Source organism: Canis aureus, chromosome 8, assembly GCF_053574225.1.
Source record: "Canis aureus isolate CA01 chromosome 8, VMU_Caureus_v.1.0, whole genome shotgun sequence".
NCBI classification, from domain to species: Eukaryota; Metazoa; Chordata; class Mammalia; order Carnivora; family Canidae; genus Canis; species Canis aureus.
The window spans coordinates 26635313-26923670 of record NC_135618.1 but is presented as its reverse complement, the minus strand read 5'-3'; the positions used below and the strand labels follow the sequence as shown (position 1 = coordinate 26923670).

Here is a 288358-nt window from a genome sequence, read left to right as displayed (position 1 = left end):
GACAGAATAGGAAAGATAAAAGGCAAGCCTTCTGATGAATTATTCTTCACATTAACTGCATCGGAAGCAATAATCTATCTCAATATTTCCATGTGGTATATATTACTGTTCAACAAATATTCACCCCCTGGTATGCCCAAGACCTCTATGGGGAGAACATTTCCTTAACCCTCAAATGTTGCCCTGGCCATGGTACTTGTTCCATCCAAGTGGGAGTGAGAATGTTCCAGTCCCAAAACTAGTCCTTAAGAGACAACAGTTCTTCTGCTGGCTTTCCTGGGAGTTTCTGATCTTTAATATGAGAAATATATGCCCAGGTATTTGCTGCACTTCCTGTACAGGCCCAGAATGTGACACATGCAAGTCCAGCACCTTCCCGGCCTATTTGCTACTTGTAAGCATGAGACTAAGTGGCTGTGATTACATGCTACAGATTTGTAGGGTATTTGCTGGGCTGTATTACCATGGCAACAGCTGATTATTATACCTAGTGATACTACCACTTACTGAGAAAACTTTTGGAGAAGATGAGACCCAAGTGGGCCTGCTGACTCCTTCTCCCAAATCTAGTCTCTGTCCACCAGAGGGAAATTTTGAGTCTCCAGAGCAGAACATTAGTATCCAGATCACTTTTCCTGTTGGGGAGCAAGAGGTAAATGGGACCCAAATGTTCCCAGTTTAGAATTTGAAGTAATTTAAAGCCACTGAATGGAGAAAAACACTGGGTAAAAAATCAGGTTACCCTCTGTGGGGAGGAATGAAAGGGTTGAGGCAAGTGGCTATTAGTGTTTAGGGACCATCCTTCTTCCTGGAAACTAGAAAATTAGAGATGAAAGGTACACAGCACACACACACACACACACACACACACACACGTGCACACTCATTTTGTGTCCTTAATGTATTGGACTAACTATTAAGTCTACGGCAGGGCAGGGTGTGGCTATGTACCTTGGAGATGGAAGTCAGCATTTATCAGTCTGTCTTGCTTTTAGCGGGGTTCAGGACACACTACTCTAAAATATGGCACATTAGCATATTGAATACTTCGAACTGAAGGAATTTTGGAAATGGCAGGTGCAGGAAGGATTTTTCTGACCTTCTCCTAAAGAAAGTCATGAGCCCCTAATGTGAGAGATGCCCTCCTTGTACTTGGACAAAATCTGACAGTGGAGGGCCATGAAGAGGAAGGGACGGGACTTGCTGTTTCCCCAGTTTCCTACACTTTGGCTCAGAACACGTTTCATCCTATCACATTTTTTCATGACTCTCCACTCTTCATCAAACCAGAGTAAAAAGAGTCAGGTTTACTCAGGGCTTCATTTCCTTAGGAAGTGTCTCCTGTTGCATAAAACTTATATAAATAAATATGTATGTTTTTCTCTTGTTAATCTGTCCTTTAGTACAGGGGCCTAGCCAAGTCCTTAGAAGGGTAGAGGAAAAAGATACTTCTCCATCCTTCCATCTTCATATAGCCATTTTCCTGCTTGTAACCACTGCCCTTCCCTGGATCTTTCCAATGGACAGTAGAGATTTTGCCTGGGAAGATTCTAAGGTGAGTCATTACTGTACATTAATTTCACCAAACTCAAGGTAATGGTGTCCTCAAAGCCAGAGCTTGTCTGCTAGTCGTATTTCAGATTATAACTATCCCGGTGATCCAACGTGGTATTGACATTAAGATATTCCAATAATAGGACCCTGGGTGGCTCAGTGGTTGAGCGTCTGCCTTTGACGCAGGGCATGATCCCAGGGCCCTGGGATCGAGTTCCCCATCAGGCTCCTCATAAGGAGCCTGCTTCTCACTCTGCCTATGTTTCTGCCTCTCTCTCTGTGTCTCTCATAAATAAATAAATAAGATCTTTAAAATAATATTCCAATAACAAACAAAAACATCCCAGAGATACTGCAAAATTTCTACTATAAACCTTGCCATATTACCAAATTCCTGGGGAGAAATTACCTCTAAAGTTGGAATCTTTTTATGTATAAAGTTAAAGTCTAAAATAAATCCAAGTCTGATATAAAAGTCTCTTGTCAAATGAATAAAATATTCAAAGAAATAAAAGTCTCAAATCCATTCTCTAAAATGTCCTATTTTGCTCAGGCTCAGTTGGGGAAGTTTTCCCCCTTGGATGGAGTGGGGTTTCTCCAGCAGCTGAATCCTGCACTGTCCCTTAATGGAATGGGTGATTATTTCAGGGCCTCAGAAGTAACTCTATAGTCACTAACATTAGCCTAAAGAAGCCCAAAGATTTAAAAGGATGCATGAGTTTTGTGCTCCTACACTCAAGATTTAAAAGTGAGTGACTCCAAGAGTCGCTGAAGGAGCTCTCCTAGGCAGTGCTGTGACCCCGTGCCCTTGCTTGTCCCAGGGTGGTCACAACACTAGCATAGGCTCAGTGGTATCTGGGCAAAGGGCGGTGAATGAAGAAAAATCTTTATTTTAGCCCAAGTCATGACCAGTGATCTAAAATTTGTTTGGGAAACATCTAGAAAGAGATTCATTTGGGCAATTCTCCCATCTTTAAAAAAAAAAAAAAAAGTCTCCTTTGTGGAAAATCCTTTAATTTCCATTTTGCCTTTGAACACTGAGTTTCTGGCACCATCAAGATGCATGGATGGTGAGCTCTATCTAGGTTGTCTCTCACGAGCATTTGCTGTCCTATGTCCCTGTGGCTGTTGCCCCTGCTTTTTGCCCTGGACTTGCTTAAACTGATAAAATTATGGGGCACCTAGGTGGCTCATTGGTTGAGTGTCTTCCTACAGCCTGGGTCGTGGTCCCTGGGGGTCCTGGGATCAAGTCCCACATCGGGCTCTCCATAGGGAGCCTGCTTCTCCCCCTACTTATGTCTCTGCCTCTCTCTGTCTCTCATGAATGGGTAAAAAAAAATATTTTTTTTAATGATAAAATTTTCCCTTAGGAAAGCTTTCTCTTCATTCCTGCATTTGTTCAAATGGAGAAATCGCCTCCACAGATTCTGAAATTGTAGCTTCTGTGAAAGCTTCTGAAGCTTGTACCCCTGAGGGCTGAGAAGGGCCAATACCTCTGCCCCAGGCTCTGCTAGATTGTCTACAAATTGGATTTGAGAAACCTAAAGCTACTGTGAGAGCTTACAGAATTAAAGAACCCAGACCAACTAGAGGCCACAAAGCAAGACATGACTCTGGAGCCTCTACACCAGCTCCACAAACCCAAGATTTGTTGTCCCTATTTAGGGCCACAGATGTGGAATGGGAACTGAGCAGTTTTCTAACACTGCCTCTCTGGGTCCAACACTAGCAATTACAGCCAGAAATGCACGGGTTTATAGGGGCATCCACCAGCTTGCAATTAAAAGTAGCAAATATTGTGTTGCCTATCAGTGCATGAAAATGATTGAGTCCCATGTCAGCCTACCCTGCAATGCCAGGCAAGCTGTCTCCAGGTAGCTCAGAATCAAGCTGCAACAGCTGAGGGCCTGTGAGGCCTGCCTATTGTTTGGTTAAAGCCACTTATCTCTAGGCAAACTTGGTGTAGCCTCCAGAGGCATCAAGGTCGGAAGCCTACAAGTCTCAGCTGTTTCATGTCCATGGCTTAAAGCTATTGGCTCAGGCTGCAGCCATTAATAGCCATGGGTACACCTGTACAAATATAGTGTGAGGTACACCAGCACCACCTACTAGGGTCAAAAACCCACATGGTCTACACTTAGTCAAGCAACAGCAAAGCCTGAAGACACCCACTCTAACTAGACTAGAAGACTGCATTTTTAAAAAAGATTTTATTTACTTATTCTACAGAGAAAGATAGAGAGAGAATGCACAAGCAGGGGGAGTGGCAGGAAGAGGGAGAGAGAGAAGCAGGCTCCCCACCGAGCAAGGAGCCCAACGCGGTACTTGATCCCAGAACCCTGGCGTCAGGACCTGAGCTGAAGCCAGACACTCCACGAACTGAGCCACTTAGGTGCCTGCATTTTTTTTTTTTTTTTTTTTTTAAAGCTAAATGCCAGACCTTGTTGATCCTTCAAAGATTTTGGCTCATGTAGTAAACACTGCTTATTTATGAGACTAACGTTGGTTTTCTACCACTCAACACCACCCACCCGCACGGCTTCAAATTGGAAGGTCTTCCCACCCCATTCCAGAAAGCATCACCAGACAGTGGATGCCTCCTAGAGGGACGTAGTATTTAGTACAAGTTCACTGCATGTTGAGAGTAGACCAGAGACATGCTCTCTGCAGACAAGCCAATCCCAGGGGAAAAGGAGAGAGTGAGGTGAGCACAGCTAAACCCTGGTCTTGCTGCCCAATCCATGGGTGACAGAGAGGAGGTACTGTGAGCACGGAATACTTAGGAAAATTCAGAAGGAAGGGAAGAAGTTGTATGGATCACTCAGGGGAAGGTCCAAAGCTATTTATTTTATTCCTAGCATCTTTTGTGAAAAGACAAAACAAAACACTTCCTCCCACTGACTGGAAGCACTATTTCTTCCATTGCTGACTTTACATTTATTCACGGGCCTCTAATTGTCTATTCATTCACCAATTCCAAGTTAGTTAAATTACAGAAGTGTTAGGTATTGTATTTTTAAATATTTAACTACGTCATTCTCACCTCTTACTCTCTTCCTCACATTGTTTGAATGGTTTTTAATATATTAATTTCCCCAGATTTAAAAAATAAATCATTTTGTGGTATCTTGTTTGGGATCACATTATAGATTTGGCATAGAATTCTAATACAATACACAAATGTCTTATACCACTTACTTACTTGCATTTTTTTCTAGGTTTGGAGATCCAAAAGAGCAAAGAACACTTCTTTTTCACCTCTGCATTTCATACAGCAGTTCTTGGATATATTAAGCGATGGGAGCAATAAGCTTTTTGCAAATATATTATTATTTTTTCATCAGTGCTTTTAAAAAATATTTATTTATTTGCATTAAAGACAAAGAGAGAAAGAGAGGGAGTGCACGCATGTGTTGCGGTGGGTGGGGTGGGGGGCAGAGGGAGAGGGAGAGAATCTTCCAGCCGACTTTCTTCCCAGCCTGGAGCCTGATGTGGGGCTGGATCCCAGGGCCCTGAGATCATGACATTAGCCTAAGTCAAGAGTCTAATGCTTAACCAATTTAGCACCGAGGTGTCCTACATCAGTGCTTACCTAGACACCTTATCTGTTGCCAAATTTTGTTCATGCTTCCAAATCCACCTAAAACGTAATGTCCTATGAAAAGCCTATACTTACACTTGCCAGTTAGTCTTGGTCTTTCCTCTATGTCTTTGTGTTACTACCTATATATGTCTATTCTGTTCCTTATCATCTTTTGCTGTGTATAGATTTATCTCTTCTATACATATCAAGTTAGGCTTCTTGATAGTGGGACTGTGATATTTATCTTTTTTATTTTCACTCTGCATATTTCCTGATAATATAACATGGTTTTCAATATGTGTTTGGTAAATGAATAAATGCAAGAATGAAAACTGCTTTTAATTTGTAATATTTATCATAAGTGAAAGTAATTAAATCTTTTTTGCATAATTCTTTTTTTTTTTTTTTTAATGAATGTCTTCCCCGTTAAATAGCAAACTTCACAGTCAGAGACCATGACAGTCTTGTTTACCACTATATCCTGAGGGTCTGGCACAGAGTAGCTGGTTAATAAATATTTATTGAATAAGTTAATATTATTATAAATTAATAATATTATATTACTATTATGATGAGACTATATAAAATATTCATATGAAAGGTTTGCATAGAGAAATTGCTATACAAGTGATCAACAGATCTTTCAGGAAAAGAAATACCGTTTTATGATGTTTTGAGGATTTAAATTCCTTCTTTTAAAAGTCATCAAGTGACTGTGGCCACAGGAGGAGATGTCCTTCAGCAACGTAGTATCTTTATTTTGCTCTAAGTCAAAATATGATGGGAAATCTACCCATAAAACATTTATATGGTGCATATAAATAGGCTATTAGCAATAGACACAGCAGCCAACAGGTTTACCCTGTCAACAGAAATTTATTAACATGGCAAATAGATAAAATAACATATAAAATGAACCATAATCCTGCATCATTTTCATTTCAATGGTCACTTCCAGAAGAAACTTTGCCATCATTGCATTTAAATGTTTATTTATATTTAGACTTGAATATTTATAGTTGTTTTTAATAAAGAGGGGTCTGCAGAGTCATCAAGAATTTTTAAAGTGACATTCCAGGGAAATGTTTCCAGAGTAGCATGCTTTAAAGAGAAAATAATTCTGAGAATATAGAAATTACAGGTTTTCTGTGAAGAAGACAGAAAAGATACAGATGCCGTTATTAAATAATGGGCTCTCCATGAGTCATCAGGAAGTGACTATTAATACATTATATATTGTACCTAATATATGATTATATATATTATCTTTGTATGATTAACTGCAAGCATAGATCCTAATAGTAATATCCCAGCAAGCATTTAATTTCAAGTAAACCTCTCCAGATCCTATTAAGAATAAGTTTGAAAACTAAATTGTAAGGCCTGTTTGGAAAACTTGGCTAAGATTTCATTGATACTAATAATAGCTAATATTTATTGAGAATTCACTCTGCATCGGCAGTGTTCAAGTCAATTTCCACATGTTACCTCATTATTTGATCTTTATTATGACTTGTGATGTAACTACTATTACATCAGCCTCTGATTCACAAGGGATCTAAGGCTAATGTTGGTCCCTGACAAAGCCTGTGTTACCAAAGTCAGCAAGTGGCAGAGCTAGAGCTTGAAATCTGTTTTGACTGTCACAGTAGAGTCTAACCACTGTGCTCTGTTCTGTAAAACAAACTGTTAGTGTAAGGAACAGATCTGGCTGAAATCTTCATCAGGAGACTGTTAAAAATATATTTGAATTTGAATATGTTTTGGCATGGTTTCATTTTATAGCTCTTTGCATCTTTGCATTTTTCATTCTCTCTGCCGCCTAATTATCCAGATGATTTTGCTTAGTACAGTTAGTTCATCTCCCTGGCCACAGAAGACATTTGATTTGAGACTCCTGTTTTATCACATCAAAGAGGTCCCCGAGAATAGTAAATGTTGGAGTCCAAAGGGAAAATAAAAGGGCTTCAGATCAAAAAGCCTAGTTGAAAATCCAGCTCGAGTATCGCTTTAAGGCTCTAAATAACGTCTACGTCTGTATCTATGTATATATCAATCTATTAACCTCTCCATCTAAATTGGACTTTAGTGTAGACCTCATTTAGTTTTGACAGTTATAGCAATTTTTGCATGCAGATACCTCAATTTGGGATTACAGAAAATGGAACTGATTTAGAGGATACATAGGCGTTTTGTGATCTGGATTAGGAGACATCTGGTAGGCAGCAACTGAATAAAGGCACTATAATAAGAAATGCAAGTATAATTTGAGATACAAACTTGAAAAGGCTCAGGCTTTGGTGTCAGGATGACCTAAATAAAAATCCCAGAGTTTCTATTTAATAATTCTAACCTCTGGGAAACACTTAACCATACTGTTTTACTATTGGCCTATCGAGGCCTGAGAATAGTAGAACATTCCTTCTCTCCCAGGAAGAATATATGGAGGGCTGAAATTTAGTTCACTTAATTTTTTTGTACCTTAACTTTCTGATGGGTGTTAACAATTATGATCTTGTAGTTCACTGGTCTTTTCTTTTGAATTGTCATTTCTGCTGTTAAGTACATGAAATGATTTTCATTTTTAATATTCCACTTTTCAGTTCTAGAACTTTCATCTAATCATTTTGACCTGTTAACTTTTTTGCCAAAATTCTCTATTCATGCTTAGTATTCACCTTTTTGGCTAACCACATGAACATATTTATAGTCGTTATTTTAAAGTTCCTGTCTGTTGCTTCTAATCTCTGGAATATCTTTGAATCCACTTCTATTGACCATTCTTTCTTTTGAGAATAGGTCACATGTCTGTGCTTTCTTTGCATGCCTTGTAATTTATACTCTAGATATTGGCACAAAAAAACCCAAAAAAAACAAAGAATAGTAGAGACTAAAAAGTGATATTTATTCCCATTGAAGGATATGCTCCTTCCTATAATCCTTGATTAAAGTGAGTTCTGGGAGAGGTTACAGTTTGGGTAAATTTCAGGACACCACTCGTTCCAAATACTTTGAAGATCCAATTAGAATTTCTCCCTCAAGCAGGACTTGGGATTTAAGCACCAACAAAAATCTTGAGATGTCTCAGGGCTTGATAGTACTGGTTTTAGGTCACCAAAAAGCTTTCTCTGCACTCTAGCTCCCCTTTTATCATTCCAGAGATCTCTCTGTCCTTTTTCTGCTTCTAAGCCTTTATTGAGCTCTGCTGTGCTCTCTGTGAAATCTCAATGAAATTTTGGGATTTCTTTAGACCCTTCTGTTATTTTCCCAGTCTTTGCCCTGTGGACTGCTGAAAATCCCACAGGGAAGAATTGACAGATGGGTACAGATTCACTCTGCACCTGGAGCTCCTCAAGATTCTAATCTGCCATGCCAACCTATATATGGCCTTCAAAAGTTTGGCTAGGGCAGCCCTGGTGGCGCAGTGGTTTAGCGCTGCCTGCAGCCCAGGGCGTGATCCTGGAGACCCTGGATCGAGTCCCGCGTCAGGCTCTCTGCATGGAGCCTGCTTCTCCCTCTGCCTATGTCTCTGCGTCTCTCCCTCTCTGCGTCTCTATGAACAAATAAATAAAATCTTTAAAAACAAACAAACAAAAAGTTTGGCTAATTTCTCCATATCCCACAAATCTCACCGTCTATGTTGGACTCACATCTCCTCCCACTGTGTTTCCAGACATGAACATAACAGGCAATTTATTCTTTCTTAGGAGGAGCTCATGAAATTCCATGAGTTCCATAAAAGTTTTGTGCACCTTGTCTCCCTTATAGGTATCATAAAATTATGTAAGTTTTGTAACTTATCCTTTTAGTTGTTCTGTTTGGAACAATAAGCTCATGGTTTTTCTACATTTTGAGTGAAGAAATTTTACCTTAACTATTCTCAGTTACTATGGTCATCTTTGGGAAGGAAAATCTTGTGAAGATTGACATACAACATGTAAAAAATTACTTAGTGTGGTGTCTGACTTTGATAGGTGCTTGGCAAATACTAATGTCCTTTCTCCATCAAGTTGGGATATTAAGGGATGCCAAGTAAAGAAAGAAAGGAACAGCTGTGCAGGTTTTGCATGAATGGTATTTGGAAGGGGTTAAATTTTGAAGACAAAAAGGACAGATTAATGGAAAGGAATAACAACTGAGTTTTTGTCTGCTTCATTAATTTCTTTCAACCCATATTTACAGAAGGTTCACTTATGGACTGTGCTTACGGTAGGGATTCTTCTTCTTCTTCTTCTTTTTTTTTTTTAAGATTTTATTTATTTATTCATGAGAGATGCAGAGAGCAGAAACATAGGCACAGGGAGAAGCAGGTTCCCTGTGAGAAGCCCAATGTGGGACTTCATCTCAGAGTCCTGGGATCACAACCTGAGCCAAAGGCAGAAGCTCAGCCACTGAGCCACCCAGGTGCCCAGGTAGGGATTATTCCTAAAGACACTTCCAAAGCAGAGCTCTTGTGCTCCTCTCTCTCTCTCTTTTTTTAAATCCTCAGAATGTGTCTACCATACTGTACAGACACAAAGATGGTTCTTTTCACTTAGATGTTCGCTCAAAAGGAAATGGGCGATGAAGTGGGAGTTGCGGAAACATAACAAAAATATGCTAAAAAGAAAACTAAACTGAGGAGCAAAATAAACACAACGGGTAACAAATTAAAAGAAGAGGAAAACTGTCCACAATCCAGAAGAGCAGACAATCGCTGACAGTGTTTATGTCTCAAGAAAGGAAATGAATTTATAAACACCTTCTTTTGTGGATTAGAAAAGAGCTATAGACGAGTGTTAGGATTCACATCAGGGACCCACACCTGGATGGATGAATTAGCTTCCTGAGAAGTGGGGGCAAGATAGCGCAGAGAGGCTGCATTGCCAGTTACATCTAATCCGGCCTGCTCTCTCTGGATGGTGCATGTCTGCTTGGACCAAAAAGAATCTTTTTGTTCAAACTGCTTTTCTCTCACCAGGAGAGCCAGATGGGTGACCCCAATGGGAAGGTATTAGGTTGTTGTGGATTGAAATAATTCCATTTTGGGGTGTGTGACTTTCATATCATCCAGCTTCATTGTGAATCCAGGATTCACAGAGACTGAAGAAGAACTGGGAAACAAAAAAAATCAAAGGAAAAAAGAAGAAGAGAGTCTCGCACATTTTATTTGGGTCAGTAACAAACGAAAAGCTCAATGAATTGAAATCCTGTGGGAGTGGGAGCAGGACAGAATTTATCCATTTGTGATCTTCCTCCATCAGCTCTCACAGGAGCTTCCCAGCTGTAGGCGACAGTCTCCAGAGGCAGCAGCTGGGCTCTCATCACTCCCTCCACAATTTCCTGCTCAATCTGGGAGCATTTGATTAAAAAAAAAATTGAACAAACCTTAAAGTGTATATACAGGCCAGATACTTTATTTATCCGAAAGGCACTTTTTTTCATGCCTGAGAGTTATGCTGTGTCATCCTGCACTGCAGCCACTTTATATCCTTTCTCTCCTCCTTCATTTCCTGTGTCTCCATGGAAGGAAACATTCCATCAGAAGTCTGTTTCTCCGTGTAACTCTCTTAAACTGGGAATTAAGAGTCTCTTGGTTGTATGATTTTCTTTGCTGAATATCGCACCACAAAGACTCTTTTAATCACACATATTGCTTCTAGCTAGTGTATCTGAGGCAATCCCTATTCTAGGAAACACAAATACACCTTCAGAGTTTATGTATGTGTTACTGACTTTGGGACTTATTTCATAACTTACCCTCCTCAGTTGATTTGAAACCCTACTCCCCTAAGCTTACCTGAATCCCAACACTTATCACCTTGCATTTATTTATTTATTTATTTATTTATTTATTTATTTATTTATTTTTGTATATTTTTTTGTTGGAGTTCGATTTGCCAACATATAGCATAACACCCAGTGCTCATCCTGTCAAGCGCCCTCCTCAGTGCCCATCACCGAGTCACGCTATTTTTTAAGGTTTTTGAAGATTTATTTGATCATTTGCGAGGAAGGGGGGGGAGGGGCCAAGAGAGAGAATCCCCAGACTCCCGGATGATCCCAGAGCCCCATGTGGCCTGACCTCAACACCCTAAGATCATGACCTGAGCATCAGATTCAGACGCTCAACTGACAGAAACACTCAGGCATCTCTCTCACTGCATTTTAATTGGGAGATGTGATGTTATAGTAAAGAATGCATGGGCCTTGTTATTAATAATACCAACTCCAATATTAACCTGTGTGACATTAGGCAAGTTACTCTACGATTCATTCCCTTTCCTTATAAAATGGGATTGATAATAAGACTTCCACATTTTGGCCATCAGGGGAATGGAGTTAGTGCCAAGCAGAAGAAGATGGCACTAGACTGGTTGCCTTAGGTTTCTTCCTCTTTATCTTGATTCTGTTTCCTTCCACATAAGTTCATCAATTTCTAAGCCTTCTTTGGGGCCCAACAGGGTGTCATAGTCATACTCTCAGGAGTATTCATCATCTTTCTGATGCATACCTTCTTTATGCTCTCAAATTGACTCTGGTTTAAATATTTGGTGAACCCCGACCTATGGAATTTGTAAGAGCAAAAGGCCCAGTGTCTTATGATCTGTGAGGCTTGGATGAAGGACCTCTGAGATGACATTCTGGCTTATTTACCAATTTAGGGTCTTTGGTGGGTATTAAATACTGTCTGCCAGTGGCTGTGCATGTTAGGGATCCAGAGGGAAGGAGGGGTAGCATTTATGAATTTCCAAATGAGCAGATAAAGAAGAACAAAACTTGTACCTAAGGCATTTGGTTTCTTCTTAAACAAAGTCGAAGGAAAAACCAAGTGAAGTAATCACAAATTCAAAAGCCCCACACTCCATACCTATAAAATTTGATCTATCGTTTTATTGAAAAATCTCTGAAAAGTTTGTGCTACTTCCAGATAATCTTGATCTCTTGCATGAACACTTACCAATCGAATATCAAGCCCTGTTCATGTCAATATGGCCTGCTTTATTCACTCAATATTTAACCAGCATATAAGATGATAGATAGTAATTAAGAGCGAAAGAGTCCTTAAAGGATCCATGATCCTAAAACAAACAATGAATATACCCTTATAAGCTTCACAAGGAGAGAGTATTCATGGGGAACAAAATTTGCAAAAAAATACTTCAAAATACTTTACTTCTGTCTTAAATTTAGGCTCCTAATTCCTATGTGGTTCTGGCTCTTCAAGATGCTACATGATAGTGTAGAGCCCCAACTAGTCAATGACCTCCTCTGCCCTCCTCAAATCTTGCATCTTATCACCCCAACAGCAAGGAAAAAGCAATCTGGAGCATACCCATCAGACAGAAAAGAAAACAAATGTTGACCCTGATGTCTGGAGTGAGCTAAGGCTTTCCCCAGGGTTGCCTTTACTAGGTAACCACAGTGGCCCCAGAGCCCACCTCATCTGGTCATTTGTGACTTTGGGAAAACATCCTGTAAGTTGACTAGGGAAGGAAGCATAGAGAGTGATGGCTGGCTGGACCTTCTTCCAAGAAGCAGTGGTAGGGCCAGCTACTTGGGAAGAGTTATATCTGAAAACAAGATCTGGGGCTTTGACTTCAATCTGTTTCTCCTTTGAAAAAAAAATCTACAATAATATGTATTGAAGATCCCCATTTTCTATTCCATATATTTATTGTATCTCTAATCTTTTAAATTTCTGTATTCTAGAAGAACATCAAATTTTTCTCTCAATCACTGAGCTGCCTTTCTATAGCTTCCATTCTGCTATTTATGACCTCAATTGTGAATTTAAATTGTCCATATTTCATCTTAAGTTTACTAACATTTTAAATTAGCCTACTTACATGTGCTTAGCAATCATTCATGAAATTTTAAATTATCTTACTACTCTGATATTGGATCTTGGCCAATTCTAATTGTGAGATTATGTACTTGTGGCAAGCAGTCACTTAAAATTTAGTGATGAAAAATTGATGTTATTCATGAAAGTTACAATATCTAATTTTCAGTGTCTATGTGGACAAAAAGGGGTATAGTAACTTATACATCTCCTTGTTGCAATATGATATTTCTACAATACAAAGATGCTGAATGAGATAGAAGAAAATCTCCAAGAATGTAGAGCATGAAGTATAAAAAATACAAAGGAGAGCGACGAGACACAGAAAATCAGATAAGGAGGCCAACTATATATTAAAAAGCATTTTGAGGGACAAAGGAGACATTAATTAAAGAAATAATATGAGAATATTGACGAGATAAAGAAAAATACAAATCTTAAGATTAATAATGCCAAGCAGTATAAGTTAAAAAGAAAAAAGAAGAAAGAAAAGAAAAGAAAGAAAAGAAAAGAAAAGAAAAGAAAAGAAAAGAAAAGAAAAGAAAGCCACAGTTAGGCACATAGTCCTAATTTTTGCCAAATCAGAATAAAGAGCAGATTCTCAGAACTTACTAAAAGAGAAGGGAATAAAATCAACTACCTACAGAGAAGTGAGAAATGGAGTTACACTTGGTTTTCAACCGCAGCACTGATGAGAAAAGACAGTGGGACATGCTTCACTGAAAAACTTTTAGAATATTAGGAAAATGAAATTTAAGTAGGCATAAAGTAAAAGTAGGCATAAAATTTCTCTGACCAACACCTTACTTAGTTAAGTATCAGCTGTAAGGGGATTTGTTGTTTTTTTTTTTTTTTTTCAGCTAAGTTCCTAATGAAGAATTGACTTTCCTGTTAAAAGGAGCAAACAAAATCCCCTCATCTACTTGCCAGAGAGAGTGTAGCTACATAGATAATATATGAATGGCATCTCAGCCAGAGGTGAACACCCCAGCACACACTCAGGACAAAAGGGAGAAAGACAGTTTACTGCTTCACATGATCCATTACCAGTTAAGTATAAATCAAAATACTGGTGGAAAGCAAATCTTTCCACAGACTTTATGCATGGAACTCATCATAAATATATAAGCAAAGTCATAAAAGTTTTAAGCAATTCAAATCAACATGACATACCACCATGGTATGGTTAGAGGGGAGACCACAATGGAGTACATAAGACCAAGAAAGCTAGAGCATCTCCAAGTTCTGAGAATCCCAAGGAATTTTTAAGTTTCCCTTCACAATAGTATAGTACCATAGTTGCCAAAAATGTATACATACAGTAATGTGTAATAAACATATTGATTCATAGTCTATATGCAGTAAAGAAATCTAGAAGAATATACAACAAAATACTGACAGGAGTTATTTTCAGATGGTAAAGTCATGAATTATTTGTACTTTCTGCTTTGACTTTACAAAGAGAATGAAATACTTTTATATTCAGAAAAAAAATAAAGCAGTTTTTTTTCAAATGATAAAATAGAAATTAGAACTGTATTAATAATAACAAAACTATGCTCTATAAATGTGGACTACCAAGATGACCAAACTCCTTAATATAGTGAAAACTAAGACTAGTCTAACTTAGACCAAAGAAAAGCTGAAATTATCAGTAACAAACTACACTTTTTTAATCTTTAAAAAGTTATGTAGCCCAAGTTTATCTTACGATTTTTGTTCGTAAGAAAAAAAGAAAAAAAAAGCTGACAGCACTAATACAATCACAGCTCTAACATGTGCAGTGAGGGACACATGGCTGGCTCAGTTGCCGGAGAATGTGGCTCTAGATCTTGGGGTTGGGAGTTCCAGCTCCATGTTGAGCATTGAGATTACTTAAAAAAAATAAAATCTTTAAAAAAATGTGCAGTGAGATTCTCTGATTCACTGAAAAGCACCCAAAAATACTGTTGGATATCAGCCTTACTATTCTGCTTTTTAGGCTGGGCTATTGAATTTTACACAAAGCCTAAAGACCTGGCTTGAGTTTCTGACATGGTATTTTGTGAATTCCCAGGGTCATAGTTTCTGAATTAGGTCTGCAAAGGAAAAAAGAAATATCCATTTATTCATTCAGGTAGCGGAGATTACTGATCCCTCAACTGCATCCATATATAAATAGAAGTTTCATAGGGCACATTTTCCAGCCACTCATGAAGCTAACTATGGCTTTTTAATTATGTTCAGGCCAATATAATAGTGATCTGCACATTTCCTGTTCTAGTCCTTTCCTCCTTCCTGTTTCCTAGAAAGCAGACATGGTGAAAATGGGCCATTCAGGATGGCAGAGACTAGGGACACGTCTGGATGGAGGAGCCAATTAGTAGCAGGTGCCTGGATCATCTACACCATGCAGCTGTCTTCTCAGCCCTAGACAATATTTACCTGGACTATTACAGCTTCTGAAAATTATGCTAAATAATGCACTTTTGTTTTTAAAATCGATGGAGTAACAAGGAAATTGCCTTTTCCTGGGATGGTCCATTTAAACACATTTTTAAGACATATTCAAAAGCACATTTTACATGCTGCTCCCTCCCGTGCAAGGAAGCTAGCACAGTCACTCATTATTTTAAAATCTCATAAATCTCATTATTTAAAAATCAGGATTAGAGCTTGACAAAAAGAGACTTTTTATATTTATGTTCTCTCTCTCTCTCTTTCTCTTTAAGAAAATGCAGCATATAAACTACCAGTTAAGTTACTGTGGGCTTGTGAAAAGACAATTTACCCAAATATTCCCTGAAATTGAACACAATCCTTAAGGACAGCACCCTAGGGCACACAAGGTTATTGTGTTATGGAAGATTTTAATATCTTTTTGTGAAATTTTTCAATAGAAGCTGCAATCAATAGTCAATGCAGTTATTATCTTATGGAGGGCAAGTTTGTATTTATGCACTGCTTGAGGCACAACGGGACAATAATATAAATCAATTAATATGAAATAAGGTATTAAAACAATATATAAATGGTAATAAAATGTAGAATAACATCGTAGCTATCTCCGGCAATAATAAAATACATTGGCGCACACAATTATATTAATTTTGCTTTGAAAATATTATGTGAATTTTTCCACTAATATTCACATACTTTAAGAACACAATATTACAAAAGTAGCAATAATGTCTAGTCCTTTCTCAATTTTTTGCACTAATGATGAGTAGATGCAGCAAAGTGAAGCCCGAATTTCTGATTGCCCTTAAATCATTTCTAATGGGATGCATTATTTGGTTTGAGAGAAAATGTAACAGATTTACCTTCCTAATTATGTTTCTGTGAGACTAATATTAACACTAATTAGCATTCCATTTGCATCCACAAAGAAAATCACTCTAGAATTTAAATTTGCCACAGTTAAGCCATATTCAAATTAAGTAAATTTTTTTCTGTGTATATTACTTTCTTTGTGAAAAATTTTAAAATGTCCCAAGTGGGAAAAAAAAAAACTTTCCAAATAACTTACATATGAATAATTCTTTCAACTCTTCAAACTATTTTAGAACAATATAGAAATTTTCCCAAGATTATACAACTGGTAATAGTCCTTAAGAACCCCCTCAAAAAAATCTAATAATCTTTTCTTACTACAAAACTGCTACACAGATACCAGCCAGTCCTAAATCTGTATAGCTAAATGATGATTGAATCTGAAATAGTATATGAGATCTCATTCTAACACCTTGGTGGCTATTATCTAGTGAATTAGCTTGCTAGGGCAGGGTAGCTTAAAGAACAAGAATTTATTTTCTCACAGTTCCAGAGGCTAAAAGTCTGAGATCAAGGTATTGGTAAGGTTGGTTTCTTTCAAGGCCTCTCTTCTCAGCTTGATGTCCATCTTCCCTCTGTATCTTCATACATTATCTTTTCTCTGTGTAACTGAGAAAATTATAATTTTCCTAATCTTATCTAACAAGAACATAAATCATTTGATCAGGGTCTACCCTAATGATCTCATTTTAATTTATTTACCTATCTCCAAGTACAGTCACATTCTGAGTTACAGGGTGGTAAGACTTCAACATACGGATTTTGGGAGACACTCCTCAGCTCCTAACACCTAGAAAATATAATTTCCTCTGTTTCTTATCACAAAGATCCCAAAAATTGTTTCAGTAGATGGAAGGGTACAACTGGTCCATTTGGTTGGTTCTGAGGACTGGAGTACCAGGTCCCATACCCACAGTCTATTTGGAGTAAATAGCACTTTTCTCTTTGTACAATATTTCATTTAATCCTCAAAGCAAACTTTGTGGTAAGCATTGTTATTATACCCATGAAATAGATGAGAAAATTGAGATCATGAGGGCTCATTGACTTGTACAAGATTACACAGTGATTGACAAAGCCAGGTCACAAACAGAATCATCAGACTAAATCACCTGCATGGAATTAGTTAGCTAACCAAATTCCTGAAACAAAAGAATCACCTCAAATATTGACTTCTTATTTTTCTGTTCCATGAAGAAGTTAATAATGAGTTGACATTTACAGTTAAGTATTCCCTTCCTTAGGACAGATAATTCTTTACAAAAACAAAAAAGGCAAACAAAAAACAAAAAAAGAAAAAAAGCAAAGCCAACTAACCAAACAACAACAACCAAAACTCTTTTTTTTTTTTTTTAATTTTTATTTATTTATGATAGGCACACAGTGAGAGAGAGAGAGAGGCAGAGACACAGGCAGAGGGAGAAGCAGGCTCCATGCACCGGGAGCCCGACGTGGGATTCGATCCCGGGTCTCCAGGACCGCGCCCTGGGCCAAAGGCAGGCGCCAAACCGCTGCGCCACCCAGGGATCCCAACCAAAACTCTTTATAATGACCATTATCTAATATGTATGCAAATAAATCTGTTAATGTTTGTAGTACTTATCTTTTACTGTGTAAAAAATTACTCCAAGATTTGTTTGCTTAAGATAATACAGAATTATCATCTCACAGATTTTGGGGGGCCAGAAATCTGGGAGTGGTTTAGCTGGGTGGTTCTGGCTTAGGATGTCTCATTTTGTAGTTGATGGGACTTAGTGGGAGCTACTGTTATACGAAGGTTGGTTGTGGATGGAAGATCCATTTCCAAGAAACCTTACTCACTTGGTTATTGGCAGAAGGCCTCAGTTCTTAATTGGCTTTTGGCAAGTGGCCAAAGTTTTTGCTACATGGGCTTCTCATCACAGCATGGCAGCCAACTTGCTCCAGACCCAGCATCTATGAGTAACAGGAGGTCACAGTGTTTTTTATCACCTACTCTCTGAAGTCACAAACCATCCCTTCCATTATATTCTACTCACTAGGCAGAGTGAGCTACTAAGTCCAAGAAGAGAAATTAGTTTCCACCTCTTGAGAGGAGGAACATCAAAGAATTTGTGGACAAGTTTTACAACTACCACACTATATATATATATATATATATATATATATATATATATATATATAGTGCCAAGAAGCACTCAAACGAAGAGTCTATGCCTCTCTGATAGTCATTGAAGTTCCAGCATGGGAATTTTTAGGCCTTAGCCTTGTCCGTATATGATAGAATCCATGAAGGAGGTTAAATAAGCATTAAACACTTCTGCAAAATAGTTTACAGAATGGAACACTCCAGCAGAAAATTGCCTTGGCTTATTAAAAACATCAAGATATTTTGATTCTAAAGCATTATATACATGATACAACATAGGCCATTCTTTCATGTTTAGCTCACTTGTAACTGACATATTATAGTTCTACTCAGCTTCTGATTTTTTTTAAATCCCAAATAATTGATAATTTCAATAAAATTTTTAAAAATCAGCAGAAATTTATTAGTTTTATGATGAATATGACAAATTCACAAGTGACATAAATTTGTCCAATGCCTCTCTTTACCTTCACTCCTGGTCTCCAAGGGAGAGCACCAAGAACTGAAGAATAATATCTTCATTTTGAAAGGAAGTCTCTGGCAACTCACCCCAAGATTGGAAAATGTTTTTAATGATGTTTGCAATATGCCATTGTAGTATTAGTGATTATTTTCCTTCTAGTTTAATAAAGATCACATTTCCTTTTACATCACTCATTTGCTGTCTATTTTAAACTTCATAAAGGGTTACCTTATGTTTTATTTGGAGCAGGGAGGGAGATTAGTATGGGAATGGCTGCCCTGGGTAACCCCCTCTGGCTGGTCATGCCTTTAGTGTGCTGGTGAGTAAGGCCAAACGACCCACCATGGAAGCCATAGTCCTAACAGTCAGCCAGTGGCTTCTCTCTTCCTTTCATTCTCCTCTTAAATTTGGCAGATCTCATTTAATTTTCTTGGGGGGTGTCATTATCAGTTAGGATTGGTCTTTTGTAGCAGAACTGATTCACAGTCTGCTGTGATTTTCTCCCAGGGCTCCTGTGCAGGTTCTTAGCAAGAAGCTCAGAACCTCCTCCTTCCACCACATGCCATCAGCCCCCACTAGGTTCCTCCCTCTTGCTGCTTGGATTCCTGAGCCTGATCAAGTGGCTTTCTCAAGTGTGGTCCCTGGCAAGAAAATCTTAAGCCCTGCTACCTTTTCTCTCATCTCTTCCTCATCAAAGAGTGGAAGAGTGGACTACTTCACTGCTACCCCTATCCTCAGTCTTACCGTTTCTTTGCAAGACCAAACATGTTAAAATAAAATTGAAAATCATGTGTACCCCCAAAAATAAATAAATAATTTGAATATATAATTTTCATCCCATGGTTTTTTTGAATCATCATGCGATGGTAAATGAGATCACTGCATGTCATAAATCTCTACCAACTTAACCCATATAATGAAAACCTCTTAAATTAAATGCTCTGTGTAAGAAATAATTTTATAATGGTGAAACAATGTCTTTGTTCCATGTAAGCTTCCTTGTCTATAATAACCTTTTCTGAAGTCACAAGAATTTTCACATAACTTATACTTTTTTATTGTTTCAACTAAACTGCAATGGACATATTTAAAGTGGGTGTAAGCCAATGGGTCATTAAAAAGTGGAGCTGGATGTAGGAAAAATTCTTCATTGTGTGGAGAGCTGTCCTATGCACTGCAAACCTGTAGTAGTATCTCTGGTCCTGATTCCCAAATGCCAATTTAGGGTCCAACCCATTCTGACAACTCAATTCCTGTATACAATTTCCAAATACCTCCTGAAAACTACTGAACTATGGGGTGAGAGTAGAGGTAATTGGGCTGGCTTTGGTCCCTTCAGTAGGGACATAGGCCCCACTGCTTATATTGATTTAACTTAGAATATGGGACATATCAACTTTGGGGTTTGCTCATGATGCTGCAACCCTGGAAAAAAATCACACTTCTCCACCACTTCAGCTTTATCTACAGAGGAATGTAGTAATTTAGTAATTTAGATATTTCTCCTGTCTCTGATGAGTTGATTATGCATATTTATTATTGTCTCCCAGTAATTCCAAATAAAGATTTCATTTTTATTCTATAAGATCTGTAAGATTCCATAAACTCTGTAAGCTTTTGCCTTCTTAACCATCTGATGGAGGTTCAGCTATTATTTTTTTCATAAGGATCACAATCAAAATATATTAATAATTTTCCATAAACATTCACACTATTTGACTCATGTATGCGTAATAAGGTAGTTTTCACATTGCAAACATGCTATTTTATAAAATTTCCAAGCTAGGTGATGGGGATAATGTGGAATGTTTTCAGAATTTGAGCCCCTTCTGCAGATCAGAGTTCAGGACATCTTCCTCCTTCACCATTTTCCTGGGGTTAGGAGCATCTTATTAGGTTATTGACAAAAGGTCATCTACAGAAATGTTTAATATTGTGACGGGATTGTGGAGGGATAGGCACGGAGCTGCAGCAAAGATGTGTGGCTATGGTGCTTTTGAACTTTAAGGTACTATTTTCATGGTCATAATGTCTATCTCTAATGGATAGAGTCAGATGTTGAATATCTGATTGTGTCTGCACTGGGGTGGAAGTGGAAATGTTTGATAATATCCCAAGCCAGAGGTAGAATTTAAAAAGAAGAATCCTTGTAGATGCCAGGTGCAATACAAGTAAAAGATATTGATGTTTCTAACATTTTAAACAATAACTCATGATGCAAAAAATGTCAGTTCCTGGTAAAGACAAAATTAGTTTTATAATGAAAATTTATAGTTCCCACAGAACATATACTATGTACAAACTGATTTCAAAATTATTGTATCATTTCCCCATATCCCAACAGGAAAACATGTTTCCAAATCATCAAAGCCAAGAGTTTAAGAGCTACACAATTTTCCCCTGCTTCTTCTTTGTAGAGGTAAGAAAATTCTATAAATTCACCTCAATGAATATATATTATTTTAAAAAATATATGCTCTCTTCAATACTTACCCCATGTATCCTCCTCCATACAGGTTGAAACTAACTATAGAAATCTGTAATACCATTGGCTTCTTTTCATCTGAAATGTTTCATGGTCATGATTACCAACATGGGTGCCATATTTGTGTCATGAGCAAATGCCTTTCTAGATCATTAGAGTTACAAAGTTAGAGTGTCATTACCTCACTGATGCATCTTCTCTCTGCCCTCATTTTCCGACATCCACCCCACTCCCCACAGCTTTTTCTTATTCCAGGACCTCTCACCCTGTTCCAAAACTCCATAGTGTTGACTTTACTTGATTAGTTAATATAGTTTTAGTCTGTCCTTATATTAGCCAACAAGCCCTAAGGTTATTGTCAAGAATTTCATGATCTTTTGCCCTTCTTCTGGAATCAGCACTGCTCACTTATTTTGGTTCCCTCACCTTCTTCTATCACCTGTTTCCCCTGTCTACCTTGACAAGACCTCTGAGCTCTCACATGCTCTTCTTTCAGACTCCTTAAGTCTATCAAGGATTGTGAGGAAGTTGAGCTATTGGGAAGTTAAGGTACATTGCCAAGATTTTCATGTCGTACAAGATAATCATGTGCTCCCACAAAAGAGAATGGATAAACCATTACTCATATTGGCCATTCTGAATTGTGTATACATAAACAACTTACCCATAGTGCATCAACGATGGAAAAGGGACTCCCAGTAGGAACCTGTGTGGCCAGCCCAAACTACTGCTCTATATTTAATTTTTTTATTAAGTGTATATACACTATTAGAAATATCACAAATATATTTCACAGTGACCTCATCTTTATCATGTATATAATTTCCACATTATAATGAATAAAATTAATATGTTAATTAAGCCTGAAATACTAATTTGGTAATAGCTTCTTCAGTGATGGCTTTAACAAGATTATGGCTTAGTGCCTAGACATTGCAATTGCTTTCTTGGAGTCAGCCTCCTTTTTTAATGACTGCAGTAAAAAGTTTCCTAGTGTTCTTCTATAAATGATTCTGTGCAATTCCATGTAGTGGGAGGCAAGGTTATCCGGATATTAGGGGAGAGAGGATGATGGAATAACCTGGCAAATGGGTTATCAATCTTTAGATGTTTCCATCACTTAAAAATATGCTTTAAAGCTTTAGAACAAAAAAATAAAGCTTTAGAACTATAACAGGCTAAGCTCCTTTAAGAGACTAGGTTTTGAAATATATATATATAAAAGTATGCTGAAATGAACTATGGTTAGTATTTATGGCAAAGAACTTTAAGCAAGAAAGAAGTTTATATAAAGATAAATAAGCCAACAAATGATGAACTAGAGACAATGCTTCCTTTATAGTTGAGTGAGAGATATACAACCTGTTATTTCCAGTGATTTTTCTTTCATGATCTGGAAAAGAAATATCACAATGGCAGTAGGACCAATTTTAAAACTCAATCAGACTACAAGTAAAACAAGTAGAAGCTCCAACCAAGGTAACTAAATAGGACTGGTGATGAGAAGCACAGATTGAGTTTTTCACTAAAGTTCTCAAGATTATACAGTGCAAGAGAACTGGAGCCTGCCGGGGTAAATGACAGGCTCTGAAGCCCAATCACATCATTCTTTAAACTGCAAAAATTTTGTCGTTTGGGGAGAAATGGATATTCTTTACAAGGATTCTAACGACTGAAAAAAATGCTTTAGGGTGATTCAGGAATACTTGCCATTGTAAATCTGTGGAATAAATCTAGGAAAGCAGACAGTGAAGCAGATAGCAAAGAGTTGGGGCATGAATGGCAAGTGACTAGATGTTTTAAATCAAGAGAAAATAGTATTTTAACTGATGTTGATATATGAACAGATTGTTAGTCTATCAATATACTTGGGGTGACATTAACTTGCGCTTCAGTGGAGTCAACTAGAAACTAGAAAAAAATTTGCATAGCATCCATTAATTAAGTTTGCATAGTTCAGGGAGAAAAAGCCAGGCAGGTGCCTCCTTTCCCATCATTTCATCAGCTCCCTTCACCCTATACTAAATTAGATAGGTTAGAATTGAAAATGATTCTCTGATCTTGGTTCCTTGACCCTTTGATAGCTCAATGCCTGTGCTTTCAGAGGCTTTAGTGCACTTTTTATGCCCCCCCCCATACTTTGCTTCAGCTCCTTTGATCTCTCAAAGCAGCAAGACAAAACCACCTCTCCCTGCTTGACTCTACTTCACTCGCTGATTTTCTTCCTAGACAGCAGTTTTTACTTCTCTTTAAAATGGAAATGACTTTCATCTTTTTTTTTTCTTCCTGAATTTAAAGTAATAAATGTGCATTAAATTTCAAATACAGGTACTTTTGCAAAGTTCTGAAATTTCATTGTTCCATTTCTTCTATGTGGCAGACATGGTTTTAGGTTCTGGGGATACAGAGGTGATGAAAATAGATAAAATTTCCTTCCTCATGGGTGTTACATTCTAATAAGCTGGGACAATGACTAGCACAGAAATGAGAAGAATATTTAGAGTATCAATAGTAGGGAAGTGCTATGGGGACGATGAAAGAAGGGAATGAGGATGGGGTCTGCTGAAAGCAGGCAACCACGTAATTTTGCTTATGATATTGTCTTTCACAGACGATATCTTAATATTTTAGCATATTACTTACCATAAACTTTCTCTTTTTTTAAACTTTCTCTTTTTAATTTATTTTTTGTCTATAAATACAAGCACATAATTTAAAAGGTTAAAAGGTGTAAAAAGGTTATAACAAAAAATGTCTGTCTACTAATTGTCCCCCTGCTGTGAAGTAATTTTTTACCTGTTTCTCCAAATAATTTGTATACTGCTGTGTCTTGATACATAAATTTTAGATATCATCCATTGACTGCCTCTTAAGGGAGTGAAGACTTTAGTTTTTACATTGTCTACTCTTTTCTTTCACCTTAAATTCTCCCACAGTAGATGTGTCACAGTTGTTAGCCAAATCTATTCACAATATTTCCATTATTATTGTGGTTATGTAGATTCTATTCAAGTAATGTACTATTCGTTCATTTTCTCTCTTTCACAACTTTTAGCTTTTTTTTTGAAGTTAATAATGACTTCATTATCTTATTTGTGTAGTTTTATTTAAATCTTGGCACACAATGTAATAGCTCTGTTAAAAATGTCTTATGCCAGGTAAATACCAAGTAGTGGAATTACTGGAATGTGGTAATCCTATTTTTAATTTTTTGAGGAACCTCCATACTGTTTCCACAGTGGCTGCACTAGTTTGCATTCTCACCAACAGTGCATGAGGATTCCTTTTTCTCCACATCCTTGCCAACATTGTTTTTTTCTTGTTTTTATTTAATTAATTAATTAATTAATTAATTAATTAATTTTTTATTTTAGCCATTCTGACAGGGATGAGGTGATATTTCATTGTGGTTTTGATTTGCATTTTTTCTGAAGCAACCCAAATGTCCATTGACAGATGAATGGATACAGAAACTGGGGTAAACACAAAGAATGGACTATTATTCAGTCATAAAAAAGTGAGATCTTGGAATTTGCAACAACATGGATGGATCTCAAGAGTATAACGCTAATGACATAAATCAGTCAGAGAAAGACAAATACCATATGATTTCATTCATATGTGGAAACTAAGGAACAAAACAAATGAACAAAGGAAAAAAGGCACAAACCAAGAAACATACTCTTAACTATAGAGAAGAAACTGACGGTTACTAGCGGGGACGTGGGTGGGGGATGGGTGAAATAGGTGATGGGGATTAAGAATACACTCATAATGAGCACTGAATAACGTATAGATCTGTTGAATCACTATATTGTACACCTCGAAGTAATATAACACTGTAAGTTAACTACACTGAAATTAAAATTTTAAAAAAGAACACATAACAAATGTCAAAATTAATGAATTTTTAAAAAGATTTATTTATTCATTTTAGCGGGGGGCACACATGAGTAAAGAGAGAGGGACAGAATCTTTCTAGCAGACTCTAAACTAAGTGCAGAGCCCGAAGTGGGGCTCAATCTCAAGACCCTGAGACCATGACCTAAGCTGAAACTAAGAGTCCAACACTTAACAGACTGAACCATCCAGGTACCCCTAAAATCAATGAATATTTTGATACAAGAAATAAAAACAATTTCCTTAGAAAAAAGTCTTACTATAATTTACGACATGACCAAGGGTATCACATAATCTATTACTTTTTTTCCCTCTGAATCCCCCCAGGTGTCTTTCTCTTATTTCAAAGTGCTCTATTCATTCTTTGGGCCTGGTCCACAGCAGTTGTCTTAAGATTTCCTTTGCCACAATCTTGGGTATTATCTTTCCTTCCTCTCTCCTGCATTGTAGCAGTGCCCATTTACTGTATCCCAAGTCTCCTGTTCTTGGTTTATTCTTCTGTTTTAGTGGAAAATATCTTATGCAGTATGTTCTCCAAAGAGTATTATGTGTTAACTTTCTATTGCTAATGTACCAACTCACTACCATTTTCATGGCTGAAAATAACATGCACTTATCATCTTGCAGTTATGTAGACTAGAGGTCTGAGTCAGGTCACAGGCTAAAATCAAGGTAGGGGCAGGGGCTGCATTCCTTCCTAAGAGTCTAAGGGTGAAACTTTGTTCCAGTTTCTAGAGGCTGCCTGCATTTCTAGGCTTGTGACTCCCACCATCGTCAAAGCCAGCAGTGGTGCGTTGAGTCCTCACACTGCATTCATTGATCTGACCTTCTCCTCTGCCTGCTTAGGGACCATTGTGACTATATCAGACTCATCTGGATAATCTCCCTATTTTAAGGTGACCTGATTAGTAAACATATTTCACCTACAACCTTATTTTCCTTTTGTCACATAAGGTAACATATTCCCAGGCTCCAGGGAATAGGACACGGACATCTTTATGGAATTTATTATCCTGCCCACCTCATGATGCATGGAGAACACATCTTAAAGTCTTTGGTGTACATGGACCTCTGATCAATAGATTGGATGGAAAAAGAATGCCAAGTTTAAAATGATTCCACTCATAATTTATAAAACATTACTTCATTCTCTCATAGCTTGCAGATTTCTCTCTAATTCAGATGAAATTCTGAATTTCAAAAAGCCTTAAGGAACTTATTATAACTGGTACCACAAAATCATGCAGTCATGTATCTTAGTTTTTATACACTTCATTTACTATTCTGGGCACTTGGGCAGAGTTCTTTTACTTTAGAGACATATCTTTCAGGTCTACTTTTTTCCCAATTACTTGAAATTATTGTATTCCTCATCATCAATTTTTCCATTTTCTTTATATTTTCTTTTTAAAGATTTTATTTATTCATGAGACACACAGAGAAGCACTTAGAGAGGCAGAGACATAGGCAGAGGGAGAAGCAGGCTTCCCAGGACCCAGGATCACGACCCAAGCTAAAGGCAGATGCTCAACTACTGAGCCACTCAGGCACTTTTCTTTTTTATTTATTTAAATTCAATTAGCTAACATATAGAACATCATTAGTTTCACATGTAGTTTTCAATAATTCATCAGTTGCAAAATACCCAGTTCTCATCACATCACATGCCCTCCTTAATGTCCATCACCTCGACCTCCCCTCCATCAACCCTCAATTTGTTTCCCAGAGTCTCTCATAGCTTCTCTCCCTTTTTGATTTTTTCCATTCAGTTTTCCCTCTCTTCCCTTATGGTCCTCTGCACTATTTCTTATTTTCTTTATCTGGACTTCCTATAATTCAGATATTGAACTTCCTGCATATCATATCATGAAGAGAAGACATCACCCACACAAGTACATAAAAGGAGAAAAAAGGAGTTATGCTTCTATTAAAGAATATAAAATTTAAAATAAATGTATTTATTAATAGAAATATATTAAACATATATTATATATGTTTAATTTCTCTGTTGTCCTTCTGTTTACTCTTTTATCTTATTTTCTGGAAGATTCCTTCAATTTTATCTTCCAACATTCTCACTGAATTTAAAAAAAAAGCTGTAAAATTCTTAATTTATAAAATCTAAACTCCCTTACTCATACTTTTTTGTCTCATTTTCTGTTTTCTTTTTAAAGAATGGTTTATTTGAAGTTTTCTTCTGCTTCCTAAAATGCCGCTGCATTCTCTTAGTGTTTTTTATTTGAGTGCATTTTTAGTCTTTCTTTAATATTTTCCCTAGTACTTAGTGATATTTGAATACCCATCACATATTTAAAAAGACACAAAATATTTTGGAAATTTTGCATTTAGACTTACTGATAATTGTGTTAGGGCACAAGTAAAAAAATAATATTTGAGGATTATTGATTGTAAATGGCTCTGTGGTTGAACTAAATTTATAGTTACCAACACCCACTGCGACTCATAACCAACAAGTAAAGACTAGAGGTCACATCTCTCCTATTCTATTTCATTACTATATTGTAGAACCTTCTTACATTAATCAGAGTACAGGCACACCTTGGAGATATTGCTGGTTTGGCTCCAGACCACCACAATAGAGCAAATATCACAATAAAATAAGTCAAATGAGTGTTTTGGTTTCCCGATGCATAATATATAAATTATGTTTACAATATACTGTAGGTTATTAGGTGTGTGATAGCATCATGTCTTTAAAAACAATGTACATAGCTTAATTAAAAAATATTTTCTTGCTAAAAAAATGTTAACCATCGTCTGAGTTGTCAGTGAGTAGTAATCTTTTTGTTGGTGTGTGGCGGGGGGAGTCTTACCTCGATGCTGATGGCTGCCGACTGACCAGGGTGGTGGCTGCTGAAGGCTGGGGTGGCTGTGGCAATTTTTAAAATTAAGACAACAATGAGGTTCCACATTGATTGAATCTTCCTTTAATGAACAATTTCTCTGTAGCATGTGATTTTTTTTAATTATTTATTTATTCATGAGAGACACAGAGAGAGAGAGAGAGAGAGAGAGAGAGAGAGGCAGAGACACAGGCAGAAGGAGAAGCAGGCTCCATGCAGGGAGCCCGATGTGGGATTCCATCCTGGGTCTCCAGGATCATGCCCTGGGCTGAAGGCAGGTGCCAAACCCCTGAGCCACCCGGGCTGCTTGCATGTGATGTTTTGATAGCATTTTACCCACAGCAGAACATCTTTCAAAATTGGAGCCAAGTCTTTCAAACTCTACTGCTGCTTTATCAACTAAGTTTATGTGATGATATTCTCAATCCTTTATTGTCATTTCAACAGTCTTCACAGCATCTTCACCAGGAGCAGTTTCCAGCTCAAGAAACTTTTTTTGCTCATCCATAAGATGCAACTCCTCTTCCGTGAAAGTTTGATTGTGAGATTGCAGCCATTTAGTCCTATCTTCAGGCTTGACTTCTACTTCTAGTTCTCTCACTGTTTCCACCGCATCTGCAGTTACTGCCTTCACTGAAGTCCTGAACCCCTCCAGCTCATCCATGAGGATAGGAATTAGCTTCTTCCAAACTCCTTGTTCGTGTTGATATTTTGAGCTCTTCTCATGAATCATGAGTATTCTTAATGGCATCTAGAATAGTGACTGTTTCAGAAGGTGTTCAGTTTACTTTGCCCAGATCCACCAGAGGAACCACTATCTATGGCAACTATAGCCTTATGAAATATATCTGTTAAATAAGAAGATTTGAAAGTTGAAATTAAGTCTTGGTCCATGGGCTACAGAATGGATACTGCTGTTGTGCTAGGAGACATGAAAATAACATGAATCTTGTTGTCGATCTCCATCAGAGCTTTTGGGTGACTAGGTGCATTGTCAAGGAGCAGTAATTCTGAAAGGAATTTTTTTTTTTTCCTCAGCAGAAGGTCTCAACTGTGGGCTTAAAATATTTAGTAAACTGTGTTACAAACAGATGTGCTGTCATCCAGGCTTTGCCGTTCCATTTAGAGAACACAGGCAAAGCAGATTTAGCATAATTCTTATGGACCCCAGCATTTTCAGAATCGTAAATGAGCACTGGCTTCAACTGCAAATCACCAGCTGCATTAACCCCTAACAAGAGAATCAGCTGTCCTTTGAAGCTTTGAGCCAAGCATTGACTTGTCCCTTTCTAGCTGTGAAAGTCCTAGATGGCAACTTCTTCCCATATAAGCCTGTTTCATCTACATTCAAATCCGTTGTTTACTATAAGTACCTTCATTAATTATCTTAGCTAGTTTTCTGCAGCTTTTTTTTTTTTCCCCCTGCAGCTTCTATATCAGTACTTGCTGCTTCACCTTGCACTTTTATGGCATGAAAATGGCTTCTTTCCTTAAGCTTCTCAAACCAACCTCTGCTAACTTCAAACTTTTCTTCTGTAGTTTCTGCACGTCTCTTGGCCTTCTGAGAAAGAAGTTTTCCTTGAGATTAGGTTTCTGCTTATCCAGGCCACTGAAACTTTCTCCATATCAGCAGTAGGGTTATTATGCTTTCTTATCATGCGTATGATCACTGGATTAAGCACTTTTAATTTCCTCCAAGAACTTTTCCTTTGCATTCATAACTTGGTGAACTGTCTGGCTCAAAAGGCCTAGCTTTCATCCTATCTTGGCCTTTGACTTACCTTCCTCACTAAACTAAATCATTTCTATCTCTTGATAGAGAGAGAAGTACCTACCTTAAGAGAGAGGTGTGACTCTCCCTCTCACTTGAACACTTAGAGACCATTATAGGGTTATTAACTGGCCTAATTTCAATATTGCTTTTTCTCCAGGAGTACAGAGGCCCCCAGAAAATGTGAAATACAGGTGAATGGCTGGTCAGTGCACATTTATCTGTTAAGTATGGCATCTTATTGGGGTGTGGTTCATGGTACCCCCAAATAATTACAATAATAACATCAAAGATTGCTGATCATAGATCAGTAAAACAAATGTAGTAGTACTAAAAATGTTCGAAATATTGTGATAATTACCAAAATGTAATTCAAAGAGACATGATGAAGCATACACAGAGGATACAAAGTGAGCAAATGCTATTGGAAAAATGATGAGGGTAGACTTACTCAATGTAGCATCGACGAAACTTTAAATGTGTAAAAAAACAAAACAAAACCCTACAAAGTGCAACAAAGTGCAATGCAATAAAATGAGTTATGCCTGTACCTATAACAAATACTTTTTAAAATAAGAAATGAAAGAACAGCTCAAGAGCTAATAATGATGTGAAGTCCTTAGATCTCCCTTCCTTCTGCTTTCTTGATTTAGCAGATAATCTGTTTTGGGGCATTTAGAAAGAGAAATTGTCTAAAGAATAAAAATATCAATAAACAGAATGAACTTTTTACCTTCTGTGTGTAATATTTACAATAAAATATCCTGCTTTTTATTTTCCTTATAAAACAGGAAAAAAATCTGTTTACTTCATCTCAAACCTTACAAAGTCTTTCTTTTTATCATTTTAAAAATATTTGACCATTTATTCAAATGTTCTCATTCAAGTATTACTGATTGTGATCATGAATACTAAAATAATTATAAATAAAACTGTGAAAAATATCTATAGCTAACTATATTTCGTTGAGGACAAGCCAGAAAAATAAATTCCTCCTCTGCTTTCTCTTGGTCTGTTTACAAGTATTCCTCAAACCCAACCCAACCTTGCACTATAAATTTTGAGAAGCCTGACACACGTAGAAGTCACTGTCTTTCTTGCACTAAGCACTGTTTAATGGACAAGTCATTTATATTATGATGTTTTAAATATGATCATATAAATGTGGAAACTAGGAAAAAAAAAGATTGTTGTGTGAAAATGGGCTGTGAAGCTTTTATGAAAAGATTTTCCTTAAAGGTACATAGTATCCATTTTGGAAAGAGAGGAAGAAAGATCATTCTGGCTTAAAAAACCACAATCCCGGTGGCTTATTAAACATTACTGTTAAAAAATAAAATAAAAAATAAAAATTACTGTTGGGAGAAGTGGATCTTAAAATATGATAGGTTATGCAGCTTCAGCTCTTGTGAATCTTCATTTCCAGTCTGAACAACAATAGGAACCATTATAGAGATTTTTCTTTGTTGAAAAGTCATTTTTTTAATGTTGAAGTCATTTTTTAAAAATTAAACTAATGGTAGTATTTCAAATGGCTTTTTGTGTGTGTGTTTGTGTTTGTGTTTTGTTTTGTTTTAAGTGAAAGTTTGAGACAGAAGACAACACTAGAGGACATTTTATTAATTAGGCTTTTGTGATGACAAAACTCTAAACTTCTGAGTGGCACTGAGTATGAAGAGGAAATGATGAATCTAAGACATTTCCAAGGAAAACATCAATACCCACTACATGATTAAATACAGTAGAGAGGGGATAGCAAAGTTAAAGATAATTTTAAAGGTCAAGTCCAGGGAACTGTAAATAAGTTCTGTGCTAAGAAATATTTTCGGTATAAGCCCTGAGTGTTTCCTTCTTAAAATTTAAAGATTTTACTCCCTCTCTATTTAGAGTGTTATCTCTATTTTCTTCATTTTTATAACCAAGCTCTGGCTCCTTCCAGAAAAGCATCATATTTCCAAAACAACTTTTTAATTAATTACCTCACACTTCGTATATCCTTACAAATGAAATGCCTATGCAATTTCTATTTTTTTTCCTGGAATTTAAAATTCAACATGTTTCAGTTATCTAAATATTATAGCATAGTCTCATCAAGCAGGATAATTCCCCAATTGAGAAATGTTTGTCTTATTATATAAGTTTTATAATTGATAATTTAAAAAATCCATCTTTTTTCCCTCTAATTTTCAACATGGCTAAAATGAATAAATAATGTGCAGATTATTCTTTTATTGACCAAACTCTACTGAGGATCCCTTGAGCTCCTTTTTTTTTAAAGATTTTATTTATTTATTCATGAAAGACACAGAGAGAGGCAGAGGGAGAAGCAGGCTCCCTGTGGGGAGCTGGATGCAGAACTCGATCCCAGGACCCCGGGATCACAACCTGAGCCAAAGGACATTCAACCACTGAGCCACCCAGGTGCCCTCCCTTGAGCTCTTTTACAACCTAATGGTTTGACTTCTGGACTTTGGTGTTCATCTCTATATTGTTCAGTTTTAGCAAGAGCTACACTAAGTTAGTTTAACAAGAGTCCCCATCCTCTGTATTTGATCACGTTTGATATCCAAATAGGTTCCTTGTCCTTCTACATCCTTCAAGTGGGGTCTGATCATCCGGGCCTTTCAGCAAGCATCTTGTTAGGCAGATGTAGCTGGAATCTCTCCCTTAGCCCTGATGTTTCCTCCTAATTTTCCATCCACTGACCCTCCACCTTGCTCCTTGGCCATCGGTTTCCAGTTGCCCACTTGCAATACTACCCCACCTTAAATAAAGTCCTCCTTGCCCTCTCCAGCAGTATCAGGACCAATATTTTTTCCTCAACAAGTCTTATGGCCAAGTTTCATTAGCCCACACATAATTAATACTGGTGGAATAAGCAACTAAATGTCATGGAAGACTATAAATTAGTATATGATCACCCCCACAAACATCCCCCCAGCAATGATGAACATGATCAGAACACCTACTAATGCATGGCACTGCACTAGGTCTAGGGATACAGAGAGATGTAAGACCTTTCCACAGCAAGTAAAAGAGTATCATTGATTGGAAGGAAAAGTATATGTCCCAAATGGCAAATGCTGCCATAGGTCAATATTTCATTTCATGACTTATATTAAATCCCATGGTTTTATTTAAAACCAAACTCTAACTAAAATTGTCTCCATATGTCTACCGGCAAAACCTTACATATCTTAATTCTTCAAAATTGTCAGCACGGAGTAATGTATAAACAAGTAAAATAAATGAGGAAATGCCACAGCATTGCCAGCAGACTACTTTCATGCATTTGAATTTGTCTTATTTTTACACAATTTACCAGGTAAAGAGAATGTATACTGTCTCAAAAATTCACCATGAAAAGTAGATAAGGTTTTTGTATTAGAATTTACTATAGAACAATAGGACATTTGTCTAATTCACACTCCATCTGACACATTTAAACTCAGCTCTAAAAATTTTTTGTGGATCTTGCTGACTCTTCACCTCTCCCTCTCATGTTTCTTTTTATCTTTTGAGACGCACATTTTTTCAAAAGCTACTCCTAAAGGAACAAAGCAGTGCTATTGCTGTATACAATATTCTTTCCATCAGACAATCTCAATTATGTTGGTAGCCTGGCAATTTACATTCACTCCCTTCAGGTAGCAGTCAGACGCCACAAAGGCATCTTCCCCGGCAGGTTGATTGCTTTTTCATTCCCATGGAGCCTTGTGCTGAGAGAACTTTCAGACCCAGGCCTTCCATCCGATCACAACTCCTGGACTCAGTAACGCCCTGCTGTGATTCTTATATGTGTTGCAAGACAACGTGATGACTGCCATTGCCAACTTTCCACATGACTATTTAGAGCAGAAATGTTTAAGGTATTTGGCCTTTCAAGTCTCCATAAGAATTGTCCAATGGAAAACAACTATTAAAAAATAGCTTCTAAACAAACACTTTTCTTCATACTGATGAAAAGCATAACAGTCTATCTTATGAAATCTGTTTCACCAAGGAAAGGCAATCTGTCAAGCTTTGTATAGTAGCTTGTAGGTAGATATTCTCAGGAATGCTTGTTTTTCTCACAAGGTTCATTTTTAAGCAGAAAAACAAAGAGCTTACTTCAGCTTTGGAGAATTTGGAATTTTTGTTAAGATTTTATTTATTTACTTATTTGACAGAGAGAGAGAGAGAATGAGAGAAAGAGAGCACACAAGCAGGGGGAGCAGGAGAGGGAGAAGCAGGTTCCCTGCCGACCAAGGAACCTGATGCAGGGCTCGAGCTCATGTATAAACTAAAACTAGACTTCTATAGGAAAATGGAAAATCTCAGCAATCTCGGGTTTGGCAAAAGATTCTTACAAGACACAAAAAGCACAAAGTTTCTAGAAAGTAAACTTCATCGCAATTAAAAATGGTTATGGAAGTGCAAGTCAAAAGCACAATGAGATATCACTTCACATCTATCAGAATGGCAAAAATCAAAAAGGCAAATGAGAACAAGTAGTTGGAAGATGTGGAGACACAACGCAGAGTACAGGGTTGTGGGATCAAGCCCTTTGTCAGGCTCTGTGCTTAGCACACTGTCTGCTTCTGATTCTCTCTCCCTCTGCCCCTCCCACTCATGCTCTCTCTCTCTCAAATAAATAAATCTTTAAAAAAGTATTAAAATTAGGGGTAACAATATTAAGGCTATATCATGAAAAGGAGATAATTTCTTTAATAATTTATCTTTTAAAAGTTTCTTAATCTAATTTATACAAAGAAACCATTTGCGCTGTTTTATTTATTAGCTGGTCATGTGATACATAAAGCTGTGCTAATACTATCCAAAATATTTAGATGGAGAAGAATATAATAAATTGATAGATACTAAAAAAAAAAAAACAAAAAAAGATGTGGAGACAAAAGAACCCTAGTGCACTGTTGGTGGGAATGCAAACTAATGCAGCCAGTGTGGAAAACAGTATGGAGTTTACTTAAAATATTAAAAATAGAATTACCGTATGATCCAGTAATTCCACTACTGGATATTTACTTAAGAAAATGAAAACTCTAATTCAAAAAGATATATGTACCTCTAAGTTTATTGAAGATTACTTACTGTAGACAAATTATGGACAATCCAAGTGTCCCTGGAGAGGTGAATGGATTTATATATATAAATATATATGGAATATTTGTATATTTTATATATATGTTAATATAGAATATTACTTAGCCATAAAAAAGAATGAAATCTTGTCATTTGCAACAATATGAACCTAGAGGGTATAGTACTAAGTGAAATATGTTGGTCAGAGAAAGATGAATATGATTTCACTGATAATGAGTGGAATTTAAGAAGCAAAACAAACAATAAGAAAGAAAGAAAGAAAGAAAGAAAGAAAGAAAGAAAGAAAGAAAGAAGAGACTCTTAAACACAGAGCACACACATATGGTTTTTGAGGGAATATGAAAAGGGTGAAATAAATAAAGGGGATCAAGAGTACACTTATCTTGAGCACTGAGTAACATACTGTTGAATTATTATAGTGTTCACCTGAAGTTAATATAATACTGTATGTTAATCATACTTCAACTTAAAAAATTGATCAAAATAACCAACTGATTGGATAAAGGCAAAATACATTTTATTAATATGCCTTTTATTGATAAGGTTATATATTTATATATTAGATATTAGAGACAAAACTTCCTTTTTCTTTTTTAAAACTCAAATTAAAATTTTAATTTTATGAATGTGGTGAATGGAGAAATAAAGTGTTGTCCATCTCCTTTTCATTTTCCGTTTAAAAACTTTTGTAGGAAATACATGGTACTCAGTTTGGTACAATAAACACGGCCCTGAATATGGAAGATAGTTTGTTTCAGATCATTAATCGAATAACTTTCATGTATCTATACAATAGCATACTGCCCAGCCATAGAAACTATTGATATATATAATAACATGGATAAATCTCAAAGACATTATGCTAAGCTAGGAAGCCAGTCTCAACAGATTACATACAGTATGATGCCATTTATACGGCATTCCAAAAAAGGCATAAATATGATTACATACATTAGGATTCCATTTATATGGCATTCTGAGTAAAGGCAAACTATTGGGTCAGAAAACAGATCAGTGATTACCAGAATTTCAGGACTGGGAGGGTCTGACTACTACAAAGTGCCAGCAAGCGGGAGATCTTGGGGGGTGTCGGAATTGTTCTGTATTTTGTTCATATTGGCAGAATGCTTTATTTTAGAGTTCTTGTATTTTCAATCAATGAGTTTGAAAAAATGCTGACAGTTTTATTACTCAATTTATGAATTAAGAGAATTCTTTTTCAAGTCAATAAACTGCCTCAGAAACGTGTACTTAGTTAACAAAGAACTTGCTTTCATATTGGTACCATGAAAATTTTAGTGAACAATTATAAAGGGTCCCCCTTTGGATTCCTCTGCAACTTTTCATAGTGATTGTTACGTCTACTGTAATATTTTATCAACATGTTCAGACTCTGCCTTTTGTGGCTAATACAGATGTTGTGCTCTATTAACCTGTCAATGTATTTGGCTTTTAGGGCTATTACTCAGAGATTCATCCCATGTTATCCTGAGGTATAGTGCTTATAAAAAGTTATCTGCCGAGAAAAAAATTTCCCCTCAAGCCTCAGCACCTATCTCTTGCAATAAAGTAGCTATCTAAAGGATAGAGCAAAAGAAAGGATGATAGTTGATAAATAAAAATGTAAAATGTAGAACTTCTTAAAAATACAAACACACATACACATAATACAAGTGAGTGTGTATAGAGTATATCTGTCTATAAAGATACAAATAAATGCAGGACCTGGCATAGAACACAGACTTCTTCCCTACAGACTTTAAGAAATTTAAGACCTCCTTGTTTTGTATTTGAGTAGATATTACGATTTTTAATAATTAATAAAATACAATGAGGCATTTGCTAGTGTAAAAGATATCACAACTTCTTTAACAAGGAGAGAAATAAATCTATTAAAATTGTCTGAAGTGTGCTATTTAGTTTCTCTGTACTCTACTGAAAAAAAATGATTCTTGACTGTATTAATTTGTAGGGATCACTCAATGTATATGACATCAAACCTACTTTCTTGGAGAAAAATATGCATTTTACCAATCAAGTACTTTTACATAAAAAGGAAAGTGGAGGTATTATGCTGAGTGAAATAAGTCAATTGGAGAAGGACAAACATCATATGGTCTCATTCATTTGGGGAATATAAAAAATAGTGAAAGGGAATAAAGGGGAAAGGAGAAAAAATGAGTGGGATATATCAGAAAGGGAGACAGAACGTGAAAGAGTCCTAGTCTGGGAAACGAACTAGGGGTGGTGGAAGGGGGGTGGCGGTGACTGGGTGATGGGCACTGAGGTGGGCACTTGATGGGATGAGCACTGGGTGTTATTGTATATCTTGGCAAATTGAACACCAATAAAAAATAAATTTATATATAAAAAAAAAGGAAAGTGAATTTCAACCAACTGGAGCATTGTGGTAACAAGATATTAAAGTCAAGATTGGGTTTAACATGAAAGAGCAAGATTTTTTTAAGATTTTATTTATTTATTTATTTATTTATTTATTTATTTATTTATTTATTTATTTATAGAGAGAATGAGAGAGAGAGACTGCAGGGGGAGAGGCAGAGGGGGGGGGGAAGCAGACTCCCCACTAAGCAGGGAGCCTAATGTGAGGCTCTATCTCAGGATCCTGAGATCATGACCTAAGCCAAAATCAAGAATTGGATGCTTAACCCACTGAGCCACCCAGGCACTCCAAGCAAGATTTCTTTAAAATTTTTATTTTAATCCAGATAGTTAGCATACAGCTTTATATTAGTTTCGGGTGTACAAGAGACTGATCCAACATTTCCATATGTCACCCAGTGCTCATCACATAAGTACACTCCTTTATCCTCATCACCTATTTCACCCGTCCTCTCACCCACCTCCCCTCTGGTAACCATGTTTGTTCTCTATAGTTAAGAGTCTGTTTCTTGATTTCTCTCTCTCTCTCTTTAGTTCCTTTTGATCATTTGTTTTGTTTCTTAAACTCCACACAGGAGTGAAATCATGTAGTATTTGTCTTTCTCTGACTGACTTATTTCATTTAGTATCATACTCCAAAGAGCAAGATTCTTGATTAGCAACGTCTGTACTGGCCCAGCAGGTGAAGGGAAGGTTCACATACTGTGCCTTTGCCGATCCTGGACCAGATTTTAAAAAATGAAGAGACTTGGATACAATTTTCTGATTCTTCCTTTTTGGGAATTGAAAATCCTTAGTTAAGGGAATTATCTTCAGTATAAATTTCTTTCCTTTTAGGTTCTCTTTATCCTTCTTGTAAAAAAGACATTTAGCCCCTGACATTATTTCCCTATGTAGGTTTGCAGTGGAATAAAATGTTCTTACAAAAAATATCTTATTACTTTTTGCAATTTTTCGTCTTAGCTAACTTATTTGCTTTTTCTACAATAATTTTTTTCCCTCAAGTTTTTGTTTTCCTAGTGTCTGACCTCCTTTTCTATGCTCTGTGAATTCTCTCTGCTGTGTAAATGAGCCTGGTCTGGGTGGTAGGTGGAGCCTGCTTCCCATTTTAGAAGACTAAATGGCTAGATGCTCATTATCCCAAATTCTTGGGGCATGGCTGTGTGCAGTTCATCTGGGTTCAACAAATCAAACTATAGACATTCAAACAGCAGTTAGTGATCAATAGAGGCAGATGATATGAGGTTTGTGATGATGATAACGATAGAAGCAGTTGTATATTTCCAAGAGTGGCTATGGCAGTAGTTCTAGTGACAGCGTCCAGTGCTGGGCTTGGGTACAGTGGCATCTGTAATGCATGCTCCAGCACCTCGTGGTCGGTGGTGGCAGCAACAGTGCTCTGTGATGTGATCCTGGCAGGAGTTCCTGCTGCTGCTTAGTTTCCTTTGTTTCTACACATTCTTCAAGCCTATTTCCCCAGCCTATTACCAGAAATTCTACAAAAAATCCAATATACTTTCAATGAATACTTTTCCTGCTTAAATGAATTAGAATTGGTTTCTCATATTTACTGCTAAGATCACTTTATAACAGATTTATGAAAAGTATTGGTGGTGAAACGAGGTGAGTTTTGCCTCCCTTGACTTTGCTCTGTAGATGCTTTGCTACTTGGTAAACATCAAGAACTGTTTTTCTATCTCTGTTGAAATTTACTCCTCATTATTAGCTCTCTCTATATGTTATACACCGTGGCTTCTGCTATCCTGAAGCAATAGGGCTGATAAGTTTTGTACCTTTTGGCAAGAGGAGTCACTATAAAAGTCTGAACTTAAAGGAGAAAATTCAGCTTTGGAAACATGGATACCATAACCATTTTGGCATAGTTTCCCATGATGACAAAAATATATTCCAAATCCAACCAAGTCTCCCATTTCTATTCTGACATTATTGCCATCATTTCTCCCAGGGTGATTTAACAGCCATATAACTGTCCTCAATTCCTCTCCTACTCCCGACTCCCACATATACAGGCTACCTTCCAAGCATTTCTTCAGTGGCATCTCAGAATAACTTAAGGGAAAAAATCCAGAATCTTCACATGGTTTAATAAGCTTTACATTATTTTACCCATGACTACCTCTCTGACTTCATTTCCTACTACTTCCCATCTTGCCACATGGGATTTTTTGCTGTTCCTTTCCTTACCAAACTCTAGCTCAGGGTATTTGCATTTGCTGTTCTCTCTGACTTGAGGATTCCTTTTTCAGATACATAACTCATCCACTCACTTAATTTAGATTCCTCTTCCAACACCATCACCGCAGAAAGGACTTGTCTCCCCAATCTTTCTGAATGATTACATTTACCGTTCCTTTATCTCTATCCTACTTTATAATAATCCTTATTATAGTCTGATATTAGACAATTTTATTGATTTATTGATTTATTTAACTTTCCCCTCATGGGAATGTGAAATTCATGAGGGAGACAGGGACTCTAACAGAGACTGACTCTTTCTCTCTCTCTCTCTCTAGGCTATTCATTCATAGCCTATATTATCAGTGCCTAGTCAAGTGCCTGACACATATTCCATTAAATGAAGGAATAAACCACAACAGTTCAGAGCTGGGTGTCAAGTGAGTGAAGAAAAGCATTTTATAGACTCTTTCCTACTATTTCAACAAATTGTTTTATTGGGACTAGACTCAAACATAAAGTCTTGGAGAGAAGCATAAACCTAACACATGACAAACTCTAAAATGTTTGTGCATTAGTGAGTGACTGCATAATTATTGACAAAAACACTTGATAAACATTATTTTTTAAATGATCAAATGATTAAATAACTGAATGATCAAACATTGGACAGTGAACTTGGAATCCTCATAAACATGTCTTTGTGGTTTCATATCTAAATTATATTTTTTCCAGAATTTAAATTTTATATTTGTACCACTAGATTGATAAATTTTCTTGAGCTTTGTGTTAAATTAGAATAGCATGCACAGTTTAAATTATTTTTAAAGTTATAGTTATTGTTTGGATGGTATGTATGGCATTTACAGAAATTCAGCTAAGCAATTGATTTGTCATCATTTATCATGAGTGTTCAGGTCAATGTTATTTACTCCATTCCAAGAATATGGTGTTATCTGGTGTTTGGCTCACGTCAATTAAATTCAGAACACAGTGCTAGGAAATGTGGAGATTCTCCAAAGAAAATGACATATTTCATGCCTTCAAAGAGTCTGTCAGTTCTAACATTAGTACAAATTGGGTCTCTTTCTGGGTATGACACTTGGTCTGTTTCCAGCTGAGTCAATCTTCGTCTTAGTTTCCCCAGCTGAAAAATAAAGCTAATAATATCACTGTCAGAAAAAAATCATGGAGAGTATTGAGGTAATGTTTGGAGCTCGAACTTGTTAGTAAAGTACAAGTTAGGTCAGTACATTCTAGAATGTTTTGCTTGTATGAAACAACAAATTAAAAAAAAAGAGTTTTTTCTAGTATCTACTATAGCTAGAAAATCTATTAGAGCTGGAATCCCAACAATCCTAACAAAAACAACTAACTTAGTGTTTTCAAACTTAAAAAGAATTAGAATTACATTTAAATGAAATCTTAAGCTGAAGCATAAGCAAATACAGTTGTTAAAAATGGAACTATACACGTACCTGTACCCTGCTTAAATGGAATTCAGTATCTCTGAAACCCGCCTCCTGGGAATCTGTCACATGGATACGACAAGTCTGACAGTTTTATGGTCACTAGCACTAATTTAGATACAGTTTTCCCTTTGGCACCATTAGAGAGAGATTACTTGTTTCAGAACAGCAATATAAGTAGTCCCAGCACACAGAGATAAGAGCTCTACCCTTCATCTCGGCAATCTCTTCCAGATATTTTGAACTATAACCAGGCCTCCTTAATTCATGATATCTCATCCTTGTATTTGTGATGTCTCTTAGAAAATTAGGAACTCGCCTCAGGTATGATTATCTGTCAACCAAATGGACCTGCATGTGCATACAGACACACACAAACACACGCACACTATCTAATCCCATTCAAGTTATTGGTCACAATCCAAAATGTTCTTGCCCCCTATCTGTTCTACCGAGAATATGGACAGAGACCTTGTTGATCTCATTCACCATTATATCCTAAATGCTTATCACACTGCCTGTATTCATTCACACATGCATGCATTCATTTATTTATTCATCTTTCAATTAAATACATTCATACTCTCACTGTATCTGACACTGTTCTTAACACAGAGAAATAATGTTGGCAGAATTGGCTCCTACCTTCATGGATCTTAAAGTCCTACTTATATTTGGTACTCTAAATATTTGTTCAATTAATGAAAATAATTTCTTTGCTGGAAAATTAACAAAGAAGCAGCCATGACCAGGCTTTTAAAAAAATAAGCTTCAGTTTTTTAAGATTATTTATTTTGAGACAGAAAGAAAGGGGGGGGGGAGCAGAGGGAAAGAATCTCAAGCAGACTCTCTGCTGAGCGTGAAGCCTGATGAGGGGCTGAACCCACAACACTAAGATCATGACCTGAGCCAAAATCAAGAGTGATGCTACACTGACTGAGCCACCCAGGCACCTGGAAAAATAAATTTTATTTTTGGAGCAGATGTAGGTTCACAGCAAAATCGAGCAGAAAGTATAGAAAGTTCCTATATACTTCCTGCTTTTCCCCCACCACCACCCCAGCTTTCTCCCCTATCAACATCTGGCACCAGAGTGGAACATTTGTTACAATTGATGAATATACATTGACACATAATTACCCCCCAAAGTCCACAACTTACATTAGGGTTCACTCTTACTGTTGTATATTCTATGCCTTTAGACAAATTTATAATCCCATGGATCTGCCATTTTTAGTATCATGTAGAATAGTTTCACTGCCTACAAAATCTGGCTAGACTTTTAAAATTTATCTTAAAATTTACAGAAATTAGATTGAGTATCATCTGCTTTCAGATTTTTTGGACAAAAGTTCTGGTTTGAATGAAATTTGGTTTTCTGAGGAACCTGTCCATTCCTGAAATGTGCTTTCAGATCAGATGATCTCACAAACATAAAAGATAGGGCTTCTCATCCTGTCATAGCAAAGCAGTTGCTGGAGAAGTCAAGAAATAAAGCAGTATGTGGAATGAAAAAGAATCTCTGCCTTTATCATTATTCAGCATGAATATCATTTTATTAGTTTAACATTCTTTTTCTTCTGGAAAAGGAGCCTCAGTTATCTGGTTTTGTTTTCAGAACTTGCAAATCTAGAGGGGCTTCTTTAAAAATTAGAAATTATGTCTGGCATGAACACAGTCACAACACATTCGTTATGCCAAACAGATTTGCCCATTCAGACTTGACCGCTCACAAGTGGGCTCTAGACTCAGATCTTAAAGAGCCTCAGATAACAGAAAACAGGATCAATTGAGCACAGTACACCCTGACTCAGTGATTCTTATGGCACCAACACAACTTGAAAGTCACATTTCCAACTCCTTCATTTTTTTCTGTCTTACTAAATTTTTGTTTCTCCTTAATTCTTGAAAGATAATTTTACAGGATACAGAATTTTAGATTGGTGGTATTTCCCGCCCCCAACACTTGAAAACTTACACACCACTCTCTTTTTGCCTCATGGTTTCTGAAGAGATGTCAGGTGTAATTTTTATTTTTGTTCTTTGATAGGGAAGGTATTTTTCCTCTGATTTTTCAAGACTTTTTCTTTACTTTTGATATTCTGCAATTTTATTTTTAAAATTTTATTTAAATTCCTTTAATTAACATATAATGTATTATTGGTTTCAGAAGTAGAAGTCAGGGATTCCTCAGTCTTATATAATAACCAGTGCTCATTATATCACGTGCCCTCCTTAATGTCCATCACCCAGTTACCCATCCCCCCACCTACCTCCCCTCCAGGGACCCTCAGTTTGTTTCCTAGGATTAAGAGTCTCTTATGGTTTGTCTCCCTCTCTGATTTCATCTTGCTGTATTTTTTCCTCTCTTCCCCTATGATCCTGTTTTGTTTTTTAAATACAACATGTGAGTGAGATCATATAATTGTCTTTCTCAGATCAACTTACTTCACTCATCATAATACCCTCTAGTTCCATCCATGTCATTGCAAATGGCAAGATTTTGGTTTTTTTGATGGCTGAGTAGCATCTCATTGTATATAAATATACCACATCTTCTCTATCCATTCATTTGTCAATGGGCATCTGGGCTCTTTCCGTAGTTTGGCTATTGTGAACATTGCTGTTATAAACATTGGGTGCAGGTGCCCCTTCAGATCACTATATCTGTATCTTTGGGTCAAAGAGGTGCAGTGCAGTTCTGGGTCATAGGATAGCTCTATTTTCAACTTTTTGAGGAAACAAAAATTGAAGGAAGGAAACAGAAATTGGGTTGTTTTGTATATTTTTTTTAATTGGAGTTCGATTTGCCAACATATAGTATGACACCCAGTGCTCGGCCTGTCGAATGCCCCCCTCAGTGCCCATCACCCAGTCACTCCATCCCCCTACCTACCTCCCCTTCCACTATCCCTTGTTCATTTCCCAGAGTGAAGAGTCTCTCATGTTTTGTCACCCTCTCTGATTTTTCCCACTCATTTTCTCTCCTTTCCCCTATAATCCCTTTCACTACTTTTTATTTTCCCTGTATGAGTGAAACTATATAATGATTATCCTTCTCTGTTTGACTTACTTCACTCATATAATACCCTTCAGTTCCATCCACGTCGAAGCAAATGGTGGATATTTGTCATTTCTAATGGCTGAGTAATATTCCAGTGTAGATACATAGACCACATCTTCTTTATCCATTCATCTTTTGATGGACACCAAGTCTCCTCCCACAGTTTGGCTATTGTGGACATCGCTGCTATAAACATTGGGGTGGAGGTGTCCTGGTGTTTCACTTTATCAGTATCTTTGGAGTAAATCACCAGTAGTACAATTGCTGGGTCGTAGGGTAGCTCTATTTGTAACTCTTTGAGGAACCTCCACACAGTTTTCCAGAGTGGTTGCACCAGTTCACATTCCTACCAACAGTGCAAGAGGGTTCCCCTTCCTCCACATCCTCTCCAACATTTGTTTCCTGCCTTGTTAATTTTCCCCATTCTCACTGGTGTGAGGTGGGATTTCATTGTGGTTTTGATTTGTATTTCCCTGATGGCAAGTGATGCGGAGCATTTTCTCGTGTGCTTGTTGGCCATTTCTATGTCTTCTGTGGTGAAATTTCTGTTCATGTCTTTTGCCCATTTCATGATTGGATTATTTCTTTGCTGTTGAGTTTAATAAGTTCTTTATAGATCTTGGATACTAGTCCTTTATCTGATAGGTCATTTGCAAATATCTTCTCCCATTCTGTAGGTTGTCTTTTAGTTTTGTTGACTGTTTTTTTTTTGCTGTGCAGAAGCTTTTTATCTTGATTAAGTACCAATAGTTCATGTGTCTGTTTTTGTGCCAGTGCACACTGTCTTTGATGATCACAGTTTTGTGGTACAACTTTAAATGCAGCATTGTGATGCCCCTATCTCTGGTTTTCTTTTTCAATATTCCCCTGGCCATTCAGGGTGTTTTCTGATTCCAGACAAATCTGAAGATTATTTATTCAACTCTCTGAAGAAAGTCCATGGCATTTTGATAGGGATTGCATTGAACATGTAAATTGCCCTTGGCAGCACTGACATTTTCACAATATTAATTCTTCCAAACCATGAGCATGGAATATTTTTCCATCTCTTTGTGTCTTCCTCAATTTCTTTCAGAAGTGTTCTGTAATTTTTAGGATATAGATCCTTTACCTCTTTGGTTAGGTTTATTCCTAGGTTATCTTATGCTTTTGGGTGCAATTGTAAATGGGATTGACTCCTTAATTTCTCTTTCTTCAGTCTCATGGTTAGTGTATAGAAATGCCACTCACTGACCATGAGACTGAAGAAAGAGAAATTATAGAAATGCCACTGATTTCTGGGCATTGATCTTGTATCCTGTCACACCGCCTAATTGTTGTTATGAGTTCTAGCAATCTTGGGGTAGAGTCTTTTGGGTTTTCTATGTACAATATCATGTCATCTGCAAAGAGGGAGTGTTTGACTTCTTCTTTGCCAATTTGAATACCTTTTATTTCCTTTTGTTGTCTGGTTGATAAGACTAGATTTCTAGTACTATGTTGAATAGAAGTGGTGAGAGTGGACATCCCTGTCATGTTCCTGATCTTAGGGGAAAGGCTCTCAGTTTTTCCCCATTGAGAATGATATTTGCTGTGGGCTTTTCATAGATGGCTTTTAAGATGCTGAGGATTGTTCCCTCTATCCCTACACTCTGAAGAGTTTTGATCATGAATGAGTGCTGTATTTTGTCAAATGCTTTCTCTGCATCTATTGGGAGGATCATATGGTTCTTGTTTTTTCTCTTGTTGATATGATCTGTCACATTGATTGTTTTATGAGTGTTGAACCAACCTTGCATCCCAGGGATAAATCGCATTTGATCATGGTGAATAATCTTCTTACTGTACTGTTGGATCCTATTGGCTACTATTTTGTTGAGAATTTCTGCATCTGTGTTCATCAGGGATATTGGTCTATAATTCTCCTTTTTGGTGGGGTCTTTGTCTGGTTTTGGAATTAAGATGATGCTGGCCTCATAAAATGAGTTTGGAAGTATTCCATCCTTTCTATCCTTCAGGATAGCTTTAGTAGAATAGGTATTTTTTCTTTAAACATTTTATAGAATTCCCCTGGGAAGCCATCTGGCCCTGGACTTTTGTGTCTTGGGAGGTTTTTGATGACTGCTTCAATTTCCATCCTGGTCATTGGTCTGTTCAGGTTTTCTATTTCTTTCTGTTCCAGTTTTGGTAATTTGTGGCTTTCCAGAAATGCATCCATTCCTTCTAGATTGCCTAACTTATTGGCATATAGCTGCTCATAATAACGTTTTTAAAATCGTTTGATTTTCCTTGTTATTGGTTGTGATCTCTCCTTCATTCATGATTTTATTAATTTGAGTCTTTTCTTTTTAATCAGGCTGGCTAATGGTTTATCTATCTCATTATTTCTTTCAAAGAACCAACTCCTGGTTTTGTTGATCTGTTCTACAGTTCTTCTGGTCTCTATTTCATTGAGTTCTGCTTGAATTTTTATTATCTCTCTTCTGCTGCTTGGTATAGGTTTTATCTGCTGCTCTTTCTCCAGTTCCTTTAGGTGTGAGGTTAGCTTGTGTATTTGAGTTTTTTCCAATTTTTTGAGGGATGCTTGTATTGCAATGTATTTCCCTCTTAGGACTGCTTTTGCTGTATCCCAAAGATTTTGAATGGTTATACCTTCATTTTCATTAGTTTCCATGAATCTTTTTAATTCTCTAACTTACTGGTTGACGCATTCATCTTTTAGTAGGATGCTCTTTAACCTCCATGTGTTTGAATTTCTTCCAAATTTCTTCTTGTGATTGAGCTCAAGTTTCAAAGCATTGTGGTCTAAAAATATGCAGGGAACCATTCTAATCTTTTGTTATCAGTTGACACGTGATTTGTGACCCAGTATGTGGTCTGTTCTGGAGAAAGTTCCATGTGCACTTGAGAAGAATGTGCATTTAGTTGTGTTCGGATGGAACTCTCTGTATATATCTGTGAAATCCATCTAGTCCAGTGTATTATTTAAAGCCCTTGTGTTTTTGGTGATGTTGTGCTTACAAGATGTGTCATTTGTAGCAAGTGCTGTGTTGAAGCCTCCTACTATTAGTTTATTATTATCTAAGTATGTCTTTACTTTGGTTATTAATTCATTGATATACTTGGCAGCTCCCACATTAGGGGCATAAATATTCATGATTGTTAGGTCCTCTTGTTGGATAGATCCTTTAAGCTTGATATAGTGTCCCTCGTCATCTCTTACTACAGTCTTTGGGTTAAACTTTAATTTATCTGATATGAGGATTGCTATCCTAGCTTTCTTTTGAGGACCATTTGAATGGCAAATGGTTCTCCAACCTTTCATTTTCAGGCTGTAGGTCTCCTTAGGTCTCAAATGAGTCTCTTGTAGACAGCAAATAGATGGGTCTTGCTTTTTTATCCAGTCCGAAACCGTGCGTCTTTTGGTGGGATCATTTAGCCCATTCACGTTCAAAGTAACAATTGAAAGATGTGAATTTAGTGTCATTGTAATACCTATTCAGTCCCTGTTTTTGTGAATTATTTCTTTGGTCTTCCTCTTTCTTTTACAGAGTCCCCCTTAATATTTCTTGCAGAGCTGGTTTGGTGTCACATATTCTTTCAGTTTTGGCCTATCTTGGAAGCTCTTTATCTCTCCTTCTATTCTGAATGAGAGCCTTGCTGGATAGCATTCTTGGCTGCATGTTCTTCTCATTTAGGACTCTGAATATGTCCTGCCAGCCCTATCTGGCCTGCCACGTCTCTGTGGAGAGGTCTGTTGTTAATCTAATATTTCTCCCCATATAAGTTAGGGATTTCTTGTCTCTTGCTGCTTTAAGGATTTTCTCTTTATCTTTGGAATTTGCAGGTTTCACTATTAAATATTGAGGTGTTAAATGATTTTTATTGATTTTTTTGGGGGGGACCTCTCTATCTCCTGGATCTGAATGCCTATTTCCTTCCCCCAATTAGGGAAGTTCTCAGCTATCATTTTTTCAAATATCCTTTCTGGCCTTCTGTCCCGCTTAGCGCTTTCTGGAACCCCAATTATATGTAGATTCTTCCTTCTGAAGCTATCATTTATTTCCCTTAATCTTTCCTCTTAGTCTTTTAATTGCTTTTCTTTTTTTTCTCAGCTTCCTTCCTTGCCATCAACTTGTCTTCTGTTACTCACTCTTTCTTCCACCTCATTAACCCTCATTGTTAGGACTTCCAGTTTGGATAGCATCATATTTAATTGATTTTTAATTTCGGCCTGATTAGATCTAAATTCTGCAGTCATGAAGTCTCTTGAATCCTTTATGCTTTTTTCCAGAGCCACCAGTAGCTTTATAATTGTGCTTCTGAATTGGCTTTGTGACATCAAATTGTAATCCATATTCTGTAACTCTGTGGCAGAGAGTACTGTTTCTGATTCTTTCTTTTGTGGTGAGTTCTTCCTTCTAGTCATTTTGCTCAGTCCAGAGTGACTGTATGAGTGGGCTGAGTCAAGAATATCAACCACGACCTAAGTAAATCTTACTCTAGATGATTCTGACAAGGTCAGAGACCAGAAAATGAAAAAAAAAAGATCAGAACAAAATAAAGTAAAAGGGCCAGTAAAGTGAAAAACAAATTTTAAAACAAAGTAGTAAAAAAATAAAGTGCCAAGAATCACAAAGAAGAAAAAGAAAAAGAAAAACTAAAAAGAAGAGGAAAAAGCAAAAGTAAAGAGGGCGAAAAAAAGAAAAAAAAGAGGGGGACTGGGAGATGGTGGTGGTGAAGATGTAGTGGAATGAGAATGTAGTCTACCTGAGGGATCCTAGAGGGTGAAATTCTTGTTTTTGAGTGTATCAAGTTCTGTATGTTAGAAGATGCTCAGTCCCAAATTTATATAAACCAAAAATACTTGTGTAGGGCCCCACCATTGACCACCAAAACATAAATGAGGTAAAAGAGGGGGACAGAATGGGAATGAGGAATCTAACAGAATGAACCAGCACTGTATTCCAGTTGGTTCCCCGAGCATGCTGGTCGTGTTTTTTTTTTTTTTTTTTTCCAAATTTTTATTTATTTATGATAGTCACACACAGAGAGAGAGAGAGAGGCAGAGACATAGGCAGAGGGAGAAGCAGGCTCCATGCACTGGGAGCCCGACGTGGGATTCGATCCCGGGTCTCCAGGATCGCGCCCTGGGCCAAAGGCAGGCACTAAACCGCTGTGCCACCCAGGGATCCCCGCCAGTCGTGTTTAAGAAGGTATTAACTTCCACCATTGTAGAACAAAACGAGGCAGAGAAAACAAAAAACACAAAACAAAAAAACATATCTTGTATATCTCCCAAAATTAAATTGAGTATGTTGAAGGGAATCTAGAAGTGGAAAATATATCTAAGACCTGTAATTGTAGAAATATGAAAGTTGAAAAGGAAAAAACTAAAAAATGAAGAGGTGGCAAAATGTTGTGGTTAAGGTGGGAAAAGAGAAAAAAATATTGGAAATTTTTAGTCTGATACAAAAATGAGTTGTACTGGAAAAAGGTGGGGGGGAAAGGAGGAACCCTCTAGTCTGTACACTATAAATCCCTCGGCTTCCCCTGGAGCTTTCCACAGCTGCTCGGCCAAGAACTTGCTCCTCCCCTGTTCTTCCAGCTGGTCTTCTGGCAGAGGGTCTGCTGTGCTGACTCAGGTGTGTGTACCTGGGGGAGATGCCCCCCCTACCCCGCCAGGTGCTGGGCTCAGTGGGAGCTGTTGACCCCATGAGGCCCCTGTTCTCTGGTGGCCCTGTCCCTCCCAGGCACAGAGTGACACCGGGAGGAACAACCCCACTGGCGATGGCCAGGTCCCCAGCCCTGGAGTCAGCTCCTGCAGTAACTACCGCAGCTCCCAGTCCGCAGGGGCCTGGATGCTCCCGGGGCGGGGGCGCTGATCTGCACAGCTCAGGGGCGCCCGGCGGGGGGAGCATCCTTACTGTCCTGTGCCCTCCCTGCCTCCACCTGTCCCCGGGGGACGCAGGATCCTGCGCTTCTGGAATCACGCTCCCGGGAGCCCCCAGGGCTGCAGGGCCCAGCCCCTCCTCCTGGAGCCCCCCGACCCCCGGCTGCTCCCCAGGCCCTGCCCGCTCCAGCCCCTTACTGCGCTCAGCCCGGTGTGGGCGCGCTCTCCCCCGCGCCCCTGCTCTCCTAGTGACCCCGGGAACCTGGAGGCACCCCTGCCCCCTGCGATCCTGCCCGAGTTCCCTGGGGAGCGCTCCTCCATCCGGGAAGAATCCGGGACGGACTTTTAAAGTTCCCTCTTCTCCGGGTGGGGCTCTCTAGTCCCGAGGCTCCCGCCGCCCCCCTAAGCCCAGCTCCTCGCGGGCCCTCCCCCACTGGATTCCTTTTTTTTTTTTTCCCCCTTTTTCTCCCCCTTCCTACCTTGTTAGAAGCAAAGACCCAACTCTCTGTAGCATTCAGGCTGTTCTCTCTTTGAATCTCAGGTTGAATTAGCAGGTGTTCAGGATGATTTGAAAGTTACCCAGGTGAGTTGGTGGGGACAGGTGACTTGGAGACCCTACTCCTCCGCCAGCTTGTCCCCAGCAATCAGAAGGAAACACAAATCTATAGAGGTGAGGTAACCTACCTGCTTCAGGCTGGGTAGCTGAGTAGAGGCAAAGATGATGCTAGGATAGCAGGGTCTGAAACACTTGCTCCAAAATTACTTCTTCTTCTTTTTTATTTTTTTAGAAGGAACAGCAAAGTCTTCCTTTCTTTTTTATTTTTAAGATTTTATTTATTTATTCATGAAAGACACACAGAGAGAGACAGAGACCCAGGCAGAGGGAGAAGCAGGCTCCATGCAGGGAGCCGGATGTGGGACTCATTCCTAGGATTCCAGGATCGGCTGAAGGCAGATGCTCAACCACTGAGCCACCCAGGAGTCCCTATAAACCAAGATTTAATCAACTTTCTATGGAGGTGACATTCCAGACTTAGTAAAATATTTTGTAGTAAGATTAATCAAAATTTCTCATTCTCTGCTTTCTCTGAAAGCAGAAACATAATGTTTGTGAACCTGGAAATATTTCCTTGTCCTGGAAATGTTCAAGACATCCATTGGTGCCACTGCCCCTTCCTTTCTGAATTTCATATGTGGGGTATGAGAAGCCATTTGCAGGGCTGTGGATTTCTTCAAACTCTATTATTTTGTTTAGTATGAGTGGTATGGATGTGAGAAACAGGGATAAATAGGATTCAATCCAAATACATAGAAGTAAATATGCACACCTATGGGAACTTAACTCCATCATTTGAACTTAAGTGAATATGACCAGCACTACTCTGTAACTGATGTAATCAGAAGGGAAAAATGTCTTAAGCAGCTGAAATCCCCAGGAACCCTAGGTAAGCCAAATAAAATTATTCTCTTGGAAACTGGCCCTGGCAGGAGAATAGCCATCATCACCTCAGGGAGAGTTGCATGATATTTTTAGTAAGAGGATATACTTAACATTAATTTTACCTTCAAAAATTATCACATTTAAACCCTTTGAGAATAGTGCAAGAGTTCACCACTACTTCCATCTGAATATAGAATTCCGGAATTTTTCTTTCAAAATAGGCAGAAGCTGACAAATTCACTGAGCTAAGGGCTACAGCATCCCTCAGGGTTTCACTCGAATACTCATAACAGATGGATGTCTAGACTGTTTTTGAACACTCCAGGGACAAATTCCACAGTTTTAATTATGAAAACCATTTATATAATGCATTAATATGCCTGTACATGATTTTCTTACTTTATATAGCAATATGAGGATAAGATGAGATAACACATGCAAAAACGTTGAGCAGAATCTGGAATTAAAGAATTTAATACATTTTGCTTTCATTTCTTTTTCTGACACCAAAAGTAAATAAAGATAAATAAATACCGAAGATAGTAAGTTAATTGCATGTACACTTTTTTCTAATAGATTCTAAAACCTTAGAGCAGACGCTATTTTATTTCTTCCTGCATTCTTTGTGCCTAGCTCAATGCATTGCTAAATAGTAGGAAAGAGTATGAGGTAAATGGAAATGAAGGGAGAGAGAAAAGGAAAGAAGGAAGGAAGGAAGGAAGGAAGGAAGGAAGGAAGGAAGGAAGGAAGGAAGGAAGGAAGGAAGGAAGGAAAACACACAAAAAGAAAGGGTAGGGGATAGCAAACAGCTCTAGGCTTATATTTCTCCAATAATTTCCTGCCACTTTCAGGATAGACAGACATCCAATTCCACAGCTTGGTTTCCAAGACAGTTCTTACTGCCTCGGCAACCTCTGTAACCTCTATAAACATACCTCGTGTTCAGCTTTGGAAACACCCAATGAGTAGCATTTCCTCAAATACACTCAACAATCACAGCCCTGAGCCTTTGTATACATTATACTTGTAACTGGAACATATCCTCCCTTTCCCTCTGAGCCTCGCTAACTTCTCCTTCAGTAAGCCTCAGCTGATGCATTTCATATAATCATAGCAAATAATTTTTTCAATTCTTTCTCCTTCTGTTTCTGCCTGTTTCAGTACCATGCTTTGTCATTTTTAAAAAAGATTTTATTTATTTGTTCATGAGAGACAGAGAGAGAGAGAGAGAGAGAGAGAGAGGCAGAGACCCAGGCAGAGGGAGAAGCAGGCTCCATGCAGGGAGCCCGACATGGGACTCGATCCCGGGTCTCCAGGATCACATCCTGGGCTGAAGGTGGTGCTAAACTGCTGGGCCACCAGGGCTGCCCGCTTTGTCATTTTTTCATGTGTTCATACATGATAGTACATTTGCTCTCCCAGAATGTACTCCAAATATTTTTTTTGTTTTCCATACTATCCAATTCATTTATACCAAATCCACATATAAAAATTTTAACTATAATGTGTGCAGCCTTCTTCCTCCTAAGTGTTGCTGGTTCCCTTCTAGTCTTTCCGTGCTCTGCATTTAGGAACCAATCTTGCACCCTCCTCCCTTAAGTAGATGATATCCCTTTGGAACTCTGGAATACCCTGTAGGAAAACATTTTTTAAGTTCCAGTGCTACTTTAAAAATTAACCTTTTTATTTTACGTAACAGTAGTTGTATATGCAATTGTAAGAAACAATATGGAGATATACCTAATACCCTTTACCTAGTTTTCTCCAAAGATAATGTCTTTCAAAACTCTAGTACAACATCACAACTAGGATTTTAATGTGGGGATAGTCAATGTACAAAACACTTCCATCAAAAAAAACAAAACAAAACAAAACAAAACAAAACAAAACAAAACAAAAAAAAAAAACCACTTCCATCCACAAGGATTCTTTGTGTGCCTTTTTTGCTATAACCACTTAGAGTTTCCCAACCCTACTCCTGACAGGTGGCAATTAGTAATCTGTTCTCCATTTCTTAGTTTTGTCATTTCAAGAATGTCATAAAAATGAGATTATAAAAAAAATGAGATTATACAGAGTGACTTACCAGGATTGACTTTTTCACTTAGCATAATTCCCTGAAGATTCATCTAGGTTTTTATATGTATCAATAGTTCATTCCTTTATATTGCTGTCTAACAATATGGACATTCTGTGGTTTGTTTAACCAGTCACCCATCGAAGGACATTTAGGTTGTTTCCAGCTTGGGGCTGTGACAAATAAAGCTGCACATTCATGTATAGGTTTTTGTTCTACATACATTTTCATTTCTCTGGAATAAATGCTCAAGTGTACAATGACTGTGCAATTTGGTATTTCCATGTTTAATTTTATAAGAAACTCTCCGTTTCATTTATAGCTACAATATTACTGTCAACAACATTTATATTCCCTCTAGCAACAGTGTGAGAAATCCAGTTTGTCCTCATCCTTACCTGCATTTGGTGTTTTCCTTTCATCATTTTAATAGATATACAGTGATATCTCTTTGTGGTTTTAATTCACATTTTCCTAGTGACCATGATGTTAAATATCTTTTCATATGTGTTTGCCATTTCTTCATGTGCTTATTTGACACCTGTATATCCTCTTTGATAAACTGTCTCTTTATATCTTTTACTTATTTTTCTGTTTGGATTTATCTTTTTTACTGTTGGGTTTTAAAAGTTCTTTGTATTAATATTCACTACTACATTAGTAGTCATTAAAATTAATTTGTAATGATATGAGTATTTTACTAGTTTGTGGTTTGAAAACATTTTCTTCTTTGTAGTAACATTTTCATTATCTTAACAGTGTCTTTGGCAGAGCAAAATTGTTTAATTTTGATGAGGTTCAATTTATCAGTTTTTTTTTCTTCTATGGGTTATGTTTTTGATATAAAGTCTAAGAATTTTCTGTCTCACCCTAGATTTAAATTTTTCCTCCTAGTTTTTCAAAAAGTTTTATAGTTTTATGTTTCATGTAAGTTCATGATCCATTTTGAGTTAATTTTAGTAAAAGATGTGAAATGTAAGTCAAGGTCCTTTTCTTTCTTTCTTTCTTTCTTTCTTTCTTTCTTTCTTTCTTTCTTTCTTTTCTTTCTTTCTTTCTTCTTTCTTTTCTTTCTTCTTTTTTCTTTCCCACATCGGGCTCCCTGCGTGGAGCCTGCTTCTCCCTGCCTGTGTCTCTGTCTCTCTCTGTGTCTCTCATAAATAAATAAAAAAAATTTAAAAAAGAACAACAACAACAACAAAAAAGACTCAAAGAAACTATAGGTCAATCTATAGGTCAATTTGGAAATAATTGACATCTTTATTATGTTGAAGTCCCAACCCATGAACATGATATGTCTCTCCATTTGTTTATGTTTTTTTTCTAATTTCTTTTACCAGCATTTTGGAATCTTTAATATATAGTTTCTTTTACACATTTTGTTAAACTTATACATGTCTCTTTCTTTGAAGAGATTGTAAGTGGTATTGTGCTCTAAATTTCAGTTACCACATATTTATTATTAGTATATAGTAAAGCAATTGATTTGTTTTTATTGAGATATAATTCACATATTATAAAACTCATAATTTTGGAGTGGCATACATTCTTTGAGTTTATCTTATTTGGGATGTATTCAACTTCTCGAATCTGTATTTCTATTTCTTTTGTCAAATTTGGGACAATTATTAACCTATTATATCTTTGAATACTTATCCAGTTCTATTCTCTCTTCTCTCCTTTTAGAATTCAGATGATATTTTAATTCTTTTGTTACTGTTGCACAGGTCTTTAAGACTTTGTTCATTTTAATTTCAGTCTATTTTCTCTCTGTTGCCCAAATTGTATAATTTCTATTGATCTAACATCAAGTTCATTGATTCTATCCTCTCTCATTTCCCTTTTACTATTGAACCCTTCCAGCAGTTTTAAAATTTTGATTACTGCATTTTTGCAGTCCTACATTTTCATCTGGCTCTTGTTTATGGCTTGTATTTCTTTGTTAAGATTTGTAATTCCTGCTTTCCATGCAAAGCAAATAGCTAGCAAAAACAAGAGAAAGTTGTGTGTGAAATTTAAAATTTTAAAATCACCCAAAATCCCATCTTAAGGAGTTTGTCTATGATGAAACCAAATGAATGTTTTTGGCTCTAGTATTATGTTCACATTTGTATTGTCAGAGATCCTTATGCCTACTATGGTAATCCATTAAACAACGGAAGATAATGTCCAAAGTTTGCTCACTAAATTTATCTTTTCTACACTGCAATTTTCATTCATTCATTTATTTATTCATCATTCATTTGATCTGTATCTGTTGACTGCCTGATATAATCTCCCAAACTGGGTATATAAAGAATAAGATACGCTTTTTAAAAAAAGAATTTACTTATTTATTCATGAGAAACACAGAGAGAGAGGCAGAGACATAGACAGAGGGAGAAGTAGGCTCTCTCTGGGGAGCCTGATAAGGGGGCTGGATCCCAGGACCCTGGGATCATGACCCAAGCCAAAGACAATTGCTCCACGACTGAGCCACCAGGATGACCTCCGAATTTACTCAATAGTGCTGCTCAGAAATTTGGATATCATCTTTGGCTCCTCCCTCCTGACTAACCCCACTTGCATCCAATCCACTAACAAATTTTAAATTTTCCCTCCAAAATAGATATTGAATTCATCTAATACTCTAATTGGCAATATTTATTGCCAATCTAATCCAAGATGCCATCATCTTTCTTCTGGGTTATTGACTCACTTTTTAAGCTGACCTCTCTGCTTCCTCTCTTACTCAGCAGCCAAGTGAGCTTTTAAACACGTGAATAGGAACATACCAGTGCCCTCTTTAGAATCCCCCAGTGGCTTCTTATATATGACGAAGAAAATGCAAATTCTTCATCAAGGGTTTATCTACTTCTCCACTCAACTTTGTACCACTCTACTTTGTAATCTGTATACACTTCTACTTGCTCAAATTCTCAACCTCCTTTCTACTCTGAATTCTCTGTTCACATAATTTTCTCAGGCTGAACATAAATGAATGTTACCCTTTATTTATTATTATAAATAAATAATAAATAAATAAATTATTTATTATTATAAATAAATAATAAATAAATAATTTATTATTTATTATTATAAATATATTATAAATTTCAAATAATTTTAAATTAATTAAATTAAATTTTAAATCAATTAATTAAATTATTAATTAATTAATTAAATTTTGAATTAATTAATTAAATTTTAATATAAGTATATATTATAAATTTATTATAAATAAATTATTATAAATAAATATATTATTATTTATTTAACATTACCCTTTTCTAGCAAATTCTCATTCAATGTTTCTCAAATATTATTTTTCAATTTCTTCATAAGACTTCTCTTTACCCTCAATTTAAATGTGGGACTTCCAGTTATTCCCTCTGTGTTCACTGTGTTGTTTTCCTCAGACTTCTTACCCCAATTTGGAGTTACAAATTTGATTCACGTTGGTTTAATACCTACTTCTTTCACAAGGACATACGGACCATGAGGACAAGGGTTATTACTCCATTATTTGTAACTACACAATTAAAAATATGATAGTGCTTGGCACACAGTAGGTGTTTGATACGTATTTTTTAATATGTAGGGGGCAGAATGTCTTGTCTTCAATTTAGGATCCAACTAAGGAGAGATAAATACACAAAAACTAGGTATTCTGAGTGTTATGTTTCCACCTTTCTGGCACATGGGTGTATATCTTGCAAATATATGGAGGATGGGAAGATAGCAATTGAATAATTTAGTTTCACTATTCCTTGTGCTTGGTGAGTCCCGTTGCCCAATGTCACCTCTGGGCCCCTCTGTCCTAACTGCTGCCAACTACCTCCAATCCTCTAGCCTTATTTCCCTTAAATCCCTCAAGGCCTTCAATAATTTATTTATTGGGCACTTTTATTCAACACTGACTTAGCAAGCACCTCCTCTGTGCTAGGCACTATGTTTGGAACTGGAGGTCAAGCAATAGACAAGATTAAGAGACAGAGTCTTAGCTTTCATGGACTCCATATTCTAGTAATGAAGACAGCTAACAAATATGAAATAAAACAGAAATTAACAAGATTTCATAGTGATAAGTAATATGAAAAATATAATACAAAGTGGTGTGGTAGAAATAAGCTGGTGATATGGGGTAAAATGGAGTTGTTTTTGATATGGGTTAGATATGATCTTTCCAAGGAGGTACAGTTTGGACTGGACATGAATACTATGAAGGAACCAAACATATGAACATCCAGAGAGGAAGGGCATTCTGGGCAGAGCAAATAACTATCATAAAGATAGGAGAAAAGCAGGTATGTTTGGAGAGTAAATGGTAGGCCATTATAAGCTGTGATGATTAACAGTGGAGTTGAGGAGGCAGGCAGAAACCAGATTATGCAGGACTACTCAGTCCATAATGGGCATTCAGAATTTATTCTGAGTATGAGGGAAAGCCATAGGAGGGCTTTAAAACAAGAGTGACACAATTAGATTTTTATTTAAAAAGGTCACCCTGGCTTTGATGTAGATAATAGTTTACAGGCAAGCAAGAACAGAAATAAACTAGTTATAATGCTCTCTTCATAATCTAGCAAACTTTGCTAATGACACCTTGGTAGGGAAGACAGAAGAGAAGAGGTTTATTACAGTTTGGAGGTCATGCCAACACTCCTGAATTCCCCTCATTCCTCCTCCGGTCATTACCCCCTGCCCTATAGGGATACTACTATGCTGATTTTTAACAGCATAGACAGATGTTTATTTTGTTTTGTAATCTGTGTAAGTGACATCATGTAGTATGTACTCTTGTGTCTTTCACTCACATTTTTCCATATTGTTGCATGCAGTGTAGTTTAATCTTATTGTTGTATATTTTTCTGTTATGCAATTCCATCGAAATTAATTTATTCATTCTCCTGTTTATGATGTGTGGGTGATTTCCCACATGTGGGGCTATTAGTAATGGTGCTACAGAGAACACTCTAGTGCATGATATTTGGTGACCTGGACTAGAATTACGAGGTTATAAGATATACATATGTTTGGTTTTAGAAGGTAGTACCAGTTCTCAAAAGTAATTCACAGATTTACACTCCCACTAGCACTTAATAGCAATTCCAGCTACTTGGTATTTTCAGTGTTTTTATTTTAGCCATTCTGGTGGATGTAACAGATAACAATTTCTATTTTCTTTGATATGTTTGTTCTGTGTGTTTACTTTTTAAATCTTTTTAGGCCTATGACTTGTACTCTCTTTATTTCTTTTCTGTTTAGACAGTACCTTCCAAATTTGAATAACTTTCCTTTTATTAATAGGCTTGTCATCCTCTGTTAGCCTATGTTGCGAGATAGAAGACACCACTTGCTTTCTGTTTTTGCCTTCATATGCCTTCTTATCATTGAAATACAAAAATATTTCATTATTAATAATCTCACATTGTCTTACAGTGACCATAGGATCTAATCATTATTCTATGAATTCCATGAGAGGGGTTTCATTGATAGATGGCTTCAAAGTCTCTTATATCTTCACTGTTATTTTATTTGAATAGTTTTCATCCTTAATTCTTTTTGTGATCTAATTTTCCCTTTGGACCAACCTCTACTTGTTTCTGCCTCCATGGTGTTTACTCCTCTCCCTCCACCCACTTTCACCTAGTATAGGATCCCAAAGCAACTCTTAGGTGTTTATTCTACTTTGATATGAAATTATATTTTATACATGAACTTAATTTCCCAGAGATTTTAGAAGAGTTCTTTTACTTAGAGAAAAGTGTCATGGAATGACAATCCTTTTAGAATGCTTTGAAAGAAGGAGGTCTTCAACGGCCAAAGAAATTCAAAACTATTTTCACAAATATGGTAGAATCATGACCAACTTGTTCCTAAAGTAACTTAAGAGTTAAACAAGTCCTTATACACAGTAGCCAATAAAAGTGATTAGAAGTGATTAATGTTTCTGGAACTTTGCTAATTGTGCCATCATAGCAAAAGGTTAATTAGTTCATCTGAAAGTTACAGTCATAGTAATTTAAGATTGGATCTGCAGCTGTGCTTGTGGGATTAGCCATTGACTCAGAAAATAAAGGGCAATAAGGATCTCCTAGTAGGCAATTTGAATTCCCTTGTATGTGTGTCTATAGCATGTTTTGTGTGATATTGCCAGAAGTTAATGAGATACTGAGATGCTATTTTCTGAGTCCCTGTTTCTGCATGATTCTGTGTTCTACTTCAACATGATTATAGGTTACATAGCAGAAATCTCAGATTAAGCTATTGCCCTTTAACTTTCCTCTCCTGGGGTTTAGGCATGGCTAAATTGTACACTTGATCTGCTGGAGTTTCTTAGTGACTGAAAAACTTTCTGGAAAAGAACATAAACTGTATCCATTGCTGAACTTCAAATATATCTGATCATGCCTGATGACTTGATGAGTTGGCTCCAAAAAAATCAAAGTATGAGCAGGAGATTAAGAATTGTATAGAAAGAGTTCATTCCAAAGGAAGAAGAAACCAGGCAAATGGCTTAAATCCAGCAACAAAGCCTTTAGTCATCCGAGGAGGAAGAACTCAGTAGAATGTCATAGTCAATATATGATTTCATTCCAGGCTCAACCTCAAGGACCTCTAAATTAAAACAGACAGATTTTTTTTTTTTTTTTTTTACTAAACACTAATACTTTGTGGCATAAGCAAAACTAATTTTCACCACCAGGGTTCTTTGAGCCCTGAAGGAGCTATATAAAAAAAAAAATGTTTCAACAAAAATGGATGTATTTGTTATATAAATTGTTAGTTATTAAGTTCTCACCATCTTTCCCTACTGATTCTAGTTCATGGAGAAATAAAATCAAGGGATTAAATAAGGAACAAAATTAAGTACCAACTTTATTACTGATAGAGCTAGGTTGAGAACCCAACCTGAATCTGAGGCCAGAATGGCACTTCCTACGGCCTCTCCTGAACTGTCATTCTGGATTCCCAGGGAAGTATTCACTTATGTACAGGCAGAGATGCTGGATTAGAGAGAGCAGAGGACAAGCAGGACCCACCAAGGCACTTTTTGCCTTGGTGACCACAAAGGTAGTGGGAGTGCAAGGTGGTAAGGCTCTAAGTATTTGAGGATATGTGGATGATTAGAATTGCTGTATGTGTTTGTGTGGGGAGGGTGGATTATTTAGAAATGCAGCATTTCAACACAATGGCCCTGCCTCCCAGTAAATGCAGCCAACAGATGGTAAGCTTTTCTGGAGCTCACTAATCAGGTGTCTTACCTCTGCTCTTACGTGTAGAGTATGTACAGACTATCCTCTCTCAAAGAAAAAAGGGAGAAAGAAGTTAAGTAATGAGTTTTCTTCCCCAGTACCCCAAACTTGTGCTTATTTATTTCTGTTTAATAACCAAGGCTGTGGTCAGCAAAGGTTGCAGCTGTATCTCTTCAGAGGCGGGACTAGCAGAGTATCAGACATCTCACTCCCCATTACTGCCCCTCTGGGCCTTTTTTTTTTTAAAGATTTTATTTATTTATTCATGAGATACACAGAGAGGGGGAGGCAGAGACACAGGCAGAGGGAGAAGCAGTCTCCCTATGGGGAACCCAATGTGGGACTCAATCCCAGGACCTGGGATCATGCCCTGAGCCGAAGGCAGATGCTCAACTGCTGAGCCACTGAGGCGTCCCTCTCGGCCTCTTTCTGGGTCAATAGTGAATAGCTCAGTTTTTGTACCCAGAAGTTCTGACAAAACTCAGAATAAGCCATTAATTGCTGTAACTCACAGGATACAATGTACTCACGGCCTGAAACTGAATACCCATTCAATTTCCAACCTCAAATTATGCCCAGCTTCATTGTCAAATATTTCTTATCAGAAACTATACAAAAAAATGCATAGAAAAGCAAAAGCTCTTCCAACAATGCAATATAACTTTATAGTATATCACATACTTGAACAACATAAAATTCCTCCTATTATTACATTCTTAGGAAGAAATTAAAGACTGAAAGCAAAATCTGATTCGAGTTAATTAAACTTCAAGGAAATTAAAAGTCCAAAATCTTGCCTATTCAATATGTTTCTCTTTTTATTTTTGTCAAGAAGGATCTCAGTCACATGCAGTCTGGGTTCTTCCAGGAGTGGATTGTCCCTTTTCTATGGGTATGGGTGTCGTCCCTTTGGTAACTTCAAAATTTAATTACTCCAATTTCAAGTCACTTTCATGTGTGACATGTTATCAGACAAAGAATCCAAAGAGTCTATAGGACATGTAAAATGATCTCAGCTGCAGCCCTCACTCATACAATTTAGAAGAGACAAGATAATTTCAATCCTCCCACAGCAGTCATCCCCATACATAATATAATGTCACAGTGCAATTGCTAGCACTGAACCGTAGCAGGAAAAAATAGAGTAGATTTGACTTCAGTCTTGCCAGAATGCCCAGTGGTCTAGGCCAGTTTATTTTGATTCCTTAAACCATCAACTTTAATTCAGTTATGAGAATGCTTCCATTGAGGTTAATTGTGACATTGTTTCCTGCATTTGATATATTTCTACATTTTGCAAAAATTGTAAATTTGCTGTGATGGCCTCACCAGCCTCCAGGCCTTATTTGAAGCTCTTTTCTTTCCCTTTATGTGCATTTCACCTCTTTTCATTTTCTGTATCTCCTTTGAGCTGTGTGATCCTGGCATGATTCTGGCATATGGCTGCTGAGGAGTGAGCTTGCTGCTGGGGGATACAATCCCCATTTCCCCCTGAGAGCTGGGTGCCCTACATTTTAAAAGAGCCAGTGCTCCAGAGTTCATTGCATTACATTCTCCACAATGTCAATCTTCTGCTCTTTTTCTGGATTTCCTCAACTTCAGAAACATATAGAGGCATTTTTAGCTGTGTGCAATTTACTGCTGCTGCCTCTTCTGGAATTCCTTGAGCCCAGGCATCCTGTGTACTAGGGACATCTTTCCCTTGCCTCAGATGGAGATTTCCCTTCAATATATTCCTGAGCTGAAGCTGCTATTGATTTTTTTCCCAATATTTGTGCCCTTAGTGAATTAAAAGAGAATAAATATATCCTTTCCATGTGCACTTCATCCAATTCTGCACTCCCAGGGTTATAGGGTTGGTAGCACTTGAATCCCTTATGTCACTTCTACAGCATCCCAAACACTGCTCCATGACATCTCTTTTCTTGCCATTTTCCATTTGCAACCAGTGCTCTACTCCTCTCTGTAGTCCTCCTACTCTTTCAGCCATGCCCAGTGGAGCTTTTATTTTATTTTTATTTATGTCATTTTTTAAAAGATTTTATTTATTTATTCATGAGAGACAAAGAGACAGAGAGAGAGAGAGAGACAGAGACACAGGCAGAGGGAAAGCAGACTCCCTGTGGGGATCCTAATGCGGGACTTGATCCTAGGACCCCAGGATCATGACCTGAGCCAAAGGCAGATGCCCAGTCACTGAGCCACCCAGGTGCCCCAAGATATTTTATCTTTATAGATAGTTTGCTTCATGATATTATCAAACTATATTTTCTTGTAAAATTGACAACATGCAGTATAGTAAAAGGGGGTTGTTTTATTTTTTATTCATGAGAAACAGAGAGAGAGAGAGAGAGAGAGGCAGAGACACAGGCAGAGGGAGAAGCAGGCTCCATGCAGGGAGTCCGACGTGGGACTTGATCCCCGGTCTCCAGGGTCACGCTCTGGGCAGGAAGGCAGGAGCTCAACCGCTGACCCACCCAGGCATCCCCCGGTGGAGCTTTTAAATATGTACCCACTCACTAAAGCAACAAACCACAATATGAATTATAACAGCCAAAATTTACTGAATTCTTTTGAGGTGCTGGATCCTGTGCCAAGATATCTAAAGGGAGGCATGGCATGCTTACTTCCCAGTGACTGGTAACAATTTTGAGGATTAATGAGGTTAAGATATTTTCTGAAGTTTACAAAATAAGGTAACCTAAAATTAAGAGAGCATGGGAGGGACAGAGAAGAAGGAAGAGGAAAAAGATGAATTACCCTGTCCACATTTCAGTGGAATATCTCTATCTCTGATAAATGTGCCCCAAGTTTCTTACCTTACCAGTCAGTTAGGTGGTCAGGAAATATTTATTCCAGTGCTGGAGGAAATTCCTTGTTTGTGGTCAAAGGCCCCAAACCCCTATTTGAGTTATTTGTAGAGACTCAGTGAATTCACGTAAGTTAGCTTCCATTACAGAAATCAGCAATTGCTGCTCCTTTCCCAAGAATGTTGCAAAATCTCCTCTCCTCTATAGACGTGAGGAAGAGGAATAATTGTGTTCTCCAGTAATATCCAAATTCAGGACACTCTGCCAAGGGTGTGACTACTCACAGTTGGAGTGGGAGGAGAACCCATTGTTTTGTTCACAGCATATTCCTCTCTATCCTACGGCATAGAAGAGGGTGCTGATTAGTACTTAACTTGTGGTAAGTGTGTCTCTTTTATGCTTTTTGATAATGGTGCTCAATCATTTCTTTGCAGTGTTACATATAAACCCTAAGGATTTTTCTTCCTAACAAATGACTTGTTTTTATTACAAATATAAAGCATGTGGAATTTAAGAAATTAAACAGATGAACATTGGGGAAAAAGAGAGGCAATCCATAAAACAGACTCAGCTATACAGAACAGACTTCCTGAAAGGGAGTAAGGAATGAGCTAAATGGGTGATGAGGATTAAGGACTGTACTTGTTGAGATGAGCACTGAGTGTAAAATATAAGAGATGAATTATTAATTTCTACTCCTGAACTAACATTGCATTTTACGTATTAAAAATTCTGGGACATTTTCTGATACGTATAAACTCTCTGCATCTGTCAGAAGGGACATGTACTGGGAACCTATTTTGTTTGCAAAGGCAAAGAGAGCTTAGTCATGAATTACTTCCCAATTCAGTTTCACTAAGCTTGTAATTAGCAGAATTTCTTATAAAATTTTGGAACTAGTTTGACTGTAAACCTAGTTTCCAGTGTTGTTATAAACTTTTCTCTTATTTCTGTGTTCTCATAGGTTTTTAAATTATTTTTTCATAAAAGCATGTATTTTAAGTAGAGAGAATTACAAATAAGGTGACATGTATAATAATATTTTGAAACACTATGTCTTTAACTTCATAAGAACAATGTTATATTGTACAGCATTTTTCTGTTCTACTGGAAACTACCTCTAGGTTAATCAACCACTACTTAAAGCAATGAGGCCAAAGACAGAAATTTTCTCCTGGATTGTATCACGAAAAAGAAGGAAGGGTCGAAATATGTGCTATAAGGATATAGAAATAGCCAATACCTGTGGAACAATAGAGTGGATTCCTACTACCCAGAATGAACTCATTGCCTTGACCTTGTCCATGTTTTCCTATGGAATCTGTTTAGACCACAAATTAGGACCAGAAGGAAAATCTGTAAACCAAAATAAGAGGTTGACCTCTCAGTAGAAATAAGTAGAAAGGAAACAGCTGTGAATTTTTAGACATTCGGTGTTTCTTAATTTTATTTCAAAAGACCAATTCACTTATTAGTATGTACCATGGCTAGCCTATGAGCCTGAACTAGACTTTGTTTTTTTAATTTTTAAAAAAGATTTATCTGTTTAATTATTTGAGGGAGAACAATAAAGAGATAGCAAGAGTGGGGGTGGGGTGGAGGAGCAGAGAAGGAAGGAAAGAATCTCAGGCAGACTCCTCACTGAGTACAGAACCTAAGGCCAGGCTGGATCTTAGGATCCTGAGATCAAGACCTGAGCCAAAACAAAGAGTTGGACACTTAACCAGCTGAGCCACCTAGGCTCCCCAAGAGTATATTCCTTTAACTCTTAATTTTGATCCCTGTGTTTATAACTTCAACATCTGTATTTCATTTTTTATCCATCCATCCATTCTTTCGTTCAGTCAGTCAATGAGTCAGACAGTAAGTACTTATTGAACATTTATTATAGTTCAGGTTGTATTATAGGTTCTGGAGATATAGCAAAAACAAAACAGAAAGAAATTGCTGTCCTCACAATTAATCAATGAAGATTTTGTGATTTGGTAACTTGCCTCAGATATGCCTGACATTTAATATATAATTCAGATCTTTACAATTTTCTAACATAGTAGGGTTTCCTGATCCCCTTCAGACATGATAGTTTGGTTTTTATGTTTGACTCCTGATGGTCCTAACATGGAAAGCCCTGCCATGGCCTTTGGTAACAAAGTCACAACTACTTTAATAGTGCACTCAACCAGTGTAGACATTTGCAAATGAGTTCTAATTCACGTCCACAAGAAATATGGCTTACTTACAATAACTGATGATATCTTTCTTTAATACTATCTTTCTGTTTTCACTCACCAATTTCAGGGAGCAAGGAAAATATACTTTGTTTTAATCTAGTAATTTGTATTAATTCAATAATTTAAACTTTTTCTGTGAGAGTCTTATTCAAGTAAATTCCCCATCATCCAGATTTCCTGTCCTTGTTCCAGTTATATCCAAGATGGTCTGAAGTTACAAAATTGAGAGGACTACATAATCAACAGTGGTTGACAGGAGGGGAGGGACAGTCCTACATACAGGTCCTCATAACTGCTTTATACTATGCTAAAGTTTGTGGTTGGGAAATTTCTGGTCTCCTCTTCAGTTTGATCAGGACTAGAGATTCCCCTCTCCTGACTCAACTTGCCTTCACTTCCTGGTGCTAAGAGGTCTTGGGCATGGCTGCTGTAGTTGGGTACTGTAGTTGGCAATAGCTGACCTAGTACACTCAATCTCAGCCAGACCTCTGTGGAGCTTCTGGCAGGTAGCACAGCTGGACTCCCTCCTAACTGCCTCTACATCCCCACATCAACTCCACTGTGAGGGTATGAGGTATCTTTCCATGGCACATAGGAGTTAAGAGTGCCTTAGAGTCCAAAGTCTGCCTAAAGCCTGAGAGGAGGATAGAAGGGGCATCCTGCAGCTATGTCCTCTTCAGGATAGACTTATTCAGGGAGTTCTTGACCCAGGAATCAGTGCTAGCTGATACATGTCTCCATCTTACTGTAATGTTTTCTGTCTGGTGTGGCAGACACATGTATATGTGTTAGGTATGGTACAAATACTATATTCTCACCTTGTGCCAAAAATGCCTGCTTTTCCCTGGGATTTTTCCGTTTAAAAATTGACCTAACTTAGTGAGGTACATAGGATAGACAATCTTCAGTCACAGTCTATAAAGCAGAACTACCACCAAGTGGCTACAAAAAACATTTGGCTGAAGTTGATGGGGATGTTGATACAAACGAGTATAATAGGGAGATATCCTTTGGCAAGTGAAAAGGTATCTGGATCAGTACTACAGTACTACAGTACTACAGAGTTGTTGCCGGTACTCTTTATTTTCTCAAGTCATTTGCAATTTTAGAGATGCCCAGTTTGCACTAAAGCATAATGAAGCCCATGGGATTTTAACATTGTCGGCCCAGTTTTAAAATGTGGTTAACTGAGTTGTTAATGTAGTGTGAGTTCCTAGGACTGCATTAGGCCAATCAGGCTAATTAGGTTGCATGCCCACTGGGCATGGATTGTGAGTGCTTTACTAAGTTTTTCTTTAAGGCTTGTGCATTTTTTATCTCAATAAATTTCTTCACACTAAATTGCAAAAAAAAGTATGCAAATCACCACTTAAATATTGTAAAATTAAAAACATATGATTTGTGGAGCTAATACTTGCACTTGATTTGGAAACTGACCTCTAACATTATGAAAGTGCTCTGGGACTGTTACATAATTTTTTTCAAAACAGTGAAGGGCAAAATCTAGTGACACATATATACATTATATAGATGTTAGGCCATTGGATCCCTGTAGGATTCTGTAATTCTATGTGTATGGAAAGAAATTTTAAAAAGTTATTCTGTATTATTTCTGTACAAAATTTGGTAGACTGATTTATTAGTTGTTGAGTGGTTTAACCAGTAGCTCAAGATAGCCTAAGGAGTTTCCACTTCTTAAATAGGCTGAACTAATACAACATCAGTCTATGTAAACATAACTTTTGTGCTTCATTGATAGTTAACTTTTAAAACTTTATCAGAATGATCCTTTTTCTACTATCGACAGCTATTTGTTATATATATATATATAAGTATATATATTCAGAAATAGACTATTTTTCAAGAGAAACTTTCTAAGTAGTATTGAGACCGTAAGACCTATGATGGTATATGTAGGTCTTTTCCATCTTAGTTTCACAACACAGTCTGGCACATGGCAATGACAGAACCCAATACAAATATATAAATACCTGACTGATATCTCCTAGCAATAAGGAATACCCAATCATGTGTTTGTGAGCTGCCACTGGAAAAAAAGAAGGAATAGTGACTTTAGGAGACTACCTGTGAGACTCAAGGGACTCCTAAGGAACTTCAGTCAGGAGAAAACTCATTCAAGATGGAAAGATCTCTGTAAGGCAAACATTCTCCTGTAAATACTATACCTGCACTTTGCTTTGGTCATTACAACTTTAACTTCCTTGAGCATACCCTATATGTTTTACAGAGTCTGTAAGATCCATATGAAGTGCACAAATGAAAAGATAAACTCAAAAAAAAAAAAAAAAAAGAAAAGATAAACTCAATATCTTATAAACATTTTACAGTATCAGGGGATCCTAGAGTTGAGAAGAATATTTGAGATAATCAGGCCAAGCTTCTACTAAAATTCAGGAACCCCTTCCTAGGCATAGAAATCATCGGGTCTGAACCCTTTCACTAATATAGGAATTATGTACTTTGCAATTATATACTTACATTCTTGCAATCCAAATTAAAAAAATCCAGATCCTAGAGAAATGAGTGAGCCTGAAGAAAAGAACTGTACATATGGGACAGAATAAATGGTTCCAGACATAAAAGAAGAAAATTGTAAAGAAGAAGAAGAAGAAGAAGAAGAAGAAGAAGAAGAAGAAGAAGAAGAAGAAGATTTACCTAATTAAGAATAAGACATATACCTAGATCAAAGGGAAATAAGTTCTAATAGCCAAAATTAATTAAGAAGACCAAAGCTATACATATGTTAGGGAAATTATAATTTCAAAAATTAAGTTATCTTTCAGGCTATATCAGAGATTGCTGACACCTTCAACCCATTATTATTTCTCATCTTCATCTGTATCAGGAATACTTTAACAATAAATATAATAACTTTAAAAGTAGAATAATGCTTCTCTTTTTCAGCCTCACTTGAATCATAATGTGACCATGTTCTTTGGACCATGTTCTGGTCCCCATCCATCTGCCTGAGATGTGAATGTGGTAATGAGCCATCTTCCATGTGGATGAGAACAACCTCCCAGAACTAGCAGAACAGCAAGATGGAAACCTCCATATCAGCCCTGGATGGATTATGCTTAGACTGTTACAAAAGAGAGAAAGAAACTTTCCACTTATTTAAGCTCCTTTTATTTTAGGGTCTACAAGAAACTTAAGCATCTTATAGCAGATACAATACTTTCTCTTTAAAGCTGACAAAATATTTTCAAATGTTATATTGTCACAGAAAACTCTTTCAGCCTGCAAAAAGCAAAGTTTGTATGGATAGTTTTCCTTGATCCAGAAAACAATAACAAGAAAAGGAAAATAGATAATCAGAAAACATTTGACCACCTGGACAATGTGTAAATATATCTCATAGGTCAAAGAGGAAATTAAAGTTGTAATTATAGACTATTTAGAAAATGAATGACAAGAAGTTTCTTTTAAAACTTATGAACTATGATCCTAGCACTTTGATTATGATCTCTGGATGTCATTTTCTACTGAAAGGAACCAGGTTTCAGGGAAGAAAGCTTATTTTAGACCTGGGTCAGGAAATGTACAATATGAGCCCAGAACATTTGTCATAACAAAAAGTAAGAAAGCTCTCAAAATATACTAGATTCATCTCATAATGAATCAAGAACAAAATGAGATTTCCACTGGACAAAAATGAACATATTGAACAACAATATGAATAAAAAAAATCAAATATGTTTAAATCCATGAGTTCATAAGAATAAATGCTTTCTCTACTACCCCCTGCCAAGCCAAAAAAAAAGTCCTTGGAGACCCACAAAGATACTAGGAAACCAACTTAATATTTTTTTAAAATGTAAAAAAAAAGAAAATAATTAATCAATCATTCCACCCTTCCCACAGGAACTATACCTCAGAACAACAAAATAATTGATGAATGGAAGTTACTCTTTATGGAAACTTTATAGCTAATAAATGAAGGAAAAATGAAAAAAGTGCAAATCACCATTCTATAACCTCTAAAGTAAACCTAATGTGAACAATCTAGGCAATGATCAACAACATTTGCTATTTTGACAAAGAGACAATAGACACTATGTGTCTCAGTGTATATACATGACTCCACCTTTGGTTGAGATGACATCTGCTCCAGTAAAGATCAATTTACAGGGAAAATGAGAGACATAAAACACATGGTAAATGATACCGAACAAAATCTAGATTTGGGAAACTATAGAATAATGGAATAAAACAGCCAGATTTCTTCAGTAAAAGGAGGGAGAGAGTTCTGTACTTAAAGAAATATAAAGTTACATAAGAATACTTCTATTTTAGAAGTTCTTACAGATGAAATGATATGATGTCTAAGATTTACTTCAAAACTTCCAGTAGTGGAAGATCTTGCTGAAGATCTAAAAATGAAAGAAGACTGGTCATCTGTTCATACAGTGCAGCTGGGTAATAGATATACATGGGACTTCATTATACTATTCTACTCCTGTATATACTTAAGTAGCTCTACAATTAAAAAGTTAAAAAATTATGGAACAGGACCAAAGTATTTCCCAGAAGAAACATCTTAGTCATGGATATATTCATTATTAAACAAAGCACAAACTAATCATTCAGCTCAAGAGCTTCAAAAAGAATAACAAAGCAAACTCCAGGAATATAAGGCAAATTACAAAATCAAAGCAAATAGTAAAAATTTCAAAAGTACAATGACTTCTAAGTCAAAAATATTTTTCAGTACAATTAATTCTTCATTTCCTTTCTAACCTGTATGAGGGCAATGAAATCAAGCCGTCTTAAAATCTAGCTTAATAACAAAAAGCTATAATGGAATTCAGTCACAATAGCTTCCTCATTCCTAAGAATATGTGGACTTCTTGGGAGTCCTGGTGTCACGGAATCAATAGAGGTGATGGTAATGACGTCTTGCAAATTAGTATTAAAATCCCAGTGTTTCTGGGACCTCATAGCTATTATCCAAGGACTGTTGATCCTCCTCTGACTGGAATTCTTGCCAATAATCTAAATGATAATCCCACTGTAAGGTCCCAAACCACCAAATTCTTCAATAAGGATTTCTAGTCATGCTATATATGCCTTTCCTCCTACAAATTACTTTCCTCTGGTTACCCTACCTCTACTCTGCGCTAGTCTCCTTCTCTGGTGCCTCCCTTTGCTACCTGTACTATACAGGGTGCAAAAATCCAGAAGGCAAGCTTTTCATTTGATAAATTTCTTCTACTCAGTCAAGATAGATTCTCAAATTAAAATTGTCATACAAACATCAGAGGGTGATAGACTCTCCCATTTATAAGGGATTCAGATATTCGGGTGGTTACATGTTTGATGCAAAAATCACTTTAGAGCATACTCTATAAGTAAACAGCAAATATACAGTCACTGTTTATTATATGTATTTTAAATGTACAGAACCATTTATTTTTCTTTAAAAATTTCTCCCTACATTTTGGATTGGCTATAGCTCATGTAGGCATTATTTTATGTATCTATGTATCTAATTATTTGCTCAAGGATCTATGCAATACTGAAAAAATACTTTGTTTCCCTGAGGCTAAAATTTTTTATAGGTAGCATTGAGATAGCAACACCTCATACTGATGTTCTGTTAAGTAGATAAGACAACAATTTAAACCTTCAACGTAGTATCTGACGCATGGTATACACACTGTATATCTTAGATTTCTCATGAATAAAAAAGACAAACATTTAAATACTAAACATACAGTCCTTATGAATTGTATATTACTATGACATTATAGTGGTAATACTAAGACATTTGAGCAATAATTCTTTAGTCATGCCTTTCTTGTTCTGCTTTAATCAGAACATTCATTCTTCTCACTGTTTAGAAGAAAATTTTAAAGAAAATGATTTATAAAAAATAAAATTTTTTCTCATAACTTCGGTACAAAGAAATTATGCACTATATGTACCCCAAAAATGTCAGACAAAGAAAATCAAAGGGATGCTTTGATTTTTAATTAATCAAAATTAATGCTGGCTTATTCATGGGATTATGCTGCTTTAATTACACACATATATAAGATTTTAGAATGAAGGAAGAGTTAAAGGACACCAAGTGCAATTCAGGGCATCTCATCCTCAGTAGTTGGGAGTGTTATTCATTTTTTAAGGGGAATATACATCTCAATAAATAGAAACATAAATGTCTTTGTTCTTTGTTGAGTTATTTAAGAATAGAAATTTGACAATATCTCTGCTTTCTATATCCCTTTGTTTCTTTAATAGGATGGGGTGAAGATGGAGAGGAGGAATTGGAAGAAATGAATAAGAATGTGGTTTTAGGTTTATGTAAAGAATAAGCCAGTAGTGTTTCTGTCTTCCACAGTATCAAATAGACAAAATACAAAAAGTATTTATTTTCAAAAAAAGAGGTAGAAAAAAAAATAAACCTATTAGAATGAATCTTTGATCAGATAGTTGTCTAATCAATGTAATTTTCTTTTTTTAAAAATATTTAATTTATTTATTCATGAGAGACAGAAAGAGAGAGAGGCAGAGACACAGGCAGAGGGAGAAGCAGGCTCCATGAAGGGAGCCCGATGTAGGACTTGATCCCAGGTCTCCAGGACCACACCCTGTGCTGAAGGCAGTGCTAAACTGCTGAGCCACACGAGCTGCCCTCAATATAATTTTCTACTGATTTTGTTTCCTTCAGGAAACTCTAAAAATTGAAATTTTGCCCAAACGGAAAAATATTTTTTATTCTTATTTTAGTTCTTAAATTTAGTGTAAGTTTTTCAAACCCCCCAAAAATGTTTGACTAACATGTGAACAAGAGGTGCATCCAATAGGATTTTCTGTCAAATCAAAGTCTACAATTTTTTCAAAAGTTACGACCAGTTCTACCACATTTCCTCAGTTAACCCCTCTCTTAGGTAAAGACTACAAGCGTTACAAAAGACAACAGTCAAACGTCACCAAAATGCATTCCTTTTCGATCAGTACACCTTTTTCCTCTCTTCCCTCTTTCTTATCACCACCCATTGCAATTCACTCCACTAAAATATTTCCATATATATGGGTCAATTATATCCTTCCATTTGACAGTCTTGATTCTTTATCTCCTTTTTTTTTTAAATAAATTTTTATTTATTTATGATAGTCTCACAGAGAGAGAGAGAGGCAGAGACACAGGCAGAGGGAGAAGCAGGCTCCATGCACCGGGAGCCCGACGTGGGATTCGATCCCGGGTCTCCAGGATCGTGCCCTGGGCCAAAGGCAGGCGCCAAACCGCTGCGCCACCCAGGGATCCCGATTCTTTATCTCCTTAAGGCGTGTTTTTTCATCATATCCTTCTATTTGGTGACACTCTTCAAACATTCGGGCCACTTGAGGTCCATACAAACCCAGTATCCATGTCAAATCCATTTCCTGCCAAGAAATCATCTTTGATTTCTCCATTTGGAATGAGCATCTCTTCACTGCAATTACTTGTGAAAGCCCCAGCCCTGGTTAAAGTCAATTTTCTGACTTCTCCTCTTTCACCCCCACGCAGCTGATCCTGGCTACAAGAGAGGGAACAGCCATGCTAAGCAGTGTAATTTTAAACTGTCATCAACACTTGCATCAAGTTACAACCAGTTCTACCACATTTTCCCAGTTAATCACTCTCTTTGGTAGAGATTCCATCTTCTCTTCTCTCTTATAAAACTCCAATAATCCCTTTCCTTTTCTCATTTAATTTCCTTGATTCTTATGTCATTGAGAAAATGTGATCAATGAGAAGAAAATGTTCACGTGCTCTCAATATTGAATTTATCAACTTACTCGAATCTGTACTCAGGCAATGGTGAACTAATGGCGCCTCTATCTGTGAACATGCCCTTCCTTGTGCATGGAATTCCATTCTTCTAACTTAGTTTAGGGTATTACTCCTACAACTGGTCTTCTCTCTCATGCATTGTCCTTTTTCTTCTCTTATTGGATAATTTTCATCAGCATAAACAGCTACAATATCTCCCATATTAAGAAAGATCCTTTACTTACCACATATCCCCTTCTAGCTACTACTATAGTTTTATGTCCTTCTTTACAGCAAAACCCCTCAGGGTTACCCTCAGGTAAGTTGGTCCATCCTCACAACCTCTATTTGTCCTTGTATTCTCTCTTGAATTCAAAAGTCATCAGAAAATTGATTGGCTTTACTTTCAAAAGTATCCAAATTTCAACAACTTTTCACCACCTTCACCCATTTCCAAAGAACCATCGTTGCTTACCTGAAGAAGTGCTTCTGCCTCCCAGATGCCTTCCTACTTCCTTCATTGTCCACTGCCCTCACCCCCAGCAGTCTGAGTGATACATTTAAAACCTATGTTAGTTTGGGGATCCCTGGGTGGCTCAGCAGTTTAGTGCCTGCCTTGGGTCCAGGGCATGATCCTGGAGTCCCAGTATCGAGTCCCACATAAGGCTCCCTGCATGGAGCCTGCTTCTCCCTCTGCCTGTGTCTCTGCCTCTCTCTCTCTCTCTCTCTCTCTCTCTCATGAATAAATAAATAAAATCTTTTAAAAAAATAAAACATATGTTAGTTAGATCATGACACTTTTCTGCCTAAACCCACTAGAGATTTTGCATCTAACTCAGAGTAAAGCCCAAATCTGCAATATTGTCTGAAAAGCTCCCGTGGTCTGGCCCCCAACCAACTCCCCAGTGTCATCGCCTACTCATTTCTCATTCTGACCTCATCTCCTCTCATTCATTCTGCCCCAGGCAAGTTGTCCTGCTTGGAGATTCTTGAGCATGCTGAGCACTCTCAGAACTTGGCATCTGTTCTTCCCTTGTTTAGGAAGTTTTACCCCCCAGTGTTTACCTCTCATTTCCTTTGGTCTTTGCTCAAATGTCACTCTGATCAGAAACGGCTTAGCTAACCACTCTATGTTTCCTCTCTATCCCTCTCTTTGCCTTATTTTCTTCATCCCACTACCTGATTATTGCATGAGTATCTGACTGTCATTAATTTTCCCCTGCTAGAATATAATCCACAACGTACTTTTTTTGTTCACTTCTTTATTCTCAACAACCAAAATTGCAGCTTTCATGTAACATTGTGCTCAGTAAGTATTTATTGGCTAAATATTAATAACATGTGCTTGATCTTCCATTATATATAATTTGTTATAATTTGTACTATTTATATAATATATATGTATGTTTTTGTTTCCATATACATAATGTATTTTCAGAGTAATCAATGATGCCTAATACCACACTTGCATTTTTTTAAAAAAAGATTTGTTTATCTATTAGAGAGAGAGAGCATGGCAGGAGGGGCAAAGGGAGAGAATCTCCAAGCAGACTCCCTGCTGAGCATGCAGCCCTTCTCTGCTTGATCCCAGTACCCATGAGATCCTGACCTGAGTCAAAACCAAGAGTCTGAGGATCAACTAACTGAGCCACCCAGGCACCCTAACAGCACTTGCATTTTATGTACATTATCTGTTTTAGTTCTTACAACAACTCTTAGATGAGGGTTATATTATCCTTATTTTATAGATATGGAAAAAACTCCAAAGAGATGAAAACTGCTGAAAATGGTTACTATTCACAAACCCCATTCCCACCTCCCAAATTGAAGGCTTTTCCTATTACTTTACATTTGAATTTACTTTTGTAACATTTAGTCCAAACTGTGCTATTTGCTGGAAATTTAATTAAATTAAGTAATAGGTCAATTAAATGTTAAGTATCATTTGTAGACCTTTGAAACTTGGATCTATTGAAATAGCAGTTGAATTAACCATTTGACAAGAACTATTTTACCATTTGCTTTAATTTTCTTCATTCATTAATGAAGAAAATTTAAGTTCTATGAAATAATGGAGTTACCTAAACCATTGCAAATGAAAGGCTGGAAAAACATGCTGCTTCAGCTCAGTAGGACCCTGAAATTTCCATTTTTAGAAATATTTTTGGAGAGAATAAGTTTTGATGAAGTATATGAAAACTTCAGCCTAAATGTTTTATTCATCAATCTAAATTTTTAAAAATAAACCAAACTTTAACATTTTTTAATGTTTATTCTTATGCTACTCATTTTCTATTACTTTCTACTCATGTTCCCATATCCTCTTCCTCAGACCTTTATACTTCTAATTCTTACAGATAAAGTATGGGCAAGAACAAATGGATGGGAGGAAAAAGTAAAAATTTGCCTTACTATAATTTTCTAGGTGTATTTCCCTGCTTCAAAATTAGCTGCAGTTCAGGAAGTGATGCTGCTTAAGCTCCAGAGTGAGTATATGTAGATGCAGACAATTGAAAGAAGCTGTACTCTACATAGAGTATCTTTTCTGCACTGCTATGCCTCTCTGTGTCTTGTCCATCTCTGCACATGGTTATGCCATCCACCCAGCAGCACAATGTCTGTTTTTACAATGCTTGGAAATGACCTTGGGTGTTTCTTCTCCCTCTCTAGTCTTCTGTCCCCCATAGCAAATCCATCACCAAATCCTGTTGACTTAACTAATGTATGAATTTCTCTCCCTATTTATTTTCACAATCTTGGTCCAAGCTTCTCACTTATGGCAATAGCTTTCAAACATGTCTTCCAGCTTTCAAACTCTTTAAATAAATAACCAGTATGATCTATTTTTTAAAAGATTTTATTTATTTATTCATGAGACACACACAGAGAGAGAGAGAGAGAGAGAGAGGCAGAGACACAGGCTGAGGGAGAAGGGAGAAGCAAGCTCCCTGCAAGAAGCTTGATGGGGGATTCGATCCCGGATCCCGGTAGCAGGCTCTGGGCCAAAGGCAGACGGTCAACTGCTGAGCCACCCAGGCATCCCCAGTGTGATCTATTTTAAACAAAATAAACTCATATCTCTGTCAATGTCTTCCCACTGCATTTAGAAAAAAAGAAATCAATTCCTTTCCATAAACTACAATGTTCTCTGTGATTTAGCCTGGCTAACATCACTGTTTCTCTTACATCTCCCATCCTGCATGTGGAATTCCATTGGAACTTTGCAGATAGCCTTCCATTTGCCTAGAATGCTCTTTCACAGACTCTATATGGCCGGCTTTCTCTCACATCCCGGTCTCAGTTTAAATGACTCTTCCTCAGACAAGCTTTCCCTGACCATCCAAAGTAAAGTAATTGTTCTCATTATATAATATGTCAAAGAATCATATTCATTTTCTTTTAATACTTTTTGCATTCATGATGACATATTTACTTGATTATATGTGTCTCTCAATAGATTGTAAGCTTCATGGGGACAGAAAGAAAGTCTATATTGCTCTCCGGTGTATATCCAGGGCCTAACATGGTGCCCAGCATGTGGTAGTCTCTCAAAAGAATTGTCGTTGAACGAATGAATGAATGAGTACTCTACTACTACTTAAATTGTTTGGTAACCTTGACTAACCAATACTATTTGGTTCAGATTATTTTACAAGATGTTTAAGCCAAATAAACTTAATTTTAGATAAAATAAATATGTATAGTCATATTTTTAGAATAGTGCTTTACATTTTTGATAGCACATGAGTACATTTTTGTCAACAAAGGATTTAGTTATCAGACAGATTAAAAATGTTGGACCCCTTAATTAAAAGTGAAGGCATATCTGACTCATCATTGTGAGTGCCTTGTTTTCACAATGTCCCTCATGAAAACATCTCCTTCAGTGTATGCCTCTTGTCCTTCTCCACAGGGCTAGGATTTATTTATGTTGTAGTACCATTCTGGAAAAAGGACACCACACTATCCACCTCCATTGCCCTCAAACTCTGCCTTATTCAAATAATTTCATGCAAATAGATGCCTGAGAGCAGTAACATCTATCTATCATCTCAGCAGATACATGTGCATCTTTGTTTAGGGCCAATCAGATTCTATATCATGCATGTATCCAGATGGCACAAAAAATGTTTTTTTATTATTTATTTTTTAAAAGATTTTTTAAAAGATTTTATTTATTTATGAGAGAGAAAGAGAAGGAGTGAGCATGAGCAGGGGGGAAGGACTGAGAGGAAGGGAAAAGCAGACTTCCCACTGAGGGAGAAGCTGATGTGGGGCTGTATCCTAGGACCTTGAGATCATGACCTGAACTGAAGGCAGACACTTAACAGACGGAGCCACCCAGGTGCCCCTGTTTTTTCATTTTTTAAAAGGAAATTATTAAAACTTAAGCTTAAAGCATAGGATACAAATACAAATTATTGTGGAAATGAAATTATTGGAAACTTGACTACAGACATGTAAAGTTATGTAATAATCTAAGAAAATACATTACAGCAAAAATAGGATAACATTTAGGCTTATCATCGATTCACTTTTCCAAAATACTGCTGAATTCTGGGAAGAACACTAGAAAATAATAAGTTAAACATTTTTAAGAACTCTTTGCTTATGACAGATAGTTTTCCAAGCTTTTTTATGCATTCAATTACTTATGCTTCACAAAAATTCACTGAGGTGGGTAGTATAATTCACCCTATTTTACAGATGAGTAAACATGACAGAAATATTTAAGTAACTTGTACAAAGTCACACAGCTAGTAAGTGGCATGAATAAGATTTGAATCTAAAAGCCACATTCTTAAGCATTATGCAATGCTGCTTCTGTTAAATTACATTTCAATCCATTCTTAAAGAATTTACGTATTAAAAAAAAAAAGAATTTATGTATTAGTAAATTGAGAAGATGTGTGCAGAAACAAATTATTGATCCTTTCATACAATTAATATTTATAATTTCTAAAGTAATTTCAATATATTATTACATTGGTTCATATAGGTAAAAAAATTAGCGTAATACTTGGTATACAGTATACTTTCAAAATGTGTTCTTCACTAGATCCTAATCTCAACTCAGATAAGAAACTATAGGTGTCAAGATGAGATAAGCTATTCATGATGATAAAGTAAACTTGAAATTCCAGTGACATGTTCAAAAGTGTATTTCTCATTCAGAAAAAGCTTCCTGTGGGTCAACAAGGGCTCTTTTTCAAGCAACAAATAGGAAAGATTGAAATCCTTGCTCATGGTTGTTAGTTATAAACCTCAGTTCTAGCTCCTTAATCCCAACACATGGCCACTGAGGAAGGGATAAGGTACAGCCAAAAAGGCACAGCAGCTAATAACTCCCTCCCTCTAATTCAACACAAACGCTCAGATTTTGATCAGAACCAGTCACATGACCTGAATGCAACAAAAGAAGTTGTGAAACGCTGTTCTGTAGGCCCATATAAAGAAAATAATATCGTAAGTATTGCTGTTAAGTACTAGTATTCCTCTTTATCAGATCAGTAAAATGAGATACATAAAGGTACATGGGGAACCTGGGTGGCTCAGTCAGTTGAGAATCTGGCTCTTGATTTTTGGCTCAGGGTATGATCTTGGAATCCTGGGATTAAACTCTGTGACCAGCTCTGCGCTCAGCCTGGAGTCGGTTTAAGGATTGTCTCTGCTCCTCCCCTCTTGTCCCTCTCCTCATGCTCCCAACCTGTTCCTAAGCAGGGCTTGCCCTCTTTTATTCTAAAATAAAATTTAAAATCTTAAAACAAAAAAAGGTACAGTAACCTGCTCTCACCCATGTAGTCAGTAAATGTTGAGCTAAAACTTTAAACGGGCTTACACATTTTAAATTAGCAGTCATTATGTCAAGTATCATAACCAAATAGTTAAAATTTTAGGAAGAAAATAATTCTTTCAGTTGAGATTTATGGAAAGGTTTCATAGAAGAGGTGCCATTGAAATTATTAGTAAAGGATAGAACTTATGTGTGGAAAAATGGGATAAGGGAATCCTAGGCAAAGTCACATGAGCAGAGTAGTAGAAAGTATGTACAGGAAATAAGAATTAACTGTTTGACCAAGTCAGGATGATTGTTTTAACGGGCATAAGATTACACTAAGTAAAAAATTTCACTTGATGTGATCAATACAAAATATATAATTGCTCAGTTGATATGAGCATTAAGACAACTTTTTATTTCATGATCTGATCATTTTTCCTCCTTTTATTTTTAACCTAGGCACAGCCTTGTGTTCCAAAACATACCTAAGATACCTGAAAACTCATAATTTATTTAAGTTTGCTAGTACTAAAATGCTTCAAAATATTCCCCTAATGTCAAGTATGGTCATTCATGATTAAATATTGGTATATACTGGATGCCTGGGTAGCTCAGCCATTGGGCGTCTGCCTTTGGCTCAGGGCGTGACCCTGGTCTGGGGATCAAGTCCTGTATCCCGCTCCCTGTAGGAAGCCTGCTTCTCCCTCTGAATATTTCTCTGCCTCTCTCTGTGTGTCTCTCATGAATAAATAAATAGAATCTTTTTTAAAAAATAAATAAAATCTTAAAAAAATATATTGGCATATACCTGAAAAAACAATCTGAAAGAGCATATATAAAAATATTAAATTTAAACAAACTAATTCACATTTATCCAACTTACTCATTTGACATTTGCCTTTCAGAAAGTTGTTATATTCCAGGCAATGTACTAGATGGAGTTAAGACATGATTGAGGTAGGGCCATTCATGTTCTTTTTACTAATGCGTTTAGCATAGAATTAGAATGAACAAGATTCTCAATAATAAAGACATGCTTTATAAGTGCTTGTATTTTTCCCTTTTTAAAAATAATTCAAATGTTAAACCAGCAATAAAATTAAGTTGGGTACAACTATACTGGCATTCAAAAGAACAGACTTATTTAATCATACCTGGAAGGATTTAACATAAGTAGAGCAGAGGATCTGCTTTTTCTCTCTTTCTGTATATAGTATCCTGAATGAAGGGGAGATTCTGAAGCTGTGGCGATAGACTTGGAAAAGAAGCATGCAGTATCTCCCCAGGCAAAGTTCTAAAAAGACTGAAAACCTTTTATTTTTATGAAACATCCTATATGTGATATTATTAGAATGAAATAGCCAAGAGCACAGAAAATAATAAAAATAATCCAGCTTTCTATTTGTGTGCACCTTAGAAATTAGGCAAAAGGGGATCACTCGTGCGTAGATTCAGCTACCTGAAATATGGCACCTGTGCCCAGTGAGAGGGTACTTTAACGTTCAGATTCTTTGGTCTCTGTGGTTACAGGAAGCTGGGTCACATGAAGATTGGCTTGCCTTTCTCTTTTTCACAAAGTAAAGGTAGTAGGCAGGTTTTTGCCCACATTTTTACCACATGAGGTGTCATGAATGAGTAGGCTGAGTATCAAGGATGACAAAATATCACAATTGTAAAAGTTTTCAAAAAACACATTTATTTTAGAATCTTTGGCATTGGAAGATAATGGATGGATTTTGGTACGACATATAATGTGCTATAATTTGTATATATGTGTTTGTATATATGTTTCTATATATACATATGCATATATGTATTCTAGAAGGCACTGCAGGATTAAAGGAAGTCCCAACAGAGAATAAAATCATCTAAATAATGTAAGTAGTCTCTGGGATTACATTTTTGTAACTTCATTATTTAGTGGAAATCTTATGATGTGGGAAACCCAGTTATTCGCTAGACACAGAAGGTGATATATGGAATCTCTAAGAGGTGAAGTATTTCAAGTGGGGCTTCAAGGTTTGATTAGAACAAGGAGGTAAGGAATCTATAAACCTAAGAAAGAGTCTCCAGGTTTTCTGGGTTAAAAACATAAACAAAAAAATGTACTCACAAGCAATAGTCTGCTTTCATGGAGCTCTGTTGCATACAATGGGGGATATTTAAAAGAGCATGAGAAAACTTTATGCCTCTTCTCAGGGGACAAAGATACCATGTGATGAGCACTGTTGTTTGCCAGTGTTGGGCTGGAGTCCTACCAGCTGAAGCAGGACTGGAGACAGACACACAATAATTAAAGAGTGTGTAAGTTGAGATAGAATAAACAGATAAATTTTTAGTTTTCAGTCTTCATATTACAGAATTTTGGAGAAAAGGACTCCCTCCAAATATAAGGTTAGACAGAACAACTTCAGGAGGAAAATGAGGCTTGAGTTGAAGCTTAAGGGAAGGGAAGATATTGAAAATAAGAGGGTTTAGGATTCCCAGACAGGGGATCACGTGAACGAAGACATGGGAAGAAGATGACAGAACTTGGGGTCAGCAGCAGGAAGGAGTGGGAAGTTGTTGAGGTAACTTAAGGAGGATCAGACAATGAGATAAAATTTTAGAATTGGTATGTTTAGCATAGAATCCATTGGAAGTCATTTTATAAAAAGTGCGATGTGATAATTATGCCCAGTATCTTCTGAAAATTAGTCTGGAAGGATTACAAAAAGACAGCTAGGATAAGATAGGAAGTCAGAGAGACCACAGATTGTACTAATTCAAGCATAAGGTGATAAAGCACCAGGAATACTCTACATTATATGAAGGGTGAGGAGGTTCTCCTTTGCTAAAAATAATCCACCCCCCACTACCCTCCCTAGGCCTCTTGATTCATTTCTTTTTTCATAGCTTTCCTAATCACTTTAATTTATTATCTGTCTCTCTCCCCTATAATAGGTAAGCTATTTTGTTGTTTTGGTTTTCATTTTTGTATTTCCACAGCCTGGAACAGTGGTTGACACAGGATAGGTGTTCAATAAAATTTTTTCTCAGGAATCAATGAACAAATATAAAAATGCAGAACAAAGTAATACTTAGGAGCAGATTGAATATAAAGCATGAAAAAGAAAGAAAAAACTAAAATAATAATTCCAAATAATACTATCTAAAACATATATATTTTTTTAAGTCATAGGAACAATTAAAAAGTTTTTATCCAATGAGGGAAATATAGAGTCAGTTTTAGATCAAAACCTAAATAATATTAGGAAAGTATTATTTGGTTTTCTTTTTCTTTTTTTAAGATTATATTTATTTATTTGAAAGAGAAAGATAGAGTGAGCATAAGCAGGGGGGGGGGGGGGGGTGGAGGGAGAGGGAGGAGCAGAGAGAAAGGAGATCCTCAAAGAGGGCTGCATCCCAGGACCCTGGGATCATGACCTGAACCAAAGGCAGACACTTAACTGACTGAGCCACCCAGGTGCCCTGGAAAGTATTATTTGGTTAGCACTATCTTTTCCACACCTAGCCCAATACCTACAAGGTTGATGTTCCACAGTCTGAAAAATACATGTTATTTGAAGACTGAGGATTGTAAATGTATTCTGTTTGGAGTTGGAAAGATTGGAATGAAGAATGGGAAAATATAGAAAAGGTAGATTTTAGACATTTCAAGTTGGAAGCTAGATGACCTGGTGTGGCTGAGTTTTTAGAAATTGGAAAATGCATAAATAGTTTAAAGTGTTCATGCAATTGTGTATAAGATTGGTGATTCTCATTTGGCTGAAAACATGTCTTAGCAAATTTAGAAATTAATTTGAGGAATTTGTGACCTGGAGGCAGAGCATACAAACGCTAAACTTTTGAATTAATTTTATGAATACGTGTCTTTTATTCATTAGGTAAATTTCTGAAAAGTTATGTGCAGATCAAATAAGGACAAATCTAATTACACTGACTTGAAGTAAAAGAGCTATTTTATTTGCATTTCTGATTGATTTGCAGTTGGCTGTCCTTCGTAACACCTTCACCATTTCTCTGCCTTTCAAGATTCTCTGTGAATTGGTTGATGGACTGTCAGCACTTAAATTCATTGGGGGCGGGCAGCCCCGGTGGCGCAGCGGTTTAGCGCCGCCTACAGCCTGGGGTGTGATCCTCGAGTCCCGGGATCAAGTCCCACATCAGGCTCCCTGCATGGAGCCTGCTTCTCCCTCTGCCTGTGTCTCTGCCTTTCTCTCTCTGTGTCTCTCATGAATAAATAAATAAAATCTTTTAAAAAAATTCATTGGGGGCTTATATTTAAAGGATGTTTATGATAAGTGTTTCAGTTATATGAGAAAAGCATATTTGGATATATTGAGTTTTATAAAGAGCAAGGAACATGTATTATAAAATCTTAGAAGAAATTTAGTATTGTAAGTATAAATAAAGCATACAATATGAGTAAGAGTTGATACAAGTTAGTTCATTAAAGTGTAAGAGCAAGGTGTATAATGTTTTTATCTTTTATCGTTTTAAGATTTTTTATTTACATTTGAGAGAGAGAGAAACAGACTCCCTGCTGAGTAGAGCCCAATGTGGGGCTTGATCCTAAGACCCTGGAATCATGACCTGAGCTGAAGGCAGATGTTTAATTGACTGAGCCACCCAGACGCCCCATATAATATTTTTAATCAGTGTGAGAATTTGACCAGTTATTAAAATTTTTGAATTCGAATTTTCCAAGACTGAGGATTTTTGTTTTTGTTGTTGTTGTTTGTTGTTGTTGTTTGATTTTTGTTTTTGTTGTTGTTGACTGAGGATTATTGTTTTGTTTTTTAAATTTTTTTATTGGAGTTCAATTTGCCAACATATAGCATAACACCCAGTGCTCATCCCGCCAAGTGCCCCCCTCAGTGCCCATCACCCAGTCACCCCAACCCCCTGCCCACTTCCCCTTCCACTACCCCCTGTTCATTTCACAGAGTTAGGTGTCTCTCATGTTTTGTCAAAGACTGGGGATTTGAAATGAAAACTTGAAAATGCCATTGGTATTTTTCTGTTTCGTTCTCTTTAGTCTTAAGACAAGGTTATTATTGTTATTAGGGGAATATTTTAATTATGTGCATCTGTGTGTCACATATCCATAGGTAACTACTCAATTTACCTTACTTTTTCTTTCTCCTTAGGACACCTATAGTACATAGTTTGAGTCCATTTGAGCCAATTAATATTTCAAGAAATTCTTTTTTATACCATTTACATGAAAACACGGAGGGAACAAATATGAATATGTGTTGCACTTGACTAAATGAATTCTGAAGTTAGTGACCCAAAGACCAAACTGAGAAGGAGGAATGAGGAGAGCAGGAATCCTCATTCAGTCTCCCCTTTTAGCTCCTCATTGCACTAACTAAGGCATACAATTGGTACTTAATAAATACTATGTTCTCTGCTCCAAAAATAACAACAAAAAATCAAATTTAACCATTTATTGGGTTACATATTGATATAGTTATTCCTGCTTCTTCCCATCTTCTGAAAAAGATAAAAGTATCAGCAACATGAGTCTGCTGGTCCTTAGACACTCTTTTCAGATATAATCTTCTTCCAAACCAAATGCGTTTCTCATGTTTTTCTTCACCCTCTCTCAGCTGTTCCTTTTTTTCTCACCAAAATTCACGACTTTGATGCTGATGGTCTAAATTTCTTTCCCTAGACTTTCCTGCTAAAGATAGAGGCAGAACCAACATGATCATCCCACTACGTTACTGTTCACATCTTTGATCTTCCCATGGATTAAATAATAACTAGAGATAAGCATAAATTATGTAGGGAAATACCATCATTTAATTTTCACACATGAATAGATCCTGATTATTATTCAAGATAGACTAAAATGTATTGCAGTACAAAAACCTTTAAAAATCTCAGTGGCTTTCAGGATATAGACTTGGATTTTGTTTGTTTGCTTGTTTTGTCTTCCTTGCTCCTGCAACATATCCATCTCAGATCAATAGTGAGCTCTGTCCTTTGTTGTCTTCACTTAGGGGTGCAAGGTGACATTGTTTCATGTTGCAGGGAATCACAGTTATCTCCTAGGGCTTCCACCTGAAAGTAGCATGCTCAGCTTCCCTTCACACTGCATTGGCCAAAGGATGTCCCATAACTGCCCAACCTCAAGGGGCTGGGAGTGCAGCCTCATCAGGTGCCTGGATAGGAGAATATTACAAATCACAAGTGATCTTATAACTCCCCCACCCTAAAATAAATACAAGTTATGTGTATAGAACTTATTTTTAAATATACATTTTCAGTTTAAATTAGTTCAAATGCACTTCAGAAAGTATAAAATGCATTAGAAATAGAGGTGTTATAATTAACCTATTTTAGATAATATAATCATTAGAATGGGGAGTTTGGTAATTATAATAACTACTTTTAAAGTGTCCCTGGATTTTTTTTGCATCCATAAAGAATTTATTGAATACCTTCTATTTTCCTAGTCCTAGGTACATAGAGATAAACCAGACACACAGAGAAATTACAATCCAGTAAGAAAAGAGTCACTAGCAAATTGATGCTTTTGATAGAGTACATCAAATTTGATGGCAGAAACAAATTCATGATGCAAAGAGCATACTGAAGAGGGAAATTTCAAAAAGTGAGGTCAGAATGACTCTGTATATGCAGAGAGATTGCAAAGTAGTGACTTTGAGGTAAGTTTTAAATACTGAATAGAAATTTTTATGGGTAAGAATAATCCAAAGGAAATACCATCTCCCAGAGCACAGGAGCATGAGAGTTTATATGATGATGAGAAATTGCAAGTAGTACTAACTGACTGGAGAATACATTTATGGGGAGAAGCAGGGCCACGCAGCAAAATATAAGATGAAAGGTAGGCAAATGCATGTGTACCATGCTAAAAATGTCAACTTTATCAGAGACAATGGTGAAACACAGGAGTTTTTTTGTTTGTTTTTGTTTTTTTTTTCTTTAGAAAGAACATTATGTTGGAAAGTGAAGAATGAGTCTTCACTGCCTGGTGTAATACCTTGTACATAATTGGCACTCAATAAAAAATGTTGAGTGAGTAAATGTGGCATGTAAGGAAGGATGAGATCATCTCACTATAATACATTAAACAATTTCTCTAAAATTGGAGAAATATCATACATTGAAGCTATCAGTAATGTTTATGGTGGGTGTTCCTAAATGAAGCAGTGATTCAGAAATGCAACTCTTCAGTCATTTATTCATCCCGATTTTTTTCTTTGATTCATTTATGTAATAGATATATCTCCTCTGTAAAGCACTGTATTCAGGGGCACGAGAAGCAAAGATACCTATCATATAGATTTTTTTTTATGCAAGAACTCTGGAATCCAATAACAGAAGTAAGACATACTCAAATAATTACTGTGACGTAGTCTCTGGAAGCAGGGAGAACAGAAAAACAGATTGGTGCTAATTTGAGATCAGTGGTTATAAATGGTTTCAGGAATAAGTATTATTTAGGTTGGCTTCTTAACAGGTAGATTTATTGTAGACCTTCAGAGATTGTCAAAGTAGAAGGAAATAAGGTAAGCAACAATACCTATTTCAAACAATTTGTTCAATTTTGTTTTTTATTGTTACTGTTTAACCTGTCAGAATTATGAGACAGACTAATTTTTAACTAATCAGATGATTCAAGTAAAGCAGTCAGTCAGATAACTCTGAGTTTCTTTTGCATACAAATGAGCTCTCAATGCATCAGCTATTCATATTTAGTTACCTCTTCTGACTTGTGGAACAAATATTGACAGTCTCTTTTTTAATCACCAGTATTTCTAGAGAATTAAAATTTAGCAGCATTCCAAACACTTTTTAAATTTTATGCTTTAGAAAAGAAGTGGTAATGGAGTAATTAAGTGCATATACATATTCTGCAGAAAAAACATTGCACTTTACAACCCGAAAGTTGATGAAAGTGCTTTTATTATACCATATTTCATTAATTTATTAACCACTTGAGTATTTAGTATGTTCCAGAAAACATACCACATGATTAATAGTAATATTTGATTCATTAAGCCTTTTGATTTGTCAGGCAGTGAACTGTTTGCACACCTTATCTCATTTAATCCTCAAATTGACAATATGAGATAAGGATTATTATCCTCATTTCACAAGTGAGAAAATTGAAATGTAGAGAACTTACATAACCTGCCCAATGTTACCTTAAAAATATGTGAGGATTATGCCAAGTGAAATAAATCTGACAGAAAAAGACAAATACCATATGATTCCACTTACATATGGAATCTAAAAAAACAAAACGAACGAACAGATCAGAAACAGACTTATTAATACAGAAAACAAATAGGTTCAGAGGGGACAGGGTTAGGGGTTAGGTGAAATAGGTAAAGGAGATTAAGAGGTACAAACTTCCAGTTATAAAATAAATAAGGCATGGGAATGAAAAGCACACCATAGGGAATGTGGTCAATAATAATAAATAACTTTGTACGGTGACAGATGGTAACTACACTTAACATGGTGAGCACTGCGTAATGGCCAGAGTTGTGAATCACTATGTTGTTTACTTGCAACTAGTATAACATTGTATATCAACTCTACTTTGGTTTTTAAAAGTGGAAAAACAAAACAAGATTCATATTCAGATATGTCTTTTCCAGAAGGAAAAAATCTGATTCAACCTTAATGTCAACCCAGGATAATCAATACATAACAGATGCAACAAAAATCTCTGTAATACAAACGTAGATTCTGGGACTGGAAGTTCTGAGAGGCAGAGGCTGTCTTTTCCTTTTTGAAATCCCAATGTTTCATCTTATTTGTTGGTGCATAGTAATTGCTTAGGATACATTTGTTGGATGAACAAGAGATACAAGGAGGAATGGGAGCAACAGGAGACATTTTCGTATAAGAAGAGATTGAGAGGTTAAATGTCTACCCCAATGCCAAACATCTATCTATTCAAAATGTCTAGACTTCAGCCCACCCTTCAATTCTAGCTCTGTTCTTTCCCATGGTCCCACAGCTGCTTCTCTTTGCCACTGTTTTAGTAGGATGGCATATAGATGCAGAGATCATACGTATAGTTTACCAAGATGAACTCCTCGAATGCAGGTTTTGCCCTACCTCTGCTTAAAGTTTTGACGTGTTCTTGCTTGCGCCGGGAGACAGTAGGCAGTGGTGGAGATGGGGAGCTCTTGGTCAGGCTGAGTGGGCTCAGATGTCAGTTCTGCCCCTTACTGCTTACTGTGTTCTCCTTTATAAAATGAACATAATCATACCTAACCCACAGAACTGTGAGGATTGAATGTGAAAATCCATGAAAAATACTTAGCAAAGTATCACATGCATTAATTACATAGTCTGAAAGGACTGGCTATTATTTTGAATCACTGAGTGTATTAGTTTCCTAGAACTGCTATCACAAAGCACCAAAAAAACCCACACACAAAAAAAACTGGGTTGCTTAAAACAATGGAAATTTATTCTTTCATAGTTTTGGAGGCTACAGTCACATATCAGGGTGTTGGCCAGGCCATGCTCTGGGTCTGATGCTTTGAGAGGAGACTCCTCCCTTGCCTCTTTTATCTTTTGGGGGTTATTGGCAATTTAGCCTCTGGGGTTTATTGGCAATTTTTGGCATTCTTTGGTTTGTAGATTTATCACTCTGGTCCCATGACCGTCTTCTCCCTGTGTGTCTCCACTTCATCTCCCCTCTGTGCATGTCTGTGTCCAAATTTCCCCTTTTTAAGAAGGATAGCAGTCTTACTAAATTAGAGCCCACTGTAATGACTTTATCTTAAATAGCTTACCTCTATACACACCCTATTTCTAAAAAAGTTTACATTTGGGGGTACTGGACTGTTAGGACTTTAACAAATTTTTGGAGAGGGCATAATTCTATCTATTTATAAGACCAGGCATCTACTTTTAATATTGCGTCTTAAGGAGCCATGTGAGTTGAAATCCCCTGACTCAGAAGAGCATAAAAAGCACTTTTCTGAGAACTATCCCTTGTGTGCCCTACTTTTCTTCACCTAGCTTCTCAGCCATCTCCTGACAGCCTCAATTGAGAGTTGCCTCTTGGGTCTGGTTTAACTTTCACTCCTGGTCTAATTAGGGGAGCCATTGCTGACCTGAAGCTTCCATCCCCAAAAGGCCCTGAGTTCTGCTTTTCCTGCATTGGTACCTGTCTCTGGTGATAGGATTGCCTCCCCTGGAGGCTGACCTTGTCCTCATTTTACCATCAGTAATCCTCTATCGACATAGATGATAGCAGTAACAGTTTCTTGAAAGCTCTAAGGAGCCAGGGGGTGATACCAAACACTCCACAGGCATTCCATTATTTAATTGCCACATCAGCCCAATATGGTAGGTTGGCCAATGTACAGATGAGGAAACTGAGGTTTATTGAGGTTAAAGTACATGAAATAGACAAGAAACGATGAGGCTTGAACTAAGTTGGTGGCTGAGGGAACGGAGCAGGGAGAGGCTTTCAGAGAAAGCAGGTATAATCCAGTGCACTGGGATCTGACACAATGTGCACCTGAAAGAGGATGACCAATGAAATAACTTCCAAGCTTCTAGTCTGTTGTTTGGATGAATGCAAAGTGATACTTTTCACTGGAATAGGGGAGAAGGAAAACCAGGTGTAGGGAAGGTGAGAGGCGATCATGGCTTTAATTGCAAACGTGTTGTGTGTGATACTGTAGATTACACAAGCAAAGATGAGGCAGTTGGATATATGAGCCTAGAAGTCATGTAGAGGGGATCCCTACATTCTCTTCCAAACTGGTCTCCCTGCTTCTACCTCTGCCCTTCCCCATCCTTCTCCAGTCTATTTACTATACATTTACATTGAATCACTTCTCCGTTTCCTAACAAAGTCTTCCCATTTCATACAAAGCAAACCCCAAGGTTTGACAATGACCTACAAGGCAAGACACAATCTGGTATCCTGTGGACCATTCTCCTCCTCTTGCACTCCACTTTAGCCAAGCCAGCTCCTTTGCTTTTTTTTCAAGCCAGGTAAATTCTACCTCCACGCCTTACTCTTGCTACTTCTTCTACCTAGAATGTTCTTCCTCCCAGATGTATGTATGGCTGGTTCCCTCACTTTCTACAGGTCTTTACTCAAAGTCTTTTTCTCAGTGGGGCCTTCTTTGACCATTGTATCAACTCCTACATACTAACATTTCAAATCCTCTTTCTCAGTTTTATTTTTTCTCCTTTATACTTATCACTATTTAACCACACTAAAATTTACTTATGTACCTTGTTTATCTGGTCAAATGTAAGTTCCATGGGGGCAGGGAGTCTGCGTATTAGCTCAATGGTCTAACCCCAGTGTCTAGATAGTTATTGACACATAGTAGGCCTAAAATAAATATTTATAAATAAATGATTCCATGGAAAAATATGATCAAAATATAGATTTTATTCATTCATTTGGAAATTATCTCTTGAATATCTGTATTATGTGCCAAATACTGTTCTATGTTCTGGAGAATAACAGATGATATGTCTGCCATCAAGAAGCTTACTTCCTAATTAGAAAGAGCAAAAATAAATAGTTAATTAAATATACGAGGTTCCAGATGGTGACAAGCTCTATGGGGAAAAAATAAAGTGAACTAAGGAAGATGGATTTCAGAATCATGAACATAAGATATTGGAGTCCCATATAAAAGTGAAGGATCATGAATAGTTTGTGATCTGGGAAGCATAAGCATTAAAAGGATAAGTAAAGCAAGAAGGGAAGCCCATGAAGAGATCTAAATGGGAAATGACAGAGAAATGGAAGGAAAGTCAGGATAGTGTGGTATTAGGAAAGTCAAGGAAGCAGAGAACCTCAAGAAGGAAGGAATAATCAATAATGTCAAACATCTAATTTGCAGGGGTCAAATACTATAAGGACAAAATATACTTGCTAGAATTTGACATTTAAGCAAATTTACAAAAATTAGTTTCAGTAGAGCAATGAGATAAGAAGCCAGATTACTGTGAGCTAAAAAGAGAACAGGATATGAGAATATCAATAGAAGTTGATAGGACCCACTTTTTTTCAAGATGCTCTGCTTTAAATTTAAAAAAGAAAGAAAAGAAAAAAAATTAAGAAGATAACTAGAGGGACCCATGAAAACTGCATTAGAACTGTGTGGATACAATCAGAAACCTGAAGACAGCTCACTTTCTCTGTCTCCCTGTCTCTCTCTGTCTCTCACACACACACTCTTCACATACATACACCCCTCCTCCCACAATATTCCCATTCAAAGAAAATAAAATTCCCAGAAGCTTGCATATTTATGAAGGTTTAGCCCAGGATTCATGCTCAGCAAGCTGCAAGGTTGGTTTTACCCATGGATTTAATGAAAACATAGGTCAGTTACAAGGTGTCTATTAACAGTAAGAATAAGAGCACCTAACACTGGTTGGTTACTGGGGTCTAATATTATGACAATTGTTTTAAATTTATTTGTCCTCACTTTTGAGGTATGGAAATGAGGCTCAAAGATGTTAAATTGAGCTGAAATTCAAACACAATCTAACTTTCAACTTTATGATTCAACTACACGAGGCCACCTAAGCTACATAATGCTTTAGTGTCTAATGCTAGTCCAATTTATGGATAACTTCCAAGTGGGTCAGACAAAAATGTAAAATATGAAGCCACATAGGTACTAGAATGAATACATGAGTAAGTTCTTCTATAATCTGGTAGTAAAAAACAAAAACAAAAACAAAAACCTATTCCTATTATCCAAACTGAAAAAACATAAGGGAAAAGATTGAAAATTTTGAGTACGTAAAAAAGAAAATAATTTCAAGCTGAGAAAGTACTTAAGTTATAGACAAAGAGAGAGTAACTCTAATATAGAAAGAGCTTCTAAAAATAGAAAGCTGCCAACAACCTTCTTGAAAACTGGGTTAGACATAGAAACAAGAAAAGAACTGCAGTGTATTAGTAATCTATTGCCAAGTAACCAAGTGCCCACAAACTTAGCAGCCTAAAATGGTGAACTTTATTATTTCACGGTTTCTACAGGCCGGGGACTCAGACACAGCTTAGCTGAGTCCTCTGCCCCGGTTCCCATACAAGGTCAATCAAGATGTCAACTGGGCTGTTGTCACAGATTGAGGAAGAGTTCTCTTACAATTTATTTCATAGTTTTTATACTGCAAACCAAACCAGAAGGGATAAAGTAATCTCTAAAACTTCAAAGCAAAATGAAATGGAAGAGCTTAACTAGGTATCAAGGTGGTAATATAACCATATGGGGAGGAATTATTTAAAACACAGGAATTTGTCTCTACAGTTGGTGGGAAATACCCTAAAAACAAACAGATACACAAATAAAACTGCCCTTACCCTGAAGAAAAAAAGCACACAACAAAACTTTTAACAGTTTTTAGCAATTATATTGTTATTAGGAGTGTTGAAAAATATGTATGATTATGTAGTGTGCCTGTGAATCAGGATTTTCGGTACTGAAGAGATGAGGTACAGATGCAAGACCAAAGAGTTAAATTTAAACGCTGTATTTCTGACTTAGGAATGGCATGTCAGTATGAATTTATGGTGTATTTTCTCTAAAAGAAAAAGATATTAGCTTTGAAAAACCCTATAAACAATGACCAACCAGGTGGCAATAAAGCAAACTTTATTGACCAGATTTTGGTCTCTAAATATAATTTCTTCCTACAAGAAACCAAAGTACCTTAGAAAAATAGCTGGTTCCAGGTCTAGGGTAAAACATGTTTGAAATTATCCTAGAACATTTTATCATCCCAGAAGTGAGGAAACTAGTCATGACAAATAGAGTTACATCAACAGAATCCATGAAACAAGGGCAGCCCCAGTGGCTTAGCGGTTTAGCGCTGCTATTAGCTTTGAAAAACCCTATAAACAATGACCAACCAGGTGGCAATAAAGCAAACTTTATTGACCAGATTTTGGTCTCTAAATATAATTTCTTCTTACAAGAAACCAAAATACCTTAGAAAAATAGCTGGTTCCAGGTCTAGGGTAAAACATGTCTGAAATGATCCTAGAACATTTTATCATCCCAGAAGTGAGGAAACTAGTCATGACAAACAGAGTTACATCAACAGAATCCATGAAACAAGGGCAGCCCCAGTGCCTTAGCGGTTTAGTGCTGCCTTCAGCCCAAGGTGTGATCCTGGAGACCCAGGATCGAGTCCCACGTTGAGCTCCTTGCATGGAGCCTGCTTCTCCTTCTGCCTGTGTCTCTGCCTCTCTCTGTCTCTGTGTCTCTCATGAATAAATAAATAAAATCTTTAAAAAAAAAATCCATGAAACTAATGTGAAGACAATCCTGCTGGTCAAAAATAAAATAGCTGGAATATAAATAAGAATAACAACCTAATGGATTGAGATATCAAATACCTTTAAATTCATAAGTTTATAATTATGTAATTATATAATATATAACATTATTTTATATTATTATATTAAATATAGCATAAAACAGTGCATATATAATCTTAATAATACACATTATTAGTTAAATAATAATTGAATCATAATAATTAAATAATTAAATAATAATAATAATTAAAATAATTTTGTAAGGGTGCTTGGGTGGCTTAGTTGGTTAAGTGTCCAACTCTTGATTTTAGTTCAGTTCATGATCTCAGGGTCATGAGATTGAGCCCTAAGTCAGAATCTGCTCTAAACATGGAGCCTTCTCTTTCTTTCTCCCTCTGCCTTTCTCCCTACTCCCCACTCACATTGTCTCTCTCTCTTTAAAATAAAAAAAGTAAAAATAAAGTAAAATAAAATAAAGTAAGTAGTATTGTATTAATAATATAACTAATATATATTAATATTATGTAGGTAATATGTATTAAGCTCTCATTGTTCACCTTTGGAATATGCTGAGAAGCCAATTCATGATTTTAAAATGGTAAATAGGGATCCCTGGGTGGCGTAGTGGTTTGGCGCCTGCCTTTGGCCCAGGGCGTGATCCTGGAGACCCGGGATCGAATCCCACGTCGGGCTCCCGGTGCATGGAGCCTGCTTCTCCCTCTGCCTATGTCTCTGCCTCTCTCTCTCTCTGTGACTATCATAAATAAATAAATAAAAATAAAAAAATATAAAATGGTAAATAAAGAGAACTAGTCAAATATTTATCCTGTTTTTCCTACACAAATTGTACTATTGAAAAATCAAATAGTTGATTAGCTGATGTTTCTCTTTATAGAGGTATTAGAGCTAAAGAATAAGGATGAAATGATAAAATTAATATTTTTCAATCCCTAAAAGAATTAACAAATCAAGGTAATAATCATCAGTGGTTAATAATAGCTCTAACAGAGAAAAACAAAACAAAGCAGATGTCATATACTTCCTAATGTAAGCACACACCAAAACCTATGAAACATTCTTGCCAAAAAAACCCAAAACTAGATCTACATTCCTATACACAGAAATACAGGGAATGAGATGTTAACTGACCCTATAGATATGTAATTATCAAAATCTAGACTATAGGGACTCTATAGGTTAAATGACTAATTTCTTTAATAAATTCAAAAGAAAAAAACAATGGAAAGGAAATGCATAAATTAATATAGAAATAAGAGACATAACCAATTGCAACTTTAAATCTTATTTGCATTTTTATTTGAATAAACTATAAAAAATGACACAATAGGGGAAATCTGAGTACTGAGTGGATAGATATTGGATGGTATTAAGCAGTTATTAAGTGTGATTATTCTAATTTTGGTTTGTGTTTTTAAAAAGCACTTATCATTATATGGAGATATAGACTGAATTATTTATGGATGAAATGACATGTTGAGAATTTGCTTCCAAATAATCTAGAGGAATGGAGAATTAGAGATAAAACAAGATTGAGGTGATAATTACTGAAGGTGAGCAATAGACAGAAGATTTTATTATACTAATCTCTTTAATGGTATATGTTTGTAAAACTTCCATAAGAATTTCTTAAGCTGGGCAGCCCGGGTGGCTCAGCGGTTTAACACCCCTTCAGCCAGGGAGTGATCCTGGAGACGTGGGATCGAGTCCCACGTCAGGCTCCCTGCATGGAGCCTGCTTCTCCCTCTGCCTGTGTCTCTGCTTCTCTCTCTCTCTCTTTCTCTGTGTTTCTTATGAATAAATAAATAAAATCTTTAAAAAAAAAAAGAATTTCTTAAGCGGAGTGATAGTGGGTCCACAGGTTTTTTTTAAGATATTATTTTTGTACTTTTTTGAACGTTTGAAATGTTTCATAATGTAGGAATAAGCCCCAGGAAATTGGAGCTTTAACAATATCCTGAAAGTAGCCAGCACCCCTCTAGAACACACTTTATTTATGGTTTTATGTTAAGAAGTTCATTTTCAATTGATACTAACTTGCTGATTCAAAGGAAGTCATTGAATTATTTATTTCTTTTGGTCCCCCACTTGCCTATGTTTTAAATGGGAACAAATGAAAACTGTTAATTAAAAAGCTTTATTTTTCTGTGCTTCAAGTTCCTTGGGAGAAACCATTATTAAAACAGAATAGTTTAATGCATAACCAATCCTGACACCTACTACATTGCTTTGGCCTTTTGTTTTTAGTACAAAATTCTTTTACTATACATTTTCAAATGTTTTCATCTTTCTCACATCTTTCTCACAAGTATAACACATTACTGATTTTCACTGACAAGTGCTAGACCATGTGAAAAACTTTGTGGGATTAATTTTCTGTTTTGCATTTTTTCCCATGCTATGCTGATTGGACATGTCCCATGACTTAGCTCAGCCCCAAAACATGGCACCAGATCAATCAGTGGGTTTGGCACAACTTTAGTTACACTGGTATAGGATTCATTAAAAAGGACTCATATTCATAAGATAGGCTAACTGCTAAAGGAGAAAAAAATAAAAGTGTTTTGTGTCCTTGCTGTTTTTTTATCCCAAAGGGAAAGGGAAGAAGGGGTGTTAGGGTGAACTGAAAGAGTCAAGGGAGTGGAAGCCACAGTTCCTGGAACCTTAAGGTCTGCCACTAAAGTTCAAGATTAAGCTTTGTTCTCTTAAGAGTTTGGCTTTCCAAGTAGGGATGCCAAGGTCCTTTCACTCACATATACTTCTAAAACTCTGCTTTTCAATTGTGTTCGTGTGTTCTATTTTAGAACACTTCTCACTCACTCAGTAATCCAAAAGAAAGACTTTGATACCAGAGCTAAATTAAAGAGGAAACAGTGCTTGTTTTCAGATAAAGTGAGAGTTACCAGCCTTCTTGAGAACATTGTGTTTTGATTGATCTACTTTCTCACTGGCTCTTTTCTCTCAACTTCCTCTTGGTAGAGGACCTCATCAGGACCTCACCAGATTCTCATCCCTGTTTTTCCGTGGGTTGCTGTACCTATCCTCACCTTCCCATCGCAGTGAAAGAAGATAGCTCCATGAAAGGCTTGACCCTATTGCCCACCTCATCTTCTCACTCTCTTGTCTCTTTTAAAATCTACCCCCGTGAGTAGGTTGTTCCTGCTCTGGCCTCTTCATTCATTCATATTTCCAGAGGTTCTTAATCATCAAATGGGTCCACTGATCTTCCCTTTACCTGCAAAGCAAAACAGAATAAAACAGGCTTTACCTTGCGACCTCCTCCAGCTGCTACTCTATTACCCCTCACGTATTGATTCTCAAACTAGTACAACAAATAATCTGGACCCGCTGCCTCTGTTTCCCTACTGCCTTCTGGAATCTGGCTTCCTCTTTGGCCATTCAATGTAGAACAAAATTGTACAGGTGACCAAGAGCCTCATCATCACATTCAGTGGCTCAGACACTGCCCTATTTCCCCTCGTCTGCTTGGCAGGTTTAATCTGTGCTCCCGTTGCACATCTTTTGTGAACTTTCCCTCCTTGGTCTCCTTGACGCTGGGAAATCTTCAATATCTTCAAACATTTTTGATGATGACTTTTCTGTTTTGCTGGCTGCTCTATTATACTTCAGCCTTACATATTTTCTTTCTAAAAATTTCTAGAATATTGGGGCTCTTGGGGGGTTAATATATAGCATCGCTTGATTCTACTGCATAATATTGAACCAAATGGTTCAATAAAAACTAGAGTAGGAGATCAGCAAATGGATATTAACTATTTCTATAAATCCATGACCAATAAAGGATGCTAATATTCTCTGCCTCTCCACTTATACCAAATTCAGAGATTGAAAGAATCTATTTAAGGAGACAAAATAGACTCAAAGAGCAGACTTACCCAGAATTGCTGTCCCCCCCCCCCCCCACACACACACATACACACAAAGAGGGAGCTGAGTCTCCAGATCTTTAGCCTTTAAATAGATAAGATTTACCCAGTGGAAAACTGTGAACCAGTGAATGTCACCGTCAGTCGAAGTCAGATAAATCACTGCTCCTGCTTGGGGAGAAATGAGTAAGATACATCACGAGTGTTACTCTCAGCATAGGAAGCTATATATACACAAACAGTGTGGGATAGTCTTCATTCTTAATCATCATCTTTATGTAGATAATTCCCAAATCTGTGTCTCTGAGTCTGATGTATTTCTAACCTTTTCAATGTTAAATCAACCTGTTCCCTTCCACCTCATGACCTCCTCTGCTGTGGTCAATGGCACTTCTACTCCCAGTCATCCAAACAAAAATCTTTGGCATCACCTTTCACTCATCACTCGCCTTTGTTTCTTCTTTTAAAATGTCTATGGTACTTATCCTTTCTCTTCAACTTGTACCTCTACCACTATATTCTACTCCTTATTTATCATGTATGCCTTCAACAGCTACTTATGAAGTACATACCAGGTGCCACGACATTTTTTAGGCAGTGGAGATATTAAAGACAGATGAAACATTGATTCAGCCCTTATGTTGAGAAGAGTGGACAAGGGGTTATCAAATTCTAATTTAAGTCAACATGTAACTTCAATATGGACAATTGCAATACTTGGAGGGCGCTTGGTGCTCTGTGAGCCTATAACAGGAGGTATGGGAGATGAGAAATAACGTCTCTAGGAGATGATACTCACATTGAAATATGAAGTAAAAGCAGGAGTTAATTAGGCAAAGAAGGCAGAGAGGAACATCCCAGGCAGCATTCTAAATGCAGAAATGCCTTATGACTGGAGGTAGCAGGAGGAGTAGAGGTCGCAAGAGGGGTAATGTGGTACAGAACAGAGGAGCTGGAAAGGTAGTTAAGGGGCTGTGCCATGTAGGGCCTTATACATTATGTTAAGGAGTGTTTTGAAATCAAAGTCACTGAAGTGTTTAAACAATAGGGATTAGCACTGGGGTTTGAAAAGACCACTCCTGCATTTTGGATCATTACCTTTGCTTCTCAATTGATTATTTGTGTGTCTCCCATTCCTCCACCTTGTGAATTATCATACAAACCAATGTCCAAATAATCCTCACTATGAGCTGCTTGAACCTTATCTGCTTCCTAATCAAATGGTGTGGATGATGCCCCATTATTTTTAAGATAAAGCTTGGACTTTTAGATCTGTTTCTTTGCTGAAGCTTGCTACCATCTGGGTTCAGTCTCCTTGTCCAAAATATTTTCCCTCTTCTCCCCAATACAGACTTTCTCCTCTAGCTAAGTCAATCTTCCCAAACACCCCAGCCTCACTCAAATGCCATTAAGTGAAAGAAATTGCATTTGAGACTTTGAAACTTCTGCCAAAATTCTTCCTCTTATTAAAATCCAAACATATTCAAGATTCCAATGAAGTTCCACTTCCTCTGTAAAATGATTGCTAACTACTCTGGACCACAGTGTGAGTTCAGTTGTGCTAAACTGTGATGATATTTGTGTAGTTGTAACAGCACTAAACAGGAATGGGCATTGCATAGGCAGATTTTTATGGGACACAAATCATTCATCTTAGGCATCATCATCTTGGCTTGATGTGTTAATTTGGACCTTGATTTAATCTTCTCAGCAATATTTTGTTTTGTTTTGTCTTTCCATTATTAACTGATGTTTTTCTAAAGATTTAGAGTTAGAGAAAAAGTGGGGCATAATAAAAGAGTCTAATTCTAATAAAATATGTTCGATGTTCTTAAAAATAATTTGGTAATATTTTTATTTGTTGTGTGATATACTTACTATTGATTTGCTATTTCTCCATTTACTCAAAAATGCCGTGTTGCTGGAAATTTAAATATTTCCATTTCATCATGTTTTAAATAATGTGGTTAAACCATTATTTCTATCCTTATGTTCCATTTATTTTCCTAGGATAGATTTAAAAATATGTAATTACTGGGTCAAGAAGCCATTTTTTGTTACATATAAGCTAAAAGGCTTCCAATGAGGCTCTACTACAAATAGTGTATGAGAATGTTCACAACACATTGTTATTAGCATGGGTTTTTATCACTGCACATATCATCTGTAATTTACAGTTTTAAAATAAAAAAAAAAAAGCCCACTATGTTGCTTTGATTTGAATAGCTGTCATTGTGTCTTTGTGGTCTGAGGGAATGTTGGGGAAATTACTGCAAGAAGGGTGCACCTGAACCCTAATAGCTAGAAGACTTTTTGATCTGAGTCTAGATTCTTTCACTTATTCTACAAATATACATCCAGTGCCTGCCATGTATCAAGCACCACATTCTATGTCAGATGGGCCATAAAGTAGTGGTTCCCAAATTGTTGCTATACATTGAAATTACCTAAAGATTATTAAACAACAACAACAACAACAACAACAACAACAACAACAAAACTACTACTGCCCGGCTCCCATCAGCAGACATTCTGATTTAATTTGTATGGGGTATGACTTGGGCAGTGAGAGTTGTAAAAGCCTTCTAGGGACTCAGTGTGTAGCAAAGTTTGGGAACTCTGTCAGAGTAGAGGATGGAGTCACAGAATACGGTCAGGGATATAAGTGCTCTAAAGTGTATAAAGAAGACACACACACACACACACAACCGCAGTGTTTTGAGTCTAGCAGACTTCCTCTGCACTAGGTTACCTCAGACAGTGACTTTGAACAGTCCTGCTTGAATGACTTCAAAGTGATAAGACTAAACATTGGGCTGAACGAGGTACCAATGATAAAACAAACAGCTACTTGCTACCTCAGTCTGAGTTTTAGTTTTCATTGGAGAAAGATGGGAGCTTCAGATGCATCAAATGTGATATCCTCACTATCCCTTGGGTATCAGTTGGGTAGAACAGAGCTCTGCTTAGGAAAGTCATTGTTAAAACAGAACTCAAGCCTTTACCCAGTATGCCTATAAAAGACATTAGCGTGATGTTGTAAATATATTTAATATTTTGATATATATGAATTATGCCTTTTAAAAATAGTGTATACTTCCTTATTTTCCCTCTGAATTGCTCATTAGAGAGTATCTCTCTCCTGGAAAATATATGTAAAGTGTGTGCCATGGTTTTTATCCATCTCATTTTGATTTAGTTATCAGAATATACAACATCTGCTAAAGCTGAAGCCCACAGTCTTAGAAATTTTTCTTTCATTGCACTCTCAGTCTGCACATCATTAGTACAATTCAGATGGAAATTCCTTAGAGATGCAATATTGCTAACAGATTGTACTTTCCTGGAAAATCTGACCCCCCAAATTTGATTTATTTAACATATTTGCATTTTAATGGATTTTTCTGAAAGGATAATCTCATCAAGATGGGCTGCTGTAGTTTTACTGAGTAATTCACAATTTTCAGCTCATTTATATATGTTTATTAATGTGCAGTATGAATATTTGCACAATGTGCAGGCACATATGGATTATGTCTACCTGAAATGCATGCTTATATGTTTGGAGACTGAACATTTGGTATTTTGGTTACCTTACAGATTAATCCTCTAGTTTAATATATTCCATTGAGTCAGTCTCCTGGCCTCAAGGTTAATAATAACAGTGCTTCTGTGGTACCCTACAATTTATAGTACTCTTTTCACATACATTAACTCATTTAATAACATGCCCAAAGTCTTGGGAAAGCACGGTAACCTTTTGAAGCTACAGAAGAACTGCTTAAAGGGCCAGTTCCTCCCTCCACAGTCTCCCTAACCTTCAAGGATGAAAATTTCTAAGCCAATCCTGACCAAGCTGTTAGTTTTTGGTATAGCAGGTGGGTGTGTTCAGTGGATGTGGTTAAAGGAGGACCTGCTACTTAATGTGACGTCAAATTCTTGCACTCTTTCCTTTCGCCAGCCCAAGCCTCCTCCCAAATTCCATTTTCCAGGCTTAATTGGCACATCTGTGTTTTTCCTGATATCTCTTTCATAGTTCTCTAGCTCTCCACGGGAATCAGTATGCTTTCCTCTAATTACTGGGACAGGGTGCCTATTTCTGCCACCAGTTATTGTGGAATGGAGCTTTGGCAGAAGGATTTATCTACATTATCTCTCGCCAACCCCACTATTGGATGGGATGTTCCTCTTTACACAATGAATGCTTATCTGAAATGTTCACATTATTCCATAAGATACAAAATATATATCCTGACTCCAAGAGACATCAGTCTCGATTATTCCTAAGCATCATATTTTACCATCTTTCAAATACAGGTAAGTCAGAATTTATACTTTTCCAGATGGGATTACAAACTCTCACAAAACATGTATAAGAACAAAACTACAGGGACTCTTGGGTGGCTCGGTGGTTGAGTGTCTGCCTTTGGCTCAGGGCGTGATCCTGGAGTCCCAGGATCAACTTCCACATTGGGTTCCCCGTGGGGACCCTGATTCTCCCTCTGCCTAAGTCTCTCCCTCTCTGTGTGTCTCTCATGAATAAATAAATGAAATCTTAAAACAAAAGAAAAGAACAAAACTATAAGAATCTCAGAAGTCTTATTAGTATAGTGAGTTTTTTCTCCAATTTTTTTCACCCTTCAAATATTTCCTTTTTGGATTTTTATTGATGTGTTAGTGTATAGTTCAATGGATTACAGCATAAATAGTTCAGATAATTGCCACAGTTGGGATGCAGAACAGTTCCATCACCCCCAAAGAACTCCTTTGTGTTATTCCTTTATAGTCATACCACCCACCCCACTCCCAGTCCCTGCAACCGTTGATCTGTTGTTCTCCACTCCGTAGGTGTTTTTTCAAGAACGACATATAAATGGAATTGTGTAGTATGTAAACTTTTGAGACTGGCTTCTATCAATCACTCAGCTTAATGCCTTTGAGATTCATCCAAGTTATGGAGTTTTATTCCTTTTTATTGTTGGGTAGTATTCTCTAACATGGATATGCCACAGCTTGTTTATCTATTCAAATATGTATTTTAATATATTTGTATTAAGTATAAATGGTATTTGTAGAATTTGTACAACATTAAAAATTGTCCATATGATGCAATAGTAATTTTCTGGGAACCAGCCAGATCAAGATTCAAACATCAGCTCTGCTCTTATTAGTCACGCGCAAGTGAGAAAGTCTCTCTGAGATTCAGATTTGGCAAACTGGGCAAGTGAATGATACTTATTTCATAAGATTCTAGAAGTAATTAAATAAGATTAAAACATGAAAAGTGTTTAGCACACAGTAAATAATCAATTGTGTCTGTTTGCCCTCCCACCTTCCATTCAGTTAAGGTAGCACAGTATGTATTTTTGGAAATTTTTATTCTCCTGATTTTCAGGTGTGGAAACTTTGTAATACTGACTTTCTTACAATCTTTCTTGGTGAACATATGGGAGACAATCCATTGTACTATTTGCCTAGGTCAGATCTTTGCAGAGTGCAAATTCTTAGTACATTTCTAAATAAGTGCAAAATGTTAGTTTGCATGTTTTTCTAGTACAAGGTTATCTTATGAGGTGAGTGTCAGAGGTCAAGAATTTGGGAAACTCGTTTTGAGCAGCACTAGCAGAACTGGAGGTCCATGTAATCTGATGACAATATATGATAGATGCATATTTCCTTTGGTGCTCATCATGCAGTCATAGCCAGCTGGAAAGAGGACGCAATACTTAAGCACATAGGATGCTTCGGTGATTCAGACAGCACTGGTAAGCCTTCTGATGAAAATGATTCCTAGGCATCCTTATCTCATTTGATGCTGGACTCCATTACTTGTCAGTAATTGATTTGTTGCAATTCTTGGAGCGTAGCATTCGACTTCCTTATCTGTATGAGCAAGAAGCAGCAATTAAATTTCTGACCCAAAGATAAAAAATATGTGTGTGCTTAGCCCAAACTCCCCATATTTTATTCATTTTATACTTCTGGCTGCACAATTGAATAAGACTGTCCTTCAGTTTTAGTGAAGTTGTGCTGGCCAAGTAAATCGTTAAAGTTATATGCCATTGATTCCATTTTAACTCATGCTTTCTGACTTTTACAATGAGGTAATAAAAAATACACTTGGTCTCAAACTTAACTTTAAAGAGTTCAACTGGAAATCTATCAGATTGGGAGGAATAGATATCATTAAAAATGAGTAAATACCTTATTATTTCCTAATGTTATAATTTATGGGATGATCATCTTAATAGTCCAGCAATCAAGTATATTTGTATTGACTTTGTAGAGGTTAATCCATTTGAAGTTGCCATTAATCTAACTATTTTGCACCTGCAAGAAAGGGCAAGTTCATATGGTTCAACCTAATAAACATCCTAATATATTGAATTCAGACAGCAACAGGATACTGTTCTGGACTTAATTCTGTTCCCCCAAATTCATATGTTGAAGCTCTAGCTTGAGATGTGACTATATTTGGAGACAGGATAGGGAGATAACTAAGGTTAAATGAGCTCATAAGGGTGGGTCCCTAATCTGATACAGGACCCATAAGGAGGGGAACAGACACCAGAGTTCTTTCTCTCCATGCAGGCATAGGGAAAAGACCAGGTAAGACCACAGTGAGGAGGCACTGTCTACAAACCAGAAAGGGAGGTCTCATTAAAACCCAACCCTGATGACATCTTGATTTCAGACTTCTAGCCTCCAGAATTGTGAAAATACAAATTTCTATTTCTTAAGCTACCTAGTGTACCGTATTTTGTAATGGTAGTGAAAGCAGACTGATGTAGGTGCCAATCACTCATACTCCTTGAATCTTCCATTCCTGGCTCAGTAGCTAAGCTGGATTATCAAATGTTAAAGGGATATATGGGCATATATTCCTCAAGTCTCATTTCCAGGTCCACTAAACATTAAAATGAAAACTTTGTGTCACTCCAGAGCATTTTATGCTGCTGTACAATTACAAATGGGTATCTTGATAAGTAAAGACCTGATTTATTCAGATTGGCTTCCACACACACTGAAAGCCTCAATTAAGTGGTGTAGTTTTAGTGGTAGCATCAACACATGACCTTTTAGAAGATAGTTAAATGAAGACTGATGCTGTATACCTTATCAATAAACTGGGGGTGGTTGTGAGGATCAGAGATACATGAGTAAAACACCTCTATGCTTCTAGCATAGAGTAGTCACTTGATACATGATTCTTTTTTTGTTTCAATAAGACAAAAACATATTTCAAGAAAAGCCAGTACTGAGGATAGAGTGTTCCCAAGCTGTGCACAGGCAGGGGGATTAATTCATAACCAAGGCTGAGGATAGCTCTGGGCCCTTCCCAACCAGATAGCCTGTTTGGGAAATTGAGAGCAGATTGGAGTGGCTCCTCCCTCTCCCAGGCAAGGGGATTACAACAGAACTCCACCTGTGGAGACACTGTGGAAAGTGTCTTTTGTCCCTACCTGACCAGACGGGCTGGAGACAACTACTGGAAACAGTGTGGCCCCGTGGCACTCAAGCCAAAAGGCAAGCAAGCAGGGATGATAGTCTACAAAGCAAAGTCAGTGGTCTGTTTAATCAGGGTACTTGGGGTGCCAGTCAGCTTGGGTTAAGACAACAAAGAGCTTCACTGGCTTTATAGCTGCTTCTCCTGCTACACCTGGACAGGAAATCTCATTTGTAGCCCGACTCATTGCTGAATACAGCAGTCAGCCCATCTAACTAGGGACCCCAACCAGAGCACACAGGCAGCTGCATAGCCTATTCTACAGGCCTACATACAGTGTCTCTTAAACAGAGAGACAGCCTCCAGCTTCCTTGTTACACAGAGGAAAACCTGATCTGCCTATGGAATTCAGTGCACACTCTGACCTGATTCATGTCCCCAGACAATGAGCTTTACAGATTGTGGGTCCTGTCCTGCTGACCTGCCAGTTCAGGGGAGCTAATTCACAGCCCTATCTACTACTGAAAATAGTACCGAGTGCCAGCCATCTAGTAATCCTGAACAAAGAATCCAGGAAAATGTGGAGCCATCCTAAACATACCCTAGATAGAGAACCAAGCTAGCAGTCTTATCTAACTATTCTCAGTCAGTGGCACGATACCCACCCCCACCTCCATCCTCAGACTCAAATTTTGCCTCACTCCAAAATTGACTATAACAGCAGGCACCACCTGCCCAAAGACATTACCAGGAGACACTTAGAAACCCAAACTGAGCTGACTGATGAAGAACTGTCTCTGTCAAAGCAGACCTGTAAAGTCTGGAAGAGGAGCCCAATTACTCAAATGTGCAGATACCAACATCAGAAATCAAGGACCACAAAAGATCAGGTAAACAGGGGCATCTGGGTGGCTCAGTGGTTGAGCGTCTCCCTTTGGCTCAGGTTGTGATCCCAGGGTCCTGGGATCGAGTCTTGCATCAGGCTCCCCATAGGGAGCCTGCTTCTTCCTCTGCCTATGTCTCTGCCTCTCTCTTTCTGTTTCTTTCATGGATAAATAAATAAAATTTAAGAAAAAAAATCAGGTAAATAGGACAACACCAAATTAATAAAGCTCCAATAACTGACCCAAGTAACAGAGATCTGTAAACTATCAAAGAATTCAGAGTAATTCTTTAAGAAGGTCTAGTGAATGATAAGAAAACACAGACAATTAAACAAAATCAGGAAAATGATGCATGAAGAAAACCAGAGTTTTAACAGGGGAAGAGGAATCTTAAAAAAACAAAAAAAAAGTCAAACAAATCCGAGAGCTGAAAAATAAACACCTGCATTGAAAAATTCAGTAGAATTTCAAAAGTAGATTCAACAAAGCAGAAGAAAGAATTACAATCTGGAGAACAGGATATTGAAAATTACCAAAAAATTAAAAATAAAAAGAGAGAAAAAGAATGAAGAAATCCTATGGGAATTATAGGACACAATGAAAAGAGACAACATTCACATCATGAGAATTTCAGAAGGATAAAAGAAAAAGGGACAGAAGTGATTTAAAAAAATAACAGCTGAAAACTTACTAAACCTGGGGAGAGAAACGCACACATTCAGATCCATGATGCCCAAAGAACCCCAAATAATTTGAACCCAAAGAGGGAAATATTGAGACACATTATAATTAAATTGTGAACAATCAAATAAAGGTATATATACTATGAAGGTATAGTCATCAAAACAGTATGGTACTGGCATAAAAACAGACAAACAGACCAATGAAGAAAAAAACGTATCTTCAATAAATGGTACTGGGAGAATTGAACATTCACATGTAAAAGAATGAAACTGAACTCATATCTTACCCATCACAAAAATGAACTCAAAGTCGGTTAAAGACTTAAGTGTAAGACCTGAAACCATGAAACCCTTAGTAGAAAACATAGGAAAAATTTCCTTCGTATGTACCTCAGCAATTTTTTGAACATGATACTTCAAGCATAAACAACAAAATCAAAAATAAACCAATGGGGCTACACCAAACTAAAAAGCTTCCACACAGCAAAAGAGACCATCAACAAAGTGAAAAGACAACCTATGGAATGGGAAAAAATATTTGTAAACCATATATCTGATAAGAGGTAAATATTCAAAATATATAAGAATTCATACAACTAAATAGCAAAAAAAACAATAACTCGATTAAAAATGGGCAAAGGACCTAAATGGACATCTCTCCAAAAGAGAAACACAAAAGGCCAACAGGTGCATGCAAAAATGTTCAACATCACGTCATTAGAGAAATGCAAATTAAAACCACAATGAAAAAAAATTAAAAAAAATAAAACCACAATGAGATATCACCTCATGCCTGTTATAACGGCCACCATCAGAAAGACAAGAGATAACAGATGCTGGTATGGATGCAGAGAAAAGAAATCCTTGTGCGGTGTTGGTGGGCTTATAAATTGGTGCAGCCACCATGGAAAAATAGCAACATTTAAAATAAATAATAACAACCATATGATCCAGCAATCCACTTCTGAGAATATATCCAAAGGAAATGAAAAACCTACCTTGAGGGGATCCCTGGGTGGCTCAGGGGTTTAGTGCCTGCCTTTGGCCCAGGGCATGATCCTGGAGACTCAGGATCAGGATCGAGTCCCCCGCTGGGCTCCCTGCAGGGAGCCTGCTTCTCCCTCTGCCTGTGTCTCTGTCTCTCTCTCTCTCTCTCTGTGTGTGTGTGTGTCTCTCATGAATAAATAAATAAATAAAATCTTTAAAAAAAAAAAGGAAAACCTACCTTGAAAAGATATCCACACCCCCATGTTCATAGAAGCATTATTTATAATAGCCAAGTCATAAAAACAACCTAAGTGTTCATTGATGAATGAATGGATGACATTTTGTGGTGTATATAGGTATATACAACAGAATATTATTCAGACATAAAAAACACAAAGAGATTCTACTATTTGCCACAACATGGCTGGAACTTGGAAAACATTAGAAAGTAAATCAAAGAAAGACAAATATTGCATGACCTCATTTACATGTGGAATCCAAAAACAAGCAAATAAAAACACAAAAAAATAAGCTCATAGAGGAAGAAATCAGATTATGGTTACCAGAAATTGAGGGTAAAGGGGGAAGGGGTTGGAGGAGGTTGGTCAGAAGGCACAAACTCTCAGGTAGAAGGTAAGTAAGTGTTGGGGATGTGATATACAACAGCTAACACTGTTGTATGATACACAGGAAAGTTAAGAGAGTAAATCCTAAGAGTTCTCATCAAAAGGAGAACATTTTTTCTTTTGTTTTTATTGTATATGAGAATATGGATGTTAGCTCAGTCTATTGGGGGTCATTTCACAGTACATGTAAATCAAACCATAATGCTGTATGCCTCTCTCTAATACAGCGATGTACTTCAATTACTTCTCAGTAAAACTGGAAAAAAAAAAGAGTTCCTCTAAAAAATATGAAGGGTTTCTATTAATAAAAGCAGTAGTTCCCCAAGATACTCTATTTTATGAGACTTTTATGAAGTTAATTAAGATTTTACTATTCATGTTCTTCTATTTTTATTAGAGATCCATATGAGCCAGAAGAATATTAAAGCAAGTCATCAGTGAGTGGAAAACAAACTAAAATATTTTATTCTTACCCATTACATTAAATGGAAGACATCATTACATCTGAAACATTGCTTACAATAAGATTGATATAATAAAATATGATTAATCAATACCTGATTCAATAACAAAAAGCGATAATCAGAAGTTAATGATACAAGCACAGTGATGATTCTCTTCCAAAAACTTCCCCCATCTTTCTTTCAAAGTGTTACAACATATAAATACTTAAATTTTAGAGTTAATGCTTTCTGCTACTATCTTCCAATGCAGTAATTAAGACATTATTTTCTTTCCTTGACCAAAAAATTACTCTTCTTGCTTATTGTTGTAAGCCCACAGGGTGAAAAAAGTCCAGAAATTTGATAATCCTTTCAAGTATGATGAAATTTACAGCCGAAAAATTCATTAAGCCAGACATCTTTATGCCCTCACTAAAATAGCATTCTGAAAATTATCTGATTCTACCAATAGTTGATTATGGTCCATATATGAGCATAAGGAACCATTCTGAGTGTCTAGTTTCGCTGTATCTTTGTTTCAATCATTACCCAGTACACTGAAGGACAACCAAACAAGTGCTAATTACCATTCACAATCTGTTTCATTGACAAAGGACCTGCAGCTGTCATGAGCATAGTTTGTCCCACATTTTCCAAAACACCTCTAAAGAAATTCTGTTTCTCAGTGTTAGCAGGATTTGTGATTTTGTTTAGGACAGTCCTCATTTATCATAGCACAAGTAACGACTTTCAGGTGTCTTCAAATAACATGAACTTACATAGACAATTCAGCACGATTTTATGCAGGCACGTTTCCAAATGGATCAATGAAAGTTCTGCTGATCCAGCAGTAGCAAGATTAATTATGCCAGAGGAGTCATAACAACTGTGCTGATCATTTATTGTCATGAATGGCCTAGGCTCTGTGTTACATCTTGGTGAAGTAGGCAGCCTTTTCCTCTTTTTAGAAGGAGAAACTATAGAAATTAAGGAATTGAAATGACTCCACCAAGTTCCCATAATTATGAACCTACAGAACGAAAATATCTGTTGAGTTCTCAGTCCTTGGGCTTAAGCACCACTTCCATGACACACTCCTATGTCTTTATCTTTAATACTTGTTTAAAGCTATTCTTAGGGAACTGAATATTTTGAAACTTTCCCCCCATGTTATGGATCCAATGACTTACATTTAACCAAGGAATGTGGGGTTTTAATGATTCAAACATAGGGCAAATAATCCAATATTCACAGATGTGGAAACATATCCAAATAATCTGGAGTTTCTTAAATTGGAATTAAGAGCTGGGGAGAAAATTCAGCACCCGCTTAGATTAGACATTTTCTCCTCCTAATTATGATATATTTTCTAATGCAGAGTTGCCCAATGCTTTGATATTTCCAAAGCAATTTATAAATAGAAGCCTTTCAATGTTTTTGTAAAGATTCACTAACCCAATTTTACAGATAAGCAAACCGAGATTCAGAGAGGCTGACTGCCATGGCCACATAGTAAGTATCATCAGCATGTTTCATTAACTCTTGCTAACTCAATAATTTAAGATTTTTACTTTAATATAGGAGTGTTCATTTGATAGCATGTTACATTTTTCTATTCTTTCCCAGCCTCAATGTCTTATAAATTTTAACTCTTTTACTTAGTCCATCAATTTCATGCCTCTATACCTTCAGTGAAATATAACTAGAGTTAATATGTGCTCCAATAAAATATGTGCTTGGATTGTGATCACTGTTTTGAAAGTGAAAACTTAAAATAATACTGGAAATATAGAGGAATACAATAAGCTGTAATCCAGTCACAGAGTAAGGCATTTTAAAGATATCTCAGATGTTGTAACTGAAGATAAATACTACTTTTCCAGATCAGAAGTTTCTGGCCCCAGGATGCCCGGGTGGCTCAGTAGTTTAGCATCTGCCTTTGGCTCAGGGTGTGATCCTGGAGTCCCAGGATCAAGTCCCGCATCTGGATCCCTGCATGGAGCCTGCTTCTCCCTCTGCCTGTGTCTCTGCGTCTTTCTCTCATTCTGTGTCTCTCATGAATAAATAAATAAAATCTTAAAAAAAAAAAAAAGAAGTTTCTGGCCCCTGTGATAAACATCCTGTTACAAATGGAACCTCAAAGACAGACATACACATTACTATACTAGTTGTTTTTCCTCCTGTTTCCTTGAGAATGCAGCTCCCTCCAACATCAAGCACTGAAGATCATTACATGAGGATGCCGGGCATCCTGTCCATAATAATGATGTCCATAATCAGAGGCCAAGTGTAATCCCAAAGTCCCTAGCTCTCTTTAGTTTGCCTTTGAAGAATCTGTATTTTTGAATTCATATGAACACATTTAAGCACATTTCTTGGGTTAAACAGTTCCACATCTTAAGTATCTGAGATGTTTTCTGTATCAAATTGTTTGGGAAGTAGTAAACTAGTGTCTTTGCTCCTTCTCTAGATCCAATTCAATAAAGACCTGTCAAGATATTGCCTTCTGTACTTCAATAATTTTTAGAATGAGCCAGATGCCTTTACTCCTTCTGAAAGCAATTACCTGGCCTATTAAAAAAAAATGACTTTCCAATGTCTATTCCCATTAGATGCTTTACCAATCTATGTGTTAATATTTAAAGTTCTTCATTAGTACAAAGTCATCTAACTTTTCACACTCATGAATCTCTTCAAACATCTGCAGCTCAGGTTTAGCATGATGAACATTTTTTTTTTTTTTTGTCTTTGTCATTGATTTTGTCAATGCTGTTGTCAAAAAAAGGACACTATTCTTTTGGAGATCCTTCCCTAGTTTGTCTTGTGTAAAGTCTTCTGAATCCTTCACCTCACTATCTCAGCTATGCATTGAAAGTGATGTTATTTTTTCTGTTTTTGCACCATGGAATGAGAAAAGTTCAGGAAATTCCCTTGACTTACCTCTGAGCTACTTGAAACACATGGAAACCCAACACTTAACATTCTGTATCTTCTTTTTTTTTTTTTTTAAAAAAAGATTTTATTTATTTATTCATGATAGTCACACAGAGAGAGAGAGACAGAGAGGCAGAGACACAGGCAGAGGGAGAAGCAGGCTCCATGCAGGGAACCCGACGTGGGATTCGATCCCGGGTCTCCAGGATCGTGCCCTGGGCCAAAGGCAGGCGCCAAACCGCTGCGCCACCCAGGGATCCCACATTCTGTATATTCTTTAGTCCTTGGAAATGCTCAGCCATCTTTGCCAAAACCATGCTATTCTATAAACTAATGAGGGCCAAATCCTTAGATGTTAGTGGAAAAGCCTCAGTCTCCCTCTATTGCTAGCCACAGATGTGCCGAATCCAATTGGTAATAATCTTGAGGAGCTAGGTACATCTCCAGTTCTCTTCTAGCAAGCACCTTAGATTTTCAAAGTTAAAGAGGAATGCATTCATTTATCTGGCTATGCACAAATATTCAATGCTTGGCTTCCTAAAGAGTATTCATTTGTTTGGTCTTTGCATGGATATCAGCATAAAGATCTACTCCAAATTTTTGTACATTTGTTTTCTGTCTGTAGACAAAAAGGTATAAACCATATGGACAAGGGCTATATATTCTCATGCTGGTCCAGCACCTTACTAGTTCTTATTAGAACATTAATATTGAAGTGGGAAGATGAGAGATATTGGAATTGGTGAATGACTCCCCCAAGATTTGTCTCCGTATTCATCATGGTTCATGTTTTATGAGTGAAGAAAAAGAGTAAGATCAGAGTGGTTGTTAAGATGTGCAAATAAATATAATATGAATCACTGGAGGTAAAAGCTATAAATGCCACATTTTTTACCTCAATAATCTACCTTGGTGGGAGCTAAAATGGGGAGAATTTGCAGGACTGGATAATGTTTTAAGAAAGACTGACTGCTGGGGTGCCTGGGTGCTCAGGCCACGATCCCAGGGTCCAGGGTTGAGTCCCACATCGGGCTTCTTGCAGGGAGCCTGCTTTTCCCTCTGCCTGAGTCTCTGCCTCTCTTTCTGTGGGTCTCTCATGAAGAAATAAATAAAATTCTTAGGGAAAAAAAAAAAAAGAAAGATCGACTGCTATAATATATTTGAAAGCACAATGATGTGCCTAAGAATTAAATTAAATTAAGAATTTAGGCAAGGATTCCCAAGGATTAAATATGAGCAGCGCTGTTGTTAATTTAAAAACGATAGAAAGGTAAATTAAAAATGAGGTAGAGTTTGTAAGGGTTCTTTGAAGTTGAAAAGATGTATTTTGGAAAAGAATGAGCCTAATTAATGTATAAGAAAATAAAGTGAAGAAACATACCAAACAAATACCTTCTTTGGGCTAGGTACTTTACATAGTCTTATTTAATTGTCAAAATAAGCCCAGAGGTAAGAAAAATTAGTTCATTTTATCCCTCAAAAAGCTCAGATTCAGGAAAGTAAAATAACCAGCCCAAAGGCACATAGCTCATGCTCTTTCATCCACTTCACATCATTTCTATGAATAACCAATCTGCTCAAATATTCATGGAAGTTGAACTTAATATTGGTATCTTTATAATGTGAATTAAGATTCAGTATTAACTCTGAATTTCAGCATTGGATCATTAGTCAACCATGAATCGGTCAACAATACTATTTGACTGTCTATGTCTTATATGGACAAATGATGGGGATATTGAAGATTCTGAAGAAAAATATCTTATTCCTGAGATAACAGCATCTGAAAGAGAAGACAAAATGTGCATAAATCTATAGAAAAGTGTATACATCTACAGAAATAGGGATGCCCCCAGAATTGTTTTGTAAGCCAAAAATTAGAAGGAAGTGACTCGTGATAGATGTTGGAGAGACCTGAGTTAAGGTCTCTATAAGTCTAGATATGTTTATATGTACAAGTCAAATTTTATAAAATTTAAATGTGACACAGGTATTCACTATGTGCCGGACATAACTGAGCATCATTAATCCTCGTATCAACCTTGTATTAGTTGGTAATAATATTATCCTGATTTTACTAGTGACGAAACTAAAGCAGAAAAGAGTCAAGCATCTTGGCCAGGTTTCCAGAGCTGGTACGTGGCAGAGCTTGGATTTGAACCGAAGCAATACCAGAGCTGCTACGCTTACATTAACCGTATACGTTCAGTGCCAGTATGCCATGTAAGTGGGCATGGACGTCAAGATTATGATTCCCTAAGCCTTGACATATACCTCGCCACTGTCCTTAGAGGAACACAGTCATTAATTTACTCACCAGATATTTACTGAATACCTACAATGTGGCATACGCTGCTCATGCTGGGGACGAGAGAGTGAACACGACAGACTAGGACCCTGCTTTGTTACATCCACAGGTCTAGGCACCCCATACACGTTAACAACGCAGGACATGCATTTTAATTTCAAAAATAATGCATGTTTTCATTGGCTCGGATAAATCACCTCCATCACTTTCCTTAATCCGAATGACCCTTAAAATCTACCCTTAAAATATTAAGACCATTCCAAAAATTCTATTAAGTAGGAAGGTTTGGGAGATGCCTGGGTACAACCAGAGGAGCAGTTTAAACACTCTCAAGCTCTTCATAGGATTCTCTGAATGGGTTTTTAAATCATGTATCTTTGTAGTAGTTACATTTTCATAATATGGCAAGCCACTTTTGTCCATTAAGGAACGATTTCCTCCCACTGCCCCAAATTGCTTATTATACAAGTTGTTCAGGGTCTTTTATCTAGCAAGTAGTTATTAAATGATGTTTAATAACATGTGGTGGATAAGGTATCCCTCATTAAGGACATTTCACACTGCTATTACTTCCCCAACATAGTAATCTTTTGCCAAATTTAAATGGCCTTATTAGCCTACCAATGCTGCTTTTTTCCTGATGCTAAAGATCCACCTCTGAAAATCATCAAGTACAACCCATCAAAACGAATGAATATTCTGGAAACCTGCTAAAGTAATCTACATTTTAACCAGAGGGGAAGGGCTCTGGGAATATTCTCATCCCCCTGTCTCTAGCATATGCTTCCTCACCTGTTCTTTCCGAGTGGAGGCTGTGAGCAGCGGCAGGCTCTGCTAAGGTCCTCCCCCACCTCCACCTCCACCGCCTCCCCCAAGTTCGCTGGCTGAGCTTGCACCCACAAGGCATCCCCAAACTGGGTTCTTTACAGATCTGCAGCTGCACAGCCCCTTACAGAGCTATGCACACGCGTGCGTGCCCATGTATGGGCGTGCTTCGTGCGCGCGTGGCGTGAGCCCGCGCTGGTGTCCCTCCCCGTCCACCCGACCCGTGGAGAGTCCCCGCAGTCCCCGGAGCTCCGGGCACAGCGGGAAGAGGCGCCCTGCCCCCTCCCCTCCCCCGGGCGGCCGGCGCCGCTGCGCCCCAGGCCCCTGCAGTGCCTCCTCCCGGGAGCAGCTAGAGAGGAGCTGGCAGCGGACGAGCGAGTGGGGAGCACGCGGAGGAGGAAGGGGCCGCTATGCCAGATGCTCCTGGCGCTGCTGAACTGTGACTGTGGCTCTGCATTCAAGGCCCCGCGGGGCTGGCGGGGAGCAGAGAAAGTCGGAATGTGAAGCGCCCTGCGCCGCTGTCAGGGCGCCTGGGAAGCGGCGCGGCGCGGCGGCTGCGCGGGGGTCGGGTCGGAGTCGGGGTCGGGGTCGGGGCGCGCGCCGGGGACACTCGCCAGGGCGCCCCGCGGGCGCTGCGCTCCCGAGACGCGGCCGCGCACCGTCTGCCCCGGCGTCCGCGGGTTCCTGCTCGGCCCCGCTGCTGCCTCGGAAAGGAGTTTCTAGAAGCTCCTTCTCCGCTGCCTCCCCTCCCCTCCCCTCCCCTCCCCCCTCCCCCCCGTGTTCGGCTTTTCCCTCCGCGAGCAGCGCCGGCAGCTCCGCCGCGCCCGCCCTCCGCGGGGCGCAGGTGCCGCCCGCCCGGCTCGTGCCGCCGCGTCCGCCGACGCCGCCTCCTCCGGGCCGGCCCGGGGGCTGCGCCCGCGCTGCTGCGGCGCCGACGCTCGCTGCTCGCTCGGCCGCCCGCGGGGCGCTGCGGCCGCCGCCGGCCTCCGGGGGACTCCCCGCCCTCCCGCGCGACCCCGCGGCCGGGCGGGCGGCGCTTGCGGCGGGCGGCGGGCGGCGGGCGGGGGGCGGGGAGGGGAGCGGGGGCTCGCCCGGGGGGACGGCCGCCTCCTCCGCAGCCCGCCGGCGCCTGGGCTCCCGGCGCTGCCTCCGCCTCTGCCCGCGGCCGCGCCTCGCCGTCCCGCCGCCCCCGGTGGCGGCCCCGCGGCCCCGGCAGGGGGCCCCCGCGGCGGCCCGCGGCGCTCGGCAGCAGCATGCTCTATTTCCAGATGGTGATCATGGCAGGGACGGTGATGCTGGCGTACTACTTCGAGTACACCGACACGTTCAGCGTGAACGTGCAGGGCTTCTTCTGCCACGACAGCGCCTACCGCAAGCCCTACCCGGGCCCGGAGGACCGCAGCGCCGTGCCCCCCGCGCTCCTCTACTCGCTGGCCGCCGGGGTCCCCGTGCTCGTGGTAAGCCCGGGGGGCGGGGGGGGGCGCCGAGGTCGGGGCGGCGGAGCTCCTGGCGAGCCGAGCGCGGCCCCTGCCCCGGGGGAGCGTGCGGCGGGCGGCCCGCGGCCCCGATCCCCGCCGAGGCGCAGGGGAGCCCGCGGGCGGGTGGGTGCCTCCGCGCCCAGGGACCCGGAGCGGGCCTCGGCCGCGGGGGGGGGGGGGTGGGGGGTGGCTCCCGGGGCACCACCGCCTTGCCGTCCAGATGCAAGTGCCCGGGGCGCTAAGCTGACCAGGACCGGGCGCCTGCAACAGACTCCGGGAACTGCCAGGGGCAGAGACTCCCGGCAGGGGCTGCTGGAAATTCCAGCAGGAGCCGGAGGACGAGATGCGTTGAACGGCGGCTCGGCTCTGGCTCTCGGGGCAGCTTAGGTGCTTTGCTCTGACAGCCTGGCTGCGAGGGCCTGGCGGATTTACGGCGTGTGTGTGTGTGTGTGTGTGTGTGTGTGTGTGTTTTCGGACACACGCACACACACACGTAGGTCATTATTAGGATGGCGAGCGCATCGTAATCTACGTATGTGAACGTGGTGCGAAGTTCTCGGTAGGGGACCTGGTGCTGGTTCTTCGGAGGACGCGGTGGGTCCTGGCTGGGTCCGAGCGTGCAGGTGTCCTCCCCGCGGCGCTGCCCGCTCTCTCCAGCCCCCAACACGTGACGGGCAGTTAGGAAACGAAGAGGAGAGGGAAAGGGAAGTTTGAGGTCCAGTGGTGGAACGTGACAATCTCAACGAATGAATGTTGGGAACATCACTCGGACCCACTGGGTGTGGACATTCATGTCTACTTTGATTTTAGGGGAAAATGATTTCATGGTTTTTTGTTTTTTTTTTTCCCAGAAGATGAGAAGTTCCTAACACGCATAATGGAATTCCACCAAGGAACTTCTTGGTAACTTCAAAGTAACTTCGTTTATCTCAGGCCCCCATGATAGTCGACTTTGAATTCAGCTTGGCTGTCCTGGTTGGACAAGTGTTAGACCTTGCGCCAGAAAATGCCTTGTTTTGTTTTGTTTTGTTTTGTCTGATATTGTAATTTGCTAAAAGTCCACCTTCATGTTTGTGTTCTCTCCCTTCCATTTGAAAAACTGAGAGAGGAGAGGAAATTTAGTCATTTTAGGGATTTCTTCTCTCTGCAGATGTTGGGTTTTCAGGCACATGTTTTCTGAATAGCCCAGGGATTTTTCTGTGTGATTTATTTATTTATTTATTTAAGAAAAAGTCTGTCTCTTTCAGGTCACTGGTTTGGTTATGACCATAATCAATAAGGTCTGTAACTTGGCCCTTGGTAATTACCATTCCGTGTCTTACTTAAATGAGATACCATTTCAGATCCTAACCTTCCGTCCATGGTGGCAGGTGCCAGTTAGAGACGAGAACATATTGGCCTTAAGATGTTGGTTATTTCCCACTTACAGGGAAGCTAGGAGGAGAAAGGGAATGAAGTCATTATTGAGTGCATACTCTGTGCTGGGCACTGATAAGCCATAACTGCATTTATTCTTCAGAGCATTCCTCTTCAGATAACATTTAAGGACACTGAGGATCAGATAATAAAATGGAAACACTTGAAAATAAAAATGGTGGGTGTGGTGCTTGTACACCCATGGGACTGATGCCAAATGCCATGCTACTTCTACTACTTCTAAAGAACATGTTCTATGAGAGGGGACAAGAGATGGCTAATGCGACAGGCATCTAGAATAAAAATTGAGGGGGTTTTCAAAGGGAGGATCTGACTTAATTTCCACGTTTTGACTTTTAGTTCTTAAGTTGCGAGAGAAAGAATTTAGGAGGCCCATCTGAAGAGAAGGACATGTAGGGTTTTAGAGGCTAGCTGAGCTGCTGGCCCTTGTTTCCTCTTCTGCTTCTCCGAATAGCATGCTCTCACAATGTGAGAGGTGGGGAACAGTAATGGCACCTCTGTCTTTCCCTTCCTCTCAAAAACACTGGCTTAGCACAGTCACTTTGCATGAAAACAGTATTACTGATAATAATAATATTAGTTGTGCCCATCATTTGTTGAGTTATATACCTTATACTTGTCTAATATTTGCATTATCTATGAAAGCATTTGTTATTATTGTCACCTGATATTTGCAAAAACTGAGGCTTAGAAAGATAAGGTAACTTGCCCAAGTTATGACACAAAATGTTATACTCAGAATTTTAACCCTACTTGGTCAACCTCCAGAGCTGGAGCCTTTTCTATTATAATACAAAATTCAGTTTACTCATAAGTTATTCTAAATAAATGCCTCAGGCAGTCTCCTCCCCCCTTTTCCATTTCTTGGACTGTACTGATAAATGTTCCTCGTATTGTATATTTTTTAGCCTTCAAAAGTCATTTTTAATTCTTTTTTTTTTAATTCTTTAGATTAATTTGAAAACTAGCTCTCCTCACTACCGCAAGCTGTGGTTTTGTTTCATACTTGCTAAGTTCATTTATCTAAAAATCAAAAGCAATATATCTTTTCAGTTTTATCACTTTTATGTAGTGTTGATTTGGAGCCCAGGTTTGGAATCTAACAAATTTGGATTCAGATCCAAAGTACATCCTGCTGCTATGTTAACAGTTGGGAACTCTACTTGCTGTGTAACCTTGAGCAACTTATTTAAGCTTGTTAAGCCTCAATTTCCTAAGTCACAGGATTTTGAATATTAAATTAGGTATAATACATAAATGTCACCCTTGGCCGTTAGCGGATCCTCCATAAGAGATAAGAGATCAGTAAATCATTAGCATGGTTAATGAAATGATAAATCAGTTAATGTTTATTGAATTCCTATGTTGCAAGCATGACATCAGACAGAGTAGACGTTATAAAGGAAACTTCAGAAATAAACCAAACTCCTAAGGAGTTTACAGCCTAATTTGGGAAATTAGGTAAATATGCCAAGGTCATAATATAAATCACCGTAATAGAAGTGTGCGCACACACACATACATATACACACACCACAAAGACCTTTGGTGGGTTCAGAAGAGGACAAGCTTGTTTTTATCTAGGGGAAAGGCCTCATGAAGGAAATGGTGGCTTTTGAGATGTGACTTGCAGAAGAGGCTGGAATGGATTTGGCATCAGGACATCACAGAAGCAGCTACACGGATAGCCACTTGGTAGCAGAAAACGTAGGCTGTGCTCTTGAAACAGCAAGTGGTTTGTCTTGTTTCTAAGAGTGGTGTGTGGGGAACACTGAGGATATACGGCTGAAGGGGAAGACTAGCGTCTCATTGATGAGTCCTGGAATGCCCGGCTGTATATTTTTCTCAAGTTGTTTGGGAACTGACTAGGGACATTGTCTAATGGAGGGTGTTTTAGGACATTTTGGGGACAGTTGTATAGGGCTCTCCTTTATTAAAATTCCAGTATAAGAATTTCAAACTTTAAATTTTATCCTCAAGTCTATTTTGTGTTGTGAAATATTAATTTAATTGTGTTTTCAGAAAATACCTGTAACTTGGGATCATTTACAAAGATGGCTTTGTTGTTGTTGTTGTTGAAGATCTTATTTATTTCTTTGAGATGGAGTGTGAGAGAGAGCATGAGTAGGGGGAGGGGCAGAGGGAGAGACAGACTCCCTGCTGAGTGGGGAGCCCCAACAGTGGGGCTTGATCCCAGGATGCTAGGGTCATGGCCTGAGCCGGAGGCAGATGCTTATCCAGCTGAGCCACCCCGGTGCCCCAAAGACAACATGCTTTATAAGCTCTTTGAAAATGTCCTATTCACCTTGATCTGTGTAGCATTTGCTGAAGCACCACATACATAATTTTATGGACATAAATTTAATTAGTGATCTTTGATTTTTCATTGATTGAAAGATTTGGGGATGACAATATTTTCTGCACCCCAACTTTGGATAGAGTGGCCATGAGCAGCTCTTGTTCCTTAGATCATTAAGCAACAACACAGGTGATTTGAAGGACACCAGGGCTAGAACATTCATCTTCATAGAGCCAGAACCAAGGCAGAAAAAAACCGGCAGTGAACCCATTTCATACTCATGATAATCCTATGAGGGATTATCTGCAGGGCAGATTTGAGTGTTAGGAAACATTTCTGATTCCTAATGTCTGCATCCTCAGGAAACTTCCTCTGGACTCTGAGACTGTGAGGGATGCAGCTACTGCTGCTGTCCCAAGGGTGTTGAGTCACTAAATGTGATGGGTAGATAATAACAGAAAGACATCTTGTGTCCAGGCCCTCCAGCTTATTAGATCAAAGTGTCTGAAGCTTTCCCATGGACCTCTTCTATGAACCTCGCCTTGAGTGCCTGCTCCTATTTCAGCTCCTGGAACACATGCCTGTCGCATGGTGCTGAAGAAGCACGGATATGGGTGTCCGACAAGCCTGGATTCTTATCTGCATTTCTCTCACTTACTCTACATGTGACCTTGGGCAAAAATTTCTTATTCATAAACTGGAGATAAAAATGCCTACCTCTTGAGAGGTTAAGATCACAGACTCTGGAGTCAGACTACTTGAAGCCCAGATCTGCCGTTTTCCCGCTGTGTGAACCTGAGCCAGTCTTTCTACACCTGTTTCTTCCACTGTAAAATGGAGATAATATGAGTATTAACCTCATAGGGTTATCATGAGTATGAAATGGGTTCACTTAGATATCTGAGGAGTGCCCAGCTAAGTACGTATTAGCTATACCATTAGTCCTCTCCAGGTTGTGATGATTAATCAAGATAATCTATTTAAGGCACCTAGCAAAATGTGTTTTGTCAGTGGATTCCAGAGCTGATAAAATACTAAAGGTGGAAAGAGGCCACCTGATTCAACCCACTCACCCACAAAAATTGGGGAGTCTGAAAAGCAAGAGTAGCAAAACTCAGAACTCTGTTATTGGCACCAAGTCAATGATTCCTACCTTTGATGATCCCTCTATTTTTTCAAATAGGCTGACACTAGCTAGTACTTCCTATGCAGCAGACCCTGTGTTAGATACATTTAGCATTACTTCATTTAATGCTCACCACTGTAGTACTATCATTAAATCCACTTATAGATGAGAAATATGTTTAAGTCAGATTATGTGTCAGACTTGTGTTAAATTATTTAAATCTATTAATTCATTTTTTACCTTCAGCTTATGAAGGAAATTTGGATGTGAAGATGTTGGAGTGCCAGCCAGGAGTTCCCCATTGACAGTGTCAGAATCCCCAAAGCCTGTGCCTCTAGTTCTTCTATTACATCCCTTTATCCTAACCCATTAAATAGATCTTTAAAGATACTCGGTCATAGTGATTCAATACTAGAGGAGTCAAAATTTTATCAAACCTTTTACCCTCCATTTCAGTTTTTCTGGTTTGATCAGAAGCTCTGTGTCCCAGTGTAGATGATGGTTTCAGTGTGGTATAGGAGATTGTTTTGTTTCCTGTTAAGCTCAAAATGTTGTAGGGAGGTGGGTGGCAGCAGAAGGGATTCAAAGATATTTCTGTTATTCTGATCGGAAGCCATGGTTCTTATCTCTGTATCATATGCTGATCCACTGCTGCAGGAACCTGCATTTATGTGGAACCGCTGTCTGGTTTCTAGGTCTGCACACTACGGGGCAGGGGTTCTATTTCTAAGGCATGTTTCTTAAAATGGGACTTAGCACTAAATTTGGGGTGCAGCAAACTCATTGAAATTGTGTGTAAATACTATATATATATATATAGTAAATATATATATATATATATATACACACATACATATACACAAACACATTTTTCTAGTAAGAGCCTCTGTAGCTTTATCAGATTGTCAGATATACAAGATTCCCTAAAAGTTAGAACCACACTTTGAGGGTTTATGAATCTGATTAAACTCCTCCATATGTCTCTTAGGACCTTCCCTCACTTAGATAGTCTCATTCATATTCATTCATTCATATTTTCCTTCCTTTCCTGCATTTCTTTTTGTCTCTCTTTTTCCAAAGATCCTCTCCACTTTGCATACTGGTAAAGGAGACAGTGATGCCGAGGGGAAGACAGAGGCTGGTCTAAAAACCAGCTAGCGTTCCTCTGCTTCTCCTTTCTCTCTCCCCTTCTCCCTCTGCTTCTCCTTCTCCCCATCCTCTTGTCCCTTTTTCTCTTCCTGTCTTCTTTGTCCCCTCCAACTCCTATCCCTTGGTAATCCCTGTGGTTTTTCTGGGCCAGTTACCTTATCTGAAAAATGTGGACTTATTTCTTCCTACCTCTCAGAGCTGTTGTGGGAATAAAATAGGTGAGAATATACTTTGGAGACAAAATGAAGAAAACATACTGCGAGCAGATTACATGGGTTATATACCCACTGGTCACTGGAGATGATTATGACCACTCATAGCATGACTACATCCCAATCTTTTGTATAGTTTGAGACAAAATAATGTTTCCAGGGAACAATATTGATACCATCTGTTAAGCATGTGCTGTATCATATTAATTTTTAAACTAGCATTTTTCCAAAAGGACGTTATTTGTAAAAGTTTTAAATGATAATGCATCTACTAGGTACTAGGTACAATGCTATTGCTTGAACTTGTATAATGAGGAAGGTATATTCACTGCCCTTCAGGCGTTCGGATATTGTGCAGCAAGTTATAGCTGCAAGCCTCCGCTTCCTTGTCTGTAAGATTGAGATAATGACACTTAACATGATGATTTATGAGAATTAAATATGAGCATGCATCAAGTACTCAATAACTGATAGCTGCTCTTTTAGCATAAATGCCAATAATATTTATTGATAGTACATAGTGAAATGACATCAGGTGGCTTAATCATTTCTGTGAAACGAATGAAGCAAACCTATTATTTTTCACTTTAACCCTTTCATATAGTCTGTGCAGTAATACATCTAGGGAGCTTTAGCAGTTCCCTCCAGCTGGTAAATGACACATCTAGGATCTGAATCTATTACTTCAAGTCCAATGCTCTGTTGGCTACATGCAGTTTCCCACTAATTTCATTCCCAACATAAATGGTGACATTTCTAGAAGACAGAGGTGAGTTAAAGCATATCGATTATGTATCGGTGTGCTGTTTACAGTATCCATATATTTGTTAATGTATAGGCTCAGTTACAACCAGACATGGCAATGGGATGTTCAAAGACATGTTGAAAGACAAAACTTCATTGGCTTTTAGAACCAGTGGAATAGCCAATAGAGCAGCTCAGCCTTCCCATTCATTCATCAAGTTGAGTGGCAAGTTCTGATCTCAGAGATCTTAACCTATAGTTAGGAGGATCCTTTTAACAGACTGGAAAATCATAAAGAATATCATTTGGATGGAAGATATTTTAAAATATGTGGAGTTCTTATTCAGTACTATTTAAACTATTTCTGAGAGTGCCAGTTTTCACTCAGCAGGCTGGTTATTTTTTTTAGTCTTATTATGACAGATGTAGTTTGAAAATCACTGTCAGTAAAACCACCATTTTTTTTTTTGTTATTGTTGTATGAAACAGAAAGATTTTTTTCCCAGATCAGGTGCATTTAAGATTCTAAAGGCAGGGGCAGCCCAGGTGGCTCGGCGGTTTAGCTCTGCCTTCAGCCCAGGGCATGATCCTGGAGACCCGGGATCGAGTCCCACATCAGGCTCTCTGCATGGGGCCTGCTTCTCCCTCTGCCTGTGTCTCTGCATCCCCGTCTCATGAATAAATAAATTTAAAAAAATTTAAAAAAAAGAAAAAAAGATTCTAAAGGCAGTCTTTTGGTGGATATTTCTCAGTGAGTGAATATGTAAGTGAATGTGTTTGTGTGTGTGTGTGTGTGTGTGTATACGGTGCATATATATAATTTGGTCTGTAATAAACTTGGAACTTCTTATATGGATTAATTTTTATCTTTCTTGCTTCTAACCTCTATAATGCTCCACCATCCACCCCTCTCTCCCTCCAAAAAAACCCCCAACTTTCTGGAACATTCTGCTATATCTCTTCAGACTTAGCAGTAAGCAAATTTCTTGGACTCCCACATTCTCCTCTATGACTCCTTTAGCCTCTTCAGCAGATTATGATATTAAAATAGCCTTATATTGTGCTTTATGTTGTATTTCTTTTTATTCCTGTTTCCATCACTAGACATAAGCATCTCAAAGTCAGGGTATTATAATCCGACTAGAGCTAATTTCATCATACCCAATTCTTCAGTTATTCTCAGTAGGTAAGTTATTCAGGCACCAACTAAGGTTGTGATAATGAGGTTATAATGACCAAATTCTGATGAGCATGCAGTTACTTAAAAACCATTTGTTAAAACAGGCAAAAAAAAAAAAAAAAGTCCACATGCCCTGTTCTGTATGCTCAGTGAACTGACAGCTCTTTGTCCTTTGAGGTGTCTTAAGTGTATGAACCCCTGTATGAAAGGTTCATCACAGACAAGGTTGGATTCTGTGCCCTTGCATTGATGTGCTTCATGCAGAAATCCTAAACCACTGGCTGGACCCAAGATCCGCTGAGAATAAGCCACTGGAGTATAGGTTACAGGCCTCACTGGAGTCTTATGGGTTATTCATTCAAGGATAGAAAGAATGTCCAAACTATTTTAGTCAATCCACATAGCTTGAAAATATTTAATTTCACCAATAAAGATTCTATTCTTAGCATTCATCATGCTAATTAAGAGTCATTTCTTTCATCAACAAAAAATCATTTTTCATATTCATAATTCTAATTAAATCAGTTATTAATTAACATACAGATAGCAAAAAGACTTGTAGCAGCCTCTTTAGGTTGGGCTTTTTTCTGATAAAATGTTAGTGACTTTCCAAGACTCTCCCTGTATTCCTCATTCCCTCTTTCCCTGAACAATATTCAGTGAGTAGCATACCTTGAAAATGAGGCTAAAAGAGCTTACTTGGTTTGTTCCAAATCCCAAAACCAGGATTAAATCCCAACTTTCCCTTCTTCAAATCTTTCAAAGTATAAAAGACTTATGAAATCATAGGTCAGTTAAATACAGATGTAGTCCTGACATATCTACGTATTACCAAAATAGCTTGTGGCATTTCCTCTCTAAGGGAAGCAGGATTTGTGTTGATAGAACCAGAACCTCTATCCTGAGTAAATTGTGTATTGTTTTTCTCATGTGATGATCCCCATTTTTTAAAGAGTGCTTTCAATCATGCCAGCAAAAACTGTACTTTTCTATCAAGATTTTTTAATTGAGATTTCAGATTTATCTTTTTCTCACACTGGGGTGCACAGAAGCACTTTTCATACTGAGAAGCATCTTATATTTCCAGAGATCTCCTCAAAGCAGAATGCCAAGTTTTCACAGACACCAAAATTGAGCAGTCTTGGATAGAGATAGTGCACCTGGAGCCTCATATTGTAATTTAAAATGAATTCCTAACATTTCCAGTTAAAAAACAAAATATTATCTTTGGGTTGGTGACAATGACCTCTTCCTTCACACGTGCCTTTGCAGTGTTGGGTTCGTTCAGTTACTAAACTGAATGAAGAGACTTAGTCAAAACTACGTGACAACCCTTTTGGTCTTTCACAAAGAGACCTTTGTTTCCTCTTCATTCTGGCTCCTAATCACATGATTATTTGGGGGTCCCCTTTTTATTTCTCCTGGGGCTAAGTCTAGAATACAGATATAGGAATCCAGTAAACACTTTATTCAAGCTACACTATCAGGCGCTTTTTGACATTCAATTTTTGGAAAAGATTTGTGAATCCAATGTTAGAAGATGCTTCTTTGTGGCTGAGATTTGTTAGTCATGAAAGCAGCCTTAGAAATCATTTAGTTTCATCTCTTAATTTTCAAACAAATGGTCAGACAAATTAAGGGACTTGCCCACGGTCATGCAATTAATGAGGAATGATACAAATAGCTGTCATATGTGGGCACTGGGTATTTATCAGGCATTACCATGAGTACTTTATATATATTAATTGAATCCTCCCATCATTGAAGATAGGCACAACTGTAATCTCAGTTTACAGATGAGGACATTGAAGCACGAAAAGATTAAACAAGTGGCCCAGAACCCCACAGCAAGGAAGTTGACATACCTTAGCAAAATGGCAGATATGTGCTTTTAACACAGAGATGGGCCTTGTCCCCTTACCAAATTTTTTGCCATCTCCTGGTGGGGCTAAGATCACCTGCAAGAAATTGTTCCGCATAGCAGTATTAGTTGGGAGGGAGAGAGGAAGACTATGTGATTATTATGGGAGCTTTTCCCTCGTGGCTTTTATACTGTTGACCGAAAAGATTTCACTGAATATTGTATCTACAATTGACACTGTCTGTGATAGTAGTGAAAAGGTAGTGACAGATAAAGAAAAAGAACATTTAATTCTCAAATCATTTGGTTCTCCGATGTCTTTTATGCTTCTAACATCAAATATTTTTAGACAAAAAGTTAAACTATGTTTGAAACTTGCTACAAGTGGATGTAATAAAAACCTACCCATTTTTGATGCACAGATTCCAAAGTCTTATAGTGTTATTTTAATACAACACAATATAATATAACACTATATATAATTAACATATAGCATAGCTACTGCACCCAAGGCAGAGTCATTATGTTAAGTTTGTCAACTAGTTAGAGGCGTGAAAGAAATACACAGTGGTGTGTGTGTGTGTGTGTGTGTGTGTGTGTATTATGTAGGAAAAGCATAGACATTTATATATTTGTATGTTTTGAAGTCATTTTTTTTGAAGGGACTTAAAATACTCTTAAAATTATTGTAGAAATATTTGGTCCAATCCTGTAGTCCCATTTTCTGCAAAATAGCAGTGACTTGAGGAGTCAGTTCTTTACTGTGCTGTGCTTTATGTTATTTTCCCTCTTCATCATTTCCATCTGCTTAAATACTTTCCAGCCTTTACTTTAGGCAACCACAATCCCACTTCTTTCATAACTCCTCCTTTGATGCTTCTAGTCAACAGTGATCTACCTGGCCTTTAAAATCCTTTTTGAATAATAGTCTGTCTTCTTAGATACTTTCCATAAAAGTGTAGTTGTGGACGAGGGATAGGGAGCTGGAGAGACAGCAAGACCAAAGAAAAGGTACAGTAGCGATAATGTAATAAAGTATGGAAATAGTGAGTTCTGGTAATACATTTTATATATGCAGGTTTTATGATGATCTGAAATTAAGAGAGAGAGAGAGGAAGGAGGGGAGGGAGGAAGGGAGGAAGAAAGAAAGAAGAGAAACTCACTGGCCTGAGAGGCAGTGAGCTTTCCTCATTACTTCTGCTGTTTACTGCCTTTGAGGTCTTGAGAAAATCAAGTAGTTCTGTCCTCTGTATCATTAGATACTTGATTTGGAAGAGTTTGAACGCCACCTGGGGCAGGAGACCAACAGACTGACTCATGATTCCTTACATAGCCTTTTATGTGTATGAAACAAGTGTCACTATTAGGACATTTTACCTTTCTTTAAAAAAGGAAAAAGATTTCATTTATTTATTTATGAGAGACACAGAGAGAGAGAGAGGCAGAGACATAGGCAGAGGCAGGCTCCCTGCAGGGAGCCTGATGCGGGACTCAATTCCAGGATCCCAGGAATCATGTCTTGAGCCGAAGGCAGGCGCTCAACCACTGAGCCACCCAGGCACCCAACACTTTACCTTTCAATGAAGTAGTTTATCTCTCTGAGTTTTGTCTGCTTCCAGGCCTCTCACCATTTGAAACCAGTATCATATGATGTTATTTTTCAGTACTTTGACGATTCTTCTTCTTCTTTTTCTTCTTTCTTCTTTCTTCTTTCTTTTTCTTCTTCTTCTTCTTCTTCTTCTTCTTCTTCTTCTTCTTCTTCTTCTCTTTTCTTCGACAGAGTTTTCATGTTCACATGGCATGGATTTGAGTCTGGCTTTCCCAGCTGACCTTACTTGACAAGGTAGGGCACCAGCACTGAATGATGTATTCCAGGTGTACTTTCTCCCCTGGCAAATACATCAGAAGGTCTGCATACTGTTTTCTTTAATGCATTAGCCTTGGGGTCAGTATAAAGTCTCCTTGTGGTTGATTTTCTCATTTGTAAAGGAAGTAGGTTCGACTTTTCTTCAGGTAGACAAAAGCACTGGATGATGATGTACACTGTCTCCTTCCCATGACCATAGTAGACATTGCTAAGAAATTGTGGCATTTTCTTCCCAAATGAGACTGATCTAGGTTTTCAGTCCTTGAGGTAGAACTCTAGGCAACATCTTCTAAGTGGATTTGCTGTCTTGCAGTCAGATAATTGTTAAAATTCCAGTTGTATGTCACATATAAAATGTAGTACACTACATATTTATGTATTACAACTAATTACATGAGAGTATTTTGCCCATAAAAAGGAATTTAAATTTAGAAAATATGTCTTGTATATTTTTGCCTCTTGCTCACTACATAGTGCCTAATATAATGCCTTTCAAATGGTAGATATTAGTAATTATTAATGTATTTAAAGAACACAATTGGAGAAGCAGGAATTGAAGTTATTTGGGGTACCCATTGCTAGATACTTACGTTATAAAGTCCAAATTATCTTTCCAAAACCCATTTTTTAATGTTTTAGTTACCAGTCATCCCTGATTTCAGATATTTTCCCCATGCACATTAATTTTTCATTTATTCATTTATTTGTAAATTTAATCAGTCATATAAAATATAGTTCAAAATATTTACTTCAGATGGAGAATATTTCAAACACCTATCATTTTGTTTTAAAAATCTTTAACATCATCATATTTTTACTTCTGTAACCATATTTCCCCCATCTTTAATTGTACACAGCACAAACTTTTACAACTGTAAATTGTTACAGTTCTGTAAGCATTTCTGTAGCATATGCTTTCTCTTAATCAGATGTGACATATTCTGTATTTCAATACTTCTCCCTCTGTTTTTCTTTTTTTAGAATGAATTGGTGGATTTAAAGAGCATATCATCTTCCATTCTATTTTGTAAATCAAATAAGCAATACATTCTACATTGAAAATTTGTCTATTTGGTAAATTAGAAAACTTTTTTTGATCTTCTGATGTAGGATTCAGCTAGCTGGCAGAGTTTCTTTCTTTCTTTCTTTCTTTCTTTCTTCTTTCTTTCTTTCTTTCTTTCTTTCTTTCTTTCTTTCTTTCTTTTTTTTTTCAGAGGTTTTATTTATTTATTTGAGAGAGAAGACAGACAGAGCACCAGCCCAGACAGAAGCAGAGGGAGAAAGACAAGCAGACTCTGCGCTGAGCACAGAGCCTAACACAGGCCTTTATGTGGGGCTAGATCTCAGGACCCTGAGATTATGACCTGAGCTGAGACCAAGAGTTGGATGCCCAACTGACTGAGCCACTCAGGTGTCCTCCTGCTGGCAGAGTTTCTAAATGAAATAAGTCATGACTTTATTGTCACTCAGATCTCTGAATCATAGTCTGTACATTTTCATTACTAATCCTAAATTAAGAGTTGAAACGTTTGACTCAATACATAGAACTGTTTTTGAGAAGAGTTTGTTTCCTTAGAGAGTGATAAAAATTAGCGGTACTTTAGAAAATGACATTAATGAGTAAAGAAAGATTTAATGCTGCTTGGGTAGGCAAATTACTTACAACTTCAATTAGCTTCAGAAGGAACCAGGAAAATGAAATTGGGATTTTATCGCTTATGAATACTTTTCATTGAAATTCAAGATTTCCCAGTTAGAGTGAAAAATCAACCAAGTGCAAATTAGCTGCCTACCTTTCCAATGGGTGCAAATGAAATAGCCTGCTAGCAATCACATTGAAGTACAATGATTTGGAATTCAATAATTCTTTCCTTCGTTTGTCCATTAAAAAACAGTTACTGAATTCTCCCTGGACAAGGCTTTGTATGTGTAATGGACACCGCATATTCAAAGATGGAAGAAAGGATCCCTCTCCTCAAGGAAGTCAAAGTTTAGTGTTACGGGAGACTTAAAATAGACTAATTCTGAAAACTGGCCTGAGAGAGGAAGACAGAAGGAATGAGATTTCTGAGAGGAGGCGCCCTTGGCTAGTCAGGGCAGTGAGGGAAGGGCAAGAGCATACATATACAAAGCCATTTAGGCTGGAGAAACCTTTCCTGTTGAAGGGACTCCAAGAATGTCTGTAATGGAAAGGCAGATGGCACAGAAATAATAAGGTTCAGAACTTAAGGACACATAGTAGAAAATACATTACGATAATACGCAGGGATTCCCTTACCAGCATGAAGAGGTAAATCTTTGATACACATTCTAATGTCTTAGACTCACTTTCTCTGTCTGCAAAATGGGACATCTAAATCTGCCTGTCTTACAAGTAATTCTGTTTCTGTGACTAATTTTAATTTAGTTTACTAAAAGGAAAACATTAGAACATTGTTTTAGAGTTTTAAGGAATCTAGAGAAATAGTCATCACGTTGATCTTGACTGCCAAGTGTGTTCCAGAAGTGCTTACATTTTCCTACTTTAAAATAAAAATACTGCTGTGAAATAAACTTTTAATTAGATAGTGCCTAAGAGGACAACCTCTCTGACATACATATTACATGGTTTTCAATCATTATTTGCAACTTGGACAGCGCTAAAAGATTGGTATTGGTACAACTATGAAAGCTTACATTGATATATACAAGTAAAATTTAAATTGGCAAGGGTATTTTTGTTACTATTGCTATGTTTTTCTTCTATAATTAGGATACCTTGTCTTGCATTTTCTAAATTACATAGCAGGTGGGCTCACCTGTGTAGTAAATATCTTTAATCTCCTCAGTTTAAATTGGAAGGTAAAGTGAAATATATACATCTATGTGTTGCTCTAGAAATCTGAGAGCATGATATTCTAGTTTTTTTAGAAAGCATGGATTGAAATTTATGTGAAACCGAGCAGTACTATTCTTGGTAGGTGAAATTCATATTTTCCAGTTTATGGTATTAAGGATTAAATGTAAAAAAAAGGATTAAATGTTCTTGGTTTTCTTGCAAGATGCTCTATCCTTCTAAATTTAGTCATCTAATTAAGATTTCCATTCATGGGAAGTGACTTTAAAGAGCACATAAGACAGGCTTTTATACAAACAAGCTTTGATTGGATTAATTGGATTTGCATAAATTTTATGATGTGAATATGCAGTGTCTTGGCTTCATTCACTTAGAAGGGAGAACTTAAAGGACTCAGAAAGAGAAAACACATGAAAGGTTGCAAAGGAACCATGTAAAAACAGGTTAATGGCATGGAAGCACAAACTGTAAGGAGCTAAAGCAGTCCAAGCTTGAGCAATAAATAAACTGGCCAAGCCTAGAAAAGCTGAGCATAGGAAAAAAGGGATGGGAAATTCAGACAGACCACAAGATTTGAGTGTTTTTTTTTTCCCCCTGAAGACCTGTAGCCTTTGCACTTGACATGGGTTTGATGACAGGGTCTAGAAGGCTGGTGGTACATGTAGGACTGAGAAGGCCAAGTGAGGATGGCAACATGGACTGTGGGCAGGCAGGCTTCTGGCAAGTAGCTCTCTTGGAGGGTCACTTGGTTTTCAGAGGCCAGTGCTGCCCCAAGGTTACCGAAGAGATGGTAGCCTGGAACTGGTACACTAACAAGTAGGACAGAGCAGGGCCGTATGGAGGAAGCAAAGACGTGGTGTGGTCTCATAAAGGTGCACACGAAGGGCAGCCCGGGTGGCTCAGCGGTTTAGCGCCACCTTCGGCCCAGGGTCTGATCCTGGAGACCCGGGATCGAGTCCCACGTTGGGCTCCCTGCATGGAGCCTGCTTCTCCCTCTGCCTGTGTCTCTGCCTCTCTTTCTCTCTGTGTCTCTCATGAATAAATAAATAAAATCTTTAAAACAACAACAAAAAAAGGTGCACATGAGTAAGTCAGGGTGGGCTGGTCAGAACAGGCAAGTCCAGGGGACCTGGGGAACTGAACAGGATTGTGGGATGAGGCCCTACACATACAGTCCACAGTGCTGGGGGTCAGCAGCCCACATCAGAATCACCAGCAGGCAGGACCAGGACCCCTTCCCAGCAGGCGGCCATCAGAGCCCAGAAACCGATTCTGAGCAGAGTCTAAACAACAGGTATGGGCTAATGGAATTAAGAAAGCATTGGTGTGGAACCAGACTTTGGACTTTACAGCTGCTAGTGCACAAGTGATCTGCAGAATATTCCTTCTGATATTCATGCACTCATTAATGTGAGACACCAGCAGTAGCAACAACATGACCCTTTATATTTGTGTAAGGCTCTGTCATTCACAGAATGGCTCACAATAATAATGCAACATAGATTGTAATCATGTTGAGATGATGAAATCCAGGCTTAGGAAAATTAGATTTGCTCATAGTCGTGCAGCCCAAACAGTGGCAGAACTTAGATTAGAATGTGTCCCTGATGTATTAAACCTTTGTTTGTAACCTACTTTGCAGTGAATAAAGACAACGGTAACCAGAGTGAAAATAATGAGGACTCTCCCGACCTCAGGAGGTTTACAGTCCAGGCAGGGGTGCAGGCTCATGCTGATGTAACCTTAACATTTCGAAAACTCATCCCAGGTCTAGAGGAGTGACTGAGATTTAGGAGGCACTAAGTCACAGTTTGATGTATTAATGAATAGCTAGTGAAATGCTATGGTAGCTTAGCAAAGAAAATCATCAGTTTTGACTTAGGCTATAGATAAAGCTTCTCTGGGAACATGGCATTTTGGCTACTCAATGATAGGATGCGTCCATGAGGGACAGGCATGTTTAGATTCGGTTGGAAGAGAAAAAAGAACTAATAATTATTGAGGTCGATTTAGAATCAGACATTACCTGGGTTCAGATCTTGGATCTACTGCTAACTTGTGTAATTACTTGACCTCATTGATTCTCAGCTTTCTTATGGTAGGTGCTCATTGTATTAGAAGCTAATGCTTTTGCACATGTTAATTTTGGGAGAGGCTAATTTAATTTTCACAGCAGTTCTATCATTTTGTATTATCATCATCCTTTTGCAAAAGACAAAACTGAGACTCAAAAAATCAAAAGTAATTTGCATAAAATTAAGTAATTTGAAACCAGAAGGGTCTTCCTGGTTCTAAAACCCATTCCTTTTCTACCACCCTCCAGTGACACGCAAATGATGTATTGAGGGGGTCCAGGAGGAGTTTTTCCTCTATTTAGTCCCTTTGACTGCATAAAGAATTTATAGAAGGACAGAGTTAGGAGCAAGTGAAAAGAGCAATAATTTATGTGTAATAGGGACTAGTCTGAATGCAACAATGAACCACCACTGATGGAGCAAAGGAGGCTTAAGGGATGAGATAAGAATCCCAGAAGAACATCAAATAGCTGAGATGCCAACTGAAAATGTAGCATTATAAAGTAAAATGAGGTGGGTCTAAAAATATAAACGTATTCAGCTAGTGAATCCAGATAATAATGGCTTGAAATAAACAACCAGAAAAAATGTATGTCTTGTGGATGTTTTGAATTAGAGAAAAAAGCTAGACCAGTAAATAGGATGGAGATGAAAAAAATATATATTAGGTACTATAATCTTACCTGGGGTCTATTTGTATTTAGCCATCTTTTCATATCTCCTTTTTTTCAATTCTGCTTTTCCCAAATTATTCTTAATTGATGTAGGATCCCAAATATACAGAAATGATAAAAATGTAAATGAGAGGGCTGTGGATTCTCATAGTACCATAAAAAATAAAGCTGTCCTGCCACTGGATATGTGATATGAATAAATATTTTTAATATATTAAAAGTATAAGCAGAGGCATGAATTCTAAGCCATACGAACTGTCTGCATATGAGTGTGTGGAGGGGTGAGGACACACTGGCACCAAGGCACGGCCACGGTGTCAGGTACACAAGTGTCCTGTCAGATCCTACATTTGTCATAGCTAATACCGTCCATTCAGGTGGCAGTTACGTTGTTCGCGAATCAACAAAGTGGAGCCTCTTTTCCTTTCTATGTCTCTTTCCCTTCCTCCCACTCGTCCTCCCTTCCTCTCTTCCTCCCTTCCTTCCTCCCTTTCTTTTTTCAGGAAATTTTCATTGACTGTCTTCTCGGTGCCAGGAAATAGATTCTGGTAATTTAAAGATAGATAAGAGTCAGGAATTCATAGTTGAGACTTGGCCATCGTAGACCTTGGGGGAATTTTTAAGCTCATTTCTGCTTTTCTCCTTTTACGCTTGATAAAAGTTTGGGGCCGTCAAAAGATTTTACAAAAAAAAAAAAAGAAAAAAAAAGATTTTACAACTTTTGCTTCCGGTTATATTCATGACCTACTTTATAGGTCATAACATCAGAGGTGGTTTTGTTTGAGTTCTGCGTGGGCATTTTGAAAGAACATTCCTTGGTTCTTTGGTTACTGGTTTACAGGACTGATTTACAAGTACTTTCCAAAAGCTTCATACCCTATAGTATACGTACACACTATATATGATATAGATGTTCTTGAGAGCCTTCTCTACGTAAGAGGATAGTTCCCTAAGAAAAGAGAGCCACCCCTCCTTAGCAAATTATCTACAAGCGTTAGCCACTCACAGGGACACTAACCTGATAAAAACATACCAGGAAGAAGGTATGCCTAAATGTCAAGATGAGGAGCTAGATAAAGGAAGGGATTAGTTCACTTAAAAAAAGTTTATTGAACTTGCTGCATTTAAATAGCTGATGTCTATAAAAAGGTTACCTGAGAATCCTAGTTGATCAGCAAAAAATCATGGCCAAGAAAAGCTAGGTTAGAAATCGTAGATACATTAGCACATGTCTAAAGAAACAATAATAACATTGCTTTCAGAAAGGAAGGTAGGAAAAAAACCAATCAAGGTAGATTGATTTTGTGAGTTGATTTCTCTGATCTGTTTTAGTTAGAACATGTAGGAATAACGGGTAGTAAATGGGTTGTTGCAGGTTAGACCTCAGATGTGATTGCCAAGCCAGAACTCTGTCCAATTCAGGAACATGACAAATGACAGGACAGTCATTTACCCACACGGTCAAATACCCACACAGCACACTAGAGTTTTCACGTGTGTTTATTTAATCCACCCACAAATGTATGCTCAGTTGTTTAGTGGAATCCCTATTGCAGACCATTTTATCTTTTAAAGATGAAGATAATATAATAAAGAAACATGACGGAAAGTTTTCTAAAAGCTCTGCTCATGTCTGATGTTATACTTCTACCTTAGAAGGCCAGTCAGTTTTGCATGCTAAGTAAAGGTTTAAAAATCTATACCCATGATACCTCTGTAGCTCTTCCATCTGCTCTGGTTTCTCTGGAAACCCAGGACCTATTGAGCCACCTACAATGATGATGGGCCAGGGGATGCAAAAAGAGAATCTAGCCCCATACTATCCAATGGCAATATGATGCAAATAATATTTTAAGTTTTATAGTAAACACAATTTTTAATGTTTAAAAATTAAAAATAGGTGAAATTAATTATATATTACTTAAGTCTGTATATCCAAAATATTTCAACATGTAATCAGTATAAAAATTTACCAATAAATTATGTCCTATGGCTTTTTGTGCAAAGTCTTTGAAATCTAGTACATGTTTTCTCACTTACAGCGCATCCCAATTTTTACCAGCCAGCTTTTGAGTGATCGATAGCCGAGCACTTAAGGCGAGTGGCAAACTGTATTCTCAGGGCAGATCTAGACTTTTTCCCCCCCACCCCCTGTTATTTGAAAGAAACTTCATCATTTCCTAGTCTACTTTTTCACTAATTGTGGGAATACTGTTGAATAGATATGCACCATTTTGATCTGTACTTCAGAAGACACACCTGAATAGATTTTTGAAGATGTTTTCTCAAATTAACAAATACTTGGTTTACTGTAACTGTTTCAAATATGATTTTTAAAACACTTCGTTAAATAGAATATTCTTTTTCATCAAGGTTGGGGAGGTATGGAAATATTAGAGTACTTTTGAAGCTTAAACTTGAATCAGGGCATTTTACAGATTTCCTTTCCATATTGTCTTGCTGTGGGAGGGAAGGATTTATGATCCTGTGTAGACTCTCCCCGTTGCCTCTTCCTTTTGCCAGTTCTTCGTATATGTTAATGAAGTTGTGGAGAAAGGTTAATCATGGTAGTATTTAGGCATTCTTGCTTTTGCTTTTTTTTTCTCTAAATAATAGGATTATGTCTCATCCCCAGCACACATGGTGGCAACAAGTGCCCAAAGACTGTAGTTCTATCACCATCTTCCTTCCTTCCTTCCTTCCTTCCTTCCTTCCTTCCTTCCTTCCTTCCTTCCTTCCTTCCTCTCTTCCTTCCTTCCTCCCTGTCTTCCTTCCCTCCTTTCTTCCTCCCTCTCTTTCTTCCTTTCTTTCCTCCTCTATCATTTATTCAATCAAATATTCATTCATTCATTCATTCACACAATTCTTAGTGAATATCTGTTATATGCTAGGCAACTTGCTAGACATGGAGGTTAAATGATAAAAAGTATCTTGCAATGCAGTGGGAAAATTGTATAAGAAAGTGACAAATGTTATGATGTTCATCACCATCCTCAAGAGGACACATTATTTATTCTTTGTGGTGTAATGGATCTTGGGCCCAGCTGTCTTGGAAATGGGGAAGCATTCCTCTCTTCATTTTATGAAAGGTTCTGATCATGTTGATATTTCTGGATTCCAGCCAATCCCTTTCCAAGCAAATAGCCCTATCAAGAGAAGCTTATGTCAGGATGCCTAGTGGCTCAGTTGGTGAAGTATCTACCATGGGCTCATGATCTCTGGGATTGAGCCCTGTGTTGGACTCCCTGCTCAGTGGGAAGTCTGTTCTTCCTCTCCCTTGTTTCTTCCTTTCCCTCTGCCTTTCCCCACCACTCATGCAATCTCTGTCTTTCTCCCTCTCAAGTAAATAAAATCTTAAGGAAAAAAAAAAAAAAAACAGAGAGAGAGAGAGAAGCTTATGTCTGTGTTTGTGCTCAGTTACCAGAGCCATCAGATCAGATTAGATAGACATCTAGAGAATTTAACATTTGGGCAGCCCAGGTGGTTCAGTGGTTTAGCGTCACCTTCCACCCAAGGCCTGATCCTGGAGACCCGGGATCAAGTCCCATGTCAGGCTCCCTGCATGGAGCCTGCTTCTCCCTCTGCCTGTGTCTCTGCCTCTCTCTCTCTCTCTCTGTTTCTCTCATGAATAAATAAATAAAATCTTAAAAAAAAAGAGAGAACTTAACACTTTACTGTTTGACATTACACATGGGCTTTGTTTGTACCTTTATTTCAAGTATTGTCATCAAAATATTATTGTTGACAACTTTGTTCATACTGCAAATATTGGCAACAAATATGCTGCTATAATCTGTGTTCATGGATTAGTTCTCTCTGCTTCCTGTATATCTCCAAGTACACGAAGCACATGCCATGAATTTTATTAATGGATGAGGGTAGTATAGAATCTCTTTCTTCTGGACCAAGTTACTAGTGCTCTCACTTGTAGTGAATACAGACATAAGCTTCCCCTTTTCTCATCTCCTTGATGCCCTTTGCAAAGGTGAGACTGGATTTTTTAAAAAACCTATTACCATGTATCAGGTAAGGCAGACGCCCAATCTGTAACCCAGTGGAATGAATTAAGTCAGGAAGCGCTGGGACATCGAAACAGTTGAGGAATGGACACACAGAAAGGTAGACTCCCTCAAAGGTGCTCTGGGCACCTGGTCCTACAGCAGAACATGGGCGGTGGAAGGAAAAGTTACAGAAGACAGGGATTCTGGGAAAGCTTTTCAGGGAGGCCAGTGGGGAGTAGAAGCATAGTCTGTTATGGATGGAACGCAACGCCTAAGACTCTAGGATCCAGTGGGTTGAGGAAGGTCTGCTGCCAAGTAAGAGAATAGGGACTTTGCCACTGTATAGAGTTAAGCAGAAGAACTCCAGTGCCTGGAAGACAGATGGGAACAGATAGTCTCCTCCTTAGGGAGACGAGGTTTCTGACTAGGTGACTAAAACAGAGCCTCAGGAACAGAGATCAGCTAGTAGAAATCAGGCACAAAATAGAAATTGCATTTCAGGAACAATGTATAACTTTCGTTATCAAATATAGGCCAGAATTAGCAACAGAGATTTGATACTGAATCACAGGCCTTGGGCTGAAGCTGTGGAAATCCCTCTTGTCTAAGGTCAGAGTTTTCAAAGATCAGATAGACCTGAGCTTAAGGATTGGGGACAGAAGGGATAGAAGCATACTGAAGTGACTCTGGCTTTGTGAAGAGAGTGATGCAGAGCCGAGATTGAAGTAGGATGACACACCTGTAAGCCATGTCAGAGCTCCACCTTCTAGTCACCAAAATGGTTTCATTATTTCAGTTGAACCCACTGTCAGGTCTTTTAAGGTTAGATGGTTTGGGGAATTGCTGCACTGATTCCACTGACAAGGTTTTCTGAAAGGCAAAGGAAACACAAAAAAATTCCCTGTTTTTGTCACTGTCAAACCCTTTCTTGGAGGTCACCAACAGCCTTCTTGCTTGGACATTAACTTCCTCTATTTCCTTACGGCACTGAAGCACCAATCAAGGACCACCTGCCCACCCCTCCTTGAAAGTCTCTTCTTTCCTGGGTTCCTTGACGAGATCATTTTCTTCAGACTCTAGAACACTCCCGCTCTACGTCCTCTGTTTACTTCTCTTTTTATTTCCCACTCCACAATTGTAGGCAGTCTCAAAATTTATCCTTAAGCCTTTCTTTCTTTCTGCCCTTTTGTCCTCATTATTGGCATGTTTCCCTTTGTTTTTCCCACTGTTATAAGCTTGGCTCATTACCTAGAAGGATTACTGCAATAGTGACTTAACAGACTTCTCCCCCTTTTGCTCATCTCCTCTGCTTCCCGATTGATTTTCCCAAAGCATAGGTCTGATCACACCACTCCCCTGCCCAGAAATTTCATAGCCTCCCGCTGTGAACAAAATGAAGTACTAACCTTATCTTGGATCTCAAGGCATTTACATCACCGTCCCAATATAATCTCCTATCAGCCCTCCCATCTAGTCTACATTGCAAACCAAATTGGGCCACTTACTCTCTCTCAAGGACATCTCATACTTTCCCTCCTCCAAGGCATTATTTATGTTCTGTGTTCTATAATTTTGGCAACCATGTGTCCTGGTTTGCCTGGGTCAGTCCCGGTTTATTCCTGTTGTCTTGATATTAGTATTACTAAGCTTTTATTTCACACTCCAAAGTGTAATAGTTTGGATGATAAACTATATTGTCACCCTACCTGTAAAGCTCTTTCTCCTGTTCCTTCTTGCAGTCTTATTCTCCTGTCTGCGCTCTATTTAACTTTGCTTCTGGTAAACATAACTCTATCCTTTTAAGCCGTGTGCCATGTAAAAAGCATCAACTTTCATGAGATTTTTTTCATCACTAAGTTCAAGGCTATAGTCTTTTATCAATTAGATTGTTTTCATCTGCACATAACAGAAAACTACAACTTAACCATTTAAACAATAAGGAAAATTTATTATGTCATACAACAGGGAATGCCATTAGGATGGCCCAAAAATGTCTAATTCAGTATCTGAACAGCAGATCAAAGATCCAGGTTTCTCTTATCTTTCCACTCTGACATAATATGTGTCTGCTCTGCTCTTGGTGGTTCCTCTCATGATTGCACAATGACCACCCTTGTTCTGGAATCACGTGCAAAGTTGATGATGTCTAGCAGAATACTTCCTCCATGAGTCTCTTTTTAAATGCAAGAACCCCTATTTGGAAGCACTATCCCTAGCAGAGTTCTCCTCATCCTCCTTGGGCGCAACTTCATCTCATGCCCAGGCCTAAATGAGTCATAGACGGAGCCACCAGGCCCCCAGGACTTGACAAAGCATTCATCCTTTGAGGGTCAGGATGGCGGTAACTCCCTGAAGACCATGACCGTAATAGAGAAGGTTGATAACTGAACAAAGTCAAAGCTCTATGAGGCAGATGGACAGTTAACATTGGTTAGATAGATGACGGTGTCTGCTACATGTAAGTTTGGGTTCAATCAATGTTTATTAAATAGGGGTTTAGTTTTCTTTCAGATATGAAGAATTTTAATTCACTTGAATATTCTAATGCTGTCATGAATTATAAATACTGATATTAAACAAACATTTAAAATGATCAGCACTACACATAACAGGTTCACTTCAATACTATTTTGCTTGAGTTCATATGGAGAGATTATAATTAAGATTTTGAAAGAAAACTTGATTGAGATTTTAATAGCCATCTAAAACTGCCGGCCAGAAAACTGTGCTCAGAATTGCTCATTAAGTACAATTGTTTCCTGTTGCTTTTTGAGGGAATGTTTTTCCAAGTATTTGAGTCCTATATTCATTGGACTCCAATCTATATTCATTGAGTCATATATTCATAAGACTCAAATATTCACAGGATTTCAATTACCTGTTACAAGTTTACCTTTTGGTACTGAATTGCAGAGTTCTCAAAATGTCTGCCAGTTGTGAAATGTGATAAACAATGGGTCAAAAAACTATGATTTTGAAATGTGCTATGGCACCAAGGGGGGCTTGGAAAGAAAGACTGCTAACTGAAGATCCTCTTCTCTCATGCCCATGGCAGGACTCTCATTCTTCCCACTCAGAGTCTATTCAGGCCCGACACTTCCCAGGATCCTCTGTGGGAAAGTCAGAGGTGGAAGCCAGAGCATCTGAAAATTAGTAGCGTGTAGCACAGATGGGGGCTTGCTCTACCTTTTGAAGTGTTGTCACTGGTCCACAACACAGATGGTCTCAATGGGGGAACCACAGGGACCCAGCACCACCCCCCCCCAAGGTCCACATGAGAAGGAGCCAACACTATTAACATGAAAATATTCCATGCAATAAAAGGATCAGAAAGACTCATTTTGTTTCTGAATGAAATAGAACAGAACAGGGGCAGGGGCACTCTGGATGGCTCAGTCAATTGAGCGTCTGCCTTTGGCTCAGGTCGTGATCTCAGAGTCCTGAGATCAAGCTTCGCATTGGACTCCCTGCTCAGCAAGGAGTCTCCTTCTCCCTTTCCCTCTGCCCCTCTCCCTGGCTCATTCTCTCTCTCTCTCTTTCTCTCTCTCAAATAAATGAATAAAATCTTAAAAAAAAAAAAGGAAATAGAACAGAGTAGAGAAATACTGTTTCTAAACCCTTCATTAGATATTGCTGCTCAGAGTCACAGACCTTGATGCCAGAGGGCATGGAACTGGCATAGTATGTTTTCATCAACACTCTTCCTAACTGCTGAGATGTGATGACTCTAAATATTTAGACAGCCCACAATAGGACTCAATAGAGAAGCAGAATCTAAGATTATGCATGGTTTGGACATTTGAACAAGTTTTCTAAAGGGTGAAGGGGTTGGATAAGATTGAATTCCTTCCAAGTGTAAAAGTCAAAGTTAGTCTTACCTGAACGGAAATTTTTTACATGCATGTTCAAATACCTGTGAAAGCTCATCTGAATCTTGCAAGGAGTGCTGGTGGGAAATAGCATAGAAACTGAGTAAGTTATATATGGAAGAGATAGTGAACTTCAAAGTCATACTTTTCCCCCTCTTAATAATTCAAGTCAATAGACCTTCACATTAATTCTATAGGGTTCTACTATTCTATTCAACTTCTCCAAATGAATATTTAATCATTATGCCTTTGAGAAATAACATAAATCTGTAACTCTTCCTCAAAATTTTCTCTTCCTTAAAATGAACATCCTGTTAATATTATCTGAACGTCCCACCAAACCACTGCATCCTCAATCTTTCCAAATAACATTTTGAAGTAACAGGCTGATTCTACAAATAAGTTGCAGCAGGTTGGGGCACATTTAGAAAATTAGTATTCCCAGCCTAATTGCACTCTGTCAACCCATATAAACTCTTTTACTCGTTGTTTGAATACATGCTATTGTTTGTTGGAGTGTCTTATCTATAAGCTTTATTTATCTAGCTGGTTTTTTTTTTAAAGAATAGATTCCCATATTTGTGCTTTCTGTAGGAAAGCATATTGGGGAAATTATATTCATAAGTACAAAGTTCAGATAAAAGGCTTTAACTGTCAGACTTTTCTTCCTAAAATAAAACGAACTAACAAAATATTATGTCAAGGTTGACATCAAGTGATAAAGTGAGTTCATATGTGCTTCATAAAGAGCTTTGACTCCATTCCTGAACAAATCTTTGATGATGAGGATAATATTAAAGTTAGAGTGATGCTGCTGAGGTTTGAGTCTCAGGCCCGCCATACTAGTTGTGGGATCTTGGGGAAATTATTCAACTTTTCTGTGCCTCAATCTCCTTATCTATAAGAAGGAAGAGTAATATCTCCCTCATAGGGCAGTTGTGAGGACCAAATCAAATTAGTATATGTAACGTGTTTAGAACAGCACCTGGCCCATGGTGAGTGCCATATATCGCTTTTAAAAAATGGAATATATTTATGAGTTTATATAATAAATAATATGTATCATAAGCTTAATTTAAAGGCTTTTGAGATCATAAATAATCAGTTTTGTAAAAGGTACATCCTGTTATATATTGGAAACTTTTAAATTGGCTTGCTTAATAAATTTAGTTGAACCAGAGCTATTAGGGTTTCACATTTAAATGATAATTATACCTTTTCCTAATACACCATGAAACAGTAAGCTGCAAAGTTGCACTCATACCAAAAACAAATGAGACCAGACTGCAAAATGAGTTTATGTTCCAAGATTCATCTCATTCATTTATTTTTGGGTCTCAATCATGCTTTTCTTTGTGCGTTCTCATCAAACATTTTTAATGGCTTAGCAAAGTATAAGGATTTCCTATGCAATCAACATTTACTCTTTCTGTGAAAGTGTTTTAAAAATAAAGTCCTTCAAATGTCTAGTCATTTTTTTTTCCAGTAAAAATGAATGGCCTTAAAAGACATTTGTTCTGGCAGTCTGTTTAAAGATGAGAGAAATGAAAGCCAAGAAAACCGGAAGAAGATGGCCTCAAGGGAAAGATCTGTATGATGAATTGGAAATTGCAAGGAATACTATTTCTGCTTTCCCAGGCAGAGCTGTCACCTCAAAAGCCATGGAAAGGAGTGTTACCCGGAGTCTCACAGTTAGTCGGTTGAGTGCATAGTCCCTTAATGGGATAAGGCACTTGAAGGTGACCACTAATCATTCAGTCCTGTTGAATAACAGAAACTTAGATTTTGATACAGAAGAAACCTCAACTGTACAGTAGAAATCTGAACCATGCAGCAGTCTCAAGTTTCAGAACCAGTAAGAAAATAAACATTAAAAAAAAAAAAAAAGATAGGGAGAAGAAAAGAGGTAGAATTACTGTCTGCTACGAGCAATTATGAAGAGTTCCTACACTGGCTCAGGTTCTTTGATAATTCTCCCCAGACTCAGCAGCCAGCAGATACCTCAAGGAGGTCCAGTGGGGAAAAGTATGAATCTTCTGTACTGTAGAGAAAGGAATGTGAGTCTTAGATCGGAAAGGTCAGGTAAATCCCACTGTGGTTCCCTGGCCACTTTGTGCTGCACGAATAACATCTCAAAGAGCTACTTATATGCCTTTTTATTTCCCATCTGTGTCACTGTTTAGAATAACACTTTCCTCTCTCCTTGTGTGAGTTAATACTTGTTCTCTTTTTTTTTTTTTGAAGTATTATTTTCTCCTCTTTCTAATAACCAGGGAAGTGGCGAATGAGTTTGCTGTCACTTTATGAAGTTAGCCTTTAACATTTTTCCTTTTTCTTTCTGAAGAGCCCTAATTCTTTTATTCGATTATCATAAATAACTATACTGGCTAATCCTTCCTAAATGTGAATTTCTGTCCTCTAAAAAAGGAGATGACCTGCTTTTATTGACTCCCCTCAGTGTTTCTGGGATATCAGCTTTAATGATATTTAGGATTGTCCCTAAATCATAGATTTCTAAAATCAAATAAGTTTGGGAAACACTTGGCAGTAAACTTCAGTTCTCTTTAGTAGTTTTCTGTAGCAGATTGTCATGCTTTTGGTCCTATAGGAAAGCTAATTAGGAGGAAATTGCCCTCTTAAATACAGAAGTTCAAACAAGAAGGCTTTGATTACCAGATGCTTCTTAAAATAAAGCAAGATTTAGAAAAACATTATAAGGTCAAGTTGAACTCCAGAACTGGACTGCATGGAGTCGAATCCTGACTTTGTAACATACTAGCTAAATGACTTTAGGTAAACCATATGATCTTTCTGTGCTTTAGTGTCTTCATCTATAAAATAAAGACAATGAAATAATGCCATCAAGGGGCAGCTAGACATTTTAAATCTTAATGTGCTAATATGCCCTGTGAATCTCTGGGAAGGATTATAGTTTGTAACTTTTAGCTGATTTTTTTTTTGAAACCAGGAATATCTTCCCTCCCCTAAAAATCCCTTAACATCCTGCTGAACATAGTTTTGTAAGCACTGATTTAGAGACATTTAATTATTGCTTGTGCTTCAACAGCTTATGTCTAGAAACTCCATTATTTCAAATTCCCACAGAATATTTAAGTTTTATCATGTTTTATTTTATTGTGATAAAGAACAGAGGGAATTAATTTTAACGGGCATTTTAGAAGACTTGGAAAGGAAGCCAATCTGGTCTAAGCATTTTTATTAATTATGAATTAGTTCTTTTGAGGAATGACAGGTACATTATAAAGGTAGTGGCCTACAGTAGGTTTGTGAACATGAAGAATTTGATCTTATATATTATTTTTTTCAAAACTACAAGTATGCAAAATAACTGAATTGTAGTGCTCTCATAATTCATTTTTCTTATAGCTTATGTTCACTACCTTCGTGTGAATGGTTGGGCAAGTATAAAGATTATGGAAAATTTAATTAACTAGGAAAAGAGGTTTTTAATAGTTTTCACAAACTTATTATTATTAAAAAAAAAGAATGTGCATAATGTAAACCTGCACCTTGCTGTTAGGCAGACCATGCTTTCTTTTTCTGTAGGATCATGCTACTTGTTTCCCACCCCCTGACCCCCAACCACACACAACATGCACTACAAGATTAGTGTCAGAACTTTCACATTATCCCAATGTGTCAAAATACTATATTATACTATTCCCAGCGTCCCAGATTTCCTTACCATGAGCACTAACCCATCACATATCTGAGTTGGAAAGAATCTCAAGATCATCTAATCATAGCTAAAATTTGCATAGTGCTTACCCTGGGCCAGCTCCTGTTCTAAGAATTTTATAACAGTTAACCCATTTAAGTCTTAGAGCAGCCTATGGTGGCATTATTTCTGTTATCTTCATCTTACAGAGGAGGACACTGAGGCAAAGGTTCCTACGACACTACTTTGGAGAGACAAGTATGCCTTTCCAGTGCTTAGAGCAAAAACATTCCAGGTAGTACTTCTCCATACTGTGCTCTAGCTAGTTCCTCAGGGTCTGGAGGGTTTTAATATTGACCACACTGCTTAGGTGGAGTTGAAGAAGACTGGATACCTTTCTGTAAGAGTGTTCCGGAAAGGAACACCATGTTTGGTCACTTGCGTGTTCAGTCCCCAGTCCGCACTTACTCCTCATCTCCTCTCTTCTTTATTCATTCACTAGTATAGTTAGTGAGTGTGTCTGTGTTGGCAGATATGTTGTAAGTTTCTCTGGCACCTCCTGCATGTCAGCCAGAGTGAGAAGTGCAGTATACTCTAAGCCAGAGGATGAGCATGTGCTGGGGTGCTGAGCAGTGAGTGTCTGAGTGTCTTGTCAGGACACTTCATCTCTCCAAGGCTCTCTTAAAACATGTGGAAAGCAAGAGCTTCGGGATCCTTTTTTTTTTTTTTTTTTTAGATTTCATTTAACCTTGCCTTCTGCAGTCCCACCTAGAATCCCATTCTAGGTATCACAATGCCTGGAATAGGTCTTTGCATAATATAAATATGTGATAATTGTTTGTTCAAATAAATATCTAGAAATTCCTTTAAAAGAATCTCTGAAAAATACCAAATGTGGTAATCAGGACTTTTAGACCCCTCGAAATATCCTGTAAAGAGCTTGGGGGACTTCTTAAGACACAAGTGACTGGACCTTATACCCAGAACTTCTGAGACAGTAGGGTGAGGCCTGCGAGTGTACACTTCCATCAAGTCCCCAGGTGCTGCTGATGCTGCTGATCTGAGGACATCTGAAAACCACTGTCCATAGAGCACTCTGAAAATTGACACCTGTCCTCTGACTTCACAATTAAAAAATGATTTAAAAGGGCACCTGGGCGGCTCAGTGGGTTAAGTGTCCATCTTCCACTCAGGTCATGATCTCAGGATCCTGGGATTGAGCCCTGTGTCAGGCTCTCTGCTCAGCAGGGAACCTACTCCTTCCTCTCCCTCTGTGCGCTCTCTCTCTCTCTCTCTCTCCTTTTCTTTCACTCTCTCAAATAAATAAATAAAATCATTAAAAAATTTTAAAAATAAAAAATGATTTAATAAACTTATCCCACCCACTGGTGGATGTAACAGTTTCATGTGTTTCTTATCCCTGCTATTTGCATTTTAACAGGAGTCTCCTAAAGACTGCAAACCCTCACTCAAAAGAATAAGTCCATTCCTGGCCTCATTTCCTTCTGTGTAAGCTGCCTTTTGACGCACTGCTTCACTAAAACTGTCCTACCCCCCAGGATATGGGGGCATTCTGGTTGCCACCTGCTGCAGTCCTAACCACCATTACTACTGTGTGCAGATTAAGACCAGGGGTTCAGAAAATGAACTGCCTTGGGTTCAGATGTGCCTCTTCAGTCTATACCCAGCACTGGGTAGTTTACTTTATCTCTGCCTTATTTTCTTTCTATCTACTCTATCTGTGCCTTTCTTTCTTCATCTGTAGCTGGATTTTTTAAAAATTTATTTTATTTTATTTTTTTTCTGTAGCTGGATTTTAATAACAATACTTATATCATAGGGCTTTTCGATTAAATTGCGAAGCACTTAGTAACAATCCCTAATACCTAGTAAATGCATGTAAGTTAGTTTTCTTTTCAATCCTTTTCCCCCAGCTTTATAGAGATATAATGACATATTACATAAGTTAAGGAACCTGTACAATGTGTTGATTTGATAGATTTCTGTATTGCAAAATGATTAACACCATAGCATTAGCTAACACCTCTGTCTTCTCACATAATTATCATTTGTGTGTATGTGTGGTGAGAACATTTAAGATCTACTCTTACAGCAACGTTCACCATGCTGTACATTAGATCCTCAGAACTTGTTAATCTCATAACTGGAACTTTGTGCCCTTTGAACAATACCTTTCTTTAAAAAAAAAAAAAAAGGTTGGGATGCCTGGGTGGCTCGGCATTTGAGCGTCTGTCTGCCTTTGGCTCAGGGCCTGATCCTGGAGTCCTGCGATCGAGTCCCACATCAGGCTCCCTCCATGGAGCCGCTTCTCCCTTTGCCTGTGTCTCTGTCTCTCTGTGTCTCTCATGAATAAAGTAAATAAATAAAAGATTTTACTTATTTATTTGAGAGACAGCACACAAGGCAGTCGGGGGAGGGGTGTCCAGAGGGAGAGGAAAAACAGACTCCTGGTTGAGCAGGGAGCCTGACTCTGGGCTCATCCAAGGACCCGAGCTGAAGGCAGTTGCTTAACTGATTTAGCCACCCAGGCACCCTGACCAGTATCTTTTCATTTTCCCCACCAGCTCCTAGGCCCTGAGAACCATCATTCTGCTCTCTGTTTCTATGAGTTCAACTTTTTTTTTTTTTATTTTTATTTTAGATTTCACATATAAGTGATGCCATGCAATATGTGTCTTTCTTGGCCTGATTTATTTATTTAGCAAAATGCCTTAAGGTTCACCCAGGCTGTAGCAAACAGCAGAATTTTCTTCCTTCTCATGACTGGTATTTAATTGTATATACTGCATCTTCTTTATCCACTCATCCATAGACATCATTCCACATCTTAGCTATTGTAAATAATGTTGCATTGGACATTGGAGTGAAGATATCTCTTTGAGATCCTGATATCAATTCCTTTGGATAGATACCCAGAAGCAGCATTTCTGGCTTACATGATGTTAGCATATTGGGTTTTTGTTTGTTTTTGTTTTGCTGTGCAGAAGCTTTAAGTTAGCTTTTATTATATGTTAAATATTTCCCAAATTTGCCTCTTGGGGTATCATCTTCATGACTTCTCTCATAGCTGCATACCACCTCAACTATCACTTATTTTTTCTTTAAATCAATCCACTTTACTAACAAATTGTAGAACAAAACATTCCATTATCATAAATGAAATAATATCAATTGGTAAATAGAAAGTAACCACAAAGTGAATATACTGAAAATCAGTATTTTTCAATTCTTTTTTTTTTTTTTTTTAAGATTTTTACTTATTTGAGAGAGAGTGAGAGCAAGAGAGCACAAGCAGGGGAGCAGCGAGGGAGAAGGAGAAGCAGACTCCACGGTGCAGGGAGCCTGCTGCAGAGCTTGATTCTAGGATCCCAGGAACCCAGGATCATGCCCTGAGCCAAAGGCAGATGCTTAACCAACTGAGCCACCCAGCCACACCAAAGACTTGATTTACTTGAGAGAGAGAGACAGACAGACAGAGTGCACGCATGAGTTCGCATGCACATGAGTGAGGAGAGGGGTAAAAGGGAGAAGCAGACTCCCCACTGAGCATGCAACCTGAAAAGGGGCTTATCCCAGGACCCTGAGATCATGACCTGAGCTGGAGTCAGTTGCTTAACTGACTGAGCCATCCAGGCGTCCCTGGTGTTTTTCAATTCTAGCTAAGTATTATTTTCTGCTGAAAACTGAGCCTGACACTCATTCCTTCTTTATTGGGGGGAAGAAAAGGAAATTAGCAAGTTCTCACTGCTGTTAGATAACCCCCTCCATCTCACTGGCTTCACACGTTAGGGTTTATCTTCCGCTCATGTAGCAGTCTAGCACAGGACTACTGGCTGGGGGGCTCTGACTCCTTCTGTCTTACGGCACCAACAACTCCTGGGCCCAGAGAACTCCCTGTTTCTAGGCAGCAGATGGGGAGAGAACATGGAGAAGACACATGGTTTTTCCTCTCCATCTGAAACTGACACACATCATTGATCCTGACGTTCCTGTGGTGTAAGTCACCTAGCAGCAGGCATGCAGGGAACGCTGGTCCAGATAGGTAGCCCCTTCCCAAGCCAACTTTATAATATGAAAGTGAGAACACAAGTTTTTGTGATCAAATTAGGAAATATATACACTTATAGCAAAACATAGCCATAGTTTCTTACCTGTGGGGAGGGATGGTGTGTCACTAACTACATTACTAACCATGTTACTATTGTATCGCTCATTATATTGCCTCTCCAGCAATTCTACTGAATTCCATTAGTTCTTTTTCCTAATCTCAATTCCACTAAGAGACTATGTTTCAAGAAGTTAGCAATGCCTTACTTAGCGGAAGTGCTGGAATACATATAGACACTGAAGAAACCTTAATTTCTCTGTATCATAACACAAAGTTAAAGAGATAGTACCCAGTGTAGCTTTTTACCCCTTGGTATAGCTTAGAACTTTCCTTAGCTAGCTTGAAATTGATGATGGGAAATGAGCTCTCTCTTTATATGTTCCTGTATAATAACCAAGAATACACCGTGTGTTTGATAGGAGCCTAAATCTAAGCCCAGTGCCTTCCTACGTTTTAAATTTTAAGTCTGTCTCGTGACCTTACCTTTATGGATAAATTTGCTTTTCAGATATTGTTTCACATATAGCTGAAGCGCATGAGACATGCCAAATACCATCACAACAATTGCATGACCTCTACTGCTGCATTACGTCTGAAATGGTTTTCTTGTACCAATTTCAAACCAATGATGCATGGATATCTTTGAATCATCACCAGTTGAAAGAGAGAGGAATTTCTAATTGGGTTTTTATAAATGAAAACATAAAGCTATTTGGAGTTTGGCATTTGATGAAAGTCTACGGTGATTTCATCTTCCTGAGAAAACTTACAGTATTTTGTCATTAAGGAATATAGATACTAGAGGGTCAGCCTCTGGGAACTGAGGCATGAGAGCAACATTATGTCCTTATAACAAACATTTAAACATTTATATTTGGGGATTTATGATTCACACTTGCATTTTTGTCTGTTGCTATTCATCTACAAAATGGGGCTTTTACTCACTGCCAAGCAGGACAATGGATAAGATATAGGATCACACACCAGTTCTAGCCTCAAAGATGGGATAGAGACATGGATGGGTCATTTAGAAAGGTCCTGCTTCATAAACAAGGTAGGGCTCAAGGGATTTTATAATGTCAACACTGAGTTCAATAAAGCATAATGGAGTCACTCAATCAGAGAATGGGGTATAATAGGAAACATGGGAAGATCTGTGGAATGTAAGGCTTCTGTCTACCAGACGGGTTGAGGTTCAGGAGCACAGCTCTTGCCTCCAAGCACAGAGACAGTCAGGTTGCAGTTAGGAGGGGACTGTGACTCAAGGAAGAGCACAGTTGCTCAGACACAACCCTGGCTGGGTGGGTAAAACAATGAGGGTCCTTTAGTACCAGCTCCTAAGCTCTTCGTGGGCATCATCACATTCCATATCAGATTTACAAGGACCATGAATAGACACCACCAACCTTCCACAGGGGTTGCTTAAGGGCTTCCGGTAGAACTAAGGATCAGGCCAGAGCTTTCTCCTTTATTGGCAGAGGAGGAGTGGGGGTGTGATGAGTTAGTGAGCCCAGATGAAGGGAACTGGAAGGCACATGCAAGAAATGAAGTGAGGGTCGACACCTGTGTACTTACTGTGCCAATTTATACTTTCTCTTCCAGTATGTCTTTTTTTTTTTTCTTTTCCTTTTCTGTCCCAGTGAATGAACTTTTTAGCAAGAATGAACTTTGCTAAGGTGGAAGAGCTATGAACAGCTGATCCATGGAATGCCAGTGGCGGATTCACCCCAGTGGGGCCACAGACATTCTTCCTTATGTTCTGCTCCCTTCTCACTCTGCTCTCCATAGACAGCTGGAAGCTGAGGCAGGCAGATGGAGGGGCCATGTTCCTTACCAGCCCGTGTTCCTTACCTCAGCTGTCTTTGGAAACAACTTTCATTTATTAGTTGATAGAAGAAAGAAAATTTTATCAAGGAAAACTATGAAGTGACAAGGCTTTTAGCATCCCTGTCTCTGAATTCCGTGCCCTCTACTTGTCATGTTTCCTCCTCTCCTACTCCCAGAAAAAGAAAGCAAACTAGTTACTCTCTTTATCCAAGAACTGCTTTGGGAATCTGATGAGAGTGGCAGCCAGTGACTCCAGATTAAGAACTCCTTCTTGATGATGGTGAGAAAATAACCAAACCACCAGGTGCTTCATTCCATATAAGAACTGAGAGTATGCAAGGACACCTGGGTGGCTCAGTGGTGGAGCATCTGCTCAACCTTTGCATCGGGGGCGTGATCCCGGGATCTGGGGTTGAGTCTCGCATCAGGCTCCCTGTGGGGAGCCTACTTCTCCCTCTGCCTGTGTTTCTGCCTCTCTCTCTCTCTCTCTCTCTCTCTCTGTGTGTGTCTCATAAACAAATCTTAAAAAAAAAGAACTGAGAGTATGCAGAGGAAACTGAAGAAATTTCATTGAAAATGGAATCTCAGAGAAATAACAGCAGAGTTAGAAAGGATGGCATAAAGCTCCTTTGGTGTTTATTGGAAGCTTGGCATTTTATATCAAAAGGATCAGGAAAGCATTTTTCTAAACTCTGTTCTTTTATGCCTAGAGACCTCAGGATTGTAGAGATCCTTGTGAGGTGCTCTCTGCCCCAATACTGTCCCCTTAAAACTGTAGAAATTGCTAGGAACATGGCAGAGCTCCAGGGTGTAACCTGGTTGTTGAGAAGTGAATAGAGGGCAGGAGGCTGAGAGGAGTGGGCTAGCTTAACCTAGAAAAGTTTGAGAAAAGCTTACAAGTTTCTAGGCAGAAGCTGTGGTAAAAATCCCTCTGAACCTGGATTCAGATTCTGGCTGTGCCAGTTACTGTGATTCAGGCACGTTTAACTTCTTTATTTCTCTCCGAATAGGTGCCCTTATCTATAAAATGGGCAGATTGAACTGGATTTCATTCACACGTACAGCCATTCATATTTATTGCCTATGACTATGCTTTCACGTAGATGTATAAAGGTAGACATCTTACAGTCCCTGCTTCAGAGAAGCTCTCAATTGAGTGGAAGAGACTGATATTGCTGATTATTATAGAATCATGTGAAAAGTACCATAATAAATGTACAAAATGCCACTGGAACATGGAGAAGGGATAGGTTGCACCAGGAACAGGCACAAAGAATAGGCAATATTTAAATTATGTCTCAAGCACAGAACTATGCCTTGCCTACCAAGCTATACTAAGTGATGGACCAAGTCTAAAATCCTGGATGTATGGAAAGGCCTGACATGTTGGCATGTTGGGGGGAATTTACATGTTTAGCTCTGGCTAGAACATGGCATGTGGAGGCTGTTGTAAGAGTTGGAGGAAGCTAAAAAAAAAAGAGAGAGAGAGAGTTGGAGGAAGCTGAAAAGGGTGATTTTAGGCTCAGCTATAAACAGTCTTTTATGATAATTCCTATTATCCCATTGTCTTTGAAGACACCCAGGAACATCATAAATAAGAAATTTGGATTGTACATATTTGTTTTTAATATATCAGTGTGGCAATAGATGTCTTGATGGCCAGAGAAAAATGGTCAGATTTGAAATATAATGAAAATATAAAAGAAACAGGAGTTAGCAATTGCTGGAGAGAGGCAGATGAGGGGACAGAGGAGTCAGCATGGTGTAACATGGTGTGAGAGTTCAAGCTTTAGTGCCCAAGTGGAGGATGGTGGGTTAACCGAGATGGTGACACGGAGGAGCAGGAGGCTTAGAGTGGGAGAGATGAATTTAGTTTTGGATGGGAAGGCTCTGAGGACTTCAATGTACAGATCTGAGCATGTTGAGATGTTATCACTTAATGAGGTGGTTGGAGACCTGCATCTGAAAGTTGGGGAAGAGAGAAATAGGATTCCTTAGAGTGGTAGGGATTGGAAATGCCTTTGGGAGAATAAAGTCCTCCAGGGAGACTTCTGACAGGGCAAGAGAGAAAGAACCAAAATAAAAGGCCCGGCACCATAGAATTTAGGTTTGTAATTCACAGATGAGAGCTTTTGCCTCCGAGGCAAACTCCATCTACTTTGGTTCTGTTTGGGTCATGTTGAGAGCTACCAGGAGGAGGGCCACCTCCACTCCTCTTCCAACATTACCTTCCTGGTGTGGTTTGTGTCTAAAACCTTTTCATCTATCTGATAACATCTATTTACCTTTTCTTTAAAAGTAATCAGGTTTTCTTTGATGCTGTGCTTTTTTTGAATTCTCCTAGAAGAAAGTACCAAATGTGATTAGATGTACAAGAGATTTATCAAGAGAAACATCTGTAGAAGATAAACATTTGAGGAGGGGTAGGCCAGAGAAGGCTGGGAGAGTATGGAGGTGTGACCCCTGTGAAAGAGAGGGGGAAGGAAGGGGAATGGGGTAGCAAGTACCTCAGACTACAGTGCAGTTTCAAGAAAGCCTTGGCCAGGCTGATTGGCAGTTTTCAAGTCAGAATTGCTAGTTGGAGGTATCCCACATCTCAGAGGAATAGGCTTTCCTGAGTACCCACACTATGCTTAGTTAGTCATTTACTAAATGGAGCCTACAGGAAGTGAGATCACAGTGGAACAGCAGCTGGGCCCATGAGCTGGAAAACCTCCCTGCAGCAGGAGAATCGGAGTGGCACGTTTTACTGATACCACAGATGCTTTCAGTGACTCAGTAACATTTTTTCCTAAATGTGCTTGCTACTGGCAGTTATTGTCCAATGAAGTGAAACTCAGCATCGAACCTTTATAAATTATTTTATCTGTGTCCACCCAACTAGATGATAAAGCTTTCTTAAAAGAGCAGTACCTAACATGGAACCCTTAACTCAGAAGGTATCTAAGTATTCATCATAATAAAAATGTTTTTTTTTTTTTACTACGTGAATTTGCTGATAGTAAACAATGGGAGTTCTGACTTAGGAAGTTGGGATGGGTGGAGAGATTAAGAGAGAGTATGATTTGGATGAGGAGTTGCACAGGTATCACAGTGAGGAGGGCAGAACTAGAGCACGTGAAGTAGACACAGCCATGGGAGGAAAACAGACACTAGGGTCTAGGCCCTACATTTGATGAGATGAAGTCCCAGTAGCACACAGAATGCAGTATCCAGAGAACATTGTGGAAAGGGCTAGAGAAAGAACTAGCGTGGGGAGAGGTCCAGCAAGATGGGATAGATAAGAGTTGAAATAGACCTCACTGCAACTCCCCTTTTTTTGAGAACTAGGCTTTCCACCCACAGAGGCAGTTTTCGTACACCATGACTTATCTTCTTAACTGGTTAATTGGAGCAAAATAGACACCTGTCCCCAACTGAACCCCCTGGGAATTTGAAGTTGGGGTTTGGTAAATCTAATTAGTTGAACTTTCCCTCAACTGAGCTGACATTTTAAAACAGGGCTCTTGGAAACTTCTGGGGCACTCATGTATGCTAGGAAATAGGAGAACTGGCTTGCAGAAAGAGAAGAATGAGTCAGGCATTCAGAGAATGAGCTGAGAAGAGAAGAGCTGAGAAGCAGTGTGACTCCAGAGATAGGGAGTGAGATGAGAGAGTAGTTGCTTGAACTTCTGAGGAATTTCCATTTCTGGACCTGATCCTGAGACCCATCCCTCCGAGTTCTGAGATAACCCTCCAACCCTAGAATAAGTTTCCAATTTTGCTTAATCCAGTGTGAGAGTTTCTTTTAGTAGCAGCCAAACAGTATTGATTGAGACAGCATTTTGGCAGATATGCTGAAGACACAAATAGGGAATTCAGAAACGTGCAATGTGCTGACATGCAGCCAGGCAAGAGGTTAGCATTAGGAAAACCAGGAAAACAGTAGCCCTGGGAAGAGGGGTCCCAACAAGGCAGGTCTGGTAGGATCCTGGTAACCAAACAAGTTATCAAGTCAGGGATGAGCACACAGGATCTGGTTTTAGGAAGAAACTAGGGTGTAAGGTAGAGCCTTCATCACAGGAACAAGGCAGAAAGAAGTTGGTTATCAGGAGTCCAGCAAAAGGTCAGCGGCTGACTGAGACCTCGGATCTAATGAGGATGGAATTCATGCATCCATTTAGTAAGAATTATTGGGTATCTGTTGTATTCTAAGGAATGTCATGTAGCATGTACTAACAGACCAAGTTGGGGGGTCAGTGTCCTAGGGAGTGGAGCCAATCTAGGAGTGGAGACCCACTGGTACCTGCTGTGGAGAAGAGAAGGCTGGGAGGCTAGAATTAGGCTGAGAGCCAGGCAGCTCATGATGTGGAGTAGGTGATAGATTCTTTGAATTTGGAACATTGTGGGGCAAAACAGACCTGGAAGTAGTTGAAACTGAAAATTCAGTAATTTCTTTCAAAGAGCAGAAGAGTGATTCAGAAAGGAGGAGAAGATGTCAAGCACACAGCTTATCTATTAGTTAGCTTCTTTTAGGGCCGTGGTGGCACCTGATGAGCCCGTAGAAAATATCTCTTGTGCCTCTTCAGGTCAGGTGAACTGTTTCACCACACACCTGCTCTACTTTATCAAAGTTAAAAATTTCAAAAAATTTCAGGAGGATTTGGGAGGCTATAAACTATAAATTAGCCTTTCCTAATTCAATCCAGTCTTACCAGATAGGCAAGACTGGGTTTCTTTATTATAATTCAGCTCAACATCTTCTGGTTTAATCTTGAAACTTGAACTCCTTGGAAGAAGAGATATAGTAAGAAAAGAGGAAAAGTTAGAAAGAATAAAAATTAAGAAATGCTTTATAATCGGTTACCCATGTAGGAGTAGAACTAGGTTAAATGTTTCATCTCCTATAAACTCCTGTATCTCCCACTTGCAATTTTGAATATCCTATAATACAGATGTTGCCTTTCATCGAGACCCCAAAACATTTTTCCAGGCAATGTCCCTGTATAGTACGTTACTTAACCTAGACAAGACGTACTGAAAACTAACCTTAATAATGACAAATTAGGCAACATACCATTTGCTCCAGTTTCTTTTCTCTTAATCATATTTCTAGTGTTGTTGATCATAGTATTAAATAGAGTCAAAAGATCTGGGGGAGAGTCAGCAATTTCTGCTTGGCTTCTGACTGGTTTGATGGGGACCAAATTATTTAACCTCCCTAAGCCTTCATTTCCTTATTCATAAAATGGAATATTAACACATACTCTAATACCTTGCTGGATGATTTTAAAGGACATGAATGAAAACCACTGCAAATGGTATAAATACCAAGGGAAGATAGGCAGGTCCTTTAATAAATCAGCATAGTAGAGCAAAGAATCTGTACCAGAATCTAATTTTTCTCCTTATTGGCTCTGTGGCTTTGGGCAATTCATTTGAATTCCAAGTCTTGGTTTTTTCAATTGTAAAACAATATGGTATTTTCTGTTTCATTTTTTTATAAAGATTAAAATGACATATGTTATACTAAAGTATAAAGAATATATTAATGACTGTAATTTTTAATACTGTCATTAATACAGAATAAAATAATGAGATTTTGGCAAGGGGTAATCTCATAGCCAAACACATGTGAATTGATTTTGGTTTTTGTTATAAAAGTATTAATATAATTTGACTTTAGGATGTCTTTATCCAATCCTTTCAAGAATACTTTCATAGAAAATTTTCATCAGAAAATTCATTGATTTCTGTGGCACTGTCAAATTTAAGCAAGACATAGTCCCTTAAAAATAAAACATGAAATTCAGTTACATACCAAAAATAAATGAGTGCATCCTTAAAGCAAAGATCCTTTGTAAATTTTTTTTAACTAAATCCATACAAAAATGGAATGGTCCGTTTGGATTCATAATTTATCAGCTTAATACTCCCTTGAATTGAGAGAAATATGGGTTGTACACATAGAGATAAGGTTCTAATAAAAGGGTTTAGTTAAGTAAATATGATTCAGTTTTATATTGAGATTGTTATCACTCAGAGGAGTTACTTTTTTGCATTTTTTCTATAAAATTATTCTTCATTTACACTGCTTAAATTCTAATGTTCTTTAACCTTTTATTTCCTTGCAAGATAATAGTTGGAGAAACTGCTGTGTTTTGCCTACAACTGGCCACACGGGATTTTGAAAACCAGGAGAAAACTATTTTAACTGGAGATTGTTGCTATATAAATCCACTGGTGCGGCGAACTGTACGATTTCTGGGTATGTGTTCACTGAATTATTTTTATTGTTGCTGCAATCATATTTATGTGTAAGCTAACCCCTAAAATGATCAGCATTTTAATCCTATGCAAATACTGGATTATATTTTATATGAAATGTTTTAGTTTGGCTTTAAAAATAACATTGCAAAAAATAAAAAAAATAAAAAAATAACATTGCATACTATGTTCATGTGGCTACACCTCAGGTATCATTTCCATATTACTTTAAGAAAAAAAAATAACACTACACTTGGATGTTTAATATTCATTAAGAAACTAAAAATTATATAATTAAAAGAAATTATTTACTGTGTTTATGAAATTTCAGAAACAATGGTTGGGGAGAAATGATAATCTAGTTAGACTGTTCAGTGTCATGAAAAACAAGAAAGATAGCTTGGCAAAGAAAAGGTATGTTGTATTCGTTAACTGCCAGATGTAGCACTACCTCTGAGCTTTTTTTTTTAATGTGAACAAAAACATATTAGTGATTTTATTAGAGGAAAAGATTTACTATTACATATTGTACACCTGAAACTAACATAACATTGTATGTTAAATATACTGGAATTAAATTTTAAAAAATAAAATTAAAACAAATTTTAGAAAAAGATTAACTGACTTTAACCTTCAGTCTGAAATTCTAGCTCTAATACATATAAGCATTGATGAATTAATGCAAATCATTTCAATTCAATAGAAATTTGGCCAAGACAATTTTTTTAACTGACACAATAAAGTTTAATATAAATTATCATTTCCTGTATTTATCAGATAAAAGTATGTCTTTATATACTAATAAAATTTAAGATAAATTTTGACTTGTGTTTAGATTAAGGTACTGTATCCTTCAATATATATTTCATATCAATGGGATCAAGATGAAGACTTTGGAGATATTATGCTCAGATCACCTAATCTATATATAAACCCACTTAAAGATTAATCAGATGTCATCATACCTTTGAATCTCTCTAAAGACAAAAGGTCTTCTTATCTCGGACTGTTCTTTCTATTGCCATCAAGTTATACATCTCCAAAGCCCTCATTTATACTGTTGAAGTAATAACTTTTATATGAAACTTTAAAAAGCTATTTTTTTCACATGCATCAATACTCCGTAATCTTTGCATGAGTCTTTTAATAAAAAAATAAGCAATAATATACTCATAACTAAAAATGATGAAATTGACACTTTCCAAAAATACTGTTAAAGCAAATTTTATTAAGCCTACTTAAGTAGGTATGTTTTGCATTTGCACATGTATATCTAAAGAATTATGGCACAAAATAAAGCATACTTTAAATCTCCGTATGTTTCTTATTATGTGATTTTATAAAATATTTAGGAGTGCTTGATTTGTTTCTTTTCGCTTGTTCATAATGATCTGGGTATTTCTAGTTGTTTAAAATGGGAAGTTTATAAGCAAAACATTACTGCATAATAGGGCATCATTCTTTGTAGGGAGTTTATCCTGGTGGTCAGCACTGTGGATACACTCATGGGATCTCACTTTAATAAGTATCTTTGTAGTACAATATTGGCCTTGGGCCTAATGCAATGAATATTTTAATTTAAAAGCACATTTGGGAACTTTGCAAGTATCAAGAGATATTTCCGTATCCTTATCAAATATTTCTCTCTATTTTACACAGGAAACCTTATTACAGCAGATAAAAAGAAGGGTTTGGTTAAATAAGATGAGTACATCTTAGCCTAAATTTCAAGGGAGTAGAGATGAAGACTTGCCATTTAGGTTCCTGTGCTGGGGCATGATGATTGGAAGGAGAGGTTACGTACAAGAGCATTTTATTGAGCTCCATTCTCTTTCATTTCTCTGCCTCTCCTAAGTTTCTACTTTTGATAGCATTACTTGTATGACTCATGACATGCTGGGAAGATGTAAAGAAAGAGCTTTTATTATTTTCTTTTAACATTTTTAGATAAAGAACTAAGGTTTTTGTTTCACGACCATTTGCATACACAGTTTTGCTATGTGCAGATTTATGTGCATCAGCCTTTTATAATCTTATACTTCAAAAATTAAAAGGATAGCCATGCTTCTGATGCTGGAAAATTATTTGATCCTGCACAACAAAATTATTTGTTTCCTGCATAATAGCCAATAATTAAGTATAAAGGTCTAGCAAATAAGCAATCCAGAAATCTATGACTAAAAGATAAGTGTCTGATTATTCTAATAGAACCATATGACTGTTTAATGAAGAAACTGTTTGGAAAGTATTCTGTCTCTAATCATTTATAATGTAAAAATACCTGATTTGAATATTATTTCCCTAAATTAAAAATAATAGTTTTTTCACATTGGTACCATATCCTCAAAGGTTGTATCTGTCAGTTTAGTTGAAAATGATACTAAGGAATTTATTTTGCCTACTCTACCTAAAGAGAAAGACAAATTTTGATTCTAATGACCAGTGATATTGAATTTAGAAAGAAATTTTTAAAACTTGAGTAAATTGTCACATTCCTTTCAAGGGACAAAAAAAATCTCTGTATACCTAATTTTCTACCTTCCGATTACCAAAACAAATAAATGTCAATGCTATAAAGATAATTGACAAATTATCATTTTGATTGCATTATTATTTATGAAATTGCCCCAAATTTGATAAATTAAAATACAAATATAAAATATAAGGTGGGACTAAGTTACTAGCTGTTATGTGACTTTTTAAAATATATTTGTAAAAGCAGGTTAAAAATTAATCTGAACCATTCTTCTTAAGATTTTCCGTGATATTTAAATGAAAGCTAATGGCATTGAATTTTACTGCTAATTGGCACCTCCAACAGAGTTAACATCAGTCTGGATGGGTTTAAGAGGCATAATCAAAGGGAGACAACTGCTTGGCTTTATGTTTGTAAGATGCAAAATATTTTCAAAATAGGGAAAATACAGATTGCCAACATTAGTACAAGGTGAGAGACGGAGCCCTCTCCAAAGAAGCATGTCTCCTTGTTAAAAACCACATTACCCAACTCTAGTCTTCTTCTTTATCTTATGTCTTACAAACCTGCCATGCATAAAATTGTAGCCAGTGGTAGACAGCGCGATATGTTAAATGATTTAACACTCTCATCACTCCAGAAAGCAAAGAGCTGGAAAGAAGTGAAATGGAAGAAACCATATGTATGTACGTATATGTATGAATGTAAGAATTATTTTGTAGTTTCCAAAATGTTGCCATGTTGGCTTATTATAGACTGAAATACAAAAACAAACAAACAAAAAACAAAAACAAACAAACAAACAAAAAACCAGAAAAACAACAAAAAACAGAGTTACAATGGTTTGTTTTCTTCCTCAGGTATTTATACATTTGGGCTATTTGCTACAGATATCTTTGTAAATGCGGGGCAAGTGGTTACAGGGAATCTGGCTCCACATTTTCTTGCCCTGTGTAAGCCCAACTATACAGCACTCGGATGTCAGCAGTATACACAATTCATCAGTGGGGAGGAGGCCTGCACGGGCAACCCAGATCTCATCATGAGGGCAAGGAAAACGTTTCCATCCAAAGAAGCGGCTCTCAGCGTCTATGCAGCTATGTATCTGACGGTAAGCAAGGATTATTAACCAGTTTTAGTCTATCTTTCTGTTAATTCTTCCAGTGAGGAAATTATTTTTTCTGCCATAATGGAAGTCACATTAACAGCTTTCTGTAGGCCACTTAATTTATTTTTAATAATAGCTGTTTGTACTGCGGATAAAATTAAGTTAGTTGACTCTCATGAGATTATGTGTGGGTAGTTGGTTGTATTAAAAAAATATAGCCATTAGCATTTCTATTTGAGAATATGTTTATCTTTATGTTAAATAGGGCTTAATGGAAACAAATTTGTCCCGTAGCAGTCCCCATAATCTTGTAATAACCCAATTAAGAAAACTATCCTGGCCTCTTAGCTGCCTACTCAAGCTCTAATATTTTCTGGTGGAGGCGGGGAAAAGAGAACTCTTTTTAAGAAAGATTTTAGTTTGGTTATTCGTAACTATGTCATCATAATGTCTCAACTAGTTTTAATATTTTCTCCGAGAACTAGCCAAAATGTCCTTATAAATTATGTTTTTCCCTTTTATTCTTGAGTCTTTGCCATCATTTCAGAGGTGAGAGCCAGGCTTCTACTGCAGCTGTCCCGGACCTCTAGGTGGAAGTAAATGGTCATGGTTGAGCACTTTACTGGATTTGCAGGAGTAGAAAGAAGGGCAGCCTTGACAGGCAGTTCTTGGCCCCAGAATCCTGCCATCAGCCCTCCCCTCTATTACCAGGATCTGCCTGTAACTATGGAGCTGGACTCCAAAAGTGTGCTCTGTAGGCTTTGCCATGGCTACAGTAAGAAGTTCAGAGAATTTAAAAGACTTTTGGGGTTCTCCATTCCAGCAATGCCAATAGCTATTTTCTTCTGTTTTCAGCTCACTGACTGAGATCTCAGGACCTAAATGCAACCAAATTTGGTCATTACTGATGACTTAAAAAATTAATTCTACCCACAAGGAGTTTTTTGATTATGGAAATATTTCTGATATTCTTGATGCAATCATGCCGGCTTATCTCTAAAAAGCAGAGAGAATCCACAGTAACACCCTATGACACCTCTCCTTGAGATTGGAAATAAAATTACTAAATAAGCAACAATTTAGGGGGAAAAATACAGCACTGTACATACCACTCACAATGGCAGGATAATTTCGGAAGCCATAAGCATATGCATTTTAACATTTCTGAAGTTTTCTAGCTGAGGCAATTCTATCCCTCGCAGCCCAGACTTTTAAAAATCCCATCAAAAAAGGCTTTCTGGAGTTAAAAATCGAATCTCATCCTATCCATTTTCTCTTCCACAGTCTTCTGACGTCTGCTGCACCTCCCTGAGTCCCCTCTCAGTGTGCTCCCAACTCTGCTCCTCCCATTTCTCCTGATTTCTTTATCCCATCAGCTTTGCTTTCTGCTTTCCATTCTAATGTAATTCCAACTTGATATGAAATCTGTTTATCCACGCACATTCTTTCTATTCATTATATTGCTTGACTGCATGTCCCACCTCTCTTAAAATATGAAGCATTCAGCCTTAAAATGAAGATTTTAAAACTTGAGTGAATCAGAAGTCACAAAATACTTTTCATTCACTGTCATCACATCTAAATCTGACATTGTTATTTGTATCCGAGTATGAATTGCAAATGTCTGCATATACATATGTGATCAAGCCAATGACTTGAGACCAATTCCAGAATACTCTCTGAGCCCAAATCCCATTACATGTTTATTTTAGCACTAATAGATGATAGATTTTGCTGGCAAACCAGGGTTTGCCAGTGGTGGTGAATGTGCTAGTATTATAAATACTTGATATTTTTGTCCTGCCAAAATCGTGTTTTCAAAGGCATTGCTTTGGGAGAAGGTATTATCCTTTGAAGTCCCGGAGAAATCTTCATATCTTGTCTTGCCTCTCGTCAGCTGCATGTGTTTTAGCCACTTCTTATATATATAATTATATGATAATTTATGTAGTAATTTATGTAGTAATTGATTATTTGTACTGATTTATTGAATCCTCATAAAAACTTCTTGATGTAGTATTATGATGCCCATTTCACAGGTGAGGACACTCAGAAAGCGAAGCAGCCTGTTCCAAATCCATAGAATCACCCATTTTCCTGGCTACAATGATTCCAAATATTCCAGAAAAGGACTATTAAATTATATTAGCTCCAATATGTGCATGGTCAGCTGAATTTCCTCCTGCTGCCACATAACCTAAGTAACTTTTATGCGTAAAGGTTACGGCCAAAGGTTCAGATGGTAGATATGTTTAGAGAAAAAAACATTTAATAACACTCCAGCACTCGGAAATCTTCTATCACTAAACAGTGGTTTGGACTAAAAGTCAGGATTCCTACTTGTAATTACATTGCAGAGTACCTCTGTCTTTTTAACAATAGATTCTGTTCTCTGCTAACTGCTTTTCTCTCTTCCCTACCATCCCTTTATGAGTGTGTGAGTGTGGGTGGCTGCTATGGCAACTCTGAATATAACTCCTGCTGCAAATGTAGGCATTACAGTCAGGTTTTACTGTTATATTTGAACCCTTATACATATATATTTCTTCCCAGCTTCACTAGAGACACCTTGGGAAAACTTTATAATAGAAATGTTGGGGTGTTTCAACACCCCATCTCATGAAATACTTGCCAGAATTTTGATGAGTAGGTAAATAGGAAAACAGCTGTATATTCAGTATTTTCTGTGGAAACAGGCTTATTGCTGTATTTAGGTAGAGATAAATTTGTTTAATGTTGTAGAGGTGTTATAAACATACGTAAATACATAAAATAAATAAGCTCTATTATGAAGTCTTTGAATAAGAACTGAGGCATATTTTTCTGATGTTTCTCTTTGTGGATTAGTCAATAAAATTAAGGAACTTGAAGTCTCCCTTAGCATTTGACTTTAATTAAGGCTTTGGGGATAATTTGATAACAGAGTTGTTCTCTTTTGCTTTACTGAGAACTTTCAGGGGGAAAAAATATATATCTCTATGCCTATTTTTGCAAATGTTGTTGGATTCCCAGGAAAAAAATTCTGAAGGTTATTTAACCCTCAACCATTAAATTTATAATTCAGTGTTAAGTCACGTTAGAATAATACTTAAATTTAGCTTTGTGTTATTCATTTCATATAAAACGAGAAGTTTTTCTAATTAAAGTCAAATGAACTTCAAAGTTGAGAATGAGAAATAATGTTTGGTGACTTTCCAGTGAAACAGAAAGACCTAAAATAATCTCTTTAGGTTACTTCCAATTCTGGCCTTATGTTGATTTTTCTGAAAATCTTTAGAAAAAGAAAGAAAGAAGAAAGAAAGAAAAAAGAAAGAAAGAGAAAGAGTCAGCTATGCTTGTTGGCCTTTTTCCATTATCTTTTGCTGTAAACAAACCATCCTAACCCTCAAAACAAGAATTTGCTATCCTCAGGATTCTGTGAAGGTGATCTGTGGTTTTACTGGTAGTCAAACCTTGCTTCTCTCATGGGTTGTGTTTAGCTGGTGGGGGGAGGGAGGCGCTGGGACAGCTCAGTAGCCAGGCCTTGCTCCTTCTCAAGAGATTTTCCCTGAGAGACTCTGAGAGCAACCCCTCCTTTATTTTTATTTTTTTAAGATTTTATTTATTTATTCATGAGAGACAGAGAGAGAGAGAGAGGCAGAGACATAGGCAGAGGGAGAAGCAGGCTCCATGCAGGGAGCCCGACATGGGACTCAATCCCAGGACCGTGGGATCACTCCCTGAGCTGAAGGCAGATGCTTAACCGCTTAACCGCTGAGCCACCCAGGCATCCCCAGCCCCTCCTTTAGTAGCATTTTCCCTAGTCTATATAGGGCAATGCACAGGTCCTCATTCTGGGGTACAGGAATTTGGGGAACACATGGCAGCTTGCCTGCAGCATTTAATGTCATGAGACTGGACAGGGATTGTGTTTGGTGGAGAACCATCGGGGTGGGTAAAAAGAAAAGCTCTGGGTTACCTTCAATATATTTGTCTTGAATGACTGATGAGATCTGGCTGCCATCAGAAAGCCATTCCTCTAAATCTTCCCTGCTCAGAAGCAATTTAATGCTGAAATGTATAAGATCCCTGTGCTCTAGATTTCAAATGAGCAAATTTGTGTCTGGTAGATAATCTATCAAACAGTATTTATTGAGCACCCACTTATACTGTGACTGCTCTGCTATTACCGCGACTACTGCTGCTGTGACCACTATTATTAGTCGATTGACATTTGTCCTGTCAGCCTTCAGCTAAGTGTCATAGGGAGCAGGGAGGTTACTAAAGACATCTGCAAAGTACCCATTGAGTTCCAATGTTTTCATTACCAAGGGACCCCTTTTATAATTTACCGTCTTCTTGTCCCACATTCCTCCATGAACTTTGTATTTCTAAATCTTCTATCTAATATAATGCTTTCCAATCCCAACTTAGGCCCAGATATTGAACAGTGGCCCATAATAATAAAAGTAGAATTATGTTGTGTTGAAATTGTACACATACAGTTATTAAAATTGCACACATACAACTATTAAATAACAAGCGTAAATGACTAAAGACACATGTATACTCTGCATCTTTACCATAGTTTTCCCTGGCTTCTGTAAGTGAGACTTATGATTAGGTATTCTGTGATTGACTCATGGCTTTATAATGGTGTCTGGTTCTCCAGGCACATCCCAGAAATTCCTGCGTCTTCCACAATGCATCAGAACCACGAAGCAGCGTGAGATCAGCAGTGTTGCCAAATGACTTAATATAGTTCCGGCCAAAGTAAAGAGTACTGACATTTTAGTTAGTGCATGTGGGCTTATTGTGGGTAAATACACTATTCTATTAAGCTCTTTGAAATATTGAAAAATATGTCATAGAATTCCATTAATATGTCATATAATTCCATTAATATTCCATTAATATTCCATTAATATGTTTGTCCTTATGTGTTAACAAATTCCAGGTTGGGGATTCCTGGCAACATTTGTACATCCTATTTAGGAAAACAGAATTTACTCTCATAGGACAATACAAGGTATAGTCAGGGCTCCATTATGACTTTTGTCGGCCGTAGGCACTTAACTTGTGCTCTCAGGGCCTCTTCTGCCTTTGAAACAAAAATGTATACTTTTACAACCTCATTGCCATAGAAACAAATTTATAAATAACATGATAAACATTTTTTAACCTAAATTTTCACTTTTCCTTCTGTTTTGAAAAAGAAATTAAGACAGTTTTATTGGTCCCTAAAAGTATCATGAGCCCTAGGTACCATGCCTACTAGATACGTTTTCCCTGAAGATAGTGAATAATAAAGTTCTAGTTGGAGTATGATTGTCAGTATATCTAGTTCTGACAGTGAGAGCCACTCAGTGTCCAAGAGGGAAGAGATCACTATTGCCAAGCACTATGAGAGAGTGCTTCAGAAGTAAGTGGTACTTGGGCTGGGTTTTGAAGATGAATACGATTTGAATAGGGAAAGAAGAGGCATTCCAGGTAAGAGGACAGTGTGAGCAGGAGACTGCAGATACAATTAGGAAAAAGTGAGGGGGAACCTCAGATGGGGAATATATGGGGGATTTAAGGATTAGCAAGGATAAATAAATCAGAAACACATGGTAAACCAACCTGAGGCTTCACATTTGGGTTAACAAGTAATGCGGAGTTGAAAAATTACATTACAGTAGTGCTTCAGAATTATTTTATTTAATTCAATTCCATAAATATATATGGAATACTAGAATGCATCCAGCCTGTACATGCTGATATAACCTCCTTATTTAAAATGGTCTGATAAAGTGTAAAAAGGGAACTAGAAAGGAAAGAAACTAAAAGTAAAGGGAATATTTTAAGGAGATTGTCAAGGAATCTCAGACATGAAATAAGGATTTGGATTTAGCTGGTTCTCTTAAGAGTGAGAGCCCTGGGGTTGATGAGACCAGAGTCAGATGAAATGAAGTGAAATGAAATGAAATTCCTAGTTTCTGAGAAACGGAATAAGCTTGGACTCTGTGAACTGTCAAGACCCTGAGCAATGGCAAGGGGAGTGTAGATTTGAGCAGCTGGGAATCCCTAAGCATTTTCTCTTAGAACAAAGGAAAAAGAAAGTCTGATCTAGACCAAGATCTCAGTGCTCCAGTGTGCACTGTGTGTGGGGTTTGCACACCATCATCAGCTTCCTTCGATGCTATGGCTAAACTTAGCCAAATCCCTGGACATCCTGCTCCTGTATCTCAACCCTCTGTCCCCCAGCTTCCATTTATTGGAAAGTAAGCCTCCCAGCCTCCTACTAAGTAGTTTATAGAACTTAATCTTCACAGTGGCTGGAATGAAAGTATGGCCATCTTCATGTTACAGGGAACAAAACTGAAGATACAAGAGGCTAATTAACTTGCCCAAGGTTGTATCGCTAATATTCATTGGAACCAGAAATAGGACACAGGCCAGTGTCACTCCAAAGCCAGCATTTGGTCTCTTATATTGCACTGCTTCCTGGTATGTGCCCAGTGAAAAGGAGGCAGCCACATGCCCTGTGATCTTCAGAGTGCAGTGCCTCACACACAGTAGGTGAAGAAAACTACTCCTACTGTGTTGATTGATTTAATTGAATTGATTGATTTTAATTGAATGTTGCACAGTATAAATTAGGAAGGTTGTTGAAAAACTGTATACTCCATAAATTCCTATCTCATGTCTTATTTTCCAGGCAGCCAAATAGCTCAAACACACAAAGTAATATAAATGGTCATGATGATTGGATTTTAATTGTGCTTTTGATTTTAAGTAAGTGAATATTTTATTTTTATGATCCTTAACTTGTAATATCTTATGTTCTGCACATCATTTGAGATGTTGAAGAACTTTAATTGCTTTTAAAATGACGACTTCTAAGTTACCTTTTACTTCTTTACAACATACAGTAATTGGATACATAATAATCTAACTGGCATTGGTAGTGCTTAATGCTCATTAGAGCTCCATGGTAGGCGCTATCACTTTGACCAGGTCCAACAGAACCCAGATTGCAATGGGCAGCTCTGAATGTGTGGTCATTTGATATCCCAGAATCAAACATTCCATTTATTCCATGCCCAATAACATGCTCAAGTCTATTTTTCAAAAGATGCATTAAGCTCTGCTGTAGAAGTAATGGACTTGCTCCTGAATTCCAAGAGCCACACTGAATTTCACAGTAGGGCTGGTCATGAGCTCCAGACTGTATGCTTTCCACTGCTGACATCTCAAGAACCATAGGGTCTCCTGGATCTTGTGGCCTAAGTAGCAGGGCTGCTTACCCCACAGGATCTTTTCTGTTCCAGGCCCCACTTAAAGCTGGCAGCTTTTCATGTCACTTGGCATATAGGCCAGAGCAGTATTCATAGGTGTGGGATGTGTGTCCCCAAGAACACAGTGATCTAAAGGTGCTGTGCTTTCTTTATGGTGGGGGTACAAGATACAATAATTTGTCTTTTACTTTGGATGGGATATGTAATATGTCCCTGGTCAATGGATCCCTAAAAACTTTACTGATGTTCCAGGCCTTGAATCTTATAGGGTTTATCTCCCAAGATCTGGAGTGCATGTGTCTTACGAAGGCCTCCAGTGTGCTGACCATCTTTTATTTATTTTGCTTAAAGTTTAGCATGTCATCTTTGATGCAGAGGATCAATATGATGGTCATGTCAGACTATGATATGGCAAAGTGCAGGAGGGTTAATATCACATTGACATAAACGGTGATGTAAAATTTGCCTATTCCATGTGAATGCGAACTCTTTCTCATCCTCTTTTTTGAACAAGATAAGAAAAAAATGCATTTGACAAATCAGTGGTTACTACTACTTGGTTGAAGATTCAGTAGTCTACAGTCATTCTCCAGGATCTGTCCAGACTGTTGCATTAAATGGAGATAAGATAAGAACCACCACTCCTGTATTCTTGAGATCCTAAGTGGTGGACAAATCTTTACCATCCCCCATCCCTCAATGCAGTATTGCTTTTGATTTACTATCTTGGCAGGAGTGGGCGGGTATAGTTTCATAAGCTTCCCACTGAATTTCCCCAATATTCCACCTGCCAAGGGGAACACATCCACCTGGATGTGTTCACAGACCTAGACACTTTGGCCCATACTCACTTACTATGTAGTCCTCCTAGGACCCTACTCCAGCGGGGGCCATGATGATGCTAATTCAGGTCTCCAGGTATCAATGACCCCTTAGACTCTGTGTCCAATAGTCTCAAAATATCTGGATATTCTCTTCTTCCCAATAGATAGTCACGTGAATAAATGATCAGAAGTCCTTTTGAGGAAGGACTGGGAAAATCCTTACATTATATACTTTCTGTAGAGTCACAGGGTCCTTTTCTCTGGGCACCAGCTGCCTCTTCAGTTAGTTCATTCTGATTTGGAAACTGCACAAAGGATTAAAACTTTTTATTGGGGCATCTACTTTCAGCTCTGCATTCTTGTTACCTTGTGGTTATACAGTATTTTTCTTGACTCCTCATCTTTTGCCTCTAGGGAGCACTATGTTCTATAAATCCTCTCTAAAACTATCTGCTGGTCAAGTCACCTTGGCTGTCACTCAGGCCTTCTTCATTGTTATGATAATTGGACACACCCACACCCACTCCTGCTTCCAGTGGTAAAGCACTGGCTTCTGTTTCTTCAGGCTCCCCAGGATCTGCATGGATGTAAAGGACCCAGCTACGTGGTAACCTCCTAGGACCCTACTCCAGCGGGTAGGGTCCTACCGTCAATCTTGGCCTACAGAGGAGAGGCACCCCTCAATTTCTGTGCCTTTCTCATTAGCACATTCCTGGTGCCTCAAATGGACAGTGTGTCCATGAGGTCCTCCTATACTACATCATCCTTTGGTGGGTCCTTAAGGCTCATATTATATGTCCATTTCAGCAATGCCACTTCTCTGAGCCTTTTAATTCCTTCCTCCACCATCTGCCAAAGCAATTCAGGCATGCCAGCTTCATGGAGAGAAAGTAATTCATTTCACCAGGCTTTTAGGAGCCTGCCCAGCAGGGAGTTTTCACTTTTTCCTGGGGGCCTTGCAAGAGTAAAATCCCACATCCCCAGGGAGAGTACTCATGTCAACAAACACTCCCTTATCTGTTTATATTTCAGCCTCCTTGATAAAGCCCCCTCAAAATTCAGCCATATAGGTCTCCCCTGGCTCCATCTGTCATGTATCGGCTAATTCATGCAGCAGTTTGGGGATAGAGGCTCTCTCCTCCCTTATTGGGTTCATCTCATCCTGAGCCACTAAGCCCTAATTGTGGGCCTGACAGCAGAAAGAAGAGGTAGAAGCAGGTCTTGAGAGAGTCCCTGTTGCCCTGGGGAAAGAGGCTTCTCATACCCCTGTTAGAATGTCTTCTGGTGTGGGTGGGACTGGGAGGAATGCTAGCACTGCATAGGTAGGGGTAGGTCACATCTGAAGGCTCCAAGGGTTTAGAGGAGTCTAATGAACCATAATCTTCGTGTACATCCTCTCAGATGTCTCCATCCCTCGTGTCAGGGTCTAGATTTTTCTTTCTATTTTTTTTGTTTAAAGATTTTATTTATTTATTCAAGATAGACATATAGAGAGAGGGAGAGAGGCAGAGACACAAGCAGAGGGAGAAAGCAGGTTCCATGCAGGGAGCCTGACATGGGACTCGATCCCAGGTCTCCAGGATCATGCCTTGGGCCAAAGGCAGGCACCAAACCCCTGAGCCATCCAGGGATCCCAGGGTCTAGATTTTTCTAACCAGGGTCCTGTCCTTGGTCTAATAGACCTGCCTTATCTGAGTGTTCAGTCATCTTTGAAGATCCCTAGACTCTTAGCTCATAAGTCCTAAGTCTGGCCTTCGGCTCTTTTTACTCTGACATTGCAGAAACAAAAACTTTCTATTAAGTTCTTTCTACTAAGAGGCACTTTGACCATCACACTCCATTTTGATTTGTTTGTTAGCTGTCCTCAGTTTTTCAATTTCCTTCTGTAGGGCACCAGCACAACTTAGTAAGAGCCAGTCAATCGCATTATCCCTCTAAGCATTGTTTCCAGGGACTTCTCAACTTCCCACATCATTGGCCTCATTAGGATATTTCTCTCCACTAGGGTGACTAACCATCAGACATCAGACTTCCAGTGCTGATATCAGGCAAGTTTAACCTGGTTAAACTAAACCAGGTTAGATCAGTTTTCTTAGCCCTACCAGAACAGTCTCCCAAGTCACTACTGGTGGGTTTTAGCAATTGGCTTGCTGCCTAGTGGACTGTACGTGCCTCATTTCCAGCAAGAACGTGTCCCCAGATCCCATCTTACCACCTCCTTTCTTAAATTGTCCCAATTCTGTTAGGATCCTCCAAGAAGCGGAAGCTGAGATAGACTTAGGAGTAATATTAGAAATAAAATTAGGAAACTGAGATGTACTGGCAGATTGGAGGGGGATAATACTTGTGAAAGCAGGTAGAAGCAAGATTGAATAGGGAGAGTCTCAGACCGCAGTGTAGACCTGAGAGAGTCTCGGCCAGTCTTGACCAGAGATTCCCATTAGGAGAGCCCTACACTGCAGAAATGGCTCAATCACCACCACCATCCCCCTCAGCCCCCTGGTTGGGGGCTGGCCAGGCACATTGTGAGCTCTGCTCAAACACCATGTGCTACAGGTGGACACTCAGCTCACTGCTCTCCCTATAGCAGAATGGCTGGCTCTTCCCTGAAGGGAGAGGAGAGCAACTTAACCTCTGTGGCTTGCCATACTTGTTTCATCTAGTTCTCACTCAGAGAGGATCTAATAAGCTAACACACAGCAAGGGGTTAACACTGTGCTGTATTATCTTCTGTCATAACTGCCTGTGCCAAATATACTTGCATTTGAAGTGCCTTCACGTATAGGAAAAAAAATTATGGCACTGTAATTTCAGTCATCAGACCCCTCCTAAATTGAGATAGTTTAAATCAAGGAGAATTCTTGGCACCTTTCCCACTGCATTACAAAAGAGGTTACCTTCTCCTATGAACACAGTCTGCTTTGAGCCATTTGTTTGTTTATGCCACTTAAAGAAAATCTTGGAACAGGAACAAAGGATTTCAAACAACAAGGAGAAATCCCTCTATAATGATACGGAAATGTAAAGTATAAAAATAATAACTATTATTACTGAGTACTTACTGTGCTAAGCACTTTACACGCAGATATTTATTGCTTTCTCTCCTTTGTCAAACATATTAATCGGGCATCTTTCTACATATAAGGATGTGCGCTATTAGTTTCCATGTGATGTAGAGAAGTATGATTTCCTTAGACTTGCTAAAATTTCCACTATCAAAGAACAAAACCAATAACTACCCAAAAGCCATCCGTTAATTTGAGCTACCATTCCATCTCTGAAAGAAACTTGTAGAAAGATCAGTTTATATTTCTGCACCTTATAAGCCATTTACAGTATGTTTTGTTCCCCCTTCACCCTCCATCCCCCCACCACACACTCTACCAATACTACTCAGATTTCATCCACAGTGACCTTACCAAAAGCCCCTTCAAATCCTTGTTTTGCCAGCCATCTCAACAACATTGAGGCTCTTGCTCACCCTCTCCTGTCTCAACTTTTCTCTTTTTAAGACATTGAGGAAGGACAATGTGTCCAAACTTGCTTCTTTCCTCAGTAATAAATGCTTTATTGCAATGTCAGAAAATTGTCTACTGGTGTTTACAAAGTCTCTGTTCTTGACCTTTGCTTCCCTCTATTATCCCTCCCAAGGGTGATCTCATGCGTTAACACCTCCATGTCTTCAAGTGAACCACCAATTCCTTCACCAACCTTAACCTCTCTCCTGAACTCCAGACTATTCCTAACATGAACATACCATGTGGTGTTCCATTACCTCTTTAAACTCAACATTTCAAAAGCCAAAATCATGATCTTGCCATTGCTCCAAACGAGCTCCTGCTTTTGTCTCTTCTGATTTGATTATTGGCATCCCTACCCTCCCAGTTACCCAAGCCTGAAATCTCTGAGTCACCCTCAACCCCTCCCACTTCTACACCCCCACATCCAGATGTCTGATTAATCCTGTTGGTTCCACATTTGAAATATCTCTCAAATCCAGACTCTTCTCTACCCTGTCCCCCATTCTGCTACTGCTTGAATTTGGCTCCTTTGTATCATTTGCCTTTACTATTGCAGTATTGACCCTGATCAAGGTTGATCTTTTTGAAGTTTTGTTCCATCTTTTTAACACTCCTCAAGCATGAGTGTTAAGCAGATCTCTCTTTGCACAAAAGCTTTCCATAGCCTGCCCTCACCAACCCTTCAATCCCTACATGTAGCATATGAAGCCTTCTTGATTTTGGCTAAAACCTGTTTTTTCTTATGCTATGGATTGCATTGTGTCTTCCTCTACATCCCACTCCAACTTCATACGTTGAAGCCCTAACCTCTAATTGTTGGTATTTGGGGATGAGGTCTTGGGAAAGAATTAGGTGTTGATGAGGTCATGAGGGTGGAGGCCTTATGATAAGATTAATGCCCTTCTAAGGAAAGAGAGCAGAGATCATATTGTTTCTCTGGGCCCTATAAAGACATAGCAAGAAGGCTGTCACCAGAACCTGACCATGTTGGCTCCTGATCTCAGATTTCCAACCTCTAGAACTGTGACAAAAATAAATGCCTGTTGTTTAAGCCATCTAGTCTGTGATATTTTGTTATGGTAGCTGGAGCTCAGTCACTTCTCTTATTTCGTAATGCCCTCTTTCATGAGTTAAATTCTCAGTTCATGGGAACTTTGTTCACAGTGGACCATTACCAACTACGAATCACAGTATTTTCTTCTACTTCAATTCTTTTACTTTTTTTTACTCTCTCCATCTGCAGTATCACTAGTACCTGTAGATATGGTCTGGTCAAACTTCTATTCACCTTTAATGCATTTGTCAAAATCTCTATTTTTAGAGACAAATATTTATCTCTACTATAAATAATAAAAAGCAGATCTGACAAAATGAAGTGAAAGGACAAGCTTAGAGCCCAGGTTCAGGGAATGAGCAGGAGCTGCTGGAGCCTGAGCAAACAGAGCCACAGTCAGAATCAGCCCACAGGAAGTGTACGGTGAGGATGCACTGCTCTGACCACAGGACCCTGGACACTACTGGCGCCACACCTCTTGATGCCTCCACCAGCACGGCTGCCACTGTGGTTGCGAGTGAAATGGATGTTTCACTTGACTTCTTTGGGTGACTTGTAGGCATATCTGTTTGACAGTGCGGATCATGTGCCAGCAGCAGTTGTTTGCCAGGGCTTAAAGGAAGGAGACACCCACCTTTGTGTGGTTTTGGCAGGGGAATGAAGTATATGCTTCTCATGTAAGAGGCATACCATGGAGTATCTCCCAGTTACAACAAAGGATTAAGATCCTCTGTAGTGAAAAAAAATTCTTTACCATTATGACCCTGATCAAGGTTGATCTTTTTGAAGTTTTGATCCATCTTTTTAACTGAAGTTAATCTACCCATCTTCAGTGGCACACCTATTATATTTGCCACCAAAGCAAATAATTTTTATATCTTTTCCTCTGTATGGAAAAAAGTACTTTCAATGACATTTACATGATAACAGTAATACAGTAATAATCACTATTTTTCAGTTTTAAAATAAATAAGAATAGATTTTAATTTTAAAGCATAAAAATGTAGAACAATTCATGTGTCTTGAAAATTTGCACTTAGCAACAAAAATACTATACATTTATATTATTTCATTAGTTCATTGTAATGGAATATTTCATTGTTTTATTATTTTCTTTCCTTAAGTTAAACATAAAAACTCCAAGTGGTCACACAAATAGGCAGAATTGAAATAACTCAAGATTCTTTCTTCATCTTTACAATTATAATCCTATTGTGTTTTTTTTCCTCCTCTCAAGTCTGCTTAAATGTAACACCAGAGGAGTTGGAGATGCTCTGGGGCCAAAGCTTGCAATTGAGTGGCTCCCAACTTTTACAGATTTACCCTCAACAAATATATGTAGCTGAGTCCACATGCCCGAGGCAGATGTGTAGTTGAGAGTTCTTCAAATTAACTTCCTTATACAATAAAATAATATTTATTAGAGATTATGTAATAAAATGTGCTGATTTAAAGTTTACATCTATGTTATTAACACTCAACAGTAACTGCAGTGATTATTTTAGCTTAGACCAATGTTCCACTTACTGTTGTTCCATAACAAATCACTCCAAACTTGGTGACATAAAACACTCTACTGTGCTCACAGACTGCGGGTCTGATATCTGAAAAAGACACAGTATGGCTGTCTTGCCTCTGCTCCATGATGTTATGGATGCAATTGGGAAGACTCAAAGGCTGACTCAAAGTATGTCTTGATACCTGAGGCACGGAGTCATCTGGAAGACTGCTCATTCATGTGTCTGCATCTGGGCTGCCAGCACATTGCCTTTCCATGTGTCTTGGCTTCCTCTCAGCATAGCAGCCCCAGGTGATCTGGTTTCTTACAATACTCTAAGCACAAGTGTTCCAGAGAACTAGACAGAAGTTCATGGGCTTTTATGAGTTCATAGTGTCAATCTGCTGTCTTTTATTGGTGACAAGCAAGTCACAAGACTGCCCAGATTCAAAGGGAGGAGAATTTAACTTCACCTCTTTCTGGGGAAGAGGCAAGGGAGCCAGGGGTTGGGAGACCATTGCAGCCATCTTTGAAGGAGACTATCAACTGCATCCACAAAAGATTCTGGGGGGCAGGAGCATGTTATTCCTAACACTGTTCATAATCGCCTGGCAATCATAAAGAGCAGAGAGACATTCAGTAGGGTTTATTATTGCATCCCCTTATTGCTTGCACCTGGGGCAGACTGCTGCTACTGCCCTGCCCCTAGTGTGCCACTGCCTCTGTTCTAATCTGGAAAGACCTTAGTAATGCTGCATTTAAAATAGATCAGCCTCCTTGTTTTATTATTTACATATTTCTGCCTCTAGTAGAGTATAGATTCCCTGAGATTAGAGACCATTTTTTTATAATAAGTACCACAATGTCCACAGTAGCATGAATATAATACAGACATAGAAAAGTGTGTTGATTGGTTCAAACAACTACAGCCGTATCTTAAATGCTCATATTTTGTAACCAGGAGATTTAAATAGATGCTTAGCCTTGTCCCCTGATGAATCTATAATCTCAAAGTATAGTGATGCAGAAAATGATACTCAGACTGAGAGGCTATGCCTACTCAAAGCACTGGATCGATTCCTCTGATAAATGGGGTCAATTCCTTAAATAAATTAAGCTTCTGCATTTTCTATGGCAATTTTATTAGAGCCAAGAGAGAAATGGTGATACTGCTTGGCATTTATATAAAGCCCACAAGCCATCTCACCAAGGCTCTTTGCCACTCTAACCTCAACTGGGAAAACCTTTCATCAGTCTGGTAACTGGAGAAGATGCCTGAATGGGATCTGTGCACATCCTGAGGATGGACAGGCCCTGCTGCATGCCTATAAATGATCCCAGTTAACCATAACTGCCCGTGGACATGGAGACAGCTGGATTAGATTCACAGAGATGCTGGCTGGTGAGGTCCCTGTCCTTAGCTGCGTCTGTGGCTGCTCCTGGTTACATTCTCACCATCCTGCACAGCACCCCTTTGGACCCTCCAGCAGCCAACTCTAGAATAGTCCTCATGCACTCTAAAAAACCCTAAAACTGAAGACCCGTTTGACTCTTATTTTCCCTTAAAAAGGGAGCCTGTATTTGCGTGAACAGCTAACAACTGCTGTCTGAATAAGTAACATCCTTTTGCTATGTGTGCTGGTACTGTGCTAAGTACCTTACACAGATTTTCTTGTTCAGTCCTCACACTTGTATGCCATGGGTACTATTAGAGTTTGCAGATTAAAGATCAGAAAACTAAAGCTCAGAGAAATTTAATAACTTGCCCAGAGTCACACAGCTAGTGTGTGCTGGAGCCAGGATCCGAATCCAGAATGCCTCTTCAGTGTGCTCTAAACCACCGCCTTCCGACTGCCTCCCAATAACTAAAGTACATGCCCTGGAGCGCTGACAGTGCAGAACTTCAGGTCTCTTAACCTTGGTTCTGCACCGCTCATGTCTCTGTAGTTTCCCAGGAGCAGTTTTGATTCCCATCGTGGTCCCTTGCTGCTCTCATGGCAATGGCATAAGCCGTGTTCTAGCACTGCTGGCTTATTAGAGTGAGCCACAAATCTCAGGACATTCATCAGATAAGAGACACTAAAGGGAGCCACCGCACGTAAATCAGACATATTTCTTGTATTTAAGTGCTCTCATACGTTCATTGCTATTATGTTTAACTTACTTACAATGCTACCCACTAATTCATCTGGGCCATTTTTTAACATAGAGTCACAGGGCCTTTTAACTCAGTCTATAATTGATTTTTCTTATTCCATAAAGTTTTCTTATTGGGTACTTTCATTTCTTGGAGCTCTGCAGTGTTAAGATTATAGCTTTGGAGTCATTTATGAATATAAATAAAACAGGGGAAATTACATAGCCAAAGTAGACAGTCAAAGGAGGTATTACTTCAGCATGTTAACACTTCACTCCCAGTTCTACAAACTTGGTTCAGACCCTCATCATCACTTGCTTGGATTATCAGTAAAATTTTCCTAATACCCTGTCTTCTTGCCCACCATAATCCACTCATTCTTTAAGTGATTTTCCAAGTAACTTTCCAAACTGGGAATCATAACATGCAGAGCCAGTTTCACGGGTGTATAACGTCTGTTGTCACACAGGCCCCACGCTCCGGAGGGCCCCACACTTGGTTTAATGCTCTGCTGTCACGATCTTGAGATGCTTAATGATATCTCAACAAGGCACTTCACATTTGCATTTTGCACTGGACTCTGCAAATTAGATCACCAGTCCTGGTAACATATAATCATGTAATCCACCCTCCTTCCCCACTTTCTTTCTCATAAATGCCCTAAAAATTCTTCTGTGAATTTCCTAAGAATTCATGAAATATAGTTTGGAAGCATCTGGATTTTCTTCTAATTATGTAATTCCATGACCGTAAAATATTTTGCAAATATAATTATTAAAGGGTATCAGAGATCTAATATTTACACAGACACTTCAAAAATTGACACAGCACTAATAAACATAAGGTCACGTTAAGTTTTCTTTATTTGGCTTGATTTGTTGTCTGCTTTGTTGTTTTATCAGACACATCACAACATTGACTTATATTGACCTGGTGGTGACACAGTTCTCAGGAATTTTTTTTTAGCTGTGATCTTTATCTTTTCCTTTAATTCACAGACCTAGATTGAGTTTTTCACTAATTGTCAGTGTCATCAATTATCTTAGTGTCTGATAAGAAATGTCTAAAAGGGCTCAAAATAAAAGAATCATGATTCACTCCATTTTTATCTCAATTTAGAGTGTGCGTACCACATTTTAAAGAAGAATTTTAAATCAGACAATGATGAGCTGGTTTAATTCTGAAACATTAAAAATAGCAACTCATTCAATTATGTATCAGTCCATTTGGGCACCTACGATATTTTGAAGATTCAGAGACAACGACCCTCAGCCTCTGATCTCAGGATACATGCGTAACACTTAGATGTGTCCGGGAGGTGAAGAGATATATTGATCTGCTAGAGCTTCCATAACAAAGTACTACAGATTTGGTGGCTTAAATAGCAGAAACTTATTTTCTCTGAATTCTAGAGGCAAAAAGTGCAAGACCAAGGTGCCACCGGTGTTGGTCACTGATGAAGCTTCTCTTTTTAGGATGCAGACAACTACCTCCTTTCTGTGTCCTCCTATGGTCTTTTCTCTGTGCTGTGTGGAAAGAGAGCTCTCTAGTATCTCTTCCTCTTCTCATAAGAACACCAATCCTATCAGCTAGGGCCCCATCTTTATGATCTCATTTAATCGTAGTTATTGCCCTAAAGACCCTATTTCTAAACATCATCACATTGGCGGTTACGGCTTCAACATAAAAATTTTGAGGGAACATAGTTCAGTCCATAACCAACGCAGTACCTCACACTACCAATAAAATGTGTCCTAAGTGCTTTCATAGAAATGGACATAGGGCAGTCGTGTGGCCAGAAGGTTTTCCAGGAAACAGAAGTGATTTCTCAGTGAAAGAGAGCCAGGCAAGGATGGTAGGTGGTTGAGTGTATTAGTTTCTTATGACGGCCATAGTAAATTGCCACAAACTGGATGGTTTTAAACAACAGAAATACATACTCTCACAGTTCTGGAAACCAGAAATCTGAAATTAAGATGGTAGCAGGGACATGCTCCCTTTGATGTCTCTAGGGGAGAATTCTTCCTTGCATCTTTTAGTTTCTGATGGCTCTAGCTTTTCCTTGGTTCGTGGCAGCATACCTTTCCTCTCTACCTCCACCTTCACGCGGCCTTTTCCTGTGGGCATCCCTTCTCTGCCTATGTCTGCTCCTCTCAGGAAGACACTTGTCTTATCCCAAGACTCTTGACTGAATAACAATTGCAAATACCCTGTTTTCTAAATAAGGTAACATTCACAGGTTCCAGGGATTAGGACTTGAACATATTTTTTTAGGGGTCACTATTCAACCTACTACAAGGACTTGAGAGAGATGGGACGGTAGAGAACAGAGTGAGGATTACAAGCAGTTTAGCATGGCTAAAGCATAGCCTCTGGGAAAGGAATGAGAAGATGAGGCTGGAGCAACAAGAAAAGGTCATGTTGGAGGGGGCCTTACACATCAGTAAAAGTTGGACCTTTATTCTGAACGCAGTGGAGTTACTTCACGACTTGCCCCCACTCTGAGCTTTCCGTACTCTTAATTTCCCATTTAGGAATGTGAACTAGCGGCCGATGACTAAATCAATTAACAGATGTATTTTTATCTGTCTAGCGTATTTTTTAAAATGTAATTACTTGGGGATCCCTGGGTGGCACAGCGGTTTGGCGCCTGCCTTTGGCCCAGGGCATGATCCTGGAGACCCGGGATCGAATCCCACATCGAGCTCCCGGTGCATGGAGCCTGCTTCTCCCTCTGCCTTTGTCTCTGCCTCTCTCTCTCTCTCTCTCTCTCTGTGACTATCATAAATAAATAAAAAAAAATTAAAATGTAATTACTTCCCCAAGGTTTTAATTGGAGAATTTCGTACCAGAATAATATATTTACTTATTTTTGAAACACTAGTGTTGTGGTAGCCCTGGACTTATGTTCCCCAACGACAATAACTGGTTGGCACGGAGCATGACTTCCCACTCTGGAAGGCACATGTTCTCTTCTGTTGGCCCTGGTCCCTCTCCTTCATTGTTTTCTCAACATAAGGCTGAGGCCATTTACCTCAATCACCTCTACTGTTGGCTTTTTCTCTAGTTGATCATCTTGGCTTGTCTTGCCCTTCAGGTAAAGGGACTTGGAACCTTCTCTTTGTATAAGGTATCCTCTCTCTTTCTCTGCCTTATGTTCTCTTCCTCTGCTTTCTTCTCCTGTCTCCTATTTTTCAATCTTATAAAAAAAATCCCCATGGGAAACTGCCTGGCTCTCTCCACATGTCTGGGTTGTTGCTTCAATTTTACTCAAGGCAAGCAAAAGGTCTTACATGTCATTTTATAGTCAGGACCTAGAAAAATCTATTGATCAATTAATTCAACTTCTATTTTCTGTTCATTCTTTCTGTGATTTGTGCCCCTGTATCCCATACATCAATTATTCTTTTTTTTTTTTGCATCAATTATTCTTACTACTGACTCGTAATATAATGATATTTTTACATGTCTCTCTTTTTTCTTATACTAAGTTTCTTGAGGTCAGAAATGAAAGACTTCCCTATCTCTGTATCTCTAGCCCAACACATTGTCCAGGACAGTGAAGGCACAATAAATGTTAATTGAAAATGAATAAGGGAGGAGTTGCCTGGATGGCTCGGTCGGTTGATCATCTGACTCCTGATTTCAGCTCAACTTGTGACCTTAGGACATGGGATTGAGCCCCACAGATAGCTCTGTGCTCACCGTGGAGTCTGCTTGTCCCTCTCTCTCAGCCCCTTCCCTCCTCCATCTCTTAAATGAATAAATAAAATCTTTTTTTTAATACAATCTTTAAAGAAGAAAAGGAATAAAGGTATAAATTCCATCCACATCTCTTTCCTTCTCTTGAGGCCTTACATCATTTTTGAACTTTTACTTCATAACTTTTTCTAGCACATAGTGTGTTTTTAATCATATTCTAGGAACTCTTTTATGCCTGTCCAGAAACATAGAGCCTGTCTTCCCTTCTCTGCCGTATTTGCCCTGGGGGATAATATGCTTGCCAGACAGCAGCTCCTGTCCATCTATAAGTACACCCCTGCCTACATGCCCACTCCTTCCTCTATCTCCTCAGCTGTCATTTTGCCACCCAAGTTCCAAGCCCCAGCAAACCAAAAGAGTTGAATCATGCCTGTGAAATAATCTCCTGTCTCTCATGTTCCCACTGAGTTTTATCCCCTGAGTATGGTCAGATTCTCATATTTCGTTTCTCCAACTTTATGTCCCTGATTCCATTGAAGTAGTGAGAGCTAAGCATCTCTGCCCTCTGTCTTCCTTCTTCCCCTGTAGCCTCTGCGGTACCACCCACCAGGCACATCTTCCTCTAGCACCTTAAGCACCTGTGATACTTATCTTCTCTCCTCAGGTTGAGTAACATATTCCTTCACTTAGCTTTTAAGGCCATGTTAGGTTTCTCAACATAATTCTTGAACTTGATCCAGGTCTATCTGTTCACTCTTCTGAGATCAAGCCTTACTCTGTACCCATTGCTCACTTCACTGCATGCATCATAATGCACCCCCAACTCTGGCCAGCCCTTTACAATGAAAGGCCTTCCTCAGGCATCCAATATATTTCCATTATTTGAATGGTGAGTGTATTTTTAGGACTTACTCATTTTTCAAAGCTGATGGGAACTCTTCCATATTTAGTCACAGCATTTCCAACTGCCATAGTTGGAATTACCAAAAAGTTGGAGCCCAGGCTTTGGCTGTGTGAAGCTCATTTCTTCATCTCTGCCTTGGCCATTTGTAGTATCATGCATCTGATTCTGGTCTTCAAAATACCTCACAATCTCATGGTCCTTTTTTTTTTTTTTTTAAGACTTATTTATTTATTTGCTGCTGGGAAAGAGAATCAGAAGGGGAGAGAGAGAGAGAGAGAGAGAGAGAGAGAATCTCAAACAGACTTCATGCTGAGCACAGAGTCCCACGTGGGGCTTCATCCTGTGACCTTTAGATCATGACCTGAGCCAAAATCAGGAGTCTAATAGCCGACTGAGACACCCAGATACCCCAATTTCACAATCCTTTATCATCAGTTCTGAAATCTCCAAAATAAAAACAAAACTATAAAAACGAAGTTATTTTTTATTTTGTTAGCTTTTTGGGTGACTGTGATTTTGTGATTTATAGCACATATGTATTTGGTCTTCATCCATAGTTCCTGGCCCACAGCTCTGAAAACCCTTGGAATTTTTTGTGACAAGAGTGATAAATGTGTCTTTGTTATGTTAATAAACTGACTTTTGGAAAGCCCTAGGTAACCTAAGGACAAGGGCTGGCTGCTAGGGGAGCAAAGGGTTGAAACTCTCAGAGGTGCTGGAAGTCCAATCATTGCCATGGCCAATGATTTAATCGTCCATGCCTATGTAATGAAGCCTACATTAAAAACCCAAGAGGATGGGGTTCAGAGAGCTTTCTGGTTGATGAACACATGGAGATCTGGGGAGAGAGGTTCACCAGAAGAGAGAATGGAAGCTCCATGCCCTTTCTTATGCCTTACCCTGTGCATCTCTTATATCTGGCTATTATATCCTTTTATAATAAATCAGTGATCTAGCAAGTGTAAGGTTTCTGTGAGTTCTGGGAGCCACTATAGCAAATTAATCAAACCCAAGGAGGAGGGTCATTGGAACCTCCAGTCTGCCCCCAGTAGGTCAGAAGCACAGGTCATAAACTTGGTTTGTAATTCATGTCCTCAAGTGGCAGGGAGAGGCAATCTTGTAGGGCTGAGCCCTTTTTTTGGGGGGGGGGTGGTTTGGTGGCTCAGCCCTTAACTTATGAAATCTGGTGCTATCTCTGGGTAGATAGTGTCAAAATTGAGTTGACATTTAGAACACTTGGTGTCTGAGAATTCTTTTTATTGGGATGGGTGAATTCCCCTGCCCACTCCTCACCTCCATTGGAACTGGTGATCAGACTCGAACCTTTTTAAAGACAAACCTGATATTCCCTGAATTAATTCAGTGTATTAATGTGAAGCTACTTATATTCTTATTTATTCTTCTTGCTGTGAATATCTATATATTTAAATGTAGAAATGTGAATATGTTTCATTGTGGGGCATGGGACATCTGACCCCATTGGAGTGTCCTGTAATGAGAAGTATATGCATCACTTTACCTTTCTAAAATCTGAAAATATTCTGAATTCTGGAATATTTCATAACTCAGTAGTTCACATAAAGGATTTCATTGACACTTTTCACATTCGACCAATGATGAAACTAAGGCTCAGAGACAGTAGGTCACTCACTAATGTCATATCCCCAATCTACTGGAAGGTTAGGCCTAGAAGTTGGGTGCTCTGAGTCCACTTGAGGCATGATCCTCTCACTATGGCCACCAAGGGCAGAAGCTTCCTGTAAAGTAAAGATAGGAAAGAAAGGAGATTCTTTTACCACAGCCATTAATTTTTCAGAAAACCAATAGAATTCTGGAAAATACCTTCTTAGACATAATTTCTGAAATATAAAAGTCTACAACACACTTCAAATAGCTCAAATAACACCTAGAGTAAGAAAGTCACAGATTATTTATGGAATAATTGTGGAATTTGCTGTAAGTTTTGTATATATATTTTTGTTTTAGTTAGATGTTTCAGTATAATATGACACAAGCCTAGTTTCAAAAGTAGTAAGTTCATCCATTCATTCATGCAGGGCTTCCTATATTCCAAACTCTTCTTATGTTCTCAGCCCCTGTGCTGCCGTGCAAGTTGGCAGCCATGTCAAACATGGAGTTTGGGTACCTAGGTCAGCCTTCAGAAGCCAGTTTAATTCATTAACGTGCTTACCATAGAGTACGAAAAGTGCTGCAGGACTACCCTGGAGACAAGGTTTCCATGAGAAAACAGGTAAAACATTCAATTCTTGGTGCATATGTGAACATCATTATCCCTCCAGGTGGGAATTGAGATTTCCTCACTAGAAACTTTTCTGTCAGCTGTTGAGGCTTGGGACTACTTATGCCTTGCTCTTCACTCACCTTACTTTCCATGCCCACCAATCTCCACTCAGTTCAAACTCATCCACTCAAATGTGTGCGCGCGCGCACACACACACACACACATCTAATTAACCAATGAGTTTTACCAATTCAGCTTCCTAAATATTTATCTAATCTGTTCATAATTGCAGTTCAGGACATGATGATCCAACACCTGGAACCACTTCAGCCAAAGTGACACTTTAAAACTCGAATCTGCTCCTGTCGTTTCTTCCTGTCCCCATCGTGGCTCTCCATTTTTCTTTTGCTAAAAATCCAAACTCCCTCACTTGACCCACACATCCTTTGGTAACCCGGCCCCTGTTAACCTCTTTATCTTAATTTTCTGCCACTCCCCTCTGGGCAGGTACCTCCCAGGGCTCACCCCCAGCCCCACCCACAGAGCTTTCTGTCTGACACTTGGAGTTATTTTCTTTTTTTTTTTTTAATTTTTATTTATTTATTTATGATAGTCACACAGAGAGAGAGGGAGAGGCAGAGACATAGGCAGAGGGAGAAGCAGGCTCCATGCACCGGGAGCCCGACGTGGGATTCGATCCCGGGTCTCCAGGATCGCACCCTGGGCCAAAGGCAGGCACTAAACCGCTGTGCTACCCAGGGATCCCTTGGAGTTATTTTCAATTCCTCCACTGTCTCCATCGTATGAGCTCTCACCTCTGTTGAAAGATCTCCTTGAGCCCTGCCCGTCCCCCACAGACTGAGGCAGAGACCTCTCTATTCATACAGCCTTGGGGTAGTCAGAGCATGGACTTCATAGTTAAGCTGCTTGAGTTTAGATCCCTGCTTCATCACGAGTAGGTCTAAGTCCATGGGTGAGTTACTTAACTTTTCTGTGTCTTACTTGCCCCTCCTGTTAAGTACCAACACCATGGGATTATTTGGGCTACATAATTGATACATGTACAGCACTTGGCACAGTCTTTGATGCACAGTAGACATTTCAGTAAATTTTAACTTTCATTATGATTAACTAATTACTGAGAGTGACTCATGCTGGCCACAGAGGTGACAAAGAAGAAAAGCTATTTCTTTCCCTCATAAGCTAGCAAAAGAGAAAAAAATATATATTGTTTCAATAACAAAAGAATGATGTATTTTTCCAGTGCTTATCATGAAACCAAATGCTGGGTAGCAAAATGAGATCACTCTCCCCAAACAACTGGGACCGAGGCTGAGAATGTGATTTGAGATGCAGGGCAGGCACCCAGGATCGAGGGATCTTTTGACATCTGACAACTTGGTTGCCCCCAACCCAGAATGTCTGGTGGTGAGGGGTAGAAACTGGAGGGTGTGGGAGAAGAGTGGCTGGACATGGGGGCTCATGCTCATGCTTTCCGCTTTCCTTCTGTGTCTTGAGGGGTAGTGAGGTGAAAGCTGAAAATCCGGGTAGGGTACAGTGGGGGTGAATCTAGGCAGCTCTAAGTTAAATAAAAATTGAGGGAGCAGGGGAGGGAAATCTTTAACCTTGAGAGAGGGGAACAAAAGGTACCTCCTGAGACCCCTGGGTGACCAACCACGAAATCTCCCCTGCGATTTAGCCACAGATAAGCATTAAGCATGAGGTCAGCGATAGCCTAGTAGCACATGGTTCAATCCTGACATATATCTTGAAATGTCAAGCTGTTGTTAATATTTATGATGTTTATTGAAATTAGCACAAAATTGATAAAGTACTTTGCTGCTGGCTGCAAACCTATATATATAATGTCAATTCACATATGGCCACGGTGACTACTATGAGACTCTGTGTATGTGTGCATGCCTTGTAGCACACATTTCTTTTCCTCATTGTGATAGAACATTTATCTTTTTAAGTTATGAGTCTTTTCCTGTTATTTATAATTTAACACAGTCTCTCAAGATGTGAATCCAGTTCTTAATATTTAAAATGTTTCTGATTCTATATGTTATATGGAGATATAAAGTGCACATCATACAGAGATCATGTCTGCGAATAATCACATACTCATTAATTATAGTTTCTTCCCTTAACTGAAGAAAGTCTGAGAGAAAATGTAAATCCTAAGATTTATTTACAAAATCAGTTTGGTGGATTAGGCAGGGATATTTGAGATATGCTTTCCACCATTTTACCATTGATTTCTCGTCCCTGACATTGAACTTGCATATTTTAATAGCTATTTGGGTTGTATTTTCTTCATTTGCCTTTAAGTTAAACTTAGATCCCTAAATTCATCTAGCTGTCAAATGCGCATTTGTGTAGTATTTAAATCCAGATCCATCTTTTACATATTAATTTGAGTTCCTTACTTGCTAGTCGGCAAACTTAAAATCTTAGAAATGACATAATTCTTAAAATTATAGGAATCAAATATCTTTTGCCTGCATGTAACTCCTCCCCCCCATATAGAGCTTCCTTTTCCTTGTATTAAAATCAGAAACAAGACAGCAGCCTATCTTTATCTAAATATTCTCTTACTTTTTATATGGTGTTTGGCAAACAAATGTTAAATGGTTAATATGTGTGGTTCTTGATTTTATAGATGACATAAGAAATATCAAGTAGGGCTGTTTTGTTTTTTTCTAGCTGATAGATGAAGCACCATGCATACAATCTATTTATCAGGAGGTCATACTGGAGAGAAATGGTCTCCATGTTAAATCAGCCATGGCTGCTCTTCAGGGATAAGGTAAATGTGCCAGTGATGAAGGAGCTGTTATTTACAACCAAACCATCAATTGGCCTTTGTGCTGGGGGCAGCTGAGTCACTGAGCATATTCGGATCTTAACTGCACGTACCAGCTGGTCCTGAACACTGAGGGTGTTGTTACTCACATCACATTTGTGACTCCCTACTGTTGCCCATTCGAGGACATCAACTACATGATAAATTTGGTGTTCATGATTATGTAATCTTTTGTTAGGTACCCACTAAGTATATTGTAAGGAAATGGATGACTACTCTTCATTTTTCAACTACAATATGTTTAAGGACCTTTATCCCCATGCCCATTTGCTAGGCAAATTGATTTTATTATTTCTCCCAGTAAATATATAGTTTTAATCTAAATAATGTCTTTTGAATCCTTTAGGTGGATTCCAGTCACAAAATAAACAAAAATCTTCATGGTGCCAAAACTTGCATTCCTTTTACAATTTCTGTGCTAAATCCCACAAACTATTATTGTCATTTTCATTTTGCAAATAATATAAAAGTATAACCTAGAGAAGTTAATTTATCTAAAGTCACAGAATTATCCGAAGATAGATTGATGTTTTAACCCAGAATATTAAATTCATAATGTTGAGTTTTACCTCCTGGTTTACGCTAACTAAATATGGAATCTCTCAAGTTCCTAAAGGGTATCAGTAAAATACAAAACAGATGATTAACTTTAATGAAGTCAAATATTTAAAAGTGGATGTTATGATAATTAAAATCTGAAAAAATAGGATAACTGTGACTCTGAAAATTCAAACAATATCCGAATATCACTAAATCACATTATGTGTTATTTAAACTGTAATATATGAATAGATATAAAAGATAAATATAGGTAAAAAGATATAGATAACTATAGTCTGATAAAGCACAGGTGCCCTAAAAAATGGTTTTAGGCTCAGTGTCCAACTCCAACCAATAAAATAATTAAATAACAAAATAGCAATAAATGATGAAATGCATATAATCTTTTTTTTATAATTAACTGATATAATGTTCATTCCCCTTGAATCATGTTGATCTTATTTAGGTCAGCATTCTCCAATAGATTATTTAGATTATCCAGTAGGAACATAAAATGAACCATATATATGATATTTAATTTTTTTAGTAATCACATTAGGAGTTTTTTTTTAAAGTGAGATTAATTTTAAAATATACTTTAAACTGAGTACATCTGAAATATTACTATTTTGACATGCATCAACATAAAAATCATTAATGAGATATTTTGCATTCCTTTTTTGGCAAAGTTTTTGAAATCCAGTGTATATTTATTTGACACTTGCAGTACACTTCAACTCAGATACTAAATTTTCATTTGAAATACTTTATCTGTATGTAGATTTCATAAAATTTACAGTGTAAAAGCTAGATCCATATACCCAATTTTTTCTAAACATATTTAAAATATTTCTAATAATGAAATCACATTCTAATTTTGAAATTTAAATTAGCTCAATTTAACTAAAATTTAAAATTGTCCTTTGATTCCATTAGCTACATTTCAAATGCTCTCTTGCTACACTAGCTAGTGGCTACCATATTAGACAACATAGCTCTAGGATTTCTCATCTTTTATTCAGTGCCTTAGAGAAGAATGGGCCATAAGAGAAAGGCTGACATCTCCTCATCCCTCTTCCCTCAATTTCTGGCAACCACCACTCTATTCTTTGCTCCTATGAGTTTGACTATTTTAGGTTCCATGTAGAGAGGTCATGCAGTATTTGTGTATCCGCACCCAGATATTTCACTTAGCATAATGTCTTTCAGGCTTATCCCCCAAATGGTAGCATTTTCTTTTCTTTTTTTTTAAGGCAGAGTATATTCCATTGTATATGTAGTATATGTACCACACGGAGATTTAATGTTCAGCAATGTGATTATAGTTAATACTGTATTGTATACTTAAAATTTGTTAAGAGGGCAGGTAGGTCCTAAATGCTCTCACTACATACATGCACACAAAATGGTAACTCTGTAGGATAATGGATACATTAATTAGTTTTATTGTGGTTATTTGATAATGTATATATATATCAAAAATCAAGTTATATACATTAAGTATATATATTTTTTGTTTGCAAGTTATACCTCAGTAAATCTGGGGGATATAGGAAAGAGATGAGCCAATATCAATCAAAATGGAAGATATTATTTAGTTTTAATAATCAAATCTTTGGACGCCTAGGTGGCTCAGCAATTCAGCGGCTGCCTTTGGCTCAGGGCGTGATCCCAGAGTCCCAGGATCAAGTCCCACGTCAGGCTCCCTGCATGGAGCCTACTTTTCCTTCTGCCTGTGTCTCTGCCTCTGTGTGTGTGTGTTTCTCATGAATAAATAAATTTTTAAAAAATCTTAAAAATAATCAAATCTTTGTCAAAAGAGAACAGGAATTTCTAAATTCCCAAACTACCTTTACATACCAAAAGCAAAATTTGAAGTTCTGAGTATCATGAGCCAGTAATAGAGAGAACACTGGATATCATATGAAAGGAGGTACCATCAACCTAGGGGAAGAGAAGGTGCATTTCTGGGCCTAGAAAGTGACAAGATTGGAAGAGAGCAAAGGGCAGGATGGCAGATGTGGTGATCATTTTGAGGGAGTGCCCTTGGGTTAGAAACTCTGAGAAAGAAATTGGTCACTAGATAACAGAAAATCTAGAAAAGTTGAAAACAGAAAATAGATGGGCTTATTCCTTGTTTCTGGCTTGAAACGGGAAGAACTCAACTTAATTGCACCCCTAGAACAGGTAGGGCAGGCAGCAGAAAGATGTATGACGCACACCAGAGCTAGGGATGAGAGCAGCCCACCTGGGGCTGAAAGGAAGATGTGCTGGAGATTCAGAGGATTTTTATAGCATGTGAGCCTAGATGGAACAAGTCAGCATGGGTTCACAAGGACTTTAGCAGTGATTGTCAGTAGAGCACTCAGTGGAGACCAAGAAAGAGAAGCACGGGGCAGTGGAAACCAGCAGAGATGAAGAGGCCATTCTGTAGGACAGCCCTGTGGCTGCTCTGAAGTTGCCGCCCCACTTGGGCCACGTAGTCTTGCAGACCTCCAGCTGGACCCCAGTACCATTTTTGCCAGAAAGCAAAGAATGGAAAACTGAGAACAACTGAGGGTTTATTAAACATTCCTCCCTCCCCTGTTCCATCCCTATTCAGTCTTGGATGGATGCTCATGAAGAAGTTTAGATCATTATGGAAAATAAAGTAGCTGCATGCTTTATATGACCTAGATTGCGGTATATAAAATTTATGGCTTCAATATAGTACTGTTTATTGCATTCCCCCATCACAGCCCTGAAAGGTCTGAATTATGTGAACACAAATCTGTCTGGCACAAAGTCTATGATTTTCCCTCTACTACATTACCTCCCATCACCATTCTGTTACATACCCTATCAGATATCTTATTGTTGTTTGGTGAATTTATGAATGTGGATAAGTATGGATACAACAGTAAGACTTTCAGGACATAGCATGTCTAGCTTAATAAATGAACCTAAAAGATGGTGCTCAGTGTCTCCATACCAACTTGCAAATAAATCTCTAGTGGAGTGCCATAAGGTTCTGTCTTTGATGCTGTCTTGTTAGTGGTGATCTATATAGAGCTAACGAGAAGCTCAGAGAAAGAACTAATATGATAAATGTCATCACAAAAGTTCAGAATGAGGGGATCCCTGGGTGGCTCGGCGGTTTGGCGCCTGCCTTTGCCCCAGGGTGCGATCCTGGAGTCCCAGGATCGAGTCCCATGTCGGGCTCCCTGCATGGAGCCTACTTCTCCCTCCTGCTGTGTCTCTGCCTTTCTCTCTCTCTATCATAAATAAATAAATAAATATTTTTTAAAAAGTTCAGAATGGTCCTGATAGGGTGAAATATTTTGAGAACAAGAAATTGGATTTTTTTTAATAATCCCAGGAATCCAAAATAGGGGAACCTGCTAGAGCATCAGCCCATGAAAGAAATCACAAACACCCTGACCAGTAGTGCTATGTAGGTACTAAAAAATAAAACCCCCAAACAGATTCCGTTTTTAGATTGTATTATTCAAAATAGTCAAAAGATGGAAATCAGTTTAAAGATGATCCAATCCTAACCTAATTACAAAAGACAGATTCATGAGTAGGAAGACTCATGCATGGTCTTTTGGACTGGGTGCAATCCAAAAAAAGTTATAATTGTACTCTGGGCTGGTCAGAGGATGTGTGCACTGGCGGGCTTAATATTGGACTCCACATTCTGGGAGGAGGACTAGAGTATGTCAGAAGCACTAGAGTGTCATGTTGCTGAGGGATCTGGCCACTGAGTTGCTTCTATCCTGATGGGTGGAATTTAGGTCAGTTCATCTATAGGAGGGAGGGGGCAAAGGATAAGAGTAGGTGGTAACCACCTACAAATAAACAATTAGTGGCTGTCTTTAGAAAGATAACTTGGAAGAAAGAAAAAAACCTGCAAAATAGCATAAGGAAAAGGTGAAAGAAGCATAAAAACAAGAGAAGGAACCAATTTATCCACATGCTGTGCCACGATGCCACCATTAACTTAATGATCCCAACTCACCAGGCACCACCTTCACAATCAGGCAGCACAGTAGGTCCTGGGCTTGCTGTGTTCTTCAGCCTGGCCCTGACTTAACCCCTGCAGGTACTAGGCATTCACCATGGGCCATGCTTATAACTTGTCTACATGAGTGGCAGAGCTAGGAATTAAACTAGATCTTATTGGCTGCAAAGTGGATGAGCTAATCACTAGGCTACAGTTATCTCTTCCTTCGGACCAGTTTTACAAATCCCAGTACATTTCATTATTCACACACTGAGCAGATATTGATGGACTGTAGTAGTTCTCTTTTGACACCATGACAGATTATCACAAACTTAGTGACTTAAAATAACCCAAATTTATTATCTTGCAGTTCTGCTATTCTGAAATTCAGCATGGGTTTCACAGGGATAAAATCAAGGGTTGAGGGGCACCTGGGTGGCTCAGTCGGTTAAGCAGCTGCCTTCAGCTTGGGTCGTGATCCCGGGGTCCTGAGATCGAGCCCCGCATGGGCTCCCTGCTCCATGGGGAGCCTGCTGCTTTCCCTCTGCCTGCCCTACCACCGCCTGCTTATGCATGCATGCACGCGGGCTCTCTCTCTGTCAAATAAATAAACAAAATCTTAAAAATAAAAAAAAAGTCAAAGGTTGAGCCCAATCGCACACCTTCTGGAGGCTCTAGGGGAGAATTCATTCTTTTATTTTTCTCAACTTCTAGGGTCTGTCTGAATTCCTTGGCTTGTGGCTGCCTTCCTCTGTTTCATAGGATGAATATGTGGGCATCTTTAGGGTGTTGTATTCTTCCTATCATAGGTGCCTGGCCTGTACTGGGTCTTGCTCCAGGCAATATGAGATAGACAAGGAGGAGAAAGACAATAGTAAGTAAACAAATACATATGCCAGAAAATTTGTGTAGCAAAAGCAAAAACCAATATAATCATCTCCGTAGCTGCAGGAAAAGCATTTGACAAAATTCAGTAGTCATTCCTCCACCCCTTCCTCTTCGCTGGGAACTCGCATACTCATCTTTCTGGATCTCACCTTAGATGTCTCCTCTTGAAGAAACAGTTTCAGGTGTATAGTAAGTGCTTAACAAACACAAATGTTTGTCTGTTTTTATTTTTATTTACTTATATAATAGTACTTTAAAATCATATGGTGCTTTCTCAAGTTACCCAACATATGGATGTTTATTATCACAAGTGAGTCAATTCACATTTCTGGATAACATGGGCATTGTGATTACATTTTAGTAAAATCAAACAAGTAAGCAAAACCTCTTTATATATGTGTCAGTTGTTGTATATATTTGTATAAGTGAGGAGGAAAGTGTAGAAGAATATATGCCAGACTGTTAGCGGACAACAAATGATCAGCTTTGGATTCTGCATCTTTATGCTGATAAATACTCATGGAATGGATGAACAAAGACTGCTAATAATAAGACGTTAAATAATGGGAGGGTCTGTAAGGTAGTGAGCATCCAGTGACCCTTGAGGACTGAGTGGGTATCATTTTGCTCAAACCATACCCTCTTCTGTTTGTTTTATTTTAGCTACATTTTGACATCTGGTTAACCTAGATGGTTTTATAAGTGAATTAAAAACCAAGAGAGCATAAATAATCAATTTCTGTACTGCATCCAACTTGCTTAATAGATTCTTATGCCATAATTTCCTCTTCTGCAAATTAGGAATAATAGACTTTCTGCAAGGATGACACAATTAGATTGGTTAAAAGGCACTTATATTCATAAAGTACCAAAGAGTTGTCGAATATAAGTGAAAACTCTCTAATTTTTCTTTTGTGACATCCATGCCAACTGATCATGCTCCAGAAAAATCCGTGTATTATAAAGCACTGCTATGATCCACCTTAAAGTTAAATGTATTTGTACAAATGTCACCCTTTTTCCATAACCCTTAAAATTCAATCTTCTTTTCTGGGTCTGGCTAGTAAGTGGGGATCTGGTGGAGGAAAAGCCAAATTTCAGGCTATTTTTCATGAGTTGTCTTTGTGGACAGACTATATCTTTAGACTCCTTACAACCAATGCTTGAGTCATTAGAGCAAGTAGAGCAAACATTCAAAAAGAAACTTCACAGTCATCACCAAAGCTAATAGATCACTCTAAGCCTACATAACTTGGACAGGTATCTGAGATGGTCTTTGAGGATGAGGGGGAAGACAGTACTTTCCAAAACCAGATAGATTCTGTAGTAGGTTTTCCACATAGGCCATACTCACATTACTTCTTATTTCTCTCTAACAGCAGAGTTGAGATATAGCCTCACTCTAGGATACTACAATAACCTTCTTTATCCTCTCTTTGATTTCAACTCTCTTGTATGTCCATTGGCCATTTCCTCCATGCAAGAAATCAGTAAAGAAAGAAGAAAGAGTAAGAGGTGCTTTACTTCTCATTTGCACCTCTTCATTCTCAGCAGTGCCACCCCCAATAGCCAAATTGTATTTTCTTCATAAGCTTTATCTTGATTCAATTTTTTCATCAATAAAATGAAAGTATGATGAGATCTGACTTCTATGGGTATTTTGAGAATTTAATAAGATAATCTAAGATACTTAGAACATTGCCTTGAACAGCGATCACTCATTAAATCATAGCTATAATGAATATTAGCAATATTAATACTATTCAATTATCATTCCACATTTATTTTTGTCTTAATAAGGACAGCATATGTTTAGAGTCCTGGACAGATGTGAAGAAATACAAAAGTAAAAAAAAATTAATTGACGTTATAGCTGTGTTAAAGGAAATCTCACCAGCAGCCCAAATTTCACTCCCTATTCGTGTACACTAGTCAAATAAAGAATTACTCCATTAGATGCATCACTGGCAACCTGAAGTGGTGTGATATCCCAGCCTTGTTATTCGTGTGGGCAGAGCTCTTTAACACATTCTCTCAGAAAGGCAGAAACATCATTTTCTCTCTCTCATCTCTTCTTGTTTCCCCCTCATGTATACTTATCCTTCATCACTGAAATTATTCAGCTCTTCCATGCATGGGCTTAGAATACACAGACTCAGCTCCGAAGGTCACAAGCCCAAGATGAAACAATTCAGCTTTTTTTTTTTTTTTTTCCTCTAGAATATTGGGACCTGAGAGAGATGGCAAAGGGCTAGAACTTGGATAGATAGAAGCCTTGTATCACATGGGCTGTTTAAATATTCATGCAGCCTCTTCTGGCAGCTAACAGGGCTACAAACTTTGCCCAGGAAAAAAAAAAAGGGGGGGAAGATAATTACTGAATTTCATCACATTCTGAAATGGCTGCTGTGAAGGAAAACCTTAAGTGCTGATTTTTGGTTTAATCTCTTAGGGAAATATATTTTTTTAATTATTCAATGCAGGACAATAGGCAAGTGATTAAATGTATGTCTAAGTTTTTTTCTGAGTATGTCATCAGTGTTAGGTACCCACTGACATTAATACCATAAAAACGTATTGTACTGTCAAAGCCATTTCCTTTATAATTACTTTACTAATGACTTGAAATATTAACTGACACACTCCCCTTGCAGTCAACAGCTTTGCTTATGTAGTAACACAAGGTTTAAATCATCGGCTACTGAGCGATAGAATAAATCAGAGTGGAAGAAAGACCAAATAAATTATTCTTGAGTGTGATGCCTCTAAACATGAGGACATTTCATTTAGTACAATCAATTGGCACTATATGTTCTTCATTAGCATATGTGAAAACACTAGCAATGTAGGTATCTATTCATTGTCTTGTTTGTTTTAAGGAGACATTTACCCTGAATGTAGTTAAGTTTTTTTTTTGTTGTCCTAATTCTGGCTGATAGATAAAATTTAATAAAAACAAAGTAATTTTCACAATATCTGATAACAACATGAAAGCAAACCTTGTCACTGCAGTGAACCTCAAATTCCTTTTTCAAAGTACTTTCTATTTAGTGAAAATCAACTATATCTTATTTTTTATAGCTACAGTCATACATTCTAACCTATCAATTATACGTCCTTCCAATGTGGTATACAAAAGTGTAAGCATTAAAAACATTCCTTCATCAGTTTGTCCCTTCTAACAGTAGTGATCTAAGATGTCAATTCAGAAAAAACAATAGGTACATTAATAGTTAAATGTTAATAGTTTCACTAGTTAAAAAAAAATCACTTGGAATGTCAGTATTCAGTGTTTCTAGGTAATTCATATTACAGAAGAATTGGCCATTAGTAAATATCAGGTAAGTAAAATTAAATAATTACCATTCTTAAATTCCACTTATAAGAAAGTTACTTCAAAACATTCATAACTAGGACTAATTATTTGAACTCTGTATACATAGCTATGTCTATAAATATATATGTGTACATATATGCAAATATATTGTATATATATTAAGAAAATACCTTCATGAAATGTTATGTTTTTCATTTAATGTTTCAGATGTACATTACCAACACAATCAAAGCCAAAGGAACAAGACTTGCTAAACCCGTTTTATGTTTGGGCTTAATGTGCTTGGCCTTTCTTACTGGACTCAACAGAGTAGCAGAATACCGAAATCATTGGTCAGATGTGATAGCAGGCTTTCTGGTTGGAATATCTATAGCAGTATTTCTGGTAAGTACAAACTTACTTGGATTTCACTGTATTTTTAATTAACACCCATAATCACCTACAAGAAAAAAAAAGAGGGTGACTTACATGCAGGTGTCTCTGCATGTGGTGTATCAAATGATAAGATGTATATTTTAAGTCATTCATTTCTTCCTCCTTCCTCATTTGTTCTGCCTAAAGTCAAATTTGGGGAGGAAAATATATAAACTCTACACTTAAAGGCGAACCAAATATTTTCGTATTAAATGGAACAGAGCTAAAAACACTCAGTCCTTCTTGGATAGTTTTTAAGAATGGGTTGCTTGATATTTTAAGAATTTCCTCAGGTCACTTTCCATCCCAGAGTATCTAGAGCATCCCAGAGTACCCCCAAGGCCTCAGCATCGTACTCTCCATGAACTGCCAGGTTACAGCGCCTGCTAATAGGTAAACCTCATTTGAGAGATCGGTTGGTTCCCTTCAGCAACTAAAAACGCATGGATGATTTCCAAGATAATACCATCTCACATCAGAATTTGCCAAGTCGTGAAGAGCATCCGTAGTGATTTCTAGTGAAGTAAGCATGCCATCTCTCTTCTTTTTATAAAACCTCCTTGGAGTATTACTACAGGTTTTGGTTGTTGGAAAATTTATTTTAGTCTGGCTTTAAAAAAAAAAATCAATCCATTATGAGTATATAACATTTAACCCAGATGGAAAATGTGTAGGCTATAAATCAAAACATAGTTTTTGCATTGACACATTATAAAGGGAAAAAACACTTTATTTCCATTTTGATTACATTTAAATTGCTTCTCACGCTTAACTTCCCTTCTTCAGCTCCTTTCCCTAGTTCATAACCAGTAAGCAAAAACTCATATGAACCTTTCCAGCTAATGATTTGTGTGCCAGGCATTTTAAATAGGCTATTTTCTGTAGACCGTCCTGTGTTAGAGTGGTGAGTAGGACCTGTCCCTGCCCCAAGTTCTGTGCTGCTTCTCTTCCTGATATCCCCCCTCTGATTCTCCAGGTGCCTGGGAAACGTAGGCCCATTCTAATCTCTCTCCCAGAGACATTTTATGACCCCAGAAAGCCTGGGGCCCTGACCTGGGCCAGAGCCTTTTCCTTCCTTTCACTCACCACAAATGAAGCAGATTGAAACATTTAAAATAAAACAAAACAAGACAAATATCCTACATAAACCCTAAGAAAAGAACTACCAAAAGTTAAAATGTCAAAGCACTAGTGTCAGATGTAGCTGTCTTTCATCTCCATGGGTCTAGAGCATCTTCACTGGCATCTCATCAGTCTACCTGCTTATCTTCCCATGGCTGTCTCCAACTTTCCTTCACTTCCAGTGAACATCTTGAGACCTTGAAAGACCAAATCCAAAACCCTAGTATCTTCCTTGTCACTTCCTTATCTGAAAACCATGTGGTGAATGGGTTGGACTCTGGATCCCTCTTGGGCTCAAGCCTCTCTGACTGTACGTATTCAAAACATTCCACAGCAGCCCTTCAGACATTCCCACACACCTGGTAAATGACCTTAATCAAAGGTCACATGAAAATAATGCTTTAACTGTAATAACTAAAACAGACATTTGTGCATTCATGCACAGTCGTTTCTGAGCATGAGTGCCTACAGGTGCCAGGCACTGTGCCAAGAGCTGGGGATGCAAGGAGGCTCAGATGAACATGATGTCTCTCGTGTGAGAGTTACAGTCTGGTTCACAGGTCAGACACTAATAGGGGTTATTCCCTCAAATATTCCCTTACTCCCTTCCTTTAAAACATAAACATTTAGTGAAGCCCTGTTATGATCCAGGCACTGTGCTTAGTGCTGGGGATAAATACATGAAAAAGATAGAGTCCATCCACTTGAATAGATCACAAAATAGACACAAAGAGTTTTACAAACTCTAAAATGTAATGATATTAGTTCCTAAACTAAAGAGATTTCTGTTGGGATTAGGGACAGTCCAAAAGGGGTTGGGATACATAAACTTGAAATGTTTGCAAAGCAGGGAGGTCAAAGCTGGGGCATAAGGAATGAGGGGCAAGGAGCACAGTGCTCAGAAGCAACATAAAATACTTCGTAAGAGGGACACCTGGGTGGCTCAGTGGTTGAGCGTCTGCCTTTGGCTGAGGTTGTGATCCCAGGGTACTGGGATCGAGTCCTGCATCAGGCTCCCTGCAGGGAGCCTGCTTCTCCCTCTGCCTATGTCTCTGCCTCTTTCTGTGTCTCTCCTGAATACATAAATAAAGTCTTAAAAAAATGCTTCATAAGATAGGCCTTTATGGTGCCCTCAGTATATTATAGGCCTGGGCACAGCATTCACACGAGGGGAAGTGACATCCTGGAAGTGGTACCAGTCATCCAACGTGAGTGACAAGAGTGGGAAATAAAAAAAATACAGGGGTATTTATTCTGTATGGCCTTGTAGGTTAGAATAATCTGGGCTTTTTTCTTTTGAATGTGGATGATCTGAGAGCCACTGTCAGAGTTCAAGTGAGTTAAAGCTGGTTGAATCTCAGCTTCTTTATTCACTCAGTTTGTGCCATTGCCAATTTACCTTTCCGAGCCTCAGGTTCTTCCTCTTTAAATGAGGCTAATGATAGCCTCCTTAAAGCTTATAAGGACATAAAAGTTGAAACGGGATGGTGTATGTTCAACAAATGGCCACATGAATGACTGAAATAAGTTCCATAATTGATAGTTTGCTTCCTTTCAGCCCCTTCTCTCCGATACAGTTTGCATTTTGAAACTAGTTTTGCTGGAAAAGTAAAACTCCAGGTGAGGGTAGGGGAGGCAAGTTGTGCAGAAGCAGGGAAATAAGATGGCGCCAATCAGGCCTCCATGGGCACAGAGAGAAGGGAGGCTCTCTGGGAGGTTTGTGAAACAGAAGGTTTGGAGCTTGATGGCACACTGGGGATAATGGAGGCGAATGAGAGGGAGTGATCCGTGATGATTCCCGGGCTTCTCATTTGGGCAAATAGAATATTTATTCTGAGCAGCGACTACAGCTCTGGCTCGCAACATCCTGGGGTGTCTCCAGTTATCTTGCAGTGTGTGCAGAACTCTGAAATGGTTCCAGAATAAAATGAGCACTAACCTACTCCAAGACTCTATGTCTTGGTTAAAGGCATCCACATCCCCCAGTCACCCGGGCCCAATGTCTAGTGTCTGCCTTTGACTCATTCTTCTTGACTCACCCAGTGAGTCATCTGGTCCCAGTTTATTTCCATTACAAAATGTCTCCTCCACATTTTATGTCTTGGCCATTCTGACCAAATTGTATACTGTGAGACTATACTCGATTTTTGAGATTAGTGCTTCTTCCCTGTCTTCTATCTTTAGGTTCCTAACTGGCTCCTCATCTCAGACTCTCCAGATACCTCCAGTTCTGCCTCTCTTCTTTAGAACATAAGCTGTTGCTAATAACAAGACAAAACAAAACAAAACAAACCTCATTCTTGCTGCATTAAACTCAGATATGTCCCACTGGGCTTCTGGGATCATCAGTAATCTGGCTGCATTCTTCACAGCCCAGTTTTTTTTTTGTTTTTTGTTTTTTGTTTTTCCCTCCTTGCAGTGAAATCCTGTATTATGTATCCACTCAGCTTCCTTTGCCTTGCAGACAGGTTCTGTGTTGCCTTTATGTTTGACCCAGTGAGAATGCCAGTTCCTCCGTATATTTTTTTACAGAACAAAACAGGGGTCTGGGAGTCATGTGAACCTAGGTTTGAATCCTGCTTTTGCCATATGGTGCATATGTGACCTTGAACAGGTCACTTGGCTCCTCATTTTTTCTAACATAGAATTGTATTTAAAATGGATTTCCCCCCCAAAAAAATAAATAAAAAAATAAATAAAATGGCTTTCCCTCTCCAAGGAATCCTTTCCTCCTTTCCTGTTCACTTTTATCCATAGCATATTTCAATTTTTAATATGCCACATATAATAGTTTTATTTTTGTTTTTGTTTTGTTTTTGCTGTCAAACCCACTATAATGTAAGCTGCGTGTGGAGAAGGCGCTTATTTGTTTTCCTCACTGTGTATTCCCAGTACATAGTACAGGGTCTGGTAGATAGGGGGTTCTCAGGAAATATTTGATGCATGAATGAATGAATGGAGGAACTATGTTATTCCCAAAGCTCTTCTGAGGGTTAAATGAAATCTCATACTCTGTAGGTACAGTTGAGTGTGTGGTGGAGAGAAGGCTCTGGAGATCATGGCCCTCACCTTTGATGACTATTCAGATCCTTTTTGCACTTGAGATTGTTCTCAGACAAGTCCTAACTTGCCCAGGAAGTGTCCCTGATTACCTGGTTCTCCCATTTTTCCGGAGTTTCCACTGCACTCAAAGTCTGGCCTATCACATTCTACCTGAGGAATGATATCCTGTCTTGTTGATCACTCCCATCCCCTGTGCATTTTCTTTAGTTAGAGAACCAAATCCCCATGCTTAAGAAAATGCAAAACAAATACTAGGTGAACAATAGTTATAGATTGGTTAATATTATGTAACAAATACATGCTGAACAAATGTCTGCTTCAAAGTGCTTCCAAAAAAGATGCCCAGGGTCAAGTTGAGTAGTTCAAGTTTACTGAGCACATCAAGAACTTGTCATATTATCCTATGTAATGTAATAATAATGGTAAGAGTTATTTGAGTAATCTTTACTAGATTAACTCAATTAATCCTCACAACAGCACAGTGAGATACAGTTATTGTCCTCATTTTTCAGGTAAAAGAAGCAGGTTTAGTTATATTGAGTTGCTTGCCCAGGCTCACAGAGTGAGTAAATCAAAGAGGCTGGTGTTAAGGCCCAGCCTCTTTACCAGAGCCCATGCACTTAACTCCATGCAAAACACATGTATTACTTGCTGCAGGGGAAGAGGTAAAATGACCACAAATAGATCTGATTAATAAATCATCACCAAAGGTGAAAGAACACAAAAATACATGTGTAGTGGTAACTTATTAGTGTCAGTTTTGTAGGACAGGATAAGATTATACACATGGAAGCTACTAATGTAAAAACAGAGTGTTTCAGAGGAATGTCACTTTAAATTATATAGGAACATTGGGAAACTTGAGAATTCTTGGCTGGACACATGCTCATTAGTTAGTCTATTCATTCTCTGTGGTACTGTGAATACAATGATGAGCAAAAGGAAAGAGAAGAAGGAGAAGGAGAAGAAGAAGAGGAGGAAGAGGAGGAAGAGGAAGAAGAGCATTTCTGCTTTCATAGAGCTTATAAGGAAGCCCTCTAAGAAAGAGGTTCACATCAACCAAAGTAGTATGTTTTAGGAAGGAAAATTGAGCAAATTGAATGACTGGTTGAATATAGGAGAATCCTATACTCATCCTTTAGGATAAATCCAAGTTTTCAGCCTTGTGTAATCAGGGGAGAGGGAGTGTGGGGGTTGTTTTCCCGAGAGAATCCAGAAAAAAATCACGTTTTATAGGGAGGTCCAGAGATAGGCAGATCTTGGGTTTCACTTTGAACATTTGTTGAATTTTTCATACCTTTGACAACCAAAGGAATGGTTGTCACTTACCACTTAACTTGGTAAGATATTGCAACCTCTTCTCTTACAAATTGAGAAAACTCAGACCCAGAGGACTGTCTAAGAACATACAGACTCAGGATCAAACACCAAGCCTATGAGGATTTTTCCTTTTTATTTTTTTAAGATTTTATTTATTTATCTGAGAGAGAGAGAGCCATAGGAGGAACAGGGAGAAGGGACAAGCAAGACCCCATGTTGGGTGCAGAGCCTGACTCAGGGCTCCATCCCAAAACCCTGAGTTTGTGACCTGAGCCAAAATCAAGAACTTGGATGCTTAATGGGCTGAGCCCTCCAGGAGCCCCCCAACCATGACCATTTTTCTAATAGGACATCAGTTCCATACTTGTGAATGTTAGCAGGCAAAACTTGCTAAATATTTGAAAATGGTTCTAAGGAAGATTTGGCAATTTCCTCCCTTATAATTTAAATAATAACAGTAATGAAGAATAATCATTATGCTAATAGATACTATTTAATGAATATCTACTATCTGTTAGGTGTTTAAATAGTGGCATTTGAATTCTCAGCTGCTTCAGTGGTATTGTCCTAACCCTCAATTAAGGCAAAGAGATAACTGATACAAGCTTTCAAAGAGTTTACGAAACCTAAATAATATAAAAAAGCAATTATACTAATTTCAAAAGCCCATATTAACTCTAGATGAACTTTTCTTCATCTCATGACTTCCATACATCTATGTACATAGTTATTTCGTTTCAATAAATATTACTTCACAAGAATTTGTAGCAATATTTTTCATCTGCCTAATCTTTCATTAACTTATAATATTAATGAGAAGGGAAATATGTGTGTATGTTTCATGAAGTGAATGTGAAACTGCTTGCTTGTTATGCTGTTATTGGCTAAATTCTTGATTGTATTCTTTGTACTCTAAGCAGTGGTCAGTTAGCAAACTGCAACCAATTCAACCCGCTGTGTTGTTTTTTTTTTTTTAAGTTACAGTGGAACACTGACATGCCCATTCATATATGAATTGCCTATGACTTTTTTCACATCAAAAACATAGTTGAATAGCTGCTGCAGAGATTGTATGCCAGCAGAGCCAAAAATATGTACTATTGTGCCCCTCCCTTATAGCCAAAATTTACTGACCTTTTCTATAGGGCAGTCTTTTGCCCTATAGTCTTTTGTAGGGTTATCATTTGATACTAGGTTTATCAAGTTCCCATCTCCAAGCCTGTACCATCCCTTACTTTAAAGATCTTAATGGCACTGATAAAGTTGATGTATCAAATTAGGAGGCTTTGATCTGTGCTTCTGATCTGTAATTATTCATGGAAATGGAAGTATAATAAGTATTCCACAACTAGGGAGATGATTTTTTTCTGAAATAAAGTCTCATAGTATGTGTTATTATTTTGTAGATTTATTAATTTTATTTAAAAACTGGAGAATAATCAAGATCTAATTGGCTTTTGAAAATACTCAGTAATGAGGCCTACTAAAGAAAACGCTTTCCAGTGGAGCATTTGTGAAAACATACAATGTAAATGTGTAATTATATGTTAAGCATTTATCCTTTTTAAAAATGAATGTTAGGTTATAACTGCAAGTAAGTTCTGGGTTTTGGCTTGGTAATAGACTATAAACCCAGCAAAAGAAGGCTCAAGAATATCTTATCCAGGGCAGCCCAGGTGGCTCAGCGGTTTACTGCCACCTTCAGCCCAGAGCCTGATCCTGGAGACCCAGGATCGAGTCCCACGTCGGGCTCCCTGCATGAAGCCTGCTTCTCCCTCTGCCTGTGTCTCTGTCTCTCTCTCTCTCTCTCAATCTGTGTCTCTCATGAATAAATAAATTAAAAATCTTTAAAAAAAAAGAATATCTCATCCACTGCTTAATATAAGTAAATATAGCAAGTAATTTTCCTGTGTTAATTTACTATTCCTTACAGTATGATTCACCTGCATCAGAAGCTTCTAGAATGTATTTCAAAAAGTGGCAACTCCTAGCCCCCATCTATCATCTACAAAATCAGAATCTTTAGGGAAGGGTTTAGGAATGTGCATTTTTAACAGTGCTGGGCCTTTATTATTATGTAACCCGAAGTATGAGAACCTCTGGCTTAGTTCAAATACTGTCGCCTATGGGAATATAATCAATTGAAACAAGGGTCAATTTCCTTTATGTAAAAGGTCTTCTATTTCACTGGTAGCCCCAGTAAGCTATTGTTGAAATGCCAAGTATACATGGGATACAATAATAGACAATAAACTAGGTTAATTAAAGGGATGCTACTAAATTAGAGAGTGCCAATTGTAGAAGGTTTATTATGAATGTAATGATCTTGAAGCAATGGGAAATAATTAGCATTTAAATTAAGTTGTAGGTTAGCCACATTAGGGAAAGGTTAGCTTGCTATGAATTTTTATAAGGCTATGATGTTATTTATAGATTGATTTGAGCATTGACTATAATCTAATTTAATGAAAAATTTGGAATAATGAAATTGTCATTATTAACTGAGCTACACATTATTCGATAAATTTTCTTGAACACATTTGCATTGGAATAACTATTAAAATTTATACAAGATAAATATGGATGTAAAGTTACATATGTAATACTTAAGTAATTTTAATACTTTAGTACTATGATTCAATTTATTAAGCTACTTAAAAGATTAAAAGGGTCATAGTCACAGGGAGTGTGGCTTTGCTTCAACTGCATTTTTTTCCTGAAATTTTAGGTTGTGTGTGTGGTAAATAATTTCAAAGGAAGACAACCAGAAAATGAACATATACACATGGATAATCTGGCACAGATGCCAATGATCAGCATTCCTCGAGTAGAAAGTCCTTTGGAAAAGGTAACATCTGTACAGGTGATTCATGATTTAAATTCTTAAATGTGATTGTTATCTAGAGCAAATGAATAATCATTTCTGAGAGTTCCTGCACAGTCATTTTTGATTTACTGAAGCAAATTTAGACTCTAATGTGGTATTTAGCAAGAATTTAGTTACTGAAGACATCATCTTAGAAAAATGCATATCGCATCGAAAATAATTCTTTGAATACCTAATGCTAAAGGCTGAGTATCTATACATGGAATATGCTCTGTACTTTGCCATAACTTTGAGATAAGGAACATTGTGCAATGATGGTCTCATGCATGGGTGAAATAATAAGGTTCTATTTGAGAATACATGCATTTTTTTCATTAAATATATTCCATTTTTCCCATGCTCTATTTATGTGAGAAACTGCTTAGTATAATGCCTAGGACATAACAGGGCTCAATAAATGTTGTCGAATCTCATTATATAAAGGTCTGGCAGCAAGAAAACACCAGTCATGCCCTCCTAATCAGGGAGGTCCTGAGGGTCAGGTTGGGCAGAATGGAGCTGGACCAGGTAGCACTTTGAATGGCAAGTCAAGGCTTCATTGGGCATAGCAATGAATAAGAAGCCAAGTATTTAACAAAAACTTTTCTCAAAACTTTGTCTTGAGACATCTGAGAGCTACAGAGGATAATATTCCTTAAATGATGATGCAGTTATGTAATTGGTTCAATGATTTGTATTTGTAATTGGTACAATGATTGCTCAGAGGGTTACTAAATGCTTCTCAGCAGCCCTATCCATATCCACATTTTGATCAATATGTTAGATGAAGAGATCAATTACATGCTAATCAGGAGCTTTGATGGATGAATCAGTGAGGGATAATTAATACATTGGTTGAAAGAATAAAAGTTTTTGAGAGATTGGATACAATTAACAACTAGGAATAAAGCAAATGTTTTATATTTGGATTTAAAAAGAATTTCATGTAGGGTAGGGTACATCTAGGGTAACTGCACAAACAAAAAATGGCTCAGAGGGTATAGTAGGTTACCATTTGGTGTGTGTCAGCAGCGTGTTACGGCTGCCAAGAGTTATATGATCTTAAGTTCCACTTAGGGAACATAATATCCTTAATGAGGGGATTGATGATTTGCTGTGCTCAGAGTAGCGTGAACACCATATACTGCCCTTGGTGACATAGTTTTAAGGTGAGCATTGATAAAATAGAGTTGTCAGTACTCAAATATTTGTTAAACGAGTGAATGAATGTGTCCAGGACAGTGAGTGGCCTCAGAGTCACAGATTATGAAAGACTATTGAAGGAATAAAAAATGACTAGAGAAAAAGAAGACTCATAAAAGAAACAATAACTTTCTATGTATATCTGAAGGACTATTGTATGGCAGAGGAATGCTATTTGTTCTGCTAGTGCGTCAGAGGTCACAATTAGGATGAAAGAAAAGTAAATATAAAAAGATAAATAATATCTAGAAAGAAGGAAAAACTCTAAAACTGGGATGGCTTCCTTAAGAGCAGTGAAATTTCCTTTTTTTAAAAAAAATTCTTTTATTATAAGGATTCAAGAATAATTAAACTATCACTTATCCTTGATTCTGTGGAGAGAATTCAAGCATTACATTGAGGATAGAGGTACTAGATCATCATCATCATCATAATAAGAAAATATTAATAACTACCATTTAATGAGTATTCAATATGTGTCAAGTGCTATGCAGATTGCTTATGTAAATTCTGCAAATACACTTCTATACTCTGAAAGTATAACTTCATTCCTTACAACAATTTTTATAGTAGCAAATGCTGCTAATAGTCCATAGGTATCCCTTTTCCCCTTCTTCTTTTTAATAATTGAATTCCCCAATGCAATTTTAGCCACATCCACCACTGCCCAGTCATAGTCTGTATCTCCCAGCTACCATTGCAAGTAGGCAATGCAGCTAAGTCTAGACCAATGGGGTATAAGCAGAAGTGGTAAGTGCAACCTCAGATTCATTGCTTGAAGACTCTTGTCTCTGTCTCTCCTCACCCTTCTCATCAAGTAGAAAAAGTATGACTGGAAATAATCTTTAGCTTTTTGAGATAGCCGATCCACTTTGACAGCCTAGTTCCTGGATGAGCTCAGGGAGCAGTCCACAGAAACACTCTAGATGGTTCTGAAAAATAAACTTCTTTCTTCTCTTAACCATTGGACTGTTTTCATCTCTTTTTCCACAGTGGCTTAACTAATGCCTGATTACAATAAACGTCCCCATTGTACAATTAAGAAAACTAAACTCCCAAATAGTTAAGTAATTTGTGAAAGTCCACATTATTGATAAGGAACAAAGTTCTATAATGTGATATTTCTAGATACAGATTTTTTAAAAAACTGAATAATATGTACAAAATTAGATCTTTTTTAACTCAAGAATTAAACATAGCAATAGAATTTAGGAAGAGCTGTTAGACATTTTGAAGACAATGGTCAGGGTAACAATCAGTCTTCATTTCATATACCTCTGAAGTTAATTTGAACAATAATCACTGTCTTCTGTTTCAGAACATATTTGTTTATTTAAGAGTTCTTCAGTAGCCCCCTAGCATTGCCAAATATCCTGATATATACCATTATGCCCTTTTACATGTAACATGATTATAAATTCCTGTTGTTGAATTTATGCAAATTTATTTAGTGAGTTTTAAAATATGAAAGCAAAAATATTCTATTAGAATCTATAGATTTCAAGATACCAATGTTCATTAACTTCTTTCATTAATTTTTTTTTTATTTACAACAAATTCACATGCCCTATTTTTTTTACTTCCCACCAAAGTGTGTTGGCACAGACCTTCCTGAGCTCCGACCTTGTTCCCGTTCTTTTCATCCTGTTTCCAGGCAGAACACTGTCTGCAGAGTGCAGGGTCTGTTCCTGCATCACACAGACCACGGGAAGATCACAAATCCAGCTCCTGGGGACATATCTCAGACTTCCCTGCAGAGCTCTGTTGCTGAGAGGACATGTATTTGGCTCATCAGCCAGAAAGGGAGGAAGGCCATCACTTAAGGGAAGCCCACAATGGCTTTCTCTTTCTTATGTGATAAGGAGTATTTGGAGTAAATATGTTGCTTTTCATCATACTTCACAATGGGAAACAAGTGAATGCAAAACTCTTCCCAGTATTTGATCTTAGTAATTGATAGTTGGAGAGTGACATTAGGTTCATGAAACTGGCTCTCATAGGAGAGGAAGGGAGTCCAGTATTAAAGTTTGGTCTGCAGACATGCAGTAGTTTGAGCACTATTATGTATTATGCCAAGCTATCATTTTCTGCTTGCCAGTTTTGTGTGGAAAAGGCAAAGGGTTTCTTTTAGAAGTTATGTACTTATATAACCTCCTATGTTCAGAGTACATGTTTGATAAACTGTAAGCTACAGAGTAATTACAGCATGCCAGCGTTCTTTATTTTTATGCCAGCAATTTATCCCTTAATTATAGGGAGTTTGTCATATACTTAATTACCGTAGTTTATGAGGAAAAGTCATGATTTTTCTGAAAGCTAAGTAAATCTGAACATTCATTACACTTGGTTTTATGAAAAGAATTAATCATCTATGGAAACTGGCCCATCATATCTCATAGTCCACTAAATATTTAAGTTGCCAGTAACTTCATTACAGCTGTTTGTAATATCAAATCATAAAAGTCTGTTTATCAGTAGTGAATGATTACATTCACTATATGTTACATTCCTATAATGGAACCCAGTACATTATAATGTGGTGTTTCAGCTCACAGGTTCTGGAGGTAGACTAGCTGGGAATTTGGGACAATTTTGACCTTGGGCAGCTTATTCGAATACTCTGATTCAGTTTTCTCAATCATAGAATGGCCATCATGAGAGTTCAGTAAGCTGATAGTAAAGCACTTAGAACAGTGTCTAGAATCTGTAAAGCCCTTAATCATTGCCAGTTATTATTACCATTTAACAGTTGAAATGGATGGGGTAAATCAGGGTGTGGAAAGTTTTTCAGATATATATTGTAAAGGGGTTTTTATTTTTTGTTTTTTAAAAATTTTATTTATTTATTTATTTATTTGAAAGAGAGAGTGTGTATGTGCCCCTGAACTAGGGAGTGGGGGGAGCCAAGCGGGGGAGGGAGAGGGACAAGCCATAAGCTGGCTGCTCGCTAAGTGTGGATCCTGGGATCCTGAGATCCTGACCTAAGCCAGAACCAAGAATCAGGGGCTTAACTGCCTGAGCCACCCAGGTGCCCTGTAAAGATTTGTGTGTGTGTGTGTGTGTGTGTGTGTGTGTGTGTGTATGATTTATTTGTATGATGAAGCCAGCTATGCACATTACCGCACAAGATCATTTCTTTCTAGTAGGATACAAAAGAGCATGTAGGTGAGAGAGAGAAAGAGAGAGAGAGAGAGAGAGAGAGAAAAGAAAAAGAAACTGGATACCAATTTGAAAGCAATGCTTAAACCTAAGGAAGCAATTGAATAGTGGGCCAGATTGGTTTCTTTTCCCTTCTTCATTCCTTTCGTCCTCCTTGCCTCCCTTTCCTCTATCTTTTGTTTTCCCTTTCTTTTTCTTTCTATAAAGAATAATTCATGAATAATTGTGTAACAAAAATAGTTACAATTTTTAAAAATTATCCAGTTTTCTTAAGCTAATCTAAGGAAGCTCTGGTTATGATTCCTTGTATTGACCACCAATATGTTCAGATTTACCAAAGTTGCTTGAAAAAACTCCCTCAGAGTAATTTAAATCCCTGTGCTCCTTCCTTATGAGTCATAAGGATTTAAAAGGATCCTTTTAAAACTGTTTGTTTGGTTTATTCTTCTCTGCTGAATTGAGCATGGTGGTGGCTCCCAGGCCTTTATGCTCTCATGGCTAGGGTCCAACCTGTAGCCATCCCCATTCCAGGTCCCATCTGTCCTGAGAACCTGCACACAAGCTTTATGCAGGTTCCCACCCCACAAAGGCCCCAGGGAACCAGTCTTCTTCATAGGTCATGCCACTGCCTTTCAGACTCATCTTTTTCTGGCTCCTGCCTTCAAGGGCCCATGCATCCTAGACAAAACCTTCAGTGGTGCTGGCCTCAAGATGTCTCCAAATACATGAAGATACTATTAATTACACTTGGGAGTCCAAGAAACAAAAATCTGACTCTCCTTCTGGGAAGTGGAGATGGAAACATTTACATATTCATTATCTTTAGTTCCTCATATTAGCAAGAGTGAAGTAAGAATTAATATATTAATAGCTGTGTCATGAAGAGTAAAAACTAGATAGGATAAAATTTTAGTCATTTCTATTAAATAGCGTATAAGTTGATCCAGTTTGAAGGATGTCATGAAAGGATGATTAAAATGTTTCTTTGCCAATAAAAAGTTCAATATTGCAGACTTGGCTAAAATCCTATAGAATCCCAGTAATATACCAAAACTTCAAAGAGTAAAGATAGAGCAATCTTTGAGAGAAGAAGTCTATTCTATTTACAGTACATTTCAGCTCCTTGAACCAACACCATTTTGAAACTGGGTTAGCAAATAGGCAAATACATGACAAAAGAAAGCCTTCAGGCAACAAGTTTTCCCTCTGATCAAGCTTCTTATTAATAAGGGTTCATGGCAAATGAAGGAATTCTTTTCCTCAATTAAACGTGTGCTATAAGATGGAATGGAGAGTTAACCTTCATTCAAAAACAAAAAACAAAACAAAACAAACTAGCTCCAATGACTACATCTATCTGGAGTAGCAGTTAGGCTGAAGAGATTAGCAATCTCTCTGATATACTAATAACCTTGGGAATGAAACGATATAGGAACAAAGTAATTTTCGTATAGTCTCAGCTTCTTCTCCCACTTCACTCATCAAATAATCAAAATAATGTTATAAATCTATATTCATCATCTTTCAGCTCAAGATCTAAGGTAAGGATTCCTTGACTATTTATGGAACAATTTGGGGATCTTTGATGAATCTTCTCCCACTCGTTTTAGGAAGACAAACTGAGCTAAATCTATTATGATTCGATAAAAAAATCAGGATAATTATTTAAATACTTTAAAATGAGAAAGACACATCTCAAGAGTTAGAATATTCTTTTGAAACAGAAGATTAACTACAGGAAATTTAATTAAATTTATTATAGGTATTTATTATAGGTAGCATCTTCTTTTCACTGTCAAGGAAATTAAAGAAAATACATAAAATGAGAGATGAAAGATAGCTGGCACAGTGGTACAATTAGGAAGCTAATTAAGAAAACAGGTAACTAAAAAAAAAAAAAAAAAAAAGAATAGAAAATAGGTAACTGGGCAGCTTGGGTGGCTCAGCGGTTTAGTGCCTGACTTCAGCCCAGGGCGTGATCCTGGAGACCTGGGATCGGGTCCCATGTTGGGCTCCCTGCATGGAGCCTACTTCTCCCTCTGCCTGTGTCTCTGCTTCTCTCTCTCTCTCTCTCATATGAATAAATAAATAAAAGCTTTAAAAAAAAGAAAACAGGTAACATTATGGCAGGATGGAAACCAATAGTATAAACCCTAAAGAACAAAATCCACACTGGAGAATGTCATATCTGTTCTATTAAGGACAGGTTTCAGCATATGTAGTAAAAGAACAAGAAAATAAAATTGACCTGGGAGAAGATAACAGATACAGAAGACATACTGTCTAACATGAATCATTGTAGATCCAGAAGAAATGGACAAATAGAACTATAGCAATATTGAGAGATAAATATTAAGGAGACTTTTCTTTCAAATAAATACTTTTAGTCTAGAAAAGTTAACTAGATACAAAGTAAAATGAAAATATATACTAAAACATAGATGATATTTCTCAGTGAACTTTTTGAATTTCAACACTGAAGAAGGAGTCCTATAAATTCTGTAAGAGATGTTGTTGTTGTTCCCACTTATTAACTACCCCCCTTCTGTAGGCAGAATATCCTTCCTGCTCCGGTTATTTTGGATTTGGTCAATGACATGTTAATGAACCTGATTATGCATCACCAATCAGAAATCTGTAGAGACATCAAGAGCTTTTGCCAACTTTATTACTCCTGGACATTTTCCCAGGAAAAGTCCATGTTCCAGATAGGGCTGCTCCCTCCAGAATGGGAATACACGAGAAGCAGAAGAGTACCTAACCAGATGGCTGGAGCAGATCTATAGAACCTGACCACCAACCTGTGGTATGAGAGAGAAATACTTATTTATTGTTGGAAGCCACTGCACTTTTGAGGTTATAATATAGTATACCTAGTGAAAACTAATACACATACCAGGGCAGAAAAAGTAGGTTATCTACTCTAGACTGACAGGATACTGGCCTCAGACTTCTCTCTCCATAAAGAGAGTAGATGCCAGAATAGAAAGAAGTAATGTCTTTAGAGTTTTCAAAGAAAAAGTTTGTGACATAAGAATTCTATTCCCACCAAAAAAGGATATTTAAGTATTAAGATAACCATAAAATATCAGATATGCAAGAATTCAGGAATTATATTATCCTGAAATATTACCAGAAGATGTTTACCACCTAACTGAACAACACACCAATATCTGGAGCTCTCAAATTGGCAAAGTCATGATATGAATGAATTGGTAGAAAGAATGGAAACCATTTACATAAGGAATTAGTTAGAATTGGCTATGGTAAAGATAGTAACAACAAACCAGAAAAAAATATAAAATTTATTTAAGGAGATTATATATAAAAAAGAAAATAATATGGGACACCTGGGTGGCTCAGTGATTGAGCATCTGCCTTTGGCTCAGGTCGTGATCCCAGGGCTCTGGGATCAAATCCTATATCAGGCTCCCTGCAGGGAAGCCTGCCTTTCCCTCTGCCTATGGCTGTGCCTCTCTCTCTGTGTCTCTCATGAATAAATACAATATTTTTTTAAAAAAATAAAATAATATAATAATGACAAAATGAGACAGACATCCTAGATAATACCAACAAAAGTAAAAGTATGATGATTTCCAGACTTTATAAAGGACTCAGTACCACTGTTTTGTTCTTGACATTGCTAACTAGAAAAATATAGGTTGAAGCATTTTTAAAAGTAAAAGTTATCAAACATAATTAAAAACAACCTAAAAAGTCTAATAACAAAGTGTAAAATATCAGCAACACATGTGTCAAAGGTTGATGTCTGTAATGAAACATCCTAATTGAAAAATGGGCAAAGTTCATAAATATGCAAATTATTAGAGATTAATGCAAATGAGAAATAAATATATGGAAAGTATTCTCTGCCACCTTTTCCCCCTTTTCCCCCTTTTTTCTTTCATGGAGGCATAATTGACATATAACACTATAGTAAATCCAAGTGTATAATACAATGATGTGATATATATATATATATATACATATATATATATATATCCCAAAATGATCACCACAATGAGTTAACATCCATCATCATATAGTTACAATTTTTTTCTTATACTGAAGACATTATTTATAGTCACCATACTGTATACTATGTCCCCGTGACTTATTTTATAACTAGAAGTTTGCATCCTTTGACTCCCTTCACCCATTTTGCCCATCCACACCACCTCTTGCCTTTCACAATTACTGATATGTTCTGTGTCTATGAGTTTTGATTTTTCAGATTCCATGTATAAGTGAGATAATATGGTATTTGTCTTTCTTTGTATAACTTATATTACTTAACATAATGTCCTCAAGGTCCATCCATATTGTTGCAAATGGCAAGATTTCTTTTTTGATAGTTAAATAATAGTCTTTTGTGTATATATTTACCACATCTCTTTTATCCATTCATCCATCAATGGACATTTAGATTATTTCCATATCTTTGTAAATAATGCTGCAGTGAACATGAGAGTGCATATATCTTTTCAAGCTAGTGTTTTCATTTCCCTTCAGATAAATGCCCAGAAGTGGAATTGCTAGATCATATGGTAGTTCAATTTTTAATTTTTTTAGGAAACCTCATATGTTTTCCATAGTGGCTGTACCAATTTACATTCCTACCAACAGTGCACAAGTCCCCTCTTTTCTCCACATCTTTGCCAGCACTTGTCATTTCTTGTCTTTTGATAATAGCTATTTTAACGGGTGTGAAGTGATAGCTCGTTGTGATTTTTACTAGAATTTCCCAGATGCTTAGTGATGTTGAGCATCTTTTCATGTATCTGTTGGCCATCTCTATGTCTTCTTTAAAAAAATAAAATTCAGATTTTTGCTCATTTTTTCATAAAAGTAATCTTTTTGCTGTTGAGTTTGATGATTTTTTTACATATTTTGAATATTAACCTCTTATCTGATATATGATTTGCAAATATTTCTCCCGTTCACTAGGTTGCCTTTTTTTTTTTTTTTTCTGATGGTTTCTTTTGCTGTGCAGAACCTTTTTAGCTTGATGTAGTTCTACTTATTTATTTTTGCTTTTGTTGGTTTTGCCTTTGGAGTCAGAGCCAAAAAAATCATCACCAAGATCTGTGTCAAGGAGCTTACTGCCTACGTTTTCTTCTAGGAGTTTTATGGTTTCGGGTGTTACATTCAACTGTCACATACATTTCGAGTTAATTTTTGTGTATGGTGTAAGATAACGATCCAGTTTCATTCTTTTACATGTGGCTGTCCAGTTTTTCCAACACTATTTCCTGAAGAGACTGTCCTGTCCTTATTGTATATTCTTGCCTCTGTTGTCACGAATCAATTGATCATATGTTCATGAATTTATTTCTGGGCTCTCCATACTGTACTATTGACATATGTTTCCATTTTTATACCAGTACCATTCTGTTTTGATTACTATAGTTTTTTAATATAGTATGAAATCAGGGAGTCTGATACTTCTAGTTTTGTTCTTCTTTCTCAAGATTGTTTTGGATATTCAGAATCTTGTGTTTTCATAGAAATTTCAGGATTGTTCATTCTGTTTCAAAATGCCAATGGAATTCTGATAAAGGGATGCCTGGGTGGCTCAGTCAGTCATTGTTCTGCCTTCTGCTCAGGCCATAATCTCTGATCCTGGGATGGAGCCCCACATCAGGCTCCCTGCTCAGTGGGGAGTCTGCTTCTCTCCCTGCTTCTTCCTTTCCCCCACTGCTAATGCTTTCTCTCTCTCTCTTTCTCTTAAATAAATAAATAAATAAATAAATAAATAAATAAATAAATAAAATCTGTAAAAAAAGAAAAAAATTTTTGATAAGAATCGCATTGGATCTAGAAATTGCTTTGGGTAGCATGGGCATTTTAACAGTATTAATCTTCCAATCCATGAACATGGAATATCCTTCCATTTATTCGCTTTCTTCAATTTCTTTCATTATTGTCCTGTAGTTTTCCGTGTACAGGTCTTTCCCTCCTTGATTAATTTTAATCCTACACTTTGTATCCTTTTTTATTCAACTGTGTTTCTTCATCTTTCTTTCTAATAGTTTGTTATTAGTATATAGAAATGCAGTGGATTTTTGTATATTGACTTTTTTGTATATTGATTTTGTATCCTGCAATCTTATTGAATTTGTTCATTAGTCCTAAGAGTTTTTTGGGCGTAGTCCTTAGTTTTTTCTACATACAGCATTATGTCTTTTGCAAGTAGTGAAAGTTTACTTCTTCCTTTTCAGTTTGGATTTACTTCTTTTTCTTGCCTAATTGCTCTAGCTAGGAATTCCAATACTATATTGAAGGGAAGTGGTCATGGTGGCATCCTTGTCTTGTTACTGATCTTAGAGGAAAAGCTTTCAGCTTTTTCATTGGGTATGAAGTTAGTTCTGGGCTTGTCATATATGGTCTTTATTATATTGAGATATGTTCCCTCTATACCCACTTTGTTGAGAATTTTTATCATAAATGGATGTTGAATTTTGCCAAATGCTTTTTTATATATCTATTGAGATGATCATGTGATTTTTATCTTTCATTTTGTTAATGTGGTATATAACACTAATTGATTTGTGGGTGTTGAACAATCCTCGCATCCCTGGAATAAATCCAACTTGATTGTGCTGAATTATCCTTGTAATGTGTTGCTAAATTTGTTTTGCTGAAATTCTGTTGAGGATTTTTACATCTATGTTCATAAGGTATATTGGCCTATGATATTTCCAGTGGTATTCTTTTTAGTTTCAGCATCAGTGTAACGCTGGCTTTGTAAAATATGTTTGGAAGTGTTCTTCCCTCTTCTGTTTTTTTTTTTTTTTTTTTTTTTTTAGTTGAGAAGAATTGATATTAATTCTTTTTAAAATATTTGGTAGAATTCACCAGTGAAGCTTTCTGGTCCTAGACTTTTGTTTGGCGGGAGGAAAGGAGATTACTGGTTTAATCTTCTTACTAGTAAGATTTTCTAGTTCTTTATGATTCCATCTTGGAAGGGTGTATGTTTCTAAGAATTTATCCATTTTTTCTAGGTTGTTCAATTTATTGGTGTCTAATTGTTCACTTATGATCCATTGTATTTTTGTGGTACAAGTTATAATACATCTTTCACTTCTGATTTTATTTATTTGAGTCCTTTCCCTTTTTTCCTGATGAGTCTAGCCAGAGGCTTGTCACTCTTATTTATCTTTTCAAAGATTCTGCCACTTTTGATGAAAATTCATGGAGAGTCTTTTATGGGATACTTACAAAGAAAGAAAATGTCATGTCATTTTGATTGACCAGTCATCTTCTGGCAAAGTTTGTTTTTAGTTAGATGCCAATTCTGGTCAAAAGAGTTGACTTAGTGTGTTCAGGCTGCTATATCTAAGTGCCGAATAAACAATAGATATTTATTCCTCAAGATCTGGCAGCTGGGAAGTCCAAGATCAAGAAGTCAGCAAACCTAGTGCTTGGCGAGAGCCCATTTCCTGTGTCCTCACATGGCAGAAGGAGTTAGGGGGCTCTCTGGAGTCTCTTTTATATGGACACTAATCCCATTCATGAGGGCCCCACCCTCATGACCTTATCACTTCCCCAAAGACCTTCCTTCCAAATACCATCACACTGGGGGTTAGGTTTCCACACTGAATTTGGGGAGAACAGAAACATTCAATCTATAGCAGGAGTTATCTAACTATCCCAATGATTTACAGTGGAAAAGGCTAACTGCTAGGCAGGCTGTCACTAAGAAAATTGTCCCTGTACTCTCACTCCCGGGTACAGGCTGACTTTGCATCTGTGGCATTTGCCTGTTTTCTCTTCAGAGATTTCTCTTGTCTATAATTAATGAATAAGGAGTACATTGACATTCCTTCCAGGGATTCTCCTGGGTCAAGCTGCATTCATCACAGCAACAAAGCACTGAGCAATTTTGTCCTTTTCCTTCTTTCTTTCTTTCTTTCTTTCTTTCTTTCTTTCTTTCTTTCCTTCCTTCCTTCCTTCCTTCCTTCCTTCCTTCCTTCCTTCCTTCTTTCTTTCTTTCTTTCTTTCTTTCTTTCTTTCTTTCTTTCTTTCTTTCTTTCTTTCTTTTCTTTCTTTTTCTTTCTTTCTCTTTCTTTCTTTCTTTCTTTCTTTCTTTCTTTCCTTTCTTTTCTTTCTTTTTCTTTCTTTCTTCTTTCTTTCTCTCTGCTTTTTCTCACTCTAAGGCAAACCACTGGCATTCAGATTTGAATAGGTTAGCATAGGTAAGCATATGCAAATAATAATGTGTGCATCTGCATTATTGATTTTAACTGATGCTATAAGAAAATCTAAGGAAAGGAATACTTTAGCAAAAGAACAAAAAACTCTTAAATATATATGAAGATGAATGGGATTTGATAGAAAAGGGTGTATTTGTAATAAATCTAAGAGTTTATATCTACATACGTGTGTTAAGGCAGTTAGGCCACGATAATCACTTAGAGCTAATTTGAAATAATCTTGAGAGTTAACTTAGTGAATATAACCAGGTATAATAGATGCTTTTTTGAGAAAATAATTTTGTTTCTATCTAAACCTAGGCACTATTTTTTCTTAGGTTTAAGTGATCTTATCAAGTGAGTCAAAAGGAATTCCCTTTTTTCAATAACACAAAAGGGAAGATAATGATAGGGATAATTTCCAAGATTACAGTTTTGTATTTTAGGTAAGGGACTTTTCACCAACCTACACTACCCAAGAAGCTCATAGTGTAAAAGCACACCCTGATTAACAGAACTATCACCTAAATGAAAGTGGTAAGCCATGATGACATTTCCAAAAATCTAAAAATGTCATGTGTGTATTATTACAGATGGAAATTACCATGTTTAATTCCCATGGCTATTGCAAGGGAAAATAATATGCATAGGAACATTCTAAGAGAATTCACAATGAGAAGCATATGCATTGACCTTTACATTTACTGTTTTGCAGATTATAAAATCACAAGGGTCAAGGAGAAGCCTGAGCTGAAATTAAGGCAGAGTGGAGGTGGGGGGCAAATGGAGAGCCAGGCTTTTACAGCTGGAAATCCTGAATTTAAAGCCTTTTTTGATTACCTAATAACTAGGTGGTATTAAAGAAATTATTCCTCCTTAACTGAAAAATTGGTACAATAATGACTCCCTTGTAGGGTAACTGTTGGAATTAACAGATCACAAATAAACTTCTTGGTACATTGTAGGTGGTTAGCACAAGTTAGTTCCCACCTTCAATAATATGATTCCCTTAATAGGATTTTCATCTTATCTCAGACTAGGAAACTCCAATAGATGTATTTCATAGACTTAAAAGTTTATACAGATTTTCTATGTCATACATAGCACAAGTGGCAGAAAATATTATAGTATAAAATTTTGCATACATTAGTGTCATAGCAATAGCAAAACAATCCTGTGGTTTCTTGCCAAGACAAATATGATTATGCATTACGTGCTCTCTGTGATAAATTCCTTTGAGGTTTCAGAATGTTGTGCATGAATAACTACGGCAATCTATTTAAGATTTAGTTGCTTTCCTATAATGCAAATCTTTGTTTTACAGAACTGCTGAACTGTATATAAATGTTATATAGGACCTTGTCAAAACAATTTTATTAGTGATCAGATATTGGAATAGTTAGTGAAACTAAATATATTCATATTTTAGGCATTTTTCCTCGATCTAAGCTTTGAACACTAATGAAAAATATTTGAAGTAAATGAGTGTTTACATGCTGTACTCTGTTCTCATTTGTTAAATTTAATTTTGCTTAAAAAAAGTCAATTGAGAAGGGAAGCTTAAAAATTCCAACAGACATCAACATTTTAGGTTAGAAAAACTAACACATTCTGTTATTACTTTGCCATATGTCATTTTTCCTATTTATGTTCCCATATATTTAGTATTTTTCCACACTATTTATAAATCATAATATACTACATAAAGAATAAAAGCCAGATTTTTTTCAGTTATCTAAATTTGCCTTTTATAAAAGCAACTTTTCAATAAATTACTTTTGAATATAAACATGCTTCCTCATCTTATTTATGTGAATAAATATACAGTTGATGACTGCATCTTTAAATTATGTGATTCTTGCAGTCAGCAGTTAAGGAGAGAATAAAACAATGATAGATTAAAAAATAATCCTTGATACACACACAATTAATTATACATAGGAAACAGCTCCTACCCATTCATTCCCCTCTTCTCTCAGATTTGTTCCCAAATGGTGGACTGTCCTAGAGACATGTATGGAGGCCTTCAAAACTGATCAAGAGCACCGTGACACTATGAACGCTTTTTGTAGAGAAAATGTAAACTTTTATATTAATAAAACTAGGAAAATAAACAATGAACTCATTCACAGTTTTATGAAACAACCATAATTTTTTGTTGTTTCTATCAAAGAAGCAAGTAATTTGTGTATATTGTTTAAAATGTCAACGTCTGGCAAGCAAAACAAAGGTAGATAGAAACTATCCATATCCCATCACAGTGATCACTGGAAACTTTTTCTTCTTTTTTAAAAAAGATTTATTTATTTGAGAGAAAATGTGCACATGCACGTGTGTGCATGCATTGGGAGGGGGATATAGAATCTCAAGCAGACTCCCCACTAAGCATGGTGCCCACTGCCCCAGCTCTATCCTCTCTCCATCTTAGGATCCTGAGAGCATGACCTGACCTGAAATCAAGAGTCAACTGACTGAGTTGGCCCTGGAAACACTTTCTTAAGTAGCCTTAATGATCCCGTGAGTCTATATGTGGATTTGTATATAGTACGGGATTTCCCTGGATGTTCTTTTCTGTAGTCTGCTTTTGTTTGGACAACAGTATATCAAAGATATGAATACAGATCAATAAATATAATACTCATATCAAGCATATGAGTAAAAGCTAATCTTTAGACGAGCTTAATATGTGTCTGCAAAGAACTTCACACATTAAACATCATCTTATTTATTTATTAAAATTTTATTTATTTGAGACAAAGAGTGAGAGAGAGCATGAGACAGAGGGAGAGGCAGAGGGAGGGAGTAGCAAACTCTCTGCTTAGCAGGGGCCCTGATGTGGTTTTGATCCCAGGACCCTGAGAACAGGCCTGAGCCGAAGGCAGACTCTTAACCAATTGAGCCACCCAGGCCTTGTTTTATTTTTTATAGAAACTATTTAAGTATATCTTATTATTTCTGTTTTACAGAGAATGAGATATAGAAAGGTTAAGTAACCTGCCCAAGGTTACACACCTGGTATGTGTTCTGAAACAAGAATACAGAATTGTATTTTCCGTTTTCCATTTCCAAATATGTTTCATATTTATCACTTCAAGAGCTCAAGCTCATAATCACTCTGCTATACAATATTACACAATTATACTGAAAAAGTTCTAATTCATATAAATTAACCACTACCTTTGTTAGGCATAGGAGATTCTTTCCACTTCCAGTTTCCCATAATTATAAACAATAATAGGGTTAACATCTCTAAAACAGATATCTTTGTAAGTTCCATAATAAGTTATTTAAGATATATTCATAGAAGTGGAAATGCTCAGAAAACAAGGATGGGTACTCTTCAGGCTTTTGGTGTGATTCATATTTTTATGTCTCCAACAATGGAGAATATTACTTTTAATAATCCTCACCAATCTCATAGGTCAAAAATAAATGTTGTACCTCATTTAATTTGTACCTTTTAAATATCCTCCCATACATATATTTTATATTTTTCTTTTGAAACAATGAAATATTGAAGCAATAATTCAATAATTGACAAACCAAATCCTAGATACCATTTGGCTTTTAGACTTAGTTCATATTGTAGCTAATGGTTTCAATATTTGAGGGGAGGGTATTAAAGGCGTACTTTACATTCTATAAAAATTCTTTCTTTTTTTGGCATATAGTTTTATGAGTTTTTGTCAAGTACATACCATCATATAATCATCACCATAATCAAGTTATAGAACATTTCCATCACCCTAAAAAGTTCCTTCCTTTCCCTTGTTGGTCAAACCCCTCCTTCAACCCCCAACTCCTGCAACCACTAATCTGTTTTCTGTTCCCATAGTTTTGCCTTTCCCAGAATACTGTGTAAATGGATGCGCGCCGTCTGTAGCTATTTGAATCTGACTTCTTCCACTTGGCATAATGCATTTGAAATTCATTTATGTTATAATTTACACTGGTAGGTTATTTTTTCCTTTTTATTGCTATTATTCTGTCATATGTATGTACCACCAATTGAAGGATATTTGCGTTTAAGTTTTTCACAATTACGAATAAAGCTGATATAAAAATCCATGTACAAGTTTTTGTGTACATACATATTTTTCTAAATCTTGGATAAACACCTAGGAATAGGGATTGTGGTTTTATAGTAAATGTATATTTACCTTTACAAAAATATTCCAAAGTATCTGTGTCATGGCTCATGATACTTAAGGTTTTGAAAGGTTCTGAAATGAATCTTGATGTGACTCATCTAGATTTTTATCAACTGGTACCTTCTGGTGAAAATAGGCAAGTTTTATTTACTTACTTGTTTTAATTTTTTTTTCAAATTTTTATTTAAATTTGAGTTAGTTAACATATAGTGTAATGTTGGTTTCAGGAGTGGAATTTAATGATTCATCACTTGTATATAATACCCAGTGCTCAACAACAACATGTCCTCAAAAAAGGGAAGCTTTTTTTTTTCTTTCTGTTTTTTTTTTATGATAGTCACACACAGAGAGAGAGAGGGGGGCAGAGACATAGGCAGAGGGAGAAGCAGGCTCCATGTACCGGGAGCCTAACGCGGGATTTGATCCCGGGTCTCCAGGATCGCGCCCTGGGCCAAAGGCAGGCGCCAAACCGCTGCGCCACCCAGGGATCCCAAAAGGGAAGTTTTAAAATGAGTTTTAATCAGCTCCTGGTTGTACAAGAATTTGTCATGCACTTGACCCGTTACCATGTCCTCTGATTCTTCTGTCAAGTAGCACTGAGGTGCTTATATAGCAAATCTAAAGCATTTTAAAAAGTTAAAGAGAAATGAAATAGTAATCCAATTAGGTAGATTAAAATGCCAGTGTAAAACAAGGCCTGGGTACAATTTATGGAAGAGTTACCTTTCTTATTATCATTTGTTATATGTAGTAAAATTTTACTTGTAATTAGATTTATAATATATGAGATATGTAACAAATACCAAATAAGAAGCACTATGGTACATTTCCCAGGATCCATGAGCTTACAGTCTAGTGGGAAGATCAATAATCTTATGAGCAAATATGGGACAGGGTGATGAGAGCTGTGCTAGAGGAGGGCATAGAGGGTGACCTACCTAAACGTAGCAATGCTTGCAGCATCCTCTCAAGGAACAGCCGAAGGACTGTTAGCCAAGTGAGGAGGAGAGAGAAGATAGAGGAATCAGCTTTTTCAAAGATTTTGTTTGGCAGGTGAGATAAGAGCATGGAGGCAAGAGACTTGAGGGTTCCATTAAAGAGTGTTCAGGTGGGATCCAGAATGAGGGTAAAAGAAATTGAATTGAGAAGGGACAAGATGGGCTGGAGCATAGTAACAGATTAGTGGTTGGGAAATTTCAAAAATGGCCAAAGAAACTTTGTAGTATAAAGGAGGTAGGACAGGAGGTAAACTGGGGTTTTACATTTCTAAAATTTTATTTGTTTATTTGAAAGAAAATATGAGTAAGAGAGAGCACACAAGCCAGAGGTGTGGCAGAGGGAGAGGGGGAAGCAGGCTTCTGAGGAGGGAGCCCGACGTGGAACTCAATCCCAGGATGCTGGGATCATGACCTGGGCACAAGGCAGGTGCCTAATGACCTGAATAACTCAGGTGCCCTGGGGCTTTACATTTTCAACGTGGTTGATGGTTGGGAATATAGTTGTGAACATGTGCCACAGGTCATTAGAGTTAGGGAGGTTAAGAAACTAAAGATAAAGAACATGGATACCCGCATCTACTAAGTACGCAAGTCCATTAATATTAATAGACTCACATAGAGCTTCATGTCATTGTGCCGGGAGACACTGAGTTACAGTGAAACCCAGTCTCTGCTGCAGATCCCAACACCTTTCTGCACTTGCTCTAAGCAAGGAATAGAATGTGCAGTTATTCTCAGAAATTTTTGAACATAACAATTTTATTTTCAGTGGGAATCATTCAGGATTATTGCTTTTTAAAGCAGTGCTCTTTTTACCAGAGAAATGGTAGTTTTTTTTTTTTTTAAGATTTTATTTATTTATTCATGAGAGAGAAAGAGAGAGGCAGAGACACAGGCATAGGGAGAAGCAGGCTCCTTGCAGGGAGCCTGATGTGGGACTCAATATCAGGACCCCAGGATCATGCCCTGGGCCAAAGGCAGGCACTCAACCGCTGAGCCACCCAGGGATCCCCCAAATGGTAGCAGTTTTAAAGAGAACTTCTTTCATACACCTGACAGTGTGTACATTGCTAACTAATCACTTTACAACACCTTTAGACAGTGATTCTCAGACTGGTGTAAAAGGGAATCCTTCCCTTATAGCATTTGTGCAAAGGGCACATTTCTGGGATGCACGCCCAGAGATTCTGATCCAGTAGGCCTGGGTGTGGTTGGGCCTGGGGATCTGTAGTGTATCAGCCACCTCAGGTGATGTGGATATGGAGTCAGCTGTGGCCTGGATTCAGCTGGGCCTGCAGATCTTCTGAAACAGTAGTGTTCAATATTGGCTAAGCATTAGAGTCATCTGGAGGGCCTTTAAAACTACCATTGACCAGACCATGCCTCAAACCAATTAAATCCAAGTCTCTGGTGTCATGTCAGTATTTTTTTAAAGCCCCCACATGATTTCCAGCATGCAGCGGAGATTGAGAACCCGTGCTCCTAAACATTCAAGCCTTAAATCCTTGGCTCCTCGGACTTGGAAATACTTCATAAGATCTATAGCTAATGCTCCAGTAAAAGCCCGGGCTGTCTGTGGTTTAATTAGCTCATCAGTGAAAGCCACCTAGAGACTTCTTCTTCCTCTGGAGAGTAACGATTCTCTCAGAAAGTAGCTTTTAGCCCCTGTCTCCAAATAGTACCAAAAAGAAATTCCAGAATAGAAACAAAGCTCTGAGTGAATGTGAAACTCTGAGCTGAAAAGCGAACCTCGGTAGAGGAAGAAATGGTTCAAAACAATCTTCTTTCCCATGAGAACCCTGGTTTTATCACATTTCAGCGTTTATGTCTTTATATCCCCAACTTCTTAAAACATGAAACTGTTGAGCATCTTTCAATCTGCTTCACAGCCTAAGTTTGAGGTTCTCTAGTAATTTCTTCTCAAGCAGACCTAACATTGTTTCTCTTTTACTGAAAATACCAGCTTCACAATCTACCAGGAGGAAAACTGAATGTGACGAAGGTCCTAGAGCACATGCTCCAAGCATTACTCCTTTCCCTCCTTCTCTGTTGTGCCTACTTTGTCTCCCTCCAGGGACACAACGAACAAACAAAGGAAGCAAATAGTAAAATACAGAGGGCCAGTATTTAAGAGTATGGCATTCCTTTACCCTCCCATGATGAAATAAATGTAGGCTGCATCTATACAACATCAGAATTGTTAATTATTATAGGACCATGATTCGCTATCCTAAACCTTAGTGCTAGATTTTTTTCAGTATTCAAAATATTTTATATTTTAGGGGAAAATACTGTGTATTTTGTTATACAAGCAGGGTCTTGGGCAGCACTTTGTAATCAAAGATGAATATTTCTGCAGCACAACATAAAATATAAATTACCTCACAGCATAAATTACCTCACACCATAGAGTATAAATTGTCTCAAAGCAATTCACCACCAAATGAATTTGCACCAATCTTATAAGAAACATTTGGTTTTAAAGTTTGTGTGAGGGATCCCTGGGTGGCGCAGCGGTTTGGCGCCTGCCTTTGGCCCAGGGCGCGATCCTGGAGACCCGGGATCAAATCCCACATCGGGCTCCCAGTGCATGGAGCCTGCTTCTCCCTCTGCCTGTGTCTCTGTCTCTGTCTCTCTCTCTCTCTGTGACTATCATAAATAAATAAAAATTAAAAAAAAAAAGTTTGTGTGGATATTGGAATTGTAGACTGCAACATTGTGAAATTCCAGCCAGCTATAATATATATGTATTTCTTTCTCTTTGTGCTTTTTGTTTCTTTTTTCTTTTATTTTTTCATCTTGTTACCCTGTCTTTATAGAAAATTATATATGTTCGAGTAGAGACAAGGAACTTGGTTCATATAATCTCATTTAATCTTAGCAAGAATCCATTCAAATGGGTATTATTATTTCCATTTCACAGATGAGAAAGTTGGGTCTCTCTGAAGGGTTAACTTGCTTGTGAAAATTTCAGTTGTTGTGAAGCCCACCTTCGACACTTGACATTCCTACCACTTGACCACAGAGTCCACTGTACCACACTGCTTCCTTACCAATAGAGGTGAAGACATAAATCATTGAATTAAAGACATTCTATGCACAGATCTCATTTTATGTTCAGGTTAAAAACCTGAGCTGATTGCTGACAACCTCCTATTAGAACAGAAAAGCTCTTAATGATCATCTTGAAAGAAAGAAACTGGAATAGTATTTAGCCTCAGCATTTGGTCTAATAATAGAACAACATAGAACTTGAAGTAAACTAGTACTTTGTCCAAGTCAGTCAGTCCACATTAAATAAGCATTTAAATAATGAATAAAACACATTTTGTAGGTGTCCCGAATCCAACCCATTGAGAATGGTCAAGAAGAAACTTCACAGGGAAGGTCCTTTAAAGACTGTTTTGCAAGGCTCTTCAGCTGGATACTGGGACTAAGCCACTGCGAACATCTTCAATTAAGGCAATAAACGTATGTGCGCTAGAGCGCACTGGCCTTGAAGTTGGGTTGCAAAGCTAAGGCAAATACAGAAAATGTCCTTCTGTGCAGGTTTCTATTATATCCAAAACTCGAGGTACTTGACTATTGTTGTTATTATTTTACCTTCCAAATGTATTTTTTAAAATTTTTTACTTAATGGGAATTTGGCATTCCTCAACTAAATAGCCCGTAATAATAATGGCTTTTTTGTTTTTCCTATCTGAAGTGCTCTTTTTACATTTCCCTCATATTTTCTTAAAGGGAAATGGTGAGTGGCATGTCTTGTCAAGTGACATGTCATCTCCACATTGTCGTAAGTTGATGATAGTTTTGTTTTAAATAACATCTTTTTAAATAAGTGTAATTTCTACAAAGGGAAGTATAGAAGAAATAGTAAAATAGAGATTTTTATATAGAACTTAGAGCTTCAAAAACTGGCATACTATATAGACTTTAGAATTTACCGAATTTAAGAATCCAAAACTACTTTTCAAAAACAAGTGCTTGTTTTTCCACGGGACCTCTGCACTCAAGGACTGAATTCGGTATTTTGCACTCTGATTTGCTGTGGACTTGAATGAACACTTTCTAATGGATGCAGCACCTTTTAATCTTCAACTTCTTGAGCTCAAACTCTGCCATCTGTACTAGAAACCTCTGTGTGTATAGTGCAAAAAGCAGTAATTGCACTGATCAAAAACCTGACCACTTTCTTCATGTGACTCTGATAAACTATTATGCATGAATTTTTAGTTTGCCTACTACATGCTTTCAGTATTATCTACTAATAGGATTTAATATTGCAGATTAAGAATTCAGCCAGATTAAAAGGGGAAACCTCTCGTTACCTGGTTTTGCCTCATAAGAAATGCATTTCTCAAGACAGGTGACCTGAAAATAATAAATGCAATTCTGGCTTTTTCTATCACTGAGAAAAACGCTGACCGGAAGTGAGCACTACCATAACTTCCTTCATAGGAATTATGCCATGTGTATATTTCAAATTATGCATTTACATACGTTGCTAATGTAATTTTTATAAGATAGAATCAGAGTGTTTTAGGGATGGTAGAGACCTTAAATAATTACCCTTGTACTTTCTCTAGATTCCTTCAGGGAAAAATCACCCCTATGTTAAAGAGATTTAATCTTAGTTTTTAAATCTTACTCAGCTAAGTAATCCATCTCCTTCATTCTGTGGTGTGAGTCCATTTGCTCGTAGTGAAATTGATGAACAGATGGCCCCCATGCTCTCTGTATACTCCTTTCATGTACTTAAAACCTATTATTAAATTTCCCTTTAATTTTCTCTTCCCTATGTACAGTCACTTTAATGTTTTATTTTCATCTGTTTAATCTCTCTGCTAATGCCAACCTTTAAATGTTAAGCCGCAAGCAGCATCCTTCTAATTCCAGTAAGACAGAAAAAAAATCATCTCAGAAGTTAAAACTTAAATGTGATGTGAAACTAAAAGGGTGCTAATTGGAAAAAGCGGGAGTTGAGATCTAAAAATGTAGTAGGTCTGGAAACTGTAGTCTAACTTGATAATGACTTAGCTTAATGCAAAGGGTAATATTGTTTGGACTCAATGGGCAGTGAAAGGAAAATCCAGTGACCACTGAAACATGATTTTAAAGGCCCAGACTGAACCCAGTATTTCCTAGTTCTCCATAGTACACTTCGAGATACACATCTGATGCCATATATCTTAAGTGTCCTTACACCCCTGTTTGGGACCATATCAATTCCAGCCTATTGTCCTCTTTGTATTATTAGCAACCCTCTTTAGGGTTTAGATCATAATGTACAGATAGCCCTACATCCACCACAATATTCTTTGTCACTCTCTTCAGCTTGCACTTGTCACTTGGCTTTCCTCTGCTTCTGTCCTGCTTTGCACTGATTATTAGTGATTTGTTTCTGAAACTTTCTCTGTTTTATTAAGGTCTTTTAATATTTCAGTTCTACCTTCCAAGGTGATGGTCGTCTCCTTCACTTAAGATCATCTTCAGCAAAATTAATGGGCCGTGTAGACACTTGATTACTTGGGCCAGTGACCTTCAGAACACCAACCATTTTCTCTCTTTTGTCTCCTTTCCTTTATTTCTGTTGTCACCTTTTCACTCCTTTCCTACCCACCGTTGCCACTGACCGGTTAATCTTCAATTTATATCTTAACATCTCTCCAGCAATTACTATGTGCTAGGTCCTGTCCAGAGGTACGACACCCCCGCCAGTTTTGTAGTGAAACACTGTGTATCAGATTGTATTTTCTCAGTTCACAGGTTTCAAGTTCCCACAGGGCCACTGGAAATAAAATTATGATGTCCTGTTTGCACAGGTCTGATGGCTTTTATCCAATCACAGTGCATCATAAAGCTCTGACAATCCTTTTTGTCCTAAAGTCATGCTTGTGCTTTTGTAAGAGAAAATCAAGAAGACTTAGAGATGAGTTACTGAGTTCCCCAATGTTTTCATCTTGCATTTTTAAAACGAGAAATTACAGTTTCTTAGGTGTTCTTGGGAGTTAGTCCTACTGTTTTTCTTTAGGCTTCAGTGAGTCAGACCTGGAAAATAATGCTGTAAGCACTAGTCAGTGATATTCTTCTAATTATGGTTTAATATGCCTAAATTTGGTGCAAATGAGTTTTAATTTCTTCACACACATTTTGTGAGTGTTTTAACTAGTTAAGATGCTTTCACTTGAAACGTTCTACATATACATGGAAGAAATTTCATGGCATGCATTCATTACATGAAATTCTGTTTATGATGTCCTTGACTTAAGAAGAGTCAATACGGAAAACTACTACAAAAAACACTTCAAGCAGGTAATATGATGGTAAAATCCTTTTGTAATGCTGCTCTTATTGGTTGGGGCTGTCAAGTTTATTACATCTTGATGTAACCCTATATGTAACATGATTATGTCATATCAATTTTCCACTGCAATATTTCAGAAGCCATGATCTGGCCCTCTGCATATCTGAATCCATTTAAATAGTAGCCCTTCCACAGGGTGTTTTTGGTGCATAGCTCTGTTGCTTTAAAGGAGAGGGAGGAAGAAGAGGAGAAGAAAGCCCTGCAAGGAATTCTATAATTGAAGGAAACAACAGAAATTGCAGTCTGCAGTCTTTGATTCATGAATTCAAGACTGAAATGTTTGGAGTGACACTGCCACAATGACAACACAGGTTGCTCCTGACTTTGCTCCCCACTGCCCACAAGAAGAATCACCAAGAGCTGTTTAAGAACAAGACATCACTGAGAGAATCCTAGACCACAGGAGCCTTCAGCTCCTCCAGTGAGCAAAGAGAATCCCAAAGGGGAACCAGCTCCCCCAACCCCCAGAACTGTGGGTTGCTTTGTAGGAATCCCTATTCTGATCTCACACCATGGGAATTGCTGGGAAATCTGCGGGCTCAGCTATGGGGAATCTGCATTTGATAGAGAAGCAGCGAGGGGCTTGCAACAACCAGCCCACGGATCTGGGCAAACCAAATTCATACCTGCAATGCCCAAGTAGTAATCCCAACCAGCAGTTTGAGTAATCTCCAGGACCAAACTGAGGGTGCACTCTGACTAGGGGGATCAGTGGGGTGTGGATCTGCCCAATCCAGATCCTTAAATGAGGACTTCTGCCGGCCTGCAAGCCTGGTTTCCCCACACCCAGGTGAGGAGCAAAGTGTCTTCCAGCCCCTTTGGTCCAGAAGGGCTGGCGACAACTTCTGTAAGCAGTGTGGCCCAGCGATACCTGAGAGACAGGGAGGCAGAGCAGAGAGAAAGCCAGGACTGGGCATGGAGCATTCCTGTGCTTCTGCCCAGGCAAGGACGCAGCAACATAACCTCACCTGCTGTGGAGAGCGTCCTTTGTTCCCATCTAACCAGAAGGACTAGAGACAACGGAAGCTATCCAGCCCAGTAGCATTAGACAGACAAGAGGCAGATAGGCAGAGCTGACAGTATGTAGAACAAAGCCTTTGGCGTGTTAGGTCAGGGAACTTGGGGTATAGGTCAGCTGGAGTTAAGGTAAGAAATAGAGCTTTACCAACTTTAGAGCTACTTCTCCTGCTGTGTCCAGGCAGGGAACCGAATTCATACCGCACTCATCACTGAATACAGCCTTCAGCCTGTCCAACAAGGGAATGAGAGCAAGCTCCACCTGCCCAAGGACTTTACTAGCAGACACAACCAGAAGCCCAAACTGAACTGACTGGTGAGGAACTATTCTCTGCCAAAACAAACCTGTAAAATCTGGAAGAGGAGTCTAATTATTGAAATGCACAGATACCAATCTAAGGAATCAAGGATCACCAAAAAATCAGGTAAATATGGTACCACCAAAGGAAACTAATAAAGTTCCCAAAATATCTCTAAATAAATAGAGATCTATGAACTGTCAAAGAATTCAGAATAACCCTCTTTAGGATGTTTAGTGAACTACACATTAAAATTAAATAAATAAATAAATAAATAAATAAATAAATAAATAAATAAATAAAATTAAATATAGTCATAGATTCTGCCATATGGTAACAATGGTACCTAATTCACTTAAAACTCTAGTTTAAAAGTTAAAAAAAGAACATAGTAAAAAGAACCTTAACTACAATAATCTGTTATTTCACAACATAAAACATATAACTTGTAATAGCACTAACCTAAAACGTGAAGGAGAGGAAAAATAAAAGTATAAAGTTTATAAATTCTCCACAAGTTAACTTATTATCAGTTTAAAATAAGTTATAAGTTTAAGATATTTTGTATGTGCCTCAAGGTACCCACAAGGGAAAATTCTGTGGAAATTAACACAAAGGAACACAATAAAGAAGTTAAAGCATTCTGGTACCAAAAAAACATCAAAACACAAAAATGACAGCACGATAAAAACAAGGAACAATGGATTTATTTTTTTAAAATGGCAATAGTACATTTTTACCTATCAACAATTACTTTAAATATAAATGAGCTATGTTTTACAATTTAAAGACATAGAATGGCTGAGTGGATTTTTTTAAAAAAAGATCGAACTATATGCTGCCTGTAAGAGATTCACTGTAGCCTTGAAGACACTCAGAGATTGAGAATGACAGGATGGGAAAAGACATTTCAAATAAATGGCAATTAAAAAAGAGCAGAGATGGCTCTGCTTATATCAGACAAAATAGACTTTAAGCTAAAAATGGTAAATAAAAAAGTCATTATATAATAATAAAGGGGTCAATATATCAATAAAATATACCAGTTGTAAGCATTATACACCCAACATTGGAGCACCCAAATATATAAAGCAAAAACTAATAGAGCTAAAAGTAGAAATAAACAGTAATACAGTAATAGTTGGGGACTTTAATACCTCACTCTCAACAATGGTCTTCCAGACAGAGACTCAGTAAGGAAATAGCAGATTTGAATACTATAGACCAAGTGGATCTAACAGATATATACAGATATCCAACAATAGTAGAATATACATTCTTATCAAGCACACATGGGACATTTTTCTAAGACAGACCATATGTTTGGCTATAAAACAAGTCTTAGCAAATTCAAGATTGAAGTCATGCCAAGGACCTTCTCTGTCCACAATGGGATGTAACCAGAACTCAATAACAGGAAAAAAAACTGGAATTAATGAATACGTGGAAATTAAACAGCACTTTCCAGAACAACCAATAGATCAAAGAAAAAGTTAAAGGAGAAGTAAAGTTTCTTGGGATGAAAGAAAGTGGAAATGCAACATACCAGAACTTGTGGAATGCAGCAAAAGTAGTTCTAAGAGGGAAGTTTACAGCAATAAATGCCTATATTAAGAGAAAGAAAAATCCCAAGTAATCTAACTCACTTTAACGAATGAGAAAAAGAAGAATGAATTGAGCCCAAAGCTATAGAAGCTAGGAGACAATAAAGATTAGAATAGAAATAAATTAAACAAAGAACAGAAAAAAAAAACAATAGAAAATATTAGCCAAATTAAGGATTGGTTCTTTGAAAAGGTAAACAAAATTGACAACCCTTATCTAAACTAACCAAGAAAAAAAGACAAAGGACTCAAATCAAAATTATAAATGAAGAAGAAGATACAGTAGATACTATGGAAACTTAAAGGATCATAAGAACTACTGTGAACAACTATACACCAACTTACTAAGACAGAATCAGGGAGAAATAGAAAATCCGAAAAAACTAATATTAGTAAGGAGATTGAATCCGTAATCAAAAATCTCCCAATGGTGAAAAGCCCAGGACCAGATGGTTTCACTGGTGAATTTTACCAAACATTTAAAGAATTAATAGCAATCCTCAAATTCTTCCAAAACATTAAAGGAAACATTCTAAAACTCATCTTAATAGGTGAACATATCCTAATACTAAAATCAGAAAAAGATTTACTAGAAACGAAAACCAAAGGCCAATATCCCTGATGTCTATACATGTTAAAATTCCCAATACGACACAGGCCTACCTCATTTTATTGTGCTTCTCTTTATTGCAGTGCACAGATACTGTGATTTTTTTTACAAATTAAAGGTTTATGGCAACTTTGTTTCGGGCAAGTCCATCAGTGTTGTTTTTCCAATGAAATTTGCTCACTTAATGTCGCTGTCTCACATTTTGATAATCCTCACAATATTCCAAACGTTTTCATTATGATTATATTTGTTACGGTGATCTGCGGTCAGTGATTATGACTTACTGAAAACTCAGCTAATGGCTAGCATTTTTTGGCAATAAAGTATTTCTTAATTAAGGTATGTTCATTGTTTTTTTAGACATAATGCTATTGCACACTGAATACACTACGGTATAGAATAAATACAACTTTTATATATATTGGGAAACCAAAAACATCATTTGACTCACTTTATTGTGATACTTATTTTGTTGTGGTTGTCTAAAACCAAACCTTCAATATCTTCAAGGTATACTTGTACTAACAAACTGAATTCAGCAGTGCATTAAAAGAATCATTCATCATAAACAAGTGCCATTTATCCCTGGGATGCAAGAATGGTTCAACATATGTGAATCAATCAGTATGATACCACATGTTAATAGAATGAAAGAAAAGAATCACATGATCATTTTAATAGAGAAAAACATTTGACAACATTCAACATCCATTCACAATAAAACTCTTAACACATGAGGTATAAAAGGAATGCTTCTCCACATAATAAAGGCCACATATACCTAGCCTACAGCTAACATCATACTCAGTGATGAAAAGTTGAACACTTTTTCTCTAAGATCAGGAGCAAGACAAGGATGCCCACTCTCACCACTCCCATTACATAGTCCTGGAAGTCCTAGCTAGAGGAGTTAGGCCAAAAAAAAAAAAAAAAGTATCAGAATTAGAAAGGAAGAAGTAGTAAAATTAAAATTTACTCTATTTACAGATGACACGATTTTATAAGAGAAGAACCCTAAAGACTCAACCAAAAGCAGATCTAAATAATGAGTTTAGTAAAGTTGCAGAATACAAAATTAACATACAAAAATCAGTAGCATTTCTATTCACTGACAATTTTTTAAAAAATAAATCAATCCCATTTACAATAGCATCAAAAACAATAAAATACTTAGGAATAAATTTAAGGAGGTGAAAGATCTGTACTCTGAAAACTCTGAGACACTGATGAAAGAAATCAAAGAAGACACAAATAAGTGGGTATCTCATGTTCATGGATTGGAAGAATTAATATTGTTGAAATGTGAATACTACCTTACCAAAAGCCATCGGTGGTTTCAATGCAACCCCTATCAAGATTCCAATGGCACTTTATACAGATTTAGAAAAAAAAAAACACTCCTAAAGTTATATGGAATCACAAAGACCCCAAATAGCTAAAGAAATTCTGAGAAAGAAGAAAAAAGGCATCACAGTTCCTGATACTATACTATAACACAATAGTTATTAATATAATCAAAACAGTATAGTACTGGCATAAGAGACAAATAGGCCAATGGTATAGAATCGAGAGCTAAGAAATAAACACAACCATATATATAGTCAACTAATATTTGATAAGGGAACCAAGAACACTCAGTGGAGAAAAGGTAGGTTTTTTTTTTTTTTTTTTTTTTTTTAGTAAATGATGCTGTTATAATCGAATATTTGCATGTAGAAGAATGAAACTGGACCTAGGGATCCCTGGGTGGCTCAGCGGTTTAGCACCTGCCTTTGACCCAGGGCATGATCCTGGAGTCCCAGGATCGGGTCCTGCATTGGGCTCCCTGCATGGAGCCTGCTTCTGTCTCTGCCTCTCTCTCTCTCTCTCTCTCTCTCTGTGTCTCTCATGAATAAATAAATAAAATCTTTTAAAAAAATAAATAAATACACATCTAAGAGAAAATAAAAAACATTTTTAAAAAACTGGACTTATATTTATACCACTTAGAAAAATTAACTCAAGAGGGATTAAATACTTGAATGTAAGGCCTGAAGCCATGAAAATCCTAGAAGACATAGGAATAAAGTTCCTTGAGGAGTCTTGGCAATTATCTTTCGGATAGGACACCTAAAGTATAAGCAGCAAAATCAAAAATAAATAAGTGGGACTACATCAAACTAAAAAGTTTCTGCACAGCAAAAGAAACCATTAACAAAGTTAAAAAGCCTATGGAATGGGAAAAATATTTTCAAACCATATATATGAGAAGAGGTTAATATATATAATATATATATATATATATATTATATACAAAGGACATGAATAGACATTTCTCCAAAGAAGATATATGAAAAGCCAACAAGCATATGAAAAGATGCTCAACATCCCTAGCCATTAGGGAGATGCAAATCAAAACCACAATGAGATATCACCTCATGTCTTTTGGAATGACCATCATCAAGAAGACAAGAGATAGCAGATGCTGGCTTGCATGTGGAGAAAAGGGACCCCTTGTGCACCACCAGTAGAATTGTAAATTGTTGCAGCCATGGCACATGACCCACCAATTCAACTTTTGGGAATATAGCCAAAAGAAAAACATTAACTCAAAAAGACGTCTGTACTTCATGTTGATAACAACACTATTTACAATAGCCAAGACCTGGAAACAACCTAAGTGCCCATTTATGGAGAGATGTATAGAGAAGCTGTGGTGTGTATACACACACACACACACACACACACACATACACAGAGGAATATTATTTAGCCATAAAAATGAAGAAATCCTACCATTTGTGACAACAGGGATGGACCTTGAAGGCATATGCTAAATGAAATCAGTCAGATAGAGAAAGACAAATACTGTATGATCTCACTTATATGTAGATCCTAAAAAACAAAAACAAAAAACTTAAATTCATACACAGAAAAAAAGAAGAAAAAAGAAGAGATTTGTCTGTCTGAGGTGAAGAGTGTGGGAAGTGGGAATTGGAGGAAGATGGTAAAAAAATAAAAACTTCCAGTACTAGGGATGTAATGTACAACATGATGACTATACCTAATACCACTGTATGACATCTAGGAAAGTTCATGAGAGAGTAAACCCCAAGAGTTCTTAGCATAAGGGAATTTTTTTCCTTTTTTTTTTTCTTTCTTTTAGTTGTATCTATATGAGAAGATAGATGTTAACTAAACCTATTGGGGCAATCATTTCACATCATGTAAATCAAACCATCACGCTGTATGCCTTAAACTTACACAGTGATTTATGTCCATTATTTCTAAATAAAACTGGAAAACAAATGAAGTGTTTAAGCAGATCTTTGTCAACCAGCAAATGCCTTTCAGTCTGAGCATTTCACCAACTCATTGTATGCCAACTGCCTCACTGGGAGCAATTAATGTGAACCTCCAACCCTCAGCATTAAAATTCCATTACCAGTAAGCAGAATATTAGTGTCTGGAATTACCATTTTCTCATCTCCACATTTCAGTGTTAATTGTGACCACGATTCCTTAATCTATTGGGTGAATTAAGAATATTGAATAAAATCTAGAATTAGCCATTAAATGTATGTAATAATACATAGAACTTAAATGCATGTTTCTGCAACTTAAACGTAGATGGGCTACGGATTATATTAAGCTAATGGTCATTTGTAAAGCACTAAATATCTTTCAAAGCCAATTTTCCCAGGACTCTGACATTGTAATTCCTTTCTCTTTTCCAGAACCATATCACCGCCTTTGCAGAAGTCACATGATATTGAAGAAGATGGTCTGTCACTACATTGGACATCATCCCTTTTCACCATCCACTCATAACACCCAAAGTTTGTTTGATTACAAAAGAAATTTATAAAGTTGTCTAATAATTTTTATAATTTTAAAACCAGTGTCCACTTATCTGTTTCCCCCACTAGACTGTGAGCTCCTCAAGGGCAGGACTGTGTCTTTCTTCTCTGTATCCCCAGCACCTACAACAAAACTTGCACAAAGTAGGTGTTAAATAAAATGTGATGACCCAATGAAAAAAATTAGTTCTTAAATAAAACACATTAGTTTCTCGCAGAATCACTGATACTGTGTGAAAAGAAACCTTAACACAAGTCATCTTGTATAAGAAATTCCCTCCATTTCAGTCTAGTTAAGCTTTTTAGTTGCTCATATATCTATTTAGCAGTATACCACATTTCATTTGAAGTGGACTTTGAAAGTCATGGGGGTTTTATGTTATTTTTCAGCATGACATTATTTCCATTCTAACAGATTTCAGTGTGTGAAATTACTTTACTTTTAGAAAGTATGGTCTATACTAAAATAATGTTTGCACATAATAATATGCTATATTTCACTTAAAATACCATTCATACTATACATTCTAAGACTGGTGCTTCTGCTTTTGAAGGGGAAAATGCCAATTTTTACTGTAATAAGTAATGTATCATAATTAAAAATTATTTATTTGGACTTTTGTTCCTGACAACTGTGGTTTAATTGTTGACTTGTAGCTTTTGAATGTAGGCTGTGTGTAGGATATTTTAAGTGACAAAATCTAGCAGTGGTTCCTATGTATTGAGCAATTTTCCACTGAATAAGTGTCTTAAGAAGGGTGAAAGTCTCCATTCTTAGGGTTTTTGCTAGTCAGAATTCCACATAATTTAAACAGGAAAGAACCACACTCTGACACATAAATTAAAACCTGTAAATGCCAGAAATGTGGTTAACACATTTTACTTCGCATTTGTATAGTACTTTATGGTTTACAAAGGACATTTTTATTTATAATTTTACTTAATCCATATAGTAACCCTGTGTAATAATTGAAAATGACTTTAGTTTATAAATGCTAAAAATAAAGCCAAGGCAAGGTGGATAATATGCCTAATTCCAAACAACTAGCGGGAGACACTTAAAATTTAAATTCAGGTTTTCTGACCCCGAACTTGTATTCTTTTCGAATACACCACAGCTGTTGTATCATTTTGGAAACATCAAAACCTTTCAGAGGTCAGTAGAGTCCTGGACAACTGCCTATGTTTTTTAAAAATGAAGAAATATCAAAATAATGTTATAAGACCTATGCTGTATTCTAAATATTTATGTTTTTAAGAATGAACGCTATACAAATATGCAATTATATGGTAACTTATTTTTAATTTTCTTTAAAAATAATGTCAAGAGTCTAGATGTGAGATCTTTTGTAAAGTTGAAACCCAAATCAGGTGTCTGTCCTGCAACCCTCACCCCTGTGCTCTACACCCCACCTCTCAGTAGAGGCCCCAAAAGACGTACCTCACTGAGCAAATGAAATTAAGGATGAAATCATGTGAACATAAGGAAGATGAACCAGGCTATGATTACACCATTAAATGTACTCCTCTACCATAACCTCTCAATCTTTAAAGCCACCCTGAATAGCTTTGTCTTATATGAGCAGTAGTTAATTGACTGAAATGATTCTTCCTCACCTTGACAGTATTAAAAAAAAACTACATTTTCTCTGTAATTTCAACAGAAATCAGCAAATAAATATAACCAAAGACTTGTCTATTATTTCCCCAAATAGATTTTACTTGCTCTTTTCCACCAATATGGGACTTAAAACACTTTTTATAGGGTCAAAATCAGAAAATCCATATTTCTACCAAATTCAGACTTCTATATAGCAATTCAGCATGGTTGGAAATTTAAAATATAAAAAAAAGTTAGAATGCCTTGATCCACTTTAATGACTTTTTAAAGGCAATAACAGTAATGGGGAATTCACTTACAGGGAATGGAAGTGAAAAAGAATGATTGTAATGTCTTCAGAGGCAGGATTACCAGTAAGACTTCTGGAGTCAAATTAGTTCTATAGGTTCCAGAATCAGTTTTCCAAGGAGCCAGTTTGGATTGTTTTTCCTGTGGGAAGCCTTAGCTATATATTCATGTGTAAATGTTGTGTCTTTGCACCTTGCTAAACCAGGTCCAAATACAGGAGTTATAAATTCCTCAGAAACCCAGATTTTATCCAGGATCTGAATAAGATCATCTCACATATTAAATGTTATGGGCTTAAGATTGTGCATTGAATGATCCTGCCATGAGGAAAATTTAGAAGAATAAAAAGATACACATGCATAAAGGCAAAAAGCCAGCACAGAGCCCTGAACTATGATACTATAACTGCAGATAATGAAAAACACCTTTAAGAAAATATTAATTTGTAAATATGTACATATATAGTCTAGTAAAAGCAGGCAAACACATACTTTTCTGATAAAGACATCTTTTTATTCTACTCACTTGGGGCCCAGCAGTATAAATTGGTCAGCCTGAAAATTTTAGTAGTCTCTGTTTGCATGGCAGAAATTCTGCACATGTTCTATCTGATTCCTAAGATTATTTAAAAGGCTCTTTTATGTTAAAAGAGAGGTGAACCTTCTTTGACAGACTTTGTCTTTTCCACTTCTAACTGGGCCTCTCTTTTCTCAGGATCTATCCTAGCCAAATATCACAGTTACATTTACCATACAGTTTCCTTTGTGAAAAAGCAGTAGGGGAGGACATAATTCTCTGCTGTGTATTGTATTTTTCAAATAAAATTTTAAAAATTAAAATAAGTTTTATTCATTTATTCATTCATTCTAAATCCTTTCTTGGGGTAGACAAAGAATACTTGTGTGATAGAAGTCAGATTGTCAGAATGACTGGGGAATGTTTGCAGAGGGATCACAGTGGTTGACATCAGATCAGTTCTCTGGGCAGCTATATGCCGTGGGCCACCTTGGGATCTTTGCCACCTTCTTGTTTGCAAAGAAGCCCCTGAAAGTATCTGAGACACCAAGCAGGAATATGAACTACTACGTAATTTGCTTCCTATGTAGAAGCAAGGTGTTAAAGAATGAATGTAAATGATCTTGTTCTTGCCTCTCAGACACCATTTATAAATTTTGATTGCATGTTTTAAAAAGTTTCCCTGGACATAGACCAAATGGTTCTGTTTTTGCCTTAGAAACATTAATCTCTTAACAATTTGCCAGACATGGGCTTTGAAATGCAGGTTGTGACTTTGGGTTCTTTTAAAACATCAATTAAGGACATTTCTTCCAGATTTTAAGTGAGAGATTTTTTTTCTAAGAAGAAAATAATAAGAGTATTTATATTCATCTTCACTGTTCCCTTTACTTTTTGATTATAGCTGGTTCTTAGTCTGGTAAACCTTGGGACATGATCAAGGTTAATAAGAAAAAGATGTCTTTTCCCCCCACTCCAAGCTTTGTGAACCGTGGATGGATTACAGGATCTAATTTCCAAACTCAGACTGACATTTTCAAATCTGTGGCCTTGCTCATAAGGGCCCTCCAGATAAGAAAATACACAGGAGTGGACAGGCAGCCTCCTTTAGCATTCAGATGAAAACGTGAAGTTCCCATTTCAAAGATGCCATCCTTACCAAGAGTCATCCTCACAAACACCGTCCTGTTTCTTGTTTACCTTATATTATTGCATTTATAAATGTGTGTCCATTTTTTGCTTTGCACTGAAACACTATCATTGTACAAAAGAGGAAAAATTGTTCTCTTCACAGGAGGAAAAAGAGAGAGATTTTTAAATTGATACTAGAAAAAGAAAGATCTTTCCAAACTAGTGAGACACTTTGGGTATTAATCAGGCTTCTCTAGAGGTATTATTGCTCCTACTCAAGAAGGCCCTTCCACCTTCTTCCATTCAGCACATATTTACTGACTGGTTCACACTGGAAATTTGGCAATGTGCCCACTAAACTACATGGCCAGAAAGACAGACATGGTCCCTGTCTTTTCAGATTGAACAACTCAGCAGCCCCAAAACTGATGGTACCCTAAGAGGTCTGTTTAAAGTTAGAATGAGAGAACTGGCTTGGGGTTAGCCAGCTACCCACCTACTCTCAAGACAAAGCAAAGGACACTTTCATAGATTACGGTGACAGTTGAGGTTAACGAAAAAGCATTGCCTCCATAAACAACATGGTATAATTTGGCTATTGCTAAATTTAAGAAGCTCTAACGTCCAATAATCCTCACAAATCTGTGGTTCATTGGAGCCTTTTTTCTAGCCTCAGCTGGCTCATTCGTGCCTTTGTAATCAGGCCAGTAGCTCTGCAGATCTTGGTTAGACGTTCTCACATAATGGGGCTCAGCTGGCTGTCGACTGATCTAGGGTGGCTTCACTTGAGACACTGAACTTTTTTCTGCATGGTCTCTCACCCTCCCTTTGTGCTAGCCAAGGTCCTTCATGGGAGTGGTGGGGAAGGGCAAGACAGAGCAGAAGCATGCAGGCACTGGCACATTGTCACTTCTGTCTCATTTAATTGGCAAAGGCAAGTCTCAAGGCCAGCCCAGGTTCAAGGATTATAGAAGCAGCTGGAAAGTCACATGCAAAGAGGTGGACACAAAGATGGGTGGAGAATAAGAGCCATTTTGCATTCCATGCACCATAAATTTTTAGTGCACCTTATACATGTTTAAGCAGTGCCCCCTTGAATTGAGTTCCTCACCTTATTGAGTACAGATTTTTTCTGATAAGCACAAGACACCCGCAAATGACAAGAGAAAGCGAATACATTGTGTCTGAATAAAAATGTCCACCCCACCCATCACCAACTACACCGCAAAAAATGTCTCTGTGATAAACTGGCTCAAGAACTGCCCATCGAGCTCTTAATTGGATGTGACAGGGAACTTGCTGACGCTCTTCTAGGTTTTCCCAGAAAACTTCCCTAGGTCTTCTCCTATAGTAATAAAGGAAGTAGTCATAATTTTATAAGAAAATGAAGAGACAGAATGAGAAAAGCATCTGAGCAGAAAGAATAAGAAAAAAGTTGAAGCCAAAGAATAAGACCTGAAGAAGGAAGAAGAATAATTGAAATAGAAAGCCAGGTTATGATTCACTGATTGATTGATTATGTGCATGTATTTATGTATGTCCTGTATGTACCTACTTTGTGCAATTTTTATTTTCACAAATTTCAGTTACCATGGTTTTTGAACTGAATATTTGTGTCCCTCAAAATTCATATGTTGAAGCTTAGATCCCCAATGTGATGGTATTTTGAGATGGGGGAATTTGGGTCATGAGGTCATAGTTATGAGGGTGGCCCTTCTTGATGTCAGTGCCCTTATAATAAGAGACATAAGAAGACTGTCTTCTTCTCTTTCTGCTCTCTGACATGTGATATATCAGAAGACAGGTGTCTACAAACCAGGAAGATGGCTTTCCTCAAGTACTAAATCTCCAGGACCTTAACCTTGACTTCACAGCTTCTAGAACAATAAATGATTATTTTTCAAGCCACTCAGTCTGTTTTCTTCTGTTATAGCAGCCCAAACTAAGACATGGTTTAGTTAAATAACACCACTCTCCCAGCAACAGGATTCACATTTTAGTTACCATGGTATGATAACTATGAGTTATTGCATAAAGTGAAAATGTTGCTGCTAATTCTTCTGTTCTCAAGTCTCTATGTAAATAACACATGTGGGTTATGATCAGTGACCTATTATGTCACAGTTTTAGAGTCTGCCAGTGATCGCTGCACATTTGTTTTCTGTTCATGCACAGACAACAAAGCATGCAATTGTGTTAACTCCTTGTCTCCCTGTGATAATTTAATGTGACATTTTTTAATTTTATCTTTTAAAGATTTATTTATTCATGAGAGATACAAAGAGAGAGAGGCAGAGACATAGGCAGAGAGAGAAGCAGGTTCCTTGGAGGGAGCCCGATATGGGACTTGATCCCAGATTCTGGGATTGCGCCCTGAGCCTAAGGCAGAAGCTCAACCACTGAGCCACCCAGGCGTCCCCATGTGACATTTTTTTAAATGCATAATTAAAAGGAGGAACTAGCCAACAAAGATAGAAGTGCAGCAAAGAAGAAAAGGTGATAATGCTGAACATGAAATCCAAATCAAACATACAAATGGTTGTAGAAGACTTAGCTGACTATGAAAATGTTGACACCTCCACCATTGTTGGAGATCATATCCATACCATTTCAGAAGCCTTGATATTTATTCTGAATCCCTGATTTTGATCTTGAAATACTAAAGACACACAGACACACCTGCTGGGCCACCAGCAACTGAGACTGAACACTGTTCGCCTGAACAGCTAGAAGAGTTAAGGGAAAGTGACTTTATTAATGAAAATGAAAAGAATTTGTGATGAAAAAGATGAAGATGTCTCAGAGAAAGTGATTTAGACCCCCCCAAAAAAAACCCCAACTTTACACTAAAGGTACTCTTAGAGATATTCTACAACATTAAAAGGCAAAAACGATAAAATATTGATAGCTGATCCAAATGAAGAAAGGAATATGACAATTAACCAAGACATAGAAAATAATACTCTGTGTCATAAGTTAATATGATAGGAAGAAGGCAAGAACTGTTCAAACTGCTCTGAATAAAATTTTTATAAAGAAATAAAGCATTTCTTTTCAGTGTTCCTAATGCTTTAAACTATGGTGTATTGAATCCATATTAGTTTTGCTATTTTTTATTTCTTATACATTTAAAACTGGCAGTAAGAAAGTTTCTAATATTTTGACAAAAAAATGTAAAGATAAAAGATAAATTGTAACTTTTCCCTTTGCTTATTATGATCTCTGCACAGATTCAGGTTGCAAGGTTATTGTTCATGGTCCCACCCTACTGTACAAAGTAAAGACTGCTTGTCTACATGTATATAAGCATATGTGTATATGTATATATGCTGGATATTATATATAGAAGCATGTAGAGACATATATATATATATATATATATCCCTAATATATATAAAAGCTTTCTTTTTAAAATAAATATTTTATGATTTTTGTTAATACACAACATAATTGTAGTCCCATATTTGTTCATTATTATATAGATCTCTTTGTATTGCAATTATTTGGTCACATAGTTTCTATGGCCAAATTAAGAAATATTGATCTTATGAATGGATAGAAGCGTATTTGTATTAGAGTGTCATCTCAACTCTAGACTATTCACTAAGAAGAGTGGAAGGGAGATCAGGAAAAGTGATTTTTTTTTCCAAATAACTCAAGCTTAATACGTAGGTAATCTTTCTAAATTATATTGCACATATTCTGGCTTAGTACATAAATACACATAATTTAACCCACACCACCTTTTGAGCAGGAATCATTTTTTTGTGCTCTAATAAAGTAAAGCTCTTGGGAGGTATGCTGAGTTATGATGTTATATGGCGGCGGGGGGGGGGCGGTGTTTCCTTGCTCTAAGGATTATTTATTTGATTTTTCTTCCTATTTACCTTCTTAGAGCTTTCTCTGCCCTCTGCTGTTAATTTTCATTATTTCTCATCTTGAAATCTCTCTCAGCAATCTTCTGACCTGCTTCTAGTATGTTACTGTATTAGTCAACTCAGGCTTGCCACAACAGAGTACCACAGGCTCAGTGGTTTACACCATAGAAATTTATTTTCTCACAATTTTGAGGCCTGAAAGCCCAAGATCAAGGCCGTGTGTGGTGAGGATTCTCTCCTTGGGTTGGAGACAGCTGCCTTCCCTCTGTGTCCTCACATGGCCTTTCCTTCATACACATGCAGAGAAAAACAGCCCTGGTGTCTCTTCCTCTTCTCACAAAGACACCAGTTCTATCAGAATAGGGCCCATTCTTGTCACCTCATTTAACCTTAGTTAGAATAGGGCCCATTCTTATGACCTCATTTAACCTTAGTTAAATCTCCACAAAGGCTCCATCTCCAATACAGTCACACTGGGGGTCAGGGCTTCAACATATGAATTGGGGCGGGGGATGCAATTCAGTCTACAACAGCTATTTACTCTCTTAAAATTTCATCCTCTATAGTTATAATGTCGCACCAAGAAATAGAAGGGTGCCAGTGGAACACAGATAACAAGGGTGTTATTATATGTAAAACTAAGTCAATTAAGATAAAGTGGACTCTACTCTCTCAAATAAAATATGTGGGCTTTGTGATAAATGTTTTCACTGCTGCTACTCTGACTTATTTGCTGTGCTACTGATTTCAGATGTCTTTCAGTGGTTCAAATTCAAGCCATCTGATCATTAAAAGTGGGGCAATGATTATATATTTGTTGTGGGTAAGTATATTTAAGGCAGGCTATTTTTTTTTCCCACTACTGAAAATAAGAATGTGTAACATGAGATTTCCAGATGTTATCTTAAGGCATGATCTGCAAGAACTCAAATAGATGTCAGATTATGTTTGCTCTCTTAGAAAATGCTTTTAGCATATAACCATATGTAACGTTAATACAATTTGTTATAAATGAAGTTTAAACTTTTGAGATCCTAAATTGCAATGATTGAATGTAATGAAACTTCAGCGCCATGAAGATTTCAGCTGTTTTAACTAGATTGCTTTCATTGTTCTTTGGTGCTTTGTGCTAAGGAAGATCAACTTGTATATTAGACTAGATAAGCCAGATAATATAGACCTGGTATTTTTTAAGTGAGAAATTCATAAGACATATGGTGACAGCATCTGGGATCATATCCATACCATTTTAGATGCTTTTATATTTATTCTGAATACTTGGTCTTTATCTCAAAATACTAAAGACATATGGATGTACCAGCTGGGCCACCATCAATTGAGACTCTAACATTGTTCACTTTAACAATATATATTTTAAAAAGACAGCATTGCTATTTTTCAACTCCATATTCCCCTCCTTTATTGCTGCCTCTTTCTAATTCAACAGATTTCTAGGAACATTGAAAGGATAGCAGAAGAAATAGTAAGCTAAATTCTCTTCTATCCAGGTTAATCTAGATGTAGCTACAGAAATGTTATGTATTGTTTATACCCTGATATATAAATGGGGGAGGGGGATAAGGAGTGTACCTATTGTGATGAGCACTAGGTGTTGTATGTAAGTAATGAATCACTCAATTCTACACCTGAAACTAATATTATACTGTATGTTAACCAACTGGAGTGTAAATAAAAATTTGGAGAAAGAAAAAATAATAAAATTTATGCATTCCTAAATAAATAATTCATATGTATATCTTATATATATAGTTATATATATAAATTATATAAATATATAAAATAATAACTTCCATAATATTAAATACTATATATCATATATTATACATTTATATTACATACAAATTATATAAGTATATAAAACATTAGCCTTAATAATATTAAATAAATATTAAATATTATAATAAATATTAATGTTTACAAATAAATACAGAAGGATTATATATATAAGTATATATATATATATATATACACGTATATATACGTGTATATATATATATATATATTTCATTTGGGTAATATTCCAAGCAAGCACTTCTATTCCTATTGTTATGGATTGAATTGTGTCCCTCTAAACTCAATATGCTGAAGTCCTAACCCCAAGTATCTCAGAATGTAACCTTCTTTGGGAAAAGAGTAGTTGCAGGTACAATTCTTTAAAATAAGATCATCCTGGAGTAGAATGGGCCTCCAATCCGATATAATTGGTGTCCTTCTAGAAAGGGGAAATCCGGACACAAACACACACAAGGAGAACACCATGAGAAGATGAAGGCGGACACTGGGTGATGCTTCTATGTGCCAGGGAACTCCAGAGGTGCCACCAAACTGGCAGAAGCTAGGGGGAGGCAAGGACGAAACTTCCTCGCAGCCTTTAGAAAGAATCAAGTCTGTTGACAAACTTGATTCGAATTTCTGGCCCCTAGAATTGTGAGATAATAAGTTTCTTTTATTTATACCAACCCATTTGTAGCACACAGCCCTAACAAGCTACTACACCTACTCCTGCCCATGGAAGTCAACAATAGCAGGCAAGGTACAGACTGAACAGCTTGAATTTCCCCTTTTCCATTGTAGTTCTGTGATTTAGACCATGTTATCTAAACCCACCAATCTCTGTGTCAGTCAGGTTACACTAAATTTTGCTACAGAAAGAGTCAACCCCCAAATCTCAGCTCAAAGTAATTATTGTTTATTTCTGGTGCACACACGTGCACCAAGGATCAGTTGGACATTCTGATCTATTTAATACTCATCCTAAAATGAGACCCAGGCTGGTAGAAGAGATGCTATTTAGAACATAAGTATTAACTCTGGGGGAGGGAAAAGAGACCACTAGTGAGTGTGCCTGGCTTTTAAATAGTCCACCCCCAAAAGACACACATCACTTCTATTCACTTTTCATTGGCCCAAGCAAATCGACCATTGCTTGAATGCAGGAGAACAAAGAGGTAACTACTCAGAAAAGAGAAACAGCACCAAATATCTATAAACAGTCCTAATGGCCATCTGTCAGAATTGATATGATCATAAATCGAAGCTCATTAAATCCTTCATATTGTCATTCAACAATATTTATCCAGGCCCTACTGTATGCTGGGTACTATCCCAGAGAGCAAACACAAGACAAAATCCTGGCCCTCAACAAGTTTTCATTTTATTTTCCTTTATAGTTTTTAAAGATTTTATTTATTCAAGAGAGACAGAGAGAGAGAGGCAGAGACATAGGCAGAGGGAAAAATAGGCTCCCTATGGGGAGCCTGATGCAGGACTCCATCCTAAGACCCCAGGATCACCACCTGAACCAAAGGCAGATGCTCAAACCCTGAGCCACCCAGGCACCCCATGTTTTTATTTTATTAGAGGAGTTTTATAGTAAAATAAAGAAGAATGTAATGTGTAATACAATTTCTGATATTTCTAAGTGGTATGAAGAAAAATGAAGCAAGGCAAGGTTATTGAGAGACACTGGAGTGGGAAGGTGAGGTCGATGTTTTAGACAATGTGTACAAATTCCCTAGCATGGTCCATAGCAAGTTGCAGGCACCCAAGAAATGTTTTTTTCTTTCCCACAACACCCTAGGTCACTGGCATCAACAACAGAAGACTCAAAGCAAATTTTGTGACTATGAAATTATAAAACATAGAAAAAATATTAAAATGCCCAATTCTGGCAAGAATGTAATGCAACTGAGACAAGCATACATCTCTGCTGGCAGTATAAATCCCTTTGGAAAGCAATTTGGCAATACATTTCATGATCCACTAAAATGCTCATAACCCTGAGTCAGTAATTTCATTCCTCTGAATCTGTCTCCAAAAGTAATATAATTTAATAATCACAAAGATGATTATTGTAGTGTTATTTGTGATATCAAAAACAACATGAATATGCAGCAATAGGGAAATGGTTAAATGGATTATGGCTTACCAACTATATAGAATATTATGTAGTAATTAAAATGATAATTATGCACATTATGTAGCAACAGGAAAAATGTTTATGACATAATTTTAATTTTAAAAAGGATGCAAATTATACCCTATAATTATGTGATGTAAAAATCATATATGTAAATGCATAAAATTAAAAGAACATGGAAAAGTGAAATCTGGAATGTACAAATTTATCGTAATTAAAAATATATTTTATTCATTTTGTTACCTTTATCAAATGTTTAACAAGTACTCCACAGTATTGTTTATAAAATGGATTCAAAATTATATTAAGAGAGCCACGGAGAACAATGATTCCCCACTAGGTGGATTTGATCTTGACTGAAATCTTACCATCTATGTGCTCTAACCTAACCAAACCTTATCCTGTCTTAAATTTATAATCCTCAAATTACCACTTTTGTGATTTCAATATTAAATTGATATTTTAAATGATGTCCTATATCTTAAACAAATAAATCCTGAAATTTAGTAAATGTCCTAATCAGCCAGAACTTATTTCTAAAATGTTGCATTAAACGTGGATTTTCAATTTTAAGACATTTGATGTCTTAACTGCTGAAACGTGAGGGGGCTGGTATCTGTGCCTTTATTGCTTAAAAGCAGATTATGGGCTAAATCCAGTAGTTCTCTAACAGGGCTCAATTTTGTCCCCCAGGGAACATTTGTCAATAATTAGAAACATAGTCACAACTTGGGGCAAGGAATGGTGCTGCTGGCATCCAGTGAGTAGAGGCCTCATGTAGCTAAACATCTTACAACATACAGGGATAGCTACAGGACAGCTCCCACAACAAAGACTGATCTGGCCTAAAATGCTATTAGTATCCAGGTTGAGAAATCCTAAAATAGGTTGTGGGAAGAATACAAGCTTGACAATAAATAAAATCATCTTTTAAATTTTGCTTTCATTGCTAAAATGGTGACTTTGAGGTAGCTACTTATATTCTATCCCTCAACTTAATTATTAGCAAAATGAAGGTAAATAATATTTTTCCTACTTCATGGGATGATTCTGAGGGTAAAATGGAGATAATGCAATAACTTTAAGAAGTTAAGGCATACCATATAAGTACTGTCATTGTATATATTTAAAAAATCTCTTTAAGCTGATAACCATAAAAATGAAGATAGAAATAACTATCCAATAGCTTATGAGTAACTGCTTCTGATATTTTTAATTTGTCATCTTTTCCCAAAAAATATTAATGAAAACCATTACAAAATATGCCACTTTACTGATATTTTCCAAATAAAATCTAGTTGCATTAATCAATTGTCTGCCCCCATCTCATGTCTTGAATTTCTCCACTGTCGCTGGGTTCTTACCTTTAGCTACAGATATGCCCAGGATCCTTTGGGGGACCACCCAGGCTCCTGTTTAGGTTACCACTTCCACTCTACCATTTATTACTTGGTACTACCGATTTCTCACCTCCATTTCACTCCAATACCAAATGATATATAGCCCATACATTTCTTCTTTGCAACCCCTTAGATGAACTTCAACCTCCCTTATGGATTCCCACTAGCTAAAGAGAATGCCTAGAAGCAATGACACACTCCACTAGTAAAAGCACACTAAATGCCTATATCTCGGTTTTTTAATATCATTCTCTAATAAGAGGAACCAGGGCCTCTCAGAGAAATAGCTGATTCTCTGACTGGGACAAGAAAATATGCAAGATATGCAACCTGGGGCATCTTGTAGTTCCAGAAAGAAATGAAGTGATAAGACACACACACACACACACACACACACACGATGATGGGAATATGTTGAAGGAACATGAGGGCCAATTAAAAAAAAGCTCCCAATGGCCAAAGCCAAAACAACTCAAGTAACAAAATGAATAAAGTAGTATTGGATTATAATCAAAGCACAAGATGAATACCAAAGATCTCATGCTGATATAAATAAATGATTGAATAAATAAATGGAAAATAGATAATTCTATGCAGCATAATTAGATACTTCACCTCAGGGAGATAGAGAATGACTTCCCACTCAGACCCCTCAGTAAGTGGGGACCAACTTGAGTGACTTTGATCCAAAGAGGACAGTATGGAAAGTGATGAAAAAGAGTGACTTACCAGTGAAGGAAATCTCAATCAGATGATCAAAATTTTGATCAACAGTCACAAATCATGTCTATGGTATGTACCTTTGATTTGATATGATGAAAATGGCACTTTATCTTTGTGGTCTTCCCAAAACCCATTAACTCAATCTAACCATGAGAACAATATCAACAGATCTTCATTGAGAGATATTCCACAAAATACTAATCAGTACTCCTCAAAGCTGTCAAGAGTGTCAAAAACAAAATAGGTCTGGAAAACAGTCACAGCCAAGAGAGTCTAAGGAGGCACAACAAATAAAGGCAATATGGTATTCTGGATGGGATCTGGAACAGAACAAGAACATTAGGTAAGTTCTAAAAAAAATCAGAATGAAGAATGGGCTTTTAACAATGCCTTACTATTGATTCATTAACCGTGAAAATGTGCCATACTAATGAAAGATGTTAATAATAGGGGAAATTGAGTGTGGGTATATGGAAAGAGTTTTTGTACCGTCTTCACAGCTTTTCTGTAAGCCTAAATATTCTGAAATACAGTTTAAACTTAAAAATAATGTTTTTTTAAAAAAGCTCTTCTTAAGGATTAGTCAGTGCCATCTTCTTTGCTGAACTACCTAAAAGTCATAGACAGAAGATGAAGTTCACATTTGTTACTATTTGGACTTTAACTTCATCTGTTGCCTATTACTAGTTATTCATAGTATGACTAATGTTTACTTGGCAGACTCTCTATGTATAATAGTCTACGTATCAATTAAGAACTAGAGATATTTGGGGGCAACTAGGTAGCTCATTCATTTCAGTGTCCAACTTTTGGTTTTGGCTCAGGTCATGATCTCATGGCTGGTGGGTTCAAGCCCCATGTTCGGGTCCATGTTCAGCAGGGAGTCTGCTGAGATTCTCGCTCCCTCTCTCCCTCTACCCCTTCCCCTGCTCTCCCTCTCTCTCTCTGTCAAATAAATAAATAAATCTTAAAAAAAAGAACTAGAGATATTTGATCAAAAAAAAAATAAAAGAGGAGTATTGAAGGGAAATAAACCTCATTCTTCTTTGAAGGAACAGGGCTTATACTGGGTGGACTGCAGTGAGGTAGATCAGAGTGAGGTATGGGGGTTAGGGGAGCAGCCATGACAGCTAGTGCTTGTCTAAGATAAAAGGCCATTCTTGTAGGTAATAATACAATAATCTCCCCGCCAAAGCAGAGCAATAGAAAACCAGAGGTAATCTAATAGGTTAGTCTGTCTCAGAAGAGCCTAACGTGGAGCAACATGGTTTGAAGAGGCATTGAACAGGATCCAAGAGTAGTTGCTACTACAAATACGAATGGGCAGTTGTCATGTAATGATCCTACCATCAGGGCAGTGGTTCAAAAACCACTGAACTAGGTTGGGATACTGGGGCTATGCCTCTGAATCCTTCTCCTTCCCCCTCCCTGCCTCCAAAGGAAAATGTAAGGCAAACCTTAGTCCTGAAATGTGTTTAGTAGGCTTGTTATCACAACAGGCATGAAAACATGAGTATCAAGATAAGACTTTGATTACCAGTGGAAACATAAGATTAGGATCAGATACTGAAAATGAAGCAGAAACCTAGGTTTATTTAACAAACAATTATAGAACCCTTATGTGTCAGATCATTCTAAAGTACTTTGAAAGTATTGATTAATTATATCCTTATAAGAGAAGATGACTTTTCATTACCACTTTATTCTCAAAGCCTGTGACAGAACATGGTTAATAATAGGCCCTTAGTACATGTTTTTTGTAAAGAAGAAAAGAGAGAAGGAGGGAGGGAGAGGAACAAAAGGAAGGGAAGGGGGGAAGAAAAGGAGGTAAGAGAGAGGGAAGGGAGAAGAAGGAGGAAAGAAGGAAAGGGAGGTGAAGGGAGAGAAGTGCAACAGGGAGGGAGGAGGGAATAGATTAGTTCTCCTAAAAGTCTGGGTTGAATATACTGAAATATCTGTTGTCTGGATCAGGACTGGTTTTAGGAAATGAAAGGGAGCAGAGAATGGAGCTGGTGGGGGGGATTAAGAAGGTTATGGTATCTTTGAGGAGGGATGAAGACAATAACAACAAAATGGCTAACATTTATTCATCACTCGCTATGTGCCAGCATCACACATGTATGATCCCTATAATCACTTTTATTATTAATATTGTTATCAGCCATTTTACATATAAGGAAAGTAACACATATTTAATAACTTACTCTAGGGAAACAGATACTAACGCACAATGCTGAAACTGAAACTCTAATTAGGTTCTCTGCTCTTAGCCACTGCGTAAAATCTAGGCTAGGAGCACACAGATCCAGACAAAATAGATCAAACGGTGGGCCCAGTTTTGAAGCAATTTGGTACCTGTTTTAAGCAATCAGGTCCACTTGTAAATGTAAGAAACACATTCTACAAAGTCAATATAGGCAGCCTTTGTGAAAATGAGTCAGAAGGGTATACAGGGACATGGTACTCAGAAGGGAGGTGTCGGGGGTGGAGAGGAAATGATTAAAGACCTTGGCATTTACATCACATGTATCAGTATCTGCTTTAAAATCTTTCTGATGACTGAAAGATAGAGGATATTAAATAAATTCTGTGATGTCCGTCAAATATATGCAAAAGCAAGTAAAATAGTCTTATTTAAAAAGTCAATTTATATGGCAAGGATTTTGAAAACCTTTCAAACACAATTCACACTTGTACACAAATTACTCTTTGGTCAAAAATTCTTTTTTCATCCTCAAGTAATACGTTCACCTGAAAGGGGGAAACATTTAGCAGTAAAATAGTAAGAGGAGCTTGAAATATCAGATAGTATGAAGTCCCCTTTAGCCCAGAACCAAAAGTGTCCTCGTTTTTCGGAACATTATTCAGAGCATTCCATCTTTAAGAGCTTCGAGGTGCGTTAATGAGACCAGCACCATGAAGCTCAGGAGATGGCCTGTGCTCCCACTTCTTGTAACGTCGTTCTTGAACTTCAGCTCTTTTCCGATCCCTGTTGCAGTCCCAGAGCTGGGGCATCAGCCTCACTCTTTTGAACCTGGTGTGAAAATTGTGCTATCTCAGAATCTGACCTCAGACCAGATATGTCAAGTTCATTTCCAATCACTTCCAGCCCAATATATTAGTAGTTGCTGCCTTCCTGGTTGGGTGAAGAGTGTGAAGCAGTATCCAGGCTCAGCGGGATGCAATCCTGTGATTGATGAGCAACGTCAGCCAGGACACTGAGGGGAAAATTGTGGGACTCTTCGTCCCTTTGGGGCTTCTATTTCTAGCACCAGCTAGCTAGGACTTATTTGTGTGATTCTCTTCCACCTACACTGGAAACAAGGGATGAGTTAACCAACCCTCTGGCAGTCCTAAACTCTTGTTCTTCCACGCAAAGACTGGGAGTTCCTCTCATAGCTATTGGGTGAGCCCCAGGCCCTCTGCCCAGGGCTGTCAACTAAGTCCCATTTGCTTTGCTGCATGGGATAAGTTTACTTCTAGTGTCCTGGGACATTGGCCTGAAAACTCACCTGACTTTTGCTATTCTTGCCCTAAACATATAGGTCAAGATACCTTTAAAGGTAACACTATGATAAATCACTCCGTGGTCCATTTTACCAAATTTTATCTCCAACTGTCCATTCCCCCTCCCCCCACAACCAATTTTTCATGGCAGATATTGCTAATCCATCACCAAATCCATTTTTTCGCTGAGCCCAGATGCAGCTTCAGAACCGAGCTTAACTTGGCAAACCAGAGTGGAGAGGGAGGACACCAACTACTCAGGGCTAGGAATCCGATGGATCTGTTCTCCTCACCACCAGAAGCAAGGATCTGCGAGAAGTGGGATTTACTCCGATGACATTACATCTGCTATGGGAGGGGAAAATTTAATTCTAGAGATGGACATATCAAAGCCAGTATATCCTGAGCCATAGGCAGGACTGAACTCAGACAAAATTCCCAAGGAAACTAAACTTCAGGTTTCTTTTCCCATGTCCCCCTTTCAGTTTCTTTACAGTCCAGCCTGCCTAGTGTCCCTCCCCAGTTCCTCCTCAGTAATTTTTTTTTCTTCCAACGACTGCCTCCACCTCAAAACTTAGTAATTCATTGTCTCATTCCTTTAAAACTAAGCTCTTAGCCTGTGCACATTTTAAGTATTTAAGAAATGCTGGCTGGCTGGCTGATTGGAGGGGAGAGGGAAGTGTCAAGAAAAAAAATGCCCATTAGATACAAGAGGTTCTTCCCAATAGGTACTGAATTATACTGCATCTTGTAAAGCTTTGTACAGCAATGCAGGGCAGATTGTGACTGCTTGGATGCATCTACATCTTATATGTAAAATGGGTATGAAATAGTTAAATAGCAAATCCCAGCTAGGTGGCACTGTGTTTTAAGTAAATAATTTTCAACCCAACTGCAATAAGCCTGCTGGGAAGTTTGCTACACAGATAATGGCTTCCAAATAGTGAGGGGCAATTATTCAAGCTATAGTGCCTCATGAAAACAAACAGAGCTTCATGGGCGTGAGGTTGCCAGATTTGGCAAACTAAAATACAGCGTCCAGCTAGCTTTGAATGTCAGACAGACAATGAATACATTTTATGCCCTATGTCATAGTTGGGACATATTTGGAGAAAAAAAATTATTTATTGTTTATCTGAAATTTAAAGTTAACTGTGCATCTTGTATTTTATGTGGCAACTCTATAGGGATATCTCTTGTGTATCTTGCCTAGCATTGGGCATTATACACACATTTTCCTGTCCCTTCTGCCCCTATTCAGATCCTCAGCTCTTTACTATCCAACTCCCAAGTTTCTCTGGAACTCTCTAGCATGCATTTCATATGTGCTAATAGTGACTCTGTCACACTGTTTTCTCTCTTTCTTTCTGTCTCTTTCTCCTTTTCTCCTTCCCCCTTTCCCTCTCTCTCTTTCAATGCTTTTCTCTTTTGCCAGAATAGTCTGGCCACAACATCAAGGCAGTAATACCAATACTCCACTCCTGTCAGGTGCCTTAGCATCTCCCGGGTACCACACTGGTCCTTAAGTTGGCTCTGGCATCAACAGGTGTCAGCTGACGCATGCCACATCTACCAGGAACTATCTCATCCACCTGACTTTGCTAATTCTCTGGGGAGTGCCAACTCCTGCCAAGTGTTGCTGCCTAAGTCAAAGCATTGAAGCCGGCTGTGTTCTCTGCATAACTACACGGAAGGACTCCCCAGATCTGTTAGATCTTTATTTTCTCACAGGGACCCCAAAACCTGTTGCATGTGTTCCAATATCTTAAAGAGTTGTAAGTTGAAAGTACATAACATTTTAAACTTTTTGCTCCCAGTTCACCCTGTTCTATTGCCCACCACCAACATAATTCCACAGACTTCACAGTAATCAGATATGAATTAGATATGGGACCAAATTTGGCTTACTCCCACTCTGTGCTCAGAAATTTTTCTCTTCTCATACACAGGAGGCATTTGTTACTGGGTGAAGCACGTGTACTTATTCCTTCTCCCAGAATGAATTCTCTCCCAGGATGTTCCACAGTCATGAAGAAATGGCCCCTAGAGGTGAACATTTAGTCCTTGATTGTATTTAATCCTAATACAACCCAGTGAGAGAGCTGTTGTGTCCCTCATTTTATAATAGGAAATCTGAGATCAGAAGTAACTTATAGATAGATGTGAGAAGTACACCTCAGTCATCATCACCTGCTGCTCTCCTCTGCTTTCATTCTGCTTTTAGAACATATCAAGGTCCTTCTTGCCTTTATATTTGCTGTTTTCATTGTGCAGAGAGTGACGAACCCCAGGCTGACTGACTCCTCAACATTCCATTTTAGTCAAATGTCACCCGCCCAGGAGGCCTTCCCTGACCTGCCTTTCTACAGCAACTTTTCAGCCATAACTCACTTCCCTCCCCATCACCCTGTGATGCATCATAGTTCTTGCCAATGTGTAATATCATCTATTTTGTTTATTTTTATAATTTATCTGTTGTCTTCTCCACTAGAATCTAAGCTCTGAGAAAGAATGAACCTCAAACCTGCTTTATCTCCAGATTAATTTATCTAAACCCCAGGCCTTAGATGGTACTCCATAATTAAAGCCAGTAATAGGGGCACCTGGGTGGCTCAGTGGTTGATTGTCTGCTTTGGCTCAGGTCATGATCCCAGACTCCTGGCATGGAGTCCCACATCAGGCTCCCTGCAGGAAGCCTGCTTCTCCCTCTGCCTATGTCTCTGCCTCTTTCTCTGTGTCCTTCATGAATAAATAAATAAAATCTTTTTTTAAAAAGCCAATCATAATGATAAAATCCTGTTCTTCTTAGTTACCCAGAAGATATTTTATAAATATAAACATGTAAATACATACATATGCAAATTTTACAGAAGACATAAATATCAAATGACTGGTGATATAGTCCAGTATTGAAGAGAAAGAAAAGGACAAGGGAAAAGATGGCTTTTTGGCCCAAAGTAAAATTTGGTCACTTGATAATTTAGCCTTAAATAGGTCCTCATCAGAAAATCTACTTAATCTAATGCAATTGAGAGCCCCTTTTCTACATGAAAGCCTTCATGCTGAAGACATTTCTAGGACCATTTCACTGCACTTTTCAAAATAAATAATCCCAACTCCTTTAGACTTCCCTTAGGGGTCCTATTGCTTTTCCTTTATTAGATCCAGATATGAAATACTCTGGCACTTGTGACTTTACTTGCAACTTAAATCAAGTACTGCAAACTCAAATGCCTACAAGGCCAGGAAGATAATAAAAATGAATGATCCTTTGGTCTTTATGTCAACATGTTTACATTGTATAAATAAGGGCTGCATGCCTAGATAAAGTGTTGGTGGCTGCAATGTGCAGTTCCTGTCAGTTATTGCCACTGACCTTAAGCCACTGGATCTTCTAATATTTCAAGAGAAGCCAGAAATCTGGGGTTTTTTGAGAAAACTTCTAATTTTTGGTTTATAAACCACTTTAGGCTATATATGTATGTCCGTGTCTCCAATGCTAGTAGTTGGTCTGTGACACTAAGATAATGATTCTCTAGTTGTTTTTCTCAGACACATGCAGCCTTTGGCTCTCCAAGACCTTTGACTCTCTGTGTTAGGACACATTATTCTATCAGACTGGGGGGGAAGCAACATGTCATATGGCACCCTCGATTAATAATGATTAGCGTCCTTTCTCCAATCTCATGTACATGCCTAAGGCAGTCCTGGTGTCGACAGTACTGAATAATATTAGAATAACCTTACCTTTTTCTGGGTTATACATTCCCTTTTTTAATGTTGTGTGTGTGTGTGTGTGTGTGTGTGTTTATTCTTTATTACAAACCTGCTTTCTTTTTAGCGTATTGGCATTTGAGCCACCAATATAACTCAGTTGTTTCCTCAAATAATGATTCTCAATAACTTAATGTATGGAGTGTATTTTTTGTCCTTCAGGGTTCTCCCTTGACTAGTAATCCAGTGTATATTATTTAATTTGGCTCATTCAGTGTACTTGAACAGCATGCTATATATTCAATAACTGAACTATGGATTATATATTAAAATCGTCTCATTAATCCAGCTCTTCCTTTTCACTAAATCAGCTCCTGTTAGTTTAAGTCTTCTTTTTCCATTACAGTAGGCTTCCGATTACTTCCCAACTTCAAGTTCTGTGCTCATTTTGCCAACCATTCACATCATTCACACTGCTGTGCAAATACTCTAAGACAGTGGTTTTATCATAATCAGATAAATATTCATATCTAATTATCTATCTCTTGGTAGTCTCCCAAACAGTCGAATATCTAGTCTCAATTCTGCAAAGATTACTTATTTTCAACCCTCTCTGACTTTACTAAACCACTCGTACCTTTCAGACTTCCATCAAACATCTACGGATTCCATGCAAAATAAATTGAATATAATACATTATGAGGGTCAGAATGTGGTCAGGCAAACACGGAAAGGAAATTAGCATGTAGAGGAACTAAGGGTAGCTCTGTGTTATTACCAATTTTGCTACTTAGCCCTCTGGCTATATAGTCTGCTGGAAAAATCCACATTAGCAAGCCTGTGAAACATGCCCTTAGCCACACACTCCAGTGAGAAAGAGAGAAAGGAAAAGGAAGAGAGAAAATAAAATTCAACTGCACTGTAGAAAAAAACAAAAGATGGAAAAAACACAAGTCTACCATTTCATTCAAAGAGTATATCTTCAAGGAGAGTGTAAGACAGCAGATAAGAATCTGACGTTTCTTCAGTCAGCATTCATCTCCCCTCCCAGTGTGAGCACGAAGTGTGATCCAGTGCTTAAAGAAGTAAGTTTTCTTAAAACAACCAACTTCCTCATCTGGTGCTCAAAGACGTTGACTATCTGTTGAGTTTTCTGAAAGGTGGTATGTAAATCTCCATTCTAAGGAGGCTTCAATGATAATTTGGAAGATAGGCGGTTAATGTCTCACATGCTAACTTTAGAATTTACCCTCTATACACACATACACACCCGGCACTATCAGAACCATCAATACTTTAAATGTGGTTTCACTATTAATTATTCATAATTTCTGCAGCATATTTTTCTAAGACTGAGAAAAGTATGCCATTCAATTTTTTTTCCCCTGGGGCACCTGGGTGGCTCAGTGGTTGAGCATCTGCCTTCGGCTCAGATTGTGATCCTGGGATTCTGGGATTGAATCCCCCATCAGGCTCCCTGCAGGAAGCCTGCTGCTCCGTCTACCTATGTCTTTGCCCCTCTCTCTGTGTCTCTCATGAATAAATAAATAAAATCTTTAAAAACAAATGAACAAACAAAAAACAAACCTTTTTTCCTGGGCACCTGGGTGGCTCAGTGAGTTAAGCGTCTGCCTTTGGCTCAGGTCATGATCCCAGGGTCCTGGAATTGAGCCCCACATCAGGCTCCCCACTGAGCAGGGAGCCTGCTTCTCTCTCTCCCTCTGCTGCTCTCCCTGCTTGTGCTTTTTCTCCCTCTCTGTCAAATAAATAGATAAAATCTTAAACAAACAAACAAAAAAACCAACAACAAAAAATTTCTTCCTTAGGGAAAAAATTAAAACTCTATTAAAAAATGTTAAAAATAACAATATCATGATTCAGTTCATGATTGAAGAGCTAGTATTAGATTCATCTCCATGTACTATGAAAACTGAAACTGGAGAAAAATGATTTTTAAAAACTGATTTCCGACATTGAAACATGGACAGTACAAGGCTGTGATCCTTGAAAGAAGGAAAGCTCATGAGGCCAGTTTCCCATTCATGCTGGCTTTCTGTCTGGGAGAGATTTCCAAGCCATTTCTCAGAAAATTGAAGAACTAAAGAAGAGCTATATGACTGGATGGAGGAAAAAGTTAAGTGGGTAAAAGAAATGGATATTAAGCTTCCGGGGATTCTAAGGCATCTGTAATTGTTAGGGCAGGGCCCTGGAGAGAGGACACCACTGAGAGGAAGCCTGAGAAATTAGCATAGAGATTCCCCTCAAGTCGTTGGCCAGATTTTAATTTGTGCCTGTGCAGGGCATGAGTCTGTGAGGATAAGCAAAGAACAGCTGCTGGGGGACTGAGAGGTGAACAGAGATTTCAGAGCCTCGGAGTGCGGGGGAAACATTGGCATGCCCATCCAGCCAGATGGAGAGATGCTGATGAACAACTTGAGCATTCGATTGAGAACTTAGGAAGCCTATGCCTTAGGATTTAGGACCTCAGCCTAAGATCCTTACCCTTGTAAATGTGCTAGGACCAACAGCAAACAAGAGCAAAGTAACCTGACACTAATTTAACTGTGTGTCAGGACACAACCCCTCTTTATAGAAAAATGACATCATCCAGAAGCTCTATGAGACATCATTTATAATGTTCAGTGTACAATTAAATTACCAGATATGCAAAAAACTAAGATGACCCATGACACCCCTGTCCACAGAAAGTTGGCCAATAAAAGATTTCATAAATGACTCAAATGTTGAGTCATTCATTAGGTGAAGGATTTAGACAAACTATTAGAAATGTTTTAAAGAATTTAGTATAAAATACAGGCAAAAGGTATGAACAGAAAGAATTTTAGCAAAAAGTTGAAACTCCAAAAGAGGACTGAGTGGAAATTTTAGAACTGAAAAGAAAGTCTCTCCAAAACAAAGACTTTATTGGAATATTTAATGGAGTTGAGAAAGCAGAAGTTTTAGTAATCCCAAAGTCAGTGATCTCAATCTATAGAAATCATCTAATTTAACCTACAGTGAAGAAATAGAAAATAATGAAAAATGCAGGCCAAAGTTTCCATACATGTGCGCTAATGTCAAATGTAACTAGAGTCCAGATGGAGTAGACACAGAAAATGGAGCAGAACAGAAAACATGTGAAAAGATAGTGGCCAAAAATTTTCTAACTCTGATAAAAAATATTGATCCACAGATGCAAGAAGGACAGCAAATTCCAGGAAAATGAATAAATATAAAGACCATGCTGGGGCACATCAAAGTGAAACTGAAGATGAGGTACCTAGGTGGCTCAGTAGGTTAAGCATCCAACTCTTGATTTCTGCTCAGGTCATGATCTCAGGGTGGTGAGGATCAGCCCCATGTTGGCATCCATGCTGGATGTGGAGCCTGCCCAGGATTTTCTCTCTCTCTCTCTCTCTCTCTCTCTCTCTCCTCCCCCACCCCTTCCACCCTGTGCTCTCCCCCCAATAAAACAAAACAAAGAAGCAAACAAAACAAAGTGAAACTACAGCATACCAAAGATAAAGAGAAAAATCTTAAAACCAGTAAGGGGCAAAAACACATTATATTCATGAGTAAAACAACAAAAATGATGCTGTCTTCTCATCAGGAAGGAATGGAAACCAAAAGAGAATGTAATGACATCTTTACTGACATATCTAAACCTAGAATTATATATCCAGCAAAAATAAGTATCCAAAAACAGAAGCAAAGTAAAGACATTTCAGATAAACAAGTTCTTAATGTGTTCAACATCAGTGAACCCATGCCACACAAATACAAAGGAAGTTCTCAGGTTAAAGAGAAATGTTTCTAGATGAAAATCTGGACCTATAGGATATAATGAAGATCACAGAAAATGTTAAATACAAGGGCAAATATAAAAGGTTATTTTAAAACTTGTTTTCAAAAGAACACATAACAGATGGGATACATATACAAAGCAAAGAGTAAAATAGTAAGCTTGAACCCAACCATGTCAGTAACTACAATAAATCTGAGTAGATTCAACCACTCTATTTAAAAGACTTGCCAGATTGGAAACAAGAAAGACTCAACAAGACACTGTTTGTAAGGAATCTATTTTGAGCATAAGGACACAGATATGATTCAACAAAGAAAGCATGCCGTATGATTCCAAGTCAATGAGCATTAACGCAGGGAGAAGTCCTAATGATAAGTGTCAGTGCATTAGGAAGACATAATGAACTTAAATATATTTAACTGAATAACAGTTTTGAAGTACTTGAAAAAATGAGGGAAAAAAAAGTCCACAATCCTACTTGGAGATTTTCACATGTTTCTCCCAGTGATTAATACATGAAGCAGACAAGACATTCAGGAAGGATATAGAAGATTGGAAGAACACCACTAACTAGCTTGACCTAAGTGACATTTACAGCACACTATGCCCAACAGCTGCAGAAAATATACTACTTTCAAGTGTACATGGCCCCATTCAACAAAAGAGATCATAAATTTAAAAGATTGAGATCACACATAGTATGGTCCTTGAAAACAATGGGATTTAAACTAGAAATAAATTTGGAAAAGTAGAAAATCTCCTGATAAATGAAAACTGAAGAACACACCTACAAATAACCTATAGACCAAAGAATTATTTGTATTGGGAATTATAAAATATTTTGAATTTATATGACTTCTGTGTAAGATTAGACAAGGGAGAGAGAAAAAGACCAGAAACAAGGAGAGCACTTAGGTGGTTATCACATGTATCCATGTGATAGATGACGGCATCATGTGGGTGGTAACAGAATGTGAGAATTGGTCAGGTTCTGAATATATTTGAAGATATAAACAACATAATTTGTGGATAAATGAATACAAAGTATGTATGTATTTATATTTATTTAGTATTAATGTGTTAGTATTTTAGTATTATTAGTATTTATTTAGTATTAAGTAAATAAAGATGAAGGGAAAGAAAGAAGTCAAAGATTAATGTGAGATTTTAACCTGAGTATGCAAAAAGATGGAGCTGCCATTAACTGAAATGAGTAAGATTGAAAGAGAAATGAGTTTTGAGAGGGAATAGCATGAGCTAAGTCTTGATCACAGATATTAGATTTAGATGCTTATTTTCAATTTTAGAGATGTCCAGTAGACAGTTGGATACATGAGTCTGTTATTCAAGGGAAAGGTTGAAAGTAGAATATACAATTTAGAAACATATAAAATAATATATATCTGAAATACTGTATGCTTACATACTAAGATCACTAGGAGAGTTCAGACTTATCCCTGAAGCACCCTAGCATTAAGTGTCCAGACAGATGAGAAAGAATCATCAAAGGAAACCAAGGGGTGGCTGACAAGGTGGCAGGAAAACCAAGAGTATGATGTTTTGGAAGCCAGGTGAGAGTGTTTCAAGAAGGAGAGAATGATCAAATTTGTTAACTTCTACTTGCAGGTCAAGTAAAATGAGAACTGTGAATTGATCTTTGATTCAGAACATGCAAGTCAGCTGGTGACCTGGAAAAGACTAGCTGAGGGGGAATGGTGCGGGTAAAAACGACTGACTAATGAATTCAAGAGGAAATGGACCCAAAATAAAATGTGGACATAGAGTAATACAGAGTATACAGAAATGGCAAGAACTGGGAAATTCACTTTTGATTGCTTTGTCAGGAAGATGAGGAAAGTGTTGGCGATCAGAAGTGTGAGAAGAGAAGAGGAGATACAAATTAGTTATTTGGGAGAATGGGAAAATGAATGGAACAGGAAATGTGGTATTATTGTTGAGCAGCACTAACAGACAATTAAAGTAATTGACTATGAACTTAAGTGAAATCAATCATCATGATGCTTGTTTTTCTCCAGACATTTTCACCTGAGCCGGTACAGGGATAAGGTAGACAGAGATTTAGATTTAAGGAGAATTGAGACTTAGCCAACGAAATACAAGATACGCAAAGGTGTATTCAAGGAAATGATTATAATGACTGAAAAGGGAATCTAAAAAGGGGAGGGAGAACACAAGAATAAGTAAAAAGCTGGTGGAATCAATGTATTTTAACTATGAAGGGATTGAAAGAGTATGGGAACAATAGCAGGAGTGAGCAGAACGGCTAAGAGGTGCTGTTCAGGGACCACAGTGCTTGGATTTAAGATTGTGAGGGATTTCTTGATTGGTGCTGTTAATGGGAATGAGGGTCTGCAGTGGTTCAGAGGGAAAAAGTCATTGAATGACAGCAATTAAAGAAACTGAAATTTGGGCAGCACCGGTGGCTCAGCAGTTTAGCGCCACCTGCAGCCCAGGGCGGGATCCCGGAGACCCGGGATCGGGTCCCACGTCGGGTTCCCTGCATGGGGCCTGCTTCTCCCTCTGCCTGTGTCTCTGCCTCTTTCTTTCTCTCTCTCTCTCTCAAACAAATAAGTAAATAAATCTTTTTTTAAAAAACTGAAATTTTAGGAGTATGGGAAAATAACCCATGTGAGTATTGAAATTACTCACTGTTATGACAAGGGTAGTGTTGGACAGCATGACAGCAAGCCAGGAGCTAACATCTTCAAGGAATAAGGGGATGCTGGTTGGCAGACAGGTTGGTACATGGGCTGCATATGGGCACAATCTGTTGGCTTAGAAAGGAAAGAGAACAGTCTAGAAGGTACAATAGGAGCAAGAAGGATCCCCGCCTCACCCTAGCGCCTGAGGTACTACAAGCGCAGGAGGGAAGACAGATATCCTAAAATATATCCACCACCACCACCCCCCCCCCAAAAAAAAAGATTGTCCTCAGTGGAGAATCTAGTTTTAAACTTCTTTTTAATGACGGAACAATCCTGGTTTCTAGAAATAGCCCAGGAGAAAATGGCTGTCACTAAATCTGCTTTTCTGGCTGCTGAAGTGTCTGCTCCATCTTGACACTTCCTTTGGTGCCATAAGGAAGTGTTACTGCTGCATCTCTGGCAGTCTCAACCAACCCTCAAACCACTCACAACTTTGAAGATCTCACACCTTTTGACAAAATTAGTTCCCATGTGATGAGACAGAGGTTCTCTCTCTCTCTCTCTCTCTCTCTCTCTCTCTCTCTCTCTCTCTCTCGTCTTTTGCAGGGGGAGGATAAGCGGAGAGATGGTGGGAGAGTTTAAAGCACATTTGGCTACTGTTAGAAGCAGAAGGTAGGAAAACTATACTGTCAGAAAACACTAAATATAAAACTGAAGCATGCAATTTGTCAATACCCTGTGACACACTAAGTGGGGTGTGGTGGATCCTGAAAGCACCCGAGGGAGTTCTGAAAGGTGAACCCTCCAAGCTGGGAAAATATCCGACAGAAAACTGTATTAAAGAAGAAAAACAATCAATGGCCAAATGCTCATCTTTCTCAAAATTCTGCCTACATTCCCTCTTGTTAATTTGTTTTTTCAGCAGTTCTTAAGGGTTAACTTACTAGATAATTAGTCTACAGTCAGGAATCAATGCCTAACATCTGATGACTCACAAGAGTGCTTGTGAGGGGGAGGAGAGTCAAAGGAGATGTGGGAGATGATGTGACCACGGGTGCTGAGATTGGAGTGCTGCCAAGGAAAGACCCAAGGAATGAAGACAGACTCTAGAAGCTGCAAGAAAAAAAACAAGGAGACTGATTCCCCAGGGAAACCTTCAGAAGCAAAGCTATTCTGGTGACACCTGGCTTTTATTCTGACCTGTTTTGTAGGAGGATACATTTGTGTTGTAACAACTTTGTGGCAATTTGTTCCAGCAGCAATAGGAATCTGAAATAGTAAACTGATATTATGGCACAAGGAAAGAAAAACAAGAAGTCAAAACAGTGGTTGACTTCAAGACTTTATGTTACTAAAGCCTCCCTGAGCCTAGTGGGTAACACATCAAGATTCTATTCTGAACAAATGCACTCCTGCAAAATAAAGAGACTCAAATGACTTTAATCATTTAATTAGGAAAGGCATTTGAAAGGCATTTGACAATGCCAGACCTTTAGCACTTTCATCCAAAATGCAAATGAGAGAAATTCTGTTTCCAGCATGGAATTCCATAAGTATTTGTTGGCCATGATATAGAGCAAAATTTATGAAGAGCATTTTTGGCAACAAAGTAAATTTGGGGATCTTTGGGTACTTGTTCTTTCCATAAGTGAATTTTATGCAATCTGACTAAATGGAACTGATCTTTTCAAAAATCTTTTTTTTTCTTGGAGTACTTTTATAGCCTTTCACAAGATGTTTTTACATATATATCTCACGTGATCATCACCGCACTCCTAGGAAGTGATTGAGACATTTTATTGTTTTTATTTTATTTTATTCATAAAGAGCCTAAGTGTCAGCGAGGTTGACTTCTCGAATGTCATCTGACTACAAATGACAGAGTAACAGCAAAAAATCCCCCCATTTAATTATAAACACTCTATATCTAGGCCTCTTCATTTTATACTAAGCTTTTCTAGTGTAAATTTAAAAAAATCTGTTCTTAGCAAAATAACTGGATAAAAGGTTTATCATTTTTTCTCTTTTGACAAATATATGTTACAGGTACTAGATCTACCACAGTGAAAAAGATGAAATCCCTATCCTCAAGAAGTTCATTGTGTAGTAGAAGAGACCAGCTGGTATTTTTCTTTGGGCTGGTGGGGGCTAAATGAGGGTAAGTACTGTGTCAGAGGAGTAGAGAGCAAGGGATACTAATATGGGATTGGGGATATCAGGGAGGATTTCTCAAAAAAGAGAACTTAAATTTGTCAAGATGAGAAAACTAGCCCAGCAAATGGGAGATAGGGGTGAAGGAAGATACCCAGAAAGAATAAATAAAAGTGGGGTTGAGAATAGGTTTCCAAGAATATCCCAATACAGCAGAACTGCCTCCTCCCCCAACATTGAGTAACACACTTACTATTCAACAGCTGCTACTAGTACCCAGTCGCCAGCAAGATGGTGCTGAGTCCTGCTGGTCTATCCAGGAGGCCACCTGAGTAGAGAGATGGTTTTTTCTTTTCTTTAGAAATTGGTAGAACTTTCTGATATCAAAATGTTAGTATGTGCACTGCATAGTTTAAATGGCCGTTTCCTGATTCCTTCTAGGAGAACTCCTAAAAGACACTCATCTTTTCAGACTGTGCATCAATTCTTGTTAGCTCTTTCTTGTTAAATAACAGTTAATTGGCTTACCGTGTTGTATGCTATATCATTTAACAAACAGCCCAAATTAATTCACCAAAGGTCATGCTGGGGACCTAAGAAAAGAAAAAAAATCAATAACTTTTCTAACATCCCAAATTTACCTCTAGGTGGTATAAATTAATTTGTTAAATATAGCTGAAGAATTTATTTATTGTACAGGCTTTGGAACACAAAATATGCATACTCTTTTAGCCATTTAAAAAAATGGGATTAAAATGTTAAAAAAAATAGTGAGAAAATTCATATGGAGTCCAGTGGGGTGCAGCACACAGCACTTTGGAGTGGGCAAGTACAGGTGAGAAAGCACGCCATTCGAGCAGGACCTTATCTGTTACCCCCACCCCATCTCAAACAGTGCCTGGCACTCAGTAGATGCATAGCAGTAATATATTTTAAGTGAACACATGGATAATCTGTTATAATCTGAATTATGTCCCTCACACCCAAATCCATGTGTTGAAGTCCTAACCCCAAGTACCCCAGAATGTGACCTTATTTGATGACAGGCTTTTTAGAAAGGTAATCAAGTTACAATGAAGTCATTAGGGTAGGCTCTAATCCAATATGACAGGAATCCTGATTTAAAAAGGTAAATTAAGAGAACGATACACACACAAGGTGTTGATGAAGGTGGAGATCAAGGTGAGGTTTCTACAAGCCGAGGAAGAGCAAAAATTGCCAGCCAACCACCAGAGACTGGGCAAGAGGCACAGAACAGATTTTCTCTCTGAGCCCTCAGAGGAAAGTGACCCTGATGACATCTTAATCACAGATTTATAGCCTCCAGAACTGTGCGACAATAGATTCCTGTTGCTTAAGCCACCCAGTTGTCTAAACCCTAACAAACTAATACAATCTCTTTCTAGTTAAGTTTTGAATATCCAAGTTACAGGTTATCTTGATTTTAATGTTCCACTCTGACTTGTGTGTGTTCTTCAGTTGTGTTTATGTCAGCATTTGACCACCTAACTACTCTGTAAAATAGTCAATAATCCCATGAGCTTTGTATTTCACATATCATAAAACTGTTGACAGTGCAAGTGCTCAAAAAAATGCTTAAGTGGACACAACCTATAAAAGTCTTGTCTCTTAAGTAGCTTCCGCATATGCTTGAAGATTAAAAGAGATGATTTCTGCAACGTACATAGATGGCCCAGAGAAAGTCTCCAGTAGATGAAATTTGCAAAGATAATAGCTTAATTTAGTGTAAAAGAAATGTGTTAAACTTAGATATTATGGTTTTAAACTTGTACTAACTGTATGACCCTGAGCAAGCTATACAATCTGTGTTCTTGGAGAGGTTACAATTCTTCATGCTCTCTTGTAACGATTTTGTAATAGGATATAAAGATGATCGTATAGATATATGAAAATCTCTTAGCATAGTGATGAACACATAACAAGAACTCCGTAAGAGATAGTTTTATTGTTACACATTGAATATGAAAACACTGCTAGGACACTGAGTAGGAGTTGGGCATATAAGAAGTTTCAAAAGTGAACAAGTCAGTTTGATTTTTTTAATTAATATTTTTTTATTTACTCATTCATGAGAGACACAAAGAACGAGAGAGAGAGAGAGAGAGAGAGAGAGAGAGAGAGAGAGAAAGGCAGAGGGAGAAGCAGGCTCCATGCAGGGAGCCCAACGTGGGACTCAATCCCAGGACTCCAGGATCACACACTGGGCTGAAGGCGACGCTAAACCACTGAGCCACCTGGGCAGCCCTGATTCCTTAGTAAAATCAAAAAAGCATATGAAACTCTTACATTTAGAAAATGCCAGCTGCTGTAACAAAGAAACCACCAAATTTCCATGGCTTGCCCCCATACAAGGTTCTTTCCTACTCATGCAAAAGTCCAAGGTGCCTGTTCCTGTTTGACAAATGTGTCTTTCAGGCAACTAGACTCCTTCTGCCTGGGGCTCTGGATTCCCTCAGGACCTCAGTGTCATCTGCCTCCCGCCAGCAGAAAGGAAAAGGAAGAGAGTGTGAGGGAGACTGGAGAAGCATAACTACTTTTCAAAAACCCAGATCCAAAAGGCACCATTCCACTTCAGTTCATGTCTCATTGATGAAATCATTTGACCTGGATGCAAAAAGTCTAGAAAATAGTTTCTGGCCCAGAAGAACTCCCAACTCATACTCTGAAAGTGGAAGATGTAGCTTTGCTTTATCTGTCACAGAGATACATCTATATACAGTGACAAAATGGAGTGAGCCCAGGATGAGGAGGAATTATGGGGTATAGTTGGATGTGAAACCAGCCATTCTCAAGGCTCCAAAAAGAACTCTGGAGTTCTGAGCACTTTTAAACCTATTATCTGCCATATAATAAAGGGTAGAAACTCCTACTTGGTGGTAGAGGCAGGAAAGAAATAGGAGTGAAGGGAAATACTATTAAGCCCTATTTCAGGAACCTGATTAATGTTACAGGATTCCAGAGTTATAATTTAAAGCAAGAATTTAAGTTTATGGTTGAAGAATTTTGACATAGTTTTATTTCCACTCATCCTTGGTAGACTGAGGCTACGAACAAGATAGAATATAATTACTTGGTGCAACCATTCTTCAGTAACACATATAAATCCCTGGAGTGCATTGGGTCTGATCTTAGGAGGTATGATGGCATTTTCCTATTTTTGTGGTTTTGCTTAGTAAAGGATCAGTAAAACAAAGGTAGCATACAGTAGCAGCACTTCGCTTTTCAGAAGATCTTTCCCCAAACTAGCTAGGTCAGCAGCACTTCTGTACAATTTGCTGCTACACAACGAGAGTTTCCAAATTCCATTGCTGAGAACGCCATACATTGAAATGCAATACACATCGTACAGTGTATGTAAGAAACCTTCCAGGTTGTGAAAGCATTTTCGAAGAACTAATAAACCCAACCAAATGGTTGATGGCTGGTCTCAGGCTGGGGGGAAAAAATCTATCCAAAGGGAAATGTGCACCGACTAGCATTAATTTATCTGTGAGCCAACTGTTCCATATTAAAGGCAGTCAACAGAAAATGCTTTCCTAGAGGACTTAAACAGGCTTGAATTCAATTTGAAAATAATTCACTGTGTTAATTTCTTATTAAAATTATGTCCTCATAACAGAAGGGCAGAGATTACTCTGATTTCACTAGTAAATTCTTGAAGTTGTGTAATTTAACAATGTAGTTGTTTCTTTTTAAATATCCCTAATTAGTGATGAAATCACAGTGTGGCATAAACTTGCTGTGGCTGAAGGGTTTCCTCACTTGTATCCTTTCAAATGTTATTTTCTATTAATAATGATTTAAAAAAAAGATGTCTGTGATTTTATCCACAAATGCTAGGGCTGTGGGTCAAATGATATTGAAGGAACACATGAAAGTTCTATGTGCTGCTTTTGCTTTATAGAATATTTTCACATTTAATGGTAGGGTCTCCTTAAAATATTCAGTATTGATTCAAGTTCTAAAGCTATTTAAATATTCCATTAAAGTTCATCAAAGAAAAATATGAGCACTATAATTTAGTACAAAAAGGTAACTACTAATACATGAAAATTGGCATATCAAAAATAATGACAGTGATGCAGTTGCTCATAGGAGATAATGTTTTAGAAGTTGCATCAAATGGCTAGCTGCTCTATTTGCTAGGTCAAATGAGACAAGTCTAATTTATCTAATGCTGTTTGTCTCTTACAGCTAAAGGTTTATGTATTAAGGAAGGTACAGGTTTGGACAATAAACCAGGGGCCTACCTAAACGGGCTCAGACACTTAGTGAAAGGTTACCATTTCCATGGCAGGAAAAAAGAAGACTTCTTACCAATAGGGAAGATCTACAGGACAGTTTATAAATTGCAAGGAAGAAAATTTAAGGTTTAAGAATGAATCCTCTGTCCAGTAGTAAAAGGCAAAACAAAACAAATGAAAGAGATTATCACAGTCAGGAGAGCTTTAACCAGTAATTTAACCAGTAATTTATCCCAAGAGCTCCAAATATTCAAAATATTTGGTTTCTAGGGACTAGAAACTAACAGGAATAGAAAGAGTAGTATTATACTTTCATGGTCATCACACTTTTTAGTGCTGGCTTTCCAAATTGCTTTAATTTTTTTTTTTTATAACAGATGAGCTCAATGGGAGGGGGATTGGTTGCTGAGTCTGGAGATGGAAGGTGTGACTTTAGAAAAATCACTTATGAACTCTTGGCCTCTATTACCTGAGAGGCAAATCAGAGGATTTTAATGTTCAATGACTCAAATCTTTCTTTTGCTCCAGTATTCTGAGCCTCTTTATCATTCTAGTGCTGGGGCTCCCAGTTCAATGACATAAAGAGGAAGGAGGCATCCCTTGCAAGCAAGGATTGGTCCAGCAGTCTGAGGTTCCCCAGAGACTCCACATTTTTGATCCAGAAATGTAGAGATGAAACACCAGCTAGTGGCAAAGTAATCACTGAAGCAGGAACTTTTAAAAGCATATAGTAACCCCAAACCCAACTTCAAAGGCAGGTAGAGCTGCAAGGTGACATCATTGTAAATGACCCCTAGTTCCCTATATCACTCTGTAGTTTAGATTCAAGAAAGACTTTTTAGATCACAGCAAGAAAAATTAACCAAATGTTGAGAGAAACTATTCATTACTGAGAACAGATGATGCTTTACAGAGCTGATTGATTGGCTTACCTGACACCTCATTTACTTTCGCACACGATCATAAAGTAACAGTTTTCCAACACATTGCCGGTGTGTAAGTCATTCGTTTCCAACTAAACCAGGAGATCTGTTTGAAAAATGAGTCTGAGAAGAACCATTTCAGATTCTATAATTTTTTTCTTGTGCAGTAGAGTAATATGGCTTCATATTTACCAAAGACATTATCACGTCAGAGCCAAGAAAACTAACAAATAAATTGCTAGTCTACCATAAAATTCCTCTTGAAAGAAGAAATCCAGGTGGTCATAAATAAGCATTTTCCCAGGCTTTATTCCAAAATCAATAGTGAAGTTGAGATAAAGACCAAACTTCTAGATACCCTACCACCTACCTCAATTCAACATGTTTCCAGAGGCTGACATAAATAATTGTATGAAAACTACATATCTGTAGTACTCATTGCCTCCATGGGCAGTCAGTCCACATCCCGTTACGGGATGAGAGGGTTTGGCACAGTTGAAAGAAAACCTGCAAACATGTCACGGAGCTGAGCTTTTCCTCTCAAGCGTGACTATTTGGCATTAAATTATTGGGTTCTTTGTCCCATCACAGGCATCCTTCATGACCACCACTCAGGCATCAGAGCTGGCTTCCTTCCTGCAAAAGGGTCTTGATACCCCTTTCCAGGAATCTCTCACAACAGGGAGTTGAAATCATAGAATTAAAGACTGGCCATCCCAGTTAGGCAACTTCCTCTTGCTTTCTAGAAAAAGAAGTGAAAATTTCCCAATAAATGCATGAATTCTTCATGAGTGTATATATAAATGGGTAGAAAACAATCATCCTGTGCTCACTTCAGCAGCATGTATGTTAAAATTGGAACAACACAAAGATTTGCATGGCCCCCACAAGGGTGACACACAGATTCATGAAGCATTTCATATTTTGAGGTGGTACAGCCTTCCGTTGTGGGATGAATAAGTCACGGGGATAAAGGGAATATAGTCGATGACATTGTAATAGTGTTGTATGCTGAGAGACGGGAGCCACGTTTGTGGTGAGGACAGCATTACAGGGAGAGAAGCTGAATCATTATATTGTACACCTGAAACTAACGTAATGTGTGTCAACTCTACTCAAAAAGTTTTTTTAAAAAAGAGAATCTTAAGTCCCCTGATTTTAGAATCTTCAACAGCTCTATGTTCTTACCTAATCCTGCTCCTATGTAAATGAACAAGTAACTTAAAGCTCCATCCCTGAGAAGCTGCTGAATCATAAAAATATATATTTATACTTAATTGTTCCAAATCTTTACAACCCCCCCCAACTACTCCATTGATAGCAATACTGATTAGGTGAAAGTACTAAGAGAGATCGTATGAATATAATAACATTGATCTCAACTTATAGATGAAATCTTAATCTCTCAAAAGTATTTTCCAGGGACGCCTGGGTGGCTCGCGGTTGAGCGTCTGCCTTTGGCTGGGGGCATTATCCCAGGGTTCCAGGATCGAGTCCCACATTGGGCTCCCTGCATGGAGCCTGCTTCTCCCTCTGTCTGTGTCTCTGCCTTCTGTGTCTTTCATGAATAAATAAATGAAATATTAAAAAAAAATTTCCACTCAGGCTAGAATATGCTGGATCTCAATGGATCTCTGCTCTTCAAGTCAAAGCAAAAAAAAAAAAAAAAAGAACATGTTTAATTCATTTATTTTCTTTTCCCCTGTGGCAGTTAAAAAAAAAATGAATGGAAATTCTTTGATACTTCTCCCATGGAGAAGTCTACTCTGTGTCCTCTCTCCTTGAATCTGGGTACACTTGTGACTTACTTGTAGCTAAGAGAATGCAGAAGTGACTCTGCATGACATCCAAGGCTAGATCAGAAAAGATGACATAGCTTCTGTCTTGTTCGCTGGTACACTTGTACTTGGGGCTTTGAACTGCTGCCTAAGAAGTCCTATTACCCTCAGACCATTATGCTGGAGAGACCACGTGTGGTCACATTAGTCAACAGGCCAGTGAGGGCTCAATGAACAGCTAGCAACTCACATTCACTTGAGTGAGCCATATTGGACGTTATGCCCCGTTGGTCCTTCATCTGACCGCAGTCCCAGCAACATCTGACTGCAACCACGTGAGACTCCTTGAGCATAAGTTGCCTGTGTGAGGACTTCTTAAATTCCTGACCTGCAACAAAAGTGTGAACAAAAAGAAAAGGGTTATTTTAATGTGGAAAGTTTTGAGGTACTTTGCCATGTGGCATTTGTAACTAGAAGACATCTTTTCCTGAGAAGATTTAAGGCAACTTACCAAGGTAGAAAAACAATGGGGTGGCAGATATTAAAATTTATTTTCATCATCCCATGCTTCATTTTTTAATTCAATGTTCATATAACTTTTAGAAATGCAAATGAAAATATTTTTGTCACCAGATATCAATAAAGTAATATATAGAATAGAGGGTGTAACTTTCCAAGATGTACTTATTGCCTAATTTGTTTGTGTATTTTGGATGACAAATATAAGGACATATTCTTTTAAATTAAACTATGATCTTCATAGCATTTTTTATTTTAGCCAGTGTAAAATTTATATATAGTGATTTGATATACAAAATTTGATGAGATATGACAAGTGGGACATCCCCATAATGACAGGCCAATAAAGATATGGAATATTTCAACCATTCTGGAAAGTTGCTTGTGCCCCCTTTTGGGTCAAACCCTACACACCATAGGTAACCACTGTTTTATCTATTATCATACAGATTGATTTTGTCTGTTCTAGAACATCTAAAGGAGGCTCATACTGTCCACATCACTATAGCTCATTAAAATGTGTTCTCAACGAAGGTATTACCCCTGGTGAAAATTGGTTCTTGGTTATGGAGTGAAAAAATCTTGGATTTACATTGGTGAATAACACCAAATTTCAAACTTACCTGGCAAAATCTTATTACTTAAGATGTAATTTCTCTCTTTCCGGAGAATTGTAATTTAATTTCCTTCTGAGAGGGGAGAACAATAATGGAAAGAATGTCAAAAAACACTTATCTCTGAAGTCATATAGCAAGTCTTCCAAATTTGTTCTTTTACAAGATTCTTTCGGTTATGCTAAGCCTTACTCATTTTCTTTTTTTTTTTTTTTTTTGCCTTACTCATTTTCATATAAAATTTATGATCTCATATTCTATGAAAAATAATTCTGAGATTTTGTTTGGCATTACAGTGACTCTGTGAATCAGTTGGGAGAATTGATATCTAAATGATACTGAGTCTTCTATTCCATGAACACAATCTTTCCAAGTCTGTCTTGCAGTTTTCAGCATATAAGACTTGCATTTCTTTTGTTAAAGTTAATCCTATGTATTCTACATTGTTAGACAGTATTGGAAAAGGTGTTCTTACAGTTCATTTTCTCATTGATTACTGCTAGCATACAGGAATAAAATGTATTTTTGTAAATCGACCACACTTACTGGTTTGTGTGTGTGTGCATATGTGTGAAATGCAGTTTAAGATAACCAATCATATTGCCTGTGAATAAAGGTAGCATTACTTGTTTGTTGCCAATCTTTATAGTTGTGTTTCTTTTTGGTGCCATACTGCATTGGCTAGGAACCTCCAGTACAATGTTGAGTGAAAGTTCAGTGTTCCTAACTTTGGGGTGAAAGCATTTTTTAGTTCTTCATTAAATATGATGTTAATTATAGAGTTTTCATAGATGATCTTTATCAGATTGAGAAAATTCCCTTTCATTCCTGGCTAGCTGAGACTTTTTAAAAAATCATGACTAGGTAATAAATTTTTCAAAATTGTTTTCCTGCATCTATTGAAATGATCATAAGATTTTTCTCATTTATTATGTCAACATGAAGAATTACACTGATTGGCTTTTGAACATAATCTAATCTTATATTCCTGGAATAAACTTCACTTTTTCATGACATATCACCTCTTGTAAGTGTTGATGAATTTAATTTGCTAATTAAGAAGTTTTGTATGTATTTCTATGGGTAATGTTAAAATAATTAGCTCATAAATTATTTAGAAATTAGTGTTTAAATATCTAAATATTTAGGGGTTCTCTAGATGTCTTACCATTATTGATTTTAATTTAATTCTACTGAAGTCAGCAAACATCTATTAAGATTTAAATCATTTGAACTTTATCTAGACCAATACTCCAGCCGATGATCTATTCCACGTGCATTAGACAAGTTGGTTTTCTGCAGCTTGCTGTAATGTTCTACAAATATTAATTGGGTCAAGTTGCTAAAACCTTCTATGTCCTTATTGATTTTTTGGTCTACTTGCTCTATCAATTATTGTTAGAAGAATGTTAACTCTCCATCTGTAATTGTGGATTTGTCTACTTTTGGTTTAATCAGCTTTGTTTCATGTATTCTGAGGTTTTACTATTGAGTGCTCTGAAATCCCAGTCCCTCAGGCCCCAAATTGGGCATCATCCTGGGCTAATATCACTACTTTAAGCCACACATCTGCCAACCTAAAGCGGTAAACTGAGGCTACCTCAAAAAGGTTAGCTTGTTTGGGAATAGAAGAGGGATTGCATTTGGGGACAAACTGTAGCAAGGTACAGGTGAGCCTGCTAAAGTTTAGGGCTAGACTGTATTTATGGGCAGGGAACGTAAAGAGGGGAGACATCAGTAAAGTGTGTTAAAATCAAAACAAATGGAGACCAGCTTTAAACATTTCCCAAGCAGACAACACCAGTCCAGTCATACAAACAAAAGTTCAGTTCAGTTGGTTTTGTGAAACCAACTCAACCTGGGTCATCTCTTGCTCTTGCCTCTGTAAACCATAACCAAAACCTTCCAAGGCTAATATGAGGCAACCCCTGATCAGTTCCCTATCATTTTTAGAAAATTCTAAGTATGATAAATTTTTTGTAAATTGGGCATTTACAGGACATCAGTTTCTCAGTCATTAAGTCCTGTTTTTCTGAGAGCACTTGTGTGAGGTTTTCCATTCTACATCCCCTGGTTTCATTTTAGATTGAAATTCTTTATACATCCCCAAGTTGTCAATTCTGTTGTTCTAACTTCAAAATATATTCAGAATCCAGTTGTTTCTCACCCCCTTCACTGTCATCTCTGTGGTTTCAATCATGATATCCCTCACTTGGATCATTGCAGAGCCTCCTAATGGGCCTTCAGTTTCTGTGCATATGTACAGATCTGTCCTGGTCACCTTACATTTTTTGTTCTATACATCGTGATCTTTTTAAAGTGAAAATCAGATCTTATTACTCCCCAGCCCAAAATATTCCATTGGCTTTCCATCTTTGTTATATAAAATCCAAATTTCTTACAATGATACACAAAGTCCTACATTATCTATTCCCCATTCCTACTTCATTTCCTATTACTTTTCCCCTCACTAAATTGGCTCCTACCAATGCCTCCTTGCTGTTCCTACAGTACACTGGGCATGATCCAGCTTCAAAGCTTTTGCACTTGGTTTTCATTCTGTCCAGAAGACTTTATTCAAAAATATCAGCATGATGTTTTTCTCTCTCCCATCTCCTTCAGGTCTTTGTTCAAATGCTACCCTATTCAAAATGGCAATATTTATCTCCTTTTCTATTCCCCTTCCTTGGTTTTGGTTTCATTTTTCCAGTTTTACTTATCTCCAAATTCAATATTATATTGGTTTTATTATTTGTGTCTCCCACCAGCATGTAAATTCAAAGAGGACAGATATTTTTGTGGTATTTACTGTGGCATGTTCAGCACTTAGAACAATTCTTGACACATAATAACCATACAATAAATAGTTGTTGAATGCACAGGCACACGTTTTTTCTTTTAGTACAGTGGTTCTCAATATGGTTCCACATAGAATCCTCTGGGAATTTTTCTAAAAATACTGCTTTTCAAACTAAATATCACTCTCTAGGGGTTTGGTTAAGGTATGGATGTGCTTTAAAAACTACTCACATGATTCTGATATGTAGCAGGGAGTGAAACTACGTATCTAATGTAATGCCTTGTCCATGTTAATTGCTCAATAGACAAATTAAATATTGATCTGAGTCTCTGCAGTGGATCTCCCAGTACCTTTGTTTATAAAGAATCTGAGCCTCACTTTGTCTATAAAATAAAAACAACACCATTCTCCTACCCCAAAGGATTACATAAGATGAAATGTAAAATGTTGTGTAAACTATAAGGCATCTCCAAAAGGCAAGTTATTTGATTTACTGTTATTATTATTATTATTTAATGAATTCAAGCTGGGTGTCAAGTGAGATCAAGGTTCTATTCCCGTTTTTTTGGGTATAAGACATTGGCCAAATCATTAACTTCTCTGGGTCTCTGTTTCCTCATTGGAAAAAATAAGAAGACTGAAGATCTAGAAGATACTTCTAGATTCTATAGTATATCAGTTGAGTATTATATTATTCTATTATGACATCTCTCAGTTCAGTCGATAAGGACTTCATTTAGAATTTTCTAACACACATCTGTAAAGTCCATGCTGACTTAGAGAGTATGAGCAATCTGAGGATGGATAAAGCAGGGAGAAGCAAGGCATCCATGACTCTTACTCCCCAAATAATCTGCATGTATTTTTTAAAAGAAAAAGAATCTGTCATTTGTTTTCTTATAAAAGTCATATGCTACATTATTAAATTATTAGTGATTTCATCATTCCACTCTCCTTATAGGCATACCACATTGGACAAAACAAAACCAAAAACAACACACACACACACACACACACACAAACAAAACAAAAAAAAGAAAAAGCATGGCTAAAAGGGGGAACAAAGTCCTCAGTTACAAACCTTCAAGTTGGTATGCATAATATTATTAAAATACTCTGTATTACTAAAAATGTTTATGGTTATTTCAGTATAATGTTGCAATGGTGTGCTTTTCTTCTTAATTTATGTAAAAATATACTGCTCTTATACATAAATTACACCAAATATTTGTTTTGGCAGATCATAATCTCATACAAGTACAGTGAAGAAGGAGATCCAGTTAGAAGCTGAGAAATATTTGCTCTCATTGATTTCCAAGTCCACGAATTCTAGGTAGAATTCAATTTTGATTAGTAAAGGTCAACATTTTTGAATACTGGTTGTTGTCAACAGAACACATCCCTTGCCATGACCTCATTCTCTGAGTAAAAGTGCCAGATAGTGTCTGGCTAATATACTTGTCATCTAGAATGAGGATATATATTCTTTTATAAACTACCATGATTCACGATTCTCAGTTAAAAAATAACACTGCATTTTTATCCAGATTTTTACTTTGCAACACTCTCTCATCTGACCTAAGAGGATATTTTAATGATAGTTTTTAATAGCTATAGATTGTAATCTCCACCTTGACTAACTCAAAATTCCAATTTATTATATATGTACCTTCTAAATGTATTCATGCCCACTTGCATTTTTGATCCTATTTATTTATTCTTTTTTCAAGTCTTAACTGTTTCATACTCATGAGCATCAGTATTCATGATATTCCAATCAAGTTTTCCCACAAGAGAAACAATTTTTTAAATAATTTGTCTTTTTAAATATTTAATGATTTTTTGGGGCTGATAATAAACAAGATTATTTTAGAAAAGTTTGAGAACACAGAGGCATAGAAAAAAGTAAATGAAAAGTAATCAGCTTATGGAGGTTCACTTTACACATTATTAGGAAGGAACTATTTTAGTTTTGCCCTTAATCTTATAATGTATCCCTTAGTTCTGGTCATGTTCTTTTTTTCTAATCTGTGACCTCCCTGTAGTTTCAGTGGAAACCTCAAGGTATTTAATAAGCCTGTCAAGAGTCCAGGCAAAGCTTAGCAGGTTACATTAGGCTCATAGTCTTTAATTAGGTGGCTGTTGGTCAGAGCTGTGGTCTCATCTGAAGTTCCAACTGAGGAGGTGCAGGAATGTCATCCATTTCCAAACTCACTTCTATGGTTATTGTTGACCTTGGCCCGGAGCTGTGGGTCCTTTTCCCAGAGCTACCTCTTTACATGGCAGCTCACTTCCCCCAGTGTCATGAATCCAAGGAAGAGTGGGGGTGAGAACTGGCCCCAATAAAGAAGATCCAGTTGTTTTATCACTTAACTTTGGAAATGATATATCATAATGTCCATCATAGTCTATCTTTACAATGGAGTCAATAAATCCAGGCCATACTTAAGGAGAAGAGGATTACACAAGAGAGTAAATACCAGAAGGCAGGAATCTTCAGAAGCCATCTTAAAGATTGCCTACCACACCATGTAAGCTTCTATAATTAATAAAAAGTATAGCAACATTTTATCATTTTGTACCCATTTTAATCAGTTGATTTGACACATTCTTATCCTCACTAGATTGGCAAAACTAGCCTCAGAGAAGAGACAATCAAGATGCCAATATCCTCGGGATCCCTGGGTGGCGCAGCGGTTTAGCGCCTGCCTTTGGCCCAGGGTGTGATCCTGGGGACCCGGGATCGAGTCCCACGTCCGGCCCCCGTGCATGGAGCCTGCTTCTCCCTCTGCCTGTGTCTCTGCCTCTCTCCCTCTCTCTCTCTGTGACTATCATAAATTAAAAAATTTTAAAAAAGATGCCAACATCCTAAGTGACTTTCCAGCTAAAATCTCAGCTTTGATCTTCCAAATTCTTTCTTGTGTAATCAAAGGGTAGAACATTCAGAGGGCAATCTCTCACCTTTTTCAGGTCTCAGCTGAATCATCGTTTCCTCCAGAAACATTCTCCAATTCTCCAAGACTAAATTTGGTATACACTTCAGATGCTATTTTAAGTCTCTGTTGCTGCCTTATTACAGTGGTTAATATCCTATACCGTAACCTCAACATACTTGTCTGAATAGCAACTATAATATAGCTCTTTGAGGGCAGATATGGTGCCTTACTTACTGTTACATGTCTTTTTTTTTTTTTTTTTTTTCCTACCAATCTTCTAGAAAGACCTTACTTCAGGGTCGGTCAGAAATGTTGATTTCTATAGGCTTCAGAGGGTATCTTATCTATTTACTTAATGTGAAAATAGAAATTATACTGATGTTTGAAGAGAAAAGAAGAGGACAATAGCCAATGAGTAATATAAAAAGATGGGAGAAAAGAGTAGAATTTCGGTTTTTTTAAAGACAGCTTTCTTCTTGGCAACACTCTTGTTACCAGATTTGCTCACTCACTAGCCTAAGGATTATTTAGTCTTAAAATATATTTCCAAAATGAAATAGAAATAAGAATGTTAAGAACAGGTTGCACATTAGCGGGGCAGTGAATCAGTGCACTGTGGCCTCTCCTCAGTGACTGGGCCTTCCTGCTGGGGTAATTTGAGAAGTCATGACAGGCATTGTTTGACACTCCAGGAAGGTCATTTTTACAGTCAGTAGTTAATTTTCTGACGTATAGCACTGGCTTTTTTTTTTTATCTTTCTAAATCTGGAGATGATGATTCTTTTGTATACTTTGGCTTTTCACTCATTAAATTCTCTAGGATTGCCAGAGAGGATTGTAGAGAGTCTTTTGAATGACAACATTTCAGCACTTTTTCTGAACATTGAGGAATATTGTTGCTGGGGCTTTTGGAGGATGGATTATTTTCTTGGCAGGTAGAATGGCCTCCACAGGGCTCATTAGACTTTCTGTTGGGAAGATCTAAAGTGCACAGTTGAATACTGTCATAAAAAAAAAAAAAAAAAGTAGTTTGGGTCTAATTCCTAATGGAGCTGCAAAGACTACAGCTCCTTTTTGATCTCTGAATTCCAAAGTAAGCCTTTTATAGTTGTCATATTATTGACTGCTCATTCCAGAGCCATGGTTCTTTTTCTTTCTAAATCTTTTATGCTCAGAATGTTATTTTGATGCTTAGTATACATGAGCAGATTTGGCACCCTTGTGTATTTAATAATAACATTTCCTTCTAACTGGTTGTGTGTGTGTTTCTTACAAAAGGGCTCCTTCTTTGCAGGACCTAGTTTCTCCGGGTTAGGCAGTCATACGTCAAACTCAGTTTCCTTTCTCTCTATTCCTTGTGTAAGCACTAAATTATAATACCCCTCACTTGATCACTGACATAGAAATTTTCATGTATGATGTTTTTTTGGTGGTGTGGATGGAAGGAATGATTTCTCATTTTTTGGTATAAAGATTATTTGCAAATTTTCTTGAGAATGAAAGTTCAGGGCAATTGCATGTTCCAGATGATGACAGGGCCGCAGAGGAAATGACAAGGTGACTTATACATGTAAAGCCTTCATTTCTTTCCCATTTACAGCTCTTTCACATTATTTTAGAAAAGATATAATTTCAGGAAAAATAGTTTTATTCTACTCATGAAATAAATCATGTATCCATTATTAGTTTTTTTTCTCTGTTGCAAATAACTAATAGGTATGCATTGAACCACACAGCATGAGTTCAACGTTTATAATCATAGAATATTATTATTTATATCCATGTCACAAATTAATAAATATAGAATGAGTGATAACATTTTAAAATGTTGGATTTTAAAATAAAAATATGGTGTAAGGAAGATTTTAAAAAATAATATCAAAATATCATACAGTATTTATTTGGATTAATAGATCTGATTATGACTACTTCTTTCTCCTTTTTGTTAATAATTATTTCTCTTTTAGTCCATTCCAGTCTTATAGTATATCTGAATATCTACAACCTATAGGTCATTTTTGTTTATAATTATTAAAAATTAGACTTGCTTGGATTTAACAGTTTGTCAGAACATGACTGAATGAGGATTTTTTTTTTTTAAAGATAAGGGTAGTATGAACTGAATGCCTATACAAGGAATGCAGACTACTGTAGCAATTCCAAAGTCATCATCTCCACTCTTATAAAGTAATCCTAAACTGTGTGTTCACATTTCCAGGATAATCTTTTTGTCTTATAATGGCCCCAAACTGTATTATCTCACCATTTAAAAGAGGGAAACAATAATGCAACAGCAGTTTAGAATGTCATTTTGTAAAAGGAAAAATAGTCACTTATAACCCTGAACCCTAACTAGCTATTCTAAATTTTGCCTGTTAGTATCTAATCTTTATCTATTTGCACCCATATTTTCCACATAACATATATTCCATTTAACATCAAATCCTGTACACTTCTTCGTGCTTTTGAATAATCTCCATGCTTATTTTCATGTGAGTATAGCTTTTCAAAGGATAGTAGTTATGTTGCTAACTAAGAAGTTTGTGTTTCCTTTTCTTACACTTAAAACAAGGAAAGGTACAAAGTTAATACCAATTAGCTATGAAATCACTGATGCAGTGCTGCTGGCATGATGAAGACTTAGGCAGACAGAATTTAAAATGCTGAGCTGGCTGTGCTGAATTGGGACTATTCTTTAATCAGTACCTGTAACTATAAATGCCACATTCCTGTCCTAGCAGGTTCCTAAAAGTATATATTTCAATGCAAGCTCAGACTCTGAAGATCAAAGGAGATCCATTCCCTGAAGTGTCTTTATTATCTTTAAAAGTCTTTGGATATGTTTAGAATTATGGTGATGATTATTAGGATTATTATTTTGTCACCAGCCAAAGTATGAATCAGTAACAACAACAATGACAAAAACTAATAACATTTTCCTGGAACATATTTTCTCAAAGTGTGAAGAGTCACTTTGAATGATTTAACATTATTAAAAATGTATCTATGCACTTGTTGCGATGAGCACCAGTGTTGTAACGGAAGTGCTGAATCACTGCATTCTACACTTGAAACCAGTATAACATTTTATGTTAACTTACTGGAATTTAAGTAAAAACTTTAAAAACTAAATAAAAACGAGGAGCACAGCATAAAGTATAGAGAGGAAGAATCACTATATTCTCCTGAAATTAATGTAACATTGTGTGTCAGCTATACTCAAAGAATTACAAAAGAAAAAAAATCTATGCAAAAATGTATGTTTTTCAAGTGACTTTATTGTGATTTCATAAGTAAAATAATTTATTTTACTCTTTTGGCAATGAGATATGATGCTTACTTTAAAAGCTGGTCCTAATTAGAATAAAAACCTCATAAAATTAGCTATAGAGCTGTCTAGGAGACCAAAACCCAAATGGAATCAATGTAAATCATTCATTCATGTATTCATTCCATGAATATGTACTGAACATCTTTTCCGTGTGTGGTAAGAATATAACAAAGACCAAATCTATGTAGGTCCTTGCCCTCATAAGCTTAAATATTCAAAGTGAAACACTTTGGAAATTGAAGCCTGTTAGGAATCACATCATTCTGTTATTTATCATATGATTTAAGAGGAAGAAAGAAAAGAATGGGAATAAATATTTAATTTCCTTGTTTTCTTGTGCAGAGTATAGTCCTTCTTCTTAAGGCCTGTCTAGAAAATTAAGAGCTTGGGGTGTAAATATGTAAATGGATTATCTTCCTCAGTGGGGTTGGATAATCTTAATTTAACAAGAATTTCAACTCTGTGGTGGTGCTCAGCTCCCACTGAGATGTTCGTTTCTTTGCCAGAGTGATCCGCTCTAACTATGCCAGCACAATGTGGCTCCATTTTGAGCAGATGGTAAATATACCTCAATTGCAGGTATGTGTGTAAAGAGGCTACTTTGCTAACATGCCACATCTATTTGCAATTTTAACAAATACCCTACTACATATATATCAACACTGATACTCCAACTCTGAGAAAGAAAGCTCCCTAATTATTATAAAGGTGAGGTCAACAATATCTTCCCTTTAGACGTTGGCACCTTACACCATGAGGTCTAAGGATCAGGATAAAGCTTTGTTCTCTTTCTGCATTCATGTCAAAAAGACACTGTACTATCTGCAGTGTTTCCTGTGATAAATATGCTTCACTAACTTTCAAATCCATCTTCAAAGGATGAAGCTAATTATTTTGAATATTTTTCCTGCCAGAATAATAGTTTAAAGAGAAAATCACATGGAAATCCTCCTCCAATCAAAATCACTGTCGGGGGCCCCTTAATCCACGTAATCCATATTTTTGTTATTTTTCTTCCCCCTGGTAAGTAAAGACATACAACTGTAAATATATCCAAAGCAGCTTTGTGGGATCAGGGAATTACTAAAAAGATAATCTGAGAGATAATAGATGTGCTTGTTATAATAATTATTTCAATATTTGTTTTATTTTATTTTACTGTATCTAGTTTTTTTTTAACTGAAATATTTATTGTGTACCTAGAACTCCAGACTGAAATAAAATGGAGTACCAAAATGTGATTCCCCAAATAAGTTCAAATCTTAGCTGAAAGAGAGATAAATACACATCTCTCCAGGTGTCTTCTTTAAACCCAAACTGGAAGTTTGGCAATTTGTAACACTGGTGGGTTGGAAACACCTGGTTAGATGTGGTTCCTTTGTTGAGTCAGGAACTCCAGTGAAGATAAGTTCTAGATGGAGTAGGGCAGAAAAGTCTTGAAAATCCGTCATTTACGTTTTCTAATACTTCTGATACCACCTTCTGACAGAGTACTATACATTCCTACTGAGTTCAGCATGAGAGTCACCTGACTGATTCCTGCCTCTGAATTCATCCCATTCCATCTGAATCCGATCTTTGACACTGAAGCCATTTCTAAAATGTGCCTGATTCTTAAAACTCCCTGCTTAAAAACTGATGAATCCCATTGCTCTTATAATAAAGTCAAGACCATGAGCTTATTTTATAGCCTCTGAATGATGTGGGCAATGCCTGTATCTCAGCACATCCCCACCCACTGCCCCCTCACATTGCAGCCTCTGGTAGAAATGGATTCTTGAGAACTCCTTTTTTTTTTTTAAGATTTTATTTATTTATTCATGAGAGACACAGAGAAAGAGGCAGAGACATAGGCAGAGGGAGAAGCAGGATCCCCTTGGGGATCCTGGGATCAAACTCTGAGCTGAAGGCAGATGCTCAACCACTGAACCACCCAGCCATCCCCTGAGAGCTCTTTGAATACATCATGCTCACTGTTGTACTGGGGCCTTTGGCTTCTTACATGCCCTGACACATCCACCCTCAGCTCTCCTCCAACCTGGTTGACTCTGATTAATTTCTCAGACCTTAGATTTGATGCCTTCTCATGCAGAAAGGATTGGGTTGGCTATCCCTTCCCTGTGTGGCTATAAGGTCTCGACTGGCATGAGCAATACATTCCTTTTTTTTTTTTTAATTTTATTCATTTATTTGAGAGAGAGCAAGAGGGAGCATGAACAGGGGCAGAGGTAGAGGGAGAAGCAGACTTCCCGCTGAGCAGGGAGTAGGATGGAGGGCTCAGTCCCCCAGACCCTGGGATCATGACAGGAGCCATAGGCAGACACTTAACTGACCGAGCCACCCAGGCACCCAATTAGTATGTTTCTAATGTTCTATTTTAATTTCTGATTTACCTGTCCACTAGTCTCTAAGCTCTGTAGGGGAAGTTGCCTTCATGCAATGGTGAACTGTAACCAGAGGAAATTACTGTACAGGAAGTGTAGCGCAGTTAATGAACTATATGGCTGGAATTAAAGGTTTTGGGCGATGAGGGCACCTTGAATTCTTTCCTTAAAGAGATAATTGAAAGAACAGAAAAACAAAGCAAAGAATCAAGGGCTCTGGGAAATTCAACCAGTTGAAAAAATAAGAAACTATGGAAGTAGCACGTAGCAGACAACACATTTAGCATTGACCAAGTATCCACATGCTCTCTTCAGTTTCCCAGAGTCCCTTTGCAGTTAGGTTACAGTCACATGACTAATTCTGGCAAGTGGATCCAGCCGTGTGTGTCACTTCAAGGACAGGACAATTAACAGTTGATTTACCCTTTCCGTCTCTTTTTTCCTCTGTCAAAGTGATCCTGAGGGCCACATGTTCCAGACAGCATAGTTTACAAGATTCAGAAAAGCATCCTGACCCACATGAGGAAGAAGTAAGCCTTCATTGTGATAAGCCACTGAGATTTCAGGGTTTCTCTGATGTGGTCACTAGAGTTAATTACACCGACGAATACAGGGAATAATGAGTGTCTTCAAGTACTTTGAGAAGCTAGTCATGTGAAAAAGTAACAAATCCCCGAGGAATAGAATTAAAACTGAAGATAAAACATATGGAAACAAATACTTTTTAAAAGACAAACCATTGTGTGACCATCAGAACTCTACAAAGATGAATTTGACTCTGTTAAGAAATAAGCCCTGCTGCTGTTTGGACACAGTGGAAACATTGCGTAAGGGATTGAAGCATTTCACGGATGACTGGGCCAGCACTCCAACAGAGAGCCACATCACTCTGGAAGAAGCAATAGGCTTTAAGAAGAGGAATGATCCCTAGCAAGACTGCCTGGGAAGGCCTGTGTTATTACTTTCTAATAGCAGCAAGAATATATGTACTAACCACCTCTCTGGACCTGCTGCCACTCAGAAATTTACTTCTCGCCTTACCACTTCCCTTGATGAGCTTGGAAGCTACCTCAGTGCCCAGAATATCCTTCTAATCATCCCTTTGTCAGTGCTCCCAGCCTCTGACCCTGGCCTCTCTAATCAGCATCTTTTCTTTTCTGCTTTTCTGTTCATACCTGCACCACTACTTTCCAGTGTCCCTTATCCATTACCTTGGAATTTCCAGTCATGAACATGAGACCTGAAAGCAATGTGACCTTGTACCTCCCAGCCTAAAACTCGGATTACCTTGGGTGCTACCTGCTGGAAGCAGGAAATGAGAGAGTTCAGTGCTCTGATTTGTTCAACTCACTATATGCTACAGTGACAAGGGAAGAACTGCTCAGCAGCAAATTGGCAACTGCCCTTCCAGCTAACATCCTCTTAGGAAGGTAAGTTCAGTTCTCACCCATTTAATGGATTCTTAACTCAATACACTTTAAAATGGATGGCCTCAGTAGATAGCAAGATGGCAATCAATCAAGTATTCAAAATATTTATTGAGCATCTACTATGTACCATGTATGCCAGAAATATACTTGCACAGATGTATTACAGAGCTCCTGCCTTCTTAGAGCTTGCATTCTAATGGGACTGTGGAAAATTAATAAGGGTGGGAATGAAAAGTATTGCTGAGCAATATGAAGGACATGTGCACGATGCTATCATAGAATCTGATGGAAGTACCTAATTTATTCTGGGTAAGTTGCTAATATCCCAGCAATGCTAATTTGATTTAGCCAGGGATCTTAAAAATTAAACTTTTCATATTGTTCGCCATCTATCTCACAAGCTGCCATATTTTATCAGACAATTACCACCAAAACCCCAAACAGAGTGACGCATATTCTTGGATCACAATCAATGAGGATAGCAGTCTGGAAAGGAAGAGAAGATGCAGCGTCTCTCTTGAAAGAGGAAAGCAGAACTTTTGCCAATGCAACAGCCAAGATTCAAAATTCAAGAAATTTTCAGAAAAGGGACAAAACAGAGCTGTTCAACCGTAACAGCTTATCCTAGGCAGAGAAAGGACACAGATGGACAAGGGATTACTGCCATGTGCAGGCCGATGCCACCACCAGGTCAGGGCTCAGCAGTGCTCAGCCGGCGTGCAGGAGAACACCCAAACGCCATACGCCATGGGCAGCCATATGCAAACTCCACTGAAAGGCCGGCTGGTTGTCTCTCTGCTTTTTAAAACTGGCATTTAAAATCACTCTGGCAGATGGAAGAAAAGTATGTAATAAAAGTTGACATTTCATTTTACTCTGTATGTTTGTTAAGTTAATTCTGTTATCATTCACTGGGAGATCAGTACCGAATGGTAATCAGACTGTGACAGCTCATGGCTAATGTAAAGACTATACAGTTTGTAAGGGCCAAGCAGATATTAAATGACAGGCAACAATTAATCACAAGCACGTCATTATCTTAAGAAGTTCCAGGGTGACGTAAAAGGTAAAGACAAAGGTATTATAGAAGAAATCTATGTATACTTTACAACAGCATTGTCTTTGAGTTGTACGTTTTAAGAAAGGAAGGAAAGAGAGAGGAAGGGAGTGGAAGAGGGACAGTGAGTTTCCATTTTTTTCATTTGGCCAAAGCTCTCCTATCTCTCTTTCTGAAGTAGAACAGGATTCTCTTTTCTAGTACCTTGTCTCTCTCATTCAAAACGCAGCTTTGAAGCAGAGAACCCTTAGCCAAAGTCTGTTACTTCTATCTCAGAAATGTACCACTTCACATATTCGACTTCGATGATTAAATATGAAATGATTTGAAGTTCTAAATTATAATATTTGATCCCAAAAGTTATGGTAAATGTAGTTGGTTTTACATCATTCTTAGGAGTTGTAAGAGAATTAATTTTCCCTCCATAAATGGATTTCCTTTTTTTTTTCCCTTGCTTCATTTATGTTCTTTCATTGTTCTAGTTTTTCTTTTCTTTTTTCCCTTTATCCAATATGTTACTATAGTAGATGCTGCCAGGGCCCTATACCTGCACCCACCAAACAGGTATGCACTTCCTATACTTCCAAGCGCCCACAATCAAGGAAGGCCGGAAGTGTCAGTGTTAATGGTCTCAGCAACAACACTCCACCCTGAAGGGTTTGAGTTGATGGCCGGATACCCTAGCCTCCTTGTCTCTTGGTGCGATTGCTCAGAGATGCGTTCTTTATAGCCTTTTAAAGAAACACAGATAAATTGAGTTTTGCTTGTCCACACTGATAACGTAACTGTAGCTCCATCTTCTCTTTCCTGTCTCACTTTCAAATTACCTCACCCTGCTTGTTGGAATCCCTCCCCAAATAAACTACTTATGCCCACATCCTCTCAGGGAATGCTTCTGGGAGAACCCAAACTTAAACTGTCACTGATGAAAACTAGTTCAGTAAGCATCTAAATAAGCATTTACTATGTGCCAGTCATTGCCCAATGTTTACATATAAGAAATATATTTTAATTACT

At 37.7% G+C, this 288358-nt stretch overlaps 1 protein-coding gene, 2 long non-coding RNA genes and 1 other non-coding gene across 4 annotated transcripts; 2 read left to right on the top strand and 2 right to left on the bottom strand.

The window, feature by feature from the left end:
• Nucleotides 1-102931: 102931 nt before the first annotated feature.
• Nucleotides 102932-114955, bottom strand: LOC144318049 (uncharacterized). The gene is made up of 2 exons (XR_013383908.1): nucleotides 114675-114955; nucleotides 102932-103453 (listed from the first exon to the last, which is right to left on the bottom strand). It is a non-coding gene; the product is annotated as an uncharacterized LOC144318049 (long non-coding RNA).
• Nucleotides 114956-115117: 162 nt separating this feature from the next.
• On the top strand, nucleotides 115118-236580 carry PLPPR5 (phospholipid phosphatase related 5). Its single transcript, XM_077906988.1, has 8 exons — nucleotides 115118-115146; nucleotides 115233-115749; nucleotides 115826-116164; nucleotides 157265-157397; nucleotides 160733-160983; nucleotides 195948-196124; nucleotides 204388-204507; nucleotides 235842-236580. The coding sequence occupies exons 1-8, from the start codon at nucleotides 115118-115120 to the stop codon at nucleotides 235872-235874; spliced, it is 1599 nt and encodes a 532-aa protein (XP_077763114.1). The 3' UTR covers nucleotides 235875-236580.
• Nucleotides 236581-270784: 34204 nt separating this feature from the next.
• Nucleotides 270785-272995, bottom strand: LOC144318048 (uncharacterized). The gene is made up of 2 exons (XR_013383907.1): nucleotides 272521-272995; nucleotides 270785-271234 (listed from the first exon to the last, which is right to left on the bottom strand). It is a non-coding gene; the product is annotated as an uncharacterized LOC144318048 (long non-coding RNA).
• LOC144319812 (U6 spliceosomal RNA) lies at nucleotides 271318-271419 on the top strand. Its single transcript, XR_013385523.1, has one exon. It is a non-coding gene; the product is annotated as a U6 spliceosomal RNA (small nuclear RNA).
• Nucleotides 272996-288358: the final 15363 nt, after the last annotated feature.

Bases quoted from the DNA above. Each gene is read 5' to 3' on its own strand.
- PLPPR5 (XM_077906988.1), top strand. From the start codon at position 115,118: ATGCCAGATGCTCCTGGCGCTGCTGAACT. The intron at 115,750-115,825 runs GCGGGCGGCGGG...CCTCCTCCGCAG, and splicing joins CCGGGCGGGCGGCGCTTGCG to CCCGCCGGCGCCTGGGCTCC. The intron at 157,398-160,732 runs GTATGTGTTCAC...TTTCTTCCTCAG, and splicing joins GCGAACTGTACGATTTCTGG to GTATTTATACATTTGGGCTA.